Source organism: Triticum aestivum, chromosome 5B, assembly GCF_018294505.1.
Source record: "Triticum aestivum cultivar Chinese Spring chromosome 5B, IWGSC CS RefSeq v2.1, whole genome shotgun sequence".
NCBI lineage: Eukaryota > Viridiplantae > Streptophyta > Magnoliopsida > Poales > Poaceae > Triticum > Triticum aestivum.
The window spans coordinates 567190704-567477028 of record NC_057807.1 but is presented as its reverse complement, the minus strand read 5'-3'; the positions used below and the strand labels follow the sequence as shown (position 1 = coordinate 567477028).

At 46.4% G+C, this 286325-nt stretch overlaps 2 pseudogenes; one reads left to right on the top strand and one right to left on the bottom strand.

Annotated features, from left to right (window-relative positions):
• The first annotated feature begins 12245 nt into the window (after positions 1-12245).
• LOC123115033 (E3 ubiquitin protein ligase DRIP2-like) lies at positions 12246-37626 on the top strand (annotated as a pseudogene).
• Positions 37627-51098: 13472 nt separating this feature from the next.
• Positions 51099-204313, bottom strand: LOC123115032 (uncharacterized; annotated as a pseudogene).
• Positions 204314-286325: the final 82012 nt, after the last annotated feature.

Sequence of the window (286325 nt, the reverse complement as noted above, 5' to 3'; positions counted from 1 at the left end):
AGCGCCGCCGCCGGAGCCGCCGACCTCGCCGGAGCCGCCGCCCGCCGCCTCGCTGACCCGCCGCCTGAGGTGCCTCGATTTTCGCGCCGCCGTTTTTCTCGAAAAACCGTTTGGTTTTTCGCCCTTTTTTTTAGTTTCCGTTTTTATTAGATCGGTTTATTTTTTTTCGGTTCGGTTAAATAGCGAGTGTTCGCTCGTTCGTTCGTTTTAACGAACATGTTCGTCGTTTAGATCCAGTTAACGAACGTTCATTCGTTAAGATGTTCGTCGTTTTTCTTTTCCTCGGATTTAATCCGTGATTTTCTGATCGTGATTTCTGATCCGATTTTCGTTCTGGTATAACTTTTCGCTCGTTTATCGGAATCAGGTGATTCAAGCGCCTGGAGTTTCATCTCAAAATGCTCTTTCCGAATAACCAACTTGAACAAGTTTTTGCTACTTTAAAAATTGACTTAGATCCATATTAGTAAAATAAAGTTGTTTTCTTCACCGTTTGACTTTCGTATCTTCGTTCGATTTGTTTTCTTTTGCAAACCGGAGTTCTTATGTTGAACTTTCTGGTTAGATCTCTTACTTGAGTTTTACCTGTGCATTAGATGAGTACGTATTGTATGCTTGTTTGTTTGTCTGCGATAGAATACCCGGAGTGCGCCGCCTGTTATTTCGAGTCTCTAGGTTTCACGGATCATCAGCAAGGCAAGTAACACTTTGATCATTCCTTTTTCATACCCAGTTTTTATGCATTAGATCAATCCTCAAACATTGCATGATTAGGATCTAATTAATTTGTGGGTTTTGGGAAGTAGTGGAGGTAGTACCTATTACCGGTTTTATTTTCAAACCTTTGGGAGTTACTTCTACGTTTGCTTATTATGCCATGCTATGCTAATAGACGTGGATTGAGTGAGTGTATCCATGACAGATGTGAGATTGTTGATTAATGGTTTATTTAAGGTGGCAACTTAAACCCACATCTGGGTGGATTGAGGCACCTAGTTTCCATCACGACTTGCCTGTATTTCTTCGGACCGCCACCCAGGCTCAAAGGGATCGGATCATAAGATTTTTCATGCTAGAAACTTCCGTGTGCAGCCACATGCTACTATGGGCTCTAGCATAGTTGACCAAGTCGTGCGAACTCTTACAGTGGTAGACTAGCTGATGTAGGGGTTGTAGGTTGGTACGGTCTACCCGTTACGTAAGGTGCAAGCGCTTCTGAAAGACTATGTCTCGTCATTTGTTTCTCTAACACCATGAAGTGCGAGAAATCAAACGGAGGAGATCGAGTCATGTGGGGAAAAGTGCGCAAACCTCTCCAGAGTGTAACAAACTAATCATGGTTAGCCGTGTCCCCGGTTATGGACATCTTGAGTATCTAGTACTTGGATATCATGTGAATCTCATCATGTTACTTTAATTAATTTTGTTGGGTTTAACGATGATGATTAATTGGGATTGAGAATGCTGTCAACCATTCTCAATGTTTAACAACCACCATGATAGTTAAATAAATTTATTCCTTTGCAGTAGGGAAAAATTAGCTTTACGCAAAACTGTAACCATAGAGCTTTCCACCAGCCAAATATGCATGTAGTATAGCTTATTCCATCATATTTCTCTATGTGTTACATTGCCAGCATATTCCATGTGCTGACCCGTTTTCGGGCTGACACGTTTCATGTTGCAGACTTTTCAGACGACGAGTAAGGTGCCTTTAGGTCGTGGTTCTATACTCAGTGATGCCGTTGGAGTTGATGGACTCGCTTATCTTCCAAGTCTTCCGTTGTTATCGTTATTAGATGGCCTTAAGCCATATTTATTTTAGTAAGTTCTCTCTTGAGACATTCGATGTAATAAGTGTGTGATTGCTACCCTGTTATAAATCCTTCAAGTACTGTGTGGTGTCAGCATTACTGATCCAGGGATGACTCCTGAGCACAAAGATCAGACTGTTTGAGGTTTGGTCGCTACAAAGATGGTATCAGAGCACACGCTGACTGTAGGACACGACCACTAAGCAAAAGCCCTAGAATGCTACTCTCTTCTCATTTTCTGACTCCTCATCTTTTCTATTCTTTAGGATGGAGGATGCAAGGAACAAGTTCATGCAACCGGATGAAGATACACCCTTTGGACGACACCTGAAGGAAGTCACCAAGTACTTGAAGATCGGAGTACCAAGCTTCACCGGAACCTACAACGCCACTTTACCTGAAGAGGAGCGTTGGATGATTCAAGTTCAAATTCCAGGAAGGACGTTCATCCCGTCACTGAGACCATAGAGTTTTCCTTTGATGCACCAACCTGGAACCTAGGAAAGATCATGGCAGCCCACATTTCCATGGGACGTATTGGAGAAGTCTATCATAAGGAACTTAAGGATACTATCTACCAGATTTGTGGGCGCTGAGATGAGCAATGGGAGATGATCAGCACCCGGAAGGACCGCTCAATTGCAGTTTTCATCCAGGAGTTGAACCAGCACATCCGACGCCAGGAGAACCAAATGTGCGCAGGGATGACGGATCTGAAGAAGGCCATGGCCAAAATCACGGAACTGGAGGAAGAACTCAAGTCTACACGTGATGGATACGAGGAGGAAATAGCAACACTAGTTGAGAAGAGCGATGATCTGAAGAAGAAGCTGAAAGTCTTTATGGGATTTCCTGCGACAGAAGGAGAAGACGAAGAATTCACATGCCCAGAGAACTACATCATCATTGACGACACCGACTCGGACCCATATGATAGTGATGATGATTATGTGATGAAGCTGGAGCAGATATCATGGAGTCTTCAACGGAGCAGTTTTTCTAGTCGACTACCATAACAGCAGTAGTGTTCCACCATGTATCTAGTATAGTCCACACACTTTTGCGATAGTTCTAGACCGATTGTATGCCCTTGTTTGATTGAATGAAGTGATTTTGTGTGCATTTGCCTCATGTGCAATTGGGTAGTGCTTTCTCTTTAGACCTCATTTTGTTCTTCATTCTCATCTTTTCTAAACCCTCAGATGCCTCCAAGACGTGACAATGGATTTCCACCGGAGCTCACCCAGTTGATCCAGCAGCAGAATGCATTGATGCAGATATTAGTCCAGAATCAGAATCAGGGAAAAAACAACAAAAGTCCACCACCGCCACCACCTGTTGATCATTTAACCTGTTTTCTTAGGCTGAATCCACCGGTGTTCTCCAGTAGCACCGAGCCGATAGTAGCAGATGATTGGCTCCGCAAGACATGGAGGGAGTTGACCACTGAAGGTTGCACAGATGCGGAGAAGGTGCGATTTGCCGCACACTAGCTTGATGGACCCGCAGCAGCATGGTGGGAGAATTTTACAGCCACTTATATCCTGTAGACACTATCACATGGGATCAGTTTCAGTAGGCATTCCATACTGCCCATGTTTCAGCAGGAGCTATGACCATGAAGAAGCGTGAGTTTTGCAACTTGCGCCAAGGAGGACGGACAGTTGGCCAGTATGTGGATGACTTTAGCAAACTAGCATGTTATGCCCCAGATGACGTTGCTACGGATGCGGCTAAGCAGAAGTTTCTGGAAGGGCTGAATGATGAGCTGAGCATGCAGTTGATGGTGGCAAATTTCAACAACTACTAGGAGTTGGTAGATCGTGCTCTTATGATTGAAGGGAAGCAGCAGCAGATTGAAAACCGCAAGCGGAAGTATGGACAGGGGAAGTATAACTCTGGAGCCCAACAAAATCCTTGTCTTACCCCTAAACCGGGAGGGCAATTTTAGCATACTCATGGAGGAGGTAGCTCGCACAATCATAATGGCACAAATAGTGGAAACCGAAATGGAGGAAACAATGGACAAAACTGCACCAACCCGTCAACACCATCCAAGGTAGACCTGAGCCATATCACTTGTTTTAAGTGCCGTAAGACTGGGCATTATGCAAATGAATGTCCAGAAGCCCAAAATGGTAATGGCAATGGAAGCTCAGGAAAGAAGCCGAACCCTTTCAACAGGGGACAGGTGAACCACGTTACCGTGGAGGAGGTTGAAGATCATCCAGACGCAGTAATAGGTAAGTTTTTGGTTAAGACATTTACTGCAGTTGTTCTTTTTGATATTGGTGCATCGCATTCATACATATCAAGGGGATTTGTGGATAAGTATAAATTACCAACCCAAGCCCTTAGGTCACCCATGCTAGTAACCTCACCCGTAGAAGAATACATGGCTAGTATATGGTGTGACTGATTACCATTAAGGATTGGACACTATGTTTTTCCCTCAGACCTAATAGTTCTGGAATCGCAAGGATTGGATGTGATATTAGGCATGGATTGGTTATAGAAGTATGGAGGGAACATAGATTGCGCCAGTAAGTCGATTTTGCTTACCACCCCAGAAGGAAGGAGAATCAAGTATGTATCACGGCATGAGTCGAGGAGGGCACATGTAAATTCCTTATCAGGAGTTGTGCAGGAGGAAGTACCAGTGGTAAGGGATTTCCCGGATGTGTTTCCGGAAGAGTTGCCAGGCATGCCACCGGACAGAGACATTGAGTTTCTGATTGAACTACTGCCAGGCACTGGGCCAATATCTAAGAGACCGTATAGGATGCCAGCCCAAGATTTGGAGGAAATTAAGAAACAGATTAAGGAGTTGCTGGACAAAGGTTTTATCCGCCCAAGTTCTTCACCTTGGGGATCGGCAGTACTTCTAGTGGAGAAGAAGGATGGATCATTAAGAATGGTTGTTGATTATCGAGGATTGAATGAAGTGACCATTAAGAACAAATACCCGTTGCCGATGATCAATGATCTGTTTGACCGCTTGCAAGGAGCAAAGGTGTTTTCCAAGATTGATTTGCGATCAAGATATCATCAGTTGAAGATTCAAGAGCAGGATATACCTAAGACGGCTTTTACCACCAGGTACGGGAGTATACCGTTATGTCATTTGGTCTAACTAAAGCCACGACCTATTTTATGAACATGATGAACAAGGTGTTTATGGAGTTTTTGGATAAGTTCGTCGTGGTATTCATTGACGATATTTTGGTCTACTCAAAGAATGAAGAAGAACATAAGGAGCACTTGCGTTTGGTACTCGAGAAGCTTAGAGAACATCAGTTGTACGCCAAGTTCAACAAGTGTGAGTTTTGGTTGAAGGAAGTTGGATTTCTCGGACATGTTATATCCGGAGAAGGAATAGCAGTAGACCCCACTAAAGTTGCCACTGTGACAAACTGGGAAGCACCAACAATAGTTGGAGAGATCCGGAGTTTCCTTGGACTCGCAGGATACTACCAGAGATTCATTGAGAATTTCTCGAGAATTGTGAAGCCTATGACGGAATTGTTGAAGAAGGATACCAAGTTCATATGGACTAAGGAGTGTGAGGCTAGTTTCCAGGAGTTGAAGAAATGTTTGGTTACCTCACCAGTGTTAATTCCGCCAGATCAGACCAAGGATTATGAGGTGTATTGCGACACTTCACATTGAGGACTTGGAGCAGTGCTCATGCAGGATGGAAGAGTTGTTTCATACGCTTCACGACAACTGAAACCTCACGAATTGAATTATACCATGCATGACTTGGAGTTAGCAGCCGTAGTGCATGCATTGAAAACGTGGAGACATTTTCTCGTTGGAAATCACTGTGAGGTGTACACAGATCACAAGAGTTTAAAGTACATCTTCACGCAAAAGGAGTTGAATCTCAGGCAGAGGAGATGGTTGGAGCTTATTAAAGATTACGATATGAGATTGCATTATCACCCCAGGAAGGCTAACGTTGTAGCAGACACGTTGAGCCGTAAGAGCCATGTCAACACCCTAATGACCGGAGGTTTACCAAAAGAATTAGCCGAGGAGTTCCGGGAGCTATGTTTGGAAATAGTTCCAAGAGGCTATGTAGCAGCGTTGGAAATTCAGTCCACCTTGATGGATAAAATCAGAGAAGCTCAAAGGACAGATAAGGAAGTTGCTTCCATTAAGAAGAAGATGAGCAAGGGAAAAGCTAAGGGATTTCGTGAGGATGAACACGATACCCTATGGTTTGAAGACCGTGTATATGTGCCCAACAACCCGAAGATCAGGAAGTTGATTCTGCAAGAAGCACATATTCACCGTATTCGATTCACCCAGGAAATACGAAGATGTATTTTGATTTGATGGATACATTCTGGTGGGCCGGAATGAAGAAAGACATTGCGGAGTACGTAGCAGTTTGCGATGTATGTCAAAGAGTAAAAGCAGAGCATCAAAAGCCAGCAGGATTGCTACAGCCATTGCCGATACTCGAATGGAAGTGGGATAAGTTAGGCATGGATTTTATCACAGGATTACGAAGGACTCGTTCCGGCTATGACTCAATTTGGGTTGTAGTTGATCGGTTGACGAAGGTAGCACATTTCATCTCAGTAAAGACCACTTACACTAGTGCTAAGTTGGCCAAGATATACATGACCAGGATCGTCTGTTTGCATGGAGTTCCGAGGAGTATCGTATCAGATAGAGGAACCCAGTTTACCTCAAAGTTCTGGAAGCAGTTGCACGAGACTTTGGGTACCAGGATAGAGTTCAGTACAACTTTTCATCCACAGACAGATGGACAGACCGAGAGAGTCAATCAGATTTTGGAGCATATGCTGAGAGCTCGTGCGCTAGATTATGGATCATGTTGGGATGGCAATTTGCCATATGCAGAGTTTTCTTACAACAACAGCTATCAAACTAGTTTGAAAATGGCCCCTTTCGAAGCCTTGTACGGAAGGAGGTGCAGGACACCATTGTCATGGGACGAGGTTGGAGACCGCCAGTTGTTTGGACCTGATTTGATTAAGGAGTCTGAACAGAAGGTGAAGTTAATTCGCGAAAGGCTCAAGGTAGCCCAGTCCAGGCAGAAGAGCTACGCGGATTCAAAATGCAAGGAAACAGAATATGAAGTCGGAGACAGAGTTTATCTTCGAGTATCCCCGCTTCGAGGAGTTAAGCGATTTGGAGTTAAAGGAAAGCTAGCGCCCCGATTTGTAGGACCATATCATGTTTTGGAACGTATGGGAGAAGTTGCTTACAAGTTGGAATTACCCGAGGGATTGTCAGGTATTCACGATGTGTTCCATGTTTATCAGTTGAAGAAGTGCCACGCAGAGATGGCTGGCATACCGTTGAGAGACACAGTGCCGTTGGAAGCAATTCAGTTGGATAACAATTTGACCTATGAGGAGAAACCAGTTAAGATTCTCGAGTTTGCCAGCAGAGTCACCCGCAGCAAGGTTATCAAGTTCTGTAAGGTTCAGTGGAGCCACCACTCGGAGGACGAAGCCACTTGGGAACGAGAGGAAGATTTGCTCAAGGACCACCCTCACCTATGTGCTCAAGGGGGGTAGGCTTGTAACATCCCAAATTTTCAATTTGGAATGTTATACATTAGATCATCCATGCATATCATATTTTATTTGTTTTTGGTTTTGATCCTAGAAATTCTACGCAACTCAAGGACCCACGGAGAGAGTTGGGGATTTCGTTATTTTCATATTTGAGTTTTCTCAAATTTTGGGAATAGGATCATTTGATTTTATTTATTTTATCATCAATTATTTCTATTACAAAAATATGAGAGAGGGAATAAAATGACTTTCCCAAAATAAAGAAATATTGAGGATTTAATAATAAAATCAAATAGGATTTTATTTCAGAGTTTTTCATTTTTTTGAATTTAGGAAAAATATGTGTTTTTCAAAATTGCATTTAGGCCGCAAATGAATGTTCATCTTGTCCTGCTTGATTTTAGAAGCCGGGGAAAATTTATTTCGGGATTTTTGGAGTCCGTTTAGTATTTCATTCGTTTTATTTTCTGCGCGAAATTATTTAAAAAAAAACGAACCGACCTACGGGCCGTAACCGAGCGGGACTCCGCCCGGGGGCAGCCTATATAAAGCACCGCCCCGTGCCGCCAGCCCGCCCCGCCAGCCCACCGAGCCGGCAGCCCACCGCCGCCCAAACCCTAGCCGCGCCGCCGTCTCGAGCCCCGCGCCGCCTCGAGCCCCGTGTCGCCGCCGCCAGCCGCCGCCGCCGGAGCATCGACCTCACCGGAGCCGCCGCCCGCCGCCTCGCCGACCCGCCGCTCGAGGTGCCTTGATTTCCGCGCCGCCGGTTTTCTCGAAAAACCGATCGGTTTTTCGCCGGTTTTTTTTAGTTTCCATTTTTTTATTAGATCGGTTTATTTTTTTGGTTCGGTTAAATAGCGAGCGTTCACTTGTTCGTTCGTTTTAACGAACGTGTTCGTCGTTTAGATCCAGTTAACGAACGTTCGTTCGTTAAGCTGTTTGTCGTTTTTCTTTTTCTCGGATTTAATCCGCGATTTTCTGATCGCGATTTCTGATCCGATTTTCGTTCTGGTATAACTTTTTGCTCGTTTATCGGAATCAGGTGATTCAAGCGCCTGTAGTTTCGTCTCGAAACCCTCTTTCTGAATAACCAACTTGAACAAGTTTTTGCTACTGTAAAAATTGGCTTAGATCCATATTAGTAAAACGAAGTTGTTTTCTTCGCCTTTTGACTTTCGTATCTTCGTTCGATTTGTTTTCTTTTGCAAACCGGAGTTCTTAAGTTGAACTTTCTGGTTAGATCTCTTACTTGAGTTTTACCTGTGCATTAGATGAGTACTTATTGTATGCTTGTTTGTTTGTCTGCGATAGAATACCCGGAGTGCGCCGCCTGTTATTTCGAGTCCCTAGGTTTCGCGGATCATCAGCAAGGCAAGTAACACTTTGATCATTCCTTTCTCATACCCAGTTTTTATGCATTAGATCAATCCTCAAACATTGCATGATTAGGATCTAATTAATTTGTGGGTTTTGGGAAGTAGTTGAGGTAGTACCTATTACCGGTTTTATTTTCAAACCTTTGGGAGTTACTTCTACATTTTCTTATTATGCTATGCTATGCTAATAGACATGGATTGGGTGAGTGTATCCATGACAGATGTGAGATTGTTGATTAATGGTTTATTTAAGGTGGCAACTTAAACACACATCTGGGTGAACTGAGGCACCTGGTTTCCATCAGGACTTGCCTGTATTTCTTTGGACCGCCACCCAGGCTCAAAGGGATCATAAGATTTTTCATGCTAGAAACTTCCGTGTGCAGCCACATGCTACTATGGGCTCTAGCATAGTTGACAAAGCCGTGCGAACTCTTACAGTGGTAGACTAGCTGATGTAGGGGTTGTAGGTTGGTATATTCTACCCGTTACGTAAGGTGCAAGCGCTTCTGAAAGACTATGTCTCGGTCATCCGTTTCTCTAACACCATGAAGTGCGAGAAATCAAATGGAGGAGATTGAGTCATGTGGGGACAAGTGTGCAAACCTCTGCAGAGTGTAACAAACTAATCATGGTTAGCCGTGTCCCGGTTATGGACATCTTGAGTATCTAGTACTTGGATATCATGTGAATCTCATCATGTTACTTTAATTAATTTTGTTGGGTTTAATGATGATGCTTAATTGGGATTGAAAATGCTGTCAACCATTCTCAATGTTTAACAACCACCATGATAGTTAAATAAATTTATTCCTATGCAGTAGGGAAAAATTGGCTTTACGCAAAACTGTAACCATAGAGCTTTCCACCAGCCAAATATGCATGCAGTGTAGCTTATTCCATCATATTTCTCTATGTGTTATATTGCCAGCATATTCCATGTGCTGACCCGTTTTCGGGCTGCAACGTTTCATGTTGCAGGCTTTTCAGACGACGAGTAAGGTGCCTTTAGGTCGTGGTTCTATACACAGTGATGCCGTTGGAGTTGATGGACTCGCTTATCTTCCAAGTCTTCCGCTGTTATCGTTATTAGATGGCCTTAAGCAATATTTATTTTAATAAGTTCTCTCTTGAGACATTCGATGTAATAAGTGTGTGATTGCTACTCTGTTATAAATCCTTCAAGTACTATGTGGTGTCAGCATTACTGATCCAGGAATGACACCTGAGCACATAGATCAGACTGTTTGAGGTCTGGTCGCTACAATTATCTTCTGAATAAATTCCTCTTCCTCGACCAAGTGAATGTCCAGGATACTGAGCTCCGACCACGAGAGGGCCATCGGGGGAATGGTGATGGGGCCGGGTCCTTACCAAAGCGGCCACTGAGCAGGGAATGTGTAGGACGTGCCCGTAGAGGTGGCCATGGAACAATTTAGGGAAAGTGCAACTTGCATTTTTTTTGTTAAAGTTGCAATTTTCTAGAAAAGTGTAGGTTACAGTTTTTCACTAATCAATATTTGAGATGGTTTAACCCCCCTTCTCCCGACATTTCAAAAAGGAAAATGGTGTTAGTTTTCCTAAGGCCCAAAGATTTTTTTGATTTATTTCAATGCAAAAAAACATTTCCATGTTATATAAAGTAAAAAGTTATTGGTTATATATGAAAATGGGAAATATTCTCCTAAGTGAACCAGCCTGTCCCATTTTGTCTGGCTCAGTCTGCTCTGGCTATGTACATATGCTCTTCCGAGATACAATTTACAGTGCCAAGAGGGCATAGTAAATATACATAGGGCTTAGATGTAGCGGCTTGATAATGAAGCCCAATGTAATAGCATAACTTCGATTTGCTTTGTCCAACTCACAACGTTAAACCAGCCGCAGTGTGCCCATTTATGATCTTGTATTCAAGAAAGTGAGGTTTCTTCAGTGGCATAAATGGAAAACGCTAAAACACATTAAACATTCGGCTGAGAAGTGAAGAAGGGTCATCTAATAAAGACTAGAGTGCTCAACATACAATCAGTACTAGTTGATCTCTACACCTAAGCACACATCAAATATTCAGTTGCAGATCATCTCATCTCAATGCAAACAGGGGAGACATGAAAAACACCTCTGCTACTATAGATGCAATCATACGATGCAATCAGAAATTTTGTGCACTAGTAAAAATATGGCAGAAAATATCAAAATCTGAATTAGAATTTACAACCAAAAATCATACACATATTTCAAATACTAGGAAAGCAAGAAGAAAATGAGAAGCATATAGAAATCAGATAACCTATATATGTAGCTAGTATCAGCTAAATACATTACAATTTCATAGATGAAATGAGTTCGAAAAATGGCTTCAAATTAAGCACATACAACAAGTTGGATACGGAAGTTTCAGTTTCAACGACAACCATATCAATGATGTAGTAAGTATATGCCGCTAAAACACGTCAGTTAAGAATAATAGTGATGCACAGACTAGCTACAGTCTACAACATACATTCACTAGTAGTTGTTGTATACCTGAAAACACATCAAATGTTCAGTTGCAGATTATCTCATCTCAATGCAAACAGGGGAGACATGAAAAACTCCTCTGCCATAGACAGATGCAATAATGCGATAGAATAAGAAGTTGTGTGCATTCCTGACAACACGGTGGAAAATATCAAAGTCGGAATTAGAATTTACAGAAGAGATTCATACAAATAATATAAGCAACCTATATACTAGCAGTCTAAAAGGCTAAATAGTACACAATTTCGTATAGATGAAATGAGTTCGAAAACAGACTTCAAATTTAGCACACATACAGCAAACTGGATATGGAACTTTCAGGTTCACATATTACAACAACAACCAAATCAAAGAGTACAACAGCAAAGAAACAGTGAGGAGGAGCAAACACAAACAACAAAGGCTCTAATTAAACTGATAGATATTTGTATGGTGCCTCAAACTGAACCTGCTGGGTATAGCTCAATTAATGGTGGTACCGAACGCACGGCGAGATGTCCGAGGGGGGGAGACCATGGCAGGTAGTGCTCGATCTCGCTGGGGATTGAGTAACGCCACCCGCCGGCATTGGTGCAGGGATACTCGTTCTGCTGGAAGACACTGTGCAGACCACCAGGGTAGACTTCGTCGAGGAAGTAGATGTAGCCCGGTCTACCGGCGTGTCCCGTGTCGAAGGCCTTGGAGCAGGCCCGGCCGCCGAAGAGCACCTGCCCGGCCATCTGGTTGGCTTCTGTAGCCTGAAGACCTGAAACGGCGACGTGCGGCCTCTCAACGGCGAGATGAATCTCCTCACCATTAGCAGATCGGCGCTAGAAGCGGAGAGCAGGAGGTAGCAGGATACAATCCCCCCGTGTGCCATGTTCTTCTGGGGAGCGCGGATCTCGTAGGCAAGTTGTACAATGGTAATGCGTAGATGTCGAAATTTTGGCCTCATAGCAGTAGAGGTCATCATATGAGTCGACGGCCCAGAACCATCCATGGTGGTAAGTCAGGTCCTAGGAATTGTGTGGGGCCGTCATCTCTGCCGGCAGCGATGTCCAACACTGCATGCTAGGGTGGCAGAAGGCCATGTTTATCTGGCTGGACGTTATGGCAGCGACCACGCAGGCAACAGAAGACGAGGCGGCAGACATGGCGGCTGCGGGGATCATCATGGGGCACCTGATGTCGTCGGAGTTGATGAGGATGCACACACGATCCGGGAGGGCGACGTGCTCGCCGGTGCGGAGGTTGAGCACGGCATGACCGCGACAGTGATGGGATTATACCACGAACCACCCTCCCGCGGCCTCGCCAGAGAGGGCCTAGCGTGGATCAGCGGAGCCACCGAAGATCCTGTAGCTGTTGGTACAGGCAGTGGAGGGCTTGAGGAGCCATGGCAGCGGCGACAGGTTCTGGAAGGCTACCCGGCACCAGTTCTTGCTGATGCCGGACGCCTGGACTCGATCCGCGATGTACGACAGCAGGACGAAGACATGGCCGAGGAGATCTCGGTGGAGGCTGGATGGAGATCTTATGCCATGACGAGTCGGTCTGCCCTCGCTGCATGTCCTACTCAAGCGGTGGCTGAGCTGCAAGCCGAAGGACGAGGTACATAGGACAGTTGGTGCTCCGGCGAATGAGTTCATGATGGAGCTGCGCTACCGCCGGTGCCAGGCATCTAGTCTCCCTTGCTGCACGGTGAAGATAGCCTCCATCCCTTGCCATTGCAACACCTACCTGGTCTGCTTTCTGTCATCCGCTCATGCTCGTCATTCAGTTGTCCATCGATTGGCTAGCCTACCTAAGACTATATCTGCATATCTTTCACATTTTTGTTGGACCATGCAAAGGGAGAAGGGACGAAAAAAAAGATGTTAGCTTAGACGTAGACCTGCTAAACAAATAATCTGAACAGTTTATGTAGGCATTGTTTATAGTTCCTCTGTTTCTTTCTTGTGGTACTTTTGTTTCTTTACCCACTGTGCAAGGATGTGCAGTAGCCGTGATTTGTTCAAAAGATCTTCTAGGTGAGATGCCTTCAGTTTGTTCCACGGTGGTGTCTATGGTTTTGGCTGGTAATGGTCCATGCCAGTGCATGGCTGTCAAAGCTGCACACCAAGCAAGATGAACAACTCGCTCCACAGTCCACACTCCATAGGTCATTCTGATGGTCTCCGCTCTGTATATGCCTAAGTCGATGATACTTTCTGAAGTCTCATTCAATTCAGAAAAGTGCAACATTTGTTCAGTCAAAGTTTAAGTTACATTTTTTTATTTAGTTACATTTTTAAAGTTAAGTGCAGGCTACACTTATTTAGTAAACTAAAATCGGTTGGTTCTTAAGAAAAACTCAAATCTACTTTCAATCAAAAAAAGAACATGACGGGAGATTTGTGCGCTCCTCGCCTGGGGCATCTGTGTAGATTGTGCAGCCAAGTTCCTGCGATTGTCGTGTTGGACTGCAGTGTGCCAGTGTCTGCATGATGGTCATGCGTTGGCCAAGGGCGCGCGGGTGGTTGGTGTCTAGTGCGTGCGCAACGGTTGCACGTGGCGGCCCTTCGTGGCACTCGCGATGTTTATGTTTGATGGGGTAAGGGTGCTCCGACGTCTTCTAGTCCGCATCAAAAATGGTGGTGCCCGTCTCAACTCATGAAAAGAACGTTGGGGTAGTGGCCCCTCGGTCATGGCGGATGCTGTATGCTAGTTCGCGCAGGTGTGAATTGGCAGTGGCTAGATCGCACAACGACATGGGTGACCACTTTGCAAAGGCTACTTCCAGGAGGCATGCGCCTTTGTCCAGTGCGGCCACACATGTGAGTTCACTCTCTCTGTGCTGCTCCTGCTGCCTCCAGGGTTTTGTTTTGTGCTCCCTTTTATGCCCGACAGAACGCACTCCTCGCGGTCTTCTGTTTTGCTGCGCACGGCCATCCTTTGTTTTGGTGTCCTCTATTCTCGTCTGGTGTCCTGTCTATCTCTTGGTCGGTGGTGTCCAGATCCAAGAACAACCATCATTGTTCTCTTGCGAATTCCTGAGCGTATTGATTGCGTGCGAATTCGTCCAATTCCAAATATCCATCACTTTCATCCTCCGAACTATTTTGAACCAGGACATACCCATCAGCCACTGGAAAAGGTGGTCGCGTTGTGAACCGGCACTTGTTAGGCACTGCGAAAGAAGGTGCTATTAGCCAACACCGGTTTCCTTGTGAGGACGAAGTAGCATGGGCCGACTTACTTGCAGAGCTTGGTCGGCGTCAGCATCCACATCCACTACCATGAGTATGACCACAACCATGACTGCGTTTTCCTCCCATGGCCACTTCTTCTTGAGAATAGTCCCTAAGATCCGGGTAGGTGGGACTGAGACGACACTATCATCATCGCTCATGTCGATTACTTTGAGCACATTGGCTTTCCTCTTCTTGAACGAAATCTCATCTCCACGAATCGATGTTGGCTGAGGAGATGGCCTATATTTGTTACAAATCCTCAGAGTTGGAGTAGCACTAGTCGGGATCGGTTGCAGCGGGACAATTCCATTGTTGTTAGTAAAAACAAAGGCAACCCATTTTCTCTTCTTGAAAGGAAAACTCTTACCCTCGAAGACCACCTTCTTCATGATCCACTATTCTTCATGCGGTACCGGGGGAGCCGCATCATGGAACGGGGTGACGATCCCTAGATCAATGGCCTCGATAGATGTTGTCTGTCTTTGCGTCTTGTGGATCTCAGACAACACGACTTGTTCCATGATTCTCCACCAGCATGATTCCACCTTGCGGCAAGCCTTTTGATGCCTCTCCGCTCCGGTAGCCACTTGCACTAGAGCTACTCCAGAAAAACCCCATGCCGCAGCCTGTGCGAGGCCACGTTGTTGGACGTGAACGCATGTGAATAACGAAGAGCCAGACATGATGCACGAATTTCTGAACGAATTCCTCTTCCTCGACCAAGTGAATGTCTGGGATATCGAGCTCCGACGATGAGATGCCCACTTGGGGATTGGAGTCGAGTCGGGACCTTACAAAGGCATCCACTGACTAGCATATGTGCAGGACGTGCCCGTAGAGGTGGCCATGCAACAACTTAGTGAAAGTGCAACTTACACTTTTTCTGTTCGGTTACAAATTTCTAGAAAAGTGCAGGTTACACTTTTTCAGTAATCTAAATTTGAATTAACCTAAACCAATTGATGCTTAAGAAAAACTTAATCTACTTAGCATCAACGAGTAAATCTAGTGCTTCTTCTAAAATCATGAGTTTGGTGAATCCAGACGATCCCAGCCATTCAACCATCTACATCCAATGCCCAACGGTGCTCCAATGATGTATCTATCACACCACCATAATTTCGAAACAACGATGATTGCATTAATTGCAATTAATCTTAGAAATCAATGAAAAAGCATTATTTGCAATTAATCTTAGAAATCAATGAAAAATTATTAATTGCAATTAATTGTAGAAATACCGGTAATTGCAAAAAAAAAATCGTAGAAACATTCTCTGATCGCTTCCCAAGATACTATGAAATTGGACCAGTGTTGCACATGGTGATTGGAGCCCACATTTTAGTTGTGTAGTGAGCGGGCAACAACTGCATGTGGAGGCCCACGTCTATAGTGGCAACATCCATCATTGATGGTGCAAGGGCCCACCAATGGCTTCCAATTGACATCAAACATGACGGTGCCCGCCTCTACTCACAAATAGGATACTAAGGTAGCAGCCCCTAGGTATGGCGGATGTTGTCGGTCAATTCACAAATGATGCATTTTTTCTTTTGATCTTTTCATCTGAAAGGGGCGATGAAGGCGCAAGGATTTTTTTTATTCCTTTTTGAAAGCGTTGCCGCAAAAGAAGTAGAAATTTCATCTAGACCCTAAATATATTGTAGTGTTGATTACAGTATAATTAGTGGGATTAATGTTAGTTATGCAGTTATCTTAAGACATTGGTCTCTTGCTGAAACAATATTGAGATGGTTGACCCCCCCCCCCCCCACCATTTAAAAAAGGGAAATGTTGTTACTTTTTCTAAGGCCCAAAGGTGTTTTTGATTTTATTTGAATCATAGGAAAGTCACAATATAAAGAGGCGTTTCACGAGGATCTGAGTGTGACTGCCTTGCTTGATAGGGAGGAGCGAGGTTATCTTTTGGGAGCATGTCGTCCGAGTGGTGGGGGGGGGGGTGCGGAAGAGGTCGAGATCGCGTCTGTCTTCACCGTCTCGGCCTTCATCGTGTTCAGCTGCTGCCGCCGGCACCAGAGCTGGTTAGCCCTTAACCTCGATTGCGGCTGATTTCCTCTTCCTTGTAGTCGTCCTCCTACTACTACTGTTGGCATCCATCTCCTTTTGCAGAGATTGGCCACTTGTCTGTGAGGAGAATTTGGTTTGGAGCTCGGGATCAGAAAAGAACGAGGGGCTAGGGAGATGCGGAGCGGCCGAAGCATGATCACTTTTGAGGACAGGGTGTTTTCCCACTAGTTTACGACGACAGACGAACCGTATAGCCTATACATAGGAACTGTCGGATATGAGGTCACATGTGTGCAATTATAAATTTGGTTCTTACAAATCTCTGTAAGATACTTTCATGTCTGCCAGTATTATAACCATCTTCGTGTATGCAGTTTGCCGGGAGTGTATTATGAAAAAAATAGATGAAGAGGAGATTGTATCCTTCCCAGTATGTGACGATGCTCTTGGGATCACTCCTGAAGAGAAACTAAGATAAGTAACTGTTAAAATACCAAGGTTATTTGTTGTACAATATTGTTTTTCCAACTGGTCAGTTCTCTTTTTTCCTTAAATCCATGATAAAAAAACATATAACTTGTTTTTCAGAATAGTTAAAAAAAAAGAGTATCAGCCATTGTGCCTGTTGCTTACATTAGTAGGCCCATAACCCATCTGCCTGGCACAACCAATTTGGCTCAAAATGGAACCGCGTACCTCCTCCAGAGCTCTATCTCTAGCATCGTACAGTCGGCCTCGATGTCATCGATCGTCGGCGCCTATGCCGGCACGGTCTCGTCGGATGACTACAGCACAAAAAGGCTGGTAAAGCTTCGCCCTCGTCCCCATCTCAGGCATCCAGCTATGCAGGATTCACCGCCGTCGGGAAACCCCAAGACAGTACGCCTCCTGTCCCCCTTCCTATCTCACGATCATAGATACAATATCGTTAGTTTTCGAACATTGTTAGATCTGTTGGAAGGGGGTAACTGATGTTAGTGTCAGTTTAGGAGCAACTTTTTCACTCATAGATAGTTCTAATTTCTGCTGCAAGCTAGGAAGATCGAGTAAGCTAGCAACTGAAAAAAAAAGTTTATTCGCTCATAGATAGGTCTAAGTCTGCAGCAAGCTAGGAAGATCGAGTAAGCTAGCCATTGAATCCAACTGTTTTTCGTCGCACTATGGGTGGATTTGAAGTTGATTTTCCTGGCAAAGTTTCGTGAGATGACCTAGACGAATTGGTTGCATCCCACTGTATGAGCTGCTTGTGTTAATACCCCACTTGTTTTCTATACTCTTACCATGACTGTGATGTATCCCAGTTGTCTGCAAATGAAAGGGATCTAGCCTTAATAACATGTGAGCTTTAAGAAGTCGTGCTGCCACCCTATTTAAGCCTTCTTATCACTAATAGTACTTATAGTGGATGTCAAAGCAGATATTGCTATTGGAGGCCGAACTCCATGGAGGCCTCCAAATGTAAAATTCAAAATTAATGGAAATTCATATTTTTACTGTTCAAAAAATTATGAAAAAATTTAGACATACATGAAAGCATAATGCACAAATATGTAAATTTTCAAGATGAAATACGTTGAACTGAGGGTTGTGCAATAGAAAAAACAAATCTAGGGCTTTTTAGTTAACACATGATACCGTTCATCCTCCCAGACCATGAATTTGTCTTTTTTGTACCGCATTTAAAGGTATTTCATCCTAAAATTTACACATACACCTCACATCCTTGTTTACTTGTACAAAAGAATTCAGATTTTTTTTATACCAAAAAATTTGAATTTTGATTTTTTTCCCAATATTGGCCTCCATGGAGCCCAATATCCAAAACGCCATACTCATGCCAAAAGCCATTTTAGGGTTTTACAGATACTAAAGCAAGTAAGTACACCTGATCGAAAGCCTTCTATTCATCTGTAACAATAGAACAAACTTTATAGTTCCCTGGCTGCCTCAAAATGGCTCATGCTACAAGTCCTCCCGCTTGTTTTATCTCAGTAATAATTGGGCCGACACAAAATTTTGTGGCCCCTCTCCCTCCTATTGCACGTGGTAGATAGTCATTGGATGAGTCGGCAGATGGCCTCAGTGACCACATACCAAAGCCCCATATCAAAGTTGAAGCGGTTTCCGCCAACAGTTTCAACACACGCTTGCAAATAAAAGTATATACATTTTTGTTTTGTGAAGCAAAAGGTTAGAATTCCAGCCACCTTTATTCTTTTTTTTTCATGCGATCTCGACTCAGGTGCTCCATCCCTCAACTATATGCGCCGCTAGCTAACATGATCGTTTGTTGCCTTGTTTGAAGGGCTGATACAAGTATCCATGCTACCTGGAATAATTTGTTTCCACCTAAGGGCTGATACAAGTATCCATATAGATGAAATGAGTTCGAAAACAGACTTCAAATTTAGCACACATACAGTAAACTGGATATGGAGCTTTCAGGTTCACATATTACAACAACAATCAAATCAAATAGTACAACAGAAAAGAAACACTGACGAGGAGCAAACACAAACAACAAAGACTCTAATTAAACTGACAGATATCTGTATGATGCATCAAACTGAACCTGCTGGGTATAGCTCAATTAGTGGTGGTACCAAATGCATGGCGAGGTGTGTGAAGGGGGAGACCATGGCAGACAACGCTCGATCTCACTGGGGATTGAGTAAGGCCTGGCGTAGGCGCGGATACTCATTCTGCTGGAGGACACTGTGCGTACCAGTACCACCAGGGTAGACGTCGTCGAGGAAGTAGATGTAGCCCGGGCTGCCAGCATGTCCCGTGTCGAAGGCCTTGGAGCAGGCCCGGCTGTCGAAGAGCACCTGCCCGGCCATCTGGTAGACGCACCAGCACCAGGAAGCCGGCCGGCCCGCCTGTTGGTTATGTAGGCTCAAGAGCTACAAGCGTGACGTGCGGCCTCTGAACGGCGATATGAATCTCCTCACCATCATAAGATCGGCGCTAGAGACAGAGGGCAGGTGGTAGCGGGATACGACAGAGCCTTGGCATAATATGTGATTTCCACATCGAAGAAGGAAGCCATATAGGCTGATGCCGCTGAGTAGACACCATTAGATGTTAAACATTGTGTTGTTGGTCCGAGAGAGGGGGAACCATCTGAATATCATGCCAAAGATCAAAATACTCAACAAATACCTGAACTGAGGGAGCCTCATACAAACAAATACTACAACGTCTACATCTAACTCCGGTGTGAACCCCCAAATCACACGCCGGCCGCCAAGAAACAACAAGGATTCATCCATGTCTGTCCCACCAAGAACGATACCGGCCGGCCGTGCTCGACCGCCGGAGCAGTCCTAAGCATGTCCGTGGGTCCAGCTGAGCACTTGAAGAACAACGAGGTCCGCACGCGCCAAGGACGAGCGAGCTAGCTGCTCGGCTACGACGATGACTCTGCGCCGGCACTGGCATTGGTCTCGTGGCAAATCAAAAATAAAACAAAAGGAAGGGAGAAATGACGACGTACCGCCATTCTTCACGCCGCCGACGTACGCACTGCCCTCCGCTCCAAGACTGGGAGGCACCTCACTGTTTCCCTGCCGCAATAGGATGACGAGGCTCCTGACTGTTTCCCTGCGCGCCTGCAGCGAAAACTAGACGGGTTACACGCACGGCACTACTTTTTGAGGCATATATAAACGGGGGTTATGAGCTGTAAAATAATGCTAGTATTATTTCCATTAATAAAACGTATCTATTATATATAGCATTGTGTGCAACGGTCCAACACTTTTTTTTGATGAATGAGATTCGACACTTGTGTTCCTTCTCAACATCATATGATCCCACTAATTCAACTTGCTCACTTCTATCCATTTTAATCTAATCCGTCTTTCTTCCACCCAATGATATAATAATTCATCATCCATAGTCACATAATAATAATTCTTCATCATCATCCGTAGTCATACATCAACTCATCATCCGTAGCCATATATATAATAACTCCTCATTATTCTAGCACATGAGAAGTAGTACGACCATGTCATCATGATCATCATAGTTAACAACCCGATCATCATCCGTAGTCATATAATAACTGACCATCAATATAGCACAGATGACAAGTTAACCAACACTTGCTATAAGGTAAATAACTACCTAGGACCTATTCCTATCTCTTAGGTAAAATAGCATAAAACAGGTAAATCGGTCCATCTCCATAATGGAGAATAGAGATACACGTGTCTCCAACTTGTGGCTTGTGCACATTCATGTTGTCTCCAAGAAGTTGCCTGCGCGCAATCATTACTTTACTCCATTGTTTCATATCAGGCCTTTCATCTTTTAGAGAAATCGAGTATGCACTATGGTAAGCCGTCGGCGGAGTCGGTCTTAAGGTAACCATATGCATATGACCTTCGGTAAACATCATGTCAGGTAAAAACTCCATCGCGAGCTTCTGTTGAAGAACATAATAGTAACATATATAGTTAGCAATATAGTTTACTTAAGAAGAATGTATGCAACCATAGTTAACAAAATCATACCATGTTTTCTGCAATGAAGTTGCCATCATGCAACTCGTATACTAGTGGCATGTATCCACTATAATTTTGGCTAATTTGATAATTGGTCTTAAAAATCTCAACATCATTTATTAGCGTGACAAGAGATCCTTTCTCCTCATAAGTTAGCTCGGAGCCATAACTGTAATACATCTTGTATACAGCCCTCTGAGTATTTCTTGGAGAAAGAAAATAAGATGTCAATTATAAATAAACAAGTTTAATAGGACTGAGCACCAAATATTTTTAAATAAACAATATAAATTACTTAACAAATTTGTTTGACAAATTCACATAGAGGTACAATTGGAAGCATATCCACATCCACCAAAATGTCGATATTATCTTCAATATCATGTTCAGGACGATTATCGAAGGTTATTTGCATTCTCGTGAAATCCATAGGCCTTGCATAGAGCTCCCCGATTTGAGCAACCAAAATGTGAGTGATTAACTGCATTGTAGATCCTAAACCAAAAAGCGTAACCATGTTTAGTCCTATGGTGAGCTCCGTCGTCTCCATATTCACACTATCTTGAAAATGGAGCTTCTCCAAGACATACTGTCTTGCATGGCAGGGGACGCACTAGTCGAATTGTAAAATAACAGATATTTCACGTTAAAGCAAAGAAGCACACTTAATTACGAAAAAATTACTGGTCGTCGTTATGTACAGTAAAAACATCGCAGGTCTCGTCCAGCTTGATGGTGAAGAACCTACCGTTTTCCAGGTGAGGCATGTCGCACATGCCCCTGTCATCATTGCAGTAATCGCAGTGAGGGATCCTATCATCGTCAGACATTTCCTATGTTCACAATTCAAAGATTATAAATCGATGGCAATTACCCAACCAGGAACTCAACACACAAATCACTATTCAGCACGGGTTGACTTTCGGTCTGTCATGTCTTCCTTGAAAACTTTCATCTCATGTGGTGTATATGATGGGCAATCCCTCTCTGATATATTCGACTGTCGGTGATGTTCGCTCCTCCCTTCATTGGCGAGTGCATTACACCAGAATATCTAGCACTCGTCAACGAACGAGAAGCGACCCGCACGACAACAATTGGGATTCTTCCTCTCTGATATTTTAGCAGTATATGGTGGACACTCCGTCACAGATATTTTGACCGTCGGTGATGGTCGTTTCCCCTCCTTCTCTCGTGCATTACCAAGGTATATCACAAGAAGGAGAGGAAATGACCTCCACGACAATAGTCGGGATTCTTCCTCTCTGATTTTTCAATAGTATGTGGTGGACACTCCCTCACAAATATTTTGACTGTCGGTGATGGTCGTTCCTCCTTTCTTTTGAAAGTGCATTACACAAAAATGTCGAGCTCTTGGGAAAGAAAAAGAAGAAGCAACCCCCATGACAACAGTCGAGATTCTTCCTCTCTGAAAGTCACACTAGGAGCCCCAATAGACTGAAAGCCAACCCGTTACATATATGGAGTAATGACATAAAAAAATTGCCTATGTTTTGTCGGAATGTCGTTTAATTCCTGTTCCGGCAAATCACGGGCACCCGATGTGTCCTACTTTCTAGCACTAGTCATGCCAAAATTCACAGAAAAAATTTCCACGACCATTGCTAAAAATAGGACATATCGAGCGCCTCAAATTTGCCGGAACGGAAATGAATCAACATTCCGGCAAAACATAGGCCACGCAGAGTTTCCCTGCAATAGAACGAGACATATGTGGCCAGCTTTGGAACCACATACACAACAACTCAAGTTCATACAATCTTTGTACATAAATGTTGGTCATTTTCTTATCTACTTCTAGTGTGCATGTACTTTGCTGCCTTGTCAACCCTAGGTGATTGGTATTGATTCCGAAAGTTGAAAGTGATGATGTTCTCAATTAACTATATATTAGCAGTTATTGTTTAGCCTTAAACAAATATGTTTTCTTAGTAATGTTTGCTGCCTTAAAACATATGAACCCTAGAAATTAAAACGAACAAGAAGAGAGGAAGAGGAGGGAGGTTACCTGCGGCGGAGGGGACTTGGAACAGTGAAGGGGGTTGAGGATGACGGAGAGAGGCATCGAGGCCTGGTAGCGGCGAGTGTGGGCGACCGCGCACGGAGGGCCTAGACGTGGGAGGGAGGCTGCGCGGGGAGGGCCGGGATGTGGTAGGGCGGCCGCGCGGGGAGGGCCAAGACGAGTGAGGTCGGCCATGCAGGGGAGGGTCAGCTAGGATGGGTGAGGAAGGTCGCCGGAGCAGGGAGAGTGAGTGAGAGTGTGAAGAATGGAGAGGGAGAGTGACATGCACTACTGCTAATGAGGCCACTTAGCAGTAGCACAGGTTGAAGACGTGCGCTACGGCTATGGAAATACCTGTAGAGGGGGCATGCGGCCCAACGCTGCTGCTAATTGAGGCCCACCAGCTAGCCCGTGTAAGCTAGTACCAGCGTGGGGCTAGTCGTCCGCACTAGCTATATGATTTGTTGGAGCGCGTGGTGTAGAGCTCGCGCTGCTACTAATGCTCGACCAAGGGTACCTGGGGGCCCGCTTAGCACAAGCGGTTATTGGGCAACCATGTGCTACTACTAACATATACCTATAGCGACGTTCTTACGCCCGCGCTACTGCTACTTAACAGTGAATGTCCGAGATACCGAGCTCCGACGACGAGAGGGCCACCTGGGGAACGGAGACGGCCGCCAGGGCCTTAGCCAAGGCGGGCAATGAGTAGCATATGTGCGGTGCACACTCGTAGAGGTGGCGCCGTGGCGCGTGGACATCGCGGCAGAGAGCTCGCGGAACCCGGTAGGAACAACTTTGTCATGCTATCGGTCTACTATAAATGGAAATACCACTTTTTGCTGTTATCTTTTTCAATGCAGTTAACAGGGGTTGATTGGTTTGATAAAATAGAAGAAGCCATTGGTCAAGATTAAGCTGCAATCTACCGTTGACGTGACACCGTAATTAGGTATGAATTAGAAATTATGGTATGTACTTACATTTTGTGGCTGAACCGGATCATAAAGGTTTATGTCACGTGAGATTTTTTTTTTGGTTGAGAAACACACGAGGATTATTTTCTCTGTAGGACAAATCAGATAAATAAGATCAAGGTCAGTTGTAAAAATATTCTATGTGGATATATAAGCAGGGTGAACCGATGGAAGTGCATGTGAACTATGACTGTGAGGAGAAATTACAAACTCACTGAACGAGAGCACCTTCTAATTACTGTTGTATATATATACTGTATGAGCACATGCACACAGTTTCTTTAGCAAGGAAATTGAAACTTTTACCGGAGAAACACTCGTCCAGTAGATGGCTTTATCTGCTCGATTCAACCACAGTGGATCAATAGATGATTACCATTTATTTATGGCAGCGGAGGTTAAAGACCGATACGGATGGGATCGCTGGTCGGCACGATAGGTAGCTAGCACCCAGGGTGCACCGTCCCGGAGAAAAAATATGGCCGTGTGCCCATGAGCGACCCGTCCATGGAAACGGATCTCACCTGCCTACCTATGTGAATTCTGTGACCACACTCGTACCTTGCAGGGGAAGTATGTTTTTTTTTTTTGAGAAATACAGGGGAAGTATATGTACACATACCCTATTGCTATGTACTTCTAAGATCAATCAAATATAATGGATAGATAAATTAGTTCACTATTCTTGCCCAGATTTGGATCGGAGAACAACTTACCCAATTTGTCCTCCCGTTTTATCTTTTATTGACGAGGACCTTCCACTCCCTGTTCCTGTATGATTTGAGTTCCTTCAACCAGATGGGAACATCAACCTCTTTCCAACGCATTTTTCTTGAGCTTATCGGACAAGTACTTGCTCGTTGGTTCTTCCTCCTCTCTCATGCCCTCATGAACCACCTCGTCCTTTGTGTTCGTGGACAAGTTGGTTAGTGAGTCATATGCCTCTCCCATTTTGAGATGAATCACCACTGGAGGGCTTTCGTCGAGGGGATCTTTGGCCCGCTGGTCCTCTCAGATTGGGTGCTTGACGAGTTGACCATTCTTTTTCTTATGTTTTTGTTGTTTGGGCTGTGGCTATATGATTCGGCTTTGCTGTATACAAACATATATAGCAAAAGGTTGAGGGAATAAGTAGCAACAATTTATGGCAATTAATTAGGAGGGGGCAACCTAGCATAAATAATTAGTATATGAACATGATCTTATCGACCAGGCAATATGAACCATGTTTAGCCCAAAATAGGAGAACATGATCCGTGTTCTTTACCAAAATGAGAGTCCTTGCTCTTCATGCATCTGCTTGATTGGATGTATATACAATTAATACTATACAGCAAGGAAATAGCTAGGAGAGATACTATGTATATCGGTTCAAGATCTTACATTGACTACAGATTTGCAGTAATAAATGAATTCAAAACTAATATAGGGCGTATTTAGTGGCTGTATGGTTGGGGAAGTATTTCACTTCTGTTTGCATTCTTTATGGGTGTCTTCTGTTTGCAAACTTGAAGCCTTTCTCCTTTCTGGCTGTCTTCCATGTCCCGTCATCGTGGCCACACGCTGCAGCTCACGAGTAGTTTGGGCAGGCACTGGGATTTCCTGCAAGGTGCACACTTTATGTGCGGTGGCCGCCGGAAGAAACCACATGCTTAAATAAAATGTGGATGCACCACATTCTTAAATATAATGTGACTACACCACTTTTTTTACAAAGTGGTTGCTCCACATGCTATAGAGGTTAGAAGGATGATCACCACATGCTCCACCACTTGATCGATAAATTTTCCGAGGCCAAGACAAAAGGCAGTCGGCTTACATCTGCATGCCGACTGGATGTAGGCTGAGTGCATTTTGCCGAGTGTCAATCCAGCGTAGCTGTTGCCGAGGTGCATTCAGCCTTCGCCGGGATGTTTGCACACTTGGCTTAATATGTTTTCCTGTCGTGGTGATGCCGTTCGATGCGACTTCCTGATCCCAGAAGGATTGTCGCTATTTTCTTGCGATTTCCCAAGTCTTTTGAATGTGTGGCAATTTGTCTTGTTCCATACTTTCATTACTTTCATCCTCTGGACTACTATGAACTTGAAGATGGCCGTTAGCCACTCGAGAAGGTGATGGCGATGTAAGCATGCGCCTTTTAGGCACTGGAGAAGAGAGCGCTATCAGCCAACACTAGTTGCCTTGTGAGGATGAAGCACTGCAACGACTTACCTACAGATCTTCGTCGGCATCTACTTCCTCGTCCATGGCCAGGACCAGGACCACGGCCACGATGCCTCCCGTGGCTACATTCTTCTTGAGAATAGCCCCCAAGATCTAGGTCGGTCGGACTAGGACAATATTATCATCATCTCTAAAGTCGATTACTTTGACCAGATCAGCATTCCTCTTCTTGAACGGAATCTCCTCCTCCATGAATCCATCTGATGTGGGCTCAGGAGATGGACCATGTCTGCCGGAAATCCTTGAAGTTGTAGAAGCACTAATTGAGATCCGCTGCTGGGGGATAATTTTATTGTTGTTAACGAAAGCGAAGGCAACCCATTTCCTATTCTTGAAAAGAAAATACTTATTTTCGAATGGAAAATATTTATTCTCGAACACCACCTTCTCCATGATATGTTGTTCTTCATGTGGTACCTAAGGAGTCGTGTAATGGGACATGGTGGCGATTCCTTGATCAGTACCCCCAACAGGAGTTGCCTGTCTTTTTGTCTCGTGGATCTCAGACAGCACGGCATGTTCTGTGGTTCTCCATGGGCGTGATTCCAACTTGCGGCCAAGAATTTTGATGGGGTTTCCTCTCTGGTAGTCACTTGTGCCGAATCTACTCCAGAAAAAACCTGAGCCGCAGCCACCGAGCACGGCCATGGCTGGAAGTGAACACATGTGAACATGTAGAGGCAGGTATCCCGCATAAATTTATGAACGAAATCCTCTTCCTCTACCAAAGTGAATGTTCGGGACACCGAGCTCCGATGATGAAAGGGATACCGGGGGAACGGAGACGCGACCGGGACCTTACCAAGGCGGCCACAGAGTAGTGCATTTGCAGGACAATCACATATAGGTGGCCGTAAGGGCTCTTGGTTTGTTGTAGATTCTTCGCCCTTGCTCTTACGCAGAAGTCCAAGCCACCCTTCTTCTCTATAGTCAATAATCAGCAGAAGCTCTTTCACCTTTACATGTGTCTTCCTTGTCGCATCATAGTGGCTGCACATTGCATCTCATTAGTGGTTTTGGAAGGCGCTGGGGCTTCGTACGACGTGCACACCGCGGTGGCCATTGGAGGAAGACACATGCTTAAATAAAAAGTTGCTGCACCACATTCTTAAATAAATAGTGACTACAACACTTTTATGACAAATTAGCTGCACCACACGCTGTAGAGGCCGGGAGGATGATCACCACATGTTGTAGAGGCCTCGGCAACAACTACTGCGTCACTACTTTTTGGTTGCAGTCTCAATATATAGGGATGCTAGTGAACTGTCTACTCTTATTGTATTGTTGCTACTTGCTAATTTACAACAGATGCAAAACAGAACGCGGGCTCCATGGGGCTCATTTTTTTTGGCATGGGTTGCTGATTTCACCCCATCTTATATGTTTGCCGAGGCCCGACGAAGGGCACTCGGCTTACCTCCGTATGACGATAAGATGTAGACCGAGTGTGTTGCCCCAAGTGTCTGACCCGGCGTAGCTGTTCCCGAGGTGAATTCAATCTCCGTTGGGTGGTTTGCACACTCGACTTAATTTGTTTTTCTGTAGTGGTGGTGGCGTTTGATACAACTTCCTGATCGCAGAGAGCCGCCTCAATTTTCGTATGAATTCTGAGCCTTTTGAAGCGTGGGGATTTCTCCTGTTCCAAATTTCCATCAGTTTTATCCTCTGCACTACTTTGAACTTGAAGATGGCTGTCAGCCGCTAGAGAACTGAGTGGCACTATGAACAGACGCCTCATAGGCACTAGAGAAGAGGGTGCTATCTGCCAACACGGGTTGTCTTATGAGTGCGAAGTATGTTGCGCCGACTCAGAGCCCACATCCGCATTCATGATCACGATCAGGACCACGGGCATGATCGCAGCATCCTCCTGCGGTCACTTTCTTCTTGAGGATAGTCCCCAAGATCTGGGTCGGTGGGACTGAGATGACATTATCATCATCGGTACCTCGATTACTTCAACCTCATTGGCATTCCTCTTCTTGAACATAATCTCCTCCTCCATGAATCCATCTGATACGGGCTGAGGAGATGGACTGTGTTTGTCAGAAAACCTTGGAGTTGCAGAAGCACTGATCGGGATCAACTGGAGTGGGATACTTTTTGTTGTACCACTTCACCGATAAGCCTGGCGCTACTACTGCATCACCACTTCTTGGTTGTGCTCTCAATTGGGATGCAAGTTAAGTATCTACTCTTATTGTATTGTTGCTACTTGCTAATTTAGCAAAGTTGCACAATAGAGCTCGAGCTCCATGGAGCTCTCTTTTTTGTCGTGGGTTGCTGATTTCACCTCTTCTTTTATTTTTCCTGAGGCCCTAAAGAAAGGCATTGTCTTACGTACATATGCTGATAGGATGTAGGTGTTGCCAAGGTGAATTCAGCCTTTGTCGGGTGGTTTGCACACTTGCTTAATATGTTTTCCTATAGTGGTGGCGGCGTTTGATGCGACTTGGTGACTCTAGAAGAGTCGCCGTTGTTTCCGTGTGAATTCTTGAGACTTTTGAATTCGTGCGAATTCATTCAGTTCCAAACTTCCATCACTTTCATCATCTGAACTACTTTGAACTTGGGGATGGCCGTCATCCGCTCGAGAAGGTGGTGGCGCGATGAACAGGCGCATCTTGGGAACCAGACAGGAGGGCTCTATCAGCCAATACAGGTTGTCTTGTAGGACGACGTAGCCTGCGCCGACTTAATAGTAGAGCTTGGTCGGCGTCTGCGTCTACGTCCATGACCACGACCAGGACCATAAGTGTGATTGTGGCATCCTCCTGTGGCCACTTTCTTCTTGAGGGTAGTCCCAAGATCTTGGTCGGTGGGAATGCGACATTATCATTATCGCTAACAATTTCTTCGGACTCTTCGGCATTCCTCTTCTTGTACGGAATCTCCTCCACTAATCCATCCGATATGGGCTGAGGAGATGTAGCATGTTTGTTGAAAATCCTTGGAGTTGCAAAAGCACTGATTGGGATCGGCTACAGCGGGATAATTTCCTTGTTGTTAGCGAAAGCGAAGGCAACCCATCTCCTCTTCTTGAAAAGCAAATCCTTATCCTCGAAGACCACTTTCTCCATGATTCGTTGTTCTTCATGCGGACAAGTTGGCGGTACAGACCTTATTGAGGTGGCAACCGAGTAGTATATGTGCAGAATGCGCCCGTAGAGGTGGTCCTGAGCAGCGGGCTCATGGAACCAGCAAATGATGACATGCGCGCCTATGTTGCGCCACCGTGGCCATGCGCTATAACTCATCAACCGTTTTGGCAGGCGCTGGGGCTTCCTAGGATGTGCACACATTCTCTGCGGTGGCTGCCGGAGGAAACCACATTCTTAAATAAAATGTGGTTGCACCACATTCTTAAATAAAAATGTGACTACACCACTTTTTTTACGAAGTGGCAGCACCACACGATATAGAGGCCAGGAGGATGATCACCATATGTTGCACCACTTGACTAGTAAGCCTGGTGCTACTACTGCATCACCACTTCTTGGTTGCCCTCTCATGGGGATGCAAGTCAAGTATTTACTCTTATTGTATTGTTGCTGCTTAAGAATTTACAGAAGATGCAAAACAAAGCTCGAGCTCAATGGAACTCGTGTTTTTCCTAGGTTGCTGATTTCACCTCTTCTTATATGCTTGCCGAGGCCCCAACAAAAGCTACTTGGCTTGTAGGCCGAGTGCATTCGGTGACTTTCGCACCCGACATTGTTGCTGCCACGTGGTTTCTGCACTCGACTTAATATGTTTTCCTATAGTGGTGGTGGCGTTTGATGTGACATTCTGATCGCGGAAGAGTCACCATTATATTCGTTCGAATTCATGTGCCTTTTTAATGTGTGGGAATTTGTCCAGATCAAAACTTCCATCACTTTCATCCTCCATACTACTTTGAACTTGGTGGTGCTGTGAATAGGCACATGTTAGGTACCGGAGAAGAGGGCGCTATGAGCCAACACCTGTTGTCTTGTGAGGACGAAGCAGCCTGCGCCGACTTACCTAAAGAACCTTGGTCGCCATTCGTGTCCGTGTCAACGACCAGGACCACGGCCGCGACCGCAGCTGCCTACCGTGGTCACTTTCTTCTAGAGGATAGTACCCAAGAAAATATTGCAAGATTTGTATGCCTTTTCATGTTTTTAGTTGTTAAATTTAATGTTTTGGTTAAATAAACTTACATTGGTACCTAGAAATTTGCTTTTCCTTAAATGTTCACCCTGTCTAACTTCGATTCATGGATCTGCCACCGCTAGCGAGTGGGTCCCTACTTATTCTCCGTGCACAATGCTCCTATTCATTTTCTTTTTTCGCCCAATGAGGTTACGCCTAGTACCTCATTAAACGAGTACCACTTTTGCCAAAAAGGGATAGACGAATATAAAGTCACACTAGTTGCACTGATTTAAATGTGTTTGGATCTATATCTTGCATTAGTTACAATTGTGTGGTAATGTCCCATGCTTACAAAAGAGTCTCGCCTGACCTCTCCCCTCCTTTTCTAGGTGCATTTCACTTGCACGCGCTTCACATGCACGATGGTCTTTCCCAAACTTATTTTTCTCTTTTTTGCCTAATTCGCTACTTACTTGCCCAAAATATAGTATTCATACCTTTCGCTTTTGTCAGAAATCATTATTTACCTCGGCACAAAAATATTCATCATCAGTATCATAAATTAAAGATTAAAATAGGTTGTCCTGATCTGTCACATAATGTAACTCCTCTAAAAAGTCGGGTGTATTTGGTGTACTCATTAATTGCAGTAAATTATGGTGCCTCCAGGTTCGCTGAAGATGAGGTTTTGTGCTTTTATCACCTGTCAGAAAATAAACCAAACAATTCACATACAAGACAAGTTCCTCCGAGTCGGTTCTCCCTTTTCCCATGTGAAAGCAACGAGTCTCATCGAACTCGCTTCTCTCTTTCCCCCATAATTCGCATGCATAATGGTATCATCTAGTTCAGCCCACCATTTCCCACGTTACTTCACGTACGCGATGAATATTGATCTACAGTATGGAGGGAATGAAAAAAATGGAATTGCCAGATTCTGAACATAAAAAAGTAGATTTAGAAAAAGCAATACAGGAAGATGGGTCCGAATACAAATCAGACATAGAAAGTTCGTTGTAGAAAAAGTGCCCTGACCTAAACATTCTCCTGGGCCTCGGTCCGGCAACACACACACCGCGCCGCCAACATGCAATCGCCTCACACTCATCTATCTCTAGTTTTCTACCAAGAAAATGAAAGATATTGCTACTCCGCGGTCGCCCCAAAGCCCCAGTGACTTGCCGGAGCTCCGCCACGCTTCTCCCTACTCCCGGCCGGCCAATGCCCTTGATTCCATCTACCGGCGCTATGTATTTCTGATTCACCTCCTCCTGAGGCCCCGAGTTCTAAGTTTTGAAGAGCGACCACGTTGATTGATGGGGGGGGGGGGCAAAATTAACTTCCAGAGCATGTCGTCGGGAAGGTCGCTGTGTTTTCTAATGTGGTGGAGATCTCATCCGCCTAAGCCTCCATCATGTTCAGCCGCCGCCGCCGGAGCCGGATAGCCCTTGCCCTCGGCTGATTTCCTCTTCCTCTTAGTCGAACACCTACAACAATCGCCGACCTCCATCTCCTTTGGCACATAAGGCTTCTAGTCCGGCCAGAATGGTTTGGTGCTAGAGCTCGATCGGGATTGGAGCAGGACGGGGGGGGGGGGGGGAGGGAGGCTTCTGATAAGAGAGTGTTGGCTTCTGGGTTAGGATGACAGATGAACCCTATGTTGTCCGATGTGAGTAAATGGTAAGATGACGCCATCAATTAGAAACTACCTGACGTGACATGTGCGAATGGGACCAAACCTGCACTGGGGTGGCCCCACGTCAATAGCATCCCCTTGACGGTGCCAAAACCCCGTTGCTTACCAGGTAGCGTTGACGCATGCTTCCCACAAAAAGGAAATACGTCCAGCTACAGCTTTAATTTGTTCTAATTTGTTGCAAAAGAGAATGGCGTCAAGGCTAGTGACAGCCAGCAGATGGTGGATGGAGACGGGGAGACATCGAGTCGGGAATGAGGGACCAATATATTACAATGTTCTGACGTTTTATGGGATTCCGTGCATCTTCAATCAGTAATGGGGGACCGATATATTACAGTGTTCTGGCAGTTTTGACAGTGGCAATTCTATGAGAAGGGTCATGAGAAGGGCAACGGTTCCTTGCAGAACTAGAGATGACGCGGACTCCGCAGTTGACGCCTTGACGGTGGTGCTAACTCCCGCGACCTGCCTGAAGGAGTGAATGGTCGCGCCGATGTCATCGTGGGCTAGCCCCACCACCAGCCTCCAGTTGGTCACATACGATTGCAGTACAACATGGTGCTAGGAGTGGGAGACGCTGCTGTGTGTTTGGGGATGGGCGGTGGGCCATGGCAGAGAAGATGGAGTTTAGAGGTAGGGCAGAGGGGAAACAAGCACGCGCGCAGCCATGGCCACGTGCTCCTGATCGGCCGTAGTTTCTTTGCCCGTACTCTCACGCAACAGTACATTCGGATATGTTGTGTCCATTTCATTTGTATTCAACCGCGTGAGTACAGTCTGCTTCCTTGTGTCCATTTGGCAGAACTTTAGAGGTGGGGTGGAGTACGTAGTAATGTTTGGAGAGAGTAGTAATTTGTGTCAAGGAAGTATATATTTCAATTCTGTGTTTTGCCGCACTTCACATTCTTAAATAAATTGTGGCGGCACTACTTTTTTCTTTGACAAAGCGACTGCACCACATTATGTCGAGTCCACTTAAATAAAATGTGGCTGAGCCACTTCATCCATAAGCCTGGCGCTACTTCTGCACCCATTACTTGCGCTCTCAATGCAATCGGGATGCAAGTCATGTATCTAGTCTTGTTGCATTGTTGCTACTAACTAATTTACTCGTATCATTGTTTTCATTTGTCGCTTGCGTAAAATTTTGTTCTTCCAATTCTCTATATGAAATTTACCTGCCTGCCTGTGGAGTTCCTCTTGTGACCATATTTTTGTATAAACAGTTTGCCGGGAGTGTATCATGGAAAAAATAGATGAGGAGGAGATCGAATCCTGCCCCTTATGCGACGCTGCTCTTGGGATTGCTCCTGAAGAGAAAACTCAGGTAAGGGATATTTGTTAAAATACCAAGTTTATCTATATAGTTCCCTACAACATTGTTTTTTCAACTTGTCAATTCTCATTTTCTTTCAATATACGTATAAGTACACCTACGCAGTTATGCAATACAAGTGCAATTATAAGCTAATAAACTCGATCTCCCTAATAACCAGAAGAAACTATTTTCTTTGAGAAGCAAATACTTACTCCCTCTGTCCCAAAATTTAAGAATGTCAAAAATGATCTTACATTTTGGGACGGATGGAGTAGAATGTATCTATGTATAGAAGAAACTATCTATGTATATATACATTATTGTTGTGAAACAAAAGCTTAGAATTCCTGCCACTTATTACTTTTTCCCTGTGATCTCGGCTCGCGTACTCTACTATATGTTGCTACCTAACATCATTGGTTGTTTCTTCGTTTGAAGGGCTGATGAAAAAATTCACGCTATCCGGGATAATGTGTTTCCACCTCAGACAAAAGTTGATGCTTCTGAGGCTGCAACTATTACAGTGCCAGCAAAGATAGAAGAGAGGTCCATTTCTTCCTTGGTTGAAACCCCAAAGATGGCACCAAAATTAACCGAGATGACAATATCTGCAGATAAAAAGAATGTAGTATCAAAGTATTGCCAGCAAGTGACGCCAATTGTCTTGTAACATTTGCTTATTCGAACTAAACTTCCATCCAAAACAAAACACTGCAGATATTTCTCAAGATCGAAAGAACTGTGAGACGATTGAGAAGGAAGAGCTTTATAAGCCCTTACGTAGTTTAGTCCTTTCAAGTGCGAGGAAATCGCAAAAATCAAGTTCTTGTCTTAGGGGAAGTCGCAAAAATATAACAACCACAGAGGATAGTTTGTGGGAAAGCCCAGTCTGGTTTTCACTAGGGACTGCACCAAAACAGTAAGATTGCAGGACATTCAGTGTCTTTTACTGATTCTGATGGACCATTTTGTTGTGTCCTCAAGTCAAAATGAAAACTGTTTTTGCAGGGCAAAAGCTAAACGGCTGCCTCAAATAAATAATAATTTCAACAGAATTAAGGAGTTCCCCTTTAATCTTCAAGTTTCTTTGTCAACAATGATAAAGGCCTCTCATACTTTACATAGATATACTTCTTGTTCAATATGAAAAAGTTATGTATAGAATTAAGTGAATTGCCCTTTAATCTTCATGTTTCTGTTTCAACCACGGCAGAAGTTTCTTTAGATTCCAAGGATTTAATACATTCTGTGCAATATGGATTTTTCTTCTTGTTCCAGAGATGGAACTTTGGAGGTCGCCTCCATCCTAAAGCTCATTATTAAAAAACTTGAGCTAGCAAGTAACGTTAAGGTGAGCTTTTCAAAAGTCTTTGTACTTTGGTTTTGACTTGTGATGGGCCTCTTGTCAAGGTGCTTGCTTCCAAGAATTAGAATTAGATCATCAATAAATCTTCAGTTTCCTGCATTTGTAGATTTTATTTTTCAGGAATTGTGAAGGGACCGGTCTCCCCATCCATTTCCATTAAGAGGAATAACCCTGCTGCATTTGTAGACTTCGATGGTGACCTAGCACAATTTAGTTACATCATTATTATTCTTCCTATTATCCCGCATGTAAGCCCAGAAAAAATGTATGCATATGGACAATGCTGAATGTGTTATTTTGCCTAAACCCAGTATATATATATTCTGTACTTGCGTAAAAAGTAGGTGGATATCTTATGCCATGACAGGTCGGTCTGCCCCTCGACGACAGTGCAGGGCCTCCTCAAGTGATGGCTGAGCCGCAAACCGAAGGACAAAGTCCAGAGGCTGGTGGGGACTCCGGCGGATGAGTTCGTTATTGTACTACCGGCACCGCCAAAACGAGGACTAAGCGGGAAGGACCTCATTCCTTCTTCAAAAAGCCGCCACTGCCTTGTCTTCACGAGCAGGATACAAACCATTGGTGGGGGAGAAGTTGCACGCCAGGGTGAGCTTCCGCCGGCTTATTTCCGCGATATCATCATGATTCAATCTTGTGCCTCCCATGGTCTTCCAGGCATCATCAACAAATTGCACCAAAATAAAACCTAGAGGTTACTGATGCGGGGCATTGACATTTGCCCCAGTAGCTAAAATGTGCACAACCTTGTTGTCTTCTCTAAGAAAACTCGATAGCAACCGAACACATACATGAAAATAATTATTCATATACATTCCACCAATCCTCATACAAATACGTAGGGTTGCAAGGATATGCCTCAACCCATTGCCTTCCTGAATTACTCATACATGATGACCGGATTGCAAGAAGAAATAATGGATTTCAGACATAAAGATGAATGCTTATAGATAATACATCTTGCAATGCTTGCCGGATGCGATACACGATTACAAGTATGACTAACTTAGAGGGTAGATGTTGCAGTGATGGTGATGGCGGCATCTATGGAGATGACATGGGAGATGGCGACATCTTGTGTTGGAAGATGGCTTCTATAGTGCTATTGGATGCTCTCCTCGTTGTTTTGCCTTCCACTGTTGTGATCCTGGTACGGGGCCCTTTATAAACATTGTTGGGGTGGAGCGACGGTACGAACACATGCGCTCGTGCTGGACGCCGTCTTTGCACTCTGGATAGACTGTTGCCTCATCGATTTTCTCCATTCCTTCTTCATTTTCCTTGTGTTTATCTAAGTGATAATTTACATCCAAGTTTGGCCTCTTGTCGGTATCGTGACCATTGGGTTCACTCACCCAACTGTACATGGGCCACAGTAGCCTCCTTGCTAGGAAGGATAACAGGTGAACGTTCCGGCAAGATCATCACACTGGAGTCCAGATCCGTAGTGGTATGCAGATCTTTGTCAAGACCATCATCCTGGAGTCCTCATCTGTAGTGGTATGCAGATCTTTGTCAAGACCATCACCCTGGAATCTATGGCAGCATGTAGATCTTTGTTGAGACCAGATATATCTTTATACATCAACAACAAGATGTATGCAAGAGAAGTTTTTTGAGCCGATCGGCAAAACCAAAAGGCAATGAAAACTGGAATGACCAGGTCCTGTACAGAAAAAAGTTTTTTTTTCTAAAAACAAAAAGAAAGACAGTTCAGAATACAGACGGTACATAGCTTGGTGTAGGTGTACGACAAAAAGTACGCTGGACAAAAAATTCTTTAGAACCCCGGTCCGGCTACGGGTAGTCGGGCACCCCCCCTCCCCCTGCTGCCAACATGTAATCGCCTCCCTCCCACTCTTCTATTTCCACCCAAAAAATACAGCACAATAGGAAAGGCTTTCTTACCCCCTAGCCCCCCCCATCACCAACCAGAGCTCCGCCGCCACTTTTGCCTTCTCTCAGCCGGTCAAAGCCCACGCTTTCATCGCCTGATATTTAGGATCGATCGTCTTATTCGTAGCATATATTGCTGGAGATATTTGCCCAGCGTAAGATGGTTCAGTGTGCTGATGGCCCTTCTCCTGTTATATTTTCTACTAGATGCATAAATTTCTCTGCTATTAGCCAGCGTTCTTCTCTTCATCTCAAAATATGAAGGCGGGGAACTTAGAAAAACAGTGCTCTTATGAATTTTTATCAACAATGGAGACCATATTTCATCAAAAAATCCTATGTATTTTTTCCCATTCATTCGTACCAGCAATTTGTCGTTGGTGATGTAATAACATGTAACTGGATTCCAAGAATTTAATACGTTCTGTTCTTCAATATGACTATTTTCTTCTTGTTTCAGAGATGGAACTATGTGGGTATCCTCCATCCTGAGGCTGATTAATAAAAAACTTGAGCTAGCAAGTGAAGATAAGGTGAGCCTTTTAGATGTCCTTGTACTTCCATTTTAAATTGTTGTCACTCCACAAACCCTACTCAAGTCTGTGTCCTCCTTTCAAGGCGCTTGCTTCCAAGCATTACATTATCGATAAATCTAGAGTTTGCTACTTTTTTGAAGGGGCCACTCCTCACCAATTTCCATTAAAAGGAACTACAGTGCTGCATTTGTAGATTTGGTTGGTGACATAGTAGGATTTATTTGCACCATTTTTCTGTTGCAAAGCTCCCAAATAATACATCACTAAATCATATCTCTTCCTGTTACTGAGCGTGCTGAGAAAGTATGTGAGCCTGCTCTTTTGACTGACACCTTGTGTATACACTTGTGTGAAATGCAGGTGGAGATCCCATGCCATGACGAGCCGATCTGCCTACACTACACGGCCTACTCAAGTGGTGGCTGAGCTGCAATCTGAAGGACGAGGTTAGAGGCCGGTGGGTGCTCCGGTGAATGAGTTCATGATGCCAGAGCCAGGCATGCAGGTTGTTGCAATCAGTGAAGCCTATCAATTTAACTTGTCATGGTGTGAGCGGGTATATGTGGTTTTTTGTATCGTGAGGTGGTGAGAATAAAAGGAGAAAATAAATAAAGAGAAAAAACAAGGGGCCTGACCCCGACCCTTCGCTATCAATTTTCATGAAATCACGTGGCTCGAGTTGTACCGGTGGGCGAAAGGAGGGAAAGTCAGTAATGGCAGAATTAATATGGACAGACAGATGCAATAGGAATAATATCAAACATCAACAGTCTTACAACGATAAGGAAAGAGCGAACTCAAGGTTTCTTACATGATCATATCCTTTAAACAGGTCATTACCTATGTCCACTTCGTCTTCCGGGGCTTCGCTGTCGGCAACCCCACCGCTAGAAATAGGAGGAGGCTACGGAGTCGCTCCATCAGTCGTCTGAGCGAGTGATGTGCGATGCTTCCTCTTATGGGTTAATGTGATCTTGGCGCTCATGTCAAAGTGTGCCAAAACACCACTCGGGCAAGCCTACATAACATTACAAAACGATGGCGATATGTATTCTCCTGAGACCTGCTGGAAATATAGATCGGGACTTCGCCGCAGAACTCCATCAACTCTAGGACATAAGGATAAGGGCTTCGATCTATCATGTAGTAAGGTAATTAAATTTATGGCATAATATAAACAAGAGCATATACTTATATTGGCTTAGCATAAAAAAATATAATACTTTGAGAAAATCCAGCTATTGACATCTTTAGATACAAATGTCTTTACATCATATTTGTATCACACAATTTTCAAAGACACGAATGACAGAGCTCTACAAACATGTGGCTCATATTGTACTATATTCAGCATAGCAACTTTTCCACCCTACAACAGGACTAACGTAGTCAGCCAGATTCAACAGAAATAACATCAAACATCAACGATTTCCAAAGACACAATTAATGATAGAGTTCTAAAAACACGTGTCGCATGTATAAAACATCAAACAAATAATATAGTGTTCTGAGAAGATATCCAGCTATTGACATCTTTAGATACAAATGTCTTTACATCATATTTGTATCACACAATTTCCAAAGACACGAATGACAGAACTCTACAAACATGTGGCTCATATTGTACTATATTCAGCATAGCAACTTTTCCACCCTACAACAGGACTAACGTAGTCAGCCAGATTCAACAGAAATAACATCAAACATCAACGATTTCCAAAGACACAATTAATGATAGAGTTCTAAAAACACGTGTCGCATGTATAAAACATCAAACAAATAATATAGTGTTCTGAGAAGATATCCAGCTATTGACATCCTGAGATACACGTGTCTTTGCATCATATTGGCATCACACTATTTTCAAAGACACAAATGATAGAGTTGTACACACACCTGGCTCATATTGTACTTTTCCACGCAGCAACTTTTGCGCCCTCCTTAAAAAGGTGCAAAAAATTACCATGTTAGAAGGCCGGAAAATAAATAATGGCAGACAGCCAGATTCAACCGAAATAACATCGCATATCAACAATTCTATAACGCCGAAAAGGAGTTAGAGTCAACCTTCTTTACATGATCATATCCGTTCAACACATCGTCATCGGAATCCGCCCCCTGAGCATCAGCCCCATGAGCGCGAGACGTGCCACGCTTCCTCTTGTAGGTTACCGTTATCTTGGCGCTCATTTTGGATTACTCCAAACTCACAAGCCCACATAACAATGAAATGATGACTTTAGCATATCTCCTGGACCTGCTGGAAAGATAAATCACGATTTTTCCATAGACCGCAACAAAGTGACCTTGATCCCCAATAGGACTTAAGTATAAGAGCATCAATCTGTCGTCTCCATGCAGACAAACAGTTCATTAGGAAGAAGAAGAAGAAGAAGAAGAAGAAGAAGAAGAAGAAGAAGAAGAAGAAGATAACTAACACCATGGGGAAAAGTAAAGCTAACTCAACACACCCATCCATCAAGCAACTGGATCGATTTCCCCACCCATCTAAACAGACAACCACCGTATTATACTATAATAAATCCGATCATAATGGCCCCGGTGCAAACTTGAACACCCAAACTATCAGACACAGGGAACCCCAATTCCGCGCATAAACTACGAGCTCCGGATCAGCATCGCCCTCGCCGAAGACCCATCCATCCAAATTCGAACCCGCTCGAACGAACTGGATCGTGAACGGCGACTTCCCCGGCGCGGCTATGCCCGGGTCCCTTTCCCTGCCCTCTCTCATCCTCGCTCGCTCCAGTCCCAGTCTGCTGTAGCCGTGATTTGTTCAAAAGATCTTCTAGGTGAGATGCCTTCAGTTTGTCCCGTGGTGGTCTAGAGGTTTTGGCTGGTAACGGTCTATGCCGGTGCGTGGCCGTCCTAGCTGCACACCGAGCGAGCTGAACAACTGGCTACACACTGCACAGGTCATTCTGATGGTCTCTTCCCCGTCTATGCATAAGCTGATGGTACTTTTCAAAGTCCCATTCAATTTAGAAAAGTGCAACAGTTCAGTGAAAGTGCAACTTACACTTTTTTATTTAGTTGCATTTTTGTAGAAAAGTGCAGGCTACACTTATTTAGTAAACTAAAGTTGATATTTCTAAGTTGATTGGTTCTTGAGAAAAACTCAAATCTACTTTGAATCAACAAAAGAGCGTGACGACAGATTTGTGCGCTTCTTGCTTGGGCCAGCTGGGCAGATAGTGTGGCCAAGATCCTGCGACTGTCGTGTTTTGGACTACATTGTGCCGGTGTCTGCATTATGGTCATGCGTTGGCCGAGGGCGCGTGGGCGGTTGTTTTCTAGTGCACACGCAACGGTTGCATGTGGAGGTCCTTCTTGGTAGTGGCAATGTTTATCTTTGATGGGGCAAGGGTGCACTGACATCTTCCAGTCGGCATAAAACATGGTGGTCCCCGTATCTAATCATGCAAAGGATGTTGGGTAGTGGCCCCTGGATCATTGCGGATGATGCATGGCAATTCACACAGGTGTGTAATGGCAGCATTTAGATCGCACAACGACATGGGTGACCACTTTGCAAAGGCTACTTCTGGGAGGCATGCGCCTTCATCCAGTGCTACCTCATATTTGAGTTCACTCTGTCGATGCTGCTCCCACTGCCTCCACACTTTTGTTTTGTTCTCCCTTTCGTCTCTGAAAGAAGGCACACCTTGCGGCCTTCCTACACCGGTACGCACTGTCGTCCTTGGTTTTCGTGTCCTCTATTCTCATCTGGCGTCCTGTCTATGGACGCGAATGCCGACCAAGATCCAGGAACAACAGTCTTTGTTCTTGTGCGATCTTGAGCCTCTTCACTACGTGCGGATTCGTCCAATCCAAACTTCCATCACTTTCATCCTCTGAACTACTTTGAACCAAGAGATGCCCATCAACCACTAGAGAAGGTGGTGCCACTGTGAACAGGCACTCATTAGGCATTGAAGAAGAGGGCGCTATTAGCCAACTCCATTTTCCTTGTGAGGACAAAGCAGCTCGGGCTCTCTTACCTACAGAGCTTGGTCGGCGTTCGCGTCCACATCCACTACCATCACTAGGACAACGGTCGCGACCGCGTTTGCCCCCCGTGGCAACTTCTTGAGAACAGTCCCCAAGATCTGGGTAGGTGTGCGACTGGGATGACACTATCATCATCGTTAATGTCGATTACTTCGACCACATCGGCTTTCCTCTTCTTGAGAGAAATCTCCTCCTCCATGAATTGATGCTGGCTGAGGAGATGGACTATGTTTATAAAAAATCCTTGGAGCTGGAGAAGCACTAGTTGGGATTAGCTGCAACGGGACAATTTCGTTGTTGTTAGGGAAAGCAAAGGCAACCCATTTTCTCTTCTTGAAAGGAAAATCCTTATCCTTGAAGACCACCTTCTTCATGATCCACTGTTCTTCATGCGGTACATGGAAGCCACATCATAGGACAGGGTGACGATCCCTAGATCAGTGGCCTCGATAGAGGTTGTCTGTCTTTGTGTCCCGTGGATATCGGACAGCACGACGTGTTCCATGATTTTCCACAAGTGCGATTCCATCTTGTGGTCAATCATTTTGATGGCGTTTCCTCTCCAGTAGCCACTTGCATCGGAGCTGCTCCAGAAAAACCAAGTGAACGCATGTCAACAGCGCAGAGGCGGGCGTCCCGCATTAATTTCTGAACGAATTTTTCTTCCTTGACCAAGTGAATGTCCAGGATACTGAGCTCCGACCACGAGAGGCACATCGGGGGAATCGTGATGGGGCCGGGACCTTACCAAGGCGGCCACTGAGTAGGGAATGTGTAGGACGCGCCCGTAGAGGTGGCCATGCAACAATTTAGTGAAAGTGCAACTTGCATTTTTTTTGTTAAAGTTGCAATTTTCTAGAACAGTGTAGGTTATAGTTTTTCACTAATCAATATTTGAGATGGTTTAACCCCCCTTCCCCCAACATTTCAAAAAGGATAATGGTGTTAGTTTTGCTAAGCCCCAAAGATTTTTTTGATTTATTTGAATCATAGGAAAGTCGCACTATAAAGAAGCGTCGTTTCACGAGGGTCTTGGTGCGACCGCCTTGCTTGATAGGGAGGAGCAAGATTATCTTTCGGAGCATGTTGTCCAGGTGGGGGGTTGCGGATGAGGTCGAGATGTCGTCTGTCTTCACCCTATCTGCCTCCATCGTGTTCAATTGCTGCCGCCGGCACCGAAGCTAGTCAGCCCTCAACCCGGATTGCGGCTAATTTCCTCATCGTGGGCCCCCGCCGATGTTGTGCTAGCAGAGGTGTTTTGTGAATCCCATTAGCTGCAACACAAGAAATAGATAACTTGGTTTGCAGTGAATGTGAACCATCTAGCTTTCCTTGATTGAATTTCACTATGCTCTTGGCCACGGCATTCTCTTTATTTGCACGCCTTTGTCAAATAGCTATAGAAATAGTGGGATTACATGGTGTTGGCATGCCAGCCGTACTAAATCAAGGAAACAAAGATTTATCAATCGGGTGTTGGTTCCCCATCTTGGATGGGAGGATTAGAAGATGTCAGGCAAAATTAAATCATGGCACTGAAGCTCACCACATGACATCCGGAGACAAGTCGATTAATGATGATTAAACTAGTAAGATGCATCAATGATCATTTAAATGCTACTCCCTATGTCTCAAAATGTAAGACGTTTTTTGACACTTACATTTTGAGATAGAGGGAGTACTAACAAGACACATAAACTTTCGCCTATATTCATGCCTGGACCCCTTCTTTCATTACGCTGGTCTTGTGGATCACAGTCAATGCAAAAAAACATTTCCATGTTATATAAAGTAAAAAGTTATTGGTTATATATGAACATGGGAAATATTCTCCTAAGTAAACCAGCCTGTCCCATTTTGTCTGGCTCAGTCTGCTTTGGATATGTACATATGCTCTTCCTAGATACAATTTACAGTGCCAAGAGGGCATAGTAAATATACGTAGAGCTTAGATGTAACTGCTTGATAATGAAGCCCAATGTAATAGCATAACTTCCATTTGCTTTGTCCGGCTCACATCGTTAAACCAGCCGCAGTGTGCCCATTTATGATCTTGTATTCAAGAAAGTGAGGTTTCTTCAGTGGCATAAATGGAAAACGCTAAAACACATCAAACATTCGGCTGAGAAGTGAAGAAGGGTCATCTAATAAAGACTAGAGTGCTCATCATACAATGAGTACTAGTTGATCTCTACACCTCAAATATTCAGTTGCAGATCATATCTCATCTCAATGCAAACAAGGGAGATATTAAAAACACCTGCGCCACTATAGATGCAATCATACGATACAATCAGAAATTTTGTGCACTAGTAAAAATACGGTAGAAAGTATCAAAATCCAAATTAGAATTTACAACCGAAAATCATACACATATTACATATACTAGGAAAGCAAGAAAAAAATGAGAAGCATATAGAAATCAGACAACCTATATAAGCTAGTATCAGCTAAATACATTACAATTTCATAGATGAAATGAGTTCGAAAAACGGCTTCAAATTAAGCACATTCAACAAATAGGATACGGAAGTTTCAGTTTCAACGACAACCACATCAACAATGTAGTAAGTATATGCCCCTAAAACACATCAGTTAAGAATAATGGTGATGCACAAACTAGCTACAGTCTACAACATACATTCACTAGTAGTTGTTGTATACCTGTAAACACATCAAATGTTCAGTTGCAGATTATCTCATCTCAATGCAAACAGGGGAGACATGAAAAACTCCTCTGCCATCGACAGATGCAATAATGCGATAGAATAAGAAGTTGTGTGCACTCCTGACAACACGGTGGAAAATATCAAAGTCGGAATAAGAATTTACAGCAGAAATTCATAAAATAATTTAAGCAACCTATATAGTAGCAGTCTAAAACTCTAAATATTTCACAATTTCATATAGATGAAATGAGTTCGAAAACAGACTTCAAATTTAGCACACATATAGCAAACTGCATATGGAACTTTCATGTTCACATATTACAACAACAACAAAATCAAAGAGTGCAACAGCAAAGAAACAGCGAGGAGGAGCAAACACAAACAACCATGGCAGGCAGTACTCGATCTCGCTGGGGATTGAGTAACGCCACCCGCTGGCATCGGCGCAGGGATACTCGTTCTGCTGGAGGACATATGCGGACCACCAGGGTAGACTTCGTCGAGGAAGTAGATGTAGCCCGGTCTGCCGGCGTGTCCCGTTCGAAGGCCTTGGAGCAGGCCCGGCAGTCGGAGAGCACCTGCCCGGCCGTCTGGTAGGCTTCTGTAGCCTGAAGACATGGAACCGCGACGTGCGGCCTCTCAACGGCGAGATGAATCTCCTCACTATCAGCAGATCGGCGCCAGAAGCGGAGAGCAGGAGGTAGCGGGATACAATGCCCCCGTGTGCCATGTTCGTCCGTGGTGCGCAGATCTCGTAGGCAAGTTGTATAATGGTATGCGTAGATATCGAAAGTTTGGCTTATAGCAGTAGTGTCATCATCTGAGTCGACGGCCCAGAACCATCCATGGTGGTAAGTCAGGTCCTAGGCATTGTGTGGGCCCTCATCTCTGCCGGCAGCGATGTCCAACATTCCATGCTAGTGTGGCAGAAGGCCATATTTGTCTGGCTGGACGTTATGGGAGCGAACACGCAGGCAACAAAAGACGGGGCCACAAACATGGCGGCTGCTGTGTTTTGAATTTCGGCCGAGAAAAACGGATTTCGGCCGAATTTCGGCCATCTCGGCCTGGGGCGAAATCTATCTTTCGCCGAAACTGATCAAACTTGACAAATTTTGGTCAAATTTTAGTCAAATTCCGGCCGAAATTTTTGAAAATGGCCGAAATTCGACCATCTCGGCCAGGGGCGAAAAAAATCTCATACCGAAAATCAAAACGCTGGGCGGCTGTGGGGATGATCATGCGGCACCTGATGTCATCGGAGTTGACGGGGATGCACACACGATCCGGGAGGGCGACGTGCTCGCCGGTGCGGAGGTTGAGCACGGCATGACCACGACAGTGTTGGGATTATACCACGACCCACCCTCCCGGAGAGGAGCAACAGAAACAGGCCCCACGGCCTCGTCAGAGAGGGCCGAGCGTGGATCAGCTGAGCCGCCGAAGATCCTGTAGCTGTCGGTACGGGCAGTGGAGGGCTTGAGGAACCATGGCAGCAGGGACAGATTTTGGAAGGCTACCCGATGCCAGTGCTTGCTGATGGCGGACGCCTGGACTCGATCCGCGATGCACGATAGCAGGACGAAGATATGGCCGAGGAGATCTCGGTGGAGGCTGGATGGAGATCTTATGCCATGACGAGCCGGTCTGGCCTCGCTGCATGTCCTACTCAAGCGGTGGCTGAGCTGCAAGCCGAAGGACGAGATCCATAGGCCAGTGGGTGCTCCGGCGAATGAGTTTGTGATGGATCTGCGCTACCGCTGGTGCCAGGCGTCCAGTCTCCCTTGTTGCACGGTGAAGACAACCTCCATCCCTTGCCATTGCAACACCTACCTGCTCAGCTTTCTGTCATCCGCTCATGCTTGTCATTCAGTTGTCCATCGATCGGCCAGCCTACCTAGGACTTTTTTGTTGGACCATGCAAAGGGAGTAGGGACCAAACAAAAGAGGTTAGCTTAGTCGTAGACCTGCTAGACAAATAATCTGAACAATTTATGTAGGCATTTTTTGTTTATAGTTCCTCCGTTTCTTTCTTGTGGTAATTTTATTTCTTTACCAACTGTTCAAGGATGTGCAGTAGCCATGATTTGTTCAAAAGATCTTGTAGGTGAGATGCCTTCGGTTTGTTCCACGATGGTACCTAGTGGTTTTGGCTGGTAATGGTCTATGCCAGTGCCTGGCCGTCAAAGCTGCACACCAAGCAAGATGACCAGCTGGCTCCACACTCCATAGGTCATTCTGATGGTCTCCTCTCCATATATGCCTAAGTCGATGATACTTTTTGAAGTCTCATTCAATTCAGAAAAGTGCAACATTTCTTCAGTCAAAGTGCAACTTGCACTTTTTTATTTAGTTAAATTTTTTAAGAAAAGTGTAGGCTACATGTATTTAGTAAACTAAAATTGATTGGTTCTTAAGAAAAACTCAAATCTACTTTCAATCAACAAAAGAACAGGACGCCAGATTTGTGCGCTCCTCGCTTGGGCCATCTGGGCAGATAGTGCCGCTAAGGTCCTGCGATTGTCGTGTTTTGGACTGTGGTGTGTCGGTGTCTGCATGATGGTCATGCGTTGGCCCAGGGCGCGCGAGTGGTTGTTGTCTAGTGCGTGCGCAACGGTTGCATGTGGGGGCCCTTCTTGGCACTAGCAATGTTTATCTTTGATGGGGTAAGGGTGCTCCGACGTCTTCTAGTCGCATAAAAAATGGTGGTGCCCGTCTCAACTCATGAAAAGGACGTTGGGGTTGTCGCCCTGGGTCATGGCAGATGTTGTATGCTAGTTCGCGCAGGTGTGAATTGGCAGCGGCTAGATGGCACAATGACATGGGTGACCACTTTGCAACGCCTACTTCCGGGAGGCCTGCACCTTCGTCCAGTGCATCCACATATGTGATTTCACTCTGTCTATGCTGCTCCCGCTGCCTCTACAGTTTTGTTTTGTGCTCGCTTTTGTGCCCGACAGAACGCACTCCTCACTGTCTTCCTGCGTTGCCGCGCATGTCCATCCTTGGTTTTGGTGTCCTCTATTCTCGTCTAGTGTCCTGTCTATCTCTTGGTCGTTCGTGTCCAGATCCAAGAACAGTCGTCATTGTTCTCTTGTGAATTCCTGAGCCTATTGATTGCGTCCGAATTCATCCGATTCCATATATCCATCACTTTTATCCTCCGAACTATTTTGAACCAAGACATGCCCATCAGCCACTGGAAAAGGTGGCCGCGCTGTGAACAGGCACTTGTTAGGCACCGTGAAAGAAGGTGCTAGTAGCCAACACCGGTTTCCTTGTGAGGACGAAGTAGCATGGGCCAACTTACTTGCAGAGCTTGGTCGGCGTCAGCGTCCACATCCACTACCATGAATATGACCACAACCACGACTGCATTTTCCTCCCGTGGCCACTTCTTCTTCATCATCACTATTGTCGATTACTTGAAGCACATTGGCTTTCCTCTTCTTGAATGAAATCTCCTCTCCACGAATCGATGTTGGCTGAGGAGATGGTCTATATTTGTTAGAAATCCTCTGAGTTGGAGAAGCACTAGTCGGGGTCGGTTGCAGCGAGACAGTTTCATTGTTGTTAGTAAAAACAAAGGCAACCCATTTTCTCTTCTTGGAAGGAAAATCCTTACCCTCGAAGACCACCTTCTTCATGATCCACTATTCTTCATGCGGTACCAGGGGAGCCGCGTCATGGAACAGGGTGACAATCCCTACATCAATGGCCTCGATAGATGTTGTCTGTCTTTGCATCTCGTGGATCTCAGACAGCATGACTTGTACCACGATTCTCCACCAGCATGATTCCACCTTGCGGCAGGCCTTTTGATGCGTCTCCGCTCCGGTAGCCACTCGCACCGGAGCTACTCCAGAAACACCCCATGCCACAGCCCGAGCAAGGCCGTTGTTGGACATGAACGCATGTGAATAACGAAGATCCAGACACCACACACGAATTTCTTAACGAATTCCTCTTCCTCGACCACCTAAATGTACGGGATATCGACCTCCGACGATGAGAGGCCCACTTGGGGATTGGAGCCAGGTCGGGACCTTACAAAGGCATCCACTGAGTAGCATATGTGCACGACGTGCCCATAGAGGTGGCCATGCAACAACTTAGTGAAAGTGCAACTTACACTTTTTTTTCAGTTACAATTTTCTAGAAAAGTGCAGGTTACACTTTTTCAGTAAACTAAATTTGAATTAATCTAAACCGATTGATGCTTAAGAAAAACTTAATCTACTTAGAATCAACGAGTAAATCTACTGCTTCTTCTGAAATCATGAGTTTGATGAATCGAGACGATCCCAGTCATTCAAACATCTACATCCAATGCCCAACGTTGCTCCAATGATGTATCTATCACATCACCATAATTTGGAAACAACGTTGATTGCATTAATTGCAATTAATCTTAGAAATCAATGAAAAATCATTATTTACAATTAATCTTAGAAAACAATGAAAAATTACGAATTGCAATTAATTGTAGAAATACCGGTAATTGCAAACGTTATATTCGTAGAAACATTCTCTGATTGCTTCCCAGGATACTATCAAATTGGACCAGTGTTGCACATGGTGATTGGGGCCCACATTTTAGTTGTGTAGTGCGCGGGCAATAGCTGCACGTGGAGGCCCACGTCTACAGTGGCAACATCTATCATTGATGGTGCAAGGGCCCACCAATTGCTTCCAATTGACATCAAACATGATGGTGCCCGCCTCTACTCACAAATAGGATACTAAGGTAGCAGCCCCTAGGTATGGCAGATGTTGTCGGTCAATTCACACATGATGCATTTTTTTCTTTTGATCTTTTCATCTGAAAGGGGTGACGAAGGCGCAAGGATTTTTTTTATTCCTTTTTGAAAGGGTTGCCGCAAAAGAAGTTGAAATTGCATCTAGACCCTAAATGTATTGTAGTGTTGATTACAGTATAATTAGTGGGATTAATGTTAGTTATCCAGGTTATCTTAAGACATTGGTCTCTTGCTGAAACAATATCCCCCCCCCCCCCACCACCATTTCAAAAAGGGAAATGTTGTTAGTTTTTCTAAGGCCCAAAAGTGCTGTTGATTTTATTTGAATCATAGGAAAGTCACAATATAAAGGGGCGCCGTTTCACGAGGATCTGAGTGCGAATGCCTTGCTTGATAGGGAGGAGCGAGAATATATTTTGGGAGCATGTCGTCCGAGTGGTGGTGGTGGTGGGGGGGTGTTGCGGATGAGGTCGAGATCGCGTCTATCCTCACCCTCTCCGCCTTCATCGTGTTCAGCGCTACCGCCGGCACTAGAGCTGGTTAGCCCTTAATCTCGATTGCGGCTGATTTCCTCTTCCTTGTAGTCGTACTCCTACTACTGCTGCCGGCATCCATCTCCTTTTGCAGAGATCGGCCACTAGTCTCTGAGGAGAATTTGGTTTGGAGCTCGGGATCAGAGCAGAACGATGGGCTTGGTAGATGCGGAGCGGCCGAAGCATTATCACTTTTGAGGACAGGGTGTTTTGCCGCTGGTTTACGACGACAGACGAACCGTATAGCCTATACATAGGAAATGTCGGATGTGAGGTGACATGTGTGTGATTATAAATTTGGTTCTTACAAATCTCTGTAAGATACTTGCATGCCTGCCTATATTATAACCATCTTCGTGTATGCAGTTTGCCGGGAGTGTATTATGAAGAAAATAGATGAAGAGGAGATTGTATCCTACCCAGTATGTGACATTGCTCTTGGGATCACTCCTGAAGAGAAACTAACGTAAGTAATTGTTAAAATACCAAGGTTATCTATTGTAAAATATTGTTTTTCCAACTGGTCAGTTCTCTTTTTTCATTAAATCCATGATAAGAAAACATATAACTTGTTTTTCAGAATAGTTAAAAAAAAGAGTATCAGCCATTGTGCATGTTGCTTGCATTAGTAGGCCCATAACCCATCTTCCTGGCCCATCCAATTTGGCTCAAAATAGAACCGCGTGCCTCCTCCACGGCTCCATCTGTAGCATCGTCCAGTCGGCCTCGATGTCATCGATCGTCGGCGTCTACGCCGGCACGGTCTCATCGGACGACTACACCACAGAAAGGCTGGTAAAGCTTCGCCCTCGTCCCCATCTCAGGCATCCAGCCATGCAGGATCCACCGCCGACGGGAAAGCCCAAGACAGTACGCCTCCTGTCCCCCTTCCTATCTCACGATCATAGATACGTTTTGTTGGAAGGGGGCAACTGATGTTAGTGTCAGTTGAGGAGAACTTTTTGACACATAGATAGGTCTAATTCTGCTGCAAGCTAGGAAGATCGAGTAAGCTAGCAACTGAAAAACAAACTTTATTCACTCATAGATAGGTTTAATTCTAGAGCAAGCTAGGAAGATCGAGTAAGCTAGCCATTGAATCCAACTGTTTTTCGTCGCACTATGGGTGGATTTGAAGTTGATTTTCCAGGCAAAGTTTCATGAGATGACCTAGACGAATTGGGTGCATCCCGCTGTATGAGCTGCTTGTGTTAATACCGCACTTGTTTTCTGTACTCATACCATGACTGTGATGATCCCAGTTGTATGCAACTAAGAGGGATCTAGCCTTAATAACATATGAGCCTTAAGAAGTCGTGCTGCCACCCTAGTTAAGCCGTCTTATCACTAATAGTACTTATAGTGGATGTCAAAGCAGATATTGCTTTTGGAGGCCGAACTCCATGGAGGCCTCGAGACGTAAAATTCAAAATTAATGAAAATTCATATTTTTACTATTTAAAAAAATCTGAAAAAATATAGACATACATGAAAGCATAATGCACAAATATGTAAATTTTCAAGACGAAATACGTTGAAATGAGGGTTGTGCAATAGGAAAAACAAATCTAGGGCTTTTTAATTAACACATGATACCGTTCGTCCTCCCAGACTACCTGGAATAATTTGTAATAATTTGTTACCTGGAATAATTTGTTTCCACCTAAGGGCTGATACAAGTATCCATATAGATGAAATGAGTTCCAAAACAGACTTCAAATTCAGCACACATACAACAAACTGGATATGGAACTTTCAGGATCACATATTACAACAACAACCAAATCAAATAGTACAACAGAAAAGAAACACTGATGAGGAGCAAACACAAACAACAAAGACTCTAATTAAACTGACAGATATATGTATGATGCATCAAACTGAACCTGCTGGGTATAGCTCAATTAGTGGTGGTACCAAACGCACGTCGAGGTGTCCGTAGGGGGAGACCATGGCAGACAACGCTCAATCTCACTGGGGATTGAGTAACGCCTGGCGTCGGCGCAGGGATACTCATTATGCTGTAGAACACTATGCAGACCACCAGGGTAGACGTCGTCGAGGAAGTAGATGTAGCCCGGGCTGCCAGCGTGTCCCGTGTTAAAGGCCTTGGAGCAGGCCCGGCCGTCGAAGAGCACCTGCCCGGCCATCTGGTAGACCCGCCAGGTATCGGTGTACAGAAGTAGGAGCTCTACTTTGTACCCCTTTACCAGTGCACGGGCAGTCAGAGCCGCGCCCGCAGCCACACTTAGCAGGGCAGAGGAGGGAGGCCGAAGCCACTAGACAATCAAGCAAAGCCACGACCAGAAACACAGAGAGCAAGAGGGCAAGGTGGACTCCCCCGGAAAGATCCTTGCCGGGGTGGCCTCCGCAGCCCCGGCAAGAGCCTTGCCGGGGCAACTTTCCCAACACCAGTGAAGAGCGCCACCCTTGAGCCCGAGGTTTCCAACATAATCAACCTCATTGGAACCAAGGCTCGGGAGGCACCTCCATGGTGGCATGCAGATCTTTGTGAAGATCGCAAGCATGCAAAATGACATGAAGACCAGAAGACGAGACCTCCGGCAACATCCTTGCTGGGGACGACCGCGGTACCACGGCAAGACCCTTGCAGAGGACATCAGCGGGGCCGCAGCCAGGCCCGCACCTGCCAAGGCTCCACTGCCGTTCCCATGCAGCTGCCAGCCCAGCCAGCCAGGCGAGCACCTGCGTGGCGACGTGCGTCCTTGAGGCCAACTCAGCAAGCACCTGCGTGGTGGCATGCAGATCTTCGTGAAGACGCTACCACCGCGCTAGCTTAGCAGCCTGCCAGCCTACGTGGCGCCACACGCCTCGCTGGCCAGGGCGTGTGTCAAGGCAAGGCGAGGCAGCAACGGACGGGGCGGGCCTCGTTTCCGCCCCCTATAAAGCGAGGGGACACCTAAGGAGCGCATTTAATGCGTCTTGTCCCGTAATGACAGGCAATAAGCTTGTACATTGTATCCTTTCCGCCTCCTGTGTGCCACGGTGGCATCCCCTTTTTCCTATAAAAGGAGGCCTAAGGCGTACTGGAGAGGGATTCTGCTTTTTGGACTATGTATGCACCATAGCTAGTTCAAGAACACAAGAACATTCAAATATACACCAAAGCAGGACTAGGGTATTACACGATCTTCGCGGCCTGAACCTGGGTAAATGATTCTTGTGCTGGCTCCTGGACCCACTCTTTTCACAACCTCGCGCCCTCCGACCACAGTAGGGATTACAATGATCCCATAGGTGTCGTTCCCACCGACATCTTTGGCGCGCCAGGTAGGGGTGCACAGTTGTGAGAATCTTGTCTAGCAATTAGTCTAGCAGTCCTTCATCGCCATAGCTTCCAAGGAAGAAGGCGATCGAATGGGCGGCATCATCTGCGGATGCAGGAAACGATCGCGCGGCGACAGAAAAGCTAAGTCACGCAAAAACTTTGAGCAATTCTTTTTTATAAGGTCATTCTCCCTGGAGATCTTTCTCTCTGTATACGAAACTTGCACGCAACGGGCCCTTCCACTATTGGCAACTCCTTCATTCTGTTTCGACTCCGCTCAACAGTTCGAGAGGCTGCATCGAGAATGGTAGGGTAGCCTTCCGCTATTGGCAAAGCTCTCGTTCTGTTTCGAGTCTGCTCAACAGTTCGGGCGGCCGCGCTGAGAACGGAATGGTGGCTCGCTCGGCAGCAAGCACACCCGACAGGCTATTGAGGATCCGTCCTCAAGGCGCCACAACCTGGGTTTACGCGCCGACAAGCCTACCCAATTAACGTAGGGTGGACATATAGAGAGAGATCAAATTGGAAAATAATATGCATCGTTTCAAAAGTATCATAGAGTTATGTTACATCAATTGTTGTTGCAGTTCTAACTAAAGATAAAAATTGTCTTGGTTGTGAACCTGTAGCGGCTGATGATGGGCTTCATGCGCTCCCTGAGCGGCCCGAGGTCCACGTCCTCTGGCAAGCTCTCCAGCGCGGTGTCGAAGTCGAGGTTGGGGTACCAGTACGCCATCTTGGTGAGGACCTTGGTCAGGGCACCCCGGCAAAGTTGCCGGGCCTCATTGGCCAGAGATCTTGCTCTATTAGAGCGAAACTGCTCCAAGGCTCCAAGGACGCCCTCGAAGAACAGGGTCAACTTGGCGTTGGGGCTCACGTTCGGCTCTGGGGTGTACCTCACATTCGACATCCCCATAGCAGTCAGCTTCTCGGTGATCCTGTTGGCAACGCCGGCGAGGCGGCTGATCTAGAGGTTCTCGCCTTTCATGAAATCTTCGTGGTTGGCGGCTTCGTTCTTCCACAGCTGCCTCTCCTTCTCCAGGCTCTTGGTCAGGGTCTCCTCCCGGGCCTTCACCTCCGAAAGTGTCCCCTCAAGACCCTCCAGCTTCAGCTTCAGGTCCTTGATGGAGTCGTTGGTGCGAGTGAGTAGCTCGGCCTTGTCGAAGACTGCGGCCTGCGCCTCCGTCAAGGCGCAGCTAACTGTGTCCTTCTCCTTCGCTAGCTGCTCGGCCCTATTCTTCAGGTCGTCCCGGTTCTCCTCCAGCTCCTTCACCTTGTCGCCGTGGGCCAGAGCTGGAGCATCAAGTGCTTCTTTGTGCTTCTGCTCCAGCTCCCGGGTCCGCTGCGCAACGAGCTTCTCGACCTCCTCATCCTTGCCGCGGAGTGTGGTGGCGAGCGCCACCTCACGAGCAACGAGGTCCTTCCCCTGGGAGTTCAGCTCGGCCTGGTGCTGGGACCGAGTGGCCTCGGCCCTGGTGGTCTAGTCCCTCGCCGCCTCCTGGGACTACTCGATTTCGGCCTGCTTCAAGAGGAGCTCCTGCTTGCGCTCGGCCGGCTGGTCTTGGGAACTTTTAGCTCTTAGTGGGCCTGGCGGAACCAGGCCTGCGCTTTGGCGATGCGCTCCTCGAGATCCGCCTCCGCCTTGACCGCCACCGCCTCCCTGGACTTCGCCATGTCCAGACGGGCGGGTGGAGCGCCTGGAGCTTCCAGAAGCTGGCGCCTATGGCCAAAAAAACCTGCTCCTCCTGGTTATTGCCGCCACCGGCACTCGGTTCGTCGACAACCGCGATCCCGGCGGCGGCGAGCACCTCATCGTCGAACACCTCCCCCTCGGACGGCACCTTGGTGCCCGCCGTCCCTGGAAGGTGGACGAACAAGTCGTCGCCCACCTTCAAGTAACTACCCGAGCCAGAGGCAGCGCAGGAGGAGGGTTGATTGTCAACCACCTCCTGCTCGGTAGCGGCCTTGCCGGCTTTCCCGGCAGGCCCCTTGCCGGCCTCCTCGGCAGCACCCTTGCCGGCCTCCTCCGCTTCACCCTTGCCGCTCTCTCCGGCAGACCCCATGGTGGCGTCCTCAGCAGCAGTCTTGGCAGCCTCCTCGTCGGCGATCTTGACGGCCTCGGCGTTGGTATCCTTGGCGACCTCCGTGATGACGGTGTCGACGTCCTCATGGTCCGCCAAGGGAGGATTTGGATGCCGGAAAGGAGAATGAGGCAAGGCCAAGATCAAGGTTCAAAAAAGAAAGAAGGAAAAGCAGGAATAGGAAGCAGGTGACTTACCCGTGCTGGGCTAAGAAGCGCCCCCCTACCCGCCAACATCTATTACCGGGACGGAGCAACCAGTGCCCAAGTCCACCTCCTCCTCCTCCGTGCGCATGGGCTCGGTGCTTGGCGCCCTTGCTGGGGATGCCCCACGGGGCGGTGTGGTCGATGGGGGCGGCGTGTTGGGGGTGGCCCTCGGTGGCTCCTCCTGCTGCCGTCCTCCTCCTGCAGCCACGTCAAGGTCAGTGCCAAAAGATCGTATCCTGGCGCACGTTGATGAGGAGTAAGCGGTGGACGCACGCTGGGAGCTGACCCGGGGGCTGTTGTCCGGGCCGATATCCACCACCGGCGTGTGCGAAGCGCCCGCCGGGGGCTGGTCGCCCGCCGACGCCCTGGCCCTCTTCTCCACCCTCGGGGCCAGCGTCTCCATGTCCCTACGGAGATGAAAACAGGTCACGGAAAGTGGCGTAGTATAAAATAGCGGAGGTGAAGAACGGCGGTCACTTACTCATCCTTCGCCTCCTCTTCCGCTGCCTTCCTTTTCCTCCTCGGGCTAAGAGACCCGAAATCAAAGACGACCTCTGGGTTAACATCTGTGGGAGGAGGGAAAGGGGACGGAGTCCAGCGACGCTTGGGCGAAGAAGAGGCGGTCGCCTTCTTCTTCGCTATCGTGGTCTTCACCGTCTTCTTCGCCGTCGTGGCCCTCGTCTGGCGCACGGACTCCCCCTAGGCCCCTTGCCACGGTTCGGTCCTCCTGGGCCGGACCGGATCACTAGAGCTGGCCCGCTGCAGGACATGTCCTCTTCCCGTGGCCGGATGAATGTCGGCCTCGGCCTCCTCCTCGGTCGACTCCTTGACCACCTTCTCAACGGGAGGGCCTCGGTGTTGATGCTGCTGGCCTCCCTCGCAGACCCCGCCCACTAGGAGAGCTCCCTGTCCTCCGCGGCCGCATTGGCCTCCCTCCATGCCGCCAGCGCTGCCGGCCTCCATGGCGAGCTGCGCCTCCGCCACCCTGGCGGTGATGTAGTTGATCTACTCCTGGGTGGTGTCCTCGATGAGCAGCGGCTCGTCGTGTTCGTCGCCCTCCGAAAAATTGTCGAAGAACTCCTGCACCACGCGTGCCGGGGGCTGGACCCAGGACGGGTCGAGGCCGTGCTCGTTGAAGACCGACATCATGTTGAGGATGGAGGAATGGCACGTGTTGTTGCTCAGTGGGAACACACCCGGCGGCAACCCAAACAGGGGCCCCTTGATGACCTTACCGGCCTTCACGGCCCTGCCGGTCCTCTCCACCCTACCATCGCTGAACAAATCAAGATGGAAGAGCCTCTAGCAGAAATGGGTGTGCCCCATCACCGTGAAGTTATGCTTCAGGCCAGGGCGGAGCCTCATGATGTCGGCCGCGTTCCTGAAGTCCCAGGCCGATCTCCCCTTGTTGTGCAGCGGGGCGATTCGGCAGTGGATGAAGTACGCCCCAATCATCTCCAGGGTGAGCCCAGCCATGGTGAGGGCGATGGATCCTGGTGGTGGCGATCGAAATCTTCGCGTCGTCGGCATCGAGGTCGCCCCAGTCCTCGCCGCGGGTCGGCGGGCTCTGACGAACCCGGCAGAACTCCGGCGGGTTCTCTCCTCGATCCAGCACCACCGACCCCACCACTCCTCCCACCTCTCCTTGTGGGCACCCTCCGGAAACGCACCTTTGTCTTGGGCCCTTGATATCCAAGAGATGCTTTCGGAGAGGGCGCCCCTGGCTGGAGGCGAGGGTAGAAGTAGTGGCGGAAGAGCGCCGTGTGGGGAAGCACCCCGGCAAAGCCCTCACAGAGGTGGGCGAAGAATGCCATGCACGCCACAGCGTTCGGCGTAAGATCCAAAAGACAGAAGCCGAAGGTGCGCATGATGTCATTGAAGAAATCAGAGAAATGGGGCAGAGCCCGCAAGAGAAGAAATCGACGAAGAAGGGATACCAATTTGGGCTGGCCTTGACGCAGTCAGCCGGGATGACGCGCGTCGAAGGGTGTGCCCCATCGTCTCCGCTGCCGACACAGGGCTGAAGAAGTCCTTGAGGTGAAATACATCGACCGACGACGGGGAGAAATAGGCGAACTGTGCCCGCCACGCCGCCGCCTTGTTCTTCGGCGCCTCCCTCTCCACGACATCCTTGGCCGCCCCCTTGCCCTTGTCAGTCTTGGGCGCCATGGCGGCTGGGAGAAGGCAAAGGATCGAAAGCAATGGGGGCGCAGCAGACACAAGCAGAAGTGAGAGCTCTAGGAGGAAGAAGATGGGGACAGCGGTGCCGAGATTGGAGAAAGCACAGAGGGTAAATGAGCAGCGCGCCCGCGGTTATTCCTTTTTATGGGGAAGGCGCGGGCCGCCTCTTTACCATTTACTATGACGTGACGCCTGTGTGCAGCAGGAGCCCCACGCATGCCCCCCACGTCACGCACCACCCTCCATGTCGTGCATTCAACGCAGGTCGTGGGGCCGGAAGCGCAGCGGACAAAAAAGTTATTGCGGTAAAAATCGGCCCCGCCTGCCCGCGCACCATTCCGGGCCTAGCCCAACAACGCATCGTGCTTATGTATGGCCCAGGCCCGGGGACTCCTGTCGGCGTACAGAAGTAGGGGCTCTACTTTGTACCCCCTTACCTGTGCACGGGCAGTCAGAGCCGCGCCCGCAGCCACACTTAGTAGGGCAAAGGAGGGATGCCGAAGCCAAAATACAATCAAGCAACGCCAAGACCAGAAACACAAAGAGCGAGAGGGCGAGGTGGACTCCCCCGGCAAGAGCCTTGATGGGGCGGCCTCAGCATCCCCGGCAAGAGCCTTGCCGGGGCAACTTGCCCAACACAAGCGAAGCGCGCCACCCTTGTGCTCAAGGTTTCCAACATCATCAACCGCATTGGAACCAAGGCTCGAGAGGCTCCTCCATGGTGGCATGCAGATCTTTGTGAAGATCGCAAGCATGGAAAATCAGATGAAGACCAGAAGACGAGACCTCCAGCAATATCCTTGCAGGGGACGACCGCGGGGCCACAGCCAGGCCCGCGCCCACCAAGGCTCCACCGCTGTTCCCATGCAGCTGCCATGTCACATCCCTAGTTCTGGTATGACCAATGCTAGCTAGTCATGTGAGCATCATGTTTAAATTCCATTTAAATTTGAAATGGGGATTTGTGAAACCGTCAGAATCATCTCTGGAAATGACCCAGATAAAAATTGCTCCAAAAAGGTCCAAGAAAATGCTCATGTTGCTCTCTGAAAATATTGGACAGAGATAAAAATCAAACCAATATTTTTAAGAGCCCATAAGTATTTATTTTGGGCATTTGGAACTAATGCATAATTATTTGCATTGGATATATATTTGTTATATATATAATATATGTCCAAAAATTATGTCATTTGCTGAGGAGCTCTGGAATAATACCACTAGTTCCTACAAAAATTGGCATAAGTAAATAAAATGATTTAGTATTTTTATTAAATCAAAAAAAATGTCAGAAAATAGAAAAGAAAAATAAAAGGGAGAAGAGACTTACCTGGCGCTTACCTCCCTATGCAGCCCGTTCCTGTGCGGCCTGGCCGGCCCAGTTGGCCAGCCCAGCCCGCCTCCTCCTCTATCGTCTTCCTCCCCCTCGCCCAAGCAGCTGCGTGCCCGCGCCACAGCCGGCCGCGCCCACGCGCCCGGCCACCTCCTGCTTCCTTCTCGTCGCTCTGGATGACCCGCGCGACGCCACGCACGCCCCGCACCTCTCTCACTCTCTCTCGTTCCCCCTCCTCCTCTGGCTCCCTCTCCCTCTCTTCACCGAGCGCACCGGAGAGCGCCGCTGCTCGCCGCCGTGGCCACCGGCCACCCCTCGCCCTGCCGCTGCGCCCAGAAGCTCCGCTACATCGCCAGCTACTTCCCCGTCAAGCGACGCGCCTCGGGAGGCCCTGGAGAGTCGCCATCGCCGCCGTCTTCATCTCCAGCCGCCGGAGATCGTCCTTGCTGCCATGCCGCCGTCCGGCCTCCCCAGAGCCCGCTGAAGACGCCACCGGAACCGCAGTGAGCTCCTGCCCCCTACGCGCCTCCGCTCACTCCCCCGTGCCCTGCAGCACCTACGCGCACCCGGCCGAACTCCGGCCGCCGCCCCGAGCTCCACTCCGGCGAGCTCTAGCACCCCCACGGTCTCCCGCGTGTCCCATTGGATGCGCGCGAGCCTGGGCTCCTCGCAGATGGTCTCCGCGGCCCTTTTGGTCACCGGAGATGCGGTCTCGAGCCCCTCCGCCGCGTTCGGCCTCGCCGGCGGCTAAACGCCGGCGGGTTTGACCGCTTTGACCTCGCCGGCCTGACAGGTGGACCCCGCCGTCAGGTGATTAGCCTAATCACCAACTAACCTAACCCCTAACGCTGACATGTGGGCCCCAGTGGCCCCTAATCTTTAATTAAGCTAAACTAACCCCCCTGTCTAACCCGTGTCACTGACGTGTGGCCCCCACACGTCAGGTTTGACCTTAGTCAGCCGCAGTTGACCTGCTGACGTCATGCTTACTCAATGCTGACGCAATATGATTTCTGGAATTATTTTAATTCAGGAATTCCAGAAAATGATTTAAACTTCAAAAATTCATAGAAATTCAACCGTAGCTCAGATTGAAATAATTTATATATGAAAAATTATCAGAAAAATGCAATCTTTCAATCTGTACTAGTGTCATGCATGACAAACCAACTTATACCTACTGTATAAGTGAAACACTAAAAAGGGCATTTATAAAGAGCTTACTTGGAGTTGCATTTGAATCCTTGATTCAAATGGACTTCATCCAAATATAATGCTAGCTGCATTAGCACAATCAGCATCACATCTTCATGCCATGTTCATGCATCATTTTGTTGCATATGCTTGTGTTTTGATTGTCGACACCGTTCCTTCTCGATAGGTCCTGCTCCGGAGAGTGTTCCAGAGTACCTGTCTGAGGAGCAGTGCCTCCTTGTTGATCTACCAGGCAAGCAAACCCCCTTGTTCATTCCGATACAATCCTACTCTCTCGCTCCTGCTCTCAGTATTGCATTAGGACAACAACGATTCATCTGCTACTTTGTGCTGCGGTAGTTGAACCCATTCCTCTGCATGACCTGTCATTGCCACAGTAAATAGTTGAAACCCACTAGCATGTGTAGGAGTTGATTGAGCCATGTTGTGTTCCTACCATGCCATGCCTGCTATTGCTTAGAGTTGTGTCAGGTCTGATTCATTGGGAATGAATTGGAGTGCAGTTCTATGTTCTGATGCTGAGAGTGAAGTGTGTGAACACGATTTGGTAAAGGTAGCGGTGAGAGGCCATGTAGGAGTACATGGTGGGTTGTCTCACTGGAACCGTCCTTAAGCACTAAGTTCTATGTATGTTGTCCAATGACTCGATACTACCACACATTGGGTTCCAGTAACTCGACCCCTCTCGACTTATTAACCAACTTGGTCTCTGTCCAGGAGTCGCAACTAGTTTCTGGTGTTTGTAGGTAGTGCTATTTTTCTACCAAGTGGCACCCGGCAGGGTGGGCTTGGGACAGACTAGGCACACGTGGCCTGGTGTACCGAGTGGCACCCGGATGGTGGGCTCGGGAACCCTGCACACATCGTTTGGGGCCGTGAGCGACACCCCGGCCGGATCTCCTTGCGGATGGAACCCGAATAGGCGATAAACCTGGCTAGAGTCTTGTGTGGTTAGTCAGGTCGTGGCCGACACCCTCGCCAGGCTTCCGCTTGAAGGTTGCCGAGATACATGACGTGTACATGGCGGTAAGTGGCGAGAGCGTGTGTGAAGAAGTACACCCCTGCAGGGTTAACATGATCTATTCGAATAGCCGGGTCCGCGGTTATGGACTTCTTGGATGCTTACATGGTACATAGACAACTTGAAGTGGATACTCTAAAATGCTCAAGACAAGTGTGAGTGCTATGGATGGCCTTCTCGTAGGGAGACGGGGATGAATCCATAGTAGTGTATTGTGTGGTGATTAGTGGACTCGTGTGCGCCATATCACCTCAAAGAAGTTCTCGTAGTCGTAGAACAGGATAGCCACTGAGTCAAAGCTGGCTTGCTGCAACTAAACCCCACATTACCCTCTTGATACAAATGCATGTATGATAGGATCTGATGTAAGTCTTGCTGAGTACCTTTGTACTCATATTGCTTTGTTTATGTTTTTGCAGCGGAGACTTCGGTCTTACTAGTGTTCTCGTGGACTTCGACGAGTAGCTTGTACCTCAGCTACGATCTTGATCGGATGTTGTAGATAGTCAGGCTCTCTAGCCTTTTTCATTTGTAGATGTCTGTACTCAGACATGTAATGCTTCCACTTGTTGCTTGTATGCTCTGTATGATGGGTCCTTTGACCCCTGTTTGCAATAAATGCTATGATGTCTCTTTGGGCCTTATCTATATGAGTTGTTGAGTTATGATGTGATGCCATGTTGTACAACACATACTTGCATGTTATGCGTACGTGTAATGTGTATTGCTATGTGTGGGATCTGACTATCTAGTTGTTTATCCTTAGTAGCCTCTGTTACCGGGAAATGTCTCCTAGTGCTTCCACTGAGCCATGGTAGCGTGCTACTGCTCCGGAACACTTAGGCTGGCCGGCATGTGTCCTTCTTTGTTCCTGTGTCTGTCCCTTCGGGGAAATGTCACGCGATGAATACTGGAGTCCTGTGAGCCCTCTATAGCCCGGTTCACTAGAGTCCTGTTAGCCCAGTGCTACAGCCTGTTTTCACTCGCTGATGACCGACACGTTCGATGCTAGGTCATGGATGCCTGTCCCTGTAAGTTTGTGCCACTTTGGGTTTACGACTAGCCATGTCAGCCCGGTTTCATTGTCATATGGATGCTAGCGACACTATCATATACGTGTGCCAAAAGGCGCAAACGGTCCCGGGCATGGTAAGGCGACACCCGTGGGAATACCGTGCGTGAGGCCGCAAAGTGATATGAGGTGTTACATGCTAGGTCGGTGTGGCATAGAATCGGTGTCCTCACAGCTTTGGTATCAGAGCCTGACTGCCTGTAGGATTACCAAGCCAAACTGGTCGAAGTTGAGTCTAGAAATTCTTTAATTATATAAGGGAATTGATTGTGGGTTGGAACGTAAGGCTCTTTTTACTCCTTTACCTCATGGCCTTCTGATCTGAGTCATCCTATCTTTCCTATGGGGTTAAGGAACTAGGCTTTCTCTTCCGTCTATCAGGATCACGTGTTACTACTCCGTAGTCCCATAGGATTGGTTGATCAGAGTCATACCCAGTTTCGAGTACTTCCGGTGTAGCCTGTTTAGTACTATCCAGAACCTTGAGTGGTGATGTTGAGTTGTTGTACTACTTCATTTTTAGCAGGATGTCCCATTTTGAGCATTTTACTGCCGTTATGCTGCCGGAATTGCCCTAGGAGTTCGAGAGATACTAATTCTCTTGTCTTACATTCTATAGCCTATAGATGATGCTGATTCCGTCCTTGGTTTCATTTCTCAGGATGTCATCAGCTAAGCGAAGTTCTGTTGCTCGTAGCCAGAACCACGGAGATGGTAGGGATGAGGATCCTCCTGACCCGCCTTCGTTGATAGAGTTCATGTTAGAAATGGAGAGGAACAAGCGTGAGTCTAACCGCTTGTTGGCACGTATCGAGGAGAACACCGCACATCAGTCCAATAAGTCTGCGACCATTCATGACTTCATTCGCTTGCACCCACCCACCTTTCATCATTCTATTGAGCCACTCGATGCAGATGACTGGCTTCGTATCATCACTCATAAGCTGCGTTCCGCAAACATAGCTGAAGATGACAAGGTCACCTATGCCACATACCACCTGGAAGGTCCTGCTAGTCTTTGGTGGCAGAACTATGAGGCTATGCTTCCAGCTGGCCAGATTCCTACCTGGAGGGATTTCATTGAGGCTTTTCGCGAGCATCACATTCCTGAAGCCCTCATCGATCGCAAGAGAGAAGAGTTCTGTAGTTTCACCCAGGGTAAGATGGTTGTTGATGCCTACAGTAGAGAGTTTGAGAACCTCGCCCGCTATGCTTCAGAAGAGGTGTCCATGGACGCCAAGAAGCAGGCGAGGTTCCGGAAGGGTCTCGACCCCAAGTTGTGTCGTGATCTCCACTTGCATCACTGTGATACATTCCAAGCTCTGGTGAACAAGGCCATTAATGCAGAGACAGCTCAGCTCACTTACGAGGAGTCTCGTAAGCACACCCGTGATTTGGGATCTTCCTCCGGTTCTAGTTCTCAGAAGCGCCGGATTTGGGTCCCAAACTCCACTCTTCCACCCGGATATACACCGAGGCCATCTTTTGTGGCACCTCATCCAGTTCAGCAGTATGTTCCACCCATGCCTACTGGTAGACCGCTTGTTAGTGCAGGTCCACGTCCAACCTCAAGGACTTGCTTCACATGCGGGAAGCCAGGACACTATGCACATGACTGCTCTCAGACTAGTTATGCTCCACCCCAGCCCGAGAAGACCATTGGTTGTGTTAAGCTACCATGCAAGACGATCAGTGCCAAGCCAGCCCCCACTGAACATGGACGTGTGCATCACGTCTCAGCTAAAGACGCTCATGATGATCCGGATGTCGTTCTTGGTACACTCCTTATCAATTGTCACCCAGCATCGGTTCTATTCGATACTGGAGCATCTCATTCTTTCATTTCTGAAGGCTATGCTCGTTTGCACGACATGTCATTTTGTGATACGCCAACTCCGCTTGAAATCCAAACCCCAGGGTCTAGATGGCAAACCACCAGAATCAGCTATGGTAATGAAATCCTTGTTGATAGACTTGTATTTCTTGCATCACTTGTAGCCCTCAAGTCCTTAGATATTAACATCATCTTGGGTATGGACTGGATGACAGCTCATCATTGTTACACCAGGTCTGTTCAGCTCACACACCCATCTGGCGAGATAGTCACTGTCTCCACCAGAGTTGCAAAACGTCAGCTCTATTCTCTTAATGCCAGCCCTCTTCCAGACCTTGAAGATATCCCGGTAGTCCGTGACTTTCTGGATGTCTTTCCAGAGGAACTGCCAAGCATTCCACCTGACAGAGATGTAGAGTTCGTCATAGATCTTATCCCAGGAACAGCTCCAATCTCTAGGAGACCTTACAAGATGGCACCCTTAGAACTAGCCGAGCTTAAGAAACAACTTGATGAGTCCTTGCAAAAGGGTTTCATCCATCCTAGTTCTTCTCCTTGGGCTTGCCCCGTCCTCTTCGTCAAGAAGAAGGATGGTACAGACCGGATGGTTGTAGATTATCGTCCCATTAATTTGGTCACGATAAAGAACAAGTATCCGCTCCCCAGGATCAACGACCTGTATGATCAGCTCGCTGGATCCTCAGTCTTCTCCAAGATGGATCTGAGGTTAGGCTACCACCAAATCAAGATCAGAAATGGGGACATTCCCAAGACAGGCTTTGTCACTCGTTATGGCCAGTACGAGTACACCGTCATGTCTTTCGGTGTAACCAACGCCCCAGCCACTTTCTCCCGCTTGATGAACTTGATCTTCATGGAGTACTTAGATAAGTTCGTCGTGGTTTACCTCGATGATATTCTTATTTACTCGAAGAACGAGAAAGAGCATGTCGAACATCTTAGACTTGTGTTAGAAAAACTCAGAGAGCACCGCCTTTAAGCCAAGTTCTCCAAGTGTGAATTTTGGTTGCCAGAAGTAACCTACCTAGGCCACGTAATCTCTAGTAAGGGCATTGCTGTCAATCCCGAGGGAGTTAAGGCTGTTCTCGATTGGAGTCCACCTGAAACCGTTAAACAAGTTAAGAGTTTCCTTGGTCTAGCCAGTTATTGTTGCCGCTTTGTTGAAAACTTCTGCAAAGTAGCTAAACCTCTCACGGAAATTCTCAAGAAAGATAAAAAGTTTGAGTGGTCCCCACAGTGTGAGTACAGTTTTCAGGAACTGAAAAGACGCTTGACTTCTGCTCCTATACTTGTGCCACCGGATTTCACAAAGGACTTTGTTATCTACTGCGACGCCTCACGACAGGGACTAGGTTGCATTCTTATGCAGGATCGTCATGTGATTGCCTGTGCATCTCGACAGTTGCATCCACATGAGGAGAATTATCCTATACATGATCTAGAGCTTGCAGCCGTAGTCTATGCACTCAAGACCTGGCGACATTACCTCCTTGGTAAACGTTGCGAGATCTACACCGATCACCAGAGTCTCAAGTATATCTTCACCCAACCGGATCTGAACCTTAGGCAAAGACGTTGGTTGGGAGTGATCTCAGACTATGATCTAGGGATTACTTACACCCCAGGCAAAGCCAATGTCATGGCTGATGCGCTAAGCCGTAAATCCTATTGCAACAATCTCATGTTGCAGCAAGGTCAACCACTTCTCCATGAGGAATTCTGTAAGCTTAATCTTCACATTGATCCTCACGGATTCCTTTCCACCTTGGTGGCGAAACCTACTATTGTGGATCGTATCATAGAAGCCCAGAAGCATGATATAGGAATCTCCCGAATCAAGAAAAATATCTCCAACGGAGTAGCTGGTTGTTTCTCTATAGATGAACGAGGTGTTGTTTACTTTGGGAACTGCTTGGTGGTTCCCAAGAGTCAGCAGATGCAACAATTGATTCTTAAGGAAGCGCATGAATCTCCTCTCACGATTCATCCCGGTAGTACTAAGATGTATCAGGACCTACGCCAGAGGTTCTGGTGGACTAGGATGAAGAGAGAAATTGCTCAGTTTACTGCTAACTGTGACGTTTGTCGTCGCGTTAAGACAGAGCATCAGAGACCTGCTGGCACCCTTCAGCCTTTAGCTATTCCAGAATGGAAATGGGATAAAGTTGGTATGGACTTCATCACCGGCTTTCCCAGGACCAAGAAAGGGAATAATGCTATCTTCGTAGTCATTGATCGTCTCTCCAAAGTGGCGCACTTCCTACCTGTTCGAGAGAGTATCACTGCTAGTCAGCTCGCTGACTTATACATTTCTCGAATAGTGTCACTTCATGGTGTTCCACTAGAGATCAATTCAGACCGTGGTAGTCTTTTCACTTCTCATTTCTGGGAGAGTTTCCAAACTGCCATGGGAACCCATCTTTCCTTCAGTACCGCTTTCCACCCTCAGTCGAGTGGTCAGGTGGAAAGGGTCAACCAAATTCTCGAAGACATGCTTAGAGCTTGCGTTATCTCATTCGGTATGGATTGGGAGAAATGTCTTCCTTTCGCCGAGTTTGCTTATAACAATAGCTATCAATCCAGTCTCAAGAAAGCTCCTTTTGAGATTCTCTATGGACGAAGATGTCGAACACCTTTGAACTGGTCAGAAACCGGTGAAAGACAATTCTTTGGACCGGACATGATCCAGGAGGCAGAAGAGCAAGTTCGCATCATTCGTGAGAATTTGAAAACAGCCCAGTCTCGTCAAAAGAGTCAGTATGACCGCCATCATAAGGATATGACTTATGAAATTGGCGACAAAGCTTACCTTCGGGTCACTCCTTTGAAGGGTACCCATCGTTTCGGTATCAAGGGCAAGTTGGCTCCTCGTTACATTGGTCCTTTTCGCATTCTCGCTAAACGAGGAGAGGTTGCCTACCAGTTGGAACTACCCCCACATCTTTCCAGAGTGCATGATGTCTTCCACGTCTCTCAACTCAGGCGTTGCTTCTCGGATCCCATCCGCGGAGTGGACCACGAAACGCTTGATCTCCAAGATAACCTCACATACCGAGAGTACCCGGTTCGCATTCTTGATCAAGCAGAGCGTGTTACCCGACGTCAGAACATCAAGTTTCTCAAGGTTCAGTGGTCTCATCATTCCGAGAGAGAAGCTACTAGGGAGCGAGAAGACCGTCTTCGACTGGAGTACCCCACTTTCTTTCCGTCGACCCCTGAATCTCGGGACGAGATTCTTTCAAGTGGGGGCGAGTTGTCACATCCCTAGTTCTGGTATGACCTAGGCTAGCTAGTCATGTGTGCATCATGTTTAAATTCCATTTAAATTTGAAATGGGGATTTGTGAAACCCTCAGAATCATCTCTGGAAATGACCCAGGTAAAAATTGCTCCAAAAAGGTCCAAGAAAATGCTCATGTTGCTCTCTGAAAATATTGGACAGAGATAAAAATCAAACCAATATTTTTAAGAGCCCATAAGTATTTATTTTGGGCATTTGGAATTAATGCATAATTATTTGCATTGGATATATATTTGTTATATATATAATATATGTCCAAAAATTATGCCATTTGCTGAGGAGCTCTGGAATAATACCACTAGTTCCTACAAAAATTGGCATAAGTAAATAAAATGATTTAGTATTTTTATTAAATCAAAACAAATGTCAGAAAATAGAAAAGAAAAATAAAAGGGAGAAGAGACTTACCTGGTGCTTACCTCCCTGTGCAGCCCGTTCCTGTGCGGCCTGGCCGGCCCAGTTGGCCATCCCAGCCCGCCTCCTCCTCTGTCGTCTTCCTCCCCCTCGCCCAAGCAGCTGCGTGCCCGCGCCACAGCCGGCCGCGCCCACGCGCCCGGCCACCTCCTGCTTCCTTCTCGTCGCTCTGGATGACCCGTGCGACGCCACGCACGCCCCGCACCTCTCTCACTCTCTCTCGTTCCCCCTCCTCCTCTGGCTCCCTCTCCCTCTCTTCACCGAGCGCACCGGAGAGCGCCGCTGCTCACCGCCGTGGCCACCGGCCACCCCTCACCCTGCCGCTGCGCCCAGAAGCTCCGCCACATCGCCGGCTACCTCCCCGTCAAGCCACGCGCCTCGGGAGGCCCTGGAGAGTCGCCATCGCCGCCGTCTTCATCTCCAGCCGCCGGAGATCATCCTCGCCGCCACACAGCCGTCCGGCCTCCCCCGAGCCTGCTGAAGACGCCACCGGAACCGTAGTGAGCTCCTGCCCCGTTCCCCTCTCTCCATTTAGCCGCCTGCACGCCGTAGCCCCTTTCCTCGCCGTGGCCGTAGCTCCTCGCCGCCGTCCATGTCACCGCCGTCGCCCTGGCCACCGCAGCCCGCAACCTAGCGCGTCACCGTGCTCCTGGTGACGCCAGGAGGCCGTAGAGCCTCTCCACTCACTCCCCCGTGCCCTGCAGCACCTGCGCGCACCCGGCCGAACTCCGGCCGCCGCCCCGAGCTCCGCTTCGGCGAGCTCCAGCACCCCCACGGTCTCCCGCGTGTCCCATTGGATGCACGCGAGCCTGGGCTCCTCGCAGATGGTCTCCGCGGCCCTTTTGGTCGCTGGAGACGCGGTCCCGAGCCCCTCCGCCGCGTTCGGCCTCGCCGACGGCTAAATACCGGCGGGTTTGACCGCTTTGACGTCGCCGGCCTGACAGGTGGACCCCGCCGTCATGTGATTAGCCTAATCACCAACTAACCTAACCCCTGACGCTGACATGTGGGCCCTAGTGCCCCCTAATCTTTAATTAAGCTAAACTAACCCCCCTGTCTAACCTGTGTCACTGACGTGTGGCCCCCACACGTCAGGTTTGACCCTAGTCAGCCGCAGTTGACCTGCTGACGTCATGCTTACTCAATGCTGACACAATATGATTTCTGGAATTATTTTAATTCAGGAATTCCAGAAAATGATTTAAACTTCAAAAATTCATACAAATTCAACCGTAGCTCAGATTGAAATAATTTATATATGAAAAATTATCAGAAAAATGCAATCTTTCCATCTGTACTAGTTTCATGCATGACAAACCAACTTATACCTACTGTATAAGTGAAACACTAAAAAGGGCATTTATAAAGAGCTTACTTGGAGTTGCATTTGAATCCTTTATTCAAATGGACTTCATCCAAATATAATGCTAGCTGCATTAGCACAATCAGCATCACATCTTCATGCCATGTTCATGCATAATTTTGTTGCATATGCTTGTGTTTTGATTGTCGACACTGTTCCTTCTCGATAGGTCCTGCTCCGGAGAGTGTTCCAGAGTACCTGTCTAAGGAGCAGTGCCTTCCTTGTTGATCTACCAGGCAAGCAAACCCCCTTGTTCATTCCGATAAAATCCTACTCTCTCGCTCCTGCTCTCAGTTATTGCATTAGGACAACAACGATTCATCTGCTACTTTGTGCTGCGGTAGTTGAACCCATTCCTCTGCATGACCTGTCATTGCCACAGTAAATAGTTGAAACCCACTAGCATGTGTAGGAGTTGATTGAGCCATGTTGTGTTCCCACCATGCCATGCCTGCGATTGCTTAGAGTTGTGTTAGGTCTGATTCATTGGGAATGAATTGGAGTGCAGTTCTATGTTCTGATGCTGAGAGTGAAGTGTGTGAACACGATTTGGTAAAGGTAGCGGTGAGAGGCCATGTAGGAGTACATGGTGGGTTGTCTCACTAGAACCGTCCTTAAGCACTAAGTTCTATGTATGTTGTCCAATGACTCGATACTACCACACGTTGGGTTCCGGTAACTCGACCCCTCTCGAGTTATTAACCAACTTGGTCTCTGTCCAGGAGTCGCAACTAGTTTCTGGTGTTTGTAGGTAGTGCTATTTTTCTACCAAGTGGCACCCGGCAGGGTGGGCTTGGGGCAGACTAGGCACACGTGGCCTGGTGTACCGAGTGGCACCCGGGTGGTGGGCTCGGGAACCCTGCACACATCATTTGGGGCCGTGAGTGGACTCGTGTACGTTGACTCACCTCAGCAGTTTCTTGTAGTCGTAGAACAGGATAGCCACTGAGTCAAAGCTGGCTTGCTGCAACTAAACCCCACATTACCTTCTTGATACAAGTGCATGTATGATAGGATCTGATGTAAGTCTTGCTAAGTACCTTTGTACTCATATTGCTTTATTTATGTTTTTGCAGCGGAGACTTCGGTCTTACTAGTGTTCTCGTGGACTTCGACGAGTAGCTTGTACCTCAGCTACGATCTTGATCGGATGTTGTAGATAGTCAGGATCTCTAGCCTTTTTCATTTGTAGATATCTGTACTCAGACATGTAATGCTTCCGCTTGTTGCTTGTATGCTCTGTATGATGGGTCCTTTGACCCCTGTTTGCAATAAATGCTATGATGGCTCTTTGAGCCTTATTTATATGAGTTGTTGAGTTATGCTGTGATGTCATGTTGTACAACACATACTTGCATGTTATGCATATGTGTAATGTGTATTGCTATGTGTGGGATCTGACTATCTAGCTGTTTATCCTTAGTAGCCTCTCTTACCGGGAAATGTCTCCTAGTCCTTCCACTGAGACATGGTAGCGGGCTACTGCTCCGGAACACTTAGGCTGGCCGGCATGTGTCCTTCTTCGTTCCTGTGTCTGTCCCTTCAGGGAAATGTCACGCGATGAATACTAGAGTCCTGTTAGCCCGCTACAGCCCGGTCCACCGGAGTCCTGTTAGCCCAGTGCTACAGCCTGGATTCACTCGCTGATGACCGACACGTTCGATGCTGGGTCATGGATGCCTGTCCCTGTAAGTTTGTGCCACTTTGGGTTTACGACTAGCCATGTCAGCTCGGGTTCTTTGTCATATGGATGCTAGCGACACTATCATATATGTGTGCCAAAAGGCGCAAACGGTCCCGGGCATGGTAAGGCGACACCGTGGGAATACCGTGCGTGAGGCCGCAAAGTGATATGAGGTGTTACATGCTAGGTCGGTGTGGCATAGAATCGGGGTCCTGACATGCCAGCCCAGCCAGCCGGGTGAGCACCGTCGTGGTGACGTGCGTCCTCGAGGCCAACTCAGCAATCACCTGTGTGGTGGCATGCAGATCTTTGTGAAGACGCTTCCACCGCGCCAGCTCAGCATCCTGCCAGCCTACATGGCGCCACACGCCTCGCTGGCTGGGGCGCGTGTCAAAGCAAGGTGAGGCGGCGACGGACGGGGCGGGCCTCGTTTCCATCCCTGATAAAGCTAGGGGACACCTAAGGAGCGCATTTAATGCGTCTTGTCCCATAATGACAGGCGATAAGCTTGTACACTGTACCCTTTCCACCTCCTGTGTGCCGCTGTGGCATCCCCTTTTTCCTATAAAAGGAGGCCCGAGGCGTACTGAAGAGGGATTCAACTTTTTGGACTATGTATGCACCGTAGCTAGTTCAAGAACACAAGAACATTCAGATATACACCAAAGCAGGACTAGGGTATTACGCGATCTTCACGGTCCGTACCTGGGTAAACGATCCTTGTGCTGGCTCCTGGACCTGCTCTTTTCATAACCTCACGCCCACCGACTCCAGTAGAAATTCCAGTGATCCCATAGGTGTCGTTCCCACCGACACTAGGACTAGGAAGCCGGCCGGCCCTCCTGTTGGTTATGTAGCCTAAAGAGCTAGAACCAGGACGTGCGGCCTCTGGTCAGCGCTAGAGGCAGAGGACAGGAGGTAGCGGGATACGACAGAGACTTGGCCTAATATGTGAATTCCACATCGAAGAAGCAAGCCTTATAGGCTGATGCCGCTGAGTAGACCCCATTAGATGTTAAACGTTGTGTTGTTGGTCCGAGAGAGGAAGAACCATCTGAATATCATGCCAAAGATCAAAATACTCAACAATTACCTGAACTGAGGCAACCGCATACAAACAAATACTACAACGTCTACATCTAACTCCGGTGTGAATCCCCAAATCCCACGCTGGCCGCCAAGAAACAACAAGGATTCATCCATGTCCGTCCCACCAAGAACGACACCGGCCCACCGTGCCTGACCGCCGGAGCAGTCCTGAGCATGGCCGTGGATCCAGCTGACCACTTGAAGAACAACGAGGTCCGCACGTGCCAGGGCCGAGCGAGCTAACTGCTCGGCTACGACGATGACTCGACATACCGCCATTCTTCACGCTGCCGACGTATGCACTGCCCTCCGCTCCAAGACTGGGAGGCACCTCACTGTTTCCCTGCCGCAATAGGATGGCGAAACTCCTGACTGTTTCCTTGTGCGCCTGCAGCGAAAACTAGACGAGTTACATGCACGACACTACTTTTTGAGGCATATATAAACGAGGGTTATGAGCTGTAAAATAATGCTAGTATTATTTCCATTAATAATATGTATCTATTATATATAGCATTATGTGCAATGGTCCAACACTTTTTTTTATGAATGAGATTCGACACTTGTGTTCCTTCTCAACATCATATGATCCCACTAATTCAACTTGCTCACTTGGATCCATCCATTTTAATCTAACTCGTCTTTCTTCCACCCAATGATATAATAATTCATCATCCATAGTCACATAATAATAATTCTTCTTCATCATCTGTAGTCATACATCAAATCATCATCTGTAGCTATATAAATAATAACTCCTCATTATTCTAGCACATGAGAAGTAGTACAACCACGTTATCATGATCATCATAGTCATATAACAACCGGATCATCATCCGTAGTCATATAATAACTGACCATCGATATAGCACAGATGACAAGTTAACCAACACTAGCTAAGGATAGTCATCCTAGGGTAAATAACTACCTAGGACCTATTCCTCTCTCTTAGGTAAAATAGCATAAAATAGGTAAACAGATCCATATCCATAATGGATAATAGAGATCCACCTGTCTCCAACTTGTGGCTTGCGCACATTCATGTTGTCTCCAAGTAGTGCCTGCGCGCATTCATTACTTTGCTCCATTCTTTCATATCAGGCCTTTCATCTATTAGAGAAATCGAATATGCACTATGGTAAGCCGTCGGTGGAGTCGGTCGTAAGCTAACCATATGCATATGACCTTCGGGTAAACATCATGTTAGGCACAACCTCCATCGCGAGCTTCTGTTAAAGAACATAATAGTAACATAAATAGTTAGCAATATAGTTTACTTAAGAAGAATGTATGCAATCATAGTTAACAAAATCATACCATGTTTTCTGCAATGAAGTTGCCATCATGCAACTCGTGGACTAGTGGAATGTATCCACTATAATTTTGGCTAATTTGATAATTGTTCTTAAAAATCTCAACATCATTTATTAGCAAGACAAGAGATCCTTTCTCCTCACAAGTTAGCTCGGAGCCATAACTGTAATACATCTTGTATATAGCCCTCTAAGTATTTCTAGGAGAAAGAAAATAAGATGTCAATTATAAATAAACAAGTTTAGTAGGACTGAACACCAAATAAACAATATAAATTACTTAACAAATTTGTTGGACAAATTCACATAGAGGTACAATTGGAAGAATATCCACATCCACCCAAATGTCGATATTATCTTCAATATCATCTTCCGGACGAATATGGAAGGTTATTTGCATATTCTCCTGAAATCCATAGGTCTTGCATAGAGCTCCCCGATTTGAGCAACCAAAATGTGAGTGATTAACTGCATTGTAGTGCCTAAACCGAAAAGCGTAACCATGTTTAGTCGTAAGGTGAGCTCCCTCGTCTCCTATTCATGCTATCTTGAAAATCGAGCTTCTCCAAGACATACAGTCTTGCATGGCAGGGGATGCACTAGTCGAATTGTAAAAAACAGAGATTTCACGTTAAAGCAAAGAAGCACACAAGTCATTATTAATTAGGAAAAAAATACTGGTCGTCGTTATGTACAGTAAAAACATCGCAGGTCTCGTCCTGCTTGATGGTGAAGAACCTACCGTTTTCCCGGTGAGGCATGTCGCACATGCCCCGGTCATCATTGCAGTAATCGCACTGAGGGATCCTACCACTGTCAGAAATTTCCTTTGTTCGTAATTCAAGTAATATAAATCGATGGCAATTACAAGGAACTCAACACACAAATCACTATTCAGCACGGGTTGACTTTTGGCCTGGCAAGTCTTCCTTGAAAACTCTCATCTCATGTGGTGTATATGATGGGCAATCCCTCTCTGATATATTCTACCGTCGATGATGTTTGCTCCTCCCTTCATTCCCGAGTTCATTACACCAAAATATCTAGCACTCGTCAATGAACGAGAAGCGACCCCCACGACAACAACTAGGATTCTTCCTCTATGATATTTTGGCAGTATATGTTGCACACTCCGTCATAGATATTTCGACCATCGGTGATGGTCATTTCCCCTCCTTCTCTCTTGCATTACCAAGGTATATCACAAGAAGAAGGAGAGGAATGACCCCCAAGACAATAGTCGGGATTCTTCCTCTCTGATTTTTCAATAGTATATGGTGGACACTCCCTCACCGATATTTTGACTGTCGTTGATGGTCGTTCCTCCATTCTTTTGAAAGTGAATTACACCAAAATGTCGAGCACCTGGGAAAGAAGAAGAAGAAGCAACCCCCACGACAACAGTCGAGATTTTTCCTCTGTGAAAGTCACACTTGGAACACCAACAGACTGAAAGCCAACCCGTTACATATATGGAGTAATGACATAAAAAATTGCCTATGTTTTGCTAGAATGTCGTTTAATTCCCGTTTGGGCAAATCACGGGCACTTGATACGTCTCTGTCTTATCTATATTTTTTGATTGTTCCATGCCAATATTATTCACTTTCATGTACTTTTTGGCAACTTTTTATATTATTTTTGGGACTAACTTATTGATCCAGTGCCCAGTGCCAGTTCCTGTCTGTTGCATGTTTTATGTTTCGCAGAATATCCATATCAAACGGAGTCCAAACGGGATAAAAACGGACGGAGCTTATTTTTGGAAAATATGGAAAATTACGGAAGAAAAATCCATGCGAGACGGTGCCCGAGGTGGTCACGAGGTAGGGGGGCACGCCTGACCCCCCCAGGCGCGCCCCCTACCCTCGTGAGCCCACCGTAAGGTGGTTGACGCTCTTATTTTGCCGCAAGAAAGATAATATTCGGAAAAAAATCACGGGGAAGGTTTCAGGCCAATCGGAGTTACGGATCTCCATATATACACAAAACGGTGAAACAGAGCCAGAACAGAACGCAGAAACAGAGAGATAGATCCAATCTCGGAGGGGCTCTCGCCCCTTCCAAGACATGGGAGCCAAGGACCAGAGGGGAAACCCTTCTCCCATGTAGGGAGTAGGTCAAGGAAGAAGAAGAAGAAGGGGGCCTCTCTCCCCCTTGCTTTCGGTGGCGCTGGAGCGCTGCCGGGGGCCATCATCATCACCGCGATCTTCACCAACACCACTGTCATCTTCACCAACATCTCCATCACCTTCCCCCCTCTATCTATAGTGGTCCACTCTCCCGCAACCCGCTGTACCATCTACTTGAACATGGTGCTTTATGCTTCATATTATTTTCCGATGATGTGTTGCCATCCTATGATGTCTGAGTAGACTTTCGTTGTCCTATCGGTGATTGATGAATTGCTATGATTGGTTTGAATTGCATATTTTATTATTGGTGATGTCCTATTGTGCCCTCCGTGTTGCTCAAGCGTGAGGCATTCCTGCTGTAGGGTTTGCAATATATTTATGATTTGCTTATGATGGGTGGCGTGAGTGACAGAAGCACAGACCCGAGTAAGCAGGTTGTTTGCGTATGGGATAAAGGGGACTTGATACTTTAATGCTATGGTTGGGTTTTACCTTAATGAATCTTTAGTAGTTGCGGATGCTTGCTAGAGTTCCAATCATAAGTGCATATGATCCAAGTAGAGAAAGTATGTTAGCTTATGCCTCTCCCTCAAATAGAATTGCAATAGTGATTATCGGTCTAGTAACATAGTCAGTTGCCTAGGGACAATTCCACAACTCCTACCACCACTTTCCCACACTCGCTATATTTACTTTATTGCTTCTTTATCTAAACATCCCCTAGCTTTTATTTACGTGCTCTTTACTTTCTTGCAAACTTACCCAAAACACCTACAAAGTACTTCTAGTTTCATACATGTTCTAGGTAAAGCAAACATCAAGCATGCGTAGAGTTGTATCGGTGGTCGAAAGAACATGAGGGAATATTTATTCTACCTTTAGCTCGTTGTTGGGTTCAACACTCTTACTTATCGAAAACTGTTGCGATCCCCTATACTTGTGGGTTATCAAGACCTTTTTCTGGCACCGTTGCCGGGGAGCAATAGCGTGGGGTGAATATTCTCGTGTGTGCTTGTTTGCTTTATCGCTAAGTTAGTTTTATTTGCTGTTCTTAGTTGTTCTCTATCTCAAGTTATGGATATGGAACACGAAATACCAAAAAAATCAGGTGTACTTGCTACTCATGGAGATGGGGAACCTCCTAAAACCCTCGATGCTGGTTATGTCAAAGATATTATGTACTACTTTAAAAATCCTGAGAAAACCCCATTCAATTATGTAATGGGAGTAACGTTGGATCAACGTGAATACTTTAGGGATTATCGCTTAACGTTGGATTACAAAGGGAAACTATTATGGGATCAAATTCATATATGAAGTGGTATGCTTGGCAACTATACGTGAGTTATGATTATACTTGTTGCTCTAGGATGAAGGATCCACACCTTCACTTTTCATGCAAATTTAATGATAGTAAAACCTTAGCTTCTTATGCTAATGGTATTGAAAGTGCAACTATCCCTAGGTGGTTTTGGTAATTCATAACAACATATAGCTCATTGAGCTAATGCTATTCCAAGACTATTATTTCAGGAAAGCTCAATGAATGGCATGGCATGGATGATGAAAGTGGATCCCTCAAAATACTAAGGACAAAGGATTGGCTCAAGCTCAAAAGCTCAAGACTCTTCATTTTATATTTTAGTGATCCAAGATCACATTGAGTCTATAGGAAAAGCCAATACTATCAAGGAGGGATGAGTTGTTACTTAATGAGCCTCTTGCTTCATGTGCTTAGTGATATGCTCCAAAACCCTCAACTACTTTCTCACATCCACAAATGACCTAAACCCAGAGCCAAAATCTGTCACACCGATTCTTCCAACCCGGCGCCACCGATTTCAAATGTCATAGCCACTGCCACAAACCCTAGGCAAATCGGTCCTACCGATAGGGATCTCGGTCTCACCAAGATGGGATTGTAATCTCTCTGTTTCCCTTTGTAACGTTTCGGTCAAACGGAAGTGAGTGATCGGTCCCACCGAGATTGCAATGTAAACTCTATGTTTCCCTTTTGTAACATTTCGGTCTCACCGAAAAGAGCAAATCGGTCCCACCGAGTTTACCTGACCAACTCTCTGGAAAGCTTATTACCAAAATCGGTCTCACCGAGTTGCATGTCAGTCCCACCAAAAATCACTAACGGTCACTAGGTTTACTAAATCGGTCCGGCCGAGTCTGTTGAATCGGTTCCACCGAGTTTGGTAAATTGTGTGTAACAGTTAGATTTTGTGTGGAGGCTATATATACCCCTCCACCTCCTCTTCATTTGTGGAGAGAGCCATCAGACTAAACATACACTTCCAACTTACCATTTCTGAGAGAGAACCACCTATTCATGTATTGAGGCCAAGATATTCCATTCCTACCATATGAATCTTGATCTCTAGCCTTCCCCAAGTTGCTTTCCACTCAAATCCTCTTTCCACCAGATCCAAATCCTATGAGTGAGAGTTGAGTGTTGGGGAGACTATCATTTGTAGCACAAGAGCAAGGATTTATCATCAACGGACCATTTGTTACTTCTTGGAGGGTGGTGTCTCCTAGATTGGCTAGGTGTCACTTGGGAGCCTCAGACAAGATTGTGGAGTTGAACCAAGGAGTTTGTAAGGGCAAGGAGATCGCCTACTTCATGAAGATCTACCGCTAGTGAGGCAAGTCCTTCGTGGGCGACGGCCATGGTAGGATAGACAAGGTTGCTTCTTCATGGACCCTTCGTGGGTGGAGCCCTCCGTGGACTCGCGCAACCGTTACCCTTCGTGGGTTGAAGTCTCCATCAATGTGGATGTACGATAGCACCACCTATCGGAACCATGCCAAAAACAACCGTGTCTCCAATTGCGTTTGAATCCTCCAAACCCTTCCCTTTACTTTCTTGCAAGTTGCATGCTTTAATTTCTGTTGCCTATATACTCTTTGCATGCTTGCTTGAATAGTGTGATGATTGCTTGACTTGTCCTAAGATAGCGAAAATCTGTCTAACTCTAAAATTGGGAAAAGGTTAAGTTTTTAATTGGTCAAGTAGTCTAATCACCCCCACTCTAGACATACTTCAAGGTCCTACAAGTGGTATCAGAGCTTTGGTCTCCATTTGCTTTGATTTCCACAGCTTTTGGTGGTCATAGCCTTGGTTTCACAACCTAGGAGAGTATGGCGTCTAGCGAGGGAAATTATCACCGTAGAGGTCCTTACTTTGATGGTACTAATTTTGCTAGTTGGAAGCATAAGATGAAAATGCATATTCTCGACATAACCCCATCGTTTGGGCAATTATTTGTATTGGCTTGCAAGGTGAATTCTTTGATGGGAGAGAGCCGAACCGTGAAGCTAATGCAGAAGAATTAAAGAGGCTGCAATACAATGCTCAAGCTTGTGATATCATCTTCAACGGATTGTGCCCCGAAGAATTCAACAAAATCAGCTGTCTTGAGCACTACTAGGAAAAGGGCTATAGATGGAATTGACACTAATGGCGCACCAGGCATGTGGTGCGCCATTAGTATATACTAATGGCGCACCACCCTGTGATGCGCCATTAGTGTTGAAACTACTAATGGCGCACCCTGCCCACGGTGCGCCATTAGTACCAATTTTTTTTTGAACTAGTGCGCCTGTCCAAACATACTAATGGCGCATCCGCTAGTGGTGCGCCATTACTAGTTGTAACTAGTAATGGCGCACCAGCCAGAAGGTGCGCCACTAATGTTATTTTTTTATTATTGTTTTTATTCCTTTTTTGCAAAAGTACTAATGGCGCACCACCAGGGGGTGCGCCATTAGTAACCTGGATTACTAATGGCGCATTTGTTGCTGGTGCGCCATTAGTAAGTGGGCAGCAACAAGATATTTTGGACAGCCTCTCCTCCCACACTCACTTTCTCCCCACTTCATTCTCTCCACCGCCTCCTCCTTGTCTCGGGTGCCTCCTCTTTTTCACCTCATTTCCACCATAGATTCATTCAAATTAAGTGGTTAAGTTACCTTGTTTTGCTAGGTAAGTAAGGGGGGAAGCTATATTTATGTTTTTCTCCCTACAACAATGTGCACATGCACATGCCATCTATGTATGTTCGTGGTGTTGCATATGTTTGTGGTGTTGCATATGTTTGTGGTGTTGCATATGTGTGTGTGTTTGGAGGTGTACCGGTATTTGAAATGCGATAGTTGCCAATATTTTGCCGGAATGTTGATTCATTTCCGTTTTGGCGAGAATTTTGGCATTAAGCATTCTTTTTGGTCCTATTTTTAGGGAAAGTCATGCCAAATTTTTTCTTGGTTCTAAAATATCGTTTTGCTCCACCCCGCAGGCGACCATGGTCCGCACGATGACCGAAGGCATCGTGAATAGGTTTTTGAGGTCCGCGAAGGCCGAGATGCTTCAAAAGAACGAGACGGAGATAAGATGTCCGTGTCGAAGATGCAAGCTGAATAGCCTTATTGCGGACCCGGATTCCGGGCAGGTGCGGGACCACCTACTCTTGCGTGGTTTCATGGATGGCTATCGGTGGCAAGGTGATGAAGATGACTACGAAGTCGTCCATGGGGGCCGGGCAAGAAATGAGGAAGGGCAGCAAGACAACCACCGCGGCTCGGGAGGGCGAGAAGACAAAGAATCCCCAGGAGATGATCACGACGGTGATGCTGTACACAGTCATCATTGAGAATATGCAGGACATGATGATGATGCCGGCAGAGCAGATGACGCTGGACCATCGATGGGCTGGGTGCAGGACCCTCATATTCAAGAGCTGCTTCTCAAGCAGACGGATAACGCAAGAGCTGCCGCCCGAGAGAAAGCCAAGATGGATCAACTTGAGTTAGACGCGGTTACTCCATTGTATGAAGGATGCAGGCCCGAAGATACCCGCCTGAAAGTAACGCTCATGGCTCTGGAGATGAAGGTAAAACACAAAATGACCGACGCATGCTTCGACGAGAACATGTCATTCTGGCACGAACGTCTTCCCAAGGGGAACAAGTGCCCGACCAGTTTGGAGGAGGCGAAGAAAATCGTGTGTCCTCTGGATTTACCGCACGTGAAATACCATGTGTGCATGAACAATTGCATCATTTATCGGGACGAGCACGCGGAGTCTACCATATGTCCGGTTTGCAGTGTCACTCGTTACAAGAAGAGGAAGAAAGCTCCTCGAAAAGTGGTGTGGTACTTTCCGATCACTCCTCGTCTGCAGCGGTATTTCGTGGACCCTAAGGTAGCAAAGCTCATGCGTTGGCACGCGTATAGGGAGGAGAAGAAGCGAGAAGATGACGCAAATGATCCGGAGATAGATAAAAAAGACAAGATGCTGAGTCACCCTAAGGATGCGAGCCAGTGGCAAGCGTTGAACTTTGAATACCCAGAATTTGGGAACGATCCAAGGAACATCATGCTGGGCGCGAGCACCGATGGAGTCAATCCGTTTGGCAGCCAGAGAAGCACACATAGCACCTGGCCTGTGTTCGTGTGGATGTACAACCTTCCCCCCTGGTTGTGCATGAAGAGGAAGTATATTCACATGAGTATGCTAATTGAAGGGCCGAAACAACCAGGGAACGACATCAATCTGTATCTGGGGCTGCTGAAAGAGGAGATTGACACACTGTGGAAAACGCCAGCCAATACGTGGGACGCCGCAGAGAAAGAATATTTCCCTATGAGAGCCGCACTGCTCACGACGGTGCACGACTATCTCGGTTACGGATATCTTGCGGGGCAGGTAGTCCACGGATTTTCTGGATGCGTAAGGTGCATGGATGACACAACGTATCGCCAGCTAGATAGAGATCCCGGGTCTTCTAAAACCGTGTTCATGGGACATCGAAGGTGGCTTCGCGACGATGACCCGTGGAGGAAACGCAAGGATCTGTTCGATGGTGAAACCGAACCCCGAAAACGCCCGTGTACGAGGAGCGGCGAGGAAATAGACAAGCTGTTGAAAAATTGGAAAGACTGCCCACTGCCGGGAAAGAAGCAAAAGGCGCCAGAGCCGCTGCTGAAGGTATGGAAAACGAGGTCTATTTTCTGGGACTTGCCGTACTGGAAGATCCACCGTGTGCCTCACAGCCTTGATGTCATGCATATCACGAAGAACGTGTGCGAGAGTCTGCTTGGTACCCTGCTCAAAATGCCAGAGAGGACCAAAGATGGGCCGAAAGCAAGGGCAGACTTGAAATCAATGGGCATCAGGCAGGAGCTTCACGCTATATATGATGATGATGATGATGATGATGATGATGATGATGATGACGATGATGAGGCGAAGCAGGACACAGAAAGTCGTCGCAAAGGCAAAAAGGCCAAGAAGACCGGAAATGACTACCCTCCCGCGTGCTTCACTCTAAGTCAGGAGGAGATCGAGCAGTTTTTCACCTGCCTCCTAGGAGTAAAACTTCCTTACGGTTACGCGGGGAAGATAAGCAGATACCTAGACCCAGCGAAGCAGAAGTTCAGCGGGATGAAGTCTCACGACTGTCACGTGCTGATGACGCAGATACTTCCAGTTGCAATCCGTGGGATCATGGACGCGCACGTCCGTGAAATGCTATTTGGCCTATGCAACTTCTTCGACGTCATCTCTCGGAAGTCGATTGGCGTGAGGCAACTCAGAAGGCTACAGGAAGAGATCGTGGTGATACTATGCGAGCTTGAGATGTACTTCCCGCCCGCATTCTTCGACGTTATGGTGCATCTGCTGGTCCATATAGTGGAGGATATCATCCAACTCGGGCCGACGTTCCTGCACAGCATGATGCCGTTCGAAAGGATGAATGGTGTCATCAAAGGATACGTTCGCAACATGTCACGTCCAGAGGGAAGCATAGCCAGGGACTTTCTGACCGAAGAGTTCATCTCCTACTGCACGAATTATCTAGGCATCGAGAACCCCGTTGGTCTGCTCGTCAACAGGCACCTCGGCAGGCTCGCTGGATGGGGTCACCGTGAGGGTCGCCGCGAAATGCATGTCGACTTCGAGGGTCGACTCGCCGACTTTGAAAGAGCAAACCTAGTCGCGCTACAACACATAGACGTGGTCGATCCTTGGGTGGTAGAGCACAAAACCTTTATTAAGAAGACGTACAATGACCGAGGCCAACAGAGGACGGACGGAGATATACTCAAAGAGCACAACTCATGTTTCACGCGTTGGTTCAAGCAGAAGCTTCTGTCGTACCCTTTACATGAGGATTCTTCCGCGGAAGAACAACTCATATTCGCCTTGTCACAGGGCGCCGAGCACAACCTGATGACCTATGAGGCGTACGATATCAACGGCTACACATTCTACACCGAGGCCAAGGACATGAAGAGCGATGGTTATCAGAACTCCGGGGTAACGATGGAATCCTACACCGGTAACGACAAGGACAGATACTACGGAAGGATCGAGGAGATCTGGGAGCTGAGCTACGCTGGAGAGAAGGTCCCGATGTTCCGTGTCAGATGGGCCAAGAGCGTCCTAAAAGTAGACCGGTATTTCACCACCATGGTTATACCCGAAGCCAAATCCAAGACCGCGGGCGCAAACATCACCGCGAAAAATGAGCCATGGGTACTGGCTTCCCAAGTGGACCAATGCTTCTTCATTACCGACCCGTCAAAGACCAGTCGTGTTGTCGTGAGGAGAGGCAAAAGGAAGATCATCGGAATGGATGGAGTAGCCAATGAGCAAGACTTCGACAAGTACGGCGACTCGAGGATCGAACATGACGACGATGATGAAGTAGCAGCATACACCACAAGAAGAAGCAGGACCACCCTACCTAAAGGACGTCCGTTCCACAGAAGAACTCCATTTGCGAAAAAGAAGGGCAAGAAGATTGTTAACAGATAGCTAGCTAAGATCGATTGTATTTAAATCGTAGCCTTCATTTCTCGATTGTATTTCATGGGCACTTTTTGAACTATCATGAATCTTTTTAAATTTCATGGACACTCGATCTCGATCCCCCTCCATCTCGATCGCTATCCCACCTCGCCAGATCCGGTCCCCCTCGCCGCCGAGCACCCCCCGGTCCACCGGCCGCCGTCGCCGACCCCCTGCACCCTCGATTCCCCTACTCAACCGCCGCCGCCGACCCCCCGCACCCCTCCCCTACTCAACCGCCGCCACCGACCCCCCGCACCCTCCCCCGCTCCACCGGCATTACTGTTTGATGATATTTTTTAAAAAATTATTACTGTCTTATAAAAAAAATTACTGTTATGATTTAAACAAGTTTGAACATATTTAAACACAAAAAAGTATCAAACAGCATTTTAAATGCATAAATTTACTGTGTGAGAACGGGCACCTGACCAGTCGAGCTAGTAGAGGGGAGTTGATGTGGATAAGGTCAGGTGGGAGATAACCTGTTGGCTCGAGCGGAAATAAAAATAAAATACTAATGGCGCACCAGGTCGAGGTGCGCCATTAGCATGTATATACTTATGGCACACCGAGGGGTGGTGCGCCATTAGTATTGTGCCCCCCTACTTCTGATCCCCTCTCTCTCCCTCGCCCGAGCCCTCGCCCTCGATCCCCTCTCTCTCCCTTGCCCGAGCCCTCACCCTCGATCCCCTCTCTCTCCCGACGCCGCCGCCTCGCCGCCCTCGACGCAGGCCAGATCCGCCGCCACCTCTGCTCGAGCTGCTCCCATCGACCACGCCGCTGCTCGCGTGCTTCTTCTCTCCCGCGACCCCGCCATTGAAGGTCTCGCAAGGTCCTCTTCTCCTCCCCCTCCCCCTTTGTTCGATTCGATTGTGCCGCTGTCAAGGTTCCCTGATGATGCTGGTTCCTCTCGCGCGCAGGCTGCACGCACCTCGGACCGCGTGTGCCTAGTTCTTCCCGAGACGCTGCCCCGACCCTACTACCCACGCCATCAGGGGAGCTCATCAAGGTATCATCCCCCCTCTCTCTCTCTGCTCTCTCCATCTCTCATGCTCTGGCGTGTTTTTTTCCTAAGGGACGAAACTATGTTCTCTTGTTGCTATTGCTAGGTGTTTTTGTCTGCAATGTACGTACATACCTAGAGTAGTTGATTAGATGCAGAATTCTTTGTCAAAAAATATGTGATTTCCATTCTGCAGTGTTGAACTTGTTTTAGTGTTCGTGTCTGCTCTGTCAAAAAAATTGGGGAAAATCCTGCCAGTTAAGCTGGCTGATTAGTATATATTTAGTCATTTTTAGTGTTAATATATGTCACTCCGTGTGCATGATTTCTTCTAACAAGTTCCAGAAACTTTGTGAAATACTATAATATACCACTTTTTATTCATGTATTAGAACTCTGTCCAAAGCTCAAAATACGAAAACAAATTGTTGTTTACTTGTGATGTTGATACAACTGTAATGGTCTGTGCAATTGGTGATTTTTTCAAAATGTTTTCTATTTCCATGGGGATAAATTTATCTTATGCCTTATGTTCATGTGATTCAGTTCATTTGTTTTGAGTTGCGCAGTAGGGCAAAGCCCCGCACCTCCTGTTATATTTATTTAAATTAAGATTACAAGGCTACAATTAGAAAATAAAATGCACATTAGAACTATACATGGAAGCAGGTGCCTTTGTGTTCTGGTAGTCCTTTAGAACTATACATGGAAACATAATCTTCCTTATCAAGACAAACATAATAGAAGCAGGTGCAGGAGTTGTAGTACTCCATTTGGAGACTTTAACTGGATCAGATTAGGTACTCCATTTGCTGTAGTACTCCAGTTAACTGAAACTAGTGACTCTGCTGCTGAAATTACCGTTGAAATCGAGGTAAAATCACTGTTGAACTGGGTGTAAAATCACTACTGTTGATATTCAAATTTAAACTTGAAAATGAAAATTGAATTGGAGAATTAAATCACTGTTTTTTAGTCCCCATTTCTGAACCTATGCTAACCTTGCAAGCAGCATAATAGGCAATGTACTCCAAAATACTATAAGAACTGGAGTAAAAGATGACTGCATCTCACAGAATATAAGAAATGGGGACTCTTGGCTAAGTATGGCAATGCCACAGAGTAATAATTAACTAACTGAAAATTTGACATTCTGGACTATGCTTGGCTCTGGTTTTGTGAAATCTCATCTCTTTTCTAGTGCCATGACTAGTCATGAATTTTATTTTACTTTCCCCACTTTATAACATTCAAAAATTGTTTACTAGCTCAAGCTTCTCCTTTGCACTTTATCACTTCAATCTGCTGCTACCTCAAGCTTCTCGTTTACACTTGTGCCAAGTAGCATTTTTTCCTTGTATAATTATATGGTGGTTGACTGAGCTGCTACTTTTTCCTTGTAGAAGATCGCAGGTCGAGTGGGAGGGATCCAGTTGCAACAACACTGAATCACTAGCAAGGCAGCTGCCTAGAATAATAGGTATTTTTGTTACGCTTTCAGTTCGTGTCAGCAGGGAGATATAATGTTTTACAATCTTTCTGGTTATATTGGAGTTAGGTTTTTTGAATATGAGTAGCAGTGACTTGGATATACCTTATGGAGTTGTAACAGTTCCTCTTGGTGCTTAGGTGCATTTTCTTTGTGTAACTTGGTAGTTCAAACGGAATGTATCTCATTTTGTAGACAGATTATTTTCTGGAATATCATATATTCAAATTTGTAATGAATGATGGCTTCTACCTTGGGGTGTGGTTTCATGGGCAGTCTCCTTGGCTAGCCCGAGTGGCTCTTGCTGCCCATGCTAGGCTGTCTCTTTCATAAATCAATGCATACTGATGTTCATATGTCATGTTTCATGCATGGAGAAAATTAGCTCCGTGCGGTCGCAAAGATGTACAAAATGGAGGATACCATCTTCTAACTCAAGGGGTTTTTTGTGATGCTATGAAAGATTATAAAAAGAGGAGAAATAATCCCACTAAGCCTGGTTAGTTTTGCATAGTTTCCTTGTCATTACAATGGCATGTGGCATTCTGGCTTTACAAAACATCATCATCATCAAATCTAAATTTTGGCTAGCTGATTCCCAATATGCAGTATTTCTTTGTCACTTTTTCTAAAATTAGTTTGGTTCTATATATATTAGTATCAGACTGGCAATGCAAAATATGTGAATGTGGCAGTTCACTGTGCATAATGACATGTTAACATCCACACACACTCAAACCAGCTGACTGTTAACATCCACACACACTCTGATTTGTTTTATCAAACCAATAAAATTTCCTTTTGACTGTTTATTTGATAAGGGAAATAAGTACTAGCTTTTTTCTCTGAGGAAAACAAGTAGCTTTGTGTGTCGATATTCAGCAGCTATCCACAAACACGCAAGGAACAGCACACACACACAGATTACCTGCAACTAAGATTGTGGTGCTAGTAGAGGCACATTGTGGCCTTTTCATCCATATGAAAGTAGAGGCACATTGTGGTGCTAGTTTGCTGGGTTTTGTCTCCGACCATCGTGTCGTGATGATATTGCAAGTACCCCGAGAGGCCCTTGAGTTTGCCGGAATGTCGATTAACTTCTGTTCCGGCAAATTCGGGCACTCCATATGTCCTATTTTCAGCAAAGGTGATGCTGAAATTTTCCGTGAATTTTAGCATGACTTTGCTAAAAATAGGACATATGGGGTACTTGTGACTGATGCATGGGCCGGGGTATCTTAGTAGTTAATTAAGTAGGATCAAGTGCCCCGGCGTACTTGTGACTAATGCATGGCTTTTAGGGTGCCTCGGTGTCGATAAAAACCGAAATCATGAAAGGTTAGGCTTTTAGGGTGCCTTGGCGTCGAAAAACCCTCAATGATAAAAGCTTAGATTTTAGGATGCCTCGGTGTCGACAAACCCTAAATGATGAGACCATGATCTTGTTCCTTGACAATAACCAACTTTTTGACCAAACTTTGTTTCTATTTAGAGAGAACCATGGCCCACAACGATGAGGCCGGGGGTTCGGGCGGCAAGGCATTCTGGGAGCTGTCCCAGGAGATGGAGGAACAACCTCACTTGTATGAGGCCGCCGCCTTCCCCACCGATCCTGAGACCACGGATGGTGCCGCCGAGGATGACCACACTGATGCCACCACTGATGGTGCCGCCGAGGATGCCACCATTGATGATGGCGGCGCACGCACAGATGGCAGCCAACCGAAGAGGCAACGGAAGGACCGGCGCCCGATCGTGCTCCGCACCCTCAAGGAGGTAGTTACTGAAGTGGACTCCAACGGGAGTCCAACGGCGCCCGAACGAATAGTCAAGGGGTACTCGCTTCAGCTCGGGTGCATTGTCCGGAGCACCATCTCGATCAACACCGAGAACCTGAGGCATCCTGACCGAGGGAATTTGCGCAACCTCCTCTTCACGAAGCTGCACGAACGATACAAGTTCCCCGCTGAATTTGAAAACTCAAGCCTCAAAGGGAATAAAGTGAACAATGCTGCCATCACGAAGATGAGCAAGGCCCTGTCTACTTGGAAAAGCAATGTGAAGAGAATGATCGAGAAAGGTGAGAGTTATCAGAAGATCAAGGAGAAAAATCCTTCGATCACCGAAGATGACTACAACGACTTCAAGATCAATTGCTCGAGCACCGCAAGCTCCCAATCAAGTGAGTGGGGGAAACAAATGCGGGAGCTGAACATAGGGGAACACACACTCGGTCCCGGCGGTTACAAACTGGCGGAGCCTATATGGGACAAGGAGGACGCGGACCGTGCCGAGCAAGTCCTACCGCCCTGCTTCGAGAAATACAGCGGTAACAAGCAGACTAGGAACTATGTCAGGGCCCGGTACAAGGAGGACCCGATAACAAAGGAGCTTACCACGGATCCGAAGACCAGGGCGCTTGAGCTTGTTCTGGTAAGGAATACACCCCCGCGTAATTAGATCCATATGGTTGCATTCTAATTAATGAAGCCAAATTTCTAAATGGTTCACATTCCTTCCGCAGGCGACTGAAAGCAGTAGCGCGGGGTCGACTAAGAGCAACCCTTGGGACACCACTCTAAATAGGGGGTTGAATGTAATGAAGAACAAGGATAAGCTCAGTAAGCCGACGTCAGCTGGTCGTGTGGCCGGCAAAGGCTTGTCGACAAAATGGGGGTCATACTATACCGCTGGTGTGCGGAAGGAGAAAAAGACCATCTCGGAAAGCCAGGCGCGAGAGGTTCAAGAACTCAAGGCACAGGTGGCGCGGTTTCCGGAGATTGTCCAAGAGCAAGTGGAACAACGACTCGGAGCGACCATCACCGCCCTTGTGCCTACCTTGATCTCGGGGTTGAGTGCGTGGATTGCGGGCGGCCAACAGGGGCCGCCCCCGATTCCTAGCTTCACGGCCAGCAACTCGCATAATGCGATGGCGGGGCCATTGGTGCCTCCGGCGGAGGCGGCATTGGTGTCTCCGACGCCGGCACGGGAGCTTAATGCACCCGGGTGTACGCCGGCCGGCACCTCTTCAGCAAGCGGCCCCTCCGTCAACTGCACGCCCGCCATTGGCGGTGCCTCGACATTAGCCGAGCTCGACGCCATCATCACGATAACTAATTAAGCCTCTCTCGGCCGAGGACTTCATCTCCTTGCCTTTGACTGGGCATCCCTGACGCCCTACATGTTTTCGCAGGGCGCCGCCGACGTTCCGTGCACTCTCCTCCACTTCGTGAACAACGAGTTGGTCGATGTCGCCAAGGGCAAAATCGTTCAACCGGGCAACCCCTTGTTCCACGGTACCCAGATGCCACCCAACTTGTTTAGGGTTCAACTGGTTCGGGTGCTGCCAGGCTGCGACGACTTGTTACCTCCGATTCGACCCGTCGGGGCCGACGATGAAGACGTGATGACCCTCAGCGCCTGCATCAGCTGGCCCCTGCTTTGGCCGAAGAGCCAGATTCGTTTGGGGGCGGGGGACACCACCCCAAAGACAACACCGCCAGTCGTGCCGGCGCCAAGTCGGCCCCATGGCAAGACCGCCGTAACGGTGCCGGACATCCCTATGCCACTGGATCGAAACATGCATATGGCACAGGATCAGAACGACGACGACGACGACGATGATACATTTGGCAATGTCGATCAGTACTTTGCCGAGCATGGGTACGATGGCGACTTCATGGGGCCTCCTTCTCAAGAACCAAACCCAACAAAAGACGTGTGCGATCTAGCTCGTACCGCGGAGAAGCCAAGTTGCAACAGGCGCCGTCTGGCGTTCAGCTCTCAGGAGACGCCTCCAGCTGCCGATTTCATCGAGCCTCAGATAGGCGAGGTGCGAAATATTATCAGCCCCAACACACTCAAGAAGGCGGTTTGTGAGCAGAACTCGGTCCCATTACAGGAGAAGAAGAAGGCACGCAAAAGAAAGACTAAGAAGGGTGCGAGCCAGCCCGCACCGAGTACGATCCGTGCTCAGGACGGGCCACCTTCACCGCAGGATATCTCGAGGAGGGTGCATGTGGCGGGTAGGGCGATGCTACCGACAAATATGCTCAATGCTGCAACCGGTGCTATGCGGAGTCTGCATGACAGTGTTCTTGCTTTGGAGAAGCGGCGTCTCAGAGAGAAGGATGTGGCATACCCGGTTTTCGCGGCCAAGGTGCCAGAGGGCAAGGCCTTTGTGGATAACTCCATCGGGCGTATGTCGTCCTGCGTTTTGATGACATCCACGCTATGCTGAACCTTCATCCGCTGCACTACACCTTCGTTCGGCTATTTTTGCTGAGTATGGAGATGCGGATCATTCGCGACAAGACCCCGGACATCGTGATAGTCAACCCCTTCTACATGCGTGCCAAGATCTTGGGCAGCGCTGGGGACCGGCAAGTCGCGAGTTCTTACCTCGAAGGCGTCATTCTGGCGAACCAAGATAAGGATACCTTCCTCGTGCCTTACTTTCCCGAGTAAGTCCTCCCCGCAACCGGCCTATAACATATGAATTCTTACATTTCGATCGTTTTTCTTTTAACATTCCATGTTTTCTGCAGTGACACACGTTGCACGCTCATCCTCTTAAGCCCCAAATATTCCATGGCCACATATTTCGACCCGGACCGTCAGTCGAATGTAGACTACACAAATGTCAAGAAGGTTCTTGATGATGTTCTCCCCGGCTACACCCAATCTGGAGGCACCTTCACCAGGCCTATTCGTAAGTACGGCAAGCACGTGTTCTCCCACAATACGACGTTCTGCTGCGTCAAGCAGCCGCCTGGCGGTCAGAAGGGTGCCTACTATGCCATCCATCACATGCGGGCGATCGTACGGGACCATCATCAACTTCTGCTACCGAGTAAACTCAAATATTGGGCCGCGAGCGTGTCGGCAATCCAGGACGCGGACCTCCGACAAGAATTATTTCGCATCCAGTCGGAGTTTGCGGAAATCATCCATCAAGATGTCCTTCGTACCTCGGGGCAGTTCTACCACAGAAATCAACCGTCCAACAGTGACATCGACACAATGCTACAAATGCAGGACTCCCATAATAGACGGCGGCTTCATCCACGCTCCGGTCCCTTGAGTCGAGTTGTCTAGTTCTGAAACATCGATTGGCTCATGTTGTAATTAAACTTTAATGAACTTGTAGTATGTCTCTTTGGTTTCGAGAGTCGTTCAACTTAGATGTAATCGATGCTATTAATGTCTTGCTTTTCTCTTCCGATCGTTCTGTTGCATACTTATATATTGCTTATGTATTGTCTGTGAATTGGTACTAACGTTTCGTTTGGCTAGTGCATAGCGATGCCGACGTATGTCGTGTACAAGGGTAAGGTTCCCGGAGTCTACGATGACTGGGAGGAGTGTCGGAGACAGGTTCACCGATTCAGCGGTAACAGTTACAAAGGGTACACCACTAGGGCCGAGGCCGAATCTAGATACGCCCGCTATCTAGCGGGAGAGGGGAGGGAGCGTTGGAGGAACCGGATGAAGACAAGTTTCATCGTGATGATGCTCATCGTGATGACCACAGCTCTCTTCTATGTGATGGTAGTTTAGATGATCGATATCAACTTGTAATGTGAAGACAGACTCGCTACTCGCGGTCTCGAGACTTGTAATATAATGTTCTATCTTTGTTTGGTCTTTTCAATTCGGAGACTAATATGATGAATTGTATTCGGAGACTAATATGATGAATTGTATTCAAAGACTAATCTTCTATTGTATTTGATGAATCTGTTATTGATGTGTGCTGTCTATATTTTGTCAAATTATACATTTTGTAACCTGTGCAAAAAACAGAAAATAAAAAAATAAAAAAAAACCTAATATTCATACTAATGGCGCATCACATGACAGTGCGCCATTAGTATGACAGTGCATACTAATGGCGCATCACTCGGCAGTGCGCCATTAGTATGTCGCGGTTACTGATGGCGCATCCAGAGGTGGTGCGCCATTAGTATGCCAAAGCACCTGGGTATACATGGCCCCTGGGAGGCATACTAATGGCGCACCCTGGCCTATACTAATGGCGCACCCGAGGTGCGCCATTAGTATACCAGATACTAATGGCGCACCAGGTGGTGCGCCATTAGTAAAAATTACTAATGGCGTGCTATTAATGGCGCACCACAGATGCGCCATTAATAGCCATACTAGGTGCGCCATTAGTAGGGGTTTTTCTAGTAGTGGAGAATGCAAAGGAAATTTGGGATACTTTGATTGATATGCATGAAGGTACCGAATCCGTCAAGGAATACAAGTTGGATATGCTCCAAAGTCAGCTTGACAAGTTCAAAATGAAGGATGGTGAAGGTGTCGCTGAAATGTACTCTAGGCTTGCACTTATCACAAATGAGATTGCCGACGTAGGGAGTGAAGAGATGACCGACAGATTCATCATCAAGAAGATCCTAAGAGCATTGGATCGAAATTATGATACCGTGTGAACATTGATCCAAATGATGCCAAACTACAAAGATCTCAAGCCAATGGAAGTCATTGGAAGAATTGTTGCTCATGAGATGTCACTCAAAGATAAGGAGGAACTTCACAACAAGTCAAGTGGTGCTTACAAAGCCTCAAGTGAAGCCCCCACATCATCAAGTGAGAAACAAACCTTCAATTAAGAATTGAGCTTAATGGTGAAGAACTTCAACAAATTCTACAAGAGTAGAAGCAAAGAAAGAAGCTCCAAGTCAAGGTCTTATCATGACAAAAGATCTTCTAGTCGTGAGCGCAATTGCTACAATTGTGGGAGGCCTGGACACTATTCCAATGAGTGTACGACACCCTACAAAAGAAGAGAAGATTCTCCAAAAAGAAGAAGCAAAAGAGGAGAATCACCACCAAGAGAGAGGAGGAGTAGAGATGATCGTTATGAACGAAGACCCTCACGGAGAAGCAAGGATTTGGAAAGGAAGGACAAGTCATCAAGGAGCTACACAAAAACGAAGACATCAAGCTCATGTTGGTGAATGGGTATCCGGCTCCGACTCCGACAATCACTCCGAGAGAAGCTATCACTCCGACTCCGAACATACTCAAGATGAAGGTATTGCCGGTCTAGCACTTGTGTCAACCAACTCCTACGACATATTTGATTCACCAAATGAAGGAATTGGAAGATGCTTCATGGCCAAAGGTCCAAAGGTAACACATCCTGAATACGTTGATTTCAATAGTGATGAAGATGACTTGCTTGTGGATGATGATTTACTTGTTGACAACTCTAGTGATGAATACTATGATGAAACCTCAATTAATCGTGCTAATCAAGATAAAACAAATGACAATGATAAGGAGAAGATTGAGCTTCTAACTAAAGAACTAAACACTCTTAAGTTGGCTCATGAAACTAGCTTCGAAAATCATCGAGAACTTTTAAGGGCTCATGATAAGTTACGCTTTGAAAAGCTCAATCTTGAGCAAGAGCATGAGTTCTTAAAAGAAATTAATGATGATCTCCGTAACAAAAGTTCTTCTTACATTGCCAAGCGTTTACTCCTATCTACTTACATGCCTCAAGTCAAGTCTAGTAACAAGTACAAGAAAGATACTTCCTCTAGTAGTAACAATAATAATGTCAAATCCAATATTGTTGCTTCTAGTAGTTCTCTTGATTCCACTAATGATTCTCTTAGCCAAGTTACACTTGAGCAAGAAAATAGCTTATTGAAGGGAATTATAGAGAAAGGTGTCTACAAGAGCCTTGCCGGGAGTAAGCAATTCGAGGAAATTGTACGCAAGCAAGGAAGGCACCGGAAGAATCAAGGTGTTGGTTTTGAACGAAAGTTCAATGCCAATGGAGTTGAGTGGGAAGAAGATCAATACCCCAAGACGAAGTTTGTTCCTCAACAAGAGAAGTATGATCCTACTTCCTTCAAGGGAACACAAGCTCAAGATGATCTTCCATCACAAGACCACAAGAACAAAGGCAAGGACAAGCTTCTAGAAGAGATTGATGCATTTGAAGAAGCACCTAAGGTCTCGGTCAAGTGGATTCCCAAAACTATGTCAAGTTCTACTTCATCAAGTACAACTACAACTCCAAGGATTCCCATCAAGATGATGTGGATCCCGAAGAAGAACAACTAGAGAGTTCTTTAGGGTGACTCCGCCAACATTCTTCACTCATATCATTATGGCAAGGACAAGTGCAATCAACTTCCACATCTTGCACTAGTTCAAGGAGGCACAAACCCTCATGTTGGTAAGGCAAGGGACAAGGTAACCTAATGATTTCATGGACATCATCTTGTGTGTGCGTCACTCTATGTCTATGGATATTCCTGTTTGTTCCTTGTGGGACTAACCCATGTAGGTAAGTTGAAAGTGCAACTCACTCCAAAGGATTGCTCCAAATGATCTACATCAACATTGAGCATCCACATCTTCAACACCTACATGAAGTCATCATCGACAAAACCCAAGGTTAGTTCATCCCTCTAAAAGGGGATCTCACATCTAGGGGGAGCTTAACTCTAAGAATTGAGTCAAAGCAACTCTAATGGTGTGAACACATCAATGCATTATGTAAAAGTGGTAACCCCACTTGAGCTTAAATGATGAGTATGACCTATGATCAAATGTTCTCATTTGACTCCTAAGTTAATATACTCCTATATAGATGACCTAGTCATCGCCAATTGTTTGATAGATGCTAGAATTGGTTGTGCATGGTTTGCCACATATTTCATTTGCCATCTTATTGTGTGAGCATGTTGGTGCATATTTTACTCATTCAAGGACATCCACTTGTTGTTTTGATTGTTTGGTTCTTTCTTCTTTTGGCCAAGTGGATGGACAAGAATGCCTAAGAACCTTCTCTCGCTATCTATGCTTTTCTCGTCTCAAACTCTATTCATGCTACATCAAAAAATTTGATCAAGTCAGATTCGAACCACTTTGTGTGAGGAGCACTCGGAGTCCCCGATTCGTCATAGACTTAAACTTCCAAAACTTCTTTGTGATTCTCGGTCTGACTGATTCCTCCATTTTGGCCCTACCGAGATCACTAAGTCGATCTAGGTTTTCAATCTCGGTGCAACCGATTTGAACTTTTCGGTCACACCGAGTTGCTGTAACTGTACATAGTTATGCATCTCGGTGCCACCGAGTTGTTCCACTCGGTCACACCGATAGGGTCGGGCTATATATAATCACGGGCAAAAATTTGGAAATTCCTCCAAACCCCTTCGCCCGCGCAATAGCTCGCTCCGCCTCCAAGGTCTCCGGATCGTCTCCTCGCCGCCAGCCGCCTCCTGTCGCTGGTCTCCGCCGCCGTCAACAGAATTCAACCCCGCCGTTGCCGCCGTAGTGAGTTCATCGCCGAACTAGGGTATGGACTCGACCACAGTGCTATCCTCGTCTGATTCCTAGCACATTGTGTTCTTATTGATTCTTGCTACGATTGAAACACTCCGATCCAGTCAATGCAATCCGTAGATTAGATGAGATTGGAAAATTTAGGGTTAGGTTTCCGCCGAAACCATCTCGGACCCACTGAGTTGAAAAACTCGGTCCCACCAATTTGGCTTATGCCATTGCACTAGTAACTCTCGGTCTGACCAAGAATTGCTAATCGGTGCGACCGATTTTAGGACTTTGTGAAACCCTAGCAGTCTCGGTGCCCCCGAACTGTGACTCGGTCCAACCGAGTTCATCAGTTTAGGTTCCAAAACTGCTTCGGTATAACCGAGTTTGAAAATCGGTTGATCCGAAATGTTTTCAGTGGAAAAATAAAACTGAATTTTTGAATCATTCTTTTGCATAAATTTCTGCATTTTGTGATGCTCATCCACTCTATCTCATCTATAACTCTTCACAGGGTCAGCAGTCTGTATTTGCAGCATGTCAGACCAGAGTGACAGTGAGAACAGGTCAGCAGAGCAGATTGACATGAGTGAGGGCACTAGTCCCTCCAGCACTTCAGATGAAGGCAGCAGGAGCACTCCTAGCATCCTGCCTAAGGCTGCTACCAGGCAAAGGAAGAAGAGAACCTCAGACTCTGAAGATGAGGATTATAGAGCTGAAGAGGATGAGGCTACTTCCAAGAAAGTAGTACTCAAAAAGGAGTATGGCTCAGCAAAGAATACAAAGCCAGGCATGAAGATTAAAAGGCCTGTAGGAAGACAACCAATGTCCAAAGCCAGAGTCTCAAATCAAATACCTGAGAAGCCTGATCCCAAAGAGCCAGCTGCTGCTGAAGGAAAGAAAAGGAAGGAAAGGGTCAAGAAGACCATGGCCAGAGTTGTTAGTCAACCTTCCATGATGGAAGAAGAAGAAGAGCTTGCTGCACCATCACCCAAGGCACCAAAGCTTATGGGTGATGCTATTAGATCAGGGGCTGCAACATCTAAGCCCAAGGAAGCACCCAAAGCTGCCCCCAAGGCCAAGTCTGCACCAAAGAGGAATACCAGGAGTATTCCAGCTGCTGAGAAGAACAAGGCCCCAATGCCCGAGGTTGCTGAGGAGGAAGATGAAGAAGGACAAGTTCTGAGGAAGCTCAAGCCCAAGATACCAGACCACAATGATGCCCATCCTGTGGTTGAGGACATGAACATCAGAAAAGATTCAGGGTTGAGGCTATGGAGGATGGCAGATCCATATTCCACAAGGAGAAAAACTACTATTGATTACAGGTTCCATACAAAGGAACAGCAGGACTTCTATGAGACAATCTTGTTGGACAAGAAGCCCATTGTGTGTGATATGAGGTGGGTCGACTGGACCTACATGAAGGAAAATGAAGAGCACTATCCCGGAGTGCAAGACAATTTTGTTGCTTGTGGAGTTGCAGATTTTGTTGGGCAAAAGCTCACAAACTGGAATGATGAACTTATCATGCAATTCTACTCCACAACATACTTCTATCCAGATGGAAGGATAGTTTGGATGTCTGAAGGTACAAGGTACTAGTCAACTGTTGAGGAGTGGGCAAAACTGATAAATGCCTCAAAGGAAAATGATGATGACCTGGATATATATGCCAAGAAGAAAATGGGACACAATACCATGGCACATATGTACAAGGAGATCCTAGACAAAGCCCTAGAGACTTTCTCTTTTGGATCAGTCCACTTTCTTTTGTCAGGGCTACCTACAATCAATTGGATCCTAAGGCACACACTATTGCCTAAGTCAGGGACCACAACATGATCAGAGGGCATGCAATCAATATGTTGCATTTAATTGATGTGCCATAGAAATTCAAGGTCATGAGCCTTATAGTTGAAACCATTAAGAGGACTGCAGCAGATCATAAGAGGAGTTGTGGATTTTCCCCTCAGATTCAGGAGTCGATTAACTCAAAGATGGGCAAAGGCAAATATCTATTGGATAGGGAACATTTTCCACTTTATCCAGATTTTGAGGACAATGAGGTTGTCATGAATGAGGATGATCCATCATCAGTTCAAGCTCAAGAGAAGAACGAGAAGGAAAGAAAGGAGAAGGGTGCCAAGATGCCAACTCAAGAGGAGGCATCTGAGTATTTCTTGAAGAACAAGCAGGAGCAGCTTGGTTACTTGATAGCATCATCTCTGAGGATTGATTAGGGATTGGCCACCCTCACTCAAAATCAGGAGAGCTTGGAAAGAATCATGGAACAAAAATTCTATGAGCTAGATGTCAAGGTAACTGAGATTCAGTCAGTTGTGGAGCAGCTACAGGATGACATGCAGGAGAGGAAGGGCAAGACTACCACTAATGTATTTGCCAGAGTGCCTAGAGCTCAGAGGTCAGCTGCTGTGCCCGTGCCAGACACCAGAGCCACATCATCTGCACCAGCTACAGCTCCTACAGCTCCAGTGCAACCAGCTCCAGCATCAACTCCAGCACCCTCTACATCAACTGAAGCCTTCGTCCAAGGAGCCATCTCTACACCACCAACTGAAGATCAAGCCTAAGAGTCGATCTAGCACTATGCATTTTCTATGAACTTTATGGTAACTTGTTGCCAAAGGGGGAGAAAAATTTATAGATCATAGGCTTCGAGAGAGAGAGTGTTGCTTTTATTCTCTCTTGCTTTGGTGGTTCAAACTTTGTTTGCTTTTGATTGCTTGAGATAGTATGCTGTTATAGGTGAGACATTGATGATCATGTGTTTGATCATAAGCTACACTTATGCATGCTTGATGATATTATCTTATCGATCCTATGTGATCATTCACTTTGCTTGGTGATGAGTGCATGTATTCAATCTTTATCATTTTGAGCGCTCCACCAAGATGTATGTGACATGGAAGAGTAACCCATGAGCCTAATTCCTTGTGCATTTGCATTCCAAAGCAAATTTTAAACTATGCACAAATTTAGGGGGAGCTCTTGCTTATCACATACTTATCAAAGCGACGATGTTTTTTAATCTTATTATCATTTGTCGAAGCTTTGATCTATATGTTGTCATCAATTACCAAAAAGAGTGAGATTGAAAGTGCAACTATCCCTAGGTGGTTTTGCTAATTCATAACAACATATAGCTCATTGAGCTAATGCTATTCCAAGACTATTATTTCAGGAAAGCTCAATGAATGGCATGGCATGGATGATGAAAGTGGATCCCTCAAAATACTAAGGACAAAGAATTGGCTCAAGCTCAAAAGCTCAAGACTCTTCATTTTATATTTTAGTGATCCAAGATCACATTGAGTCTATAGGAAAATCCAATACTATCAAGGAGGGATGAGGTGTTGCTTAATGAGCCTCTTGCTTCACGTGCTTAGTGATATGCTCCAAAACCTTCAACTACTTTCTCACATCCACAAATGACCTAAACCCAGAGCCAAAATCGGTCACACCGATTCTTCCAACCCGGCGCCACCGATTTCAAATGTCATAGCCACTGCCACAAACCCTAGGCAAATCGGTCCTACCGATAGGGATCTCGGTCTCACCGAGATGGGATTGTAATCTCTCTGTTTCCATTTGTAACATTTCGGTCAAACCGAAGTGAGCGATCGGTCCCACCGAGATTGCAATGTAAACTCTTTGTTTCCCTTTTGTAACATTTCAGTCTCACCGAAAAGAGCAAATCGGTCCCACCGAGTTTACCTGACCAACTCTCTGGAAAGCTTAATACCAAAATCGGCCTCACCGAGTTTGTGTAATCGGTCTCACCGAGATTACGTTATGCCCTAACCCTAACCGAATCGGTCTCACCGAGTTGCATGTCAGTCCCACCGAAAATCACTAACGGTCACTAGGTTTACTAAATCGGTCCGACCGAGTCTGTGAATCGCTCCCACCGAGTTTGGTAAATTGTGTGTAACGGTTAGATTTTGTGTGGAGGCTATATATACCCCTCCACCTCCTCTTCATTCATGGAGAGAGCTATCAGACTAAACCTACACTTCCAACTTACCATTTCTGAGAGAGAACCACCTACTCATGTGTTAAGGCCAAGATATTCCATTCCTACCATATGAATCTTGATCTCTAGCCTTCCCCAAGTTGCTTTCCAATCAAATCCTCTTTCCACCAGATCCAAATCCTATGAGAGAGAGTTGAGTGTTGGGGAGACTATCATTTGAAGCACAAGAGCAAGGAGTTCATCATCAACGCACCATTTGTTACTTCTTGGAGAGTGGTGTCTCCTAGACTGGCTAGGTGTCACTTGGGAGCCTGCGACAAGATTGTGGAGTTGAACCAAGGAGTTTGTAAGGGCAAGGAGATCGCCTACTTCGTGAAGATCTACCGCTAGTGAGGCAAGTCCTTCGTGGGCGACGACCACGGTGGGATAGACAAGGTTGCTTCTTCGTGGACCCTTCGTGGGTGGAGCCCTCCGTGGACTCACGCAACCGTTACCCTTCATGGGTTGAAGTCTCCATCAACGTGGATGTACGATAGCATCACCTATCAGAACCACGCCAAAAACATCTGTGACTCCAATTGCGTTTGAATCCTCCAAACCCTTCCCTTTACTTTCTTGCAAGTTGCATGCTTTAATTTCCGCTCCCTATATACTCTTTGAATTCTTGCTTGAATAGTGTGATGATTGCTTGACTTGTCCTAAGATAGCTAAAATCTGTCAAACTCTAAAATTGGGAAAAGGTTAAGTAGTCTAATCACCCCCCCTCTATGTAGGGGAACGTTGCAGAAAATAAAGTTTTTCCTACGGCTTCACCAACATCCATCTATGAGTTCATCTAATCAACGAGTGAAAGGAGAGATGCATCTACATACCACTTTGTAGATCACGAGCGGAAGCGTTCAAAAGAACGGGGTTGAGGTAGTCGTTCTCGTCGTGATCCTATCACCGGAGATCCTAGAGCCGAACGGACGGCACCTCCGCGTTCAACACACGTACGGTCAGCGTGACGTCTCCTCCGTCTTGATCCAGCAACGCGGAAGGAGAGGTTGATGATAATCCAGTAGCACGATGGCGTGGTAGTGGATGCAGCAGAACTCCGGCAGGGCTTCGCCAAGCAACTGTGGGAGGAGGAAGAGGTGTACCAGGGGGAGGGAGGCGCCAAGACTCAGGGTGCGGCTGCCCTCCCTCTCCCTCCTTTAAATAGGCCCCCAGGGGGGCGCCGGCCCTAGAGATGCAATCTCCCAAGGGGGGCGGCAGCCAGGGGGGGTGGAGTGCCCCACAAGGCAAGTGGTGCACCCCCCACCCCAGGGTTTCCCACCCTAGGCGCAGGGGGGCCCAAGGGGGAGGGCACCAGCCCACTAGGGGCTGGTTCCCCTCCAACTTTAGCCCACGGGGCCCTTCGGGATAGGTGGCCCCACCCGGTGGACCCCCGGGACCCGTCTGGTGGTCCCGGTACAATACCGGATGACCCCGAAACTTTCCCGATGGCCGAAACATCACTTCCTATATATTATTCTCTACCTCCGGACCATTTCGGAACTCCTCGTGATGTTTGGGATCTCATCCGGGACTCCGAACAACTTTCGGTTTGCTGCATACATATATTGATACAACCCTAGCGTCACTGAACCTTAAGTGTGTAGACCCTACGGGTTCGGGAGACATGCAGACATGACCGAGACGGCTCTCCGGTCAATAACCAACAGCGGGGTCTGGATACCCATGTTGGCTCCCACATACTCCTCGATGATCTCATCGGATGAACCACGATGTCAAGGATTCAATCAACCCCGTATACAATTCCATTTGTCAGACGGTATGTTACTTGCCTGAGACTCGATCGGTATCCCAATACCTCGTTCAGTCTCTTTACCGGCAAGTCACTTTACTCGTACCGTAATGCATGATCCCATGACCAGACACTTGGTCACTTTGAGCTCATTATGATGATGCACTACCAAGTGGGCCCAGTGATACCTCTCCGTAATACGGAGTGACAAATCCCAGTCTCGATCTGTGTCAACCCAACAGACACTTTCGGGGATACCTGTAGTGCACCTTTATAGTCACCCAGTTACGTTGTGACGTTTGGTACACCCAAAGCACTCCTACGGTATCCGGGAGTTACACGATCTCATGGTCTAAGGAAAAGATACTTGACATTGGAAACGCTCTAGCAAAACGAACTACACGATCTTGTGCTATGCTTAGGATTGGGTCTTGTCCATCACATCAGTCTCCTAATGATGTGATCCTCTTATCAATGACATCTAATGTCCATAGTCAGGAAACCATGACTATCTGTTGATCAACGGGCTAGTCAACTAGAGGCTTACTAGGGACATATTATGGTCTATGTATTCACACGTGTATTATGATTTCCGGATAATACAATTATAGCATGAATAAAGACAATTATCATGAACAAGGAAATATTATAATAATCCTTTTATTATTGCCTCTAGGGCATATTTCCAACAGTCTCCCACTTGCACTAGAGTCAATAATCTAGTTACATTGTGATGAATCGAACACCCATAGAGTTCTGGTGTTGATCATGTTTTGCTCGCGAGAGAGGTTTAGTCAACGGATCTGCGACATTCAGATCCGTATGTACTTTGCAAATATCTATGTCTCCATCTTGAACATTTTCACGGATGGAGTTGAAACAACGCTTGATGTGCCTGGTGTTCTTGTGAAACCTGGGCTCCTTGGCAAGGGCAATAGCTCCAGTGTTGTCACAGAAGAGTTTGATCGGCCCCGACACATTGGGTATGACTTCCAGGTCGGTGATGAACTCCTTCACCCAAATTGCTTCATGCGCTGCCTCTGAGGCTGCCATGTACTCCGCTTCACATGTAGATCCCGCCACGACGCTCTGCTTGCAGCTGCACCAGCTTACTGCTCCATCATTCAACATATACACGTATCCGGTTTGTGACTTAGAGTCATCCAGATCTATGTCGAAGCTAGCATCGACGTAACCCTTTACGGCGAGCTCTTCGTCACCTCCATAAACGAGAAACATGTCCTTTGTCCTTTTCAGGTACTTTAGGATATTCTTGACCACTGTCCAGTGTTCCTTGCCGGGATTACTTTGGTACCTTCCTACCAAACTTACGGCAAGGTTTACATTAGGTCTGGTACACAGCATGGCATACATAATAGATACTATGGCTGAAGCATAGGGGATGACACTCATCTCTTCTTTATCTTTTGCCGTGGTCGGGCATTGAGCCGAGCTCAATCTCACACCTTGCATACAGGCAAGAACCCCTTCTTGGACTGATCCATTTTGAACTTCTTCAAAATCTTATCAAGGTATGTGCTTTGTGAAAGACCTATGAGGCGTCTCGATCTATCCCTATAGATCTTGATGCCTAATATGTAAGCAACTTCTCCAAGGTCCTTCATTGAAAAACACTTATTCAAGTAGGCCTTAATGATGTCCAAAAGTTCTATATCATTTCCCATCAAAAGTATGTCATTTACATATAATATGAGAAATGCTACAGAGCTCCCACTCACTTTCTTGTAAACGCAGGCTTCTCCATAAGTCTGCAACTCTGCCTAACCCCAAACGCTTTGATCATCTCATCAAAGCGAATGTTCCAACTCCGAGATGCTTGCACCAGCCCATAAATGGATCGCTGGAGCTTGCATACTTTGTTAGCATTCTTAGGATCGACAAAACCCTCCGGCTGCATCATATATAGTTATTCCTTAAGATGCCCGTTAAGGAATGCCGTTTTGACGTCCATCTGCCATATCTCATAATCATAGTATGCGGCAATTGCTAACATGATTCAGACGGACTTCAGCTTCGCTACGGGAGAGAATGTCTCATCGTAGTCAACCCCTTGAACTTGTTGATAACCCTTAGCGACAAGTCGAGCTTTATAGATGGTAATATTACCATCCGCGTCCGTCTTCTTCTTAAAGATCCATTTGTTTTCTATCGCTCACCGATCATCGGGCAAGTCTGTCAAAGTCCATACTTTGTTTTCATACATGGATTCTATTTCGGATTGCTTGGCTTCAAGCCATTTGTTGGAATCCGGGCCCACCATCACTTCTTCATAGTTCGAAGGTTCACCGTTGTCTAACAACATGATTTCCAGGACAGGGTTGCCATACCACTCTGGTGTGGAACGTGTCCTTGTGGACCTACGAGGATCAGTAGCAACTTGATCCAAAGTACCTTGATCATAATCATTAATTTCCTCTCCAGTTGGTGTAGGCACCACAGGAAAATTTTCCTGAGCTACACTACTTTCTGGTTCAAGAGGTAGTACTTCATCGAGTTCTACTTTCCTCCCACTTACTTCTTTCGAGAGAAACTCTTTTTCCAGAAAGGATCCATTCTTGGCAACAAAGGTCTTGCCCTTGGATCTTAAGTAGAAGGTATACCCAATGGTTTCCTTAGGGTATCCTATGAAGACGCATTTTTCCGACTTGGGTTCGAGCTTTTCAGGTTGAAGTTTCTTGACATAAGCATCGCATCCCCAAACTTTTAGAAATGACAGCTTAGGTTTCTTCCCAAACCATAATTAATATGGTGTCGTCTCAACGGATTTAGACGGTGCCCTATTTAAAGTGAATGTAGTTGTCTCTAGAGCGTATCCCCAAAATGATAGTGGTAAATCGGTAAGAGACATCATAGATAGCACCATATCCAATAGAGTGCGATTATGACGTTCGGACACACCGTTACACTGAGGTGTTCCAGGCGGCGTGAGTTGTGAAACGATTCCACATTTCCTTAAGTGTGTACCAAATTCGTGACTTATGTATTCTCCTCCACGATCTGATCGTAGGAACTTTATCTTTCGGTCACGTTGATTCTCTACCTCATTCTGAAATTCCTTGAACTTTTCAAAGGTTTCAGACTTGTGTTTCATTAAGTAGACATACACATATCTACTCAAGTCATCAGTGAGAGTGAGAACATAACGATATCCTCCGCGAGCCTCAACGCTCATTGGACCGCACACATCGGTATGTATGATTTCCAATAAGTTGGTTGCTCGCTCCATTGTTCCGGAGAACGGAGTCTTGGTCATTTTGCCCATGAGGCATGGTTCGCATGTGTCAAATGATTCGTAATCTAGAGACTCTAAAAGTCCATCAGCATGGAGCTTCTTCATGCGCTTGACACCAATGTGACCAAGGCGGCAGTGCCACAAGTATGTGGGACTATTGTAATCAACTTTACATCTTTTGGTATTCACACTATGTGTAACATTACATTCGAGATTCATTAAGAATAAACCATTGACCATCGGGGCATGACCATAAAACATATCTCTCATATAAATAGAACAACCATTATTCTCGGATTTAAATGAGTAGCCATCTCGTATTAAATGAGATCCATATACAATGTTCATCCTCAAACTTGGCACTAAATAACAATTATTGAGGTTCATAACTAATCCCGTGGGTAAATGTAGAGGTAGCGTGCCGACGGTGATCACATCGACCTTGGAACCATTCCCGACGCGCATCGTCACCTCGTCCTTCGCTAGTCTCCGCTTATTCCGCAGCTCCTGTTGTGAGTTACAAATATGAGCAACGGCACCGGTATCAAATACCCAAGAGTTACTACGAGTACTGGTAAGGTACACATCAATTACATGTATATCAAATATACCTTTAGTGTTGCCGGCCTTCTTTTCCGCTAAGTATTTGGGGCAGTTCCGCTTCGAGTGACCCTTCCCCTTGCAATAAAAGCACTCAGTCTCAGGCTTGGGTGCATTCTTTGACTTCTTCCCGGCAACTGGCTTACTGGGCGCGGCAACATCTTTGCCGTCCTTCTTGAAGTTCTTCTTACCCTTGCCCTTCTTAAACTTAGTGGTCTTATTGACCATCAACACTTGATGTTCTTTCTTGATTTCAACCTCTGCTGACTTCAGCATTGAAAATACTTCAGGAATGGTCTTCACCATCCCCTGCATATTGTAGTTCAACACAAAGCTCTTGTATCTCGGTGGGAGCGACTGAAGGATTCTGTCAATGACCGCCTCGTTCGGGAGGTTGATCTCCAGCTGGGACAGGCGGTTGTGTAACCCTGACATTTTGAGTATGTGCTCATTGACAGAACTATTTTCCTCCATCTTACAACTATAGAACTTGTCGGAGACTTCATATCTCTCGACCCGGGCATGAGCTTGAAAAACCATTTTCAGCTCCTCGAACATCTCATATGCTCCGTGTTTCTCAAAATGCTTTTGGAGCCCCAGTTCTAAGCTGTAAAGCATGCCGCACTGAACGCGGGAGTAATCATCAGCACGTGACTGCCAAGCGTTCATAACGTCTTGGTTCTCTGGGATGGGTGCTTCACCTAGCGGTTCATCTAGGACATATGCTTTCTTGGCTGCTATGAGGATGATCCTTAGGTTCCGGACCCAGTCTGAATAGTTGCTGCCATCATCTTTCAGCTTGGTTTTCTCTAGGAACGCGTTGAAGTTCATGTTGACATGAGCGTTGGCTATTTGATCCACAAGACATATTGTGCAAAAGTTTTAGACTAAGTTCATGATAATTAAGTTCATCTAATCAAATTATTTAATGAACTCCCACTCAGATTAGACATCCCTCTAGTCATCTAAGTGTTACACGATCCGAGTCGACTAGGCCGTGTCCGATCATCATGTGAGACGGACTAGTCATCATCGGTGAACATCTCCATGTTGATTGTATCTTCCATACGACTCATGTTCGACCTTTCGGTCTCTGTGTTCCGAGGCCATGTCTGTACATGCTAGGCTCGTCAAGTTAACCCTAAGTGTTCTGCATGTGTAAATCTATCTTACACCCGTTGTATATGAACGTAAGGATCTATCACACCCGATCATCACGTGGTGCTTCGAAACGACGAACTTTAGCAACGGTGCACAGTCAGGGGGAACACTTTCTTGGAATTATTATAAGGGATCATCTTATTTACTACCGTCGTTCTAAGTAAACAAGACGCATAAACATAATAAACATCACATGCAATTATATAAAGTAGTGACATGATATGGCCAATATCATATAGCTCCTTCGATCTCCATCTTCGGGGCTCCATGATCATCTTCGTCACCGGCATGACACCATGATCTCCATCATCATGATCTCCATCATTGTGTCTTCATGAAGTTGTCACGCCAACGACTACTTATACTTCTATGGCTAACGCGTTTAGCAATAAGGTAAAGTAATTTACATGGCGTTCTTCAATGACACGCAGGTCATACAAAAAATAAAGACAACTCCTATGGCTCTTGCCGGTTGTCATACTCATCGACATGCAAGTCGTGATTCCTATTACAAGAACATGATCTCATACATCGCAATATATCATTCATCATTCATCACAACTTCTGGCCATATCACATCACATGACAATTGTTGCAAAAACAAGTTAGACGTCCTCTAATTGTTGTTGCATCTTTTACGTGGCTGCAATTGGGTTCTAGCAAGAACGTTTTCTTACCTACGAATAACCACAACGTGATTTTGTAAACTTCTATTTACCCTTCATAAGGACCCTTTTCGTCGAATCCGCTCCAACTAAAGTAGGAGAGACAGACACCCGCTAGCCACCTTATGCAACTAGTGCATGTCAGTCGGTGGAACCTGTCTCATGTAAGCGTACGTGTAAGGTCGGTCCGGGCCACTTCATCCCACAATACCGCTGAAGCAAGAAAAGACTAGTAGTGGCAAGCAAGTTGACAAGATCCACGCCGACAACAGATTTGTGTTCTACTCGTGCAATAGAGATCTACGCATAGACCTAGCTCATGATGCCACTGTTGGGGAACGTTGCAGAAAATAAAGTTTTTCCTACGACTTCACAAAGATCCATCTATGAGTTCATCTAAGCAACGAGTGAAAGGAGAGATGCATCTACATACCACTTTGTAGATCGCGAGCGGAAGCGTTCAAAAGAACGGGGTTGAGGTAGTCATTCTCGTCGTGATCCTATCACCGGAGATCCTAGCGCCGAACGGATGGCACCTCCGCGTTCAACACACGTACGGTCAGCGTGACGTCTCCTCCGTCTTGATCCAGAAAGGGGGAAGGAGAGGTTGATGATCATCTAGCAGCACGACGGCGTGGTGGTGGATGCAGCAAAACTCCGGCAGGGCTTCGCCAAGCAACTGTGGGAGGAGGAAGAGGTGTAGCAGGGGGAGGGAGGCGCCAATACTCAGGGTGCGGCTGCCCTCCCTCCCCCCTCCTTTATATAGGCCCCTAGGGGGGGGCCCTGGAGATGCAATCTACGAAGGGGGGTGGCGGCCAGGGGGGTGGAGTGCCCCCCAAGGCAAGTGGTGCGCCCCCCCACCCTAGGGTTTCCAACCCTAGGCGCAGGGGGGCCCAAGGGGGGGGGGCGCACCAGCCCACTAGGGGCTGGTTCTCCTCCCACTTCAGCCCACGGGGCCCTTCGGGACAGGTGGCCCCACCCGGTGGACCCCCGGGACCCTTCCGGTGGTCCCGGTACAATACCGGATGACCCCGAAACTCTCCCGATGGCCGAAACATCGCTTCCTATATATTATTCTTTACCTCCGGACCATTCAGGAACTCCTTGTGACATCCGGGATCTCATACGGGACTCCGAACAACTTTCGGTTTGCTGCATACATATATTCATACAACCCTAGCGTCACTGAACCTTAAGTGTGTAGACCCTACGGGTTCGGGAGACATGCAGACATGACCGAGACGGCTCTCCGGTCAATAACCAACAGCAGGATCTGGATACCCATGTTGGCTCCCACATACTCCCCGATGATCTCATCGGATGAACCACGATGTCGAGGATTCAATCAACCCCGTATACAATTCCCTTTGTCAGACGGCATGTTAGTTGCCCGAGACTCGATCGTCGGTATCCCAATACCTCGTTCAGTCTCGTTACCGGCAAGTCACTTTACTCGTACCGTAATGCATGATCCCGTGACCAGACACTTGGTCACTTTGAGCTCATTATGATGATGCACTACCGAGTGGGCCCAGTGATACCTCTCCGTAATACGGAGTGGCAAATCCCAGTCTCGATCCGTGTCAACCCAACAGACACTTTCGAGGATACCTGTAGTGCAGTCACCCAGTTACGTTGTGACGTTTGGTACACCCAAAGCACTCCTACGGTATCCGGGAGTTACACAATCTCATGGTCTAAGGAAAAGATACTTGACATTGGAAAAGCTCTAGCAAAACGAACTACACGATCTTGTGCTATGCTTAGGATTGGGTCTTGTCCATCACATCATTCTCCTAATGATGTGATCCCAGTATCAACGACATCTAATGTCCATAGTCAGGAAACCATGACTATCTGTTGATCAACGAGCTAGTCAACTAGAGGCTTACTAGGGACATATTATGGTCTATGTATTCACACGTGTATTACGATTTCCGGATAATACAATTATCGCATGAATAAAGACAATTATCATGAACAAGGAAATATTATAATAATCCTTTTATTATTGCCTCTAGGGCATATTTCCAACACTCTAGACATACTTCAAGGTACTACAAGTATATATGATTACTATGATGTGGAACAAATAGAAGAATTTGTTGCTTTTATGGGTGCTTATGAAATTGAATCTATGTGTAAAGAGTTTGAAGATTTTGATGATGCTATTTATAGATCTGAAAATTTAGCTATCCTCAAATATTGCTATGAGAATTATGAATACAATTACTTAATTAATGCACTTATTGAGAAAGTCTCCGTTGCCCAAGAGGAGACTAATATTTTGCAGGAATGTATGGAAGAAGAAATTGATGAAACTGTGAGCTCATTGGATGACAAAGATGATGAGAAGAGAGAAGAACAAAAGGAGGAAGAGCGGATTGATCACCCGTGCCCACCTTCCAATGAGAGTAACTCTTCAACTCATACACTGTTTAATTCCCCTTCATGCTTACCGAAGGATGATTGCTATGATGACTATTATGATCCCATTAATTCTCTTGAAATATCCCTTTTTGATGATGCTTGCTATGCTTGTGGCCAAGATGCCAATATGAATTATGCTTATGGAGATGAACTTGCTATAGTTCCTTATGTTATGAATGAAATTGTTGCTATTGCACCCACGCATGATAGTCCTATTATCTTTTTGAATTCTCCCGACTACACTATATCGGAGAAGCTTGCACTTATTAAGGATTATATTGATGGGTTGCCTTTTACTACTACACATGATGATTTTGATGAATATAATATGCATGTGCTTGCTGCTCCTACTTGCAATTATTATGAGAGAGGAACTATATCTCCACCTCTCTATGTTTCCAACATGATTAAATTGCAAGAAACTATTTATACTGTGCATTGGCCTTTAGTATGTGTGCATGAATTGTTCTTTTATGACATGCCGATGCATAGGAAGAGAGTTAGACTTTGTCATTACATGATTTATGTTACTTTGTGCTCACTGCTAAATTACAAATCATTGTTAATTAAAATTGGCTTTGATATACCTTGGGATCCGGGTGGATTCACTACTTGAGCACTATATGCCTAGCTTAATGGCTTTAAAGAAAGCGCTGCCAGGGAGACAACCCGGAAGTTTTAGAGAGTCATTTATTTCTGTTGAGTGCTTTCATATAGTTTAAAAACAAGAAAAATAAGAGGGTAACCCAAAACTTTTCAAAAAGAGAAGTGAAAGTGAGAGAGACGAGCATTGTGAAAGTGGGGGACGTCCCTGAACTTTGTTCATGCCCATGGGAACTTTGTGAATCTTAATTACAGAAACTTTTCAATAAAAAAATTATCCCCTTGTATAATTCCATTGTATTATAAAAATAATGTGCTAAGGGTTGCCTTTAGGATGTTTACAATGCTTGTTTGTTTGTACGGTGCAGGACAGAAACTTTGGCTGTAGTGCGCGATTTTACATTTTTAACTGGAACGTCAATTGGTTCTGATTCTTTTTGCACTGTCTTTATATACAACTTGTTTATGTTTCCTAATTTTGGTAGAGTTTTTGGGGTACCAGAAGTATGGTGGATGTTTAGATTGCTACAGACTGTTCTGTTTTTGACAGATTCTGTTTTTGATGCATAGTTTGCTTGTTTTGATGATTCTATCAATTTATATTAGTGGACTAAGCCATGGAAAAGTTATATTACAGTAGACACAATGCAAAAACAAAATATGAATTGGTTTGCTACAGTACTTAGAGTAGTGATTTGCTTTATTATACTAACGGATCTTACCCAGTTTTCTGTTGAAGTTTTGTGTGGATGAAGTGTTCGATGATCGAGAAGGTCTCGATGTGAGAAGAAGGAAGAGAGGCAAGAGCTCAAGCTTGGGGATGCCCGAGGCACCCCAGGTAAATATTCAAGGAGACTCAAGCGTCTAAGCTTGGGGATGCTGGGGAGGCATCCCCTCTTTTTTCTTTTATGCACCATGCTGGTATGAGATATTCCTTGCTTGATTTATAGAATGCTCATTGCACTTCACTTAAATCTTTTGATTATGGCTTTATAGAATGCTTCATGTGCTTCACTTATATCATTTGAAGTTTGGATTGCCTGTTTCTCTTCATATAGACAACCTCCATTTGTAGAATGCTCTTTTGCTTCACTTATATTTGTTAGAGCGTGGGCATATCTTTTGTAGAAAGAATTAAACTCTCTTGCTTCACTTATATCTATTTAGAGAGATGACAGGAATTGGTCATTCACATGGTTAGTCATAAAATCCTACATAAACTTGTAGATCGCTGAATATGATATGTTTGATTCCTTGCAATAGTTTTGCGATATAAAGATGGTGATATTAGAGTCATGCTAGTGGGTGGTTGTGGATTGTAGAGACACTTGTGTTGAGGTTTGCAAGTCCCGTAGCATGCACGTATGGTAACCGTTGTGTGACAAATTTGAAGCATGGGGTGTTTCTTTGATTGTCTTCCTTATGAGTGGCGGTCGGGGACGAGCGATGGTCTTTTCCTACCAATCTACCCCCATAGGGGCATGCGTAGTAGTACTTTGCTTCGAGGGCTAATAAACTTTTGCAATAAGTATATGAGTTCTTTATGACTAATGTGAGTCCATGGATTATACGCACTTTTACCTTTCCATCATTGCTAGCCTCTTCGGTACCGTGTATTTCCCTTTCTCACCTCGAGAATTGGTGCAAACTTCACTGGTGCATCCAAACCCCATGATACGATACGCTCTATCACACATAAGCCTCATTACATCTTCCTCAAAACAGCCACCATACCTACCTATCATGGCATTTCCTTAGCCATTCCGAGATATATTGCCATGCAACTTCCATCATCATCATATACATAACTTGAGCATTCATTGTCATATTGCTTTGCATGATCGTAAGATAGCTAGCATGATGTTTTCATGACTTGTCCTTTTTTTATGTCATTGCTACGCTAGATCATTGCACATACCGGTACAACGCCGGAAGCATTCATATAGAGTCATATCTTTGTTCCAGTATCGATTTGTAATATCGAGTTGTAAGTAAATAAAGTGTGATGATCATCATTAGAGCATTGTCCCCCCCCCCCAAAAAGAAAGGCCAAATAAATAAATAAATAAATAAGGGGCAATGTTACTATTTCTTTTTCCACACTTGTGCTTCAAAGTAGCACCATGTTCTTCATGTAGTGAGTCTCATATCTTGTGCTTCAAACTAGCACCATGTTCTTCATATAGATTGTCTCCTATGTTGTCACTTTCATATACTAGTGGGAATTTTCATTATAGAACTTGTCTTGTATATTCCAACGATGGCCTTCCTCAAATGCCCTAGGTCTTCATGAGCAAGCAAGTTGGATGCACACCCACTTAGTTTCTTTTGTTGAGCTTTCATACACTTGTAGCTCTTAGTGCATTCGTTGCATGGAAATCCCTACTCCTCGCATTGGCATCAATTGATGGCCATCTCCATAGCCCGTTGATTAGCCGCGTCGATGTGAGACTTTCTCGTTTTTTGTCTTCTCCACATAACCTCCATCATTATATTCTATTCCACCTATAGTGCTATATCCATGGCTTGCGGTCATGTATTGCGTGAGGGTTGAAAAAGCTGAAGCGCGTTCAAAAGTATGAACCAATTGCTCGGCTTGTCATCGGGGTTATGCATGATGGGGGCATTTTGTGTGACGAAAATGAAGCATGGCCAAACTGTATGATTTTGTAGGGATAAGATTGCTTTGGCCATGTTGTTTTGAAAAGACATGATTGCTTTATTGGTATGCTTCAAGTATTATTGTTTTTATGTCAAATGATAGACTATTGCCTTGAATCACTCGTGTCTTAATATTCATGCCATGATTAGACATATGATCAAGATTATGCTAGGAAGCATTCCACATCAAAAATTATTCTTTTTGATCATTTACCTACTCGAGGACGAGTAGGAATTAAGCTTGGGGATGATGATACGTCTCCGTCGTATCTATAATTTTTGATTGTTCCATGCCAATATTATTCACTTTCATATACTTTTTGGCAACTTTTTATATTATTTTTGGGACTAACTTATTGATCCAGTGCCCAGTCCCAGTTCCTGTCTGTTGCATGTTTCATGTTTCGCAGAATATCCATATTAAACGGAGTCCAAACGGGATAAAAACGGACGGAGCTTATTTTTGGAAAATATGGAAAATTCCGGAAGAAAAATCCACGCGAGACGGTGCCAGAGGTGGTCACGAGGTAGGGGGGCACGCCTGACCCCCCCTGGGCGCGCCCCCTACCCTCGTGAGCCCACCGTAAGGCGGTTGACGCTCTTCTTTTGCCACAAGAAAGCTAATATTCGGAAAAAAAATCACGGCTAAGGTTTCGGCCAATCGGAGTTACGGATCTCCATATATACACGAAACGGTGAAACAGAGCCAGAACAGAACGCGGAAACAGAGAGATAGATCCAATCTCAGAGGGGCTCTCGCCCCTCCCAAGCCATGGGAGCCAAGGACCAGAGGGGAAACCCGTCTCCCATCTAGGGAGGAGGTCAAGGAAGAAGAAGAAGAAGAAGAAGAAGGGGGCCTCTCTCCCCCTTGCTTCCGGTGGCGCCGGAGGGCTTCGGGGGCCATCATCATCACTGGGATCTTCACCAACACCACCGTCATCTTCACCAACATCTCCATCACCTTCCCCCCTCTATCTACAGCGGTCCACTCTCCTTCAACCCCTGTACCCTCTACTTGAACATGGTGCTTTATGCTTCATATTATTTTCCGATGATGTGTTGCCATCCTATGATGTTTGAGTAGATTTTTGTTTTCCTATCGGTGATTGATGAATTGCTATGATTGGTTTGAATTGCATATTTTATTATTGATGTTGTCCTATTGTGCCCTCCGTGTCGTGCAAGCGTGAGGGATTCCCGCTGTAGGGTTTGCAATATGTTTATGATTTGCTTATGGTGGGTGGCGTGAGTGACAGAAGCACAGACCCGAGTAAGCAGGTTGTTTTCGTATGGGATAACGGAGACTTGATACTTTAATGCTATGGTTGGGTTTTACCTTAATGAATCTTTAGTAGTTGCGGATGCTTGCTAGAGTTCCAATCGTAAGTGCATATGATCCAAGTAGAGAAAGTATGTTAGCTTATGCCTCTCCCTCAAATAGAACTGCAATGGTGATTATCGGTCTAGTAACATAGTCAGTTGCCTAGGGACAATCCCGCAACTCGTACCACCACTTTTCCACACTCGCTATATTTACTTTATTGCTTCTTTATCTAAACAGCCCCTAGCTTTTATTTACGTGCTCTTTACTTTGTTGCAAGCTTACCCAAAACACCTACAAAGTACTTCTAGTTTCATACTTGTTCTAGGTAAAGCAAACGTCAAGCGTGCGTAGAGTTGTATCGGTGGTCGATAGAACTTGAGGGAATATTTATTCTACCTTTAGCTCCTCGTTGGGTTTGACACTCTTACTTATCGAAAACTGTTGCGATCCCCTATACTTGTGGGTTATCAGCACTCGATGTGTCCTACTTTCTAGCACTAGTCATGCCCAAATTCACAGAAAATTTCCATGACCATTGCTAAAAACATGACATATCGAGAGCCTGAAATTTGCCGGAACGGAAATGAATCAACATTTCGGCAAAACATAGGCCACTCAGAGTTTCCCTGCAATAGAAAGAGACATATGTGGCCAGCTTTGGAACCACATACACAACAACTAAAGTTCATACAATCTTTGTATATAAATGTTGGTCATTTTCTTGTCTACTTCTAGTGTGCATATACTTTGCTGCCTTGTCTACCATAGGTGATTGGTATTCATTCCGAAAGTTGAAAGGTGATGATGTTCTCGATTAACTATATATTAGCAGTTATTGTTTACCCTTAAAAAATATGGTTTCTTAGTAATGTGTTCCCTGGATCAATAACAACATTTATTCTTTTGTGAATCATTATATGTTCAATCTATAAAACAATCTTGGCTAAGTAACGTAAATATAGTTGGAATAACCCTAAATATAGGAAAATAACCAAATAATCTTAAATATAATAACATTACATATAGCAAAAAATACTAATGAAAAGATTCTCCTAAGTAAAACTCAATAAGAATTGGACTATACAATGCCATGCCCACCCATTATCATCCAATATTGGCAAAAACTACTAAAGAAAAATATTAGCTGGCCTAAAAAGTATGAACCCTAGAAATTAAAACGAAGAAGAAGAGAGGCAGAGGAGGGAGGCTACCTGCGGCGGAGGGGACTTGGAACAGTGGAGGGGTTGAGGACGATGGAGAGAGGCATCGAGGCCTGGCAGTGGCGGGTGTGGGCGACCACGCGCGGAGGGCCTGGACATGGGAGGGAGGCCGCACGGGAGGGCTGGGATGGGGTAGGGCGGCCGCGCGGGGAGGGCCAAGACGAGGGAGGGCAGCCATGCAGGGGAGGGTCAGCTGGGATGGGTGAGGAAGGTCACCGGAGCAGGGAGAGTGAGTGAGAGCGTGAAGAATGGAGAGGGAGATTGACATGCACTACTGCTAATGGGGACACTTAGCAGTAGCACGGGTTGAAGACGTGCGCTACGGCTATGGAAATACCTGCAGAGGGGGCATGCGGCCCAGCGCTGCTGCTAATTGAGGCCCACCAGCTAGCCCGTGTAAGCGTAGTACCAGCATGGGGCCAGTCGCCCGCACTAGCTATATGATTTGTTGGAGCGCGTGGTGTAGAGCTCGCGTTGCTACTAATGCTCGACCAAGGGTACCTGGGGGCCCGCTTAGCACCAACGGTATTGGGCAACCTTGTGCTACTACTAACATATACCTATAGCGATGTTCTTACGCCTGTGCTACTGCTACTTAACAATGAATGTACGAGATACCCTGTGCTAATGCTACTTAACAGTGAATGTCCGAGATACCAAGTTTCGACGACGAGAGGGCCACCTGGGGAATGGAGACGGCGGCCGGGGCCTTAGCCAAGGTAGGCAATGAGTAGCCTATGTGCAGTGCACACCCGTAGAGGTGGCGCGGTGGCGCGTGGACATCGCGGCAGAGAGCTCGCGGAACCTTGTAGAACAACTTTGTCGTGCTATCGGTCTACTATAAATGGAAATACCACTTTTTGCTATTATCTTTTTCAATGCAGTTCACATGGGTTGATTGGTTTGACAAAATATAAGAAGCCATTGGTCAAGATTAAGCTCCAATTTACCGTAGACGTGACACCGTAATTAGGTATGAATTAGAAATTACGGTATGTACTTACAATTTGTTGGTTGAGATCATTTTGTGGCTGAACCGGATTATCTAGGTCTATGTCACGTGAGATTTTATTTTTTTTGAGAAACACACGAGGATTTTTTTTCTCTGTAGGACAAATCAGATAAATAAGATCAAGGTTAGTTGTAAAAATATTATATGTGCATATATAAGCAGGGTGAACCGATGGAAGTGCATGTGAACTATGACTGCGAGGAGAAATTACAACCTCACAGAACGAGAGCACCTTCTAATTACTGTTGTATATATATGCTGTATGAGCACATGCACATAGTTTCTTTAGCAAGGACATTGAAACTTTTACCGGAGAAACACCTCGTCCAGTAGATGGCTTTATCTGCTCGATTCAACCACAGTGGGTCAATAGATGATTTATTTATGGCAGCGGAGGTTAAAGACCGATACGGATGGGATCGCTGGTCGGCACGATAGGTAGCTAGCATCCAGGGTGCGCCGTCGCGGAGAAAAAATATGGCCGTGTGCCCATGAGCGACCCGTCCATGGAAACGGATCTCACCTGCCTACCTATGTGAATTCTTGATGCAGAGGTCGGGGCCCTGTCCCCTTTTCGAGAAAAAAGAAAAAAAAACTATGTGAATTCTGTGACCACACTCGTACCTTGCAGGGGAAGTATGTTTTTTTTTGTGAAAAATGCAGGGGAAGTATATATACACATACCCTATTGCTATGTACTTCTAAGATCAATCAAATATAATGGATAGATAAATATGTTCGCTGTTCTTGCCCAGATTTGGATCGCAGAACAACTTACCCAATTTGTCGTCCCGTTTTATCTTTTATTGACGAGGACCTTCCACTCCCTGTTCCTGTATGATTTGAGTTCCTTTAACCAGATGGGAACATCAACCTCTTTCCAATGCATTTTTCTTGAGCTTATCGGACAAGTACTTGCTAGTTGGTTCTTCCTCCTATCTCATGCCCTCATGAACCACCTCGTCCTTTGTGTTCGTGGACAAGTTGGTTAGTGAGTCATACGCCTCTCCCATTTTGAGATGAATCACCACTGGAGGTCTTTCGTCGAGGGGATCTTCGGCCTCCTGGTCCTCTCAGATTGGGTGCTTGCCGAGTTGACCATTCTTTCTGTTATGTTTTTGTAGTTTGGGCTGTGGCTATATGCTTCGGCTTTGCTGTATACAAACATATATAGCAAAAGGTTGAGGGAATAAGTGGCAACAAATTATGGCAGTTAGTTAGGACGGGGCAGCCTAGCTAGCATAAGTAATAAGTATATGAACATGATCTTATCAACCAGGCAATATGAACCATGTTTCGCCCGAAATAGGAGAACATGAACCGTGTTCCTTATCAAAATGAGAGTCCTTGCTCTTCATGCATCTGCTTGATTGGATGTATATACAATTAATACTATACAGCAAGGAAATAGCTGTTGTTGCCGGACTTAGCGAGAGCGATCAGAGATGAGGTCGAGTGAGAGAGAGAGACGGAGGTAGACGAACGAGAGAGAGAGAGAGAGAGAGAGTCAGTTTTGTGCTGCCACCAACTGCGCAGCGTTTTCTGTTGATTGCGTCTGTTTTATCAAAGTACAACGATAAAAGAGCTAACTAACTCCTGGTCAGCTGGTATGTGATCCGAGACGGCCGCGCCATCCCACGGCCACGTCCACAACCGCTGCTAACCAGGAGGATCCAAGAGAGAACGTGCAATGAGCACTTCTACTCTACGTGCATGCATGGGTCACATCAGACCGCATGTGCCACTTATTCTAACAGAAAACACAAAGAAAGAAAAGGCAGCCATGAGATTAGCTAGGCCTAACATTTCACCCCATTAATCTCATGTCCCGATGCTGATCACCCCAAGTCTCTGCCTCATCTCAATAAAACGAACACGCCCGAGTGCCTTGGTCAATGCATCAGCTAGTTGGTCTTGAGTCCCGACATGATCGATCTCCACTTGTGCCTTCTCCATGCAATCTCTGACAAAATGGAACTTCACATCTATATGTTTGCTTCTATCATGATGGACTGGGTTCTTGCTCAAAGCAATGGCTGATTTATTGTCCACCAACAGTCTGAATTTTGCTGGTGAGACCCCTGTCATATCTTCCAGTAGCCGGCTCAGCCACAGCCCCTGGCATGTCGCAGCAGCTATGGCTACATACTCCGCCTCACAAGAAGAAAGGGCAACAATTTTCTGCTTCTGAGAACTCCAAGTGATCAGGTTCTTACCAAGAAAGAAGACATGTCCAGAGGTTCTCTTGCGATCGCCGGTGTCGCCGGCGTGATCGCTATCACTGAACCCAAGCAACTTGGAACTGTCCTGACCTCTCTTGTAGCTGCATCCATGCTGCATGGTGCCTTTGATGTACCTCGGAATTTGTTTGACTGCCGCCCAATGGTGTGTGCTAGGTTTCTCCATGAAACGGCTGACCATGCCCACGGAGTGTGCTATGTCAGGCCGTGTGTTGACAAGATAATGCAGGCTTCCGATCACTTTGCGATACAGGGTGGCGTCAAATGGCTCTCCGCTGTCTTCTTTCTTCAGTTTGAGACGACACTCCATCGGAGTGTGACACCCATTGCAACTTGCCATGTTTGCCATCTCTAAGATCTTCCCTGCATAGCTCTTCTGACTAAGTGTGACGCCGCTGCTATTCTGCTCCACTTCAATCCCTAAGTAGTAGCTTAGCAGACCAAGATCACTCATTTTGAATAGCTGTTGCATCTGGATCTTGAAAGAGTTTATGGTTGCTGCATCTGTGCCAGTTATGATCAGATCATCCACATAAACTCCCACCAGCAGATACGAGTGTGTGTCACCGCGTCGGTAGACGGCATGTTCAAGTGGACTGCGTGTGAATCCGAGAGCAGCCAGCGACTCGTCCGGCTTCGCATACCAAGCACGCGGAGCCTGATGCAGCCCGTACAATGCCTTGTGGAGTCACAGTACACTATCCTCCTTGCCAACGACCTTATACCCCGGCGGCTGAGCGACGTATACCTCTTCACGGAGATCACCATTCAGAAAGGCAGATTTCACGTCCATATGATGGACCTCCCAGCCGGAATGTGCAGCAAGAGCTAGCAGCAGCCGTACTGTTTCCATGCGAGCTACGGGAGCGAAAACCTCCTCAAAATCCAACCCCTGGCGCTGGACATATCCCTTGGCGACGAGGCGAGCCTTATGTTTGACGATGTTGCCCGCCGGATCATGCTTGACGCGATATACCCACTTGAGACCGATCGCTTTGTGTCCAGCTGGGAGCTGAGCAAGCTCCCATGTCTTGTTGTCGATGATGGACTGCATCTCGACGTCCATGGCGCCCTTCCACGCCTTGCTTGCGAGCGCCTCGTCCATGCCACGCGGCTCCTCGGCACAGAACAGACAGCGCACAAGCAGGCACCACTCGAACTGCTCACGCACCGCCTGATCCTCGGACTCCTCCAGCACGCTCGTGAAGCTCCGGTAGCGAACTGGCTGCCCCGTTGGCACATCGTGCCTGGAGTCATGTGACGGAGGCGTGTCCCCGCTAGCCCTCGGCGAGTCCATGGGTGTCACCGGCTCATACTGCGATGACTCGGGCGCGTCCACCACAGGCGTGGCAACTGCAGGAGATCGCGGCGTCCCCAAGGCTGGTGTAGAGGGTGTCGCCGCGCTCCGAGGGGTGGCCAGCAGGGTGGTCGACCCACTGTCGATCTCCTGGACACCATTGTCCATGGTGTAAACCACGGTAAATGTTGCCAGCGCCGCGGTGACCGAGCTCATGCCCGGGGTGCTCCAAGTCCATGGCCTGCTCTCTTCAAATAAAATGTCACGAGTTACCTGAAGTTTCTTCGCCACTGGGTCGTAGACGCGATAACATTTGGCACCCTCCTCATAGCCCATAAACACCATGGGAGTTGAGCGATCAGTAAGCTTTGTCACCCCTGGTCCGAGCTTCTTCACATGTACTGTGCAGCCGAAGGTACGCAGGTGTTGCACGTTCGGCTTCCTGCCGTGCCATGCTTCATACGGCGTGACACCATCGAGGCTGCGAGTCGGTGATCTGTTGAGAATGTACACAGCCGTCCTCACTGCCTCGCCCCAAAACACAGCGGGCATGCCCATGCTCTTCAGTAAACACCGTGCCATCTCGACAACAGTCTGATTACGCCGCTCAACCACGCCATTTTGTTGTGGCGAATACGGCGCGGTCATGTAGTGTTTGATGCCGTGCTCGCTGCAGTAATCCATGAAGTCACCGGAGTTAAACTCGCCGCCCCGGTCAGACCGGAAGGCACGCAGCCTACATCTCCCTTCAGTTTCTGCCAAAGTCTGAATTTTCTTGAAAGAACTGAAGGCCTCGTCTTTGGATTTCAGCACAGCTAACCACATGTATCATCGGCTGTAGTCATCAACAACAAGCAAAAAGTACTTGTTACCTCCAAGAGTAGCTGGACTAATCGGTCCACACAAATCAGTGTGTACAAGCTCCAAGCCATGCTCAGCTCTGTACGCCGCTACCTGTGGGAATGGGGCTCGGTGCTGCTTGCCGAGGGCACATCCGTCGCAGTACTCGTCGACGCGATCGATCTGCGGCATGCCATGCACCATGCACTTGGAGGACATAGTACGCAGTGCTCTGAAGTGGAGATGTCCCTCCCTAGCATGCCAACGCCAGGTATCGTCGTCGCTTTTCGTTAGAAGGCAGATTGGAGCATCAATGGTGAGGGCTGTAGTGTATAGGCGGCTGCGGGAGCGCCGGACACGAGCCATCATGCGCCGTCCAGGGTCGTAGATCGTCATTAGACCCTCATGTATCTCTATCTTGCATCCCCCTTCATCCAACTGACCCACAGAAATTATGTTGGTGTTGAGACTTGGAATGAAATATACCTCTGACAATGCACGCTGATTACCACTTTGTCCTCTGAAAATGACTGAACCCCTGCCTCGGATCGCAACATGAGAGCCATCTCCAAACTTCACACTGCCTTGTACTGACTCATCAAGAGTTGTAAACATCCCACGCTCGCCCGTCATGTGACTGGTTGCGCCTGTATCGAAGGACCACACCCCCGGTGGCGAGCTCTCTGGGTAGACCTTTTGTTCATTCAGATGCACTTGTTGGGGCGCCACTATGCTGGTCATAACACCCATGGTGACCGTGGCCATCATGAGACCCTCATGGTGCTCGTCGCCGTTGCGGACAAGATGTGCTTGGCCCTGCTTGCCTTTCTCATCCTCGTCCTTGATCCGGGTGCGACATTCCTTTTTCCAGTGGCCCGGCTTGTTGCAGTAATGGCACTTGCCTTTCTTCTTCCCGCCAGAGCCGCCGGATCCTCCCGCTCCGCCGCTGCCCGGGGCAGGTCTGCCACCGCCGCCGCCATGAGGTTTGGGCTTGCCCGGCGACTTGTTCTTGCTGCCGCCGCCACCGGACGACGACCCGCCCCCACCTAGCTGTCGCTCATGGGCGAGCCACTCCTCACGTGTGAAGAGCAGCCGGCCGCCAGACTGCCCCACATCGTCGAGATCGTAATGATCTTCACATGCCGAGAAACGCCCAACGAGCTCCTCGACGGTCATCGTCTTCAGATCGACGAGGCTCTCAATTGCCATCGCCATCTGACGATATTTCCGCGGCACCACACGGAGGAACTTCTGGACCGCCTTGTGCTCCGTCACGGGATCGCCGTACAGCTCCAGATCAGCGACGAGGGCGGAGAGCCGCAGCCCGAAGTCCTCGATGGATTCCCCGTCCTTGAAACGGAGATCCTCGAACTCCCGCCGGCGCACCTGCGCCTTGGCCTCGCGCGCGCGCTCGCTGCCCATCCGCATGGTCTTGATGGTCTTCCACGCCGACTTCGCCATGTCCTTCGCGGCCAGCACACGCAGCATCTCCGGTGGGACGCCGGTGAGGATAATCTGCAGCGCGCGCCGGTCGTCGTTCTCGTCGGCGGCATCGTCGGTCACCGCAGACCAGACGCGGGCGACCTGCAACTTGACTTGCATCACGAGCGCCCACTCCTGGTAGTTCGTGCGCGTGAGCATCATGGACGCCCCCGATTCCTCTCGCACGACGCGCTCCACAACGCGGTACTCGCTGCTGGCACTGCCGGTGAGGCGTGCCACGGGCGCCGTCGACGCTGGTGTCTTCGTCCCGCTCTTATTCTTCTTCTCCTCCTCGCTATCCGACATGGTACCCCGCGGATCGGACACCGCCGGCCACCGGAGAGTGGATCGAACACCACGGCTCTGATGCCGATTGTTGTTGCCGGACTTAGCGAGAGCGATCAGAGATGAGGTCGAGCGAGAGAGAGAGAGACGGAGGTAGACGAACGAGAGAGAGAGAGAGAGAGAGTCAGTTTTGTGCTGCCACCAACTGCGCAGCGTTTTCTATTGATTGCGTCTGTTTTATCAAAGTACAACGATAAAAGAGCTAACTAACTCCTGGTCAGCTGGTATGTGATCCGAGACGGCCGCGCCATCCCACGGCCATGTCCACAACCGCTGCTAACCAGGAGGATCCAAGAGAGAACGTGCAATGAGCACTTCTACTCTACGTGCATGCATGGGTCACATCAGACCGCATGTGCCACTTATTCTAACAGAAAACACAAAGAAAGAAAAGGCAGACATGAGATTAGCTAGGCCTAACAATAGCTAGGAGAGATACTATGTATATCGGTTCAGGATCTTACATTGACTACAGATTTGCAGTAATAAATGATATTCAAAACTAATATAGGGCGTATTTAGTGGGTGTATGGTTGGGGAAATATTTCACTTCTGTTCGCATTCTTTATGGGTGTCTTCTGTTTGCAAACTTGAAGCCTTTCGCCTTTCCGGGTGTCTTCAATGTCCCGTCACCGTGGCCACACGCTACAGCTCACGAGTAGTTTGGGCAGGCACTGGGATTTCCTACGAGGTGCACACTTTCTGTGCGGTGGCCGCCGGAAGAAACCACATGCTTAAATAAAATGTGGATGCACTACATTCTTAAATATAATGTGACTACACCACTTTTTTTACAAAGTGGTTGCACCACATATTATAGAGGTTAGAAGGATGATCACCACATGCTCCACCACTTGATCGATGAGCATGGAACACCCCTACTGCATGACCACTTCTTGGCTGCACTCTCAATCGGGATTCAAGTCAGGTATCTACTCTTATTATATTTTTGCTACTTGCTAATTTACGGAAGATGCAAAATTCAGCTCAAGCTCCGCTCCATGGAGCTCATTTTTTTGTCTTGAGATGTTGATTTCACCTTTGCTTATATGTTTGCCGAGGCCGAGACAAAAGTCACTCGGCTTACTTCCGCATGCCGACAGGATGTAGGCTGAGTGCATTTTGCAGAGTGTCACACCCAGCGTAGCTGTTGCCGAGGTGCATTCAGCCTTCGCCAGGATGTTTGCACACCTGGCTTAATATGTTTTCCTGTCGTGGTGATGGCGTTCGATGCGACTTCCTGATCCCAGAAGGGTTGTAGGTATTTTCTTGCGATTTCCCAAGCCTTTTGAATGTGTGGCAATTCGTCTTGTTCCATACTTTCATTACTTTCATCCTCTGAACTACTTTGAACTTGAAGATGGCCGTTAGCCACTCAGGAAGGTGATGGCACTGTGAGCAGGCGCCTTTAGGCACTGGAGAAGAGAGCGCTATCAGCCAACACTGGTTGCCTTGTGAGGATGAAGCACTGCAACGACTTACCTACAGATCTTGGTCGGCATCTACTTCCTCGTCCATGGCCAGGACGAGGACCACAGCCGCGATGCCTCCTGTGGCTACATTCTTCTTGACAATAGCCCCCAAGATCCGGGTCGGTTGGACTGGGACAATATTATCATCATCTCTAATGTTGATTACTTCGACCACATCAGCATTCCTCTTCTTGAACGGAATCTCCTCCTCCATGAATCCATCTGATGTGGGCTCAGGAGATGGACCATGTCTGCCGGAAATCCTTGGAGTTGTAGAAGCACTAATTGAGATCCGCTGCTGGGGGATAATTTTATTGTTGTTAACGAAAGCAAAGGCAACCCATTTCCTATTCTTGAAAAGAAAATATTTATTTTTGAAAGAAAAATATTATTCTCGAACACCACCATCTCAATGATATGTTGTTCTTCATGTGGTACATAAGGAGTCGTGTAATGGGACATGGTGGCGATTCCTTGATCAGGACCCCCAACAAGAGTCGCATGTCTTTGTGACTCGTGGATCTCAGACAGCACGTCATGTTCTGTGGTTCTCCATGGGTGTGATTCCAACTTGCGGCCAAGAATTTTGATGGGGTTTCCTCTCTGGTAGTCACTTGTGCCGACGCTACTCCAGAAAAAAGATGTGCCGCAGCTGCCGAGCATGGCCATGGCTGGTAGTGAACACATGTGAACATGTAGAGGTAGGTATCCCGCATAAATTTCTGAACGAACTCCTCTGCCTCGACCAAGTGAATGTTCGGGATACCGAGCTCCGATGATGAAAGGGATACGGGGGGAACGGAGACGCGACCGGGACCTTACCAAGGCGGCCACCGAGTAGTGTATGTTCAGGACAAGCCCATATATGTGGCTACAAAGGCTCTTGGTTTGTTGTAGTTTCTTCGCCCTTGCTCTTACGCAAAAGTCCAAGCCACCCTTCTTCTCTATAGTCAATAATTAAGCGGAAGCTCTTTCACCTTTACATGTGTCATCCTTGTCGCGTCATAGTGGTTGCACATTGCATCTCATTAGCGGTTTCGGAAGGCGTTGGGGCTTCCTACGACATGCACACCGCGGTGGCCGCCGGAGGAAGACACATGCTTAAATGAAAAGTTGCTGCACCACATTCTTAAATAAATAGTGACTACACCACTTTTATGAAAAATTAGCTGCACCACACGCAGTAGCGGCGAGGAGGTGTTGGAAATATGCCCTAGAGGCAATAATAAAAGGATTATTATAATATTTCCTTGTTCATGATAATTGTCTTTATTCATGCTATAATTGTATTATCCGGAAATCGTAATACACGTGTGAATACATAGACCATAATATGTCCCTAGTAAGCCTCTAGTTGACTAGCTCGTTGATCACCAAATAGTCATGGTTTCCTGACTATAGACATTAGATGTCATTGATAACGCGATCACATCATTAGGAGAATGATGTGATGGACAAGACCCAATCCTAAGCATAGCACAAGATCGTGTAGTTCGTTTTGCTAGAGCTTTTCCAATGTCAACTATCTTTTTCTTAGACCATGAGATCGTGTAACTCCCGGATACCGTAGGAGTGCTTTGGGTGTACCAAACGTCACAACGTAACTGGGTGACTATAAAGGTGCACTACAGGTATCCCCGAAAGTGTCTGTTGGGTTGACACGGATCGAGACTGGGATTTGTCACTCCGTATTACGGAGAGGTATCACTGGGCCCACTCGGTAGTGCATCATCATAATGAGCTCAAAGTGACCAAGTGTCTGGTCACGGGATCATGCATTACGGTACGAGTAAAGTGACTTGCCGGTAACGAGACTGAACGAGGTATTGGGATACCGACGATCGAGTCTCGGGCAGGTAACATACCGTCTGACAAAGGGAATTGTATACGGGGTTGATTGAATCCTCGACATCGTGGTTCATCCGATGAGATCATCGAGGAGTATATGGGAGCCAACATGGGTATCCAGATCCCACTGTTGGTTATTGACGGGAGAGCCGTCTCGGTCATGTCTGCATGTCTACACACTTAAGGTTCGGTGACGCTAGGGTTGTATGAATATATGTATGCAGCAAACCGAAAGTTGTTCGGAGTCCCGGATGAGATCCCGGACGTCACGAGGAGCTTCGGAATGGTCCGGAGGTAAAGAAAAATATATAGCAAGTGATGTTTCGGCCGTCGGGAAAGTTTCGGGGTCATCGGGTATTGTACCGGGACCACCGGAAGGGTCTCGGGGGTCCACCGGGTGGGGCCACCTATCTCGAAGGGCCCCGTGGGCTGAAGTGGGAGGGTAACCAGCCCCTAGTGGGCTGGTGCGCCCCCCCTTGGGCCCCCCCTGCGCCTAGGGTTGGAAACCCTAGGGTGGGGGCGCACCACTTGCCTTGGCGGGCACTCCACCCCCCCTGGCCGCCGCCCCCCTTGGGAGATTGCATCTCCAGGGCCGGCGCCCCCCCTTGGGGGCCTATATAAAGGAGGGGGAAGGAAGGGCAGCCGCACCCTGAGTCTTGGCGCCTCCCTCGCCCTGCTACACCTCTTCCTCCTCCCACAGTTGCTTGGCGAAGCCCTGCCGGAGTTCTGCTGCATCCACCACCACGCCGTCGTGCTACTGGATTATCATCAACCTCTCCTTTCCCCTTGCTGGATCAAGACGGAGGAGACGTCACGCTGACCGTACATGTGTTGAACACGGAGGTGCCGTCCGTTCGGCGCTAGGATCTCCGGTGATAGGATCACGACGAGAACGACTACCTCAACCCCGTTCTTTTGAACGCTTCCGCTCGCGATCTACAAATTGGTATGTAGATGCATCTCTCCTTTCACTCGTTGCTTAGATGAACTCATAGATGGATCTTGGTGAAGCCGTAGGAAAAACTTTATTTTCTGCAATGTTCCCCAACAGTGGCATCATGAGCTAGGTCTATGCGTAGATCTCTATTGCACTAGTAGAACACAAATCTGTTGTGGGCGTGGATCTTGTCAACTTGCTTGCCACTACTAGTCTTTTCTTGCTTTAGCGGTATTGTGGGATGAAGTGGCCCGGACCGACCTTACACATACGCTTACGTGAGACAGGTTCCACTGACTGACATGCACTAGTTGCATAAGGTGGCTAGCGGGTGTCTGTCTCTCCTACTTTAGTTGGAGCAGATTCGACGAAAAGGGTCCTTATGAAGGGTAAATAGAAGTTTACAAAATCACGTTGTGGTTATTCATAGGTAAGAAAACGGTCTTGCTAGAACCCAATTGCAGCCACGTAAAAGATGCAACAACAATTAGAGGACGTCTAACTTGTTTTTGCATCAATTGTCATGTGATGTGATATGGCCAGAAGTTGTGATGAATGATGAATGATATATTGTGATGTATGAGATCATGTTCTTGTAATAGGAATCACGACTTGCATGTCGATGAGTATGACAACCGACAGGAGCCATAGGAGTTGTCTTTATTTTTTTGTATGACCTGCGTGTCATTGAAGAACGCCATGTAAATTACTTTACCTTATTGCTAAACGCGTTAGCCATAGAAGTAGAAGTAGTTGTTGGCATGACAACTTCATGAAGACACAATGATGGAGATCATGGTGTCATGCCGGTGACAAAGTTTATCATGGAGCCCCGAAGATGGAGATCGAAGGAGCTATATGATATTGGCCATATCATGTCACTACTTTATATAATTGCATGTGATGTTTATTATGTTTATGCATCTTGTTTACTTAGAACGACGGTAGTAAATAAGATGATCCCTTATAATAATTTCAAGAAAGTGTTCCCCCTAACTGTGCACCGTTGCTAAAGTTCGTCGTTTCGAAGCACCACGTGATAATCGGGTGTGATAGATCCTTACGTTCACATACAACGGGTGTAAGACAGATTTACACATGCAGAACACTTAGGGTTAACTTGACGAGCCTAGCATGTACAGACATGGCCTCGGAACACAGAGACCGAAAGGTCGAACATGAGTCGTATGGAAGATACGATCAACATGGAGATGTTCACCGATGATGTCTAGTCCGTCTCACGTGATGATCGGACACGGCCTAGTCGACTCGGATCGTGTAAAACTTAGATGACTAGAGGGATGTCTAATCTGAGTGGGAGTTCATTAAATAATTTGATTAGATGAACTTAATTATCATGAACTTAGTCTAAAACTTTTGCAAAATATGTCTTGTAGATCAAATGGCCAACGCTCATTTCAACATGAACTTCAACGCGTTCCTAGAGAAAACCAAGCTGAAAGATGATGGCAACAACTATTCGGACTGGGTCCGGAACCTGAGGATCATCCTCATAGCAGCCAAGAAAGCATATGTCCTAGATGAACCTCTAGGTGAAGCACCCATCCCAGAGAACCAAGACGTTATGAACGCTTGGCAGTCACGTGCTGATGATTACTCCCTCGTTCAGTGCGGCATGCTATACAGCTTAGAACCGCGGCTCCAAAAGCATTTTGAGAAACACGGAGCATATGAGATGTTCGAGGAGTTGAAAATGGTTTTTCAAGCTCATGCCCGGGTCGAGAGATATGAAGTCTCCGACAAGTTCTATAGTTGTAAGATGGAGGAAAACAGTTCTGTCAGTGAGCACATACTCAAAATGTCTGGGTTGCACAACTGCCTGTCCCAGCCGGAGATCAACCTCCCGGACGAGGCGGTCATTGACAGAATCCTTCAGTCGCTCCCACCGAGCTACAAGAGCTTTGTGTTGAACTACAATATGCAGGGGATGGTGAAGACCATTCCTGAAGTATTTTCAATGCTGAAGTCAGCAGAGGTTGAAATCAAGAAAGAACATCAAGTGTTGATGGTCAATAAGACCACTAAGTTCAAGAAGGGCAAGGGTAAGAAGAACTTCAAGAAGGACGGCAAAGATGTTGCCCCGCCCGGTAAGCCAGTTGCCGGGAAGAAGTCAAAGAATGGACCCAAGCCCGAGACTGAGTGCTTTTATTGCAAGGGGAAGGGTCACTGGAAGCGGAACTGCCCCAAATACTTAGTGGACAAGAAGGCCGGCAACACTAAAGGTATATTTGATATGCATGTAATTGATGTGTACCTTACCAGTACTCGTAGTAACTCCTGGGTATTTGATACCGGTGTTGTTGCTCATATTTTTAACTCACAGCAGGAGCTGCGGACTAAGCGGAGACTGGTGAAGGACGAGGTGACGATGCGCGTCGGGAATGGTTCCAAGGTCAATGTGATCGCCATCTGCATGCTACCTCTACATTTACCTACGAGATTAGTTTTAAACCTCAATAATTGTTATTTAGCACCAAGTTTGAGCATGAACATTGTATCTGGATCTTGTTTGATACGATATGGCTACTCATTTAAATTTGAGAATAATGGTTGATCTATTTATATGAGAGATATTTTCTATGGTCATGCCCCGATGGTCAATGGTTTATTATTAATGAATCTCGAATGTAATGTTACACATATTCATAGTGTGAATACCAAAAGATGTAAAGTTGATAACGATAGTCCCACATACTTGTGGCACTGCCGCCTTGGTCACATTGGTGTCAAGCGCATGAAGAAGCTCCATGCTGATGGACTTTTAGAGTCTCTAGATTACGAATCATTTGACACATGCGAACCATGCCTCATGGGCAAAATGACCAAGACTCCGTTCTCCGGAACAATGGAGCGAGCAACCAACTTATTGGAAATCATACATACCGATGTGTGCGGTCCAATGAGCGTTGAGGCTCGCGGAGGATATCGTTATGTTCTCACTCTCACTGATGACTTGAGTAGATATGGGTATGTCTACTTAATGAAACACAAGTCTGAAACCTTTGAAAAGTTCAAGGAATTTTAGAATGAGGTAGAGAATCAGTGTGACCGAAAGATAAAGTTTCTACAATCAGATCATGGAGGAGAATACTTAAGTCACGAATTTGGTACACACTTAAGGAAATGTGGAATCGTTTCACAACTCACGCCGCCTGGAACACCTCAGCGTAACGGTGTGTCCGAACGTCGTAATCGCACTCTATTGGATATGGTGCGATCTATGATGTCTCTTACCGATTTACCGCTTTCATTTTGGGGATACGCTCTAGAGACAGCTACATTCACTTTAAATAGGGCACCGTCTAAATCCGTTGAGACGACACCATATGAATTATGGTTTGGGAAGAAACCTAAGCTGTCGTTTCTAAAAGTTTGGGGATGCGATGCTTATGTCAAGAAACTTCAACCTAAAAAGCTCGAACCCAAGTCGGAAAAATGCGTCTTCATAGGATACCCTAAGGAAACCATTGGGTATACCTTCTACTTAAGATCCGAGGGCAAGACCTTTGTTGCCAAGAACGGATCCATTCTGGAAAAAGAGTTTCTCTCAAAAGAAGTAAGTGGGAGGAAAGTAGAACTCGATGAAGTACTACCTCTTGAACCGGAAAGTAGTGCAGCTCAGGAAAATGTTCCTGTGGTGCCTACACCAACTGGAGAGGAAATTAAAGATTATGATCAAGGTACTTCGGATCAAGTTTCTACTGAACCTCGTAGGTCCACAAGGACACGTTCCACACTAGAGTGGTATGGCAACCCTGTCCTGGAAATCATGTTGTTACACAACGGTGAACCTTCGAACTATGAAGAAGCGATGGCGGGCCCAGATTCCAACAAATGGCTTGAAGCCATGCAATCCGAGATAGAATCCATGTATGAAAACAAAGTATGGACTTTGACAGACTTGCCCGATGATCGGCGAGCGATAGAAAACAAATGGATCTTTAAGAAGAAGACGGACGCGGATGGTAATATTACCATCTATAAAGCTCGACTTGTCGCTAAGGGTTATCGACAAGTTCAAGGGGTTGACTACGATGAGACATTCTCTCCCGTAGCGAAGCTGAAGTCCGTCCGAATCATGTTAGCAATTGCCACATACTATGATTATGAGATATGGCAGATGGACGTCAAAACGGCATTCCTTAATGGGCATCTTAAGGAAGAACTGTATATGATGCAGCCGGAGGGTTTTGTCGATCCTAAGAATGCTAACAAAGTATGCGAGCTCCAGCGATCCATTTATGGGCTGGTGCAAGCATCTCGGAGTTGGAACATTCGCTTTGATGAGATGATCAAAGTGTTTGGGTTTATGCAGACTTATGGAGAAGCCTGCGTTTACAAGAAAGTGAGTGGGAGCTCTGTAGCATTTCTCATATTATATGTAGATGACATACTTTTGATGGGAAATGATATAGAACTTTTGGACAACATTAAGGCCTACTTGAATAAGTGTTTTTCAGTGAAGGACCTTGGAGAAGCTGCTTACATATTAGGCATCAAGATCTATAGGGATGGTCGAGACGCCTCATAGGTCTTTCACAAAGAACATACCTTGATAAGATTTTGAAGAAGTTCAAAATGGATCAGTCCAAGAAGGGGTTCTTGCCTGTATTGCAAGGTGTGAGATTGAGCTCGGCTCAATGCTCGACCACGACAAAAGATAAAGAAGAGACGAGTGTCATCCCCTATGCTTCAGCATAGGATCTATTATGTATGCCATGCTGTGTACTAGACCTGATGTAAACCTTGCCGTAAGTTTGGTAGGAAGGTACCAAAGTAATCCCGGCAAGGAACACTGGACAGCAGTCAAGAATATCCTAAAGTACCTGAAAAGGACAAAGGACATGTTTCTCGTTTATGGAGGTGACGAAGAGCTCGCCGTAAAGGGTTACGTCGATGCTAGCTTTGACACAGATCTGGATGACTCTAAGTCACAAACCGGATACATGTATATGTTGAATGGTGGAGCAGTAAGCTAGTGCAGCTGCAAGCAGAGCGTCGTGGCGGGATCTACATGTGAAGCGGAGTACATGGCAGCCTCGGAGGCAGCGCATGAAGCAATTTGGGTGAAGGAGTTCATCACCGACCTAGGAGTCATACCCAATGCGTCGGGGCCGATCAAACTCTTCTGTGACAACACTGGAGCTATTGCCCTTGCCAAGGAGCCTAGGTTTCACAAGAAGACCAGGCACATCAAGCGTCGTTTCAACTCCATCCGTGAAAATGTTCAAGATGGAGAGATAGATATTTGCAAAGTACATACGAATCTGAATGTCGCAGATCCGTTGACTAAACCTCTCTCGCGAGCAAAGCATGATCAGCACCAGAACTCTATGGGTGTTCGATTCATCACAATGCAACTAGATTATTGACTCTAGTGCAAGTGGGAGACTGTTGGAAATATGCCCTAGAGGCAATAATAAAAGGATTATTATAATATTTCTTTATTCATGATAATTGTCTTTATTCATGCGATAATTGTATTATCCGGAAATCGTAATACACGTGTGAATACATAGACCATAATATGTCCCTAGTAAGCCTCTAGTTGACTAGCTCGTTGATCAACAGATAGTCATGGTTTCTTGACTATGGACATTAGATGTCGTTGATAACGGGATCACATCATTAGGAGAATGATGTGATGGACAAGACCCAATCCTAAGCATAGCACAAGATCATGTAGTTCGTTTTGCTAGAGCTTTTCCAATGTCAAGTATCTTTTCCTTAGACCATGAGATCATGTAACTCCCGGATACCGTAGGAGTGCTTTGGGTGTACCAAACGTCACAACGTAACTGGGTGACTATAAAGGTGCACTACAGGTATCCCCGAAAGTGTCTGTTGGGTTGACACGGATCGAGACTGGGATTTGTCACTCCGTATTACGGAGAGGTATCACTGGGCCCACTCGGTAGTGCATCATCATAATGAGCTCAAAGTGACCAAGTGTCTGGTCACGGGATCATGCATTACGGTACGAGTAAAGTGACTTGCCGGTAACGAGACTGAACGAGGTATTGGGATACCGACGATCGAGTCTCGGGCAAGTAACATACCGTCTGACAAAGGGAATTGTATACGGGGTTGATTGAATCCTCGACATCGTGGTTCATCCGATGAGATCATAGAGGATTATGTGGGAGCCAACATGGGTATCCAGATCCCGCTATTGGTTATTGACCGAAGAGCCGTCTCGGTCATGTCTGCATGTCTCCCGAACCCGTAGGGTCTACACACTTAAGGTTCGGTGACGCTAGGGTTGTATGAATATATGTATGCGGCAAGCCGAAAGTTGTTCGGAGTCCCGGATGAGATCCCGGACGTCACGGGGAGTTCCAGAATGGTCCGGAGGTAAAGAATAATATATAGGAAGTGATGTTTCGGCCATCGGGAAAGTTTCGGGGTCATCCGGTATTGTACCGGGACCACCGGAAGGGTCCCCGGGGTCCACCGGGTGGGGCCACCTATCTCAAAGGGCCCCGTGGGCTGAAGTGGGAGGGGAACCAGCCCCTAGTGGGCTGGTGCGCCCCCCCTTGCCCCCCTGCGCCTAGGGTTGGAAACCCTAGAGTGGGGGGGCGCACCACTTGCCTTGGGGGGCACTCCACACCCTCTGGCCGCCGCCCCCCTTGGGGGCCTATATAAAGGAGGGGGAGGGAGGGCAGCCGCACCTTGAGTCTTGGCGCCTCGCTCCCCCTACTACACCTCTTCCTCCTCCCACAGTTGCTTGGCGAAGCCCTGCCGGAGTTCTGCTGCATCCACCACCACGCTGTCGTGCTGCTGGATTATCATCAACCTCTCCTTCCCCCTTGCTGGATCAAGACGGAGGAGACGTCACGCTGACCGTACGTGTGTTAAACGCGGAGGTGCCGTCCGTTCGGTGCTAGGATCTCCGGTGATAGGATCACGACGGGAACGACTACCTCAACCCCGTTCTTTTGAACGCTTCCGCTCGCGATCTACAAAGTGGTATGTAGATGAATCTCTCCTTTCACTCGGTGCTTAGATGAACTCATAGATGGATCTTGGTGAAGCCGTAGGAAAAATTTTATTTTCTGCAATGTTCCCCAACAGGAGGATGATCACCACATGTTGTAGAGGCCTCTGCAACAACTACTGCATCACCACTTCTTGGTTGCGGTCTCAATTTGTATTGTTGCTACTTGCTAATTTACAAAAGATGCAAAACAGAGCGCGAGCTCCATGGGGCTCATTTTTTTTTGCCGTGGGTTGCTGATTTCACCTCATCTTATATGTTTGTCGAGGCCCGACGAAGGGCACTCGGCTTACCTCCGTATGATGATAAGATGTAGACCAACCACGTTTCCCCAAGTGTCTGACCCGGTGTAGCTGTTCCCGAGGTGAATTCAATCTCCGCCGGGTGGTTTGCACACTCGGCTTAATTTTTTTTTTCTGTAGTGGTGGTGGCGTTTGATACAACTTTCCTGATCGCAGAGAGCCGCCTCAGTTTTCGTGTGAATTCCTGAGCCTTTTGAATGGGTGGGAATTTCTCCTATTCCAAACTTCCATCAGTTTCATCCTCTACACTACTTTGAACTTGAAGACGGCTGTCAGCCGCTAGAGAACTGAGTGACACTATGAACAGACGCCTCTTAGGCACTACAGAAGAGGGCGCTATCAGCCAACATGGGTTGTCTTAAGAGTGCGAAGTATCTTGCGCCGACTCAGAGCCCACATCCGCATTCATGATCATGAACAAGACCACCGGCATGATCGCGACATCCTCCTGCGGCCACATTCTTCTTGAGGATTGTCCCCAAGATCTGGGTCGGTGGGACTGAGATGACATTATCATCATCGGTACCTTGATTACTTCGACCCCATCGGCATTCCTCTTCTTGAACAGAATCTCCTCCTCCATGAATCCATCCGATAGGCTGAGGAGATGGACCATGTTTGTCAGAAAACCTTGGAGTTGCAGAAGCACTGATCGGGATCAGTTGGAGTGGGATACTTTTTGTTGTACCACTTGACCGATAAGCCTGGCGCTACTACTGCATCACCACTTATTGGTTGCGCTCTCAATTGGGATGCAAGTTAAGTATCTACTTGTATTGTATTGTTGCTACTTGCAAATTACCGAAGTTGCACAATAGAGCTTGAGCTCCATGGAGCTCCCTTTTTTGTCGTGGGTTGCTGATTTCACCTCTTCTTTTATGTTTCCTGAGTCCCCAAATAAAGGCATTGTCTTACGTCCGTATGCAGATAGGATGTAGGATGAGTGCATTTCGACCTTTATCACACCCAGCGTAGGTGTTGCCGAGGTGAATTCAGCCTTTGTCGGGTGGTTTGCACACTTGCTTAATATGTTTTTATGTAGTGGTGGCGGTGTTTGATGCGACTTCCCGACCCTAGAAGAGTCGCCGTTATTTTTGTGTGAATTTTTGAGCCTTTTGAATTCGTGGGAATTAATTCAGTTCCAAACTTCCATCACTTTCATCGTCTGAACTATTTTGAACTTGGGGATGACCGTCATCCGCTGGAGAAGGTGGTGGCGCGATGAACAGGTGCATCTTAGGAACCGGACAGGAGGGCTCTATCATCCAACACTGGTTGTCTTGTAGGATGACGTAGCCTGCGCCGACTTAACAATAGAGCTTGGTCGGCGTCCGCATCCGCGTCCATGAACACGACCAGGACCACGAGTGTGAATTGTGGCATCCTCCCGTGGCCACTTTCTTCTTCTGGGTAGTCCCAAGATCTTGGCCGGTGGGAATGCGGCATTATCATTATCGCTAAAAATTACTTCAAACCCTTCGGCATTCCTCTTCTTGTACGGAATCTCCTCCACTAATCCATGCGATATGGGCTGAGGAGATGTAGCATGTTTGTGAAAATCCTTGGAGTTGCAAAAGCACTGATTGGGATCTGCTACATTGGGATAATTTCCTTGTTGTTAGCGAAAGCGAAGGCAACCCATCTCCTCTTGAAAAGAAAATCCTTGTCCTCGAATACCACCTTCTCCATGATTCTTTGTTCTTCATGCGGACAGGTTCGCGATACAGACCTTATCGAGGTGGCAACCGTGTAGTATATGTGCAGAATGCGCCCGTAGAGGTGGTCATGAGCGGCGGCCTCGTGGAACCAGCAAATGATGACACACGCGCCTATGTTGCGCCACCGTGGCCATACGCTATAACTCACCAACCATTTTTGCAGGGGCTGGGGCTTCCTACGACATGCACACTTTCTCTGCGGTGGCTTTCGGAGGAAACCACATTCTTAAATAAAATGTGGTTGCACCACATTCTTAAATAAAATGTGACTACACCACTTTTTTACGAAGTGGCAGCACCACACGATATAGAGGCCAGGAGGATGATCACCATATGTTGCACCACTTGACTAGTAAGACTGGTGCTACTACTGCATCACCACTTCTTGGTTGCCCTCTGATGGGGATGCAAGACAAGTATTTACTCTTATTGTATTGTTGCTACATAAGAATTTACAGAAGATGCAAAACAAAGCTCGAGCTCAATGGAACTCGTGTTTTTCCTAGGTTGCTGATTTCACCTCTTCTTATATGCTTGCCAATGCCCCGACAAAAGCCACTTGGCTTGTAGGCCGAGTGCATTTCGGTGACTGTCGCACCCGACATTGTTGTTGCCACGTGATTTCTGCACTCGACTTAATATATCTTTTTCTATAGTTGTGGTGGCGTTTGATGTGACATTCTGATCGCGGAAGAGTCATCATTGTACTCGTTCGAATTCCTGTGCCTTTTTAATGCATGGGAATTTGTCCAGATCAAAACTTCCATCACTTTCATCCTCCATACTACTTTTAACTTGGTGGTGCTGTGAATAGGCACATGTTAGGTACCGGAGAAGAGGGCGCTATGAGCCAACACCTGTTGTCTTGTGAGGACGAAGCAACCTGCGCAGACATACCTAAAGAACGTTGGTCGCCATTCGTGTCTGTGTCAATTACCAGGACCATGGCCACGACCGCGGCTGCCTCCCGTGGCCACTTTCTTCTCGAGGATAGTACCCAAGAAAATATTGCAATATTTGTATGCCTTTTCATGTTTTTAGTTGTTAAATTTAATGTTTTGGTTAAATAAACTTACATTGGTACCTAGAAATTTTCTTGTCCTTAAATTTTCGCCCTGGCGAACTTCGATTCATGGATCTGCCACCCCTAGCGATTGGGTCCCTCCTTATTCTCCATGCACAATGCTACTATTCATTTTCTTTCTTTCGCCCAATGAGATTACGCCTAGTACCTGATTAAACGAGTACCACTTTTGCCAAAAAGGGATAGACGAATATAAAGTCACACTAGTTGCACTGATTTAAATGTTATTTGGATCTATATCTGGCATGCATTAGTTACAATTGTGTGGTAATGTCCCATGCTTGCAGAACAGTCTCGCCTGACCTCTCCCCTCCTTTTCTAGCTGTATTTCACTTGCACGCTTTTCACATGCACGATGGTCTTGCCCAAACTTATTTTTCTCTCTTTTACCTAATTCGCCACTTACTTGCCCAACATATAGTATTCATACCTTTCGCTTTGTCAGGAATCATTATTTACCTCGGCACAAAAATATTCATCATCAGTATCATAAATTAAAGATTAAAATAGGTTGTCCTAAGCTGTCACATAATGTAACTCCTCTAAAAAGTCGGGTGTATTTGGTGTACTCATTAATTGCAATAAATTATGGTTTCTCCAGGTTTGCTGAAGATGAGGTTTTGGGCTTTTCTCACCTGTCAGAAAATAAACCAAACAATTCACATACAAGACAATTTCCTCCGAGTCGGTTCTCCCTTTTCCCGTGTGAAAGCAATGGGTCTCATAGAACTCACTTCTCTCTTTCCTCCATAATTCGCATGCATATTGGTATCATCTGGCTCAATCCACCGTTCCCCACGTTACTTCATGTTCACGATGGTTTTCCCACAAACTCACTTCCCTCTTTCCCGCACACTTCACCTATACAACAGTCTTGGTCCTATCTGACCTCGCTTCCCTCTTATCACATCTTGCTTTGTAAGAACTCGCTACTTACCGGCACAAAAGATGAATATTGATCTATAGTATGGAGGGAATGAAAAAATGGAATTGCCAGATTCTGAACAAAAAAAGTAGATTAAAAAAACAATACAAGAAGATGGGTCCGAATAAAAACCGCACATAGAAAGTTCGTTGTAGAAAAAGTGCCCTGACCTAAACATTCTCCTGGGCCTCGGTCCGGCAACACGCTCCCCGCGCTGCCAACACGCAATCACCTCACACTCTTCCATTTCTAGTTTTCTACCAAGAAAATGAAAGATATTGCTACTCCGCGGTCGCCCCAAACCCCCAGTGACTTGCCGGAGCTCCGCCACGCTTCTCCCTACTCCCGGCCGGCCAATGGCCTTGATTCCATCAACCGGCGTCGTGTATTTCTGATTCACCTCCTCCAGAGGCCCCGAGTTCTAAGTTCTGAAGAGCGACCGCATTGATTGATGGGGAGGACCGAAATTATCTTCCAGAGCATGTCGTCGGGAAGGTCGCTGAGTTTTCTAATGTGGTGGAGATCTCATCCGCCTATGCCTCCATCGTGGTCAGCTGCCGCCACCGACGACGGAGCCAGATAGCCCTTGCCCTCGGTCGATTTCCTCTTCCTCGTAGTTGAACACCTACAACAATCGCCAGCCTCCATCTCCTTTGACACAGAAGGCTGCTAGTCCAGCCGTGAGGAGAATTAGGTTTGGTGCTAGAGCTCGATCTGGATCGGAGCTGGACGGGGGTGGGGGGGGGGCTTCTGACAAGGGAGATTGTTGGCTTCTGGGTTAGGATGACAGACGAACCCTATGTTGTCCGATGTGAGTAAATGGTAAGGTGACGCCAGTAAGTGGAAACTACCTGATGTGACATGTGCGAATGGGACCAAACCTGCACTGGGGCGGCCCCACGTCAATAGCATCCCCTTGACTGTGCCAAAACCCCGCTGCTTACCAGGTAGCGTTGACGCATGCTTCCCACAAAAAGGAAATACGTCCAGCTGCAGCTTTAATTTGTTCTAATTTGTTGCAAAAGAGAATGGCGTCAAGGCTAGTGACACCAAGCAGATGGTGGATGGAGATGGGGCGACAGCAAGTCGGGAATGAGGGACCAATATATTACAATGTTCTGACGATTTATGGGATTCCGTGCATCTTCAATCAGTAATGAGGGACCGATATATTACAGTGTTCTGGTAGTTTTGACAGTGCGATTCTATGAGAAGGGTCATGAGAAGGGCAATGGTTCCTCGTGGAACTAGAGATGACGCGCGCTCTGCAGTTGACGCCTTGACGGTGGTGCTAACTCCCACGACCTTCCCGAAGGAGTCAATGGTCGCGTCGATGTCATTGTGGGCTAGCCCCACCACCGGCCTGCAGTTGGTCACATACAATTGCAGTACAACGCAACTGGATCGACTTCCCCACCCACCTAAACAGACAACCACCGTATTATACTATACAAAATCCGATCATAATGGCCCCGACACAAACTTGAACACCAAAACTATCAGACACAAGGAATCCCAATTCCGCGCACAAACTACGAGCTCCGGATCAGCATCACCCTCGCCGAAGACCCATCCATCCAAATCCGAACCCGCTCAAACGAACTGGATCGTGAACGGCGACTTCCCCAGCGCGGCTACGCCCGGGTCCCTTTCCCTGCGCTCTCTCATCCTCGCTCGCTCCAGTCCCAGTATGCAATAGTCGTGATTTGTTTAAAAGATCTTCTAGGTAAGATGCCTTCAGTTTGTCCCGTGGTGGTCTAGAGGTTTTGGCTGGTAACGGTCTATGCCTGTGTGTGGCTGTCAAAGCTGCACACCGAGCGAGCTGAACAACTGGTTGCACACTGCACAGGTCATTCTGATGGTCTCTTCCCCGTCTATGCATAAGCTAATGATACTTTCCGAAGTCTCATTCAAGTTAGAGAAGTGCAACAGTTAAGTGAAAGTGTAACTTACACTTTTTTTTTATTTAGTTGCATTTTTGTAGAAAAGTGCAGGCTACACTTATTTAGTAAACTAAAGTTGATTTTCTAAGTTGATTCGTTCCTGAGAAAAACTCAAATCTTTGAATCAGTAAAAGAGCATGACCACAGATTTGTGCGCTTCCTGTTTGGGCTAGCTGGGCAGATAGTGTGGCCAAGGTCCTGCGAATGTCGTGTTTTGGACTGCAGTGTGCCGGTGTCTGCATGATGGTCATGCATTGGCCAAGGGCGCTTGGGCAGTTGTTGTCTAGTGCACGTGCAACGGTTGCACGTGGAGGTCCTTCTCGGTAGTGGCAATGTTTATCTTTTTTTGAGGGTAAAGTGACAGTGGGAGAGGCTCCCACTGACTTTGTATTAAACCATATCACATAGTTACATACTTACAGAGGTGGTATTAGGGCCCCCAAGCCAAATCTAAAAGGGTCTACCAAGCAAGATTACAACTGAGAATGTGGTGACACAAACACAGTTACCGGGGGGGGGGGGGGGTTATTACAAGATTTGGAGGAACATGGAGATGAAGGGGTGCAACTCTTGTTTACAGTTGTGTACTAGGAGATCCACCAGGCTCTTCAAGCGGGCGAGCCAAGAGTCAACAGAGTGAGGCACCCCTCGAAAATGCTTGTTGTTGCGTTCCTTCCAGATGCTCCAGGAAGACAACATAAAGATGTCCATGAAGATGGGCTGGCCCCAACTCTGCTTCCCAGCATGGATCAACGTGAGATGGTTGTCAAGGTCAGGCCAATGAATTCCCAACATTGCACACTGAAAGAGCAGTGAAAGAAAGAGGTGCTCCACAGTCTCCTCAGGTGGCTGATCACAAAAAAGGCAGGCATAGTTGTTGTTGACAACATTGTAATAACGGCGTCTGAGCTTTCTACTATTTAGTCGATCCACCATCAACAGCCAACAGAAAACTTTGAATTTGATTGGGCTTTTTGCTTTCCGCAGCCAACCAAACGCTTCATCCACCACCACCTCCCTGAAGCAATGATCATAGTAAGCCTTGGAGGAGAACTTGTTAGCAATGGAGCAGGTCCAAACATCATTAACATCAAAATCAATTAACACATGGGCAGAGTGGGATTGCATCTCTCTGACCTCCTGTATGGCTTGCGCAGAGAGCGGAAGGTGAAACAGATCACTGGGATCATCGGCAAGCAAAACAGACATAACTGTCGCATCTTCATCTGTGCAAAAGGAGAAAGCCCTGGGAAAAGATTGGATCAGAGGGTGATACACACCATCAAGCCATAAATCCTTCCAGAATAAGGTCGAGGAACCATTTCCAACATCCACCATCGTGATCCCTCTGAAAATGTCGTTGTGTGCCATGACATCACGCCACCAGAACGAGCCAACCGAATTGCAAGAGTGAGGAACTTTGTCAGGGTAGTATGCACTCCAACCCAGAGAAACCCACAACACATCATCTTTGTTATAGAACATGAAGAGGTGTTTAAGAAGGAGAGCCACTTTTTGGGTTTTGATGTCAATAACACCCAGACCTCCTTTCAACTTTGGCCTACAAACCAGATCCCATGACACCAAGGAATTTGATTTGACCCCATACTCAGTGTTTTTCGCCCAGAGGCAATATCTGCGGAGCATGTACAAATGTTCAACCACCCTCGGAGGAATCTTGATGGTGCACAGGGCATAGATGAGCATACAGGTGATCGCTGAATTAACCAAAGTAAGTTTGGCCCCGGTGGACATCAGGGATAAGGCCGTGGACAGCTTCCTTTCCACACGATGCATGAGTGGCATGAGGTCAAGCACACTTGGCCTGGTGGTTCCCATGGGCAAGCCAAGGTAGTTGAAGGGCATCGTGCAAATCGAGCATCCAAAGATTTGAGCAATCTCATCAGATTTGTCTGGGGACATATTGATCGTCGGGACATGTGTGGACTTGAGAGACAGCATAGTCCAAAAGGATAGCCTTCATCACAGTAGCTTGGGACGGGCACGCAGGCAAGAGAAGGATCGTGTCATCAGCATATTGTACCATCGGATAGTCAGTCATATTGGGTGCTGGGAATGGCGGGTGAATAAGATGTCGTGCGAAGGCATCATTGATGGCAGCTTGTAATAGATCAGCCGCCAACACAAAAATCAGGGGCGAGAGTGGATCCCCCTATCTTACCCCACACTTACAAACAAATTTCCTACCTGGGCAACCATTCAAAAGCACAGACGAAACACCTGAACTAAAGATTGAGTTCATCCAACCTAACCACTTATCGTCAAACCCCATGTGTTTCATAATATTCATCATTGGCTCATGTTCAATAGTATCAAACGCCTTGGCAAAATCCAACTTTAGGAGATCCACTTCCTGCAAGGATGTTTGGCATTGGTAGATGATCTCAAAGATCCAAGCCAAGCAGTCATGAAACATTCTCCCTTTGAGAAAGCCGTACTGATTTCTGTGCACAATCTTTAGGATTATTTTCTCCAAACGATTAGCAAGCAATTTGGTGACAATTTTAAGACAGCAGTTGAGCAATGTGATCGGTCTGAAATCATTTGCAGTTTCAGGAGAAGCAATTTTCGGGATTAAAGTGATAAACCCTTCATTGATGCCAGCAATATCAAGATTACCGTCATAGAAATCATCACACAGTTTATAGAAATCCTCTTTGATGATCGAGCAGCAGCATTTCAGGAAATGCCCATTAAACCCATCGGGTCCACGAGCACCGGCAACTTCTAGTCGGCATGAAACATGGTGGTGCCCGTATCTACTCATGCAAAGGATGTTCGGTAGTGGCCCCTGGATCATGGCGGATGCTGCATGATAGTTCACACAAGTGTGTAATGGCAGCGGTTAGATTGCACAACCACATGGGTGACCACTTTGCAAAGGCTACTTCTGGGAGGCATGCGCCTTCGTCCTGTGCTACCACATACATGAGTTCACTCTGTCTACGCTGCTCCCGCTGCCTCCACAGTTTTGTTTTGTCCTCCCTTTCGCCTTTGACAGAATGCACACCTTGCGGCCTTCCTGCACTGATATGCACTATCGTCCTTGGTTTTGTTGTCCTCTATTATCATCTGGCTTCCCTTCTGTCTCTCGATCGGTGGTGTCAAGATCCAAGAACAACCGTCTTTGTTCTTGTGCAAATTTCTGAGCCTCTTCATCGCGTGCGGATTCGTCCAATCCAAACTTCCATCACTTTCATCCTCCGAACTACTTTGAACCGAGAGATGCCCATCAACCATTGGAGAAGGTGCTGGCATTGTGAACAGGCACTCGTTAGGCATTAATGAGGAGGGCGCTATTAGCCAACACCATTTTCCTTGTGAGGACAAAGCAGCCCGGGATCTCTTACCTGTAGAGCTTGGTCGGCGTTCGCGTCCACATCCACTACCATCACCAGGACAACGACAGCGACCTTGTTTGCCCCCGTGGAAACTTCTTGAGAACAGTCCCCAAGATCTGGGTAGGTGTGCGACTGCGATGACACTATCATCATCGTTAATGTCGATTACTTCGACCCCATCGGCTTTCCTCTTCTTGAGCGAAATCTTCTCCTCCATGAATCGATGCTGGATGAGGAGATGGACTATGTTTGTAAAAAATCCTTGGAGTTGGAGAAGCACTAGTCGGGATCAGCTGCAAGGGGACAATTTCGTTGTTGTTAGGGAAAGCAAAGGCAGCCCATTTTCTCCGCAAATCCTTATCCTAGAAGACCACCTTCTCCATGATCCACTGTTCTTCATGCGGTACATGGAATCCACATCATGGGACAGGGTGACGATCCTAGATCAGTGGCCTCGATAGAGGTTGTCTGTCTTCGTGTCCCGTGGATCTCGGGCAGCACGACGTGTTCCATGATTTTCCACAGGTGTGATTCCACCTTGTGGCCAATCATTTTGATGGCATTTCCTCTCCAGTAGCCACTTGCACCAGAGCTACTCCAGAAAAAGCGCATGCTGCAGCCCTGAGCGAGGCTGTGGTTGGAAGTGAACGCATGTCAACAACGCAGAGGCAGGTGTCCCGCATTAATTTCTGAACGAATTTCTCTTCCTCGACCAAGTGAATGTCCAGGATACTGAGCTCCGACCACGAGAGGGCCATCGAGGGAATGGTGATGGGGACGGGACCTTACCAAGGCGGCCACTGACTAGGCAATGTGTAGGACGCGCCTGTAGAGGTGGCCATGCAACAATTTAGTGAAATTGCAACTTGCATTTTTTGTTAAAGTTGCAATTTTCTAGAAAAGTGTAGGTTACAGTTTTTCACTAATCAATATTTGAGATGGTATAACTCCCCTTCCCCCGACGTTTCAAAAAGGAAAATGGTGTTAGTTTACCTAAGTCCCAAAGATTTTTTGATTTATTTGAATCATAGGAAAGTCGCATTATAAAGAGGTGTTGTTTCACGAGGGTCTGGGTGCGATCGCCTTGCTTGATAGGGAGGAGCAAGATTATCTTTCGGAGTATGTTGTCTGGGTGGGGGGTTGCGGATGAGGTCGAGATGTCGTCTATCTTCACCCTCTCCGCCTCCATCGTGTTCAATTGCTGTCGCCGGCACCGGAGCTAGTTAGTCCTCAACCCCGATTGCGGCTAATTTCCTCTTCCTGGGATCCCGCTGATGTTGTACTAGCAGAGGTGTTTTGTGAATCCCATTAGCAGCAACACAAGAAATATATAACTTGGTTTGCAGTGTATATGAACCATCTAGCTTTCCTTGATTGAATTGCACTATGCTCCTGGCCACGACGTTCTATTTGTTTGCACGGCTTTGTCAAATAGCTATAGAAATAGTGGGATTACATGGTGTTGGCATGCCAGCCACATCAAGGAAACAGAGATTTATCAATTGGGTGTCGGTTCCCCATCCTGGATTGGAGGATTAGAAGATAGCAGGCAAAATTAAATCATGGCACTGAGGCTCACCACATGACATCCGGAGACAAGTCGATGAATGATGATTAAACTAGTAAGATGCATCAATGATCATAAACGCAAACTTACATTTATGAAAATGTAAGACGTTTTTTGACACTTACATTTTGAGATAGAGGGAGTACTAACAAGAAACATAAACTTTTGCCTATGTTCATGCCTGGACCCCTTCTTCCATTTCGCTGGTCTTTTGGATCACAGTCAATGCAAAAAAAACATTTCCATGTTATATAAAGTAAAGAAATTATTGGTTATATATGAACATGGGAAATATACTCCTAAGTGAACCAGCCTGCCGCATTTTGTCTGGCTCAGTCTGCTCTGGCTATGTACATATGCTCTTCCTAGATACAATTTACAGTGCCAAGAGGGCATAGTAAATATACGTAGAGCTTAGATGTAACGGCTTGATAATGAAGCCCAATGTAATAGCATAACTTCCATTTGCTTTGTCCGGCTCACATCATTAAACCGGCCGCAGTGTGCCCATTTATGATCTTGTATTCAAGAAAGTGAGGTTTCTTCAGCGGCATAAATGGAAAACGCTAAAACACATCAAGCATTCGGCTGAGAAGTGAAGAAGGGTCATCTAATAAAGACTAGAGTGCTCAACATACAATCAGTACTAGTTGATCTCTACACCTGAGCAAACATCAAACATTCAGTTGCAGATCATCTCATCTCAATACAAACATGGGAGACATGTAAAACACCTCTGCTACTATAGATGCAATCATATGATACAATCAGAAATTTGGTGCGCTAGTAAAAAATATGGCAGAAAATATCAAAATCTGAATTAGAATTTATATGTAGCTAGTATCAGCTAAATACATTACAATTTCATAGATGAAATGTGTTCGAAAAACGGCTTCAAATTAAGCACATACAACAAATAGGATACGAAAGTTTCAGTTTCAACGACAACCACATCAACGATGTAGTAAGTATATGCCGCTAAAACACATCAGTTAAGAATAATTGTGATGCACAGACTAGCTACAGTCTACAACATACATTCACTAGTAGTTGTTGTATACCTGAAAACACATCAAATGTTCAGTTGCAGATTATCTCATCTCAATGCAAAGAGGGGAGACATGAAAAACTCCTCTGCCATCGACAGATGCAATAACGCGATAGAATAAGAAGTTGTGTGTGCACTCCTGACAACATGGTGGAAAATATCAAACTCGGAATAAGAATTTACAGCAGAATTCATACAAATAATTTAACCAACCTATGTAGTAGCAGTCTAAAACTCTAAATAGTTCACAATTTCATATAGATGAGATGAATTTGAAAGCAGACTTCAAATTTAGCACACAGACAGCAAACTACTGGATACAGAACTTTAAGGTTCCCATATTACAACAACAACAAAATCAAAGAGTACAACAGCAAAGAAATAGCGAGGAGGAGCAAACACCAATAAGAAAGACTCTAATTAAACAGATAGATATTATTATGATGCCACAAACTGAACCTGCTGGGTATAGCGCAATTAATGGTAGTACCAAATGCACGACAAGATGTCCGAGGGGGAGACCATGGCAGGCAGTGCTCGATCTCGCTGGGGATTGAGTAGTGCCACTCGCCGGCATTGGCGCAGGGATACTCGTTCTGCTAGAGGACACTGTGCGGACCACCAGGGTAGACTACGTCGAGGAAGTAGATGTTGCCCAGTATGCCGGCGTTTGTCGGTGTACAAAAGTAGGGGCTCTTTTTTGTACCCCCTTACTTGTGCACGGGCAGTCAGAGCCACGCCCGTGGCCACACTAAGTAGGACAGAGGAGGGAAGCCAAAGGCACAAGACGAGCAAAACCACAAGACAGAGACGCAAAGAGCAAGAGGGCAAGGTGGACTCCCCCGGCAAGACCCTTGCCGGGCGCGGCCCCCGCAGCCCCGGCAAGAGCCTTGCCGGGGCAACTTGCCCAACGCCAGCAGAGCGCGCCACCCTTGAGCCCAAGGGTTCCAACACCATCAACCACACTGGGGTCAAGGCTCGGGAGGCACCTCCATGATGGCATGCAGATCTTTGTGAAGATCGTAAACACGCAAGATCAGATGAGGACCAGAAGACGACAATCATCGGCAAGAGCCTTGCTGAGGAAATCCACGAGACCTCCGGAAAGATCCTTGCCCGGGACGACCATGATGTCACAGCAAGACCCTTCCCGGGACCCCGGCAAGACCCTTCCCGGGACCCCGGCAAGACCCTTACCGTTGACGTCAGCGGGGCCGCGGCCAACTCCACATCTGCCAAGACTCCACCGCCGTTCCCTTGTAGCTGCCAGCTCGGCCAACTAGGCGAGAACCTGCGTGGCGACGTGCGGCCTCTAAACTGACTCAGCAAGCACCTGCGGGGTGGCATGCAGGTCTTCGTGAAGACCCTGCCACCACGCCAGCTCAGCAGCTTGCCAGCTTACATGGCACTGCACGCCTCGTTGGCCTGGACGCGTGTCGAGGCAAGGCAAAGAGGCGACGGATGGGACGGACTTCATTGTCGTCCTCGATAAAGCAAGAGGACACCTAAGTAGCGCATTTAATGTGTTTTGTCCTATGATGTCGGGCGATAAGCTCAGCCACTGTACACCTTTCCACCTCCTGCGTGACACTGTGGCGTCCCCTTTGACCTATAAAAGGAGGTCTAAGGCATACTGAGAAAGGATTCGGATCTTTTGGACGATGCACGCGCCATAGCTAGTTCAAGAACTCAAGAACACTCAAATATACGCCAAAGAAGGACTAGGGTATTACGCATCCTCGCGGCCCGAACCTGGGTAAAGGATCTTGGTGCTGGCTCCTAGACCCGCTCTTTCAACAACCTCGCGCCCGCCGACCGTAGTAGGGATTCCAGTGATCCCATAGGTGTTGTTTTCCACCGACATCTCTGGCGTGCCAGGTAGGGGGCGCAGTTGTGGAAATCCGGTTTAGCAGTTAGTTTATCAGTTCTTCATCGCCATGGCTTCAAAGGAAGAAGGCGATTGAACGAGCGGCATCATTTGCAGATGTAGTGAACGCTCGCGCAACAATAGAAAAGCTAAGTCACACGAAACTTTGAGCAATTCTTTTTATATAAGATTATTCTCCTTGGAGAGCTTTCCCTCTGTATGAGAAAATTGCATGAAGTGGGGCCCTTCCACTACTGGCAACGCCCTTGTTCTGTTTCAAGTCCGCTCAACAGTTCGAGTGGCTGCATCGAGAACGGCAGGGTGGCCTTCCCCTATTGGCAACGCTCTCGTTCTGTTTCGAGTCTGCTCGGCAGTTCGAGCGGCCGCGCTGAGAACGATAAGGTGGTTCGCCTGGCAGCAAGCACACCCGGAAGGCTATTGGGGATCCGTCCTCGAGGCGCTGCGGCTTGGGTTTACGTGCTGGCAAGCCTACCCAGTTGACGTAGGGTGGACATACAAAGAGAGATCAAACTGTAAAATAACATGCATTGTTTCAAAGTACTGCAGAGTTATATTACATCAATTGTTGCTGTGGTTCTAACTAAAGATAAAAACTGTCTTGGTCATGAACCTGCAGCGACGATGGAAACGGGGTGCCTAGTCTCGGTGCTGGCCTTCTATCCTCTGGATTCCGTCGATGCGGCTGATGATGGGCTTGATACGCTCCTCGGGCATCGCGAGGTCCACATCCTCCGGCAAGCTCTCCAGCGCGGCGTTGAAGTCGACATTGGGGTTCCAGTACGCAACCTTGGTGACGACCTTGGTCAGGGAACCCCGGCAAAGCTGCCGGGCCTCATTGGCCAGAGAGCTCACTGTGTTAGAGCGACACTGCTCCAAGGCTCCAAGAACGCCCTCGAAGAACAAGGTCAGCTTGGCGTTGGGACTCATGTTCGGCTTCGGGGCGTATCTCACGTTCGGCATCCCCATGGCATCCAGCTTCATGGTGATCCTGCTGGCTACTTCGGCGAGGCGACTGATCCACAGGTTTTCGCCTTTTAGATAATCCTCGTGGTTGGCAGCGTCATTCCTCCGCAGCTGCCTCTCATCCTCCAGGTTCTTGGTCAGGGTCTCCTCCTGGGTCCTGACCTCCGAAAGCGCCCCACTCATGACCCCCACGTCACGCACGACCCTCCATGTCGCGCATTCAACACAGGTCATGGGGAAGCACTACGAGCGAAGAAGTTACCGTCGTAAAAATCCGCTCTGCCTGCCCGCACAAAATTCTGGGCCTACCCCAACAACGCGTCGCGCTTATGTGTGGCCAAGGCCCAGGGGCTCCTGTCGGTGTACAAAAGTAGGGGCTCTTTTTTGTAACCCTTTACTTGTGCATGGGAAATCAGAGCCGCGCCCGTGGCCACACTAAGTAGGGCAGAGGAGGGGAGCCAAAGGCACAAGACGAGCAAAACCACAAGACAGAGACGCAAAGAGCAAGAGAGCGAGCTGGACTCCCCCAGCAAGACCCTTGGCGGGCGCGGCCCCCGCATCCCCGGCAAGAGCCTTGCCGGGGCAACTTGCCCAACTCCAGCAGAGCGCTCCACCCTTGAGCCCAAGGGTTCCAACACCATCAACCACACTGGGACCAAGGCTCGGGAGGCACCTCCATGATGTCATGCATGGAGATCTTTGTGAAGATCATAAACATGCAAGATAAGATGAGGACCAGAAGACGACAATCCTCGGCAAGATCCTTTCTGAGGAAATCCATGAGACCTCCGGCAAGATCCTTGCCGGGGACGACCATGATGTCACGGCAAGACCCTTGCCGGGACCCCGACAAGACCCTTGCCGAGGACGTGAGCGGGGCTGATACGTCTCCAACGTATCTATAATTTGTGATTGTTCCATGCTATTGTATTATCCGTTTTGGATGTTTATGGGCTTTATTATACACTTATTATTATTATTATTGGGACTAAACTATTAACCGGAGGCCCGGCCCAAATTGCTATTTTCTTGCCTACCAGTGTTTGGAAGAAAAGGAATATCAAACGGAGTCCAAACGGAATGAAAACTTTGGCAGAGTTATTTTTGGAAAGAAAGCAATCCAGGAGGCTTGGAGTTCACGTAAGGGAAGCAACGAGGAAGCCACAATGCAAGGAGGCACGCCCTATCCCCGTGGGCGCGCCCCCACCTCGTGGGTCCCTCGTGCCCCCCTGACCGACTTCTTTCGCCTATATATGTCCATATACCCTAAAAACATCGGAGAGCACAATAGATCGGGAGTTCCGCCGCCGCAAGCCTCTGTAGCCACCAAAAACCTCCCGGGAGCCCGTTCCCGCACACTGCTGGAGGGGGGATCCCTCACCGGTGGCCATCTTCATCATCCGACGCTGTCCATGACGAGGAGGGAGTAGTTCATCGTCGGGGCTGAGGGTATGTACCAGTAACTATGTGTTTGATCTCTCTCTCTCTCTCTCGTGTTCTTGAGGTGATACGATCTTGATGTATCCCGAGCTTTTCTATTATAGTTGGATCTTATGATATTTCTCCCCCTCTATTCTCTTGTGATGAATTGAGTTTTCCCCTTGAAGTTGTCATGTCGGATTGAGTCTTTAAGGATTTGAGAACACTTGATGTATGTCTTGCCGTGCTTATCTGTGGTGGCAATGGGATATTCACGTGATCTACTTGATGTATATTTTGGTGATCAACTTGCGTGTTCTATGAACTTATGCATAGGGGTTGGCACACATTTTCGTCTTGACTCTTCGGTAGAAACTTTGGGGCACTCTATGAAGTACTTTGTGTTGGTTGAATAGATGAATCTGAGATTGTGTGATGCACATCGTATAACCAGGCACATGGATACTTGAGGTGACATTGGAGTATCTAGGTGACATTAGGGTTTTGGTTGATTTGTGTCTTAAGGTGTTATTCTAGTACGGACTCTATGATAGATCAAACAGAAAGAATAGCTTCATGTTATTTTACTACGGACTCTTGAATAGATCGATCAGAAAGGATAACTTTGAGGTGGTTTCGTACCCTACAATAATCTCTTCTTTTGTTCTCCGCTATTAGTGACTTTGGAGTGACCCTTTTTTGCATGTTGAGGGATAGTTATATGATCCAATTACGTTATTATTGTTGAGAGAACTTGCACTAGTGAAAGTATGAACCCTAGGCCTTGTTTCCTAGCATTGCAATACCGTTTACGCTCACGTTTATCATTAGTTACCTTGCTGTTTTTATATTTTCAGATTACAAACACCTATATCTAACATCCATATTCCACTTGTATCACCATCTCTTCGCCGAACTAGTGCGCCTATACAATTTACCATTGTATTGGGTGTGTTGGGGACACAAGAGACTCTTTGTTATTTGGTTGCAGGGTTGTTTGAGAGAGACCATCTTCATCCTACGCTCCCACAGATTGATAAACCTTAGGTCATCCACTTGAGGGAAATTTGCTACTGTCCAACAAACCTCTGCACTTGGAGGCCCAACAACGTCTACAAGAAGAAGGTTGTGTAGTAGACATCAGGGGCCGCGGCCAAGCCCACATCTGCCAAGACTCCAGCGCCGTTCCCATGGAGCTGCCATCTCAGCCAACTAGGCGAGCACCTGCTTGGCGACGTGCGACCTCTAGACTGACTTAGCAAGCATGTGCGTGGTGGCATGCAGGTCTTCGTGAAGACCCAGCCACCACGTCAGCTCAACAGCCTGCCAACTTACATGGCGTTGCACGCCTCGTTGGCCTGGACGCGTGTCGAGGCAAGGAGAAGCGAGCGACGGATGGGACGGGCTTCGTTGTCGTCCCCGATAAATCAAGAGGACACCTAAGTAGCGCATTTAATGCGTTTTATCCTATGATGTGGGGCGATAAGCTCAGCCACTATACACCTTTCCACCTCCTGTGTGCTATTGTGGCGTTCGCTTTGACCTATAAAAGGAGGCTCGAGGCATACTGAGAAAGGATTCAGATCTTTTGGACGAGCACACGCCATAGCTAGTTCAAGAACTCAAGAACACTCAAATATACACCAAAGCAGGACTAGGGTATTACGCATCCTCGTGGCCTGAACCTGGGTAAACGATCTTGGTGCTGGCTCCTAGACCCGCTCTTTCCACAACCTCGCGCCCGCCGACCGTAATAGGGATTCCAGTGACCCCATAGGTGTCCTTTTCCACGGACAACGTGTCCCGTGTCGAAGGCCTTTGAGCAGGCCCGACCATCAAAGAGCACCTGCCTGGCCATCAGGTAGGCTTTTGTAGCCCAAAGACCTGGAACCGCAACGTGCGGCCTCTAACGGCGAGATGAATATCCTCACCATCAGCAGATCAGTGCCAGAAGCGGAGAGCAGGGGGTAGCCAGATACAATCCCCCCATGTGTGATGTTTGTCCGGGGAGCACGGATCTCGTAGGCAAGTTGTATAATGGTATGCGCAGATATCGAAAGTTTGGCCTTGTAGTAGTAGAGGTAATCATCTGAGTCGAGAGCCCAGAACCATCGATGGTGGTAAGTCAGGTCCTAGGCGTTGTGCGGGGCCGTCATCTCTGCCTGCAGCAATGTCCAACACTCCATGCTAGTGTGGCAGAAGGGCATGTTTGTTTGGCTGGATGTTATGGCAGCGACCACGCAGGCAACAGAAGACGGGGCGGCAGACATGGCGGCTATGGGGGTCACTGTGGGGCACCTGATGTCGTCGGAGTTGACGGGGATGCACACACGATCTGGGAGGGCGAGGTGCTCGCCGGTGCGGAGGTTGAGCACGGTGATACGTCCATTTTGCATCATGATTTTATATCAATATTTATTGCATTATGGGCTGTTATTTCACGTTATGTCACAATACTTATGGCTATTCTCTCTTATTTTACAAGGTTTACATGAAAAGGGAGAATGCCGACAGCTGGAATTCTGGGCTGGAAAAGGAGCAAATATTGGACACCTATTCTGCGCAACTCCAAAAGTCGTGAAACTCCACAGAATATCTTAAAATAAATAAAGAAAATCATTGCCAAAGATGAAGGCCAGGGGGGCCACACCCTGCTCACGAGGGTGGGGGGCGCCCCCCCTGGGGCGCGCCCCCCTACCTCGTGGGCCCCTTGGTGGTTCTCCGACGCCCATCTTCTCCTATATGAAGTCTTTCGATGAGAAAAAAATAGAAGGTAACCTTTTGGGACGAGACTCCGCCGCCACGAGGCAGAACCTTGGCGGAACCAATCTAGGGCTCCGGTAGAGCTGTTCTGCCGAGAACACTTCCCTCCGGGAGGGGGAAATCATCACCATCGTCATCACCAATGCTCCTCTCATTGGGAGAGGGCAATCTCTATCAACATATTCACCAACACCATCTCATCACCAAACCCTAGTTCATCTCTTGTATCTAATTCTTGTCTCCAAGTCCGGGATTGGTGCTAGTAGGTTGCGTTGATTACTCCTTGTAGTTGATGGTAGTTGGTTTACTTGGTGGAAGATCATATGTCCAGATCCTTTATGCATATTATTACCCCTCTGATTATGAACATGAATATGCTTTGTGAGTAGTTACGTTTGTTCCTGAGGACAAGGGTGAAGTCTTGCTATTAGTAGTCATGTGAATTTGGTATTCGTTCGATATTTTGATGAGATGTATGTTGTCTAACCTCTAGTGGTGTTATGTGAACGTCGACTACATAACACTTCACCATTATTTGGGCCTAGAAGAAGGCATTGGGAAGTAATAAGTAGATGATGGGTTGCTAGAGTGACAGAAGCTTAAACCCTAGTTTATGCGTTGCTTCGTAGGGGGCTGATTTGGATCCATAAGTTTCATGCTATGGTTAGGTGTACCTTAATACTTTTGTTGTAGTTGCAGATGCTTGCAATAGACGTTAATCATAAGTGGGATGCTTGTTCAAGTAATAACAACCCCCAAGCACCGGTCCACCCACATATTAAATTATCAAAGTACCGAACGCGAATCATATGAGCGTGATGAAAACTAGCTTGATGATATTCCCATCTGTCCTCGGGAGCGCTTTTCCTATTATAAGAGTTTGTCCAGGCTTGTCCTTTGCTACAAAAAGGATTGGGCCACCTTGATGCACTTTATTTACTTTTGTTACTTGTTGCTCGTTACAATTTATCTTATCACAAAACTATCTGTTACCACTTATTTCAGTACTTGTAGAGAATACCTTGCTGAAAACCGCTTATCATTTCCTTCTACTCCTCGTTGGGTTCGACACTCTTACTTATCGAAAGGACTACGATAGATCCCCTATACTTGTGGGTCATCAAGACTCTTTTCTGGCGCCGTTGCCGGGGAGTGAAGCGCCTTTGGTAGGTGGAATTTGGTAAGGAAAATTTTATTTAGTGTGCTGAAATTTTCTGTCACTTGTTACTATGGAAAGTAATACTCCGAGGGGCTTGTTCGGGGTATCTTCACCCCGTCTAGTAGAGCAAAGAGTTGCTCCTCAACCTACTGAACCTACTGAACCTATTGAAAATGAAATTCCTTTTGAAATTCCTTTGGGTATGATGGAAAAACTGCTGGCTAACACTTTTACACGAGATGGAACAAAGCATCATGATGAACATCTACTCTATGTGGATGAAGTTTGTGGACTATTTAAACTTGCAGGTATACCCGATGATGTTGTTAAGAAGAAAGCCTTCCCTTTATCTTTGAAGGGAGACGCATTGACATGTTACAGGCTATGTGATGATATGAGATCATGGAACTATAAAAGATTGAAATTGGAATTTCATCAAAAGTATTACCCTATGCATCTTGTTCATCATGATCGCAATTATATATCTAATTTTTGGCCCCGCGAAGGAGAAAGCATCGCTCAAGCTTGGGGGAGGCTTAAATCAATGTTATGTTCATGCCCCAATCATGAGCTCCCAAGAGAAGTAATTATGCAAAGTTTTTATGCTCGGCTTTCTGATAACAATCGCACCATGCTCGATACTTCTTGTGTTGGCTATTTTATGATGAAGACTACTGAGTTTAAATGGAATTTATTGGATAGAATTAAACGCAACTCTGAAGATTGGGACCTCGATGAAGGTAAGGAGTCAGGTATGACACCTAAGTTTGATTGTGTTAAATCTTTTATGGATACCGATATTTTCTGTAAGTTTAGCACTAAATATGGACTTGACTCTAAGATAGTAGCTTCTTTCTGTGAATCTTTTCTACCAACGTTGATCTTCCCAAGGAGAAGTGGTTTAAATATCATCCTCCCATAGAAGTAGAAGTAGCTGCAACTATTAAAGTTGAAGAAAAGACTGTCACTTACAATAATCCTATTGTTCCCACTTCTTCTGTTGAAAAACCACCTTTCTCTGTTAGAATGAAGGATCATGCTAAAGCTGCAACTGTTGTTCGTAAAAGCAATATTAGAACTTATACACCTCCTGAGCAAGTCAAAGTAGAACCTAATATTGCTATTGTTAAAGATCTCTTGTCTGATAATATTGATGGGCATGTTATTCAATTCTGTGGTGAAACTGCTAGAATTGCTAAACCTTGTGCTAGAGATAAACATAGACCTGTGCTAGGCGTGCCTGTTATTTCTGTTAAAATAGGAGATCATTGTTATCATGGCTTGTGTGATATGGGTCCTAGTGCTAGTGTAATACCCATTAACTTATCCAAAGAAATTATGCATGATATTGCACCTGCGGAGTTAGAAGATATTGATGTTACAATTAAACTTGCCAATAGAGATACTATATCTGCAATGGTAATTGTTAGAGATGTTGAAGTCTTGAGTGGAAAAACCAAATATCTCGCTGATTTTCTTGTTCTTGGTTCTCCACAAGATAGCTTTTGTCCCATTATATTTGGTAGACCCTTCTTGAATACTGTTAATGCTAAGATAGACTGCGAAAAGAATATTGTTACTATTGGCTTGGATGATATGGTTCATGAGTTTAATTTCTCTAAATTTAGTAAACAACATCGTGAGGTAGAATTGCCTAGTAAAGATGAAATTATTGGTCTTGCTTCTATTGCCGTACCTCCTAGTGATCCTTTAGAACACTATTTGCTAGACCATGAAAATGATATGTTCATGAATGAAAGAAGGGAAATAGTGAAGTATTCTTTAAAGAGGAACCTATTCTGCAACACAATTTGCCTGTTGAAATCCTAGGGGATCCTCCTCTACCCAAGGGTGATCCCGTGTGTCGGGGAAACTGATCCACGAACACCTATGGGGCCGGCTGACCGGGCCCCTTTCGGTTCGGCGGGGGGCGGACATCACACGAAGAGCAGATCGAGGCGAAGCACACGAGCAGTTTACCCAGCTTCGGAGCTCTCCGGAGAGATAACACTCCTCCTGCTGCTTGTTTGATTATCTTGTGTTTTTGCTCCAAAGAGAGAGCGTAGTGTTTTTCTGGGTTCCGGACTAGTCGAGCCACCCGAACCCCCTCTACACTGCGCATGGGCCTCCTTTTATACGCTAAAGGGGTCACCGACAGGTGGCAACGCAGAGAAGGGTACAAATGTAAAAAGTGAGGTGGTTGGTACAGTTACTTGTACAGTGCACCCTACCTAACCCTGACGGCAGGGGACAAGGGCATTAAATGCCTGTCTGAGTCGCCCAAACAGTGCAGAAAAGGACCGTTAGGGGCGCCACCGTTTGCCACGATGGCGATCTTGTCAGCTTCGCATGCCACTGCGCATCGCTGGCCGCACAGCCTCCCACCACGCGCGCCTGTAGAGGCCCCCAGAGCGACACGTTGGTGGATGCGCTGGAGCGCGGGCATAAAGTGGCCGCCTGCCGCGGCAAGCGCTTTGCCGCTGCTGTTATCTTGTCGGGTCCGGAAGCTTGTTGCTCACCGGGCCTCGAGGTACCTTGGTTGGTCTTCCCGGCAAGCTCCTCTTGCCGGGGCCTTGTTGCCTTGCCGGAGCACGTGGCGCGTCGCGGCAAGTTCCTTGGAGTGCCTTGGTTGGCCTTCCCGGCAAGCTCCTCTTGCCGGGGCCTTGTCTCCTGAGCTTAAATACTTTGTTCTTGAATGGCTCCAAGAGAACCACGGAGGATCTTGGCGTTCGCCCGGCAAGCCTTGCCGCGGGGTGTTGCAACTGCCCGTGCACAAGTTCGGGGCACTAGGGTTCCCCTATTCTAGTACACCGACACCGTGTTTGAGCTTAAACTGTTGCCTGATAATCTTAAATATGCTTATCTTGATGAAAAGAAAATATATCCTATCATTATTAGTGCTAACCTTTCAGAGCATGAAGAAGAAAGATTATTGAAAACTCTGAAGAAGCACCGTGCCGCTATTGGATTCACTCTTGATGATCTTAAGGGCACCAGTCCCGCTCTATGTCAACATAAAATAAATTTGGAAGCAGATGCCAAACCAGTTTGTGATCCTCAATGATGCTTGAATCCTAAAATGAAAGAAGTGGTAAGAAAAGAAATACTCAAGCTTCTGGAGGCAGGTATAATTTATCCCGTTGCTGATAGTCAGTGGGTAAGTCTTGTCCATTGTGTCCCTAAGAAGGGAGGTATTACTGTTGTCCCTAATGATAAAGATGAATTGATTTCGCAAAGAATTATCACAGGTTATAGGATGGTAATTGATTTCCGCAAATTAAATAAGGCTACTAAGAAAGATCATTACCCCTTACCTTTTATTGATCAAATGCTAGAAATATTATGCAAATATACACATTATTGCTTTCTAGATGGTTATTCTGGTTTCTCCCAAATACCTGCGTCGGCTAGAGATCAATCAAAGACTACCTTTACATGCCCTTTTGGTACTTTTGCTTATAGACGTAAGACTCTAGACAATGCTCAAAGAAATTATGCTACTACCGAAAAGGAACTTTTAGCAGTTGTATTTGCTTGTAATAAATTCAGACCCTATTTTGTTGATTCTAAAGTAACTATTCACACTGATCATGCTGCTATTAAATATCTTATGGAAAAGAAAGATGCAAAACCTAGACTCATTAGATGGGTTCTCTTGCTGCAAGAATTTGATTTGCATATTGTTGATAGAAAAGGAGGTGAGAACCCCGTTGCAGACAACTTATCTAGGTTAGAAAATGTTCTTGATGACCCACTACCTATTGATGATAGCTTTCCTGATGAACAATTAAATGTCATAAGCACATCTCGTAGCACTCCTTGGTATGCTGATTATGCTAATTATATTGTTGCTAAATTTATACCACCTAACTTCACATACCAACAAAAGAAAAACTTTTTCTATGATTTGTGACATTACTTTTGGGATGACCCACGTCTTTACAAAGGAGTAGATGGTGTTATTAGACGTTGTGTACCTGAGCATGAACAGGAACGAATCCTACGCAAGTGTCACTCCGAAGCTTATGGAGGACACCATGCTGGAGATAGAACTGCACATAAGGTATTGCAATCTGTTTTTTATTGGCCTACTCTCTTTAAGGATGCCCGTAAGTTTGTTTGGTCTTGTGATGAGTGTCAAAGAATTGGTAATATTAGTAGACGCCAAGAAATTCCTATGAACTATTCACTTGTTATTGAACCATTTGATGTTTGGGGCTTTGATTATATGCGACCTTTTCCTACCTCTAATGGATATACACCTATTTAAGTGGGTAGAAGCTATTCCAACTAGTAGTGATGTTCATAACACCTCTATTAAAATGCTTAAGGAAGTTATTTTTCCAAGGTTTGGAGTCCCTAGATATTTAATGACTGATGGTGGTTCACATTTTATTCATGGTGCTTTCTGTAAAATGCTTGCTAAATATGATGTCAATCATAGAATCGCATCTCCATAACACCCGCAGTCTAGTGGTCAGGTAGAATTGAGCAATAGAGAGCTCAAATTAATTTTGCAAAATACTGTTAATAGGTCTAGAAAGAATTGGTCCACGAAACTAGATGACGCATTATGGGCCTATAGAACTGCATATAAGAATCCTATGGGTATGCCTCCGTATAAAATGGTTTATGGAAAAGCATGTCACTTACCTCTCGAGCTAGAACATAGGGCATATTGGGCTATTAAAGAGCTCAACTATGATTTCAAACTTGCCGATGAGAAGAGGTTATTTGATATTAGCTCACTTGATGAATGGAGAACCCAAGCTTATGAAAATGCCAAGTTGTTTAAAGAAAAAGTTAAAAGACGGCATGACAAAAGGATACAAAAGCGTGAGTTTAATGTAGGTGATTATGTATTGCTATACAACTCTTGTTTAAGATTTTTTGGAGGAAAACTTCTCTCCAAATGGGAAGGTCCCTACGTTATTGAGGAGGTCTATTGTTCCGGTGCCATAAAAATCAACAACTTCGAAGGCACAAATCTGAAGGTGGTAAACGGTCAAAGGATCAAACACTATATCTTAGTTAATCCTATAAATGTTGAAACCAATATTATTGAAACCGTAACCCCGGAGGAATACATAAGGAACACTTTCCAGACTCCAAAAAGGAATAGGTATGTGGTACGGTAAGTAAACCGACTCCAAAACAATTTTTAAGGCAATATTTCTCCGTTTTGGAATATTCAGAAAAATAGAAAAATAAGTGGCAGTCCAGGAAGGACACGAGGCCTTCACGAGGGTGGAGGGCGCGCCCCCCTTGGGGCGCGCCCCCTACCTCGTGAGCACCTCGTGTGCCCTCCGGACTCCGTTTTCTTGCACGATACGTATTTTGGTCGGTAAAAATTCATTATATATTCTCCCAACGGTGTTGATTCTCGTATCACGCAAATCTCCCCTTTCTTGTTTCGAGCTGTTTTTCTGACAGGTCTAGATCATCATGACGACCCCAAGTGCTTCCAAGGACAAGTTCTTCGAGAAGGTGATAAACCCTTACCTCACGGAGGTGCTGCGACACCCTCAAACCATTGAGATGCGTGATGGGTTGTTGCACATCCGCAATGTTGAGGGACCAAAGGGATCCGAAAGCGTGCAGTCAAGGCTCGAAGCAATGGAGCAACAAGTTTTCAAGTGCTAGGGGATGGTGGAGCGTGGAATCAACGCTAGCCACAAGATGCTCACGGAGTTCACCAACAACTACGAGCCGGATGCCAAGAACAACGAGAAGGCTATCTGCAAGCTACATGAGAAGATCAAACACCTCCAAGCCCAAATCTATGATCTGCAAAACCAAAACTGTGAGTATGAATATAGATTCAAAAGGATGAGTTTGGCTGCAGATTTGAGGATTCCGGAGACTCAATCATCCTTCTATGATGGCGAGGCTATGCCATGGAAGGTGGACGACAAGCCTGCATCATCGACAACACCTCCACCGCCAACAACAAAGAAGGAGATATAATCACATGGGTATGGGCACTCCCCTTGGCAACTACCAAGCTTGGGGGAGGTGCCCTGGTATCGTATCACCATCACAACTCCTATCTTTACCGTTTTTCTTAGTTCGATCCTTTTAGTAGAATCTTGATTTAGTAGAATAAAGTCATGGCATGATCTAGTTTTGAGTTTTGCTTTATGATCCTTATTTTAATCGAGTCCGTGAGCTATATAATAAAGATTAGTGTTGAGTCAAGGGATTGATTATTTTGCCATGATCTTGGGTGAATAGAATAAAAAGGATGAAAAGAATCAAAGAGTTCATATATATCTTATTGAAAGTAATGACTTCACATAGAAAGAGTATGATGATTAAAGGTTGTTGGGAGTTGGCAAATATAGTTGTTGCAATTAATAGGAAGTAATAAGGAAAGAGAGGTTTCACATATAGATATATTATCATTGACATCTTTTATGATTGGGACAAATCATTAAAATATGACATGCTAAAGAGTTGAGGTTGGACAAGGAAGACAACATAATGAGTTATGTTTTCTTATATCTGAGATAAAGTATGTTGTCATGGATCCTCTAACGTGTTGAGTTTGCCTTTCCCCCTCATGCTAGCCAAATTCTCAGCACCAAGTAGAAATATTACTTGTGCTTCCAAATACCCTTAAACCAGTTTTGCCATGAGAGTCCACCATATCTACCTATGGATTGAGTAAGATCCTTCAAGTAAGTTGTCATCGGTGCAAGCAATAAAAATTGCTCTCTAAATATGCATGACTTATTAGTGCGAGAAAATAAGCTTTGTACGAACATGTTGTGGACGTAATAAAAGCGACGAACTGCATAATAAAGGTCCACATACAAGGGGCAATATAAAGTGACGTTCTCTTGCATTAAGATTTTGTGCATCAACCCTAAACGCGCATGACAACCTCTACTTCCCTCTGCAAAGGGCCTATCGTTTATGATTATCCTCTACCTTATGCAAGAGTCACGGTGATGTTCACGTTTCCTTTTTCATTTTTATCCTTTGGCAAGCTCAGCATGTTGGAAAGAACATGATATATATATCTAATTGGATGTACGGGAGCATGAATTATTATTTTTGACATTACCCTTGAGGTAAAAGGTTGTGGGGCAAAACTATAAGACCCTATCTTTCTTTGTGTCCGATTAAAATTCCGTAACCACAAGTATTGCGTGAGTGTTAGCAATTATGAAGGACTAAGTGATAGTTGAGTATATGGACTTGCTTTTAATCTCTGACATAGACTCCTTCCGATGTTATGATAAATTGCAATTGCTTCAATGACTGAGGTTATAATTTGCTGGTACTCAATAAGGTTTCTGATTCATACTTTTTGCTTTGTGAAAAGATCATCACTTGAACATAAGTAATCATATGACAAAATCTATATATGTTGCTGTTATGGAAATAATCATGACGCCTTCATGTCTGTATTTTATTTTTATCGATGCCTCTACCTCTAAACATGAGGACATATGTATTGTTATCGGCTTTTCGCTTGAGGACAAGCGAGGTCTAAGCTTGGGGGAGTTGATACGTCCATTTTGCGTCATGCTTTTATATCAATATTTATTGCATTATGGGCTGTTATTTCACGTTATGTCACAATACTTATGGCTATTCTCTCTTATTTTACAAGGTTTACATGAAGAGGGAGAATGCTGGCAGCTGGAATTCTGGGCTGGAAAAGTAGCAAATATTGGAGACCTATTCTGCGCAACTCCAAAAGTCATGAAACTCCATGGAATATCTTAAAATAAATAAAGAAAAATCATCACCACAGATGAAGGCCAGGGGGCCCACACCCTGCTCACGAGGGTGGGGGCGCGCCCCCCTACCTCGTGGGCCCCCTGGTGGCTCTCCGACACCCATCTTCTCCTATATGAAGTCTTTCAATGAGAAAAAATAGAAGGCAACCTTTCGGGATGAGACTCCGCCGCCACGAGGCGGAACCTTGGCGGAACCAATCTAGGGCTCCGGCAGATCTATTCTGCTGGGGACACTTCCCTCCGGGAGGGGGAAATCATCACCATCGTAATCACCAATGCTCCTCTCATCGGGAGAGGGCAATCTCCATCAACATCTTCACCAGCACAATCTCATCTCCAAACCCTAGTTCATCTCTTGTATCCAATTCTTGTCTCCAAGTCCGGGATTGGTGCTAGTAGGTTGCTAGTAGTGTTGATTACTCCTTGTAGTTGATGCTAGTTAGTTTATTTGGTGGAATATCATATGTTCAGATCCTTTATGCATATTATTACCCCTCTGATTATGAACATGAATATGCTTTGTCAGTAGTTACGTTTGTTCCTGCGGACAAGGGAGAAGTCTTGCTATTAGTAGTCATGTGAATTTGGTATCCGTTCGATATTTTGATGAGATGTATGTTGTCTAACTTCTAGTGGTGTTATCTGAACGTCGACTACATAAGACTTCACCATTATTTGGGCCTAGAGGAAGGCATTGGGAAGTAATAAGTAGATGATGGGTTGCTATAGTGACAGAAGCTTAAACCCTAGTTTATGCGTTGCTTCGCAAGGGGCTGATTTGGATCCATATGTTTCATGCTATGGTTAGGTTTACCTTAATACTTTTGTTGTAGTTGCGGATGCTTGCAATAGAGGTTAATCATAAGTGGGATGCTTGTTCAAGTAAGAACATCACCCAAGCACCGGTCCACCCACATATCAAATTATCACAGTACCGAACGCGAATCATATGAGTGTGGTGAAAACTAGCTTGACGATATTCCCATGTGTCCTCGGGAGCGCTTTTCCTATTATAAGAGTTTGTCCAGGCTTGTACTTTGCTACAAAAAGGATTGCGCCACCTTGCTGTACTTTATTTACTTTTGTTACTTGTTGCTCGTTATAATTTATCTTATCACAAAACTATCTGTTACCACTTATTTCAGTACTTGCAGAGAATACCTTGCTAAAAACCGCTTCATTTCCTTCTGCTCCTCGTTGGGTTCGACACTCTTACTTACCGAAAGGACTATGATAGATCCCCTATACTTGTGGGTCATCACATGGCATGACCGTAAAAGTGATGGTATTATACCACGACCCACCCTCCCGGAGCGGAAAAACAGAAACAGGCCCCGCGGCCTCGTGAGAGAGGGCCGAGAGTGGATCAGCAGAGTTGCCGAAGATCCTGTAGTTGTCGGTACGGGCAGTGGAGGGCTCGAGGAGCCATGGCAGCAGGGACATGTTCTGGAAGGCTACCCGACGTCAGTTCTTGCTGATGGCGGACCCCTGGACTCTATCCGCGATGCACGACAGCAGGACAAAGATATGTCCGAGGAGATATCGGTGGAGGTTGGATGGAGATCTTATGCCATGACGAGCCGGTCTGCCCTTGCTGCATGTCCTACTCAAGCGGTGGCTGAGCTGCAAGCGGAAGGACGAGGTCCATAGGCCGGTGGGTGCTCTGGAAAATGAGTTTGTGATGGTGCTGCGCTACCGCCGGTGCCAGGCGTCTAGTCTCCCTTGCTGGACGGTGAAGACAACCTCCATCCCTTGCCATTACAACACCTACCTGGTCTGCTTTCTATCATCCGCTCATGCTCGTCATTCAGTTGTCCATCGATTGGCCAGCCTACCTAGGACTCTATATCTGCATATCTTTCACATTTTTGTTGGACCATGCAAAGGGAGAAGGGATGAAAAAAAGAGGTTAGCTTAGCCGTAGACCTACTAGACAAATAATCTGAACAGTTTATGTAGGTATTTTTTGTCTATAGTTCCTCTGTTTCTTTTTTGTGGTAATTTTATTTCTTTACCAACTATGCAAGGATGTGCAGTAGCCGTGATTTTTTCAAAAGATATTCTAGGTGAGATGCCTTCGGTTTGTTCCACGGTGGTGTATAGTGGTTTTGGCTGGTAATGGTCTATGCCAGTTCATGGCCGTCCAAGCTGCACACCAAGCGAGCTGAACAGCTAGCTCCACACTCCATAGATCATTCTGATGGTCTCCTCTCCCTATATGCCTAAGTCGATGATACTTTTTCAAGTCTCGTTCAATTCAGAAAAGTGCAACATTTGTTCAGTCAAAGTGCAACTTACACTTTTTTATTTAATTGCATTTTTTAAGAAAAGTGCAGGCTACACTTATTTAGTAAACTAAAATTGATTGGTTCTTAAGAAAAACTCAAATTTACTTTCAATCAACAAAAGAACACGATAGAAGATTTGTGCGCTCCTCGCTTGGGCAATCTGGGCAGATAGTGCCGCCAAGGTCCTGCGATTCTCCTGTTTTGGACTACAGTGTGCCGGTGTCTGCATGATGGTCATGCGTTGGCCAAAGGCGCGCGGGTTTCTGTTGTCTAGTGCGTGCCCAACGGTTGCACATGGGGGCCCTTCTTGCCACTGGCAATGTTTATCTTTGATGGGGTAAAGTTGCTCCAACGTCTTCTAGTCCGCATCAAAAATGGTGGTGCCCGTCTCAACTCCTGAAAAGGAAGTTAGGGTACTGGCCCCTGGGGCATGGCGGATGTTGTATGCTAGTTCATGTAGGTGTGAATTGGCAGCGGTTGGATCGCACCACGACATGGGTGACTGAGGGAGTCCTGGATTAGGGGGTGTCCAGATAGCCGAACCATCACCATTGGCCGCACTCCCGGACTATGAAGATACAAGATTGAAGACTTCGTCCCGTGTCCGGATGGGACTTTCCTTGGCGTGGAAGGCAACCTTGGCGATACGGATATGTAGATCTCCTACCATTGTAACCGACTCTGTGTAACCCTAACCCTCTCTGGTGTCTATATAAACCGGAGGGTTTTAGTCCGTAGGACGAACAACAATCATACCATAGGCTAGCTTCTAGGGTTTAGCCTCTTTGATCTCGTCGTAGATCTACTGTTGTACTACCCATATCATCAATATTAATCAAGCAGGAGTAGGGTTTTACCTCCATCGAGAGGGCCCGAACCTGGGTAAAAACATCGTGTCCCTTGTCTCCTGTTACCATCCGCCTAGATGCACAGTTCGGGACCCCCTACCCAAGATCCGCCGGTTTTGACACCGACATTGGTGCGTTCATTGAGAGTTCCTCTGTGTCATCACCTTTAGGCCCGATGGCTCCTTCGATCATCAACAACGACGCGGTCCAGGGTGAGACTTTTCTCCCCGTACAGATCTTCGTATTCTGCGGCTTTGCACTGCGGGCTAATTCACTTGGCCATCTGGAGTAGATCGAAAGCTACGCCCCTGGCCACCAGGTCAGATTTGGGAGTTTGAACTACACGGCTGACATCCGCCGAGACTTGATCTTCGACGGATTCGAGCCACAGCCAAGCGCGCCGCACTGTCTCGATGGGTATGATCTAGCTCTGCCGCCGAACAGTGCCCAGGAGGCCGCACTAGCGTCCGCTCCGGCCCATAGCTCGGAGCCGACTTCGCCGATCGAGGACGAGTGGCTGGACACCGCCTCGGGGGCTACGACCTCTACGGCGATTGAGCCGAACACCATCCCTGTCCTTTGCAAAGCCCGTGACTCCGAGGTGCCGGACTCCTCTCCGAACTCCGAACCTCCCGCGCCCCTGCCAATCAAATCCGATTGGGCGCTGGTTATGAAGTTCACTGCCGCGGATATCTTTTAGCACTTGCCCTTGGGTAACATCCTGAATTCACTAAAGTCTCTCTCTTTATTAGGAGACCCCTGGCCGGACTATGGTCAGGAAGGTTGGGATGCGGACGACGAAGAAATTCAACGCCCACCCACCACCCACTTTGTAGCCACTCTCGATGATTTAATCGACATGCTCGACTTCGACTCCGAAGACATCGACGGTATGGACGACGATGTAGGAGACAACCAAGAACCAACACCTACAGGGCACTGGAAGGCCACCTCGTCATACGACATATACATGGTGGACACCCCAAAAGATGGGAATGGCAATGGAACAGCGGAGGATGACCTCTCCAAGAAACCGCCCAAGCGCCAGCGTCAGCGGCGCCGCTCTAAATCCCGCCACAGCAAAAATGGTGATTCCGGCACGGGAGATAATAATACACCGGACAGTGCCGAAGACAACGCCCTCCAGCAGGATTCAGCACAGGAGGAGGGAGAAGCCAGCCCTCATGATAGAGCGGCAGACAGAGAGGTAGAGGACGATAATTATATGCCTCCCTCCGAAGATGAAGCAAGCCTCGACGACGATGAATTTGTCGTGCCCAAGGATCCCGTCGAACAAGAGCATTTCAAGTGCAGGCTTATGGCCACGGCAAGCAGTCTAAAGAAAAAGCAGCAGCAGCTTAGAGCTGACCAAGACATGCTAGCTGACAGATGGAACGAAGTCCTTGCAACCGAAGAGTACAAACTCGATCGCCCCTCCAAGAGCTACCCAAAACGCAGGCTGCTACCCCAATTATAGGAGGAAGCAACCAAACCTACATCACCAGCGCATGACGCGGCCGAGCGGCCACCTCGTGGCTGCGACAGATAGGCCTCTAGGCCCTCCACTAAAGCCGCACCCCGGCGTCACTCGAAAAGTACAAAGCCACAGGGAAATGCACCAGACTTGCGAGACATATTGGAGGACCAGGCAAGGCAAATAAGATCGATCTATGGATCGCGTGGGTGCCCCACGACACGTGATGACAACCGTCACACCGGATACAGCAATTCCGGCCGAGCCGAACACAGTAGACAAAGCTCATTTGAGCTGTGTCGTGATATAGCCCAATACAGAGGCGCTGCACACCCACTATGCTTCATAGACGAAGTAATGGATCATCAAACCCCCGATGGTTTCAAACCCGTAAACATTGGATTATATGACGGCACAACAGACCCTGCGGTTTGGATCGAGGACTATCTCCTTCACATCCACATGGCCCGCGGTGATGATCTACACGCCATCAAATACCTCCCACTCAAGCTTAAAGGACCAGCTCGGCATTGGCTTAACAGCTTGCCAGCAGAATCAATTGGTTATTGGGAAGACCTGGAAGCCGCATTCCTTGATAACTTCCAGGGCACATATGTGCGACCACCAGACGCCGATGACCTAAGCCACATAATTCAGCAGCCAGATGAATCGGCCAAACAATTTTGGACACGGTTCTTAACCAAAAAAATCAAATCGTTGATTGTCCGAATGCAGAGGCCCTTGTAGCCTTCAAACATAACATCCGCGACAAGTGGCTTGCCCGGCACCTAGGACAGGAAAAGCCGAAATCCATGGCAGCCCTCACTTCACTCATGACCCGCTTCTGTGCGGGAGAGGACAGCTGGCTAGCTCGCAGTAACAACCTGACCAAAATCCCTGGTAGTTCAGATACCAAGGACAGCAATGGCAGGTCGCGTCGCAACAAGCACAAGGGCCGCATTAACGGCGAAAATGCTGAAGATACGGCAGTCAATGCCGGATTCAGAGGCTCTAAACCCGGTCAGCGGAAAAAGCCGTTCAAAAGAAATACTAAGGGCCCGTCCAATTTGGACCGAACACTCGATCGCTCATGCCAGATACATGGCACCCCCGAAAAACCAGCCAACCACACCAACAGGGATTGTTGGGTGTTCAAGCAGGCAGGCAAGTTAAATGCCGAAAACAGCAACAAGGGGCTGCATGGCGATGACGAGGAGGAGCCCCTGCCGCCGAACAATAGAGGACAGAAGGGCTTTCCCCCACAAGTGCGGACGGTGAACATGATATACGCAACCCACATACCCAAAAGGGAGCGAAACCGTGCACTAAGGGACGTATACGCGATGGAGCCAGTCGCCCCAAAGTTCAACCCGTGGTCCTCCTGCCCGATCACTTTTGATCGAAGGGACCACCCCACTAGCATCCGCCACGGGGGATTCGCTGCATTGGTTCTTGACCCAATCATTGACGGATTTCACCTCACTAGAGTCCTGATGGACGGCGGCAGCAGCCTGACCCTGCTTTACCAGGATACAGTGCGCAAAATGGGCATAGACCCCTCAAGGATTAAACCCATAAAAATGACCTTTAAAGGTGTCATACCAGGTGTAGAGGCCAAATGTATAGGCTCAATTACACTCGAAGTGGTGTTCGGATCCCCAGATAACTTCCGAAGCGAGGAATTAATCTTCGACATAGTCCCGTTCCACAGCGGCTATCACGCACTGCTCGGACGAACCACATTTGCAAAGTTCAATGTGGTGCCGCACTATGCATACCTCAAGCTCAAGATGCCAGGCCCTCGAGGAGTAATCATGGTCAATGGAAACACCGAACACTCTCTCCGAACAGAGGAGTATACGGCGGCCCTCGCGGCGGAAGTACAAAGCAGCCTCTTAAGGCAATTCTCGAGTCCGACTACTAAATGTCCGGACACCGTCAAGCGTGCTTGGAGTCACCTACAACAAGACCGCCTGGCACGTTCCGAGCACGCGTAGCAATGCGGCCCCAACCCCAGCCCTCGCGAAATCGCGAGACCAGTACCACGCGTACATAACTACGCTCTGGAGATACCATGGGCATAGGGGGAGGGGCACGACCATGGCATGCCCAGAGTGCGGCTCAACCGCACCAGGGGCTCCCAAATGTGTCCTTCTTTTTTTATTCTTATTCTCAGGACTCTGTTTTCCAGAAGCCCTGTCCGGTAGTAGAATCGCCGAACTCACGATGCAACAGCCAGCGAAGCAGAAAAGCTACGTCGAGTGTCCAGGTGGTCTCTATTACGAGCAGTATACCTGTTTTACATACCACCCCGCAGCCTACCCCTTTAGGGGGACATGTTAAATAGTCCCATCCCTTTCTTATTGCACTATTTGTATCGTTCTGTTGTCATTGCAGTATCTTTTGAATAAAAAATACATAGCTTCTGCTTATTATTGCATTCCTTTTTTTCATAAATGTTCATCTATGACATGTTGCACCCGTACAACTTGGTACGGTCAATACACCAGGGGCTTAAGTACCCCAAAACATGGTGTGATAAGTCCGAACACTTTCACAAGTGCGGCACCCCAAACTTATAGCATTATATGCATCGGCTCCGAATCATGTCTTGGGTCAATAGTTGGGTTTGCCCGACTCCTATGTTTTGGTACCTTACGTTCCTTTATATCGGCTAAGGTAGCGCTGGGAGAACCACTGCGATTGTGCCCCGGTTGAGCTGGGTTGAGCACCTCAGTGGAGAAAGCTAAAACTGACCGTCATGATAGGGCGAGAGCCGGTCGCTGTTCGAGAGGTTTTTTGGGTCCCTAAAGACTCATGCTGCTTAGATCAAGGAGTCGGCATTGTCCGGCCAAGGCGTGGATAGCGCCCCGAACTCGGTCTTCCGAATACCAGGGGCTTCGCTAAAATTTAAAATTATAGAATTCTATGGCTAAGTGAGAGTGTTCAAGCATTATAGTCCGGTTGCCTCGATCGTCGTGTTGAACGCCTCCCTCGAAGGACCCAAGAACGGGAACAAGAGCGCTCAAGTTTATCCCAAACACCCCAGCACTCGTGGCATGGGGGATGAAGCCAACGACTCGCCATCTCTCAAATTTGATAAACGGCCGCACAGAAGGTAATATTTTAAATTAACAAGCGTTGCTTAGGGCATATGAACAAAGTTTTCAGCGTACAGGATAACAAATGCGAGTCTACTCAAAAATTACATCTTTGGAACATTCACCCGCTATAAGGCGGGCACCCTTCAGGACGCCCCCATAGTACATCTCGGGCTTGCGATACTCCTTGCCCGACGGTGGTGCGTCCATCACAAGATTCTCGGTGTCCATCTTGCCCCAGTGCACTTTAGCACGGGCAAGGGCCCGACGGGCACCTTCAATGCAGACGGAACGCTTGATGACTTCAATCCATGCATAGGCGTCCACCAGCCACCACACCAGGCCGAAGTAGCTCCCAGGCATGGCATCTTTAGGCCACAACCGAACTATGAGGCCCTTCATGGCCTGTTCGGCCACCTTGTGGAGCAGGGGCACCGGATGTCCGGCCTCAACATATTGAGACCAGAACACCTTTTCCGTCGAGCTCCCCTCCTCAGCTCGATACAACATGGCAGCATCAGACACACTACGGGGCAGATCTGCGAACGCTCCTGGAGAGCTCCGAATTCGGGTAAGTAACAGATAATTCACTTTTAAATGCTTGCTTTGCATGAAGAATGCCTTACCCGCCGCTATCTTTTTTATCGCCTCAATCTCCTGGAGGGCCTTCTGGGCTTCGGCCTTAGCGGCTTTGACACTCTCAAGAGCCAAGGCGAGCTCGGACTCTCGAGTCTTCGAGTCATGCTCCAAACTCTCGTGTTTTTCCATGAGAGCCTGGAGCTCTTGCCGCACCTCCGCCACCCGCGCTTCCTGCTTCTCTCGCTCGGTGCGCTCTGCAGCCGCACTGTTTTCGGCCTTGGACACCGCTTCCTTCAGGGTCGCCACCTCGTTCGTGGCCCCTGCAATACTCACCTTACTCCTGTCATTTTTTGCAACCAAATCCTTTCTATAAGGTATTACTTTAATAAGGTATTACTTACCTTCCTTGTCCATGAGCTGCTTCTTGGCAAGGCCGAGCTCGTTCTCGGACCGCTTGAGGCTCTCCTTCAATGCGTTGACCTCCGCAGTCAGTGCGGCAGAGGTCAGTAGCGCAGCCTGCATTCCCATATTGAGATATTTATGTTAGACTCATGCGTATATCTTTTTAGATCCTCAGCTCGGCTTTTCTTTCCGAACACCGAACTAAGCATCAGGAGCTACTGTCTATGCAGTAATATTCTTACATATCTTAAAAACTTATCTCAAAGCCTGTTAGAAGGCTGGTATAGGCTTCAGTCAGCCCGCTCTTGGCGGACTGAACTTTCTGGATCACCGCACTCATGATAGTGCGGTGCTCCTCGTCGATGGAGGCGCCGTTAAGCGCCTCCAGTAAGCTGTCCGGTGCCTCCGGTTGGACAGAGGCCACCGGCATCACAGTCTTTCCCTTCTTACGAAGGGGCCACCTGCCGGACTTCGGAAACACTGTAGGTTCCGGTACAGAGTCCAGCACAGGGCCGGACTTAGAGCCCTCTGGGGTTTTGCCCCCTTTGCGCCCGGAGTCTGGGAGGTCGCCTTGCGGCGCCTCCAGGACCACCTCCTCCTGGTCGGGCCCCTTTTGGGACTCCACCGCGGCGTCGTCTGTGTCACGAGGGGAGGAGGCGGTCGGAAGTGAAGTGCTATTCACATCCGACGAATCCAGGGAGCCGCTCGACGAAGCGGGGAGCTCGTCCTTGGGCGGGCTACATGGTTGTATTTGGCGTTAGAAGACATTATGCGACAAATGAAAAATCATGAGTTATTCCGGAATCCGGACACTTACGATCTCGCCAGGGGCTTGGCATTCGAGGGCCACTCCTCTTCGCCGTCATCGGTGTTGGTGGAAAAGTCCGGAGGAAGGGTCCTTCCTTTCTAGGACCCTCCGGCCCCCCAGCTGGGGCGGCCTTCCTTTTCTTCTCTCCCCCCGCTGGGGGAGAGGCCTCTTTTTCCTCCTCCTCATCTTCACGGGAGGAGTCCGCCTCGGAATCGTCGGACGATGAGTCCAACAACACCTGGCGCCGAGCACTCCTTCGAGTTCTTGTGGCCTTCTTCTTGGCCTTCTTCTCCGGCACCATGTGAGGTGCCGGAACCAGCAGCCCTGTCAATCGGGTGTCCGCTGGGTCTTCTGGTAAGGGAGCCGGATAGTTAACCTGCCCGGACTTCTTCTGCCAGGCCTGTCAAAGGTAAGGGAGTTTACATCTTGCATAGAGTCAAACTATGAAAAACAAGTGTCCTGTAAAGGGTAAAATAGCTTACCTTGCCGGCTTGATGTTGCAAGCTGAATCTGCGATCTTCGGTAGCGGATGCGGGAGCCTCGGCGCCCTTGAACAGCACCTTCCAGGCATCTTTGTACGTAGTGTCGAAGAGCCTGCTCAAGGTTTGGTGTTGTGCCGGATCAAACTCCTGCAAGTTGAAGGCCCGTTGTTGGCACGGGAGGATCCGGCGGATGAGCATGACCTGGACTACGTTGATGATCTTGATCTTCTTGTTCACAAGGTTTTGGACGTAGGTTTGGAGTCCGGTCAGCTCTTCAAAATAACCCCATGTCAGGCCCTTCTCTTTCCAGGAGGTGAGCCGTGTGGGGATGCCAGATCGGAATTCGGGGGCCGCTGCCCATTCAGGATCACGCGGCTCGGTGATGTAGAACCACCCCGATTGCCACCCTTTGATGGTTTCCACGAAGGAGCCCTCAAGTCATATGACGTTGGGCATCTTGCCCACCATGGCGCATCCGCAGTCCGCCTGCTGTCGCCCACTACCTTCGGCTTGACATTGAAGGTCTTCAGCCATAAGCCGAAGTGGGGCTTGATGCAGAGGAAGGCCTCGCACACAACGATAAACGCTGAGATGTTGAGGATGAAATTCTGGGCCAGATCATGGAAATTCAGGCTGTAGTAGAACATGAGCCCCCGGACAAATGGGTGGAGTGGGAAGCCCAGTCCGCAGAGGAAATGGGGAAGGAACACCACCCTCTCATGGGGCCTGGGGGTGGGGACATGCTGCCCCTCGTCTGGAAGCTAGTGCGCAATGTCGTTGTGCAGGTATCCGTCTTTCCTCAACTTTTTGATGTGCCCCTCCGTGACGGAGGAGGCCATCCACTTGCCTCCCGCTCCGGACATGGCTGGGGAAGGTTGAGGTGAGATGTGCGAACTTGGGCGCTGGAGCTCGAGTGCGCGGAAATGGATAAGCAAAGGATGAAGAAGGCGTAGCTAAAAAGGTGGATCCTTATCCCCTTATATGGACGGACGAAACTATGCGTCCCCACCAGCCTGGTAAAACTCGCTTATCTCCCAAGTGCCGTAATCAATGGCGTGTTGGGATACCCACGCCCGTATTGATGAGAATCCCGGAATAATGGGGCACGATCTCCGCTTTGATAAGACGTGCCAAGGAAACCGCCTCGCTAAACATGCTAAGGTGGGACAGTAAAAACGATTCCAATAAACGCTTGGCCGTGGTGTGACATCACGCTGCAGAATACGTCAGCAGATTGAATTTGTGTAAAGATTATTCTCTCTATGATGGTATGTGGAACTTATTTTGCAGAGCCGGACACTATCCTTGTGTTCAAAATCTTCTATGAAGTATTCGGAGGACGAACCCGCCTTGCAATGCCGAAGACAATATGCGTGCTAGACTCTTCGTCATTGAAGCATGGTTCAGGGGCTACTGAGGGAGTCCTGGATTAGGGGGTGTCCGGATAGCCGAACTATCACCGTTGGCCGGACTCCCGGACTATGAAGATACAAGATTGAAGACTTCGTCCCATGTCCGGATGGGACTTTCCTTGGCGTGGAAGGCAAGCTTGGCGATACGGATATGTAGATCTCCTACCATTGTAACCGACTCTTTGTAACCCTAACCCTCTCCGGTGTCTATATAAACCGGAGGGTTTTAGTCCGTAGGACAAACAACAATCCTACCATAGGCTACCTTCTAGAGTTTAGCCTTTTTGATCTCGTGGTAGATCTACTCTTGTACTACCCATATCATCAATATTAATCAAGCAGGAGTAGGGTTTTACCTCCATCGAGAGGGCCCGAACCTAGGTAAAAACATCGTGTCCCTTGTCTCCTGTTACCATCCGCCTAGACGCACAGTTCGGGACCCCCTACCCGAGATCTGCCGGTTTTGACACCGACAGTGACCACTTTGAAAAGGCAACTTCCAGGAGGCATGCACCTTTGTCCAGTGCGGCCACATATGTGAGTTCACTTTCTCTATGCAGCTCCCGCTGCCTCCACGGTTTTGTTTTGTGCTCCCTTTTGTGCCCGACAGAACGCACTCCTCGCGTTCTTCCTGTGTTGCTGCGCATGGTCATCCTTGGTTTTGGTGTCCTCTATTCTCGTCTGGTGTCCTGTCTATCTCTTGGTCGGCCGTGTCAATATCCAAGAACAACCGTCACTATTCTGTTGCGAATTCCTGAGCCTATTGATTGCGTGCAAATTCGTCCAATTCGAAATATCCATCACTTTCATCCTCCGAACTATTTTGAACTAGGACATGTGAAGGAAATATGCCCTAGAGGCAATAATAAAGTTATTATTTATATCCTCATATCATGATAATTGTTTATTAGTCATGCTAGAATTGTATCAACCGGAAACATAATACATGTGTGAATACATAGACAGACATAGTGTCACTAGTATACCTCTACTTGACTAGCTCGTTGATCAAAGATGGTTGTGTTTCCTAGCCATAGACATGAGTTGTCATTGGATTAATGGGATCACATCATTAGGAGAATGATGTGATTGGCTTGACCCATTCCGTTAGCTTAGCACTTGATCGTTTAGTATGTTGCTATTGCTTTCTTCATGAATTATACATGTTCCTATGACTATGAGATTGTGCAACTCCCGTTTACCGGAGGAGCACTTTGTGTGCTACCAAACATCACAACATAACTGGGTGATTATAAAGGAGCTCTACAGGTGTCTCCAAAGGTACATGTTGAGTTGGCGTATTTCAAGATTAGGATTTCTCACCCCGATTGTAGGGGAGGTATCTCTGGGCCCTCTCGGTAATGCATATCACTATAAGCCTTGCAAGCAATGTGACTAATGGTTCCAAAGTTGCTAAAAGCTGCGGAGGTAGAAATCAAAAAGACCACCAGTTTCAAGAAAATGGGTAAAGGGAAGAAGAAGGGGAACTTCAAGAAGAACAGCAAGCAAGTTGCCGCTCAAGAGAAGAAACCTAAGTTTGGACCTAAGCCTGAGACTGAGTGCTTCTACTGCAAAAGGGACTGGTCACTCGAAGCGGAACTGCCCCAAGTATTTGGTGGATAAGAAGGATGGCAAGGTGAACAAAGGTATATGTGATATACATGTTATTGATGTGTACCTTACTAATGCTCAAAGTAGCACCTGGGTATTTGATATTGGTTCTGTTGCTAATATTTGCAACTCGAAACAGGGACTACAGATTAAGCGAAGATTGGCTAAGGACGCGGTGACGATGCGCGTGGGAAATGGTTCCAAAGTCGATGTGATCGCGGTCGGCACGCTACCTCTACATCTACCTTCGGGATTAGTTCTAGACCTGAATAATTGTTATTTCTAGCGTTAAGCATGAACATTATATCTGGATCTTGTTTTATGCGAGATGGTTATTCATTTGAATCAGAGAATAATGGTTCTTCTATTTATATGAGTAATATCTTTTTTTGTCCTGCACCCTTGAAGAGTGGTCTGTTTTTGTTGTGATACACATATTCATAATGTTGAAGCCAAAAGATGTAGAGTTGATAATGATAGTGCAACTTATTTGTTGCACTGCCGTTTAGGTCATATTGGTGTAAAGGGCATGAAGAAACTCCATACTGATGGACTTTTGGAATCACTTGATTATGAATCACTTGGTACTTGCGAACCATGCCTCATGAGCAAGATGACAAAAACGCCGTTCTCCAGAACTATGGGGCGAGCAACAGATTTATTGGAAATCATACATACTGATGTATGTGGTCCAATGAATATTGAGGCTCACGGCGGGTATCATTATTTTCTCACCTTCACTGATAATTTAAGCAGATATGGGTATATCTACTTAATGACACATAAGTCTGAAACATTTGAAAAGTTCAAAGAATTTCAAAGTGAAGTTGAAAATCATCGTAACAAGAAAATAAAGTTTCTGCGATCTGATCATGGAGGACAATATTTGAGTTACGAGTTTGGTCTACATTTGAAACAATGCGTAATAGTTTGCAACTCACGCCACCTGGAACACCACAACGTAATGGTGTGTCCAAACGTCGTAATCGTACTTTACTAGATATGGTGCGATCTATGATGTCTCTTACTGATTTACCGCTATCGTTTTGGGGTTATGGTTTAGAGACAGCCGCATTCACGTTAAATAGGGCACCATCAAAATCCGTTGAGACGACGCCTTATGAACTATGGTTTGGCAAGAAACCAAAGTTGTCGCTTCGGGCTGCGATGCTTATGTGAAAAAATTTCAACCTGATAAGCTCGAACCCAAATCGGAGAAATGAGTCCTCATAGGATACTCAAAGGAGACTATTGGGTACACCTTCTATCACAGATCTGAAGGCAAGACTTTTGTTGCTAAATTTGGATCCTTTCTAGAGAAGGAGTTTCTCTCGAAAGAAGTGAGTGGGAGGAAAGTAGAACTGGATGAGGTAACTGTACCTGCTCCCTTATTCGAAAGTAGTTCATCACAGAAACCAGTTCCTGTGACGCCTACACCAATTAGTGAGGAAGCTAATGATATCAATCATGAAACTTCAGATCAAGTTACTACTAAACCTGGTAGGTCATCAAGAGTAAGATCCGCACCAGAGTGGTACGGTAATCCTATTCTGGAGGTCATGTTACTTGACCATGGCGAGCCTACGAACTATGAGGAAGCGATGATGAGCCTAGATTCCGCAAAATGGCTTGAGGCCATGAAATATGAGATGGGATCCATGTATGAGAACAAAGTGTGGACTTTGCTTGACTTGCCTGATGATTGGCAAGCCATCGAAAGTAAATGGATCTTCAAGAAGAAGACTGACGTTGATGGTAATGTTACTGTCTACAAAGCTCGACTTGTTGCAAAAGGTTTTCGACAAGTTCAAGGGGTTGACTACGATGAGACTTTCTCACCCGATGCTTAAGTCTGTCTGAATCATGTTAGCAATTGCCGCATTTTATGATTATGAAATTTGGCAAATGGATGTAAAAATTGCATTCCTGAATGGATTTCTGGAAGAAGAGTTGTATATGATGCAACCACAAGGTTTTGTCGATCCAAAAGGTGCTAACAAAGTGTGCAACCTCCAGCGATCCATTTATGGACTGGTCCAAGCCTCTCAGTGTTGGAATAAACATTTTGATAGTGTGATCAAAGCATATGGTTTTACATAGACTTTTGGAGAAGCCTGTATTTACAAGAAAGTGAGTAGGAGCTCTGTGGCATTTCTGATATTATATGTAGACGACATATTGTTGATTGAAATGATATAGAATTTTTGGATAGCATAAAAGGATACTTGAATAAAAGTTTTTCAATGAAAGACCTCGGTGAAGCTGCTTATATATTGAGCATAAAGATCTATAGAGATAGATCAAGACGCTTAATTGGACTTTCACAAAGCACATACCTTGATAAAGTTTTGAAAAAGTTCAAAATGGATCAAGCAAAGAAAGGATTCTTTCCTGTATTACAAGGTGTGAAGTTGAGTCAGACTCAATCCCGATCACTGCAGAAGATAGAGAGAAAATGAAAGATGTTCCCTATGCTTCAGCTATAGGCTCTATCATGTATGCAATGTTGTGTACCACACCTAATGTGTGCCTAGCTATTAGCTTAGCAGGGAGGTACCAAAGTAATCCAGGAGCGGATCACTGGACAGCGGTCAGGAATATTCTGAAATACCTGAAAAGGACTAAGGATATGTTTCTCGTTTATGGAGATGACAAAGAGCTAGTCGTAAATGCTTACGTCGATGCAAGCTTTGACACTGATCCAGATGATTCTAAATCGCAAACCAGATACGTGTTTATATTGAACGGTGGAGCTATCAGTTGGTGCAGTTCTAAACAAAGTGTCGTGGGGGGATCTACATGTGAAGTGGAGTACATAGCTGCTTTAGAAGCAGCAAATGAAGGAGTCTGGATGAAGGAGTTCATATCCGATCTAGGTGTCATACCTAGTGCATCGGGTCTAATGAAAATCTTTTGTGACAATACTGGTGCAATTGCCTTGGCAAAGGAATCCATATTTCACAAGAGAACTAAGAACATCAAGAGACGCTTCAATTCCATCTGGGGCCAAGTCCAAGTGGGAGACATAGAGATTTGCAAGATACATACGGATCTGAATGTTGCAGACCCATTGACTAAGCCTCTTCCACATGCAAAACATGATCAACACCAAGGCTCCATGGGTGTTAGAATCATTACTGTGTAATCTAGATTATTTACTCTAGTGCAAGTGCGAGACTGAAGGAAATATGCCCTAGAGGCAATAATAAAGTTATTATTTATTTCCTCATATCATGATAAATGTTTATTATTCATGCTAGAATTGTATTAACCGGAAACATAATACATGTGTGAATACATAGACAAACATAGTGTCACTAGTATACCTCTACTTGACTAGCTCGTTGATCAAAGATGGTTGAGTTTCCTAGCCATAGACATGAGTTGTCATTTGATTAACGGGATCACATCATTAGGAGAATGATGTGATTGACTTGACCCATTCCGTTAGCTTAGCACTTGATCGTTTAGTATGTTGCTATTGCTTTCTTCATGACTTATACATGTTCCTATGACTATGAGATTATGCAACTCCCGTTTACCAGAGGAACACTTTGTGTGCTACCAAACGTCACAACGTAACTGGGTGATTATAAAGGAGCTCTATAGGTGTCTATGAAGGTACAAGTTGAGGTGGTGTATTTCGAGATTAGGATTTGTCACTCCGATTGTTGGAGAGGTATCTCTGGGCCCTCTCGGTAATGCACATCATTATAAGACTTGCAAGCAATGTGAATAATGAGTTTAAAGTTCGGTGGCGATCGATATTGTGAGTTTTTGTGTTTTGATGTACCGAAGGTAGTTTGGAGTCCCGAATATGATCACGGACATGACGCAGAGTCTCGAAATGGTCGAGACGTAAAGATCAATATGTTTGATGACTATTTTCGGACACCGGAATGGTTTCGGAAGGTTTCGGGCATATACCGGAGTACCGGGGGGTTACCGGACCCCCCCCCCTCCCGGGGTTTATTAGGCCTCATGGGCCCTAAGTGGAGAAGACACTACTAGGAAAAGGGCTATAGATGGGATGGACAATACTGGCGCACCATGTTTCGGTATGCCATTAGTGTGGAAGACACTAATGGCGCACTAGGAACATGGTGCGTCACTAGAAACAATTTTTTTAAACTTTCCAAACATTCTAATGGCGCACCGTGGCACAGTGCACCATTACTAGTGCAAACTAGTAATGACGCACTGGCCACACTGTGCGCCATCAGAATATATACTTTTTGTTTTGCAAAACTTCTAATGGCGCACCAGAGGCTGGTGCGCCATTAGTAACCAGGGTCAACCCGCCGCTCCATCGGCCGCCGCCGCCGACCGCACCCTCCACCGACCCCCCCGTCCCACCGCACCCTCGCCCACTCTATCGGCCGCCGCCGCCGACCCCCGACCCGCACCCTCCCCCACTCCACCGCCGCCGACGACCACCCGCACCCTCCCCCACTCCACCGCCGCCGACATCCCATCGCACCCTCCTCCTCTCCACCGGCCGCCGCCGACCGACCCCCGGCCCACACCCTCCCCAACTCCACCGCCGTCGTCGTCCCCCCGCACCCTCCCCCACTCCACCGCCGCCGACGTCCCACCGCACCCTCCCCCGCTCCACCGGCCGCCGCCGCCGCCCCCCGGCCCGCATTGTCCCCCACTCCACCGCCGTCGACGACCACCCGCACCCTCTCCCCCGCACCCTCCCCGGCCCGCTCCACCATCACAAATGAATGCAACTAAAATTGCAAAAAAAACAAATTTGATTATATTTTCAAATAACAAATTTGATGATATTTTCAAATAATAAATTTGATGATATTTTTTCATATTCATAAAAATTTTCAAATAACAAATTTGATGATATTTTTTTAAAAAATATTACTATTTTTATAAAAAAATATTACTGTTATGATTTAAACAAGTTTGAACATATTTAAACACAAATAAATATCAAACAACATTTTAAATGCATAAATACAAAAAATGGGGAGCCTGGGAATCGAACCCAAGACCTCCTGGTGTGTGTGCTACGTGCTGACCTGTCGGGCTAGTGGGCTTGTTCTAATGGAGTGGGGGTTATGTGGAATATAACTTGACCAGTCGGGCTAGTAAATTCTAATGGCGCACCGGGGCGTGATGCGCCATTAGATTGGTTGTACTTATGGCGCACTAGGGGTGCGGTGCGCCATTAGATCCCTCCCCCCCAGTTCACCTGTTCCCCTCTCACAGTTGCCTCCCTCCCTTCCTCGCCAGATCCACTCGAACCAACCGTACGCCGCCGCCCCCTTGCTCCGCCCCCTCCGTCTGCCGTGCCTGCACGCCATCGGCGATGCCGCCGCCCCGACCCCCGCGGGACTCCACCCCCGCGCCCCCCGAAGGGGATTGGCCGAGCGCGCGCCGCCCGCTCCTCTTCTCTCCTCCTCCCTCTGACGAGCGAGGGCCTCCTCCGACCCCTGCAGCAGCCGGCGAGCGTGGCCCCGACGCGCCCACCCCGCCTGCCCCTGTCGTCCTCCGCCACCGGCCCCTGCTCTCCTTCGACCGCGGCGAGCAAGGACACGGACGAGCTCGGACCCCGACCCGACCCCTTCGCCGACCCCGACCCCGACCCCGACGGCGACCAGGTACCTCTCCTCCTTCCTCCTTCCTCCCTCTCCACCCTTCCCCATTCCCTCCCTCCCCCCCCCCTCGACTGCGGCGACGCCGACACCCTTTGCATCTAAACTCTGCAAATATGTTCACGTGCCATGTTAGTTTGCAGTCAGGGTTCAGACAAATATTGTTAGCTACAATTTATAATTTGTCTTAGATTGTAAGGGTAACTAGTTCTTAGATTGCAGTGTGGGTCATCTGCTTATACACTATTTTCAGAATACATCTTCATCATGCGAATTTTTACTTAGTCTGAATATTAGGCTTTCTGAATCCAAGATTGAGGTTGAAATACGGTATGCTGGATTGCTTCTGGTTTGTGCTTGTTGCTTACCATGATTTTTTCTGTCAAATTATGAATAAGGATTAACATCAAGGCCATAAAAATTGCTGAACGAACTGCGGTTCTTGTGAATGAGTAGTTGGAATGTGTTTGCACGACTTGCAATTCTTTCATTTGGGAATTGGGAGTGAATTGTGATTGTCTGATCTCTCCTCCTTCTTTCATTTGCTTTTTGCTTTAGCTTTTGCTTTTGCTAAATATTACCCCATCAGGGAAGAAGCAATCAGGACATATAAAGTATCCAGTGAACTCAACCACCCGATTTTTACATTTAAAAAAAATCCTAGTTCTGAATGTTGGGAAATTCTGAAAAAACAATTGTGCTGCTCTAGTAACAAGAATCTATTTATGTTTTTCAATGCTTCTAAAACAGAATACAGAGATCGGTGCACCAAATGCTCCCTTGCACCAGACATCTTCCCACTAGGAATAAGCTCAAACAACTATCAAACGGTCACAATGCAGTTAATAGAAAAAAGCAGTTCGGTTCATGTCTTAACTCCGTCTTAACAGTTCCTCCTTTCTTTGTTGTGATGGCACTGGAGACTGCAGCAGAATGAGCAACACTTTGCTTACTAAAATTCAGGAAAATAGGCTAAGCTAAGAGCCTAAGGCAGAGCACACCATTGATTCGGATTCCTCACAAAAGCGAGCGCCCTGAAAATTCAGGAACCACTCTTAGGTACTACTAGAAAATGGAGGGACATTCGGTCGATGTCTCCTAATAATATGTAGGTTACCAAGCCCTTGTCTATTGTATCTAAGGTAGAGTACATGCGCTTGCAAGTTCCAACTAGTTGTTTCAGGGATTGAGTTAATTCATAGATGTTTACCTTCATCCAGTGGCATATAGATTGGAACAACTCAGTTCTGTTTCTTGTTATTTTAGATTGTACTGTGGATTTGATTTATTATCTGCAAAGTGATAAATTTTGAATTTGAACTAATTCAAATTCTCCTATGAAGAAGGCCAGGCCTCGGAAATTGGTTAGTTTGAAGGCCAGGCCCCTTATAATGATGCTTTTATCTAGAAAAAATGATCCTGGATTTTTTATGTAATTCTTTGTGGTATTAAGATGGAAACCTGGGATACTTTTTCTGTTAGGAGATGGTGTTATATTAAGATGCACATATTAAGATGGTGTTATATTGTTATATTAAGATGGAAACCTGGGATACATTTTATGTAATTATGTCAGTTTTGTTTTGTAACTAGAAGACCAAAGTGTTAGGAATTCTGTCCAAACTATAGTTTTCAGTATTCTGTCCAAACTGAAAACTATTAAAAAGCATGATGTTTCTTGTATTTCTGTAATGATGATGATGATGGAACACATGGTCTTGCATTTCTGTAATGATGATGGAACATTATAAAGCATTGTACTCTAGTGTGTATGAAGGATACAAAAAATTTAGCAACTTCTCTGATTTTATAAAGTTGTTCTTATATGGGTGAAACTTCACTTGTTTTTAGGCTAGTGCAGGGTGTTGCTTTATTGTGATGCCTCTGAATTACTTGTGATCACATTGAGAAAGACTTGCTAGTTTGCTGGGTTTTTTCTTCGACCATTGTGTCGTGATGAATTTGCAGGTACCCTGAGAGGCCCTTGAGTTTGCCGGAATGTCGATTAACTTCCGTTCCGGCAAATTCGGGCACTCCATATGTCCTATTTTCAGCAAAAGGTCATGCTGAAATTTTCCGTGAGTTTTAGCATGACTTTGCTAAAAATAGGACATATGGGGCACTTGCGACTAATGCATGTTTTATGATCTGTTGTAAGGGTACTAATTGGTCTCTTCTGTTGCTTATCAGAGATGGGGGGAAGCAGCCACCGCCGCTCTGCGACACCGCAGTACGAGTTGGATGCTTCCGAGTTCTTTAGTATCATACTTGGGACTTCAGTATCATCCATGACGCAGGTATATAAAACGAGAGATCTCCCCTTCACCCATCTCATTATGATATCTGTTGTTTGCTACATCACTCATTTTCCCAAACTGCAGAGGTTGCCTGACAGTTTTATGAACATGCTGGGTGAAGATCCGCCAAATAATGTGAAGCTGTGACAGGCCGGCAGCGGGTTTCGCAGGTAGTGGGATGTGGAGTTGGTGATCAAGGAGGGCCACATGTACTTGTCTCGTGGGTGGGAGAAGTTCTACCGTGCCTACGACCTGCGGCTGGGGTACTTCCTTCTCTTCGGGTACGATGACGACGCCACCATGCTCATCGTGAAGGTGTTCAACGCGACTATGTGTCGCATGCGCTACGTTGACGATGATGATGCCGGTACGTTCTGCCTCTTCTTATTCCTCTACATTTGGCTTTGTCTCACATCGATTGTTAACGGTCATTGTTGCATTTGGACAGGTAATGGGAGTAGTAGCAGCGACACTTGCTACAGCCAAAGCAGCAGCGACTATGGCTGTAGCAAAAGCAACACCAATTCTGGCTTTAGCGAAAGCAGCAGCGATTCTAGCAGCAGCATAGACAACAAGAAGGATGATCCGGACGGAGTGCGGGAGAAGAGAAGCAGAGTGGGGATGAGGAGCTGCAGGATGACGATGGGCATCAGGCTGAGGATGACCTAGCACTGGTGGTGGCTGACCAAGGGCAAGAGATGGTGGTGGCTGACCATGGGCAAGAGATGGTGGTGGCTGACCATGGGCAAGAGATGGAGGTGGCCGAGGATGACCTAGCGATGGTCATGCCCGTCCTGCCTGAAGGTGGCCTCGCGATGGTGGTGGTGCCTGATAATGACCACGCACCGGTGGTGGCACCGGCGATCCCACTGCTGGACGACATGACCACGCCAATTGTGGTAGAAGACTACATCCCACTGCCTCCACCGCCTCACCGCTCTTGGCGCATCAGACTGAGGAAGGAGAAGGAGAAGAACAATGAGAACTGAACTATGTCAGGTATGTCAGATCTCCAAAATGATATATATATACTTAGTTACCTATGTTATCTCGAATATGCTTAGTTTCCTATAGGTTAGCTTCATTTTACCTAAGTTGGCTCTAATATGCTAACTTAGAGCTTATATGCATAGTTTCCTATAGGTTAGCTCCAAATAACTTATGTTAGCACAAAATGATCAAGTTTACATAATAAGCTTATAGTCTTTTTCTTATTCTTCTTCTTTTCCAAAATGACATAGGTTTGCTTCATTTTACCTAAGTTGGCTCTAATATGCTAACTTAGAGCTTATGTGCTTAGTTTCCTATAGGTTAGCTCCAAAATTACTTATGTTAGCACAAAATGATCAAGTTTACATAATAAGCTTATAGTCTTCTTCTCATTCTTCTTCTTTTCCAAAATGACATAGGTTAGCTTCATTTTACCTAAGTTGGCTCTAATATGCTAACTTAGAGCTTATATGGTTAGTTTCCTATAGGGTAGCTCCCAAATTACTTATGTTAGCACAAAATGATCAAGTTTACATAATAAGCTTATAGGCTTCTTCTTATTCTTCTTCTTTTCCCAAATTCTTCTTATTCTTCTTCTAGTGTTCTTCTTCTTCTAGTATTCTTCTAGTCTTCTTCTTCTTCTTCTTCTAACTTCTTGTTTATCATTTTGCAGATTTGATTTAATTCACGGAAGCTTGCATGGATGGAGTGCTTCTTTTCCATTTGTGTTTTTATTTTGTATCAATGTGAAACTTTTGTGAATTGATGGATAACGGTGTTGGATGAACAATGTGAAATTTTTGTAATATGTAACGATGAAACTATGTGTTGGCTATGTATGTATATATGATGGAACTTGTGTGTTGGCTATGATTGTTATAAGGATGCTTGTTGTATATATATGTGTTGGATATCTCATATGTGAAATAGTGACCTGAGATTAAGAAAAAACAAAAAATAATAAAAAAATTGTAACTAATGGTGTACTACCATGTGGTGCGCCATTAGTATAGCAGACACTAGTGGCGCACTGTGGGCAAAACTAATGGCGCACTGCATGGTGCGCCATTAGTATACCAGATACTAATGGCGCACCAGTGGTGCGCCATTAGTAAAAAATACTAGTGGCGTGATACTAATGGCGCACCAGTAGTGCGCCATTAGTAGGCAAAACCGGTGCGCCATGAGTAGGCCTTTCCCTAGTAGTGAGAGGAGGGGCGGCCAATGCAGGCCACGCGCCCCCTCCCCCTCTAGTCCGAATAGGACAAGTAGGGGGCGACTCCCCCCTTTCCTTCCTCTCCTCTCTTCCTTCCTTCCCCCTCCTACTCCAACTAGGAAAACAGGGAGTCCTACTCCCGGTGGCAGTAGGACTCCTCCCTGGTGCGCCTCCTCCTGGCCGGCCGCCCCCTCCCACTTGATCCTTTATATACGAGGGTAGGGAGGCACCTCTAGACACAACAATTGATCTCTTGATCTCTTAGCCGTGTGTGGTGCCCCCCACCACCAGATTCCACCTTGGTAATATCATAGCGGTGCTTTGGCGAAGCCCTGCGTCGGTAGAATCATCAACACCATCAACATGTTGTCATGCTGATGGAACTCTCCCGAAAAGCTCTTCTGGATCGGAGTTCGTGGGACGTCATCGAGCTGAACGTGTGCTGAACTCGGAGGTGACGTACGTTCCGTACTTGATCGGTCTGATCATGAAGACGTACGACTACATTAACCGCGTTGTGCTAACGCTTCCGCTTTCGGTCTACAAGGTTACGTGGACAACACTCTCCCCTCTCGTTGCTATGCATCACCATGATCATGCGTGTGCGTAGGATTTTTTTTGAAATTACTACGTTCTGTCGCGACCGGTTTTCCAATAAAAATATTTATTGAAAAGCCAATCTTTTAAGTCCAGTATGAGAGAAATCCTCCACACTGGCAGACAAATTCTTGATACAATAAGCCAGTAGCATAAAATATATTACAGGGTCGAACTACGGTTGCTCAACCGAATTATTACAAGCACGCCAATAATCATACATAATGGCGGACAGAACACAGTGGTGTGGAGACATACTACTGACTCAAGGATAGGCTGGTGGTGGAAAAACACAGCGGGGAGAGAAATACAAGACTCTACGTCTGTCATCTCATCGAGCGTCGAGGAGAGGTTCGATGAATTTATTTGGTAGCGGAAGCGGATATAAAACAGTGGCCAAATCCAGGGTCGCACAAGACTGACTGGGACTCCTCTAAGTGTCGGGCTCGCTATCGAACTCTTCATCCATGAGATCGCCTTCGTCAGCATCTGGCCAAATCAACAAGCCAGTGAGTACTTTGAAAGTACTCGCAAGACAGTTCGGACGTAAGATATAACAAATGCATGCATGGATGTAACATGATTAATTCCTTAAATGCACAATAAATAAAACTGGCATAACGGGTAAGTAAAAAGGGAAAACGGCGGTAGTCCGCCTGAAATTCCACAGAACATAAATAAGGACCGATCGGGTGTCTGAAGCGAAGCCTCGAAAGGTGAACAAATAAAAATAAGGAAAATGATGCCACAGTCGGGCATCTTAGCGACACCACATAAAGGGCTTTTAGAAGAAATGCCACGATCGGACGTCTGAGCGACATCGCAGAAAGGGCTTTAAAAGAAATGCCACAGTCGGACGTCTGAGCGACATCACATAAAGGGCTTTAAAAGAAATGCCACAGTCGGACGTCTGAGCGACATCACATAAAGGGCTTTAAAAGAAATGCCACAGTCGGACGTCTGAGCGACATCGCAGAAAGGGCTTTAAAAGAAATGCCACAGTCGGACGTCTGAGCGACATCACATAAAGGGCTTCAAAAGAAATGCCACAGTCGGACGTCTGAGCGACATCGCAGAAAGGGCTTTAAAAGAAATGCCACAGTCGGACGTCTGAGCGACGTCGCAGAAAGGGCTTTAAAAAGAAATGCCACAGTCGGACGTCTGAGCGACATCACATAAAGGGCTTTTATTCACAAGTAAATAATACTCATAATAAACATTCAATTCATGAAAACAAACGGGTTAGTCCATCCACAGGAGTGATCATTTAACCGGACTTAGCACTCATGCGATTCACCGGAGTCTCTGTCATCAAAGCTGACAATTGATTAGGATAAGAAGGAACGAAACTTGACATGGAAGAGATGATTTGGAGGAATATATGACTCTGCAGAGTTTGTACAAAATTTTTCCCACAGTCAACGGATTTCCGTAGTCACGAAGGACTAGTTCCGTTTACGGTATTTCAGAAGAAAACACAGCTAACCGGTACACACCCATCCTACCTCTCGATGCTAGGAATCACCCTAGTCATCGTCCAAGAAAAACTTTTGAGACGGGGAGATCACAATCTCGAATAGCATGGGATCAAATTTATATACGCGCGCTCTAAGGGGTGCCCCCCTCTCGGTCCCAACCGGAAACACCCATGCCCCCTGACCGGATGACTGGCTTTAATCCAGGGCCATGGAACCATCATCACGGCCTCTCCTCTTTGGTGTGTACCATGAAAGCGGTTTGGAACTTACTAAACCATATTCCTTGCGGAAAACATGTGGTAGTACAAGGAAGGAAATGATAGGTACTGGACCGATATGGTTTGACACTGAAGTCACATAGTCTGGCGTAAGACTGGCATGCTACAACACTGCCGTCGTACCCATCCTCATGCCAACACATGGCCATTCATATTCACATTCATCCACGTATGGATCATCGAACTCACTTACCTCATTATCACATAAAATAACGTTCATCGGTATACTCACCGGCATGCCATGAAACTAACTAAATGCAAAACATGCCAAGACACTCATCATATCAAAAGTTCAAACATGCTTGCCTGGTTCAGAGTAGTCGGAGCCTAGCTCGGTGAAGTTCGCGGCTCCGTCACCTCCTTCGGTATCTACGTTTAAAGAAGATATATGCGCTAACGTAAATACCAAGGAGAGCACAGAAGGTAAACCAAATATTTTTCAAATAAATCTGATAAAAAACTAGACAAAATTTTAAAGAGAACAGAAAAAGAATCAATCAAAAATACTTTTCTGATTAAAAGTTATAAGGGTTTTTGTCCAGGGACTTATCTGTAATGAAACAGAAGATTTCCAGGGGCTAGTTTATAAAAGCAGAAAACGCTTCGGTAGCGATTACGCCAGCCCGAAGAGAAAACGTATTTGGCAGAAGGCGTTTTCAGATAACGCTTCGTTTAGAAAGGACAGAGAGGCTGACAGCGGGTCCCACTTGTCATGTTTAAATTTTCAAATGGGAGGGACGAGGCTCGTCGGCGCCCGAGAGCTGCTGTGGTCGCCGGCGGCGATCCACGGCGAGGCATGGGGATCAGAGGTTACCAATGTGCTCACCGTGTCCTTCCGCAACGGTGGGTGGTGGTGTTGGTCGCCGGTGAGCAGCACGTCGACGGCGGTCTCAACTCCGGCGGACGGTGGTTCGGGCGTGGATGGAGCTCGTCGGAGAGGGCTGCAAAGATTAAATTGAGGTGGGGGTTAGACTACTGGGTGCAAGAGAGGGCTACGGACGAGGTTTGGGCGCCGGAGGTGGCCTCACCGAAGTGAATCGAGCTGGAGGCCGAGGCGGGGCGAGGCGGCCGGAGCTGGGGGAGGAGACCTCCTCGAGGTCCCCCTAGTGGCCTGGCGGGGTGTTGGTGAGTAGTGGAGGTGCTGCGTGCACGAGAGTGAGCTCGGGACCCCTTTATATAGGCGGTCCGAGGCGGTTGCCGTGAACGAGGATCACCGGCGAGCGATTACGGTGGCGCAGTGCTCGGTCGGGGTGGTTAGGGGTTCGAGCATCATCACGGAGGTCCAACGGGTCCGTTTTGGTGTTGAACTGGCCGGGGTTTGGGTGTTAAGGGCGAGCTCGACGGAACGGTGATGGTGCGGGCCCGTCGGCGACGGAGAGCGCGTTCCGTGCTTGCCGGCCACGGTGGCTGTGCTACGGGCGTGCGCTGGCGTGCATGAGGCCACGCGGAGAGCCAGGGAGCGATGGGCGGCGCGGAACGGCGTTCTGCCGTGGTGTGCCTCCTGTCGGCCGCCACGGGAGGTCCCGACGCCGCAGAAGACGCCGGCGAGGGCGAGCCAGCGCGCTACCGACGCCAGGAAGGCTCCATGCACGCATGTGCAGCTTCGGACAAGAGGAAGAGGCGGCGAGGAACGTGCCAAGGGCACTGTGGCCGCGTGACTGAAACTGACGGACTGAAGATGACACTGAAAACTGAATTTTCTGAACTATGAACAGTAACAGTGCCCACCAGGTGTTCGACCGAATGAAATTGGCCTCTGGTGATTTTTCCTTGAGCTGATTTTTGGTGGAGTGGCTTCTCCTTGCTCAAATAGGCTGCCTGAATTTTGGTGGAATTTTTGGAGGAGTGTAGATATGAATTTCACCAAATTTGGCAAATCTGGTCCAAACTTGCAGAGACTGAATTTTGAAAAATTTGAAAAGAGGAGGAGTGGATCAAGATGGTTCTGGGTTGTGGGTTCAAAGGACAATCCAGGAGAATTGGTTTGAGGTCAAAACTCAAATGCAATAGGGCACTTGCTTTGAAAATCTCTCAGGCTCCAAATAATTTTCAGAATTGAATTGAGGGAAAAATAATTGGAATAAAAATCCAAAACCAGTTTGGATTAGTTGGGACAGAGAATTTAGGTTGATCACAAGTTGTAGGGGAGGTTTTGGAGGGGTTTTACCACATGGGCAAGAATGCCAAGTCATGGTGGTTCCAAGATATGAAAATCCCAAATTTCATGGAGTTTCTTTTTAAAAGAAAAAGATTAAACTCCCAAAAATAATTTTGAGAGAGAACCAACAGAGAAGAAGTTTCAAAAGGTCAAACACCAAAGTTTGAAGCCAGAATAAAAACCTTGCCAAAGAAAAGAAAGTTTCTTAAGAGGAAGGTTTTCTGGAAAATTTTAAATGGCCTCTTTTCAAAAACCACAAAGTTTTTGCTGAAAACCAAAGTAAAAATTTTGGAGTGTCACAACACCTACCCCCTTAGGAAAAATCTCGTCCCCGAGATTTCAGCTGATCCTTAAATAAGTGTGGATGCTCTGTCCGAAGAAAATCCTCGCTTTCCCAGGTTGCTTCACTGTCGGTGTGATTGCTCCACTGGACTTTGAAAAACTTGATGGTTTTCTGTCGGGTCCTCCTTTCAGACTCCTCTAATATTCTTATGGGACGTTCTCGATAAGTGAGGTCTGGCTGTATGTCAATGTTCTCATGAGATACTTGTTTCTCTGGGTTGCTTACGCACTTCCTTAATTGAGAGACGTGGAACACGTCGTGAATGTCGGACAAGTCTTCGGGTAAGTCTAGCTGGTAGGCTACAGTGCCTCTTCGTGCCACTATGCAAAATGGTCCAATGAATCTTGGTGCTAATTTTCCTTTAATCTTAAACCGTTGCAATCCTCTCATCGGGGATACTCTCAAGTATACGAATTCACCGGGTTCGAAGCTGACCCTACGATGTTTCTGATCATAATAACTTTTCTGTCGACTTTGAGCGGTCTTAAGTCGGTCCCTGATTAGCTTGACTTTTTCCTCGGCTTCTCTGAGCATATCTGGTCCGAAGATGCGGCTGTCTCCGGTCTCTGACCAATTTAACGGGGTACGACATCTCCTTCCGTATAGGGCTTCGAAAGGAGCCATTTGCAGGCTGGCCTGGTAACTGTTGTTGTATGCGAACTCGGCATATGGCAGGCTGTCCTCCCAACTGGTTCCATAGGTGAGGACACATGCTCTCAGCATGTCTTCTAAAACTTGGTTTACGCGTTCTGTTTGTCCATCAGTCTGAGGATGGTATGCGGTACTGAAGGCTAGTTGGGTTCCCAGAGCCTGTTGTAATTGCTCCCAAAATCTTGAGACGAACTGAGTGCCTCTGTCGGAAATTATAGTCTTCGGGACACCGTGCAGACAGACTATGCGGGAAAGATAAATCCTGGCAAGCCTCTGAGTGGTGTAGGTTGTCTTTACTGGAATAAAGTGTGCTACTTTGGTCAACCTGTCAGTGATGACCCATATGGCATCATTCCCGTGTCGTGACCGAGGTAATCCGACAATAAAATCCATCCCTATTTCATCCCATTTCCACTCAGGTATTTTGTTAGGTTGCAGTAGTCCGGCTGGTCTCTGATGTTCAGCTTTTATGCGTTGACACGAGTCGCAGCATGCAATGAAAGCGGCTATGTCCCTCTTCATACCGTGCCACCAAAATCTTTCCTGAATATCCTTATACATTTTGGTTCCTCCAGGGTGGATCGAATATGGAGTGGTGTGTGCTTCAGTTAAAACTTGCTGTTTAAGGTCTTCTATGTTTGGCACGCATAGCCTTTCTCCGTACCATAATATTCCTTCATTGTCTATGACGAATTCCGAGGCCTTGCCCATACTCAACTTCCTTTTAATTCCTTCAATGCTGGGGTGACCGGACTGAGCCTCTTTAATTTTCTCCACAAGGTGTGGTTGTATTTCCAAGTTTGATATGGTGCCTTCTGCTACCATTATCAAGTTGAGCTTGACAAATTCTTGATGGAATTCGGGCCTCAAGCTGTGCAGATAGTTCCCGTCGGAGCTGGGGTTCCGACTCAGGGCATCGGCCACTACGTTTGCTTTCCCTGGATGGTAATGGATACCAACATCATAATCCTTTACCAATTCTAACCAGCGGCGTTGCCGTAAATTTAGTTCTGGCTGCGTAAAAATGTATTTGAGGCTTTTGTGATCCGTATATATCTCACATCGATTCCCAAGTAGAAAATGCCTCCATTCCTTGAGTGCATGAATAACTGCTGCCATTTCTAAATCATGAGTGGGATAATTTTCCTCGTGTTTGCGAAGTTGCCTTGAAGCGTAGGCGACAACCTTGCCTTCTTGCATCAACACGCATCCGAGACCCTTTCTGGATGCGTCACAAAATACTTCAAAATTCTTGTGTATATCGGGTACAATTAATACTGGTGCTGTTGTTAACTTCCGCTTTAGCTCTTGGAAGCTTTTCTCGCAGGCTTCTGTCCATTCAAACTTCTTATCTTTCTTGAGTAACTGTGTCATAGGCTTGGATATGGTGGAAAATCCTTCAATAAATCTGCGGTAATACCCTGCCATTCCCAAGAAACTTCGTATGTCTGTTACGCTGGCTGGTGACTTCCAGTCAAGTACGGCCTTGACTTTCTCTGGGTCCACTGCTATACCGTCTTGAGTCAGCACGTGGCCTAGAAAACCTACTTGTCTTAGCCAAAATTCGCACTTGCTGAACTTGGCATACAATTGGTGTTTCCTTAGCTCTCCTAGTACAATCCTGAGATGTTCTGCGTGCTCTTCTGGTGTTTTGGAGTATACCAGAATATCGTCGATGAATACTACGACGAATTTGTCCATAAACTTCATAAATACTTTGTTCATGAGGTGAACAAAATATGCCGGGGCGTTAGTTAATCCAAATGGCATCACTGTGAACTCGTACAGTCCATATCTGGAGGTGAAGGCTGTTTTGGGGATATCTTCCGTTCGTACCTTCAATTGATGGTATCCTGACCTTAAGTCAATCTTTGAGAATACCTTGGCCTGAGCAAGTTGATCAAACAAATCATTTATCCTTGGCATCGGGTATTTGTTTTTGACTGTGACCATGTTAAGTGCTCGATAGTCGATACACAATCTCAGCGTTCCATCCTTCTTCTTGGCAAATAAAATTGGTGATCCCCAAGGTGAGGAGCTGGCCCGAATGTACCCTTTATCCAGTAATTCCTTTATCTGCTTCTTCAATTCGATCAACTCGGATGGTGCCATTCTGTATGGTTTCTTGTATATGGGGGTGGTTCCTGGTGCTAGCTCAATGCGGAATTCTATTTCTCGATCTGGTGGCATGCCTGGCAGCTCTTCAGGGAATACATCTGGAAATTCACACACTACTGGAACCTTGTTTAGCTCAGAAACGTCCACCTTATTTAATCTCGGTTGCCGGGGTCTTTTTCCTTCCTTGGCTGATACTCTTATTGTCTTCCCTTGGTGGTGTGTGAGAATCACGGTCCTGTTGAAACAGTCTATAAAACCTTTATTGGTGGTTAGCCAATCCATCCCTAGGATGACATCCAGTCCTTTATTTTCCAATACAATAAGATTTGCGTAAAACTCCAATCCTTCAAACTCAATGACCACATTCTGACAGTAATTCTGAGAAACTTGCTGAATCCCGGGGGACTTGATTATTATGGATTTCTCCAAAGGAAGCATCGAAAAATTATTTTGCAAAGCAAAACTTTTCGAGATGAAAGAGTGAGAAGCTCCAGAATCAAACAAAACCATTGCAGGTATTGTGTTGACAGGAAACGTACCGAGTACGATATCCGAAGCATTTTGTGCCTCCTCTTTGGTTACGTGGTTCAGATGACCCTTCCTGTGGTTATTGTTGGGATTGAAATTGTTTCGTTTGGGCGCTGAATTATTGCTGTCGTTGTTCGGCTTTGGGGTTGAATTCCTTGGCTTGGGGCACTGTTTGGCATAGTGCCCTTCTTCTCCACAAGCGTAACAAGTAACGCCGGGGCGATAGGTGAATTCCTTGTCCCTTGCATGAAAATTCTTGATTGGGCGTGAGACATTGGATGAGAATTTGGGTGTCCCACCCTTTTTAAAATCTATCTTGCTTCGGTGATTGCGAGTGTGGTTAGTCTGGTCCCTTTTTCGCTTGCGGATATCTTCCAGACTGCGTCTCTCATTTTCCAGAGTAATGGCCTTGTCCACCAGCGTTTTAAAATCAGGAAAAGTGTGCACGACCAGTTGGCATTTAAGTGCGGGCGCCAGACCGTCAAGGAATTTCTCCATCTTCTTGATTTCAGTCATACGCTCCTCATTGGCGTAGCGGGATAATAGGGTAAATTGACTGTTGTAATCTGACACTGTCATGTTCCTTTGTTTGAGGTCATCAAATTCTCTCTTCTTGATTTTCATAATACTCTTAGGAATATGTGCACCACGGAAACCTTCCTTGAAATCATCCCAGGTTATGTCATTTTCGTTGGGATGCATGTGCAGAAAATTCTCCCACCACGATGCGGCTGCTCCTGTGAGATAGTGTGGAGCATATAGTACTTTCTCGAGATCTGAACACTTTGCAATAATTAATTTCCTCTCCATATCTCGAAGCCAGTCCTCGGCTTCAAGAGGCTTGTCAGTGTGAGAAAATGTTTGAGGACGTGTCTTCTGTAGCTCAGATAACTTGGAATGTTGCTGATACTGTCCATGGTGATTTCCCATGTTGATGACTTGGTTCATTATTTCACGATGTTGTTGCTGACTCTGTTCATAAAGGCGGCACATTTGTGAAAGTGCCGATTCATTTCCCGGTTGGCTTGACTGTCCCTGAGTGAACTCGTTGCTGGGTTGTGCATCATAATTTTCCTCTGATGGAATTGGCATGGAGCGAGTCCAAGGACGAGACATTTTTCACTCTGGGGATATATTTTGTAAAACCCATAAGAAAAGCGGAAAGAGTCGCAAAAACAAATCCATAAAATGCATAAAGCTGGCAAATAGAATTAAATAACTCAGCTTACTTAAGAAAAATAAAACGACTTGCGCACGGAGAAGGACTGCTCATTACACATCTTACACGCGGGCGGTAATTATACAGTACATCACTCAGGATATGCGTACCTAATCCTGACATGTTATTAAGGCTAGTGCACTTCTCCAGATCCTACATGATGCGAAAACAGGCTACTTCTCCCAGCCTATGCACATATCTTACAAAGCGGTACAACACACGGCAGCTAAGCGTACTCAGGCAGAAATGTTGACGACCTCCCTTGCCCTGCCGAGGGCGAGGCGTAGCGAGGTTGGGGACTCGACCTCCTCCTCGCTAATGGGCTCCATACGTGTAGTGTTGCGCAGAGCGGGCGGAGCGGTCGCCAGGGGCGGAGCAACACGTACAGGAGTGGGCGCGAAGGTTGGTGTAGTGCGCGCTGGAGTGGGTGCAATGACTTGGTTAAATTCTTCGGTAGAAGGCAGGCGACGAGTAGGCGTAAAAGATGCTGATGACGAGACAAAAGTCGGTGGCGGAGCGATGGGTAGGAGCTCCCTCCTGTTGGCAGCACAGCCATGGACTGAGTCCATGCGGGTAGCTACGAAGTCGTCCACCAGGTTGTCGAAGGCTGCCTCCAGGGCCCGGAGATACTCAATGAGCATCTCAAAAGCCTCGTCTCGTTCTCCTCTGGGGCAGGAGTATGCGTAGTGACAGGTGTAAGGCACATGGCACGGAAGATAACGGTAACGACGAGTCTTCATCACGGGAAGGACATCCCTGAGACGAGCTATCGCCTCGCGGGCTGCCATCTGCATAGCATGCCTCTCCGTAGGCATGGCTCTTCCCACGAACCGGAAGCGGCGTAACTCACCACGCCCTCCCCTGAACTGCACCGCGGCCTGGTGCATGGTCAGACTGTCGTTGACTCGGTGCTGGTAGAGTGTGAAGACTGGGCGCACGGATGGCCCCATCGCGACCTGAACGATGGAAGAAAGAAGCTTGACGAACCCATCGGGTACGTTGGCGAAGGTCTGAGACTCGCAGCTGACGTCGGCCATCTACAAAAGTAGGCAAAATTCTGCAGGGTCAGATCATAAATTTATGCTGACTGACAGAAAATGACTACCATTGCAAAAATATAAATTAGCTCTATCAGGCTAATAACCAATTAGCGATCGCACCTAGTGGCTTCCTACAGTCAGCCTGGCTCTGGTACCAAGCTTGTCACGACCGGTTTTCCAATAAAAATATTTATTGAAAAGCCAATCTTTTAAGTCCAGTATGAGAGAAATCCTCCACACTGGCAGACAAATTCTTGATACAATAAGCCAGTAGCATAAAATATATTACAGGGTCGAACTACGGTTGCTCAACCAAATTATTACAAGCACGCCAATAATCATACATAATGGCGGACAGAACACAGTGGTGTGGAGACATACTACTGACTCAAGGATAGGCTGGTGGTGGAAAAACACAGCGGGGAGAGAAATACAAGACTCTACGTCTGTCATCTCATCGAGCGTCGAGGAGAGGCTCGATGAATTTATTTGGTAGCGGAAGCGGATATAAAACAGTGGCCAAATCCAGGGTCGCACAAGACTGACTGGGACTCCTCTAAGTGTCGGGCTCGCTATCGAACTCTTCATCCATGAGATCGCCTTCGTCAGCATCTGGCCAAATCAACAAGCCAGTGAGTACTTTGAAAGTACTCGCAAGACAGTTCGGACGTAAGATATAACAAATGCATGCATGGATGCAACATGATTAATTCCTTAATGCACAATAAATAAAACTGGCATAACGGGTAAGTAAAAAGGGAAAACGGCGGTAGTCCGCCTGAAATTCCACAGAACATAAATAAGGACCGATCGGGTGTCTGAAGCGACGCCTCGAAAGGTGAACAAATAAAAATAAGGAAAATGATGCCACAGTCGGGCATCTTAGCGACACCACATAAAGGGCTTTTAAAAGAAATGCCACGGTCGGACGTCTGAGCGACATCGCAGAAAGGGCTTTAAAAGAAATGCCACAGTCGGACGTCTGAGCGACATCACATAAAGGGCTTTAAAAGAAATGCCACAGTCGGACGTCTGAGCGACATCACATAAAGGGCTTTAAAAGAAATGCCACAGTCGGACGTCTGAGCGACATCGCAGAAAGGGCTTTAAAAGAAATGCCACAGTCGGACGTCTGAGCGACATCACATAAAGGGCTTTAAAAGAAATGCCACAGTCGGACGTCTGAGCGACATCGCAGAAAGGGCTTTAAAAGAAATGCCACAGTCGGACGTCTGAGCGACATCACAGAAAGGGCTTTAAAAAGAAATGCCACAGTCGGACGTCTGAGCGACATCACATAAAGGGCTTTTATTCACAAGTAAATAATACTCATAATAAACATTCAATTCATGAAAACAAACGGGTTAGTCCATCCACAGGAGTGATCATTTAACCGGACTTAGCACTCATGCGATTCACCGGAGTCTCTGTCATCAAAGCTGACAATTGATTAGGATAAGAAGGAACGAAACTTGACATGGAAGAGATGATTTGGAGGAATATATGACTCTGCAGAGTTTGTACAAAAATTTTCCCACAGTCAACGGATTTCCGTAGTCACGAAGGACTAGTTCCGTTTACGGTATTTCAGAAGAAAACACAGCTAACCGGTACACACCCATCCTACCTCTCGATGCTAGGAATCACCCTAGTCATCGTCCAAGAAAAACTTTTGAGACGGGGAGATCACAATCTCGAATAGCATGGGATCAAATTTATATACGCGCGCTCTAAGGGGTGCCCCCCTCTCGGTCCCAACCGGAAACACCCATGCCCCCTGACCGGATGACTGGCTTTAATCCAGGGCCATGGAACCATCATCACGGCCTCTCCTCTTTGGTGTGTACCATGAAAGCGGTTTGGAACTTACTAAACCATATTCCTTGCGGAAAACATGTGGTAGTACAAGGAAGGAAATGATAGGTACTGGACCGATATGGTTTGACACTGAAGTCACATAGTCTGGCGTAAGACTGGCATGCTACAACACTGCCGTCGTACCCATCCTCATGCCAACACATGGCCATTCATATTCACATTCATCCACGTATGGATCATCGAACTCACTTACCTCATTATCACATAAAATAACGTTCATCGGTATACTCACCGGCATGCCATGAAACTAACTAAATGCAAAACATGCCAAGACACTCATCATATCAAAAGTTCAAACATGCTTGCCTGGTTCAGAGTAGTCGGAGCCTAGCTCGGTGAAGTTCGCGGCTCCGTCACCTCCTTCGGTATCTACGTTTAAAGAAGATATATGCGCTAACGTAAATACCAAGGAGAGCACAGAAGGTAAACCAAATATTTTTCAAATAAATCTGATAAAAAACTAGACAAAATTTTAAAGAGAACAGAAAAAGAATCAATCAAAAATACTTTTCTGATTAAAAGTTATAAGGGTTTTTGTCCAGGGACTTATCTGTAATGAAACAGAAGATTTCCAGGGGCTAGTTTATAAAAGCAGAAAACGCTTCGGTAGCGATTACGCCAGCCCGAAGAGAAAACGTATTTGGCAGAAGGCGTTTTCAGATAACGCTTCGTTTAGAAAGGACAGAGAGGCTGACAGCGGGTCCCACTTGTCATGTTTAAATTTTCAAATGGGAGGGACGAGGCTCGTCGGCGCCCGAGAGCTGCTGTGGTCGCCGGCGGCGATCCACGGCGAGGCATGGGGATCAGAGGTTACCAATGTGCTCACCGTGTCCTTCCGCAACGGTGGGTGGTGGTGTTGGTCGCCGGTGAGCAGCACGTCGACGGCGGTCTCAACTCCGGCGGACGGTGGTTCGGGCGTGGATGGAGCTCGTCGGAGAGGGCTGCAAAGATTAAATTGAGGTGGGGGTTAGACTACTGGGTGCAAGAGAGGGCTACGGACGAGGTTTGGGCGCCGGAGGTGGCCTCACCGAAGTGAATCGAGCTGGAGGCCGAGGCGGGGCGAGGCGGCCGGAGCTGGGGGAGGAGACCTCCTCGAGGTCCCCCTAGTGGCCTGGCGGGGTGTTGGTGAGTAGTGGAGGTGCTGCGTGCACGAGAGTGAGCTCGGGACCCCTTTATATAGGCGGTCCGAGGCGGTTGCCGTGAACGAGGATCACCGGCGAGCGATTACGGTGGCGCAGTGCTCGGTCGGGGTGGTTAGGGGGTCGAGCATCATCACGGAGGTCCAACGGGTCCGTTTTGGTGTTGAACTGGCCGGGGTTTGGGTGTTAAGGGCGAGCTCGACGGAACGGTGATGGTGCGGGCCCGTCGGCGGCGGAGAGCGCGTTCCGTGCTTGCCGGCCACGGTGGCTGTGCTACGGGCGTGCGCTGGCGTGCATGAGGCCACGCGGAGAGCCAGGGAGCGATGGGCGGCGCGGAACGGCGTTCTGCCGTGGTGTGCCTCCTGTCGGCCGCCACGGGAGGTCCCGACGCCGCAGAAGACGCCGGCGAGGGCGAGCCAGCGCGCTACCGACGCCAGGAAGGCTCCACGCACGCGTGTGCAGCTTCGGACAAGAGGAAGAGGCGGCGAGGAACGTGCCAAGGGCACTGTGGCCGCGTGACTGAAACTGACGGACTGAAGATGACACTGAAAACTGAATTTTCTGAACTATGAACAGTAACAGTGCCCACCAGGTGTTCGACCGAATGAAATTGGCCTCTGGTGATTTTTCCTTGAGCTGATTTTTGGTGGAGTGGCTTCTCCTTGCTCAAATAGGCTGCCTGAATTTTGGTGGAATTTTTGGAGGAGTGTAGATATGAATTTCACCAAATTTGGCAAATTTGGTCCAAACTTGCAGAGACTGAATTTTGAAAAATTTGAAAAGAGGAGGAGTGGATCAAGATGGTTCTGGGTTGTGGGTTCAAAGGACAATCCAGGAGAATTGGTTTGAGGTCAAAACTCAAATGCAATAGGGCACTTGCTTTGAAAATCTCCCAGGCTCCAAATAATTTTCAGAATTGAATTGAGGGAAAAATAATTGGAATAAAAATCCAAAACCAGTTTGGATTAGTTGGGACAGAGAATTTAGGTTGATCACAAGTTGTAGGGGAGGTTTTGGGGGGTTTTACCACATGGGCAAGAATGCCAAGTCATGGTGGTTCCAAGATATGAAAATCCCAATTTTCATGGAGTTTCTTTTTAAAAGAAAAAGATTAAACTCCCAAAAATAATTTTGAGAGAGAACCAACAGAGAAGAAGTTTCAAAAGGTCAAACACCAAAGTTTGAAGCCAGAATAAAAACCTTGCCAAAGAAAAGAAAGTTTCTTAAGAGGAAGGTTTTCTGGAAAATTTTAAATGGCCTCTTTTCAAAAACCACAAAGTTTTTGCTGAAAACCAAAGTAAAAATTTTGGAGTGTCACACGTTCCCCAACAACATGCCCATCAGCCATTGGAAAAGGTGGTCGCGTTGTGAACAGGCACTTGTTAGGCACCGGGAAAGAAGGTGCTATTAGCCAACACCGGTTTCTTTGTGAGGACAAAGTAGCATGGGCCAACTTACTTGCAGAGCTTGGTCGGCGTCAGTGTCCACTACCATGAGTATGACCACAACCACGACTGCGTTTTCCTCCCGTGGCCACTTCTTCTTGAGAATAGTCCCTAAGATCTAGGTAGGTGGGACTGAGACGACACTATCATCATCGCTAATGTCGATTACTTTGAGCACATTGGCTTTCCTCTCCTTGAATGAAATCTCCTCTCCACGAATCGATGTTCGCTGAGGAGATGGCCTATATTTGTTAGAAATCATCACAGTTGGAGAAGCACTAGTCGGGATCGGTTGCAGCGGGACAATTTTATTGTTGTTAGCAAAAACAAAGGCAACCCATTTTCTCTTCCTGAAAGGAAAATCCTTACCCTCGAAGACCACCTTCTTCATGATCCACTATTCTTCATGCGGTACCGGGGGAGCCGCATCATGGAACAGGGTGACGAGCCCTAGATCAATGGCCTCGATAGATGTTGTCTGTCTTTGCGTCTTGTGGATCTCAGACAGCATGACTTGTTCCATGATTCTCTACCAACATGATTCCACCTTGTGACAAGCCTTTTGATGCGTCTACGCTCCGGTAGCCACTTGCATCGGAGCTACTCCATAAAAACCCCATGTCGCAGCCCGAGTGAGGCCGTTGTTGGACGTGAACGCATGTGAATAAAGAAGAGTTAGACACCACACACGAATTTCTAAACGAATTCCTCTTCCTAGACCAAGTTAATGTCCGGGATATCAAGCTCCGATGATGAGAGGCCCACTTGGGGATTGGAGCCAGGTCGGGACCTTACAAAGGCATCCACTGAGTAGCATATGTGCAGGACGCGCCCATAGAGGTGGCCATGCAACAACTTAGTGAAAGTGCAACTTACACGTTTTTTTTTGTTCAGATACAATTTTCTAGAAAAGTGCAGGTTACACTTTTTCAGTAAACTAAATTTGAATCAATCTAAACCGATTGATGCTTAAGAAAAACTTAATCTACTTAGAATCAACAAGTAAATCTACTGCTTCTAAAATCATGAGTTTGGTGAATCCAGACGATCCCGACCATTCAACCATCTACATCCAATGCCCAACGTTGCTCCAATGATGTATCTATCACACCACCATAATTTGGAAAAAAACGTTGATTGCATTAATTGCAATTAATCTTAGAAATCAATGAAAAATCTTAGAAATCAATGAAAAATTATTAATTGCAATTAATTGTAGATATACCAGTAATTGCAAAAATTATATTCGTAGAAACATTCTCTGATTGCTTCCCAAGATACTATCAAATTGGACCAGTGTTGCACATGCTGATTGGGGCCCACATTTTAGTTGTGTAGTGCGTGGGCAACAACTGCACATGGAGGCCGATGTCTACAGTGGCAACATCCATCATTGATGGTGCAAGGGCCCACCAATGGCTTCCAATTAACATCAAACATGGCGGTGCCCGTCTCTACTCAAAAATAGGTTGCTAAGGTAGCAGCCCCTATGTATGGCGGATGTTGCCGATCAATTCACACATGATACATTTTTTTATTTTGATCTTTTCATCTGAAAGGGGCGACGAAGGCACAAGGATTTTTTGTATTCCTTTTTGAAAGTGTTGCCTCAAAAGAAGTTGAAATTTTATCTCAACCCTAAATGTACTGTAGTGTTGATTATAGTATAATTAGTGGGATTAATGTTAGTTATCCAGGTTATCTTAACCCCCCCCCCCCCCACCACCACCATTTCAAAAAGGGAAATGTTGTTAGTTTTTCGAAGGACCAAAGGTGTTTTTGATTTTATTTGAATCATAGGAAAGTCACAATATAAAGAGGCGCCATTTCACGAGGATCTGAGTGCGACTGCCTTGCTTGATAGGGAGGAGAGAGATTATCTTTTGGGAGCATGTCGTCCGAGTGGTTGGGGGGAGGGGGGGTCGAGATCGCGTCTGTCTTCACCCTCTACGCCTTCATCGTGTTCAGCCGCTGCCGCCAGCACCAGAGCTGGTTAGCCCTTAACCTCGATTGCGGCTGATTTCCTCTTCCTTGTAGTCGTACTCCTACTACTACTGCCGGCATCCATCTCCTTTTGCAGAGATCAGCCATTAGTTCGTGAGGAGAATCTGGTTTGGAGCTCAGGATCAGAGCAGAACGAGGGGCTGGGGAGATGTGGAGCGGCCGAAGCATGATCACTTTCGAGGACATGATGTTTTGCCGCTGGTTTACAACGACAGACGAACCGTATAGCCTATACATAGGAACCATCGGATGTGAGGTGACATGTGTGCGATTATAAATTTGGTTCTTACAAATCTCTTAAGATACTTGCATGCCTGCCTATATTATAACCATCTTCGTGTATGCAGTTTGCCGGGAGTGTATTATGAAGAAAATAGATAAAAAGGAGATTGTATCCTGCCCAGTATGTGACGTTGCTCTTGGGATCACTCCTGAAGAGAAACTAAGGTAAGTAATTATTAAAATACCAAGGTTATCTGTTGCACAATATTGTTTTTCCAACTGGCTAGTTCTCTTTTTTCTTTAAATCCATGATAAAAACATATAACTTGTTTTCCAGAATAGTTAAAAAAAGAGTATCAGTCATTGTGCCTGTTGCTTGCATTAGTAGGCCCATAACCCATCTCCCTGGCCCAACCAATTTGGCTCATAATGGAACCGCGTGCCCCCTCCACGGCTCTAACTATAGCATCGTCCAGTCGGCCTCGATGTCATCAATCGTTGGCGCCTACACCGGCAAGGTCTCATCGGATGACTACACCACAGAAACGCTGGTAAAGCTTTGCCCCCGTCCCCATCTCAGGCATCCAGCCATGCAGGATCCATCGCCGACGGGAAACCCCAAGACAGTACGCCTTCTGTCCCCTTTCCTATCTCACGATCATAGATACACTTTCTTTTGTTTTCGAACACTGTTAGATCTGTTGGAAGGGGGTAACTGATGTTAGTGTTAGTTTAGGAGCAACTTTTTGACTCATAGATAGGTCTAATTCTGCTGCAAGCTAGGAAGATCGAGTAAGGTAGCAACTGGAAAATAAAGTTTATTCACTCATAGATAGGTCTAATTCTGCAGCAAGCTAGGAAGATCGAGTAAGCTAGCCATTGAATCCAACTGTTTTTCGTCGCACTATGGGTGGATTTGAAGTTGATTTTCCAGGCAAAGTTTCGTGAGATGACCTAGACGAATTGGGTGCATAACACTGTATGAGCTGCTTGTGTTAATACCCCACTTGTTTTCCGTACTCTTACCATGACTGTGATGTATCCCAGTTGTCTGCAAATAAAAGGGATCTAGACTTAATAACATGTGAGCAATAAGAAGTCGTGCTGCCACCCTATTTAAGCCTTCTGATCACTAATACTCCCTCCGTCCGGAAATACTTGTCATCAAAATGGATAAAAAAGGATGTTTCCAGAACTAAAATACGTCTAGATACATCCTCTTTTATCCATTTTCATGACAAGTATTTCCGGACGGAGGGAGTAGTACTTATAGTGGATGTCACAGCAGATATTGCTATTGGAGGCCGAACTCCATGGAGGCTTCCTAACGTAAAATTCCAAATTAATGAAAATTCATATTTTTACTGTTCAAAAAATTCTTCAAAAATAGACATACGTGAAAGCATAATGCACAAATATGTAAATTTTCAAGATGAAATATGTATAAATGAGGGATGTGTGATAGAAAAAACAAATCTAGGGCTTTTTAATTAACAAATCATACCGTTCATCCTCCTAGACCATGAATTTGTCTTTTTTGTACAGACCGCATTTAAAGGTATTTCATCCTAAAATTTACACATACACCTCACATCCTTGTTTACTTGTATAAAAAAATCAGATTTTTCTAAACCAAAAAATTTGAATTTTGTTTTTTTTTTCAAAATTGGCCTCCATGGAGGCCCATATCCAAAACGCCATACTCATGCCAAAAGCCATTTTAGGGTTTTATAGATACTAAAGCAAGTAAGCACGTGGTTTCCCTTTAGCACCGGTTCGTGCTGAACCGGTACTAAAGGGGGGGCTTTAGTGCCCACATTTTAGTGTCGGTTATGGAACCGGCACTAAAGGGCCTTACGAACCGGTGCTATTGCCCGGTTCTGCACTAGTGAAGTATACCTGATCGAAAGCCTTCTATTCATATGTAACAAAAGAAAAAACTTTATAGTTCCCTGGCTGGCTCAAAATAGCTCATGCTACAAGTCCTCCCGCTTGTTTTATCTCAGTAATAATTGGGCCGACACAAAATTTTGTGGCCCCTCTCCCTCCTATTGCACATGCTAGAGTCATTGGATGAGTCAGCAGATGGCCTCGGTGACCACATACCAAAGCCCCACATCAAAGTTGAAGCGGTTTCCGCCAACAGTTTTAGTACTGCATCCGACTGACAGGCGACAGACCACACCGCACACTCTCATGCTCCTGTGATTGTCTCTTTAGGTTTTACCTTCACCAACGCTACGCCGCTGACAATGTACTCCAACTCCGATGACGCCCAGCTGCAGCTTAAGAATTTGGCAGTAGGGATGAATAGAATGTAGAGAAAAAACTGGTCAAAATGGAGAAAACATGCTAACGAAATTCACTTGGAATACAATCCATATAGAACTATTGTGAAGGATATATGCAATTCCGAGCGAACATGTCAACACATATGTAGCTTGATCTTAGTTTGACATTAAAGTGATAGGAGTTCATATACATTTCCATTGTGTTATTGCATTTTAAAAATTGTACCTTTCAGTAAAATATGTTGTTCACACACACCATTTATTAACAGCTGCAGAAACAATTAGTTTATTTGAACCATTATATAACTGAAAGTGCACCTAACATTTTTGTGAAGAATAAGAGTATACTTACGGCCCTTATATAGCAGAAAAGTGCAGTTAACATTCTTGTGAAGAATAAGAGTACATGTATCTCTGTACGCATCTGAATAAAAAATAGTTCCTTCTCATTATTAGTGAGAGTTCACTAGCTTAATATTAACTTCTGTGGATTCTACTACTGTATAAATCTTGCATAAGTTGTAACAGCTATCAGAGCTCTTCGTGCCGACTGCCTGCTAGTACATTGTTATCTTGTATAATAACACTGGCTCAAACACACACGCTTGCTAAAAAAAGTATATACATTTTTGTTTTGTGAAGCAAAAGGTTAGAATTCCTGCCAACTTTATTCTTTTGTTTTTTTCATGCGATCTCGACTCAGGTACTCCATCCCTCAACTATATGCGCCGCTAGCTAACATGATTGTTTCCTTGTTTGAAGGGCTGATACAAGTATCCATGCTACCTGGAATAATTTGTTTCCACCTAAGGGCTGGTACAAGTATCCATATAGATGAAATGAGTTCGAAAATAGACTTCAAATTTAGCACACATAGAGCAAACTGGTATGGAACTTTTAGGTTCACATATTACAACAACAACCAAATCAAATAGGTCAACAGAAAAGAAACACTGACGAGGAGCAAACACAAACAACAATGACTCTAATTAAACTGACAGATATTTGTATGATGCATCATACTGAACGTGCTGGGTAAAGCTCAATTAGTGGTGGTACTAAATGCACGGCGAGGTGTCAAAAGCGGGAGACCATGGCAGACAACGCTCAGTCTCACTGGGGATTGAGTAACGCCTGGCGTCGGCGCAGGGATACTCATTCTGCGGGAGGACACTATGCGGACCACCAGGGTAGACGTCGTCGAGGAAGTAGATGTAGCCCGGGCTGCCAGTGTGTCCCATGTCGAAGGCCTTGGAGCAGGCCCGGCTTTCGAAGAGCACCTGCCCGGCCATCTGGTAGACGCGCCAGGACTAGGAAGCCGGCCGGCCCTCCTGTTGGTTATGTAGCCTCAAGAGCTAAAACCGCGACATGAGGCCTCTGAACGGCAATATGAATCTCCTCACCATATGAAGATCGGCGCTAGAGGCAGAGTGAGGGAGTCCTAGATTAGGGGGTCCTCGGACAGCCGGCCTATATACTTTGGCCGGACTGTTGGACTATGAAGATACAAGATTGAAGACTTCGTCCCGCGTCCGGGTGGGACTCTCCTTTGCGTGAAAGCCAAGCTTGGCAATTCGGATATATAGATCTCCTTCTCTGTAACCAACTCTGTGCAACCCTAGCCCCCTCCGGTGTCTATATAAACCGGAGGGTTTAGTCCGTAGGACAACAACAATCATAATCATAGGCTAGCTTCTAGGGTTTAGCCTCTACGATCTCGTGGTAGATCAACTCTTGTAATACTCATATCATCAAGATCAATCAAGCAGGAAGTAGGGTATTACCTCCATCGAGAGGGCCCGAACAAGGGTAAACATTGTGTCCCCCGCCACCTATTACCATTAGCCTTAGACGCACAGTTCGGGACCCCCTACCCGAGATCCGCCGGTTTTGACACCGACATTGGTGCTTTCATTGAGAGATCCACTGTGCTGTCACGATAAGGCTCAATGCATCGCCTTGTTCTCAAGGACCACATCACCTCTGGGGGAGCCCTGGCTTTAGGCCCAACTCTCCGACTAGGCGGCTTCATCATGACCGCCCGATCGGCCGTCGCGCCGACGATGACTTCTCTGGTCATCAAAAACAGCCTCCACGTCAGCTCGGAACTTACGAACTAATGGATCCAATGGAGCTCTCCTCCCTGAACGAGCTCTTGGATCGCATCGCCGCTCTGGGAGTCGCTATGGACTATGATCGGATCGGGCTTAAATCCGACCAAAGGGAGATTAACTCTTCGCCGGTCACCCATCAGATAGCGGTGGTGGAGGAGCAATGCATCAATTCCTCCTCTATTTTGAGGATGAACTATGTCCGGATTCCCGAGCTCTCTGAGCCGGATACCCGTCTACGGGAGGACATGGCCCAAGCTCCGAACCTAGAATCGGACAGCGGGCCGGAAAAATTGGGCAACATCCCGAAGCCCAAGCTGTCAAGCTCGGAAGTTCCTCTGCCCCTGGGTTTCAGATCGGGTAAGGGTTTGGACTTAAATCTACCCACCCACCCAGATACAAGTGATCTTTCCCACATTACACAGGAGCCCCAATAGACAGTACATCACTTCTGGGCCAGATTCCTCCTTGTAATGAGCAAGGTTAAGGATTGTCGCGAGGAAGACGCAATCTCATTCTTTTGCAAAAATTGCACGGACAAGGGAATCCTCAACGCCATAAGTCGCCATGACATAGTCCACTTCGCTGACTTGGCGGCCATAGTACAGAAGTATTGTGCGACGGAAAGCGCCTAGCAAACCCAAACAAAATTCTGGGATCCTCCGGCTCTCACTAAACCCCTAGTCTGAACTAAAAGGGTGAACTCTCGCAAGTCACCCAATCCAATTCAAAAAAACCAAAGCCCACTACAGGGCGTGGAACCGTACTGGAGGGATGGCTTAATGGTCCATGCAAAATTCACAGTACACCGGATACCATACCAACACACAGCCTTAGAGCATGTTGGATACTCCGGCAGGTGGCCAAGAGCGGCGAGGATCTCCTCATCAGCAATACCGCAGAACACCATCCCGCGGAAAATAACAATACAGTACTGACAGTCTTCGAGACTTCTGCCTCAAATAATAGGCGCAAGCGAGCACTCCGCAGCCTCGCCGAACTCTGCCACGTCGCAGCAATAAATCCATGGAATGACACGGCCATAACCTTCAATGCCAGTGACGAACCTCAATTCCAAATAGTCCGAGCACCAGCCGCTTTGGTCCTTAGTCCAATTGTGGACGACTTCTGGCTTACTAAAGTGCTCATGGACGGCGGCAACAGATTAAACCTCATCTATGAGGAGACTCTTAACAAAATGGAAATAGACAAGAGCCGCATTGAGCAAAGCAGCACGACCTTCAGGGGAATCATCCCTAGTCGGGAGGCACGATGTGCGGGAAAAATCACACTAGATGTGGTATTCGGCACGCCGGAGAATGATAGGTCCGGAAAAATCACATTCCAAGTGGCCCCGTTCAGTAGCGGATACCACGCCCTTTTAGGGCGGGATGCATTCGCGAGATTTCAAGCTATACCCCATTACGGGTACATGAAGCTCAAGATGCCCGGGCCCAATGGAATCATCAATCTAACTAGTGATCCGGACGTAGCACTCTGCGCCGAAAATAAAACCGCCGCACTGGCCCTTGAGGCATTATCCGAAGCCCTCGTGACCGAAGAACTAACTGCACTACGCTCAACAGTGGATAGGGATGACGTGATACTCGACAAATGACCCAAATCCACCTCTTTCAAACCAGCGGACGAAATAGTCAAATTCCAGGTCCACCCAACGGACCCTACAAAAACAGCATCCATTGGGGCACAGTTGAACCCCACAATAGACGCCGCACTGCGAGAGTTCTTGCGTGAGAATTGGGACATCTTCGCCTGGCATCCTTTAGACATCCCAGGTATCCCACGTAGGCTGGCCTAACATAGCCTAAACATACTGAAGGGATACAAGCCGGTCAAGCAGACTCTTCGGTGCTTCTCAGAACCTAAGCGACAAGCCATGGGAGAAGAGCTAGCCAAGTTAGTCGAGGCCGGATTGATCAGAGAAATAAAACATCCGGACTGGCTAGCAAACCTGGTGATGGTACCAAAGAAGGACAAATCCTAGCGCCTATGTGTCAATTTCAAGGACCTAAATAAGGCTTGCCCCAAGGATCCCTTCCCCCTCCCCCGTATTGATCAAATCATCAATGCTACCGCAGGACACGACTCATTGTGCTTCCTCGACGCATACTTGGGATACCATCAAATCAAGATGGCAGAGTACGACCAAGCCGCAACAGCATTCATCACACCATACGGCCCATTATGTTTTAATACCATGCCTTTCGGGCTCAAAAACGCCGGTGCAACCTATCAACGCATGATTCAGACATGCGTGGAAAAACAAATCGGCAAAATAGTGGAGGCATACGTAGACGACATGGTCATCAAAACCAGACACGTCGAGTCTTTAACAGACGACTTGAGGCTTACGTTCGACAATCTCCGAACATATGACATCAAGCTCAATCCGGAAAAATGCGTTTTCGGCGTGCCTGCCGGAAAGCTGTTGGGATTTATCATTTCCAATAGAGGAATTGAAGCAAATCCGGCTAAAATCCGAGCTCTGTCACAGTTGGCTACCCCAACAGATCTCAAGCAAATCCAGAAATTAACGGGATGCGTGGCTGCACTAAGCCGCTTTATCTCCCGATTGGGAGAAAAGCGCTACCTCCTTATCGCCTTCTTCGATGCACCGAACACTTCGAGTGGACGGATGCGGCCACGGCTGGATTGGAAGAAATAAACGCCCTCTTGGCCAGCAATCCAATCCTGGCCGCACCATATATCGGCGAACCCATGCTATTATATATAGCTGCAACACCAGGTTGTAAGCGAAGTGCTCGTCGTCGAACGAGAGACGGACGGACATAAGTTCCCGCTTCAAAAACCGGTATACTAAGTATCCACTGTCCTCACTCCATGCAAATCACGGTACCCACATTATCAAAAGATAGCATACGCGGTCTTCATGGCATCCCGGAAACTACGACACTACTTTCAAGAGTGTTCAATCACGGTGGCCTCCGAAGTACCACTCAACGATATAATAAATAACCGCGACGCTACGGGCTGAATTGCTAAATGAGCTATCGAGCTCCTCCCGTTCGACATAATATACAAACCAAGGCAGGCCATTAAGTTGCAAGTACTGTCCGACTTCGTTGACTAATGTACAGAAGCCAAGATCCCTAAAGAATACGGTGCGTACTCCAACTGGATCATGCACTTTGAATGCTCTAAGATGCTTGTTGGTCTGGGGGCAGGCATTGTCCTGACATCCCCCGCCGGAGATACAGTCCAATACGTACTTCAAATATTATACATAGACTCCAACAATGCAGCCGAATATGAGGCTCTGTTGCATGGTCTTCGGATGGTTGTCTCCATGGGCATTCAACGCCAGAAGTGCGTGGGGATTCGAACCTCGCGATATCTCAAATAAATGGAGACTTTGATGCCAAAGACCCAAAAATGGCGTCTTACCATAATGCCGTCCTCAAAATGCAGGGGCTCGAATTCCAGCATGTGGTCCAAGAAAACAATCAAGCGGCGGATATCCTCGCCTGCATCGGTGCTAAGCGCGAACCCGTCCCACCTGATATCTTCTTGGAAAGGCTGTTCAAGCCATCCGTGGTATAGGAAGGGGAGACCGGCAATACTAGTCCGGACCCGAACGCACCCCACATCCCGAACAATCTGACATAATCGGAGACTCCGCCACCGAAATAACATCTTTGGCCCACGTGATTATGGATGTCATCGTGTCACATCCCTAGCTCCTGGCAATGCACTAGGCTAGCTTCATGTGTGCATCATATTTAAATTTTGCGTAAACTTGAAATGGGGATTGTTTAAACCCTAGCATTAAAGGAATTCACTAGGTTCACCTAAAATATTTTTAGTAAATCCAAATGGCTTACAAAAATGTTCATCATTTCTGGAAAATGCTAGAAATAATAACCAGAGGTATTGCACATTTTTCCATGACATATTTGGGCTCTGAATTAAATCATACTTATTTGCATTTGGGCATTTAAATGCTATAAAATATTTTTAAATGCTCAAATAATCATAAACTAAAATGCTTACTGTTGGATATATTCCAAAGAGTAGTCATGGGCAGTTTCATGGTTTTTGGGATTGATCTAGTATTTTGTTAGTAAAGCCACAAAGTTGCAGAAAAATAGAAAAATAGAAATAAAAGAGAGAGAGAGAGAGAGAGAGAGAGAGAGAGAGAGAGAGAGAGAAAGAATGACTCACCTGGTCTCACCTACGCAGCCCAACAGGCCGGCCCAGCTAGTAGCCCAGCCAACTGCCCCAACCCACCACCGCAGCCCCCTCTGTCGTCTTCGTCCCCGCGTCAGTTGGCAGGGAGCATGGTCGCCGTGCGCGCGCCAGCTCCTGCTTCCACCACGACACCCCGGCTCTTCTGAACGCGCCATGGAGACGCCTGAGACCTTCCCCCTGTTCCCCTCGCAGCTCTCTCTTCCCCCTCCTCTGTTCCCTCCCCTCTCTCTGTTTGTGGGCGCCCGAGAACACCGACGATCACTGCCGCATCCACCTCCTCACCATCGCTTGTCCGACCGGTCTAGATGCCCCGCCGTCCCGCTCTTCATCTCCACTTCAACGCGCACAACACAAGGAGCAGCAAAGCGCCGCCCCAATTGTCTCCATCGCCGCCTCTGCTTTACCATCGCGTTTGTCGATTCTCCGACCACAGCGCTTCCCCGACCTCGCTGTTGTCACTGCCAGACTCGCTGTGAGCCTCCAATGCAGAACCCCTCTCTTTCCCCTCGCGTTTGTGAGCTCTAGGCCATAGCTCCATCGCGGACGAACTCCGGCCGCCGCTGACCTTGTCGCCGCTGCCGCTACGGACGCTACAGCTTGCTCCCGAGTGCGTTGATACGTCTCCAATGTATCTACTTTTCCAAACACTTATGCCCTTGTTTTGGACCCTAACTTGCATGATTTGAATGAAACTAACCCGGACTGATGTTGTTTTCAGCAGAACTGCCATGATGTTGTTTTATGTGTAGAAAACAAAAGTTCTCAAAATGTCCTGAAAATCCATGGGGGCACTTTTTGGAAAATATAAAAAATACTGGCGAAAGAATAAAGACCAGGGGGCCCACACCCTGTCCACGAGGGTGGGGGGCGCACCCACACCCCCTGGGCGCGCCCCCTGTCTCATGGGCCCCCTGAGGCTCCATCGACCTCAACTCCAACTCCATATACTCCGTCTCGCGGAGAAAAAAATCAGAGAGAAAGTTTCATCGCGTTTTACGATACGAAGCCGCTGCCAAGCCCTAATCTCTCTCGGGAGGGCTGATCTGGAGTCCGTTCGGGGCTCCGGAGAGGGGGATTCTTCGCCGTTGTCATCATCAACCATCCTCCATCACCAATTTCATGATGCTCACCGCCGTGCGTGAGTAATTCCATCGTAGGCTTGCTGGACGGTGATGGGTTGGATGAGATTTACCATCTAATCAAGTTAGTTTTGTTAGGGTTTGATCCCTAGTATCCACAATGTTCTGAGATTGATGTTGCTATGACTTTGCAATAATTAATGCTTGTCACTAGGGCCCGAGTGCCATGATTTCAGAACTGAACCTATTATGTTTTCGTGAATATATGTGTGTTCTTGATCCTATCTTGCAAGTCTACAGTCACTTATTATTTGTTGTGATCCGACAACCCCGAAGTGACAATAATCATGATACTTCTCGGTGATGACCGTAGTTTGAGGAGTTCATGTATTCACTATGTGTTAATGCTTTGTTCCGATTCTCTATTCAAAGGAAGCCTTAATACCCTTAGTTACCGCAAGGACCTCGCTGCCACGGGAGGGTAGGACAAAAGATGTCATGCAAGTTCTTTTCCATAAGAACGTATGACAATATACAGAATACATGCCTACATTACATTGATGAACTGGAGCTAGTTCTCTATCACCCTATGTTATAGCTATTACATGAGGAATCGCATCCGACATAAAGATCCATCACTGATCCAATGCCTACAAGCTTTTCACATCTTGTGTTTCGCTTATTTACTTTTCCGTTGCTATTGTTACAATCACTACAAAACCCAAAAATATTACTTTTGCTACCGTTACCTTTATTATCATACTACTTTGTTGCAGATACTAAGTTATCCAGGTGTGGTTGAATTGACAACTCAACTGCTAATACTCAATAATATTCTTTGGCTCCCCTTGTTTCGAATCAATAAATTTGGGTTGAATACACTACCCTCGAAAGCTGTTGCGATCCCCTACACTTGTGGGTTATCAAGACTAATTTCTGGCGCCGTTGCCCGGGAGCATAGATCTATTCTTTGAGTCACTTGGAATTTATATCTGTTGATCACTATGAGGAACTTGAAAGACGAAAGAGCCAAGATTTTGCCCTCAACTTCGAGGGGAGGTAAGGAACTACCATCTAGCTCTGCACTAGATTCTCCTTCTGTTATTAGTAAGCTTGCGACACCTAAACCTGCTCCTACTATGAATTCTGATATGTCGCATGTTATTGATGATGCCACTTCTGCTATGCATGATACTTATGATGAAACTACTTCTGTGCGTGATACCACTTTGCCATTAGGTGAAATTCTTGATGAACAACTTGCTAGGGCTAGAGAGAATGAAATTATTGAAGATGCTATTATTGATGATAGTGATGATGAAAGTTCTCCCCCTAATTATGAATTACCTGTTGTTCCCGAGGGTTATGTTATGGAAGAGGAAGCTGCTAGAGCTATCTTTGCTTGTAAAGATAGATATGATCTTAAAAGTTATTAGCTAAATGGAAGCAGCAATCTCTTAATGCTAGAATGAAACCTGACCCTGCTTTTGCTACTTCACCTATCTATGTTACTGATAAGGATTATGAATTCTCTGTTGATCCTGAGATTATTACTTTAGTTGAATCTGATCCTTTTTATGGCCTTGAATCTAAAACTGTTGTGGCACATCTTACCAAGTTAAATGATATAGTCCCTAGGATATGATTTATTACTTCTCTGCTAAATATTTCCCTGCTCATAAGAAACAAGCTACCTTGCAGGAAATATATAATTTTGTGCAAATCGAAGAAGAGAGTCTCCCACAAGCTTGGGGGAGGCTTCTCCGATTACTTAATGCTTTGCCTGATTATCCTCTTAAGAAAAATGAAATACTTGATATCTTTTATAATGGACTAATCGATGCTTCCAAGGACTACTTGGATAGTTGTGTTGGTTGTGTTTTCAGGGAAAGAACAGTCGACGAAGCTGAATTACTATTGAATAATATGTTGACTAATGAAAATAATTGGACTCTTCCTGAGCCAATTCCTGAGGCAATTGAGCCAACTCCTGAGACTATTCCTAAACCCACTCCAAAGAAGAGAGGTGTTTTATTTCTCAGTCCCGAAGATATGTAAGAGGGAAAGAAATCAATGAAAGAAAAAGGTATAAAAGCTGAAGATGTTAAGAATTTACCACCTATTTAAGAAATACATGGTCTTAATATACCGCCTGTCGAAGAACCACATTGTCTTGATAAGCTGACACAGGTAGTAAAGGTAAATTCTCTCTATAGATATTATAAAGTTGAAATTCCTTCTACTAAATTTCATAGCCCATGCTTAGAAGAATTTGATGACTTTATGGCTAGACAAGAAAGTTTTAATGCTGATGCTGGTAGAGAATTAAAGAACAATGCTTTCGAGATAGGACGCGTGAGCGATTATATGGCTAGAGTTAAAGGTGAACTTAAACTCATTAACAAATATGCTTCTATGATTGCTACTCAAGCTGAGCAAGTACTTAAAGCTCAAAATGATTTGCTCGATGAATTAAATAATAAACCTGATTTTGCTGTTAGAGTGGCTACTAGAACTGGTAGAATGTCTCAGGAACCTTTATATCCTGAAGGCCACCCTAAGAGGGTCGAGCAAGATTCTTAGAGAAACAATTTAGAGGCACCTAGTTCTTCTAAAAAGAAAAAAAAATGATAGGACTTTGCATGCTTCTAGTGAACCTACTATAGACACACCTGAGAATCCCAATGATATTTCTATCTCTGATGCTGAAACACAATCAGGTGATGAACATGGACCTAGTGATAATGTTAATGATAATGTTCATGTTGATGCTCAACCTAGCAAAAACAATGATGTAGAGATTGAACCTTCTGTTGATCTTGATAACCCACAATCAAAGAATCAATGTTATGATAAGAGAGATTTTGTTGCTAGGAAGCACGATAGAGAAAGAGAACCATGGGTTCAGAAACCCATGCCCTTTCCTCCTAAACCATCCAAGACAAAGGATGATGAGGATTTTGAGCGCTTTGCTGAAATGATTAGACCTATCTTCTTACGTATGCACTTAACTGATATGCTTAAAGTAAACCCTTATGCTAAGTATATGAAGGATATCATTACAAACAAAAGAAAGATCCGGGAAGCTAAAATTCTCACCATGCTTCCTAATTACACTTTTAAGGGTGGAATACCAAAGAAACTTGGAGACCCCGGGGTACCAACCATACCATGCTCCATTAAAAAAATTATGTTAGAACTGCGTTATGTGATCTTGGAGCCAGTGTTAGTGTCATGCCTCTCTCTTTATATGCCTCTCTCTTTATATCGTAGACTTGAACTGAGTAAGTTGACACCTACTGAAATATCTTTGCAAATGGCTGATAAATCAACTGCTATACCTGTCGATATTTGTGAAGACGTACCTGCAATACTAGGGAAAACCCTAGTAGTAGTGCAGGTTTAATGCCCACTAGTAGCGCGGGCAGCCGCGCTACTAATAAGGCGCTACAGCTATTACTTAGCAGTAGCGCGTGTGACACGCGCTACTGCTAAGACACATAGCGGTAGCGCTGGTTATCTACCACGCTTCTGCTAATGTATCTAGTAGCAGCGTGTTTACTATCCATCGCTACTAGTATTCTTTTTTTATTTTTTTATTTTTGTGTATTTATACGCCGTTATACAAATTTTGGTACAATACCAATTATGAGGTTTATATCATTATGTCCATAATAGTGTGTCAAATGAAGGTGGATTAGGTTCAAGTGGAGGCAATATGTGGTGCATGTCAAAAGTATACTACTAATCCAAACTTGATCTAGTTTGGACTAGTAGTACTTTCGATGTGCACCACATGTTGCCTCCGCTTGAATCCAATCCGCCAGCAAAAGCTATTTAATCATCATCATAGTCATTATCACCAACAATATTTATTTAAGCACCACTAACACTAGCTCATAATAATAATCATAGTCATTACCACCAACACTAGCTATTTAATCATCATAGTCATAGTGTAGCACATCATCATCTTTAAACTCATTTCTAGCTAGCTAATCACTCCTGCTGCTCTCTCTCAGGTAAAATAACATAAAACATGTGTAGCTCTCCTCCTTCATCAAGTTGGAGCATGCATATGAACCTATCTCTTAATCGTGGGCTGCGCTTCTGCTTGCTGCCCCCTAGTACTTGTCTGCGCTCCTCCATCATAGATTTGGTCCAGTCTTTCATTATTAAGAATTCGTCGCTAATCCTGAATGCACTATAGTGATTTGTAGGATATCTTGGATGTAAGCTACCAATACTCATGGTACCTCTAGTCTTGATCCCATAAGGCACAACATTCATCGGGAGTCCCTGTTGAAGAACATCGTATGGTAACATACTTAGCAATGAAGTTTAGCTTAAAAAATAATGTATGGAAAAGATGCATTGAGGACAAATAGTAAAAATCTCACCATCTTTCCTTTCCTAAATAGATGTGACCGTAGTTCATTACGAACACTATTGGGCGCACCTTTTCAGTACTAACATTTCCAAATCCAGGAAGAAAATTTATCTTGACAGTATCAAGATCCGCAAGCCATGAAACATAATGACTTAGCTCCTGTCTACCCCGGGACAGTAGTCGGTCCTGTCTACCAAGCGCTGGACATGTTTTCTTGAATGGAAATAAGCTGACAATAGAAATTAGTTGTCAACTATTTTTTAATAAACAATATCAAAGACATAAATATGGTTGAGAAACTCACATAATGGTATAACTGGAGGCTTTTGCACATCGACCCAGATGTTGGTATTACCTTCAATATCATCTTCCGGACGAATATCAAAGGTGATAACCATATCATGCTCAAATGCATAAGTCTTGCATTGTGCTCGCCATGTTTTGCATCCAAAATAGGAGTAGTCGTCTGAATTATATTATTTTGCATGGAAAATATAACCATGCTCGGTCTTCAAGTAAACTTTCTTTACCTCCACAGTACGACTGAAACCTATCTTATCCAATACAAAAACTCTTGCATGGCAGGGGATACGCTAGTAGAATAGTAAAAAAAATATAAGTTGAAGCAAATGAAGCAGATGTCATGCTTAATTACGAAAAAAGACTTGTCATTGTGACTTACTGTATCCACTTCGAAGTTCTCGTCCAGCTTGATGCTGAAGCACCTATCATCATCTAGGAAGATTCCGTCGCACAGGCCGCGCTCGTCTTCGCAGTATTTGCAAATACCGAAATCCTTTTCGTCGTCAGACATTTCCTATGTTCATAGTTAAAACATTAATTGAAAATCGATCGAAGACAACTACCAGGATACTCAACACTCAAATCCGGGGCACTCGATATTTCCTACATATTCTGGCACAAGTCATGCCAAAATTCACGGACAAATCCGGCATGACCTTTCCTATAATAGGACATATCGAGCGCGTGAAATTTGCCGGAACGGAAATGAATCAACACTCTGGAAAAACATAGGCCACTCGGAGGTGTAACCTGCAAACATGACCGGCCACTTGGGCAAGCACATATCCTATTTGAGCAACACAAGATATACATTTCAAAATATGTTATAGGACTCAAATTAGCATGCATTCAATAAGCAAAAGTAAATCATCTCATGCGTCCGTACATCGTCGAATATTATCACTAATACATCACGAATAGTATCATACATATAACATCACTAATACAACTAAAACCCTAGCACACGACGGGTATCGGCGCAGGCGGTGGACACCCACAGAGAAGGAACCATCACGGGATCATAGCTCTAGTGAGATCCGTGGAGAACCTGCCAGGTATTGGAGAACCTGTGCTCCAACGCAAACAAGTAGCGACAGACGTGCGTGTCCTCCTCGCTGACACGGTGACGCACCACCTCCGCGGGGTCCTCGAGCCTCTGGACCATCACTGGCCCATGCGACCGCCACCAAAGAAGGTTCGGGTCAACGGTAGGCTGGCTCCTCACGAACCTGCGCCCCCAGGTAGGTAGCGCCTCCCAGTACCACCCCGACGGAGCCCAGTCCTGGATATGGCCCATCTAGTCAAGCAGGTGTCGTCCTCCGCCGACTCGACGACGAGGATGCGGGATAGGCATCGTCCACGTCGATGTGGGAAAAATTGCTTTAACTACAAAAATAGCAACAAGTTCTTACTAACTAGTTCTATTAATTCAACTAGTTCTTACTAAAAATAAACTTACTATAAATAAAAATAAACTAGTACCTAATTATTACCTAGTTCTTACTAACTAATTAGTACCTAGGAACTACTGCCTTAATTACCATATAAGTATCCATTTTTTTAACTAGGGTTCATACTACCTAATTAAATAGGGTTAATACTAATTGTAATTAACTAACTAGCACTAAAAATAGTCTAGGGTTCATACTAACTAGCACTAAATATCTAGGGTTCATACTAACAGAGAGCAGAGAAGAGGGAAGGGGAGAGTGCTTATAGAGGGCGAGGAGAGAGATGGGGTCGGGGGAGACGACGGCACCGAGGCGCGGCGAGGTGGGGTCGGGGGAGACGGCGGCGAGGCGGGTCGAGGGAGGCGGCGGCGGAGAGCGAGGGCAGGGGCTCCGGCAAGGTCGAGGTCGAGGAGGAGGAGGCACAGGTGCGCGACGACGTCGAGGGGCAGACTCCGGCGGAGAGCGAGGGCAGGGCCTCCAGCGAGGGCGAGGGTAGGGGCTCCGGCGGAGGCGACGAGGGGGAGAAGAGAGAGTAGAGAATTGGGTAGGAAGCAGAGGAGAAGGAAGCCCGCGCGGGGGGTTAGGTGAAAATAGCTTTAATAGTAGCGTGGGGAGCGAAAACGCGCTGCTGCTAAAATCTGTAGTAGTAGCGCGCCCTCACAAGCTCGCTACTGCTAAGATGGGCCCGTGTTCAAACTTAGCAGTAGCGCCCTACCCTAAAAGTGTGTTTCTACTAATTTTTTAGTAGTAGCGCGGTTTTTAAAAGGGCGCTACTACTATACCTAGCATGTCGGGATCGGTGTGGCTATTATAGTAGTAGCGCATTCTGTTCCTGCCGCGCTACTGCTAAGTGGATAATAGTAGCGCCCTTTAAGCCAACGCACTACTACTAAGTAGCAGTAGCGCCTCACCTTAACAAGCGCTACTGGTAAGATTCTGTGTATAAGATTTTCCCTAGTAGTGCTGTTGTGGTTGCAAATGTCACTATCTTAACGGACTTTGTTATTCTTGATATTCCCAAGGACGATAGTATGTCGATTATCCTTGGTAGACCCTTTTTGAATACTGCAGGGGCTGTTATTGATTGCAACAAAGACAATGTCACTTTTCATGTTAATGGTAATGAGCATACGGTACACTTTCTGTCGGTGTCAAAACCGGCGGATCTCGGGTAGGGGGTCCCGAACTGTGCGTCTAGGCGGATGGTAACAGGAGACGAGGGACACGATGTTTTTACCCAGGTTCAGGCCCTCTTGATGGAGGTAAAACCCTACGTCCTGCTTGATTAATATTGATGATGTGGGTTCCAAGAGTAGATCTACCACGATATCAAGGAGGCTAAACCCTAGAAGCTAGCCTATGGTATGATTGTTGTTCGTCCTATGGACTAAGGCCATCCGGTTTATATAGACACCGGAGAGGGCTAGGGTTACACAGAGTTGGTTACAAAGGTAGGAGATCTACATATCCGTATCGCCAAGCTTGCCTTCCACGCCAAGGAAAGTCCCATCCGGACACGGGACGAAGTCTTCAATCTTGTATCTTCATAGTCTTGGAGTCCGGCCGATGATGGTAGTTTGGCTATCCGGACACCCCCTAGTCCGGGACTCCCTCAGTAGCCCCTGAACCAGGCTTCAATGACGATGAGTCCGGCGTGCATGTTGTCTTCGGCATTGCAAGGCGGGTTCCTCCTCCGAATAATTTATAGAAGATTGTGAACACCAGGATAGTGTCCGACTCTGCAAAATAAATTCCACATACAACCGTAGAGAGAATAATATTGCACAAGTTCAATCTGCTGACGTATTTTGTGGCGTAACATCACACCACTACCAAGCCTTCAAATTGTTTTTATTGTTCCATCTCAGCGTGTTTAGCGAGGCGGTTTCCTTGGCACGTCTTGTCGAAGCAGAGATCGTGTTCCCCTTATTCCGGGATTCCCATCAATACGGACGTGGGTAACCCAACCGCACCATTGATTGCGGCGCTTGGGAGATAAGCGAGTTTTATCAGGCCGGTGGGGACGCATGTTTCCGTCCGCCCATATAAGGGGATAAAGATCCAACTTTTTTACCTATGCCTTCTTCCTCCTTGGCTTATCCATCTCTGCGAACTCGAGCTCTAGCGCCCAAGCCCGCACATCACACCTCAACCTTCCCAAATATGTCCGGAGCGGGAGGCAAATGGATGGCCTCCTCCGTCACGGAGGGGCATATCCAGAAGCTGCGCAGCACCGGATACTTGTCCAGCAATATCGCGCATCGGCTCCCCGACGAGGGAGAGCTCATCCCCACCCCCAGGCCCCATGAGAGGGTAGTATTCCTTCCCCATTTCCTCCGCGGACTGGGCTTCCCACTTCATCCCTTTATCCGGGGGCTCATGTTCTACTACGGCCTAGATTTCCATGATTTGGCCCCAAATTTTATTCTCAACATCTCGGCGTTTATCGTCGTGTGCGAGGCCTTCCTCTGCATCCAGCCCCACTTCAGCTTGTGGCTCAAGACCTTCAGTGTGAAGGGCAGCCAAGCGGAGTGCGGAGGTGCCATGGTGGGCAGGATGTCCCATGTTACGTGGCTGGAGGGTACTTTCGTGGAAACCATCAAGGGGTGGCAATTGAGGTGGTTCTTCATCACCGAGCCGCGTGATCCCGAATGGGCAGCGGCCCCCGAATTCAGATCCGGCATCCCCACACGGCTCACCTCCTGGAAAGAGAGCGGCTGGATTTGGGGCGATTCGGAGGAGCTGACCGGACTCCAAGCCTGCGTCCAAAAGCTGGTGCACAAAAAGCTCAAGCTTGTCAACGTAGTCCAGGTCATGCTCATCCGCCGGATTCTCCCGTGCCAACGACGGGGCTTCAACATGTGGGAGTTCGATCTGGCGCAGCACCAGACTTTGAATGGGCTCTTCGACACTACGTACGGAGAGGTCTGGAAGGTGTTTTTCAAGGGCGCCGAGGCTACCACATCCGCTACCTAAGATCGCGGATTCAGCTCGCAGCGTCCAGCTGACGAGGTAAGTGATATTGTCCTTTACGGGATGCTTGTTATTCATAGTTTGACTCTATGCGGGATCTAAACTCCCTTTCCTTTGACAGGACTGGCTGAAGAAGGCCGCACAGGCTATCTGTCCGGCCCCATTGCCAGAGGACCCAGCTGACGCCCGCCTAACGGGGCTGCTGGCTCCGGCACCCCACGTAGTGCCGGAGAAGAAGGCCAAGAAGAAGGCCACGAGGACTCGGAAAAGTTCCCATTTTGAGGTGCTATCGGACGATGAATCCGAGGCCGACTCCTCCCACCAAGGCGAGGAGGAGAAGAAGAAAGCCTCTCCCCCAGCGGGGGGAGGGAAGAAAAGGAAGGCCTCCCCGACAAGGGAGGCCGAAGGGTCCAAGAGGGGAAAAACTCTTCCCCCGGACTGTTCCGCCAATGCCAGTGACGACGACGAGGACTGGCCTCCAAGGGCCAAGCCTCTGGCGAGATCGTAAGCATCCGGACTCCCGAATAACTTCAAGGTTTTCGTTTTCCGCCACATTATGTCTTTCTAATGCCGCATACAACCCTGCAGTCCGCCTAAGGATGATCTCCCCACTTCGTCGAGCAGGACCTTAGGGGCGTCGGATATGGATTCTCTTCTGACTGCCTCCACCCCCCGTGATGCGGACGATGCCAAGGTGGGATCCCAGGAAGGGACCCACCAGGAGAAGAGGGCCCCGGAGGTGTCGCAGGACAACCTCCCAGACTTTGCACCGGACTCAGCCTCGGAACCCATAGTGGTTCCGGAGTCCGGCGGGCGACCCCTTCGTAAGAAGGGCAAGACCGCGACGCCGGCTGCCTCCGTCCAACCAGAGGTGCCGGATAATTTGCTAGAGGTGCTCAATGGCGCCTCCATCGAAGAGGAACACCGCACTGTTATGAGTGCGGTGATTCAGAAGGTTCAGCTCGCCAAGAGCGGGCTGACCGAAGCCTGCAGCAGCCTTCTAACAGGCTTTGAGGTAAGAATGTCAATATATGTCAAATGGTACCGCATAGACAGTAGCCCCTGATGCTCGGTTCGGTGTTCAGAAAGAAAAGCGGACTGAGGATCTTTAGAAAGATAAACGCAGGAGTCATGAAAATATGTCAATATGGGATTGCAGGCTGTGCTGCTGACCTCTGCCGCACTGACTGCGGAGGTCAATACTTTGAAGGAAAACCTCGAGCGGTCCGAGAACGAGCTCGTCCATGCCAAGAAGCAGCTCGAGGAAAAAGAAGGTGAGTAATACCTTATGAAAATTGTACCTTACAGAAAAGGATTTGGTTGCAAGAAAAATGACAAGGATAACTGGGGTATTGCAGGGGCCACTAACGAGGTGGCGACCCTTAAGGAGGCGGTGGCCGCGGCCGAATGCAATGCGGCTGTGGAGTGCACTGAGCGAGAAAAATAGGAGGCGCGGGTGGCGGAGGTACAGCAAGAGCTCCAGGATCTCGTGAGGGAACATGAGAGCCTGGAGCGTGACTCGAAGACTTGAGAGTCTGAGCTTGCAACGGCTCTTGAGAGTGCCAAAGCCGCTAAGGCCGAAGCCTACAAGGCCCTCCAGGAGATCGAGGCGGTAAAGAAAATAGCAGCAGGTAAGGCATTTTTCAAGCAAAGTAAGCATGTGAGTGTTAATTGCCTGTCGCTTACCCGAATTCGGAGCTCTCCAGGAGCGTTCGCAGATCTTCCCCGCAGCGTGTCCGATGCTGCCGCATTCTACCGGGCCAAGGAGGGGAGCTTAACGGAGAAGGTGTTCTGGTCTCAGTATGCTAAGGCCGGACATCCAGTGCCCCTTAGCGACCAGCTAAAGCAGCTGGTCGAGCTCCACAAGGCGGCCGAACAGGCCATGAAGGTCCTCATAGTTCGGCTGTGGCCTAAGGAGGTCATGCCTGGGAGCTACTTCGGCCTGGTGCGGCGGCTGGTGGATGCGTGCCCGTGGGTTGAAGTCATCAAGCACTCCGCCTGTATTGAAGGTGCGCGTCGGGCCCTTGCCCGTGCAAAGGTGCACTGGGGCAAGATGGATGCCCAGAAGCTTGTGACGGACCCCCCACCAGAGGGCAAGGAGCATTGCACGCCCGAGATGTATTATAGGAGTCTGCTGAAGGGCGCCCGCACTATTGCGGGTGAGTGCTCCAAAGATGTAATATTTGAGTAGACTCGCATTTTGTTATCCTGTGCGCTGAAAACTTGGTTCATATGCGCTAAGCAACGGTTGTTAATTTAAAATATTACCTTCTGTGCAGCTTTTTATCAAATCCGAGAGATGGCAAGTCATCGGCTTCAGCCCCCATGCCACGAGTGCTGGGGTGTTCGGGATAAACTCGAGCGCTCTTGTTCCCATTTTTGGGTCCATCTAGTGAGGCGCTCAACACAACGAACAAGGCAACCGGACTTATAATGCTTGAACACTCTCACTTAGCCATAGAATTCTATAATTTTAAATTTCGGCGAAGCCCCTAGTTTTCGGAAGGCCGAATTTGGGGCGCTATCCACACCTTGGCCGCACAGAATCCGGCTCCTCGCTCGAAGCGGCATAAGTCTTTAGGGACTCGCAAAGAACCTCTCGAACAGCGACCAGCTCTCGCCTCATCATGACGGTCAGTTTTAGCTTTCTCCACTGAGGCGTTAACCCAACTCAACTGGGCGCAATCGCAGTGGTTCTCCCTGTGCTACCTTAGACGATAAAACGGAACGTAAGGTACCAACACATGGGAGCCGGGCAAACCCAACTATTGACCCAAGAACATGATTTGGAGCCGATGCATATAATGCTATAAGTTCGGGGTGCCGCACTTGTGAAAGTGTTCGGACTTATCACACCATAACACAGGAAACATAAGCCCCAGGTGTATTTAGCCGTACCAAAATGTACGGATGCAACATGTCATAGATGAACATATGTGTAAGAAAGAAATGCAATTAGAAGCAAAAATGTGCTGCATTGCTTTATTCAAAAAACTGCTGTAAGTGCAGGACGATACAAGTGGTGCGGTAAGCAAGGGATGGGACTGTTTAACATGTCCCCCTCCCGGGGTAGGCTACGGAATAATGCATAAAACAGACTTAATGCTCATAATGGAGACCACCTGGATTTTTGTTGTAGCCTTTCTCCTTCCCTGGCTGTTGTATCGTGGGTTCGGCATGTCTGCTGCCGGACAGGACCTCTGACGAACGGAGTCATGTAGGTAAAAAATAAAAGGAAAAGAAAAAGAAATGACACACCTAAGAGCCCCTGGTGCGGTTGAGCCGCAGTTTGGGCTTATCGTGGTCGAGCCCCTTGCCCCATGCCCATGGTATCTTCAAGGCGTAATGGAGTACACGAAGGGTCTGTCTTAATGTTTTACAGGGGCCGGGGTTGGGGCCGCACTGCTACGCGCGCTCGGAACGTGCCAGGTGGTCGTGTTGTAGGTTACTCCGGGCACGCTTAGCTGTGTCCGGCCGCTTAGCAGCCGGACTCGAGAATTGCCTTAAAAGGCTGCTTTGTACTTCTGCTGCGAGAGCCACTGTATGTTCCTCCGTTCGGAGGGAGCGTTCAGTGTTTCCGTTGACCGTGATGACTCCTCTAGGGCCTGGCATCTTGAGCTTGAGGTATGCGTTGTGCGGCACCGCGTTGAACTTTGTGAACGCGGTACGTCCGAGCAAGGCATGATAGCCGCTGCGGAACGGGACTATGTCGAAGATTAACTCCTCGCTTCAGAAGTTATCCGGGGATCCGAAGACCACTTCCAGTGTAACTGAGCCTGTACAATTGGCTTCTACACCTGGTATGACGCCTTTAAAGGTCGTCTCGATAGGTTTGATCCTTGAGGGGTCTATGCCCATTTTGTGGACCGTGTCCTGATAAAGCAGGTTTAGGCTACTGCCGCCGTCCATCAGGACTCTGGTGAGATGAAATCCATCGACGATTGGGTCTAGAACCAATGCGTCGAACCCACCATGGCGAATGCTTGTGGGGTGGTCCCTTCGGTCAAAGGTGATCGGGCAAGAGGACCATGGATTGAACTTCGGAGCAACTGGCTCCATCGCGTATACATCCCTGAGTGCACGCTTCCGCTCCCTTTTGGGTATGTGCGTGGCATATATCATGTTCACCGTCCGCACCTGTGGGGGGAAACCCTTCTGTCCTCTATTGTTCGGCGGTCGGGTCTCTTCCTCGTCGTCGCTATGTAGCCCCTTGTCGCTGTTTTCGGCAATTAACTTGCCTGCCTGCTTGAACACCCAACAGTCCCTATTGGTGTGGTTAGTTGGCTTTTCAGGGGTGCCATGTATCTGGCACAAGCGGTCGAGAATTCGGTCCAAATTGGACGGACCCTGAGTTGTTCTTTTGAATGGCTTTTTCCGTTGACCGGGTTTAGAGCCTCTGAATCCGGCATTGACTGCCGTATCCTCACTGTTATCGCCGTTAATGCGGCGTTTGTTTTTGTTGCGACGCGACCTGCCACTACGGACCTTGATATCCGGACTACCAGATTTTTTGTTGAGGTTGTTGCTGCGTGCTAGCCAGTTGTCCTCACTCGCACAGAAGCGGGTCATGAGTTATGTAAGGGCTGCCATGGATTTCGGCTTTTCCTATCCCAGGTGCGAGGCAAGCCACTCGTCGCGGATGTTATGCTTGAAGGCCGCGAGGGCCTCGGCATCCGGACAGTCGATGATTTGGTTTTTCTTGGTTAAGAACTGTGTCCAGAATTGTCTGGCCGATTCGTCTGGCTGCTGAGTTATGTGGCTTAGGTCATCTGCATCTGGTGGTCGCACGTATGTGCCTTGGAAGTTATCGACGAATGCGGCTTCCAGGTCCTCCCAACTCCCGATTGACTCTGCTGGCAAGCTGTTAAGCCAGTGCCCGGCTGGTCCTTTAAGTTTGAGTGGGAGATATTTGATGGCATGGAGATCGTCTCCGCGGGCCATGGCGGGATTTAGAGCGGCGCCGCTGACGCCGGCGCTTGGGCTATTTATTGGAGGGGTCATCCTCCGCTATTCCTTCGTCGTTCCCATCCTTTGGGATATCCACCATGTATATGTCGTATGAAGAGGTGGCTTTCCAGTGCCTGGTGGGCGCTGGTTCTTGGTCGTCTCCGGCATCGTCGTCCATACCGTCGATGTCCTTAGAGTCGTAATATAGCATGTCGGTTAGGTCGTCGACAGTGGCTACCAAGTGGGTGGTGGGTGGGCTCTGAATTTCTTCGTCGTCCACATCCCAACCGTCCTGGCCGCAGTCTGGCCAGGCCTCTCCTGATAATGAGAGGTACTTTAGTGAACTCAAGATGTCGCCAAAAGGTGAGTGTTGAAAGATGTCCGCCGCGGTGAACTCCATGATCGGCGCCCAATCGGATTCGACTGGAGAGGGCGCGGGAGGTCCGGAGTCCGGCAAGGAGTCCGGCACCTCGGAGTCACGAGCTTCATGGGGGACAAGATCGCTGTTCGGCTCTATCGCCGTAGAGGTTGCAGCCCCCGAGGTGGTGTCTAGCCATCCATCCTTGGTCTGCGCAGCCGGCTCCGAGTCGAAGATCGGAGCGGGTTCGAGTGCGGCCTCCAAGGTACTGTCCGGCTGCAGAGCTAAATCATGCCCATCGTGACAGTACGGCATGCTCGGCTGTGGCTCGAATTCGTCGAGGATCAAGTCCCCGCGGATGTCAGCCGTGAAGTTCAAACTTCCAAATCTGACCTGACGGCCAGGGGCGTAGCCTTCGATCTGCTCCAGCAGGCCAAGAGAATTGGCCCGCAGTGCGAGGCCGCCGAATACGAAGATCTGTCCGGGGAGGAAGGTCTCACCCTGGACTGCATCGTCGTTGATGATCGAAGAAGCCATCGAGCCTATCGGTGATGACACAGAGGAACTCTCAATGAAAGCACCAATGTCGGTGTCAAAACCGGCGGATCTCGGGTAGGGGGTCCCGAACTGTGCGTCTAGGCGGATGGTAACTGGAGACGAGGGACACGATGTTTTTACCCAGGTTCGGGCCCTCTTGGTGGAGGTAAAACCTTACGTCTTGCTTGATTAATATTGATGATGTGGGTTACAAGAGTAGATCTACCACGAGATCAAGGAGGATAGACCCTAGAAGCTAGCCTATGGTATGATTGTTGTTCGTCCTATGGACTAAGGCCATCCGGTTTATATAGACACCGGAGAGGGCTAGGGTTACACAGAGTCGGTTACAAAGGTAGGAGATCTACATATCCGTATCGCCAAGCTTGCCTTCCACGCCAAGAAAAGTCCCATCCGGACACGGGACGAAGTCTTCAATCTTGTATCTTCATAGTCTTGGAGTCCGACCAATGATGGTAGTTCGGCTATCCGGACACCCCCTAGTCCGAGACTCCCTCACTTTCCGAGGAAACAATCTCAAGTTCATAGCATCAATTCTATTGGAAAAGTTCCAACTATTATTATTGGAGGTTTTGAATATCATCTCCCTACTGTCAAGAAAAAGTATGATATTCTTATTGTTGGGGATGTTCATATCCCCGTTGAGGTAATTTAGTATTATTCGAAATTTCTCCATTTTCGTGTTTTTTGGAATGAGTTTGTTAACAAGACTTGATCAACCTTGTTAGTGGATTCATTTTGATGATCATGAGATGGATGAAACTAGAAGGCACAACCTTATATACCCTCTTTTTTACTTTTTGTTGTTTAGAATAAATACAAAAAAAATAGTATTATTTGTCTGTTTTCTGAATTATCCTTGCAATTAAAAAATATCCCAAAAATAAAAGTGCTCCAAATGCCCTGTAAATTTAGTATAATTTTTTATGGAATATTTGAGGATTTTAGGCATGGAAATAACTTCAGGAGGGGCAAGCACCAGGCCACGAGAGTGTAGGGCGTGCTCACCCCCCTGGGCGCGCCCTCCGTGGGCCCCTGGTGGCCCCCTCCACTTATGCCAGCACCCACACACTCCATTTTCTTCCGAAAAAATCCCCATCCAGCTCAAGCACGAGTTCTAGCTCATTTTGATGCGATTTTCGATCTCCTTGCTCAAAGCTCCATTCACAAAACTACTTTGGGTGATTGTTGCTTGGTATGTGACTCCTCCATTGGTCCAACTAGTTTTTGTTATAGTGCTTTATTCATTGCAAATTTTTGGTACATAGCTTGCATGTTAAATTTATGAGGTCCCAAGTAATTCTAATGCATGATATAGGCTCTTGGCACTTGTAGGAGTAGTTTCTACCAATCTTGTTTAGTTGTATTTATTTTTATTTTGTAGTTACTAAAATTTCAGAATTTTTTTCAGAAAAAGAATTGTGTCTAGGAGAATGTACCAAGGTGGTTCCTCGGTAAAGAAAGGACCCAGTATTGCCATACGTGAGCAAGACGTTGAATTACCAAGGGACATAGATGTATGAGCTTGTGAGTGGCCATCCGACGATTTTATGGTCGAAGCAGGCTTTAAGGAGGAATTTGACGCCTATGTGCGCAACGCTGATCTGAAGGACTTCTTACAAGATAAGTGTCCTCAGTACTATCAATTGACTGATTCATTTGTGCGAAGGTTTAAATATAATTGTACACGTAATTCTCTGAGTGTCCTATTTGATATATATGATGCATCTTATACCATGGACTTAGAGGATTTTACAACTGCTTGCAAACTTCCGCAGTGGGGCAATATTAATGATCCCCACAAATCTGAATTTAGAGATTTCCTTGCTAGTATTACTGTGGGAGAATCTAGGGATATTGCACAAGCTACCATAGGGAGCATTCATTTTCCTGCTATACATTATTTTGCTCTATTCATTGGTAGATGCATTAACAGTAAAGATGAAGCATGTCATATGTGTGTCCCTGATCTTTGTGTCCTCAAGAGTGTTGTGTTAGGTTATAAAGATTATAACCTGGGGCAATAGTTGCACATAGGTTGCATAATAATGGTAGAGCTGGAGATTTATTTGGAGGAATTCATGTGACCCGTGTGGCTAATTATCTTGGAATAGCCCCACGAGAGGGGGATATGATGTTACCTCCTGCTTATTTAGATCATGACGCTATGGTCCAACATCATTTTCTTAAGAGGAATGAACAATTCCTCCAGTATCGACTAATCTATGACAGATGCAACGCTGTCCATGTTACTCTTCCTGCTCCTCTCCTTTTTGATTACCAGGCAAAAGGGAGATATGTTGTTACCAGGGAGGAAGCAGCTGAACACAAGGAGAGAGCGGAGGCGGCTCGCCAGCATGCCGCTGTTCAGGAGGCATTTGCTGTTGCATCTCAGTACGACCCCAGTTACAACTATGGATATCAGCTAGGCTACCCTTGGCATTAGACCAACTTAGGCCAAAAGCCTAATCTTGGGGGAGTACGTATTTCTCACCGACTTTACATTCATGTTCACACACTATTCTAGTTGTCGGTGCTCATACTCGTTCATTGTATTATCCATGCTAGTTTAATTTTCTTTTTCTAGCTTTCTTCTTGTGTGTTTGATAAACCTTAAGAAAAACCAAAAAAATTAGTTATTTTAATTTCCATGCTTGTAGTAGAATTAAAATGAAAACCCAAAAATATTTCTCGTTCTTCTTCTTACTTATTGGGAGCTTTCCCGTGTAAATAGTTTTCTTTTCTTTTCTTTTCTTTGGGGGTCGAGAGTAGAAGACCATATTGAAAATGTTTAGTGGCTCTCATATGCATGATTGTTTATTTAACTTAGAGCCCATATTACCTTGTCTTCTCTCTTGAGTTGAATGCTTGCAAATTCCAACTTAGTACAATGCACATGCACTATTATTATTATACACAACGTTCGGTCATGCAAGTGAAAGGCAATAATGACGATATATGATGGACTTATTGAGATGAGAAAAACTGGTATGAACTCGACCTCTCTTGTTTTTGTAAATATGATGTGTTCATCATTCCTGATTCAGCTTATTATGAAGTAAACATATTTGCAATGACATTTAGAGATTATAGTTGCTTGTGCCATGCTTGATTAGCTATGAGTTATAATGGTTTACCTTGCGTGCCAACATGCTATTAGAATGATTATGATGTGGTATGATGGGATGGTATCCCCCTTTGATTAGCTATGAGTTATAATGGTTCACGCATGTAGTTGAAACAAATCAACAAAGCCTTCACGATATTTATGTTCATGGTGGATTATATCCTACTCATGCTTGTACTCAGTGTGAATTAATTTTAATGCATGTTTATGACTGTTGTCGCTCTCTCAGTTGGTCGCTTCCCAATCTTTTGCTAGCCTTCACCTGTACTAAGCGGGAATACTGCTTGTGCATCCAAACTCCTTAAACCCCAAAGTTGTTCCATATGAGTCCACCATACCTACCTATATGTGGTATTTACCTGCCATTCCAAGTAAATTTGTATATGCTAAACTCCAAACCTTCAAATGAAATTCTATTTTGTATGCTCGAGCAGCTCATGTTTCAACTAGGGCTGCCTATATCTTCCATGCTAGGTGGGTTATTCTCAAGAGGAGTGGACTCCACTCCTTATTCACGAGAAAGGGCCGGTAACCGGGATGCCCAGTCCCATGATCCAAAAAGATCAAAGTAAATCAATATAATTAAACAAAACTCCCCCAGGGCTGTTGTTAGTTGGAGGCACTCATTGTTTCGAGCAAGCCATGGATTGATGCTTGTTGGTGGTTGGGGGAGTATAAACCTTTACCATTCTGTTTGGGAACTGCCTATAATGCATGTAGTATGGAAGATACAGCCATCTCATAGTTGTTGTGTTGACAGCAAAAGTATGCCGCTCAAAATGTTATTCAATCTCTATTTCAAAATCGAGCTCTGGCACCTCTACAAATCCCTGCTTCCCTCTGCGAAGGGCCTATCTATTTACTTTTATTTTGAGTCATCCCCTTCTTATTAAAAAGCACCCGCTGGAGAGCACACTGTCATTTGCATTCATTATTATTGGCTTATATTGGGTATGACTTGATTGGATCTCTTTTATCATGAATTACAATGCTTAGTCAGTCCTTGATCTTTAAAGGTGCTCTGCATTTATGTTTTGCGGTCTTAGAAAGGGCTAGCGAGATACCATTTTTTTATATCATGTTATGATTGTTTTGAGAAAGTGTTGTCATCCGAGTTTTACTATTATGGCCTGCTAGCTGATGATGCTCTTGATATGAGTAATTGTGAGACCTAGGTGTTATTGTGAGTATGGTTAGTTCATAATATTTGCTAAAACCTGACTGCTGGCTTTGCATGTTTACAACAACAAGAGCAAACAGAGTTTGTAAAAGTTTTTCATTATCACTTACAATTTATCAACTGAATTGCTTGAGGACAAGCAAAGGTTTAAGCTTGGGGGAGTTGATACGTCTCCAACGTATCTAATTTTCCAAACACTTTTGCCCTTGTTTTGGACTCTAACTTGCATGATTTGAATGAAACTAACCCGGACTGACGCTGTTTTCAGCAGAACTGCCATGATGTTGTTTTATGTGTAGAAAACAAATGTTCTCGGAATGTCCTAAAAATCCACGGAGGCACTGTTTGGAAAATATAAAAAATACTGGCAAAAGAATCAAGACCAAGGGGCCCACACCCTGTCCTTGAGGGTGGGGGGCGCCCACCCCCCTGGGCATGCCCCCTGTCTCATGGGCCCCCTGAGGCTCCACCGACCTCAACTCCAACTCCATATATTCCGTCTCGCGGAGAAAAAAATCAGAGAGAAAGTTTCATCGCGTTTTACGATATGGAGCCGCCGCCAAGCCCTAATCTCTCTCGGGAGGGCTGATCTGGAGTCCGTTCGGGGCTCCGGAGAGGGGGATTCGTCGCCGTCCTCATCATCAACCATCCTCCATCACCAATTTCATGATGCTCACCGCTGTGTGTGAGTAATTCCATCATAGGCTTGCTGGACGGTGATGGGTTGGATGAGATTTACCATGTAATCAAGTTAGTTTTGTTAGGGTTTGATCCCTAGTATCCACTATGTTCTGAGATTGATGTTGCTATGACTTTGCTATGCTTAATGCTTGTCACTAGGGCCCGAATGCCATGATTTCAGATCTGAACCTATTATGTTTTCATGAATATATGTGTGTTCTTGATCCTATCTTGCAAGTCTATAGTCACCTATTATGTGTTATGATCCGACAACCCCGAAGTGACAATAATCGTGATCGGTGATGACCGTAGTTTGAGGAGTTCATGTATTCACTATGTGTTAATGCTTTGTTCCGGTTCCCTATTAAAAGGAGGCCTTAATATCCCTTAGTTTCTGCAAGGACACTGGTGCCACGGGAGGGTAGGACAAAATATGTCATGCAAGTTCTTTTCCATAAGCACGTATGACTATATACGGAATACATGCCTACATTACATTGATGAACTGGAGCTAGTTCTGTGTCACCCTATGTTATAGCTATTACATGAGGAATCGTATCCGACATAATTATGCATCACTGATCCAATGCCGACGAGCTTTTCACATCTTGTGTTTCGCTTATTTACTTTTCCGTTGCTATTGTTACAATCACTACAAAACCCAAAAATATTACTTTTGCTAAGGATACATTTATTATCATACTACTTTGCTACTAAATACTTTGCTGCAGATACTAAGTTATCTAGGTGTGGTTGAATTGACAACTCAACTGCTAATACTCAATAATATTTTTTGGATCCCCTTGTGTCGAATCAATAAATTTGGGTTGAATACTTTACCCTCGAAAGCTGTTGCTATTGCTACACTCGAGGGTAAAGTATTCAACCCAAATTTATTGATTCGACACAAGGGGAGCCAAAGAATATTATTGAGTATTAGAAGTTGAGTTGTCAATTCAACCACACCTGGATAACTTAGTATCTGCAGCAAAGTATTTAGTAGCAAAGTAGTATGATAATAAAGGTAACGGTAGCAAAAGTAATATTTTTGGGATTTGTAGTGATTGTAACAATAGCAACGGAAAAGTAAATAAGCAAAACACAAGATGTGAAAAGCTCGTAGGGATTTGATCAGTGATGGATAATTATGTCAGATGCGATTCCTCATGTAATAGATATAACATAGGGTGACACAGAACTAGCTCCAGTTCATCAGTGTAATGTAGGCATGTATTCCGTATATAGTCATACGTGCTTATGGAAAAGAACTTGCATGACATCTTTTTTCCTACCTCCCGTGGCAGTGGGGTCCTTGCGGAAAATAAGGGATATTAAGGCCTCCTTTTAATAGAGAACCAGAACAAAGCATTAACACATAGTGAATACATGAACTCCTCAAACTACGGTCGTCACCGAGAAGTATCCCGATTATTGTCACTTCGGGGTTGACGGATCATAACACATAATAGGTGACTATAGACTTGCAAGATAGGATCAAGAACACACATATATTCATGAAAACATAATAGGTTCAGATCTGAAATCATGGCACTCGGGCCCTAGTGACAAGCATTAAGCATAGCAAAGTCATAGCAACATCAATCTCAGAACATAGTGGATACTAGGGATCAAACCCTAACAAAACTAACTTGATTACATGGTAAATCTCATCCAACCCATCACCGTCCAGCAAGCCTACGATGGAATTACTCAAGCACGGCAGTGAGCATCATGAAATTGGTGATGGAGGATGGTTGATGATGACGACGACGACGAATCCCCCTCTCCGGAGCCCCGAACGGACTCCAGATCAGCCCTCCCAAGAGAGATTATGGCTTGGCGGCGGCTCTGTATCGTAAAACGCAATGAAACTTTCTCTCTAATTTTTTTCTCTGTGAGACGGAATATATGGAGTTGGAGTTGAGGTCGGTGGAGCCTCAGGGGGCCCACGAGATAGGGGGCGCACCCAGGGGGGTGGGCATGCCCCCCACCCTCGTGGACAGGGTGTGGGTCCCCTAGTCTTGATTCTTTTGCCAATATTTTTTATATTTTCCAAAAAGTGCCTCCATGGATTTTCAGGACACTGCGAGAACTTTTGTTTTCTACAAATAAAACAACGTCATGGCAGTTCTGCTGAAAACAGCGTCAGTCCGGGTTAGTTTCATTCAAATCATGCAAGTTAGAGTCCAAAACAAGGGCAAAAATGTTTGGAAAAGTAGATACGTTGGAGATGTATCACGCGTCATCTTCCGCACCTCGCTCCCAGGAGCCGAACGCACCTAGTAGCTCATCGATAGCCTCACCGTAGCCCCCTAGCCACTCGAAGCCGTGCTCCGGCCGCCACCATGGACTCGCTTCCGATGAACTCCGGCCACCCCCGCACCTCCTGTTGGTCTCCCTAGATGCGCACGGGCACGGGCTACCTTCTGGTGCCCCTGGCGCATCGATCCGTCGCCTCTGGTGAATTTCGAGCGAACTCTGCCGCGGTTCGAGGTCACCGCCAGCGAGGCTCCGACGACTATGGATGTGGCCACCTAGTTAGCGCTAATCACCCAGCTTAATTACCCCCTGACCCACTTACACATTGGCCCCGCGCATTAATTAATATCAGTTTATTTTCTGTTTAGGTTTAACTAACCCAGTGGGCCCACGCGTCAGCTTTGACCAAGCTGACATGGCCGTTGACCGGACCCACATGCCAGTGACACTAAACAACACTTGGTCACTGACTAGTGGGCCCCACTGGTCAATTTTGACTCGGGGCAGCCCTGTTGACCTGCTGAGGTCAGCATGACGCAATTCTCACGCAGTAATGGGTTTTTCTGGATTTATTCTTATTCAGGAAATTCCTGAAAATGCCCAAAACTTCTAAAATTCATAGAAATTCAACAATAACTCCAAACAAAACAAATTATATATGAAAAATGATCTTAAAAATCCAATCTCTCCATCTATACAATTTTCATGCATGTTAGAACAACTTATAACTACTGTTTAGGAAAAATCATATAAATGGCATTTGAATATCCACATATGGAGTCTGAATTTGAATCTTAGATTCAAACCAACTCCATTTAATCTGTGTTCTTCCTTGTTTGCCGGTATTTGTCCCGTCTCAGTAGAAGACTTTCCGACGATGAGTTTGATGACACCGATGAAGAACTATACTATCTTCCGAAGTGCTAGGCAAGCAAAACCCCCTTATTCATTCCGATACAACAACGATTCCTCTGTTACTTGCTACGGTAGTTGAACACCCTTATCCTCTGCATGACCTGACATTGCCACAGTAAATAGATGAAACCCACTAGCATGAGTAGGAGTTGTTTGAGCCCTGATGTGCCTACTCATTCATGCTTGTTTGTCAAGCCTGCTATGCTTAGAGTAGTGTCAGGTCTGATTCATCGGGAATGAATTGGAACAGTGATGAACATGTCCTAGTGTGTGTGAGCTAAGTGTGTGAACACGATTTGGTAAAGGTAGCGGTGAGAGGCCATGTAGGAGTACATGGTGGGTTGTCTCATTGAAGCCGTCCTCAGGAACTAAGTTCTGTGTTTGTGATCCATGAAACAGTTACTACCATGCATTGGGCCCGAAACCAATGGACCCCTCTTGGCTTCTTAATCACCCTCGTCCACTGTCCAGGAGTTGCAAGTAGTTTCTAGTGTTTGTAGTATGCTGGAGGCCGTGGGCAGCGCTGACCCGAGGGGTGGGCTATTATGCGGTAGGCACATGGCCGGGTATGCCGGGCGCCCGTTTGGTGTCGCAGAACCCTATACACATCGTATGTGGAAACCTCGGCCGGACTCCCTGTGGATGGAACCTGAATAGGCGATAAACCTGGATAAAGACTTGAGTGCTTAGGTAGGCTGTAGCCGACACCCACGTTGGGCTTTCACTTTAAGGTCGCCGAGTACATGTCATGTAAATGGCGGTAAGTGGTGAGAGCGTGTGTGAAGAAGTACACGCCTGCAGGGTTAACATCATCTATTCGAATAGCCGCGTCGTGGTAAAGGACCTCCGAGTTACCTATATAGTTCGTAGACAAGTGAAAGTGGATAATTTAAAATGTGCAAGATAAGCATGAGTGCTATGGATGGCGATCTCGTAGGGAGAGGGGAGCGGATCCGTAGTGGTGTATTGATATGGTGAATATGTGGACTCGTGTGCGCCACGTCAAAACAGTTACTTGCAGTCGTAGTTCAGGATGGTCACTGAGTCGAAGCTGGCTTGCTGCAGTTAAACCACACCATCCCTTTGTTGATAATGATGCATATGTAGTTAGTTCTGATGTAAGTCTTGCTGGGTACATTTGTACTCACGTTTGCCTATTTTATGTTTGCAGAGAGACCTCGGTCTCACTAATAGTTCCGCGTGGACTTCGATGTTTAGCTTGTTACCTCAGCTATGATCTTGTGCCCTCAGCAGGATCTGGTAGATAGCCAGGCTTCTCAGCCTTTTTCATTTGTAGATGTATGTACTCAGACAAGTTAAGCTTCTGCATGTGCTTTGACTTGTATGCTCTGTATGCTCGGTCGAGAGACCCATGTTTGTAATATCTCGCTCCTCGGAGCCTATTGAATAAATACTTGAGTTGTAGAGTCATGTTGTGATGCCATATTGTATTTGCACATATCGAGTGTACTGTGTGTATGTTATTGAAATGCTTGGTATGTGTGGGATCTGACTATCTAGTTGTCTATCCTTGGTAGCCTCTCTTACCGGGAAATATCTCCTAGTGCTTCCACTGAGCCCTGGTAGCTTGCTACTGCTCCGGAACACTTAGGCTGGTCGGCATGTGTCCTTCTTTGTTCCTGTGTCTGTCCCTTCAGGGAAATGTCACGCGGTGTCTACCAGAGTCCTGTTTGCCTGCTACATCCCGGTTTACCGACGTCCTGCTAGCCCAGCTTCTATAGCCCGGATTCACTCGCTGATGACAGACACGTTCGTTGCTAGGTCATGTATGCCTGTCCATATAAGTTAGTGCCACTTTGGGTTCACGACTAGCCATGTCAGTCGGGGCTCCTTGTCATATGGATGCTAGCGACACTATCATATATGTGTGCCAAAAGGCACAAACGGTCCCGGGCCTGGTAAGGCGACACCTGTGGGAATACCATGCGTGAGGCCGCAAAGTGATATGAGGTGTTACATGCTAGACCAGTGTGGCATTGAGTCGGGGTCCTGACAGCTTTGGTATCTGAGCCTGACTGCCTGTAGGATTACCAAGCCAAACTGGTCGAAGTTGAGTTTAGAAATTCTTTAGTTATACAAGGGAATTGATTGTGGGATGGAACGTAAGGCTCTTTTTACTCCTTATATCTTACACCTTCTGATCCGAGTCATCTTATCTTTGCTACGGGGTTAAGGAACTAGGCTTTCTCTTCCTCCTATCAGGATCACATGTTACTAATCTGTAGACTTATAGGATTGATGGTTCTAAGCTTCAGTTCAGTTCCTACTATCCCCATGTAATCATAGTTGATCTCAAAACCTTGATATTATGATGATCAAGTGGTTATGCCACCATTTTGTAGGATGTCTCAAACTTTTTTGAGCATTTACAGCCGTTATGCTGTCCGAGTCATCCCAGGTTTCTAAATAATCTGATGCAATTGCAAAATCCTTTCCCTCTGTTTTCGATGACCTTTCTGGCCAGGTTAACCACACTAAACGGTGAGTTGAGGTACTCTATTGTGTAGATGTATATGTTGGAGCTATTATTATGACCCTAGATGTCTAGAGTATCACCTAGTAATCTATCCATGTCCTGTGTTCTAGTGTGATGATTCTGGCCATCATTCTCGGAAGCATCCCATGATGCCATTTAGTTGGTAGGTATTATATTCATGGGCTCTTGAACCCGAGATTCACTCTACCTACTTCATGTTGTTAGTGTTTGCTAGTTCCTTTAGCTTATTAGTAACCTTTGCGATAGTCCTCGAGGTCTGTGGTATTCCCTTATTCCAAATACCATGAACCATTTTGGCAGAAGTTCCTCGCTGAACCGAAAGATCACAACCAGAGTGCTCTTGACGAGTTCTCAATTCTATGCTGTTACTCTGCCAGTTCTACCTTTTCTGCATGGGTTATCCGGAAGAAATATGTTGAACTCGTCCGACATGCTAATCCATGCATCCACAACTCGAAATATCATATGTTCTTTTGAGTTGTCCCTCTTTAGTTGTTTTTTGGCCTCGTCTATGAATTGATAGTCAAGAGTAGTCGTGCACCCGTGCTATCGATGCATATTACTCTTGTGGTCCGTCAAGCCATACTATTCTGGAATGACTAGGAGAAACAAACTCCAGAACCTCATCCATATCCATGATTGGGTCAAAGTAGTTGTATTCCACAAATCAAAATGCCAATCCAGCTTTTGTTCTGTTCTACCTTGGAGTATTACCATCTTTATTCTAAAATGTTATGGGAATTGCACACCATCTTATGAACTCTTGATACAGTGATACTTCTCCCCATCATTATTCATTTCTCGGTTCCGTGTTGTCGCAACCGGAGTGCCGACAGGTGAACTATGATTCGTAAAATCAATACTCCTAGCAACCCTGGTGCTTGGTAGTTAAAGGACAATAATTTCATTTTTAGCGTGTTGGTTCTTGAATCATCATCCTAAGATAGATTGTGCTACCTACTCCCTATTTTTGGTGCACCCTTCAATCAATGAGTTACGGCGATGCCAATCTCTTGCTTATTTGATCATTTTGTCTTGCCCTGAAAAGCAAGATTGTTCTCGAGCTTAGTAACATATCGGTGGTTCATGATTTTCCGAATATCTTCTCGGAAGTATCACCAGGTCGTCACCTGACCGCTATGTTGAGTTCGTGATCAAGTTGGTTCCTCGTAACCACCCCTTCTCCAAGAATCTGTGTTGGATACCTCTGAGCTAGTTGGTTAAGCTAAACAACAACTTAGAGAGTTGGAAGATGGAAGCTTGTCCGACTTAGTTCATTTTAAGGGATATATGGTATGTGTGTGTTGAAGAAAGATGATATCTTCATCGATTGGTCCTTGTGATCAGTTGTTGTACCTATTGTCATGCCAAAACTTTGATTTGTGTGTGGGCTATCCTCAAATCAAATCAGAACCAACGATATTCGTAATGTTGTCTTACTCATGGTTGATCCCTCGAGCATACACCATTATATCTTTTGGTCTGACCAATGCTATCACCATGTTCACATAATAGTGGAATTCCATTTATATGGAAACCAGGATGAATTGTTGTTGAGACCATCGACAACATCCTTATCTTCTCCATAATCTTGTTGAACATTAAGCTAGTATTGGAAACTTTTGAAAGCATTTCTTCATGCTAGCTCGTGAAGCATATGTTCAGATGAAAGGTACGACTTCCTCCAGTTCATGTGCATTTGATAAAAGTTGCCGCCGTAGATTCGACAAAGTCAATGTTGCTTCCTTTGGAATCATCCCAAATCAGTCATGCATACGTGCGAAGTATTCTGTGGTTCACAGACTTGCAACCTTCATTCTATATGTATTCCTAGCACACCAAGCCACTGATTGATTTGTTCAAGGAGAAGAAGTTCCTTCTTAAGAGCAAGACTTATGCAAGGACTTCGATATCCTCGATGATGGTTTCCCTCCTGAACTCGGTAGTGTTTTATTATAAGACTACTGTGTGGTCATGCTTGTCTGGGACAACATGTTCACATGTTTGTAGTTGAACCAGCTCATGTTTTGAATCTTGCTACCGTAGTCCATTTCCCGAGAATCTCGCAACGTCATCTCATCGAATTGTGTTGCACACTTTCATTTTTATATCTAGACTTAATGAGTCTGGAATATCCTGACACCAACCAGATCTGAATCTCAGGATGATATGATGGTTGGAGCATTTTCCAAGAACTATAATATTGGTCGCTCGATAACTGGTAAAGTGGATGTCATGGCCAACACACCCAGCCGGAAGACCTATTATTGTAGTATCCCAATTGAAGAAAGTTGGCCACATCCCCATGAGCCTCCATGCAGAACCCCTCTCTTTCCCCTCGCGTTTGCGAGCTCTAGGCCATAGCTCCGTCGCCGCTGAACTCCGGCTGCCGCTGACCTTGTCGCCACTGCCGCTACGGACGCTAAAGCTTGCTCCAAGCGCGTCATCTTCCTCATCTCGCTCCCAGGAGCCGAACACACCTAGTAGCTCGTCTGTAGCCGCACCGTAGCCCCATAGCCGCTCGAGGCCATGCTCCGGCCACCGCCACAGACTCACTTCCGGCGAACTCCAGCCACCCCCGCACCTCCCGTTGGTCTCTCCAGATGCGCACGGGCACGGGCTACCTTCTGGTGCCCCTGGCGCGTCGATCCATTGCCTCTAGCGAGTTCCGAGCGAACTCCGCCGCGGTTCGAGGTCACCACCGGCGATTGTCGACGTGGCCACCTAGTTAGCGCTAATCACCTAGCTTAATTACCCCCTGACCCACATACACATGGGCCCCGCGCCTTAATTAATATTAGTTTATTTTCTGTTTAGGTTTAACTAACCCCAGTGGGCCCACGCGTTAGCTTTGACCAAGCTGAAATGGCCGTTGACCGGCCCCACATGCCAGTGACACTAAACAACACTTGGTCACTGACCAGTGGGCCCCACTGGTCAGTTTTGATTCGGGGCAGCCCTGTTGACCCACTGGGGTCAGCATGACGCAATGCTGACGCAGTAATGGGTTTTTCTAGATTTATTCTTATTCAGGAAATTCCCGAAAATGCCCAAAACTACTAAAATTCATAGAAATTCAACCACAACTCCAAACGAAACAAATTATATATGAAAATGATCAGAAAAATCCAATCTATCCATCTATACCATTTTCATGCATGTTAGAACAACTTATAGCTACTGATTAGGACAAATCATATAAATGGCATTTGAATATGCACATATGGAGTTTGAATTTGAAACTTGGATTCAAACCAACTCCATTTAATCTGCTGCTAGTTGCATTAGATCAAATCATTGCATATTGACATGTCATGATCATGCATCATATTGTGCATTGCATTGATTGTGTTCTTCCTTGTTTGCCGGTATTTGTCCCCTCTCAGTAGACGACGTTATGACGATGAGTTCGATCACACCGATGAAGAACTATACTATCTTCAGAAGTGCCAGGCAAGCAAAACCCCTTTTTCATTCTGATACAATCCCACTCTCTCGCTCCTGCTCTCTTTTACTGCATTAGGACAACAACGATTCATCTGTTACTTGCTGCGGTAGTTGAACCCCCTTATCCTCTGCATGACTTGTCATTGCCACAGTAAATAGATGAAACCCACTAGCATGAGTAGGAGTTGTTTGAGACCTGATGTGCCTACTCATTCATGATTGTTTGTCATGCCTGCTATGTTAGAGTTGTGTCAGGTCTGGTTCATGGGGAATGAATTGGAACAGTGATGAACATGTCCTAGTGTGTGTGAGCTAAGTGTGTGAATGCGATTTGGTAAAGGTAGCGGTGAGAGGCCATGTAGGAGTACATAGTGGGTTGTTTCATTGAAGCCGTCCTCAGGAACTGAGTACTGTGTTTGTGATCCATGAAACAGTTACTACCATGCATTCGGTCTGAAACCAATGGACCCTCTCGGCTTCTTAATCACCCTCGTCCTCTGTCCAGGAGTTGCAAGTAGTTTCTAGTGTTTGTAGTATGCTAGAGGCCGTGGGCAGCGCTGACCCGAGCGGTGGGCTGTGATGCGGTAGGCACGTGGCCGGGTATGCCGGGCGCCCGTTTGGTGTCGTGGAACCCTGTACACATTGTTTGGGGCCGTATGCAGAAACCTCGGCCGGACTCCCTGTGGATGGAACCTGTATAGGCGATAAACCTGGATAGAGACTTGAGTGCTTAGGTTGGCTGTGGCCGATACCCACGTTGGGCTTCCGCTTGAAGGTCGTCGAGTACATGTCGTGTAAACGGCGGTAAGTGGTGAGAGCGTGTGTGAAGAAGTACACCCCTGCAGGGTTAACATCATCTATTCGAATGGCCGCGTCCGCGGTAAAGGACCTGTGGGTTGCCTATACGGTTCATAGACAAGTGAAAGTGGATACTTTAAAATGCACAAGATAAGCGTGAGTGCTATGGATGGTGATCTCACAGGGAGACGGGAGCGGATCCATAGTGGTGTATTAATATGGTGAATATGTGGACTCGTGTGCGCCACCTCAAAAGAGTTACTTGCAATCATAGTTCAGGATAGCCACCGAGTCAAAGCTCGCTTGCTGCAGTTAAACCCCACTATCCATTTGTTGATAATGATGCATATGTAGTTAGTTCTGTTGTAAGTCTTGCTAGGTACATTTGTACTCACGTTTGCCTATTTTATGTTTTGTAGAGAGACCTCAGTCTCACTACTAGTTCCGCGTGGACTTCGACGTTTAGTTTATTACCTTAGTTACGATCTTATGCCCTCAGCGGGATCTGGTAGATAGTCAAGCTTCTCAGCCTTTTTCATTTGTAGATGTCTATACTCAGACATGTTTTGACTTGTATGCTCTGTATGCTCGGTCGAGAGACCCATGTTTGTAATATCTCGCTCCTCGGAGCCTATTGAATAAATACTTGAGTTGTAGAGTCATGTTGTGATGCCATGTTGTATTTGCACATATCGAGTGTATTGTGTGTATGTTATTGAGATGCTTGGTATGTGTGGGATCTGACTATCTAGTCTTCTATCCTTGGTAGACTCTCTTACCGGGAAATGTCTCCTAGTGCTTCCACTGAGACATGGTAGCTTGCTACTGCTCCGGAACACTTAGGCTGGCCGGCATGTGTCCTTCTTCGTTCATGTGTCTGTCCCTTCGGGGAAATGTCACGCGGTGTCTACCGGAGTCCTGTTAGCCTGCTGCATCCCGGTTTACCGGAGTCCTGCTAGCCCAGCTGCTACAGCCCGGATTCACTCGCTGATGATCGACACGTTCATTGTTGGGTCATGTATACATGTCCCTGTAAGTTAGTGCCACTTTGGGTTCACGACTAGCCATGTCAGCCCGGGCTCCTTGTCATATGGATGATAGCGACACTATCATATACGTGTGCCAAAAGGCGCAAACGGTCCCAAGCCTGGTACGGCGACACCCGTGGGAATACCGTGCGTGAGGCCGCAAAGTGATATGAGGTGTTACATGCTACATCGGTGTGGCATTGAGTCGGCGTCTTGACACATCGCCCCGTGGACAGAACCCTTCTTTGCCTACCTAAATAGGCAAGAACTCCCTGAGGACCAAAATGAGGCACATTGCATTGTGCGGCGCTCCATAGCCTACAAGGTTCACGAGGGAGAGCTTTATAAGAAAAGCACAACCGGAGTGCCCCAAAGGTGCATCTTCGAAGAGGAAGGACTACATCTACTGGCCGAAATTCATGCTGGACTCGGCGGCCATCACGCCATAGCTCAGGCCCTTGTAAGCAAGGCCTTCCGTACAGGTTTCTACTGGCCGACAGCCCGAGTAAACGCACAGGATCTCGTCCAACATTGTGTCTGTTGCCAGCTCTTTGCAAATCAAAGTCATATGCCACCTACCGCCCTCCAAACAATCCCCATAACTTGGCCCTTTGCGGTTTGGGGACTCGATATGGTTGGACCCCTTAAAGGAGGAAGTCGTAAGAAAAAATATTTGTTGGTCATTCTAGATAAATTCACCAAATGGATAGAGGCCAAACCAGTTAAAATGGCCGAATCCAGACCAGTGATAGACTTCATATCCAGGGTCGTACACCGTTACGGTGTCCCCCACAACATCATCACTGATAACGGCTCCAACTTCACAACCGACGAGGTGAAAACTTGGTACGACAACATGGGCATTAAGCTCGATTATGCCTCTCTTTGTTATCCCCAAACAAACGGTCAAGTCAAACAAGAAAATGGTCTTATTATGAGCAACATCAAACCCAGACTAATGCGTTCTTTGAAGGAATTAGATACACACTGGGTCGAGGAGCTCGACTCCGTACTATGGGGGCTTCGGACCACACCAAATCGCACAACTGGATACACACCATTTTTTATGGTGTACGGCACAGAGGCAGTGCTACCCTGCGATATCATTCATGACTCACCTCCAGTGCGCATGTATGAAGAGAGAGAAGCCGAGCCGGATTGGCAGGATAGTTTAGATGCCCTGGAGGAGGAGCGTGACGTCGCAAAGGCCCGTTCCGCATTCTATCAGCAGTAGGCTCGAAGGTATCAAAGCAGAGAAGTATGGGCCAAAACTTATAACGTCGGCGAACTCATTCTACGCCTGCTGGAGAAGAAAAAGCACAAGCTCAAGCCCAAGTGGGAGGGTCCCTTCATCATTGATAAAGTTCTCACCAGAGGAGCGCACCTTCTGCGTGATGCATCAGATAATCGCCTCGAGCCGAACCCATGGAACGCGGCCAGACTCCAAAGATTCTACGCCTAGTGCCAAACTCTGTGTTCGTCTCCTTACCCCCGCCTTTTTCTTTTAAGGTATGTCCTCTTTCTCTCTTTCTTTTTTATAGCCTTAAATGCTTCAAGTGTGCTTCGATCGCACACTCCCGCCACGCTATGCGTGCTCAATATACTTGGGGGCTTCTTATACAGAAGCTTAATATAATTATCTTCTGGGCTTTATGCCCACCACATATGGGTCACTTCTCCATATGTACCTTTTTTCGCCATTATATGCATCGATATGACTTAAGTTTTGGCCAAGCTGGGTTGCGTGGCTCTTGTGTTTATGCCCTACGTTCCCGTTAATTCGGCTAGGGCATAAGGGGAGCACCTCTGCGATTGTTACTGTCGGGTCAGCCGGATGTGTACCTAAGACTGGGTGAAGGCGAAAGCTAGCGTTCTTAAGGGAATATTTGATCGGTGAACAAAAGATGTTTCTTACCTACTTACAATATAAACCCCCAGATGCTTTATATCCTGCGTCCTCATGCGCAGCTCGGACATGCACATTAATGCATGCGAAATCAGGGAAACGAACCCTTAACGGAACTATTTTCCCTGGAAAATGTTTCTTACTATCCGTGTAATATAACATAGCTAGTTGGGTACTTGTATGTTCAAGCACTTACGACCCCTACGCCTGGTTTCCACGCGTATAGCGGTTTACATAACTGAGCGGGTATTCGGATACACTCCGGACTATCGGGTCCAGAGGCTGAAGTGAAAACGTCCGCCATGACAAATGATTTACAATCCGGCTAGGGACAAAATATGTCATCTGAAGTATACAGTCACTTAGACTGACTAAATTCTTCTTCTATACCATCCAACAGGCTGTCTAGCCTACAATCCTGTTGGGAATACTTTGCGGCTAACGCTACCTGGTCATATACCAGACTAACGGGGATCTCTTTCCAATCTGACCCTACGGGCCCGACCTCGGCCATGTGGTTCGGGCCAGCCTTGGTGTATCGCGTCTTCACCATGGCCCAGGCTTCCCTTGCACCTTGTTGGAAGGCCGATATCTTCCATAACTGGAAACGCCGCCGCGCTCCCTTGAGCATCTCTACAAGCTCCCCCATGCCTCCTCGCAGGGAGGCGGATGGCCACAAGGCCTGGGTGATACCCTGCATCACCTGCCGAACTTGTTCATGCAGCTGTGAGAGCTCTTGCAGAAGATCGCCTGCAGATCCGGGCATCTCCTATTTGGGACGACCTGTCAGCATACCTACAGACATAACTCTGTTAGCATGTTCCTTCGCCGAACTGTATAAAGGTTCGTTCGAGCATTTACTAAAAATGCCGCGTCAAAGCCTCTTATTCTCCTTCACGGAGTCAGCAAGCTGGCCTAGAACATCTTTTAATTCAATGTCCAACTGGGTCTTGGCGTCCTTGAGATCATTATTCTCTCGAATAACCCATGTAAGCACGCGCTCACCAGCCTCTCGCTGTCGTTGAGCATGATGCTCATCCACCGATACGATCTCCGGATTACCTCCGAGATCGTCTGCATAATCTATTGTTAGATTTGCATGCATGCCGAATACTACCTAGTACATGTCATTACATTCCTTTTTGATCAAGACAAGTATTACCAGACGGGGCTTTCTTGGACTCCTCCATTCCGGCAACTGCGGCCTGTAGCTGGGCTTTGCACTCCTCCAGGTCTTTAGTCAACTAGGTATTCTTCTCCGTAAGAACCTATGCATACAATGATCCTTAAATCAGTTGTGCCAACTGTTTCAAGTCTCAGGGGCTACTAATATACATAATTATCAGATTTTCTTACCCGTATATCCTTTACATACTAGTCCGTGGCTCTGGCAAGTCCATCTTAAGCGGCTCGGATGTACGCGTCTCCTGAGTTGAAGGCATTGAACGCCTCTTTGGAGAAACTAGGATCACGGAGTACGGGCCGGCGACGCCTGTGATTCATGGCGCTCTCCACTTCGGAATGCGTAGTGGACAGTCTATCCGCATCCTCTGTAGGAGTACCATCCGGCGTTGTCCCCACATTAGCCTCTACACTAAGTCCGGCTCTGGAGTCCGGCTGGTGGAGGCGTGGCCGGCAAGCTCTCTAGTCACTATCCGGCGGGCGTTTTTTCTGCCAGGAACCAAGGACATTATTATATTTTAAAGATGATAATCACGGAGCAAGTTTTTAATCATACCTCTGCGACGGCGTCTCAGTCCTGACCGCTTTCCTTTTGAGCCTACCCGGCTATGGTGCCCCTTGTTGACGAGTCACCGCGGGTTCGGCACGGTGCCCCGATGGCCTCCCCTGTAAAACGCAACACGTATACGGTGGGTAAGAGGCAAAGAAGGCATCCTTATCGGAAGTTGGGACTCCGGTTTTACTTACATGCGATGCAGGGAGTAGGCCAGGGTAATCAGCTATGATGGCCACCAAGGCGCCATCATAGCCTAGTTGATAGAACGTCCTGTCAACGAGCTCCACAAATATGTCCGGATCTTCTTTGAGTCCGGGGTCGATGGCCCGGTCGAGGTCCTCTGGCTGTGGAGATGGGATGTGGATCTCCCTCACAGCTTTTCACAGTTCCTGCTATGAATTAGCAAGGTAAATATTTATGATGAAGAATGCGTGAAGGACTGGAGTAAAAGATAGCAGCTCACCCAGCTTGGGGGTTATACATGGAGAATCCATCCCGTGGCTTAATACAGATGAACTCCTCTTCTTCTCCTTTGTACACAACGGACAGTATCTTCGCCAGGGCGGTGGCGGAGTCTGGACCTTTACGACCGCAGCGGGTGGCATCGTCTTCTCCATGGAAGTGCCACATGGGATTCCCCAGATACTGAAGTGGCTGCACCCCCTGCATTATAAAAATTGACATAACCTCGATTATTGTCACTCAAGATTTGGCCAGCGTTTTTATCCTGCCCATCGGGTAAAGGACCTCTCTGTTGTCTTCCTCCTGGGGGCTCCGAGGGCGCCAGCTATGACGTTTCTTTAACAGGGCATTAGCAAACTCAGGAAGGCCCATCCGAATAGGGTCCGGAAGGGGGACGTCCTCCATATAAAACCACTCCGAAGGCCAGTCTTCGGATGTCTTCTTCGGAGTATCGGACAGGTGTCCGGTCCCGGCAATGCGCCATATTTCGGCTCCGCCCACTTGATATATCAACCCCTCCTGAGTGCGGGGTACGAGGCAGAATAGCCTCTTCCATATCTCAAAATGAGCCTCGCAGCCCAGGAATAGCTTGCAGAAAGCGACATAGCCTGCGATGTGTAGTATGGAGGCAGGAGTGAAGTTATGCAGCTGGAGGCCGTAGAACTCTAGGAGGCTATGGAGGAACGGATGGATTGGAAACCCACGTCCCCTCAGCAAGTAAGGGACAAAGCATACCCGCTCCCCCTTGGACGGGTTGGGAAAACTCTCCACTTGCTCCCCGCCATTGTAAGTGGCTAGTCCGACTCGTACGGGGACCATGTACGCAGGCAGGACAAACCCCTGGGTCTGCAACTCTACCAATCGGCTATGGGGGACGGAACACTTCTCCCAATCGCCTAGCTAAGTGCTACGGGAGTGAGAGGAGGAGCTGCGATGGCTGGCCATGATGGGATGGTTTCTTTTGGGCGCGCTCTCATGGATACTCGCTGGGGGAGGATGGTGTGATTTGGATCTGAGGATCCCCGTCTCTTTAAATAGATGATTTACTTACATGGTCAGGGTGGCAAAGGTGAAAATGCCCCGTCTTCTCGCATTCTCTTGACACATGGAGATAGCCATTATTAAAGCACAGAAGCCGAGGAGTGCAACATTAATGGGAAGTCGGACACTACTCGTTACAATAGGTACTCTGGATTTGGAGGAGAACCCGCCTTGCAATGCCGAACACAATCTACGCGTCGGACTCATCGTCATTGAAGCCTGGTTCAGGGGCTACTGAGGGAGTCCTGGATTAGGGGGTCCTCAGACAGCCGGACTATATACTTTGGCCGTACTATTGGACTATGAAGATACAAGATTGAAGACTTCGTCCCGTGTCCGGGTGGGACTCTCCTTTGCGTTGAAGGCAAGCTTGGTAATTCGGATATATAGATCTCCTTCTTTGTAACCGTCTCTACGTAACCCTAGCCCCCTCTGGTGTCTATATAAATCGGAGGGTTTAGTCCGTAGGAAAACAACAATTATAATCATAGGCTAGCTTATAGGGTTTAGCCTCTACGATCTCGTGGTAGATCAACTCTTGTAATACTCATGTCATCAAGATCAATCAAGTAGGAAGTAGGGTAATACCTCCATCGAGAGGGCCCGAACCTGGATAAACATTGTGTCCCCCGCCTCCTGTTACCATTAGCCTTAGACGCACAGTTCGGGACCCCCTACCCGAGATCCGCCGGTTTTGACACCAACACAAAGGGCAAGAGGTAGCGCGATACGACAGAGCCTTGGCCTAATATGTGATTTCCACATCAAAGAAGGAAGCCATATAGGTTGATGCCGCTGAGTAGACACCATTAGATGCTAAACGTTGTGTTGTTGGTCCGAGAGAGGGGGAACCATCTGAATATCATGCCAAAGATCAAAATACTCAACAATTACCTGAACTGAGGGAGCCGCATACAAACAAATACTACAACGTCTGCATCTAACTCCGGTGTGAATCCCCAAATCCCGCGCCGACCACCAAGAAACAACAAGGATTCATCCATGTCCGTCCCACCAAGAACGATACCGGCTGGTTGTGCCCGACCGCTGGAGCAGTCCTGAGCATCGACGTGGATCCAGCTGACCACTTGAACAACAACAAGGTCCGCACACACCAGGGACGAGCAAGCTAGCTGCGCGGCTACGACGATGACTCTGCGCCGGCGCCGGTGTTAATCTCGTGGAAAATAGAAAATAAAACAAAAGAAAGGGAGAAATGACGATGTACCGCCATTCTTCACGCCGCCGACGTACGCACTGCCCTCTGCTCCAAGACTGGGAGGCACCTCACTGTTCCCAGCCGCAATAGGATGGCGAGGCTCCTGACTGTTTCCCTGCGCACCTGCAACGAAAACTAGATGGGTTACACGCACGACACTACTATTTGAGGCATATATAAACGGGGGTTATGAGCTGTAAAATAATGCTAGTATTATTTCCATTAATAATACGTATCTATTATATATATCATTGTGTGCAACGGTCCAACACTTCGTTTTTGATGAATGAGATTCAACACTTGTGTTCCTTCTCAATATCATATGATCCCACTAATTCAACTTGCTCACTTGGATCCATCCATTTTAATCTAATCCGTCTTTCTCCCACCGAATGATATAATAATTCATCATCCATAGTCACATAATAATAATTCTTCTTCATCATCTATAGTCATACATCAACTCATCATCCATAGCCATATATATAATAACTCCTCATTATTCTAGCACATGAGAAGTAGTACGACCACGTCATCATGATCATCATAGTCATATAACAACCCGATCATCATCCGTAGTCATATAATAATTGACCATCAATATAGCACATATGACAAGTTAACTAACACTAGCTAAGTGTAGTCATCCTAAGGTAAATAACTACCTAGGACATATTCCTCTCTCTTAGGTAAAATAGCATAAAACAGGTAAACCGGTCCATCTCCATAATGGAGAATAGAGATCCACCTATCTCCAACTTGTGGCTTGCGCACATTCATGTTGTCTCCAAGTAGTTGCCTGCGTGCATTCATTACTTTGCTCCATTGTTTCATATCAGGCCTTTGATCTATTAGAGAAATCGAGTATGCACTGGGGTAAGCCGTCGGCGGAGTCGGTCGTAAGCTAACCATATGCATATGACCTTCGGTAAACATCATGTCAGGCACAACCTCCATCGCGAGCTTTTGTTGAAGAACATAATAGTAACATATATAGTTAGAAATATAGTTTACTTAAGAAGAATGTATGCAACCATAGTTAACAAAATCATACCACATTTTCTGCAATGAAGTTGCCATCATGCAACTCGTGGGCTAGTGGCATGTATCCACTATAAATTTGGCTAATTTGATAATTGGTCTTAAAAATCTCAACATCATTTATTAGCGAGACAAGAGATCCTTTCTCCTCACAAGTTAGCTCGGAGCCATAACTGTAATACATCTTGTATACAACCCTCTGAGTATTTCTTGGAGAAAGAAAATAAGATGTCAATTATGCATAAACAAGTTTAGTAGGACTGAACACGAAATATTTTTAAATAAATAATATAGATTACATAATGATTTTTTTTGACAAATTCACATAGAGGTACAATTGGAAGCATATCCAAATCCACCCAAATGTCGATATTATCTTCAATATCATCTTCAGGACGAATATCGAAGGTTATTTGCATATTCTCCTGAAATCCATAGGACTTGCATAGAGCTCCCCGATTTGAGAAACCAAAATGTGGGTGATTAACTGCATTGTAGAGCCTAAACCAAAAAGCATAACCATGTTTAGTCCTAAGGTGAGCTCCCTCATCTCCATATTCACACTATCTTGAAAATCGAGCTTCTCCAAGACATACCGTCTTGCATGGCAGGGGAGGCACTAGTCGAATTGTAAAAAACAGAGATTTCACGTTAGAGTAAAGAAGCACACAAGTCATGATTAATTACGAAAAAATTATTGGTCATCGTTATGAACAGTAAAAACATCGCAGGTCTCGTCCAGCTTGATTGTGAAGAACCTACCGTTTTCCAGGTGAGGCTTGTACATGCCCTGGTCGTCATTGCAGTAATCACACTGAGAGATCCGATCATCGTCAGACATTTCATGTGTTCGTAATTCAAAGATTATAAATCGATGGCAATTACCAGGTACTCAACACACAAATCACTATTCAGCACGGGTTAACTTTCGGTCTGTCAAGTCTTCCTTGAAAACTCTCATATCATGTGGTGTATATGATGGGCAATCCCTCTCTGATATATTCGACCGTCGGTGATGTTCGCTCCTCCCTTCATTCCCGAGTGCATTACACCAAAATATCTAGCACTCGTTAATGAACGAGAAGCGACCCCCACGACAACAATTGGGATCCTTCCTCTTTGATATTTCAGCAGTATACGGTGGACACTTCATCACAGATATTTGGACCGTCGGTGATGGTCATTTCCCCTCCTTCTCTCGTGCATTAGCAAGGTATATCACAAGAAGAAGGAGAGGAAATGACCCCCACGACAATAGTCGGGATTCTTCCTCTCTGATTTTTCGATAGTATATGGTGGACACTCCCTCACAGATATTTTGACTATCGATGATGGTTGTTCCTCCTTTATTTTGAAAGTGCATTACACCAAAATGTCGAGCACCTGGGAAAGAAGAAGAAGAAGCAACCCCCACGACAACAGTTGAGATTCTTCCTCTCTGAAAGTCACACTAGGATCCCCAACAGACTAAAGGCCGACCCGTTACATATATGGAGTAATGACATAAAAAGTTGCCTATGTTTTGCCGGAATGTCGTTTAATTACCGCTCCAGCAAATCATGGGCACTCGGTGTGTCCTACTTTCTAGCACTAGTCATGCCAAAATTCACAGAAAACTTTTCCATGACCATTGCTAAAAACAGGACATATCGAGCGCCTAAAATTTGCCGGAACGGAAATGAATCAACATTCTGGCAAAACATAGGCCATTTAGTTTCCCTGCAATAGAATGAGACATATCCAGCTTTGGAACCACATATACAGCAACTCAAGTTCATACAATCTTTGTATATAAATGTTGGTCATTTTCTTGTCTACTTCTAGTGTGCATATACTTTGCTGCCTTGTCTACCCTCACTACTAGGGAAAAGCCTAGCAGTAGCGCGGGTTTTGGGTGTATTAGTAGTGCGGGTGCCCGCGCTACTGATACGGCGCCACAGCTAACTTGTAGCAGTCGCGCGTGTTGACACGCGATACTGCTATACATGGTTAGCTATAGTGTGTGTTGCAGATGGCGCTACTGCTAATTATCTGTAGCGGTTCTTATACCCCACGCTACTGCTATTACTTTCCAAAAAAATATCGATCCCGTGCGTGTTGTCAATGGCAGCAGTGGTTCGATCTAGCGACGGTTGGGGTCGCTGGAGGCATGAACGGACATCGGTAGACCAGATCCGATGGTGGCTGTTGGAGAGGGCCCGTTTCTATGGAAGAGCCAGGCAGCAGCGTGGGGTTCCTGGTCGCACGCACATGGGAGGGTGAGTCAAACCAGAGGGAGAGAGAGAGAAAAGGAAAACCGAGGGAGAGAGGAAGGTGATGAAGGGAGCTCCTAAACGCCGGTGGCGCGAGGCGGCGGCCTCTTTCGGCGCCATGGAGGAGGAGGGCCTCATGGGCAAGAGGTCCATGTGAGAGCATATGGAAAGAGAGAGGAGAGAGTGGCGGAAGAGAGGAGGGATTTGGGGGAGCAGATGGGGATTTGGCCGAGGATATGGGGACCTCACCTACCTCGTACTTAGTAGTAGCGAGGGGAATAAAACCGCGCTACTACTAACAACTTTGTAGTAGCACGCGTTTATAGCCCTCGCTACTACTATGGCATGTCTCGAGGGTCACGGTAGAGACCGCTTAGTAGTAGCGAGGGTTAAAAACCCGCGCTACTACTATGAACTTAGTAGTAGCGAGGGGTAAAAACATGCGCTACTAGTAAGTAGCAGTAGCGAGGGGTATAAACCCGCGCTACTAGTAAGCGTCTACCTATAAGCTTTTCCCTAGTAGTGCCTAGGTGATTGGTATTGATTCCGAAAGTTGAAAGGTGATGATGTTCTCAATTAACTATATATTAGCAGTTACTGTTTAGCCTTAAACAAATATGTTTTCTTAGTAATGTGTTTCCTGGATATATAACATCATTTATTCTTTTGTGAATCATTATATACTCAATCTATAAAACAATCTAGGCCAAATAACGTAAATATAGTCGGAATAACCCTAAATATAGGAACATAACCAAATAATCTTAAATACAATAACATTAGATATAGCAAAAAATACTAATGAAAAAAACTCTCCTAAGTAAAACTCAATAAGAATTGGGCTATACAATGCCATGTCCAGCCATTATCATCCAATATCGGCAAAAACTACTAAAGAAAAATGTTTGCTGCCCTAGAACATATGAACCCTAGAAATTAAAACGAAGAAGAAGAGAGGCAGAGGAGGGAGGGTACCTGTGGCGGAGGGGACTTGGAACAGTGGAGGGGGTTGAGGACGATGGAGAGAGGCATCGAGGCCTGGTAGCAGCGGGTTTCAGCGACCGTGCGGAGGGCATGGACGTGGGAGGGAGGCCGCGCGGGGAGGGCCGGGATGGGGTAGAGCTGCCGTGCGGGGAGAGCCAAGACGAGGGAGGGCGGCCATGCAGGGGAGGGTCAGCTGGGATGGGTGAGGAATGTCACCGGAGCAGGGAGAGTGATTGAGAGCGTGAAGAATGGAGAGGGAGAGTGACATGCACTACTACTAATGGGGCCACTCAGCAGTAGCATGGGTTGAAGACGTGTGCCACACGGCTATGGAAATACCTGCAGAAGGGGCATGCGGCCTAGAGCTACTGCTAAATGAGGCCCACCAGCTAGCCCGTGTAAGCGTAGTACGAGCATGGGGCCAGTGGCCCGCACTAGCTATATGATTTGTTGGAGCGCGTGGTGTAGAGCTCGCGCTGCTACTAATGCTCAACAGGGGTACCTGGGGACCCGCTTAGCACCAGCGGTTATTGGGCAACCATGTGCTACTACTAACATATACCTATAGCGACATTCTTACGCCCACGCTACAGCTACTTAACAGTGAATGTCTGAGATACCGAGCTCCGACGACGAGAGGGCCACCTGGGGAACGGAGACGGCGGTCGGGGCCTTAGCCAAGGCGGGCAATGAGTAGCATATGTGCAGTGCACACCCGTAGAGGTGGTGCCATGGCGCGTGGACATCCCGGCAGAGAGCTCACGGAACCCGATAGGAACAACTTTGTCATGCTATCGGTCTACTATAAATGGAAATACCACTTTTTGCTATTTTCCTTTTCAATGTAGTTAACAGGGGTTGATTGGTTTGATAAAATAGAAGAAGCCACTGGTCAAGATTACACTACTAGGGAAAAGCCTATACACAAAATCTTACCAGCAGCGGGCTATAAAAAGGCGCGGATGCTACTTAGCAGTAGCGTGCTCCAACAAGATGCGCTGCTGAAACAAATTTAGCAGTAGCGCTGCACTAATAAGACACGTTACTACTATAATTGCCATGACCCTACCGCCAAGCTAGTTATAGCAGCAGCACGTTAATACGAAGAGCGCTACTGATACGGATCATAGCACTAGCGCCTTCTCTCAATACCCGCTACTGCTAAGTTTACTACAAAAATTAGGTCCCACCTCGCTCCGCGAACAGGGTTCTTACCACCTTAAATATGTTACTTCTGAAACTATCACGTCCACTTGGTCTTCATTGAACTCTATGTATAGAATTTGTGGCCGCAATATGAGTCTTCTCCGGTTTCTAAACCGGCGAGGAACCGGTGAGGACTCGTATTGACAATTCAGATTGTACACAAAAAGATTGTACACTTCTCTGATTTACACATAGCAGTAGCGCTTTTTGGCTGAAACGTGCTATTATTAGGTCGTTCAGCAGTAGCGCATTTCTTTTCAGCGCGCTGCTGCTAAGCCATTCTATCTTCACCAAACGGCCACCCCTCACTCTCCTCTCTCTCCACTCACACTCACACTCACTAGATCTCCCCTCTCAATCACTCCGTGCCTGCCCTCGCCCCCGCCGGCCGTCGTCGCCTATCCCTCCTCCCTCTGCGTCACTGTCACCTACTCCTCCTCCCTAGACTCGGTAATCCTTCACTGGCCGCCCTCCTCCCCACCCCCTCCTCCTAGATCCGTCCTCCCTCCACCTCCGTTCGCAGCCGGCCAACACCTCCTCGCTCCGCCTTCCTCCTCCATCCTCCTTCCTCCTCCCTCCTCCATCCACAACCCCGCCTCCCTGCTACATTTAGAACATTTAGTTGATTTAGTAGGCCAGTTGATTTAGAATATTTTGATGTAGTTGATTTACTAGGCTAGTTGATATGCAACATTTAGAGAGAGAGATATGATAGTTGATAGTTTTTAGTTAATATGATTAACTGATTAGTAAAAATTTAGACATAGTTGATATAAGCCTCTGGTCATATACAACACTTTGATATAAGATAGTTTCTAGGATTTTTGTGTTCCTCATAGTAGTAAATTTTTGGCCTATTTTAGGTGTTTTGAATAGAATAGGAAATCTTAGGTCTTTTGATTAGAAATCTTAGTAATGCAATTTTTTAGTTGGTAGAATTTGAAAAAATGTTTTGTAATTGTTATATTGTGAACATAGGGCATATTTTTGGGTTTGGTAAAAGAAATAGTAATGGTGGATGATGATGTAGATGTTTTAGGTATAGAACATATTAAATAGATGATGATGTGGATTCTTTAGTACAACTAGTTTATTTAGTGTTGCTCATATGATGTAGATATAAACATGTATATCTAGTGTTGCTCAAATAGGATATGTGTTTGCCCAAGTGACCATGTTTGCAGGTAACAGCTCCGAGTGGCCTATGTTTTGCCGGAGCATTGATTAATTTCCGTTCCGGCAAATTTCAGGAGCTCGATATGTCCTTTTTTTAGCACAGGTCATGCCGGATTTTCCCTCTGAAGTGGATCGTTAATCCTTTTCTAATATTGCTTTAGGAAAATGGCGACACCACCACCACCATGTCGACTGTCCAAGTCAAGATGCCCCAGCAGCCTTGCAACTGGCACGTTGTTCGGCATCTACTTCCAGTCGAGTTTTCTTCCTGCGGCGGTAACAAAATATATGAAACTTGTAACAACTATTTTGTTTTTAGTGTTATTGGCATTAATGCATTGTGTATATATCATTGTGTATACACAGATGGTCCCATGCAATGTGAGGTTGGAATTCAACAAGCTGACCCGAGACACTGTGACCTTTGAGACTCCTGGGGGGCCCTACACTATGGAGGTTGAGAAAGGACGAAGTATGTCACAAATCGGAGGATATGGATGGAAACGTTTCATCTCTCACATGGGTACACTAGTAGAGAACAGGGCTATCGTTTGGGCCCGGCCAGCCCATTAGTCCCGGTTCTTCAAGAACCGGGACCCATGGGGGGTATTAGACCCGGTTCGTGAGCCCAGGGGGCCGGCTGGGGCCTCGTGGGCATTGGTACCGGTTCATGTGGAACTATTTGTCCTGGTTCAAGCCACAAACCGGGACCAATGGTCCTCGCTCCTGGCCCACAACCATTGGTCCTGGTTTGTGGCTTGAACCGGGACAGAAGGGGGTGCTTTAGTCCCGGTTCATGCCATGAACCGGGACAAATAACTTGCCTATGTATACCCACCGCCGCGGTAGAGCACTCCAGTGCTCTGTTTTTTCAATCCGGTGAGGAGAGGGCATTTGTGTGCTCTAGTTCACCTCCTATGCACATGAGGTGTTCGATGAAATGCCCGAGCCACACTAGTTAAGCTTTCTGCTCTCGAAGCTCGACCTCGGAGCTCCATTTTTTTTGAGATTTGTCTAGATTTAGCGGTCCGTCACGCCCCATCCCCGTTTTTACCGTCGTTGATCGCCAGCACCGATCTCGTCGCCGGCACCACCGTGGTGAGCCTCTTGTTCTTATATTCTTTCTGATACTTGTCTGATTTTCTTAATTTAGGTAGATATTTGTCTGATTTTCTTACTTTTGACACACACAATTATATATAATGCACGTAGATAAACCGAAAATGGATGTATGGTGACAGACACACCTCCGAGTATATTAAGGGCGTGCATAATTTTCTTGAAGTGGCTGAGGCAAACAAGCAGAATGGTTTTATGTGTTGTCCATGCACTAAATGTGGGAATACGAAGTCTTACTCTGACCAGAAAATCCTTCACACCCACCTGCTTTACAAGGGTTTCATGCCACACTATAATGTTTGGACGAGGCATGGAGAAATAGGGGTTATGATGGAAGACGGCGAAGAAGAAGAGGACGATGACAACTATGTGCCCCCTGAATACGATGATGCTGCAACAAGGGGAGCTGCTGAAGATCAAGAGGAACCAGACGATGTGCCCGATGATGCTGCAACGGGGGAAGCTGCTGAAGATCAAGAGGAACCAGATGATGTGCCCGATGATGATCTCCGCCAGGTCATTGTCGATGCAAGGATGCAACGCGAAAGTCAAAAGGAGCAGCTGAAGTTCGATCACTTGTTAGAGGATCACAAAAAAGGGTTGTACCCCAATTGCGAAATGGCAACACAAAGCTGGGTACCGTACTGGAATTGCTACAGTGGAAGGAAGAGAATGATGTGCCTGACAAAGGATTTGAGAAGCTACTGAAAATATTGAAGAAGAAGCTTCCAAAGGATAATGAATTGCCCGACATTACGTACGCAGCAAAGAAGGTCGTATGCCCTCTAGGATTGGAGGTGCAGAAGATACATGCATGCCCTAATGACTACATCCTCTACCGCGGTGCGTACGAGGATTTGAATGCATGCCCGATATGCGGTGCATTGCGGTATAAGATCAGATGAGATGACCGTGGTGATGTTGACGGTGAGCCCCACAGGAAGAGAGTTCCTGCGAAGGTGATGTGGTATGCTCCTATAATACCACGGTTGAAACGACTATTCAGAAACAAAGAGCATGCCAAGTTGATGTGATGGCACAGTGAGGACCGTAAGAAAGACGGGGAGTTGAGAGAACCCGCTGATGGGTCGCAGTGGAGAAAAATTGAGAGAGAGTACCGGGCTGAGTTTGCACATGACCCAAGGAACGTATGGTTTGGTTTAAGCGCGGATGGCATTAATCCTTTCGGGGAGCAGAGCAGAAATCACAGCACCTGGCCCATGACTCTATGTATGTATAACCTTCCTCCTTGGATGTGCATGAAGCGGAAGTTCATTATGATGTCAGTTCTCATCCAAGGCCCTAAGCAACACGGCAACGACATTGATGTATACCTAAGGCCATTAGTTGAAGAACTTTTACAGCTGTGGAATGGAAATGGTGCATGTGTGTGGGATGAGCACAGACAGTAGGAATTTAACCTGCACACGTTGCTGTTTGTAACCATCAACGATTGGCCCGCTCTCAGTAACCTTCCAGGACAGACAAACAAGGGATACCACGCATGCACGCACTGTTTAGCTGACACCGAAAGTATATACCTGGGAAGCTGCAGGAAGAATTCGTACCTGGGCCATCTTCGATTTCTTCCGAACAACCATCAATGTCGAAAGAAAGGCAAGCATTTAAAAGGCAAGGCAGATCACCGGAAGAAGCCCGACATGCGTACCAGTGATTACGTACTTGCTATGGTCAATGATTTACACGTAATCTTTGGAAACGGTCCTGGCAGACTAGCTGTTCCGAGTGACGCTGAGGGACACGCACCCATGTGGAAGCAGAAATCTATATTTTGGGACCTACCCTACTGGAAAGACCTAGAGGTCTACTCTTCGATCGACGTGATGCACGTGACGAAGAACCTTTGTGTGAACCTGCTAGGCTTCTTGGGCGTGTATGGGAAGACAAAAGATACAGCTGAGGCACAGGAGGACCTGCAACGTTTGCACGAAAAAGACGGCATATGCCTCCAAAGCAGAATGAAGGTCCTGCCAGCTACGCTCTTACCAAAGAAGAGAAGGAAATCTTCTTTGAATGCCTACTTAGTATGAGGTCCTGACTGCCTTCTCGTCGAATATAAAGGGAATAATAAATATGGCAGAGAAAAAGTTTCAGGACTTAAAGTCTCATGGCTGCAACGTGATTGTGACGCAACTGCTTCCGATTGCATTGAGGGGGCTTCTACCGGAAAACATCCAATTAGCCATTGTGAAGCTATGTGCATTCCTCAATGCAATCTCTCGGAAGGTGATCGATCCAGAAATCATACCAATGCTAAGGAGTGATGTGGTGGAATGTCTTGTCAGTTTCGAGCTGGTGTTCCCACCATCCTTCTTCAATATCATGACGCACGTCCTAGTTAATCTAGTTGACGAGATTGTCATTCTGGGCCCCGTATTTGTACACAATATGTACCCCTTTGAGAGGTTCATGGGAGTCCTAAAGAAATATGTCCGTAACTGCGCTAGGCCAGAATGAAGCATCTCCATGGGCCATCACACAGAGGATGTCATTGGGTTTTGTGTTGACTTCATTCCTGGCCTTAAGAAGATGGGTCTCCATAAATCGCGGTATGAGGGGAGACTGACTGGAAAAGGCACACTTGGAGGGGAGACAATAATATGTAGGGACAGATATTCTTGGTCTCAAGCACACTACACAGTTCTACAGAACTCTACCTTGGTGACCCCTTATGTCGATGAACACAAGAACAGTCTGCGCTCCAAACACCCAGAGCAGTGTGACGACTGGATTACATGTGAACACATCAGGACTTTCAGCAGTTGGTTGGAAACACATCTCAGAGGTGAAAACACTATTTGTGAGGAGTTGTACTCGTTGTCCAGGGGACCATCTTCGACTGTAATGATTTGGAAAGGATATGATATAAATGGGAATACATTTTACACGATCGCCCAAAGATCAGAAGAGCACCAACCAAAATAGCGCTGTCCGCTTTCATGCAGCCACCGAGAGGGGAAAGGACACATATTATGGTTACATAGTGGACATATGGGAACTTGACTACGGAGTAGATTTTAAGGTACCATTGTTTAAATGCAACTGGGTCAATCTGTCAGGAGGCGGGGTACAAGTAGACCCACAGTACAAAATGACAACAGTGGATCTGAACAATCTTGGGTACACCGCCGAACCATACGTCCTAGCCAATGATGTGGCACATGTTATCTATGTGAAGGACATGTCTACCAAACCGAGAAAAAGAAAAAATAAGGAAGCGAATACATCATACGATGAGCCAAAGCTCCATATAGTTCTTTCAGGAAAAAGGGACATCATGGGAGTGGAGGGCAAGACAGACATGTCCGAAGATTATGAAAAGTTTCATGAAATTCCTCCCTTCAAAGTCAAGGCTGACCCAAGCATCCTGATAAATGATGAAGATTATCCATGGTTACGACGCAATAAGGAAAGGACACAAGCGAAGAAAAAGTGAAGACTTTCTCCACATCTATTATGATGATACCATGCCAACTTTCAACCTTTTCGTAGTTCATTTGAAATGCCTGTTGTAATAGACAAGTTTCCGTATGAAATCATGATACTTCGAAAGAGATTGCCTGTTTTGTACATGAAGTGCATCCAGTTTTTGCCGTAACCCTCTCAACTTTCTTGCACATGCTATGTCGATGAAATGATGATACCATGCCAACTTCCAACCTTTTCAGAATTCATTTGAAATGCTTTTAAATTTCAGGGTCTTATAGCTCAAAATAATCAGTAAATGCATGAAAAATAACAAATCAAGTCAAAAAGGGTTGAAAATTGATTATGTGGCTTTGAATGGTGCATTTTGAACACACAAAAAGTCAGGAGTTCAAATAAGTTTAAAAAAATGAAATCCATGTGTCACAGATGAGTTTCCGTATGAAACCCTGATACTTCGAAAGAGATTGTCCATTTTGTAGACGTAGTGTATCCAGTTTTTCCCATAACCCTCTCAACTTTTTAGCACATGCTATGTGGGTGAAATGATGATACCATGCCAACTTTCAACCTTTTCAGAGTTCATTTGAAAAGCTTTTCAATTTCAAGGTCTTATAGCTCAAAAAAACCAGTAAATGCTTTTATAAAACTCTAATAGCAAAAGGACTCAACTAAAGAGCTTTTATAAACCTCTAGTATTTTTTAAACTAAAATTATATAAAATTTATGAAACTAAAATTATCAATGTATTTTCTGTTCGAAACATGAAAAGCAGAAATTATTATCATAAGGAATTTTTTTGTTAGAAACTTTAGTAGCAAAAAGAATTGTCATAAAGATTTTTTTTGATAGAAACTAAAATAACAAAATCTCTTTTTCAATATAATGATAAAACGCAGTGATATGAAATAGCAGGAAAAAGAATCACTCCAAATATATTTTTAGTCTCATAAAGATTATAATTATTCAAATTTGGAAACTAATGGAGTAACAGAAAGATTATAATTATTCTGAGCTAAAAGAAACAAGAATAAAAAATAAAGCAAAAGTCAAATGAAAATAAATAATACAAAGCAAAAAATAAAACAAAAAAATAAAAAAAAGTGCCACCTAAAGGGCCACCACGGCCTGAATATGATTAGAAACCCAACAATGGGCCAGGATTCAGGCCCGCAGTAGGCCCAATAGGCCCACAGGCACATATAGTGTGTTTAGGCCCGTAAGCCTGCATTTGAGAGGAGCTCGAGAGGGCAGCGGAACTGGGGCCTATAAACCACTCTCGAGCTCCCTCAGCTAGCGAGGTGGGACTAAACTTTCGTGCCGCGACACGGGCAGCATTTGGTGCCACCAACTGGGACCAAAGGCCTGTGCTTCCCGCCCTTTGGGCTGCTGAAAGAGGACTTTGGTGCCGGTTGGTGGCACCAACCAGGACTAAACATCGCATTAGTCCTGGTTTGTCTCACGAATTGGGACCAATGCGTCGTCTATATAACTGGCACTCGTCAAAATTTCGTTCAGTTTGTTCTTTCCCGCCCCGATGCCACTTGGCTGCCCATCTCCGCCTCGCCGTCGCCGTTGTCGCCCCGCAATGTCCCGCACCATCACGCGCCACCCCCGACGCCATCGCCGCCCCCCTGCCCCGCGCCCCGTGCCCCGTGACGCCGCCGGCCCTGCCCGTCGCCGCCCCGCCCCGCGTCACCCCTCACGCACCGTCGCCGTCGCCGTCCCTTGTCGTCGCCCTCGCCGCGCCCCTCACGCCATCGCCATCTCGTGAGCAAATTCTTTGCTAATTTAATTTGATGTAGTGTTTAATTTATATGTGTAGTATAATTTAGATGTGTAGTTAATTGAGTTAGATTTTGTTAGATTTTTTTGTAGTTCATAGATTTTTTTGTTAGATGTGTATTAATTTAGATGTGTAGTTCATAGATTTTTCTGTTAGATTTTTTTCATATTGTGTTATTTGTTCATATTGTGTTAGATTTTTTTCTGTTAATAGATTTTTTTGGTGATATTATTGTTGAACATGCATGTTTGTATGTTCATATATATGCAAGGATCGAATATGTCAATTTTTTATGATTTTTTTTGTTCATAGAATTTTCATGATTTTTTTTGTTGTAATTTTGTTCATAGAATTTTAATGATTTTTTTGTTCATAGAATTTTCTTTGTCAATTTATGTATATGTTCATATTGTGTATGTATAGGAAAATTGTGCATGATCAAAGTCATTTATGAATATGTTCATATTTAGAATAGAGCAAAAAGGAAAATAAGAAGAGAGAGTGTTTAATATAATTAGTTAGAAAAATAATAGAACTATAGTTAAACTAGTTTATTTTTAGTAAGTACTACTTTATTTTATTTATAGTAAGTGCTTAATATATAGTTGAACTAGCTAGTTGATTTAATAAACTACTTTATTTTACTATATATAGAAGTAGTTTATTTTTAGTAAGTACTACTTTATTTATTTATAGTAAGTGCTTAGTAGTTGAACTAGTTGATTTAATTAACAAAACTACTTTATTTTACTATATATAGAAGTAGTTCCCGCATCGACGTCGATGATGCCTATCCTGCATCCTCGTCGTCGACTCGGTGGTGGAGGCCTGCTTAATCAGGGCCATGTCCGGGACTGGGCTCCGCCGGGCTAGTATTGGGAGGTGCTACCTTCCGGGGGACGTAGGTTGGTGAGGAGCCAGCCCGTTGTTGACCCGATCCTTGTTTGGTGGCGGTCGCGTGGGCCAGTGACGGTGCCGAGGCTTCCGGACATCGCGGAGGTGGTACGTCACCGTGTCAGCGAGGAGGACGAGCACGTCCGTCGTTAGATGGTTTCGTTGGAGGGAAGGTTCGACAATACCTGGCAGGTTCTTCAGGGATCTCACTAGAGCTATGATCCTGTGATGGTTCCTTATCTTTGGGTGTCCACCGCCCGCGACGATACCCGTCGGTCGCTACGGTTCTAGCTGTATTAGCGATGCTATATGTATGATAGTATTCGAGGAGTATTAGTGATAATATTCAACGATGTACGGACACGAGAGATGATGTACTTTTTCTTATAATTGAATGCATGCTAATTTGAATACTACTTTATTTTACGATTTGGTTTTGCTTATTGAATGCTCATATTGGAAAAATACTCCTACTTTGAATGCTAAAATTGAAGAGCACTCTATGTAGAAATCTAGGAGCCCCCTCCATCATCCACACCGTCGTGGGGGTAACTTCTCCTTCATTGCCGTGTGCTAGACAATTTGGTGTAATAATGCACTCAGGAATGAAAGGAGGAGCTACCATCACCGATAGTCAACCCGTGATTAATAATAATGATCTAATTTAGGTCTTCTAGTACATATATTTAATTGTACAAGTTTAATATTTGAATTATGAACATAGGCCGGAAATGTCGTACTCGGGCGACGAAAACCTCCCGGGGGAGTGCGACTGGTCCTACGACGACTGAGGTAAGTGCGAAAGGTTCCTTGAGCTGGACGAACATCGGCGCTTCAGCATTAAGCTCGAGGAGACCTTCGATGTTCATACGGTACGCAACGACAACAATATTTTTTTTCGTAATTAAGCAAGACTTCAACTATTTTAAAGTGTATATTTCATCTTTTCCAATTCGACTAGCTTATCCCATGCTATGCAAGACGCTATGTCTTGGATAGGATGGGTTTTGAAGACCATGAAAGTATGGAAACCAAAAAAATCACCTAAGGACCCATCATGGTGTGGATTTTGAAGTAAAGTTGTACAATGCTGAGAGTGTAACCCATTTTGGTTGCAAAAATTGGGAAGCACTTTGCAAGATGTATAGTTTTGATGAGGGTATGCTTGTCACCATGGATCTTGATGATCCTACAATCGATCAAGACAATATGGACATTTGGGTCCTTGTGGATACACTTCCAATTCTTCCCCCATGTGAGCTTCTCAAACATAGTTATTAAGTAATTTATATTGTTTATTTCAAAATAGTTGACAACTTATTTCCATTGACAGCTTATTTTCATTCTTCAAAGAATGTGCCGAACATGGTAGACAAAACCCACTACACCGATGGCTCCGAATTAACTTATAAGGAGAAAAATCATCTGATCGCATTTTGTACTGATCTTGAGAATTACAATATCTACAATCGAACTCCCCAACATTATGGTCAATACGTGCCACTAGTGCACGTGTTGAACTACGGTAACTACCATGGAGATACCCTGGTAAGATTTTTTATTATTACGATAGCCGTGCATCTTTTTGCATACTTCTAAAACTAGTACATCATTGCTAACTACGAAGTTATTACTATGTTTTTCAACAGATAATTTCGAATGATTGTGTGCCTCATCTGATGTATACGCACGGTCGCCTTGATGTTTTGAACATACAACCAGGTCGTCCTATGAATCTCAACTGTCCATACCGGATTTCTAAAAGAAGTGGAGACATGACAATCAAAGAATGGAAAAAATGTATGGACAGTCGTAAGGAGCTTCTTGGAAGCAAAAGGAAGCGAAACGCAAAAATTGGAGACAGGATGATCTCCATTCTTCATAATGGAGAGTCGGGGTCTATATTGTTTTATGCTATTTTACCTTAAGGGTGTTTAGGTCCTACCTGATAATGATGATTATGTGCTAAGAACAATTATGTAGGGTTGGGTTCGATGACTATGAGGATGATGATCGTATGACTTGTTATTAATAACGAGTAGAAGTTGTATGATGATGCATGATTAGTAGGACTTATTATTATATATGATGATGTATGATGCGAGCATGAGTTATTATATATCAGCGGGTGAAATGAACATAGCAGTAGCGTTGGTAAACCAAGGACGAAGATATAAGAGAGGACACTTCTCTCTATTAGCTAGCTAATAACAACCTAAATTAACCCCCAAAACCCCTAAACCAGCCACGTTTATTAAAAAGAAGAAAAACCTCAGCTCCAGCGAGCTGCTGACACGTGGAAGCCGTTTGGTCCCGGTTCATGTCACCAACCGGGACCAAAGGCCCCCTTGCCTGGGCTGCCCGCGGTGGCCACGTGGAGGCCCATCTGTTCCAGTTCATGTAAGAACCGGGACTAAAGGGGAGGGCATTAGTACCGACCTTTTTGTCCCGGTTCTTAAAACGGTGAAAAAGACCCTTACGAACCGGGACAAATGCCCTATTTTCTACTAGTGGTATCACCGGTGGTGAGCTGATCAGCTTCTCCTTCGGAGCAGAAAGACCCAAGCTGACCGTCATTTATCTCAACACGGATGAAGATGATGAGGACCCACTTGATGAAGCCATCTATACTCGAGGAATAAGGCTGAGCGAGGACGAGGTGTGCAACCTATGGCACATAATTCCGCCACATGCTGACTTTGTCGGGGTGCCATTGGTGACCCGCCTCACAACTACCATGGTTGATCGGCATGTTATGGTATGTTATACTTAGTGTACAATCCGATCACATGCTTACTTATTAGAATTCAAGCTTAGTAGAAATGTAGTACTGTTTTTTATAGTGTAGAAACCTATACTTAGTAGAAATATATTTGCAAGAGTATGTGCGAGGCTACTTATTAGTTGATATGTTTTTCTTATTCAGAAATTGCCAAAGAGCCTATCTATGAGTTGTGGTATCGAGCCTGATGAAGAAGGCTCTGCTGGAATATGCCTTACCGCAAGGGGCTCCGTCATCACCTGTGCGTACAGCATGGACACGGACGGTCGCACACACTTTATCTCGGTTGGGTGGAAGAACTTCCTCGTTGGCAAGAATCTTCGTGTTGGACAGGCCAACCTAATTACTATCAGGAACACCCACCGCCATGGCTTGAGGATGATGGCGGTCATCGATATCGTCTAGAACTACATACGTGTGTGGTTGTATGACTACCCCTAGTAGACTGCTATATGCTATATGACTACCTAGTACTGCTTATCATATATGCTCCTGTACGAACTATGTATGTGTGTGAGGATGCATGTTGACTATATATGAGTACCTATAATGCTTAATGATATTGTATGACTATTGTATGACTATATGGTATTGTGGTTAATGATATTGTTATCTGGTATATGTGAAATTGCAGTTTATTGAAATAGGTACTGTTCTAGATCAATAGGAACCAGGGAAAAATGTTGAAAGATACAGCAGTAGCGCGGACAAAGAAAAGCGCTACAGCTACTTATTAGTAGCGCTTGTTGGAAAACTGCTACTGATATAGTTAATACTAGTAGCGCGTGTACATAGAGCGCTACTACTATCTGTTAGTTGAAGCACCTTATTAGTAACACGGCCTTCCGTGCTATAGATAGCGTTAAAACGCCACGCTACTACTAGGGTTTTTCCTAATAGCGTTAAGCTCCAATTTACCGTTGACGTGACACCATAATTAGGTATGAATTAGAAATTACGGTATGTACTTACAATTTGTTGGTTGAGATCATTTTGTGGCTGAACCGGATCATCTAGGTTTATGTCACGTGAGATTTTAATTTTTTTTGAGAAACACACGAGTATTTTTTTTCTCTGTAGGACAAATCAGCTAAATAAGATCAAGGTAAGTTGTAAAAATATTCTATGTGGATATATAAGCAGGTGAACCGATGGAAGTGCATGTGAACTATGACTGCGAGGAGAAATTACAACCTCACTGAACGAGAGCACCTTCTAATTACTGTTGTATATATATACTGTATGAGCATATGCACATAGTCTCTCTAGCAAGGAAATTGAAACTTTTACCGGAGAAACACCTCGTCCAGTAGATGGCTTTATCTGCTCGATTCAACCACAGTGGGTCAATAGATGATTACCGTTTATTTATGGCAGCGGAGGTTAAAGACCGATACGGATGGGATCGCTGGTCAGCACGATAGGTAGCTAGCATCCAGGGTGCCTGGAGAAAAAATATGGACGTGTGCCCATGAGCGACCCGTCCATGGAAACGGATCTCACCTGCCTACCTATGTGAATTCTGTGACCACACTCGTACCTTGCAGGGGAAGTATGTTTTTTTTTTTTTGCGAAATGCAGGGAAATATATATACACATACCCTATTGCTATGTATATCTGAGATCAATCAACTATAATGGATAGATAAATTAGTTCGCTATTCTTTCCCAGATTTGGATCGGAGAACAACTTACCCAATTTGTCGTCCCGTTTTATCTTTTATTGACGAGGACCTTCCACTCCCACTTCCAATGCATTTTTCTTGAGCTTATTGGACAAGTACTTGCTCGTTGGTTCTTCCTCCTCATGCCCTCATGAACCACCTCGTCCTTTATGTTCGTGGACAAGTTGGTTAGTGAGTCATACGCTCTCCCATTTTTAGATGAATCAACCACTGGAGGGCTTTCGTCGAGGGGATCTTTGGCCCGCTGGTCCTCTCCGATTGGGTGCTTGACGAGTTGATGATTCTTTCTCTTATGTTTTTGTAGTTTGGGCTGTGGCTATATGATTTGGCTTTGCTGTATACAAACATATATAGCAAAACGTTGAGGGAATAAGTAGCAAAAAATTATCGCAATTAATTAGGAGGGGGCAGCCTAGCATAAGTAATTAGTATATGAACATGATCTTATCGACCAGGCAATATGAACCATCTTTAGCCCAAAATAGGAGAACATGAACTGTGTTCCTTACCAAAATGAGAGTCCTTGCTCTTTATGCATCTGCTTGATTGGATGTATATACAATTAATACTATACAGCAAGGAAATAGCTAGGAGAGATACTATGTATATCGGTTCAAGATCTTACATTGACTAAAGATTTGCAGCAATAAATGATATTCAATACTAATATAGGGCGTATTAGGGGCTCCCGGGACCCACGCTAGTGTTCCTCCCCGCAGCCGCCGGCCGCACTCGGCCCCTCCCGCCGGCGCCGACCGCCTCGCGCGTGCCCCCCGGTCCCCCCCCCCCCTCTGCCCCTCCTCCTGCCCCTCCCCCGACGCTCCTGCCGCCCCTCGAGGCGGCGGAGCGCCACCCTGCCCTCCTCCCTGTCTTGGCCCTCCTCCTCCTTCATCCCCCTTCGATGCCACCGGCAGCGACCTCCGGCGTGCCCGGGTGGCACCGGCGGCAGCGGATGTCCGTTCCCCGCGCGCCGGGAGGGGGAGTCGGGGCTCCCTCCTGCCCGGCGGCGGTGCTACTCGCCTGGCGGTGGTGAGGCTCGGCGGCGGTGTTCTGCGGGCCTTGGGTGCCCTCGACGCGGCGGCGTGGCCGATGGCAGCGGGGCGACGCGATGGGCGGCTGGCCGGCGGTGCCCGCTCGGTGCAAATCTAGGCCCTTTCGGCCGCATCTGGGCTGGGGCGGGCCTGCGGTCCGGTGCCCGACGGCGTGGCTCCCTGGTGGTGAGACGAGGGGGCCATGGCTGCGGTGGTGGTGGCTCCGGCGGCCGGCGTGCTACAATGTGGCTGCAGGGACTGTCCGGACCCGTTGGGGTCCGGCCGGGCCGGTGGTGGCCTGGCAAGTCGCTGTCGCCATGTCCGGTCGGCTCCGCGTGGCGGTGGAGGTTGTTCCCTCCTGTCAACTGTGGTGCGGTTGCCTCCTAGCCCGGTGTCTTCTCGTCCTACCTCCAGGTCTCGTGTTGGTGGCCTTAGTGAAATGGTGAAGATGGTGTGGTATCCATGGTGGCATAGGCTGGTGGGCGGCATGTTGGGCGGTGCGCTTCCGATTGTCTGAGGTGGCGGTGACAGTTTCGGGGCGGGAGAAATCTCTGGCGGCTCATTCGCCACCGACGCGGCTGCGCCCGTGGGCGTTGCCGGACACTCCTGAGGGGCGTCGGTGAGACCCCCTTCCCCACTGCCATCCGCGTACCGGGGGAAACCCTAGGACTTGTCCGGGTAGCAGAGGCGTCATCGTCGCATTTCCTCCTGAAGATGTTACATGGTACTCGAGGCTTCAGAGTGCTTGGCAGGCGGTGGTTCTTCTCCGGTGGTTGCAGCGGGTGTCGGTCATCTTTGCTTAGTTGAGCTGCCGGTGTCGGCATTTGTTTCTTTTTTCTTTCTCTTCTTTTTCTTTTGGGCTTGTTTGTGTTGCGGCCCCAGCAAGCTGGTTGTATCGGTTGGACGTTGCTTTATAATCTAAAGCGGGGAGAAACCCTTCTTCTTAATATAGGGCGTATTTAGTGGTTGTATGGTTGGGGAAGTATTTCACTTCTGTTCACATTTTTTATGGGTGTCTTCTGTTTGCAAACTTGAAGCCGTTCGCCTTTCCGGGTGTCTTCCATATCTCGTCACTGTGACCACACGCTGCAGCTCATGAGTAGTTTGGGCAGGCACTGGGATTTCCTGCAAGGTGCACACTTTCTGTCCAGTGGCCGCCGGAAGAAACCACATGCTTAAATAAAATGTGGATGCACCACATTCTTAAATATAATGTGACTACACCACTTTTTTACAAAGTGGTTGCACCACATGCTATAATGGTTAGAAGGATGATCACCACATTTTCCACCACTTGATCGATGAGCCTGGAGCACCCCTACGACAACACCACTTCTTGGCTGCACTCTCAATCGGGATTCAAGTCAAGTATCTACTCTTATTATATTTTTGCTACTTGCTAATTTACGGAAGATGCAAAATTCAGCTCAAGCTCTGCTCCATGGAGCTCATTTTTTTGTCTTGAGATGTTGATTTCACCTTTGCTTATATGTTTGCCGAGGCCGAGACAAAAGGCACTCGGCTTACATCCGCATGCCGACATGATGTAGGATGAGTGCATTTTGCCAAGTGTCACATCCAGTGTAGCTGTTGCCGAGGTGCATTCAGCCTTCGCCGGGATGTTTGCACACTTGGCTTAATATGTTTTCCTCTCGTGGTGATGGCGTTCGATGCGACTACCTGATCCCAGAAGGATTGTCGCTATTTTCTTGCAAATTCCCAAGCCTTTTGAATGTGTGGCATTTTGTCTTGTTCCATATTTTCATTACTTTCATCCTCTGAACTACTTTGAACTTGAAGATGGCCGTTAGCCACTCGAGAAGGTGATGGCGCTGTGAACAGGCGCCTTTTAGGCACTGGAAAAGAGAGCACTAGAAACCAACACTGGTTGCCTTATGAGGATGAAGCACTGCAACGACTTACCTACAGATCTTGGTCGGCATCTACTTCCTCGTCCATGTCGTGGACGAGGACCACGGCCGCGATGCCTCCCGTGGCTACATTCTTCTGGAGAATTGCCCCCAAGATTTGGGTCGGTCAGACTGGGACAATATTATCATCATCTCTAATGTCGATTACTTCGACCACATCAGCATTCCTCTTCTTGAACGGAATCTCCTCCTCCATGATTTCATCCGATGTGGGCTCAGGAGATGGACCATATCTGCCATAAATCCTTGGAATTGTAGAAGCACTAATTGAGATCCGCTGCTAGGGAATAATTTTATTGTTGTTAACGAAAGCGAAGGCAACCCATTTCCTATTCTTGAAAAGAAAATATTTATTTTCGAACGGAAAATATTTATTCTCGAACACCACCTTCTCCATGATATGTTGTTCTTCATGTGGTACCTAAAGAGTCGTCTAATGGGACATGGTCGCGATTCCTTGATCAGTGGCCTCAACAGGAGTTACTTGTCTTTGTGTCTCGTGGATCTCAGACAGCACGACATGTTCTATGGTTCTCCATGGGCATGATTCCAACTTGCGGGCAAGAATTTCGATGGGGTTTCCTCTCTGGTAGTCACTTGTGCCGAAGCTACTCCAGAAAAAACTTGTGCAGCAGCCAACGAGCACGGCCATGGCTGGAAGTGAACACATGTTGACATGTAGAGGTAGGTATCCCGCAAAAATTTCTGAACGAATTCCTCTTCCTCGACCAAGTGAATGTTCGGGATCCCGAGCTCCGGTGATGAAAGGGATACCGAGGGAACGGAGACGCGACCGGGACCTTACCACGGCGGCCACCGAGTAGTGTATGTGCAGGACAAGCCCATATAGGTGGCCATAAGGGCTCTTGGTTTGTCGTAGTTTCTTGGCCCTTGCTCTTACGCACAAGTCCAAGCCACCCTACTTCTCTATAGTCAATAATCAGCGGAAGCTCTTTCACCTTTACATGTGTCTTCCTTGTCGCGTCATAGTGGCTGCACATTGCATCTCATTAGCGGTTTCGGAAGGCGCTGGGACTTCCTACGACATGCACACCGCGGTGGCCGCCGAAGGAAGACACATGCTTAAATAAAAAGTTGCTGCACCACATTCTTAAATAAATAGTGACTACACCACTTTTATGACAATTTAGCTGCACCACACGCTGTAGAGGCCAGGAGGATGATCACCATATGTCGTAGAGGCCTCGGCAACAACTACTGCATCACCACTTCTTGGTTGCGGTCTCAATAGGGATGCTAGTGAACTATCTACTCTTATTGTATTGTTGCTACTTGCTAATTTACAAAAGATGCAAAACAGAGCGTGAGCTCCATGGGGCTCATTTTTTTGCCGTGGGTTGCTGATTTCACCTCATCTTATATGTTTGCCGAGGCCCGACGAAGGGCACTCGACTTACCTCCATATGACAATAAGATATAGACCGAGTGCGTTTCCCCAAGTGTTTGACCGGGCGTAGCTGCTTCCGAGGTGAATTCAATCTTTGCTGGGTGGTTTGCACACTCGGCTTAATTCGTTTTTCTGCAGTGGTGGTGGCGTTTGATACAACTTCCTGATCGCAGAGAGCCGCCTCAGTTTTCGTGTGAATTCCTGAGCCTTTTGAATGCGTGGGAATTTCTCTTGTTCCAGACTTCCATCAGTTTCATCCTGTGCACTACTTTGAACTTGAAGATGGCTGTCAGCCGCTCGAGAACTGAGTGGCACTATGAACATATGCCTCTTAGACACTAGAGAAGAGGGCGCTATTAGCCAACACGGGTTGACTTATGAGTGCAAAGTATCTTGCACCGACTTAGAGCCCACATCCGCATTCATGATCACGAACAGGACCACGGGCATGATTGCGGCATCCTCCTGCGGCCACTTTCTTCTTGAGGATAGTCACCAAGATCTGGGTCGGTGGGACTGAGATGACATTATCATCATCGGTACCTCGATTACTTCGACCCCATCGGCATTCATCTTCTTGAACAGAATCTCCTCCTCCATGAATTTATCTGATACGGGTTGAGGAGATGGACTATGGTTGTCAGAAAACCTTGGAGTTGCAGAAGCACTGATCGGGATCAGCTGGAGTGGGCTACTTTTTGTTGTACCACTTGACCGATAAGCCTGGCACTACTACTGCATCACCACTTCTTGGTTGCGCTCTCAATTGGGATGCAAGTTAAGTATCTACTATTATTATATTGTTGCTACTTGCTAATTTACTAAAGTTGCACAATAGAGCTCGAGCTCCATGGAGCTATCTTTTTTTCGTTGGTTGCTGATTTTACCTCTTCTTTTATGTTTCCTGGGGCCCCAAAGAAAGGCATTATCTTACGTCCGTATGCCGATAGGATGTAGGATGCGTGCATTTAGCCCATTATCACACCCAGCATAGGTGTTGCCGAGGTGAATTCGGCCTTTGTCGGGTGGTTTGCACACTTGCTTAATATGTTTTTCTATAGTGATGGTGGCGTTTGATGCGACTTCCTGCCTGATCCTAGAAGAGTCGTTGTTGTTTTCGTGTGAATTCTCAAGCCTTTTGAATTCGTGGGAATTCATTCAGTTCCAAGCTTCCATCACTTTCATCCTCTGAACTACTTTGAACTTGGGGATGGCCATCATCTGCTGTAGAAGGTGGTGGCGCGATGAACAGGCGCATCTTAGGAACCAGACAGGAGGGTTCTATCAGCCAACACCGGTTGTCTTGTAGGACGATGTAGCCTGCGTCGACTTAACAGTAGATCTTGGTCGGCGTCCACTGTAACGCCCCGGATACAACTTTCCATATTCGTAACTCCAACTCTTGTCTTTTTCGGAGATGCGATATGATATTTCCTCCTTGTTTCGGTTTTTTGTCTTTTGTTTTGCTTTTTGTTCTTGTCATGCATCTCGTCTCATGGCATCATGTGCATTGCATCCATATGTTTTCATAAAACTCGTCGCCCGTTCGTAGTTGCCGTGTTTCCCCTTGCTTTCGTTGACCGTTCCAAGACCAATCGGGTTTTTGCTTCCCTCTTGACCGTGACCACCTAACCTCTCTTGCCAGCTCGCAGCCCCCTCGTGTGCGTGTCCGAAACTTCCCCGAACCCGACCTGCTCAGTCATCACCGTTGGATTCAGTTCATCTCCTAACATCTATAAAATATCTCCGTTTTATTATTTAGACTCCCTGCCTATTTTATTCGCGTCCGTCCGAATGCGATCAGAGGGACGAGGTAGCCCATAACTTAATCTGTGATGTATATATTCAGTCCAAACCCTAGATCCTAGCCCTCTTGTCCCATCCTTCCCGATCGCCGCCGCCACCCACTCACTTGCCTTCCTTCCTCAGGATCTGTCTGATCCTTCCACCCACCTTCTCCTCGATTTCCACACCAGCCCAACCGCATCGCTCAAACAAGTCTCCTCCTTCCTCCGGATCGATCCAGATCCCACCTGCCCAATCCCCTCTCGATCCAACCACCAACCACGGTCGCCACCGCAGCCTCGCTCCCAGCCTCCCGCAAGAAGAGGCCCCGTGAACCTCTCGCTCCCTCGTGCTCGCCGTCCTCCTCGTGCCCTACTGTCGCGGCTCCCATGCGCTTCTAGGAGCCCCTCTGCCTCTGCCCGAGCTCCTCCTCCAGCTCCCCATTTGCCCGTCGACCACCGCTGCGACCAGGCCGGAGCTCCGTCGCCCTTCTCTTCCTCATTCCCCGCGTTTTCCTCTCTCTCTCGCTCTCACATCGTTCCCTCTGTCTTGGTTTGTTAACAGGAGGAGCCCCGCCGCCAACGACCTCCTCTGCGCCCCGTCGACCGCGTCAGCGCATGCCTCATCGCCGTTTTACCCAGCCGCCGTCGAGTTCGTGTTCGGCCTCGGATTCAGACGAAATCGAGCTTCCCCGACTGGATCCCCTCCTCCTCGCCTCATTTGTTTCGCCAGGAGCTCGCGCCAAGTCCGCCGTTGTCGTTCTGCTTCACGGAGACGAGAACGAGCATGAGCCCTTGCCTCTTGCCGCGTCCGCAGTCTGCCTTCTCTCCAGCGTCGCCGCCTTGATCCCCTTCCGCAACAGTCGTCGCCGGCCTGCTTCCTCCTCTGCACCGCGCCTGGCCCCCTGCCTCGAACTGCTGCTTCTATTTTCTTCAGAAAACGAGAGCAGCGCTGCATCGAGCGCCTGCTCAATCCAGCCGCCCCGCGTTGACCATCCACCAGCACTGCGCCAAGCCCACCTCCCCAATCCGGCCTGCTTCTGCCTCCTCCACCGACCGGGCCTTGGCCCACGGTGAGCAGCACCCGCCCCTCTCCTGTGCATGTTGGGCCAGCCAGATTCGGCCCGCGTCATGTTTTTTTTTCGCGAAACGTTTTTCTAGTTAACTAGTACACTGCATTTTTACAGATTGGACCCTAAACTTCATGCATATAATAACTCATGAACCGTGCATCATATTAAAATGTTTTATATATGTAAAATGCTTAGAATTTTGTGTAGATTAATTATTTGCCATTTTCATCCATGTTTAAAATGTTTAAACTTGCTGTTTGTTTAAATTTGCTTAAATAATATGCTAAAATGCTTTATTTTATAACTAAATAACCGTAGCTCGGAATTAAATGTTCTTTATATGTAAATGGGGTGGAAAAATGACTATATTAACATGGTGCACTTTGTTTTACTGTTTAACAACTCTAAAATTGTGTTTAGGGTAAAAAAACCAAATTCATAATATGCATATGGGGACTTCCCGTAATTGTTGTCTGTTGTTCGGGCCCCATTTAAACTTGCCTAGATAGTTAGTTTACTTATGTTTCATCTCATGCCATGTTTAACAAAATTTAATATTGTTGTGTACCTAAACGAGAGCGAACTAAATAACTCTAATGTGGTGTTTCGTCAATATGCAACTCGTTGCATATTGAGCTCCATTTAACTTGTAGTATTGTTTGTTGCACTTTGCCATGCCATGCCTATTTAAACTGGACATGCATCATCCTTGATTGTGCATCATGCCATGATTATGCTTGTGTGTTTACCATCTTGTTTGCTTCTTTCCGGTTTGCTTCTCTCGTTAGCTTCGGTTTCGTTCCTGAGTTGTGAGGATTCGTTCGACTACGTTGGTTCGTCTACTTCATGGACTCGTTCTTCTTCGTTGCGGGATTTCAGGCAAGATGACCTCTACCCTGGATCTCACTACTATCATTGCTATGCTAGTTGCTTCGTTCTATTGCTATGCTGTGCCACCTATCATTTGCTCTTCAAACCTCCCAAATTGCCATGTCAGCCTCTAACCTTTCCACCCTTCCTAGCAAACCATTGCTTGGCTATGTTACCGCTTTGCTCAGCCCTCTTATAGCGTTGCTACTTGCAGGTGAAGTTGAAGATTGCTCCATGACGGACAGGATTATGTTTGGATATCACAATATCTCTTATTTAATTAATGCATCTATATACTTGGTAAAGGATGGAAGGCTCGGCCTTATGCCTGGTGTTTTGTTCCACTCTTGCCGCCCTAGTTTTCGTCATACCGGTGTTATGTTCCCGTATTTTGCATTCCTTACGCGGTCAGGTGATTTATGGGACCCCCTTGACAGTTTGCTTTGAATAAAACTCCTCCAGCAAGGCCCAACCTTGGTTTTACCATTTGCCTCACCACCACCTACATTTCCCTTGGGAGTAATTAACCCGAGGGTCATCTTTATTATAGCCCCTCCGGGCCAGTGCTTGTCTAAGTGTTGGTCCGAACCAGAGCCACTTGCAGCGCCACCTCGAGGAAACTTGAGGGTTGGTTTTAGTTGTACGTAGTGTTCATCCGGTGTTGCCCTGAGAACGAGATATGTGCAGCTCCTATCGGGATTGTCGGCGCATCGGGCGGTCTTGCTGGTCTTGTTTTACCATTGTCGAAAGGTCTTGTAAACCGGGATTCCGAGTCTGATCGGGTCTTCCTGGGAGAAGGTATATCCTTCGTTGATCGCGAGAGCTTATCATGGGCTAAGTTGTGACACCCCTGCAGGGTATAAACTTTTGAAAGCCATGCCTGCGGTTATGTGGCAGATGGGAATTTTTTAATGTCCGGTTGTAGATAACTTGACACCAAATCCTAATTAAAACGCATCAACCGCGTGTGTAGCCGTGATGGTCTCTTTTCGGTGGAGTCCGGGAAGTGAACACGATTTTGGGTTATGATTGACGTAAGTAGGAGTTCAGGATCACTTCTTGATCATTGCTAGCTTCATGACCGTTCCGCTTGCTCTCTTCTCGCTCTTATTTGCGTACGTTAGCCATCATATATGCTTAGTCGCTGCTGCAACCTCACCACTTTACCCCTTCCTTTCTCTTTAAGCTTTGCTAGTCTTGATACCCATGGTAATGGGATTGCTGAGTCCTCGTGGCTCACAGATTACTACAACAACAGTTGCAGGTACATGTTATACGATGATTTTCACGCGAGAGCGATGGTTGCTTGCATTGAGTTCTTCTTCTGCTTCTTCTTTGATCAGGGGATAGGTTTCAGGTCGGCAGCTTGGGCTAGCAGGGTGGATGTCGTTCGAGTTTCTGTTTGTGTTTCATCCGTAGTCGGATGTTGATACTGTGTATGATGTATTGTGATGTTTTATTCGTGTGGCATTGTATGCCTTTTGTATGTATCCCCATCTATTATGTAATGTTGATGTAATGATATCCACCTTGCAAAAGTGTTTCAATATGCGGGTCTATCCTTGGTGGGACCTTCGAGTTCCTTTTGGATAGGGTCGCATATTGGGCGTGACAAGTTGGTATCAGAGCCTCGACGGACCATAGGAGCCCCCTTGATTGTTGGCTGTTGTTGAGTCTAGAAGAAAACTATTTTTGAGTCTTAGGATTATATATATCGGAGAGTAGGATTCTTTTTACTCCTCAGCCCCCTTCGTCGCCCTAGTGAGGTCTCCTGACGTAGATGTTTTGTCTTTCCTCTCCTCAAATTTCACTAATATTTTTTTTAGGATCACGCGGGTATCTTGGAATCATTCCGATGGTTTTGTGACGAGAACATTGTTCTTGGTGCCTCCTGTCTATTATGTGGCATTGGCCCGGGGAGTTGAGCTCCGAGGTGTTGTCGTCACAATTTTATCGTTGCAGTTCTGGAATACCTGAGTTTTGCCGACATCGAAAATCTCTTTTATGCAGTTGTTGGTGAGATAACCTCGACATCACCCAGTACTGGGGCGGGAGTTCGGGAGTATTGCCATAACTCGTATAACGGATGCTTTTCGAAGGTTGAGGTACACGATTTCCGAAGGTTTCTTGGTTATGTGTTGACGGATGGATACAGCTGGATGTAGGGATTGTTAGTTTGGGTGAGATATATTGCTTGCCCTGTATCCCCAACACCAGATTGCATAACCAGAAAGTTTCGGGAGTTTATAGGTGGGAATTCAAGTAGCTCGTAGAATATCTTTCCGACAGATGCATGATATGGGATTGGGTAAATCTCTAACATATGTATTTGTTCCGGCTTATTCTGCAAGCCAAATCCTTTGTTTTGTTTTATTTGTGGTATTCGAGTTGCTTCGATGTCAAGTGTTGAATCCATACCTTCTCTAAATTGTGTTCTCATATTTCTATGAGAGTGCTAATCCTTCTTGATCATTGAGGTTGTCATGTTAATTCTTTTTCAAGCGGTGTGCTTCTCTTCAAGTGGATCCGATCATTTCAACATCCGCAAGATCAATTCTAAGTTTTCTCAACGGTGTTTATTTCATCTATCCCAAGTTGCCTTTGTTTTTCCCGCCCTCCCACCCTTTTTTCTTCAAGGACTCAGATTTCTTAATCAAGTATCCTTTTTATTGATGGGAAGTCTCTCCATTCTTTTCCATCAATGTTCTTATCCGGTGATTCTCAGGAAGATACTAACGGAGCTTCAAGTTCATCATTCTTCATTGTTGTTTCTTCTCCGGTGGATCCAATTCAAGCTTTCGATATTCATCATATTCCTTTCCTCGTTTCTAATGCTTTCTCATGCCGATGCACCTCTTAATCATTCACTTCTTCCTATTCATTTGTCCTGGAGTGCTGAAGATATTTCACAAGATTTGTGTTTCCATTCTTAATCCGTTCAAGCTATTTGGAGATTGTTATCTCATTCAAGCTATTTAATTCAACTGGTGCAATCTCTCTTTAAAATCATTTCCAACGGTGTTTTATTTTGAGTGGGCCCTAACCCACAGGTCTTTTTCCAGGATCTTACCTGACTCTTCTAATTCCCTCGGAGTTATTCTCAAATTCTTTTCAAGTTTGACGTAAGAATGAATTTCATCAGTCAGATGCCTTCTCCAAGATCGTTTTCAAATTATTTTCATTGTTGGCTCAACCTCTTCGTTTTTCATTCTCCCGGAGCATCTCAGTAAATTTTAGTGGTGTTTTCCCGTCGTCATTTGAAGACTGAAGAAGAGTTTTTCCTCTAAATCTTGTCCGTTCTCCTAGAGATTCACGGTGCTAGCTCGATGTCATCCTATCAAATTGTTTCGAGTCGTGAAATTCTTTTCAATCATTCGATGCATTTCGGGAGTTGCTTTCTCTCTCGACCATCCGGAGGCCATCATTTCGGAAGATTTCTTCGTTCTTAGTTTTCAGCTTCGTTCTCCGATTATTCTAAATTCTTCTTTTCGCTCGTCTCCATATTCTTCCGGTGATTCCTTCAAGTAGTCTTCAATCAGTTCGCGATTTCTCTGTTCTCTTGTTTTTCAAAATTCCATCAAGTATCTTCGTGCTTCCTCTAATTCTTTCCAGCGATTCGTTCTCTTCTCTTCGTTCATTTTCATTTTCATTTTCACGGTGGTTCGTTCAAGATTTCACTTCCTTTGTTATCATATCAATTCTTTCGTTGTTTCCAATCCCACCGGTGGTTCCATCAATACCTTCTCAAGTTCGCGCTATATCTCTTTTAATCCTTTCTAAGAGAATAAGTAGTATGCCAAATCCGTTGCTTGTCATCAATTTAAATTGGTGAAGGATACGCATAACATAATTCTTATTATTGTTTCATCCGAGTGATCTAGTTTCTTCGTGCCAGAGTTGTTCATCATGTCACATTTCTCGGTTCGAGATGTTCATCTTTTCTTTCCGAAGTTCCAAGTTATCTCGGTTATATCATCGCGAAACTCCTTCTAAATCATCGTTCACCTTGTGTTTTCAAGTTCTCTTTCTTTTATCATCCTTTTATTACCGGTGTTCTTCTTGGAGGCTCTACATGGTGGTTCGTCAAGGATTCTTTTCATTCTTCAATTTTTCTTCAAGATTTCTCTCAAAGTTATGACCCGCTAAGCTATACTCTAAAATAAACATGGTGTTCAACACATGTTTTGTTTTGAGGAGCTCAAGTATTCTTCTCCTTGCATTTTGAAGTGCAATTCCTTCTACTTTATCTTTTGAGGTGGTGTTATATAATTCTTGAAAATTTCCATTCGTGCTTCATGATTAACATGTTGTTAAGAATGAGGTATTTCAAATCCATCAATCTCTTCGTTGGAGTATCTTGGGTTATATTTCACCTAAAGGCCTTCCCGAAGGAATGTTGCTAATTGTGGTGCTTATTAATGACCCAAGTTCTCCAATTATCCTCTTGGTGAAAGAAGTTTCTCTTATCTTCATTGATCTCAACCAATCAATTGTTTCTGTTAGTGGCCGGTTGTCACCTCATCATGTTGAGATGTTTCCATAAGCCCACTACAAACTTATTCTTTTCGTTGTTGGTCTTCCAACAACTTTGTTCTAACCTTCTTGCAAGGATGCTTTCCAAATTCAATTGTGGTAGGAGTTGTCATTTCCTTCTTCGTTCCCTTTATCACAACGATCTAGCTTCTATTCTTTCATTTCGGAGTCATTGTGATGATGCGCTCTTCATCCATCACCTAGTTTTGTCAAGATCATGTTCTTTTCATGCTTATCCATTTAACCGGAGTGGTTTCAATATCTATTTTATCACTGAACCTCTTAGTTCTCGTCGTATCCCTTGTTCCTCTTTTCTAACGGAGTGTTTTCAACTTTGTTCATCTTTGTTGTTTTCTTTCTTTCAACTTTTCAACCTCTCGAGGTTCATTGGTTTCACTCGTTTGTTGAAGAAGCAACTTAGTTTTACCCCTTATCTTCCTCTTGTTTTTCCCTCCGGTGCCATCCTAGATCTCGGGACGAGATCCTCTCGTAGTGGTGGAGTGTTGTAACGCCCCGGATACAACTTTCCATATTCGTAACTCCAACTCTTGCCTTTTTTGGAGATGCGATATGATATTTCCTACGTGGTTGGGTTTTTGTCTTTTGTTTTGCTTTTTGTTCTTGTCATGCATCTCGTCTCATGGCATCATGTGCATTGCATCCATATATTTTCATAAAACTCGTCGCCCGTTCGTAGTTGCCGTGTTTCCCCTTGCTTTCATTGACCGTTCCAAGACCAATCGGGTTTTCGCTTCCCTCTTAACCGTGACCACCTAACCTCTCTTGCCAGCTCGCAGCCCCCTCGTGTGCGTGTCCGAAACTTCCCCGAACCCGACCTGCTCAGTCATCACCGTTGGATTCAGTTCATCTCCTAACATCTATAAAATATCTCCGTTTTATTATTTGGACTCCCTGCCTATTTTATTCGCGTCCGTCCGATTGCGATCAGAGGGACGAGGTAGCCCATAACTTAATCCGTGATGTATATATTCAGTCCAAACCCTAGATCCTAGCCCTCTTGTCCCATCCTTCCCGATCGCCGCCGCCACCCACTCACTTGCCTTCCTTCCTCAGGATCTGTCTGATCCTTCCACCCACCTTCTCCTCGATTTCCCCACCAGCCCAACCGCATCGCTCAAACAAGTCTCCCCCTTCCTCGGGATCGATCCAGATCCCACCTGCCAAATCCCCTCTCGAATCACCTCTCGATCCAACCACCAACCACGGTCGCCACCGCAGCCTCGCTCCCAGCCTCCCGCAAGAAGAGGCCCCGCGAACCTCTCGCTCCCTCATGCTCGCCGTCCTCCTCGTGCCCTACTGTTGTGGCTCCCGTGCGCTTCCAGGAGCCCCTCTGCCTCTGCCCGAGCTCCTCCTCCAGCTCCCCATTCGCCCGTCGACCACCGCTGCGACCAGGCCGGAGCTCCGTCGCCCTTCTCTTCCTCCTTCCCCGCGTTTTCCTCTCTCTCTCGCTCTCACATCGTTCCCTATGTCTTGGTTCGTTAACAGGAGGAGCCCCGTCGCCAACAACCTCCTCTGCGCCCCGTCGACCGAGTCAGCGCACACCTCGTCGCCGTTTTACCCAGCCGTTGTCGAGTTCGCATCCGGCCTCGGATTCTGACGAAATCGAGCTTCCCCGACTGGATCCCCTCCTCCTCGCCTCATTTGTTCCGCCAGGAGCTCGCGCCAAGTCCGTCGTCGTCGTTCTGCTTCACGGAGACGAGAACGAGCATGAGCCTTTGCCTCTTGCCGCGTCCGCAGCCTGCCTCCTCTCCAGCGTCGCCGCCTTGATCCCCTTCCGCAACAGCCGTCGCCGCCGGTCTTCTACCTCGCCATCGCGCCCTACCGGCCTACTTCCTCCTCTGCACCGCGCCTGGCCCCCTGCCTCGCACTGTTGCTTCTGTTTTCTTCAAAAAACGAGAGCAGCGCTGCATCGAGCGCCTGCTCGATCCAGCCGCCTCGCGTTGACCATCCACCAGCGCTGCGCCAAGCCCACCTCCCCAATCCGGCCTGCTTCGGCCTCCTCCACCGACCGGGCCTTGGCCCACGGTGAGCAGCACCCGCCCCTCTCCTGTGCAAGTTGGGCCAGCCAAATTCGGCCCGCGTCATGTTTTTTTTCGCGAAATGTTTTTCTAGTTAACCAGTACACTGCATTTTTATAGATTGGACCCTAAACTTCATGCATATAATAACTCATGAACCGTGCATCATATTAAAATGTTTTATATATGTAAAATGCTTAGAATTTTGTGTACATTAATTATTTGCCATTTTCATCCATGTTTAAAATGTTTAACTTGCTGTTTGTTTAAATTTGCTTAAATAATATGCTAAAATGCTTTATTTCTAAATAACCGTAGCTCGGAATTAAATGTTCTTTATATGTAAATGGGGTGGAAAAATGACTAGATTAACATGGTGCACTTTGTTTTACTGTTTAACAACTCTAAAATTGTGTTTAGGGCAGAACAGTACCAAATTCATAATATGCATATGGGGACTTACCGGAATTGTTGTTTGTTGTTCCGGCCCCATTTAAACTTGCCTAGATAGTTAGTTTACTTATGTTTCATCTCATGCCATGTTTAACAACATTTAATATTGTTGTGTACCTAAACGAGAGCGAACTAAATAACTCTAACGTGGTGTTTCGTCAATATGCAACTCGTTGCATATTGAGCTCCATTTAACTTGTAGTATCGTTTGTTGCACTTTGCCATGCCATGCCTGTTTAAACCGGACATGCATCATCCTTCATTGGGCATCATGCCATGATTATGCTTGTGTGTTTACCATCTTGTTTGCTTCTTTCCGGTTTGCTTCTCTCGTTAGCTTCGGTTTCGTTCCAGAGTTGTGAGGATTCGTTCGACTACGTTGGTTCGTCTACTTCATGGACTCGTTCTTCTTCCTTGCGGGATTTCAGGCAAGATGACCTCTACCCTGGATCTCACTACTATCATTGCTATGCTAGTTGCTCCGTTCTATTGCTATGCTGCACCACCTATCATTTGCTCTTCAAGCCTCCCAAATTGCCATGTCAGCCTCTAACCTTTCCACCCTTCCTAGCAAACCATTGCTTGGCTATGTTACCGCTTTGCTCAGCCCTCTTATAGCGTTGCTAGTTGCAGGTGAAGTTGAAGATTGCTCCATGACGGACAGGATTATGTTGGGATATCACAATATCTCTTATTTAATTAATGCATCTATATACTTGGTAAAGGGTGGAAGGCTCGGCCTTATGCCTGGTGTTTTGTTCCACTCTTGCCACCCTAGTTTTCGTCATACCGGTGTTATGTTCCCGGATTTTGTGTTCCTTACGCGGTCGGGTGATTTATGGGACCCCCTTGACAGTTCGCTTTGAATAAAACTCCTCCAGCAAGGCCCAACCTTGGTTTTACCATTTGCCTCACCACCACCTACATTTCCCTTGGGAGTAATTAACCCGAGGGTCATCTTTATTATAGCCCCCCAGGCCAGTGCTTGTCTAAGTGTTGGTTCGAACCAGAGCCACTTGCAGCGCCACCTCGGGGAAACTTGAGGGTTGGTTTTAGTTGTACGTAGTGTTCATCCGGCGTTGCCCTGAGAACGAGATATGTGCAGCTCCTATCGGGATTGTCGGCGCATCGGGCGGTCTTGCTGGTCTTGTTTTACCATTGTCGAAAGGTCTTGTAAACCGGGATTCCGAGTCTGATCGGGTCTTCCTGGGAGAAGGTATATCCTTCGTTGATCGCGAGAGCTTATCATGGGCTAAGTTGGGACACCCCTGCAGGGTATAAACTTTCGAAAGTCGTGCCTGCGGTTATGTGGCAAATGGGAATTTGTTAATGTCCGGTTGTAGATAACTTGACACCAGATCCGAATTAAAACGCTTCAACCGTGTGTGTAGCCGTGATGGTCTCTTTTCGGCGGAGTCCGGGAAGTGAACACGGTTTTCGGTTATGATTGACGTAAGTAGGAGTTCAGTATCACTTCTTGATCATTGCTAGCTTCACGACCGTTCCGCTTGCTCTCTTCTCGCTCTTATTTGCGTATGTCAGCCATCATATATGCTTAGTCGCTGCTGCAACCTCACCACTTTACCCCTTCCTTTCTCTTTAAGCATTGCTAGTCTTGATACCCATGGTAATGGGATTGCTGAGTCCTCGTGGCTCAATAGATTACTACAACAACAGTTGCAGGTACAGGTTATACGATGATTTTGATGTGAGAGCGATGCTTGCTTGCGTTGAGTTCTTCTTCTGCTTCTTCTTCGATCGGGGGATAGGTTCCAGGTCGGCAGCCTGGGCTAGCAGGGTGGATGTCGTTCGAGTTTCTATTTGTGTTTCATCCGTAGTCGGATGTTGATATTGTGTATGATGTATTGTGATGTTGTATTCGTGTGGCATTGTATGCCTTTTATATGTATCCCCATCTATTATGTAATGTTGATGTAATGATATCCACCTTGCAAAAGCATTTCAATATGCGGGTCTATCCTTGGTGGGACCTTCGAGTTCCTTTTGGATAGGGTCGCATATTGGGCGTGACATCCACGTCCGCGTCCATGACCACGACCAGCACCACGAGTGTGATTATGGCATCCGCCTGTGGCCACTTTCTTCTTGAGGGTAGTCCCAAGATCTTGGTCGGTGGGAATGCGACATTTATCATTATCGCTAACAATTACTTCGAACCCTTCGGCATTCCTCTTCTTGTATGGAATCTCCTCCACTAATCCATCGGATATGGGCTGAGGAGATGCAGCATGTTTGTTGAAAATCCTTGGAGTTGCAAAAGCATTGATTGGGATCGGCTACAGTGGGATAATTTCCTTGTTGTTAGCTAAAGGGAAGGCAACCCATCTCCTCTTCTTGAAAAGCAAATCCTTATCCTCGAAGACCACCTTCTCTATCATTCGTTGTTCTTCATGCGGACAGGTTGGTGATACAGACCTTATCGAGGCAGAAACCGAGTAGTATATGTGCAGAATGCGCCCCTAGAGGTGGTTGTGAGCGGCGGGCTCATGGAACCAGCAAATGATGACACACGCGCCTATGTTGCACCACCGTGGCCATAGGCTATAACTCACCAACCCTTTTGGTAGGCGCTGGGGCTTCTTACGAGGTGCACACTTTCTCTGTGTTGGTTGCCGGAGGAAACCACATTCTTAAATAAAATGTGGTTGCACCACAATCTCACATAAAATGTGACTACACCACTTTTTTTTACGAAGTGGCAGCACCACACGCTATAGAGGCCAGGAGGATGATCACCATATGTTGCACCACTTGACTAGTAAGCCCGGCGCTACTACTGCATCACCACTTCTTGGTTGCCCTCTCATGGTGTTGACGCTGGAACGCGTCACACGAACACGTCGATGTGTACCCGCGGCGCCGAGGGAGATGCTCCGCAACTCACACCGAGGGAGGCTGACTTCCAGCGCGATACGCAAGACAGCAAGACGATGCTTTTGGGACCCAAAACCCCACACGCCCGGGAGGGACCCCGTCTGGGCGCGCGGCGGCTATGGGCTTCCCTAGATCAACCTGATCGCCCCTAGGGCCTCGAGGTTCGCCGCCTTGCAATGAAGAAGAACGAACGAAGAACGAGGAAGAAGAAGAACTAGGGTTAAGGAGAAAAGAAAAAAGATAAAAAGTGGTAGATTGATTAATCGATTGTGTGTTGTTCAATCGGCCATCACCCCTCAGGTATATAAGAGGCGGTTGGATTTCCCATGCAAGGAAAAGGCTTGGATTCACATCCAAAACCCTAGTCAAATTCGGATTGGTTTTGTCCGAACTTTCCAAAACTGTTCGGTTTAAACTGGCTGCACCTTGCGGGTAACTTTTGAGGTGGTAAACGATCTCGGATGGAAACGAGTCTAAAAGCAATCTTGACCGTTTCGACGAGATGAACAACTTTCATGTTGAACGTTTTTTGATTAGAATTCATATTGAGGGTCAAATCGCTCGTGCAACACAGGCTGTTATTCGCGCTAACCATCAGACAGGGTGTCTGGTGGGGCGCGCCACTTTTGGCTCGTGATAGTGCTGTATTCGGATGGCTCTAACTTTTTCATACGAACTCGGATTGGAACGATTCTTATATCAAAATCGATCGTTTCGACGAGACAAAGACAATGCATGTAGATCATTTTTCCATACGAGGCAGTCTTGGGGGCGTCATGTGCCGAATAGTGTTCTGAATACAAAATTTCAGTATTTCGAACACAACTTCGGCCTTCGAGATGAGATCAGATGGCGATGGCCCAAACTTCAAAGACGTTCGTATCGACAATACGAAACTTTTTCATGTAGAACACTTCTCCATTTGAGGCCATTTTAAATAATTTATTGATTGTGCCAAAATCTGGTGTCAACACATGCCCCCCTGTTTTTCGGCAAAGCCTGTGTGCCGAAAAATAACTTGCACATAGCTTGCTCTAAGGACGATGTCAACACTCCATCGTCCATTTTGGCATATTCTTAGGACGATAAGTTTATATCGGCCATTGCTTGTGTGAATATTTTGATGCAAGCTTGGGTGAAACTTTCTCAACTTCCTTAACAATCCGATGATGAAGTCCCATAGATATGTATCTCAACATCATCCTCGGAACCATATTATTCACCCTTTTTCTAGGATTTTGCTGATAATCAATAATAAACTTTCTTCAATCCTTACTTTTTGCCTGCATAAAAAAATCATTAGTGGCCGAAGCGATGGACTTCGATTCAGCCTTACCTATGTTGACGAGACTAAGCATCGGCTATTGAATGAAATACAATACACCATGATTAACATAGTAGCCTGATGCTTGTTGTGCCAACTCTTTTGAATTGTCATGCCTAGAAATATGAACAGTTTTAAAGCAACCAAGGTAAATTTTGCATCTAGGCATACCTCAAGATAAACTACAAGTGATTCGTCAAAACATTCATAACCCTTGGATATTTGTTGCACTACTCATAACGAATCACCAAAAGCCTCAATATGTTTAGCACATATGGCAAAAGTTCCAAACCGAATAACATTGCATATTCGGCTTTGATTATTGTGCAATAAATATTTTAAGAGGCATGAGGCTTCACATAACAGCACCATGTGGAGATATATAAACAACACCAACACCATGGCCATTGTTATGAATTCAACCATCAAAACATAATATCCATAGCACTAGAGAGACAAGGTTAATATCACTTAACATGTACCTTGTCTCGGTTCCAATTGAACTAAGGACGATGTTAGAATTTCACACCGGCCATGATCGAATAGTTTCTTAGGACGATAGTTAATTATCGGCCATTATCATGAGGTTCATGTAGAATTCATCCATTAAAGAATGTATAGCCGAAATAAACAAATAAAATAGCAATAAAATATTTCGGCCCCTTTGTCTTAGCAACAAAAATGTAACTAACCAAATGTATAGTGATTTGGTAATACTCTGTCATGATATGGAAAATTATGTTGCATCCATGGATCAAAATAAGTCCATGGAGGGTAACTGATCATACCTGTGGATGAATTCCATGGCAAACGCATCAATGGCATTGTTGAAGAAAATGGATGATGTGCTAACCGAAGATTTTGATGTTGTG